Below are 288,358 nucleotides of genomic sequence, written 5' to 3' on the forward strand. Positions count from 1 at the left end.
ACCCATGAATCACATTTTGCATGGTTCTTAGCTGGAATACTACTTAATGTGTAATCGGGTAGCAAGTATCTTTTAAAGAGTTTGAAAAAGAAACTATTAAGGTAACTAATTTGTTTCTATTTTAATTTTCATTTCTAAGATACTAGTCATGTACTATTTATAGTATTTTTGTATGTGTTGATTTGAAAAACAACAAATACAATGTACTATTCTCATTAATTAAATATTGATGTGTTCATTGGTATTCATGAAGGAAGATTTTTTTTAAAGGTTATTTTTCACAAGTTAATTGAATGTCTACCATGTGAAGTTATAGGATTAAGAGCATTAAAATCTCAGAATTGTAAGGAAAAAACACAGATTTATTTTAAAAAGTTTCCATAATTTAAAAAAAAAAGTCAGTAAATATGAAATGGATATTCTTCAAATAATTATATAAATATTCATTTTTATTCTTGTCTAAATAATAAACTGATGATATATTATGGTAAAATAAAATAAAAGGACTTTTATAATAAGATAAAGTTAATTTATGACCTATATTCACAATGTATTATTAAATTATTTATTTTGATATATGTGGATACAAGTTAATCATAAATACCAACATGCTGCTTAGAAATTCTAGAGGAAGAGAAAGTAAGGGTCATTTTTAAATAGTGTAAAATTTGGAATAATTGGTTCATGTACAGTAATTGAACAATATAATCTTATTATATAAATGGTATTTAAGGAGGTAGACCTAGGGTAAGGGACACAACTCTTACACATTGTTGGAATGTTTGTATTCACCATTTTACATCAATAACATGTAAGCATCAAAGTAACTTGTACTGATTTCATTCTGCTTCAAAGGTAAGCTTGAAAGGCTTTGGTGAAATTGAATATGATACAAACATATCACTGATTTCAAGAGTTACGTTCCTTAACCTAGGTCTTAAATAAAAAAAAAAAAATTGAAGGTAGTTTTCTATATAATGTAAATCATACTTAAAATTGAAATAGTTGGAAAGCTTAATATTCTGTTTCAAAATAAAGAAAAGAAAACTGCAAATAAAGATTTTTTTTTGTTATTGAAATGATTGAGCTAATAGAATGATGAGAAAAAAAAAACATATTGCATTATTATACAATTGTGCTATTTATTACTTAGTGTATCATTAAAAGTTATATTGTACACATTTATAAAATATTATACATAATCTGTATAAATGATTTGTAGTATATATCAAAGGACTAATTTTGATATTTCATGATTCTTGATATGAATTTTAATTTTCTGTCTTCAACCTGGTAGTGCAAATGTTTTTAGGTGTGAGCAACCTTTCACAAAAATTTCATTCATTGTTCATGTATTGTAATTCACGAAGAAATGTTGATTATTCTTTTGCTATGGATATTTTGTTTTTGTTTTTATTAAGTTGTAAATATGGGGATATATAAATAGCAAAATGTAGAGTTAACTTTTGAATCTTACAGAACTTTCCCTTGTGAGAAACTGTAAGTAGCAGTATGTAGGGGTCAATTTTGAATCCTTTAGAGCTTAATACTGTCAGAACCTGAGATTATTAGTGGGGCAAATAGTAGTTCTTGTAGACCTACTCCTGTTGAAAACTAAAAAATAGCAATACATGTATTTATTTGAGGCCACTTGTGATTCTTGTTTTACTTACTCCCATTAGAAAGTGAAAGTAGCAATATTGAAGGGGCCAATTGTGAATCTATATAGCTTACTCTTTTACGAAACTTAAACTAGAATGTAGAGGACTAGTTTCGAATCATATAAGAGGTACCCCCAGCAACTCCGGGAAGGAAACTAAGCTAAACGGATGGAAATGTCGATTTAAGCTAGGAATCATTTTAGAATGTAAAGGGAATTTATCTTTTAGAACTTATTATTTAAAAGAGAGAACAAAATACACATTAAATAAAGTTGTTAAGGGGCCAGTGATGAACAGGAAAGGATTAGGTAAGTTACCTAGTGTAGGTGAAATGCATTTAGTGTGTCAGTAGTTCAGAAATGTTTTGATTAGATTATCAAAATTAAAATAGGGGCCAATAATGAACCTAAAAGGAATTGGTAAGATACCTAGTGTAGGTGAAATGCATTAAGTGTGTCAATAGTTAGAAATATTTTGATTAGATTATCAAAATTAAAATAGGGACCAATAATAACCTGAAAGGACTTGATAAATTAGCTAGCTTAGGGAAGATGCATTTTGTGCTTCAGTAGCTCAGAAAAGTTTTGATAAAATCATATCATCCAGAATTAAATTAAGAAATCCTGTAGGAAACTAATCTGATTTAGTTATAGACAGGACCCTCAAATGAAACATACAAAAACATTATTCCATAATGAGTAGTGCTTGACTTTTGAATTTGTACATGTACTTATGTTTTTTTGTCGTCATTTTTTTTGAAAAGCATGGTTGAATCAGAATAACATTTTATGTCACTTCTTTAAGTCATGAAGACTATTAAAATAATTTAGGGTTTGTTATTTCAGCATGTTTTTGTTTTCGTTTTTTTCTGCTGTGGAGGTCCTGAATTTCTTTTTATACTCCCACTACGAAGCAGAGGGGGTGTTTTGTTTTTATTTTAGTTTTTAGACCGAGGTAAAAAAAAAAATGCTCTTTTATGACCAATTCTGAAATAATTAATTTTGCACTCAAAATTACATTTATCTGAATAATGAAGCAATAGTATTTAGAAGCCAATTTTGATGAAGTGAACTATTATGTATGAAGGCTTATTTGTGTTAATAATCAAAGGGGTGGATCCAGGATTTGAGTTGGGGGGGGGGGGGGGGCGGGAGGAGTAATTGAATTAAATGCCATGCAAAGCAAGGCAAAAAATATTATGGGGTGAAACTTGTGGTGAAAAAAATTTTTTCTTACCAATTTAGGGGAGGGGGGGTGTACGCCGGGCACTCCAATACTTGGATCCGTGCCTGGATCACATATTTGTTTTGTTTAACATAGTCAAATGTAACATAGTCAAATGGCAAGAATTAGCAACATTTTACATGGGAATTTCGTAAATACTGTGAAAGTATTATTGTTCATTGGGTACCAATTTTCATAGTTTTTCATGGATTTTGTAAACCACGAAATTTGGTTCCAAAGGAAAAGAAAATTTCAAATACAATTGTAAGATGAAGTTGTTAAATCCACAAATTCAAGAATTTTTTCCCTAAACAAAACAAATTGGTACTCTCGAATAAAAGTATGTTCACAGTATTTCTACTAGTTATTGTTTTGTTGGGAACAATATTTACTTTGAGTTACTACATGTATTATGGAGTACATGTACTTATTATTATTCTTTATTATTGTTAAGATTTTCATCATAAATAATCCAGTTACATGTATCTGTGTTCGACATAATGCTTGAAATATTGTACATTAAGAAGTCAGGACATGCATTTATAGGGTAATATTCATTGTGACAATGAAGAAATCCTGACGGCATACATGTTGATTTTGTTTTTTTACAAAATGAGGAATAATTCACATATGTTTTCATACTGGCAAAAAATTGAAGCTGACAGTTTTGGTAACATATATGCAGCATTTGCATTTACACTTAATGTTAAAATACTTATATGGAGTATAAGTCCTTAATTCTTTCATTTTAATTGATATCTGCTGAATTTCAAAGAAAAATCAAATTTCAACATTCTATGCAATAATGTATTCAGATACTCCTGCAGAATAACAAAGAGTTGCGATATATACGATATTTATATGACCATTTTTATTACTTGCACATTTATATTATATATGTATATATATATAATATGTTTATTAACATTAAACATGTATTGTTATGTTTTCTGTGTCTTTTTTAAAGCACTAAATGTGAACTAAAATAGTATATTCCAGTCAATGAGTGGATGGTATATTGATATCACATTGTCCATCCATTTTTCATTCCATCGGCCAGTATTAGATTGACCACTGGTTGATTCAAAATCAAAATAGTGTGTCCAGTGGTGGCATCCCTGCCTGTGGGCTGTTGCTTCTGTGAATTAACACAATTAAGACCTGGTTAAGCAGAGTCTGCCTAGTACAAACAGGGTCTATTCCATTGGTCAAATGCTCTCCTCCTGAAATGCATGAAATATCAGCCATAGGATATAGAACCATAATCAATCAATCAATCCAATGAATCATTAAGCAGTTCACTAATTATGTCTAAATGTTTACCAGAACAAAATATCGGCAAAAAATACTGAGTCTGAGTCATTGTGACAATTTAAATACATTATAATCAAAGTTCATTGCCTGAAAATGAAGATATGGAACAAAGACATTATACATTCAAATTGTGAACCAAAAAAAATCGATTACCTGGAAAAGGATCTCTGTTTATTCAAGGATGTTAAACCCCCCACCCCCCAGTCAGTCACAGAAGGATCTGATGAATCACCCTATCATATTTCATTACTTTTTCTACAGTGTGTGATATGATTTGAGATTTGACCAGTGAGTGACGAGTGGAATTACGATTGCTAGGATCTGAGGTTTGAGCGGTGAGTGACGAATGAAATCATGGCTTGATATGATTTCAGGTTTGAGCGATGAGTGATGTGTGGAATCGTGGCTATTATCATTTGAGGTATGAGTAGCGAGTGGGATCATGACTAATATGATTTGAGTTATAACAGAATCATGTCTGATATAATTTAAGGTTTGAGTGGTGGGTGTTTAGTGGAATCATAACTGAATTGATTTTAGTTATTTAATTTTTTCTTTACTCTGTGTATTATTTAATTCAATTCATGTTATACATGTTTTTTTGTCTGTTTTGTTGGTCTAGTTTTGTCCTCCATATCCTTTTCTCCCTATCCATGAAAATGTCAAATATTGATTGAAATCAAAACCCTGATAATATGCACATCTTTAATCCATATATAATCATTCTGTAAAGTATCAACTTTCTAACCTAAATATTGTAAGAGGAAGTTACCTGGAATAGACAAGTACTCTATTCCCTCAAAATGGTGACAAAGACAAACCCAACTATCCACAAAAATGACAAATATTGACAGAAATGAAAAGTCGGACAATATGCACATCTTCTATCCATATATAATTATTCTGCAAAGTATCAACTTCATACCCTAAATACAGTGAAAGGAGGACGGATGGATAGGAGTAAAAAAATATGCCCCCAACTGAATGTTGCTGGGGCATAAAAAAGACTGATAAAACTCATAAAAAGAAACACAAAAAAAATGTTTCTTCAAAACAAGAAAAATAGGACCCCAGACTCAATGTTAAGTCCAGGACAGACAAAAGAAGGAAGAAAAACTATGACACAGTGAATTAATTGGTTCTCACGGTGCAGATGGATACACTGTTAGAATCCACAAGTTCAAGCCATGAAACTTCTGTAGTGATGACTGCAATCTTCTAGCAACATAACTTAGCTCCAGAAGCCTTATCATAAGAAGTCTAGCACAGTACAAAAAGTCTGCGTAGTTAACTGCAAGCTCTGGCATAATGTATGGGTTGTGATATGAATGTGCACTATACATCATTGCTCATATTAGGCAACAAGTCTTGTAGTTCAGAGAACTTGTCGCCACAGAAAAAAAGTTCAAACCAGCCAGTAATAAGAAATATAGCTTTATTTATACTTTCATAGCAGTTACACACAATGAACACACACACAACAAACTGAAGTATCATGTTTTAACAGACTGACACAAAAACTAAAGTAGATCATCTTCATGGTGGAATAATTTGTGACATAATTATGTATGAACATATTGACCATCACACATTACAAATGAATCAAGCATCTGAATACGACAAGGTTGAACATAATTACAAAGGAATATTTGCTTAATGGAATATGTAAGAACTTCAACAGGTTGACATCACTTGAATTTAAATGGACAAAAGAACCCTTGACCAGGTCCCATGGCCACATAGTTAAAATTACTTAAGTCTGAGAATATTTTTAACTTCCATGGTAATTCTGATCAAAGTACTTGAAAATGATGACACCACAAACAATTAAGAATGATCTCAGATCTAAGTAATTTTTCATGTTCCATCGAGCCTGTTCAATATCCGTCAAACTCAGCATTGGTATGGAATAGCATTTGTGTATTACAATGAATAATGCCTTGAATTTTCAATGGAACATTCCTAACTGTTACTCTTAGTAATCCAAAGTACGGTTGTGATTTGTGTCAGAAAGACGAAACTTGGGTCTTTAAGAAAAATCGTTCTTATCCCTGTGTAAACTCAAACATTTCACATTTTTGGGCTACTATGGTATAGGATTTCTATAAAGAAAAAAATCATTTCACCATTTTCATGAAATATTATTGAGACATTCATACTATTTTGTGTACTGTAAACCTGGACTTTTTTGCAACAGAAATATTTCCCTGTTTTTTGCAGTAAGACCAATAACATAAAAATATTTTGCAAATATTTTCTTCAATTTAATTTGATGTAAGAGTAATTTAAGACTGGACTAAAAATTTTGATTCTAAAAATAAACAACAACAATAAAATAGATCAAAAAATTCATGGGTAACAGTTATATGAAAGCCTTAAAAATATTTGATATCATGTATGGAATATGTTTTCAATGGAGATAGATTCAAAGTAATAAAGGATACTAACTATTCTTGGCTATAAGTTATGATCTGCTCTTTTAACAAGAGTAATTATAAATACTAGCAAATAAAGTTTAAACTTGCCAATAATGTTTTATAATACATGATACGTGTATATTTTACAACAAACAAACAAATTACAGAAAAAAGCAACACATCACAAACAAAATCTACAGAAAATATTGCACATAATCAAATTTGTAACATAACTGTTGACCATACATGTATACAAAAGTATTACTAAATGTAATCCTATATTTTAATAACAAGAGAAAGCCATAATAATGAAATTTAAGGATCTCATGCATACCTATTGACCTTTGGAACAGTTCAACCATGTTGACTTGTGTCAACCTTTTAAAACTTTCCAGGTTTAGAAATCGTGTGAATGAGCAGGTACTATTTTACTCCACAACCTACTTGTACCAACATCTCTAGCTACAGGCCTGAATGCATTACAGCCCCTTTAGAGTGCAAGTTTAAAAAAAGCAGAAAACACAATAAAAAAGCAGCATTCAAACCAACAACATGTTCACTCATTGCCAAATAGACAAGATTTCTGAGGTAAACTGGATTTCTTTATTACATGTGGAATAAACAAATAACAAATATTCTTAAGTATCAGGCAGTTTGTAAAAAATGGTAGAAAACAAAAACACCAATCATAAATCAACCATTATAACAAAATGAAAAATAGATATATGACATATTCTTTCTGGTAAAATGGGAAATAATCCATTGAAATGCATTGCAAAATAACATTTCATGGTAAGGTAACTGATTAAAATCACATTCTTTTAGAGCATATTACATGTCTGTAAAAAATTTTAAGTTATCAAAAGTTGATCATTTTGAACAAAAATGTAAACTAAGAGGTGGGTTTTTTATTTTCATAGGTCTAACTTTACAAACTGCCTGATTCTTACGAAAAGATGTAGTTTAATAAATACTTATGAGACAGTTATGGGCAAACTTCTTAAGACTTGATGAATTAATGTTTTACAATATATAAATATTATGCTTTGTTAAAGGCATTGGTCTGGACTAGGTTTCATAAAAAATTCCATATTGAGAATATTGTCAAATCCTTCATATTTTTTCTCCTCAAATCTTCAATTTATAGTGATCTGTTGAGGAAAAGATCAATTTTATTTTATTTATTTATTTTTTTTAATGAAATTGGGCCCTGATTTCCTGAACTGATCATTAGTGTCTAAACATCTATTGATAATCCAAAATCAAGAAACCTGTCACACTTATTCCTCAGACAATTTTGAAATTTAAAAAAATTAAAGGAAGATTGTACAACTTATTATTTCCGATAGGAAAAAAACATAAAATGATCTGTAGTTGTTTCTTAACCACAACACTCTAAGTTTACTTCATTTTAAATATAAAAAGAATTATCCTTTGGTTTTTAGATAACAAAATAAATAATAACTGATCAATGCCCAAGAAATTACCTTTAAATAAATGATTCAGATGATCAGTTCATCGATGCTTGTATGTGTTTACAGGAAGAGATGAAATATTCATATAAAGGCCAAAAATAATAAAAGTCTTGTTTCTTTCTATACCAGTTAGGCAAAAATAGAGTAGGTAGGTAGGGAAATCATTTTATTTTTCAAAAACATTTTCCCTTGAAAGTTAATATGGCAACAATCTAAATTTTCACAGCGCTTGAGCCAAAATGGCCATTAATGTTTAGGGTAAGGGCTAAAAAAAAAAAACAAAGGGAAGGTAGGGTACCAGGAAACAGACATATTATTTTTTTGGCCTTGTGGCACCAAGCATCAATTTGAACATTAAAATTGATCATAAAGAAGGTTTGTATTGCACTATTACATCTAAAGAACTCAGTTTCTCAGAAGAATGTCCCACTTAAGTGTTAGTGTTTGTAAGAATCAGGCAAAATGGGAAAAATCAGAAACATTCATGTCAAAATCCCACCGATCTGACAATGTAATATCAGTCAAGGATACTTTCTCTATTATTAAAGGCCATTATTTAATCTCTGCATCACTTGCTTTGCTCAGAATTTTTTCAATAGAATGTAAGAAAAATGAGGTTTCTGACAGTTATCTGCCCTTGAAATGTTCACTTTCAGTGCATTTCAATGAAATTATAACTCAATGCCCCATATGACATGGAAAATATTGTCTTTTTCCCTTGATTCTGATCAAATTACATTATCAAAATGATGGGTTTTTCCATACCATACTTCACCAACTGCCTGATTCTTACAGAGACTGATACTTAATTGTCCTGCTCTCTTAATTGTTCGTTCGTGCCCTGGTTTGTAATAAATGATTCCTACTCTGCTTTTTCATGGTCTTGAGCAGCTTCAGGTGTTTCTGTTGATGTCAGCTCATCATATGCTAAAAAAAGGATGATCAATTTAAAGTTTTATGCTTTTATTATAATATACTACTTTTTACATAATATATATCAAGTTATTTTGGTGGTTGTAAAATCTGGCAACTTAGAAGCAAAAAGGTAAAAACAAATTTTGCCAGATGATAAGTGGTGCAATAAGTACTTAAGCCTGTATTGGGTGGGATTTATTTGGGCATTTTTTGACAGACCCCTAAATACTCCAAAATAGCACTCGGCAAAAATTACCTGCTATACTGAAGGATACTATTTCAATGCTGTTAAAATTTACTGCATTTGTAGTTTTTTCCCCTTAGTTTTCCTTCTCTCTGTTTCAGTAATAAAAGGAAAATTGCACAAAATAATAATCCTACATTCAGACCAACAAAATCATTACCAGGTGGTTTTTCCTCAATTTTTTCAGGTGGAAATTCATCCTCATCTTCATCATCAAATTCATCTGCCATTTCATCATCTATTGGTTCCATACAACACAGACTGTAGCATACAATACTGATGACTATCGTTGGGAGGCAGAACATTAACAAGAACAGCCATCTAGAAGACTGCCACACACTCTGTAACAATAGATAGCACATTAAAAGGAACAGCCATCTGAAAAACTATGTAAAGCACTGACTTTGACATAAAATTGGTATTCAGATGAAACTTAGAACTAGGGAAAAATGTCAGGGATTTTTACCACTTCCAGGCAAATTTGAAAGTCATTATTTGAGTCAAGTAAGTAATTGCAACTGTATTGATATTAAAAAGAACTAGCTTAAAATCTAGACACAGATTAAATGATGAAAAGTTGAAATCTCCTTGTCCATTGCCCAGTTAACTGCCTAAAGAAGTTCACCAGGTTATGGTCTATTAAACCAGGGAAGACAAATTCTATTACGTGAACATCACTATATCATTCGCTGTAAAATCAAGCCAAATGGACTCATACTCTATTGTTTTCAAAATTACTATAAAGCTGTAATACGATATCTTGATATATTATACAAAATTGCAAAATTGTAATAAAAAGTAAAACTAAGTGTTGTCTGCTACTTATAATGACTGGAAGTAAATTATATAGTATTATTTTAACAGCATTAACTTACAATTTACACAACACATCCACAAAAGCATAATACCATTAGAATTGTTGTTTTCAATTTCATGTAACTGTTATTTAAAAATAACATTATACAACCTCTAACAAAATGCCCTTCCTTTTATTTAGTTGTTTTTCTGATTTTTCCCCCCTTTTTTTAGGTGTATGGCCAACAAAGAATGGGGAGCTTTGATCGATTGATGTTTTTTTACTATCTTGACTACCCTTGCTGATCCGGCATGACCACCCCATGCAGGGATTTTGTTAGTAGATGCCTGTTAGTAGTTAGAGGTAGTGGAGCCCAGCTTTCGGGATAACTGACCGAAGAACTCATGTGAGCTTACCCCATTAAAGGTTATAAATATTCTCTCCTCACACAGATTATCTACTCCATGGTAGTTGTACATTTGATTTCTCATGGAAGATTGATTGATTGATTGATTGATTGATAACGGTTTAACATTCCATGGCAAATATTTCATGCATTTCAGGATGAGAACGACTGACCAATCAAACAAACCAGTCACACATGTTAAGCCTGATTTTTATTGAGTTAGCTCACAAAAGCATCAGCTCACAGGTAGTCATAACACTCCACTCGGGCACACTTTTCTGACTTGGAGCCAACAAATCACCACCACTCTATCCCTTCAAATATCCTGTGCTTGATGGAGAAGCAACGACTACCAATTTTGAAGTCTTTGGTATGACTCCACCGAGGATTTAACCCACAAAACTCACACTCAAGGCGATTACACTACCCTGACCTTGAGTCAGTTCATGGTAAAAAAAAAAACAAGCTTTTAAAGGTCAACTTACCACTACCATGACAACCAGGTCATACAGTAACCTCTTGACCCTCATGAAGAATCCTGTACCACCATATGCCTACAATAAATAGCATACAAGTCATAGCCTATAATTACTAACTCATTAATTAGATAAATTCTTTCACTTTAATCATCAGCACCATTTAGTATATGTCAATTTTTTTTCCTAAATCTCATCAGTATATATATCTTCAAATAAAAATTCTAAATTTTACTTATTTTTTAATTAACTTTGAACAGTTACAAGGTAGTGAAAATGTCATAATTTTCTGTAGCATAGTCATATAAAACTAAGATAGGTTGGTATCTAAATTTCATTTAACCTTTATTTCAGTATATCCTTATTACCACGGGTGAAAGCTTGAATAAAATTTGCATTATACTTGCTATTATTTACACATTTTGATAAAAATTCTGCATGCAAGTAACAAGAATTTTTCAACAAAAAGGGGGTTCCAATCCCAGGAATCCCCCCAATCTGGACTTGCCACAAATGGAAAAAAACCATGTTGCATATTATGTTGTGCTAAGAATATCCTCACTCTTTTATTTTGTTCAAATCTGAAAAGTGGAGACATGGTACAAGTATGGTGCAAAAGCAACATACCAAATATCTTAGCATTCCCTCCAAATTTTTAGACGCTGAAAAAGCTGTTATAGAAAAGTGCAATGCACAGACAGACTGACTTATGATCATACAAAGTGATTGAGCCTTCACTCTATGGAGTAGAGTTATAAAGAATATAAATAGTACTGTAATTGTCATATTTTGATCCTTTTTTTATTACCTCAATTCTTTATTAATAAACCAAAGACCACATTCTTATGCTGAGTAGTCAATACAAGGATACAAAGTGTCTTTGTTAACTCTTGGGTCAAATGAACAGTCTTACAGGTCCAGTTAAAAACATACAATACTTACATCAATTTTTCCATCCTTTATGTTTTCCAAATATTCAGCGAGAGTTTCGGATGTCATGTCATCTAGTTGAAAAGGCGGAATATAAAAGTAATGTGAATCTGGGTCAAGGACAATCATTATTGGTGCTGCAGCAAAGGACAAGGTGATACTATTTATAGTTTCCGTCTCGGTCATCCATAGGAACTGGAACTTGCTAAAAACAACATTGAATAAATTTAGAAATTATAAGTATATTTCTTATTTGTAAGTTGTTATGCTGCAATGAAAGAAAAATATTGAGTTTAATAGAAACATACCTAATTAATGTATTGAAATTTGCAGCAACACCAAATTCTCAAGACTGATTACAGAGGTGGACCTGGGGTAAGGGGCATAACTCTTGAAATCAGTGCAACATAATCAATTTCATCAAAGCCTATCAAGTTATCATTTGAAATAGAATAAAATCAATCCATGTTCCTTTGATGCTTACATGAAATTGACGTAAAATGCTTTACAAAAACGTTCCAATGAATTGTAAGAATTACATCCCTTACTCTAGGTCTACCTCCTTAAACACTGAGGCTTCATATTGCAAAAGGTACATCTTCTTGATGCTGGATTTGATGTCATTTTTTTTTAATTCATTGGATATTTGTATACTGTATGGTGGGTGTATTTTGAGTGGGGTATTTTAGCTGTCTGTTTAAAAACACCAAAATAAATCTCACAAAATATTTATACCAGTCTTAAGTACCTAGTGCACCACTTATCATCCTTGAAAATTAGAAACACCAAATTTTTTTGTATACCTTTCTGCCTAAAAATCACCATATTTTACATCCATCAAAATAAGCCCAATATTGAATCAATTGTATTTGGATTCCAATCTTCTTATGTTTTTGTATCTAATACTTTTGAAGAGAAGTTACTCCATGAAACATGTGCCCAGCATACCAAATTTTATAAATATAGTTATTTGATTGGTATTTTTGTATTTTGAAGAACTTATTTTAGTTTTTCGTTTTTACTTGTTGTTTATACTTCCATTTTCAACACTATATCTTTATTGATTGACTTGTAAGTAAATATCTAGCTCTGGTTTTCCTTTAACTAATTTGTAATAGCTGTCTTATACAATCAAACCATACAAATCCAGTGGGGCAAAAGTCAATACATGTACGTGTGAAGCCATCCATTGTTACCATGTCAACTTAGAACTGATATTACACTTAAGATTGGTGTAGCCAGACTTTGTAACAGGTCACTTGAAAAGGCTATAGGTTTCACACATAACCATCCCCTATATAATTCATAAATTTAAAGTTGTGACTGAAAGGCTATTATCACTGTATGAAATTGAAGGACATGACAAAAATAAAATATTTCAAGAAAAAATATATGTAATATAATGCTGAATTATATACCTGTGAAATTTGTCTTTCTGATGCTTGGCAAGAAAACTAATGACATCTTTGATCCTAGAATAAAAATCAAAAATATAGGTACTAGAATCTAAAAATATAAAAAATGAATTACCTCCCTTTTGCTGTATGATCCAATGGCACAATTCTTATTTTGAACATATTAGTGCAACTAGAATAGATGCAGAGTTAAATAACAAACATAATAGCTATTGAACTTTATTGACATATGAAACAATGCCAGATAAGTGTTCTTTAAACAATTTTTTAACAAAATTTGTTAACCAGTTTTTTTTTTTTATGGAGAATTGAGGCTTTAGTATACACATCAAAGGAAATCTTGTTTTCATTGGGGACCAGATTTCGTGGTTTGGCCTAATCACGAAAATCACGAAAATTGGTACCCCTGAGATCACGGTACTGTTTAAAAAACCAGCACAATTCGATAATGATTTATTTTCACTAATTTTACAAGCAAGAAAATTTATATGTGTTAAACAAAGTGTTAGGTGCAAAAATAAATAGTAGCAAAATTGAATTGATATCATGAATAGAAAAATATCATAAAATGCAAAAAAATAAGCTGTTTTACAGTAAATCTTCAGTGATAATGAACCTGCCAAGGCTTACATGTTAAATGTGATATTTCAACCAACATAGGTGTACAAGTAATATCAGGTATAATACAGCCATACTCCCAGACAACTTGAAAAGTAATTTATTCTTAAATTGAAAATCTTAAAATGTTGACTTAAATAAAATCAGATATATATTTATCTTAAGATTAGAATTTGTGATTTGATTTTAATGTACATGTATACATTTCTTTAATCTGATCATTTATGAATTTATTTACATGTTATCCCTTTATCATTTTGGAATCAGAAAATCTACTGATATTCATTAAATGGTCCTTCCATTTATGTACCAGTCTTTATAAAAATCAGACAGGAAGTGATTATGTATGTATGTATGTATATCACAATCCACAACAGTTAAAAAAAATCACTTATATTTCATAGAAACATAGAAATAGTTACAGACCATGTAACTAGTCTAAGTTTTTCATTTTGTTTTTGCATTTTTGAGATAAAAATTATACAGATTTTTAATGAAAATGGGACTTTGCAAGAGTTATTGTTCTTGATTTGGTTGATTTTAGTGGTAATCAATGTATTGTTTTCTCAAAAATTAAGTACCATTCTGTGTAAGAATCAGGCAATGTGTTGCACATCAAATTTCCCAATTTAGTAATTTTTGCTTTTAACATATTCAGTACAATAAAAACAACCAAAAGCTATTTTTTACCATGAAACATCCGTGACGTAGATATTTTTGACTGCTTATAGAGGGAAAAAGTGGAGGGAAACTTTCCCAAATTTTTTCATAGTGCATTTCAACTAAACTTGATGAATTAATATCCTAAGAAGACAAATTTAACAAACGTTTTATTTTATTTCTGGGGGTTATGAGGTAAAAATACAATAAAATCTCTGTCTTTCTTTTCTTTTTGTCCCACTCCTTATACACACTTTGCCTGATTTTTTAGACAGAGAAGCACTTATGATCTAGATGCAGAAAGGACAATTAAGTTATGAAAAATTATGGAGATTGAAAAAAAAAAACCAAAAAAAAAAAACATAAACAAAAATCTTATTTTCGGGGGTAGGGTTCTAAACCAAAAAAAAAAAAACACTTCTACCATTGGTATTGTCTGAATTTTATAAGGATTTGTACTAAAATAATCCTTCTTTTTATGCCTGGGTGGATGTCTACATCAGATACCATTATACATCTGGAAATTTTTTTGTGGATCCTACAAAAATTAGTTCAATGTTAAGCAATACTGCAATAAACCAGTTTAATTTAACAAGTTAGACTCACACCAAAGGTATACAATACAAAAAAAAACAATATTATTTTAAGCACAAAAAGCAATACACATCAATCAAACTAGAGATTTATTCTACAGCATTGTTGACCAATTCACAAGAGAATAGAGTGGTCTGTCTCACCATGACATATCAGTAGGTCATCTGAAGAATTTACAGAATATTTTAATATATAATGATAGCCATAACAAAAAGTAATGTGAGTGGTCAATCTCACCAGGACATATGGGCAAAGGTCATCTGAAGTGTTTTGTGAATAGTTAATGATGTCCATAGGTAGATAATATATAAGTCATCAATGTAAAATATGAGATAGTATGATAGAGGTTCCTGTTCAGGTATTTAAAGTACCAGTCAAGAAAAGTAAAAGGCAAAAAAAAAAAATTGGATAAGTACTTGCAGGCATTATCCTCTAAGTTTGTAGTGCCATGACAAAAGCACACATATACAGTATCATTAAATAAACTGGTAACAATATCCACTAGAAATACTGTTATCAAGCTTCCAAGAAAATACCCCCACTTCAAATGGAGCTGAATGTTAAACCGGTTAGTTGGATTATCTTCCTTTGAAAAGTCAAAATTTCCAACAGCTGAAGGGGCAAATTTGACCAAAATTCTTCTACAGGAGTGAATTAATCAACAAAACTTACATATCTCACATTTCGAGGTAGACTCCCACAAAGAGCATGTCTCCTGCTTTGCGAGGCTAAATACTCCCACTATGAAAGATTCTCACACATAAAAAAGATGCCATTGAAAATAAAAAATCCCTGATCAAAAGATCATTTGAAGATGAACAAGTACAGATACATTCCTTGAAATGTGCATCCTTCCAGTAGATGACTTCCACATTCACTTCCATTCCGGAAAAGTTCTTCAATTATATCGAGGTCAACTGAGGTCAGCAGGCGTAAGACATTGCAATGGAAGCCAAGAAAACAGAAACTTGATTCGATTACGGTCAGGAATCTTAAAATGACAGATTAAATAGATTAAAGAAGTATTTCCGATATATCAATGTTCTGAGATGTATTTCCACATAAATATTACTGTTCGTGTAGCCTTCGAATCTGATACCCATTCTTTGTCTAGTATAAAACCTTAAACCAGTTTCCACTAGATTGGGCATAACTAGTGAATGTGAAGTCATCTATTGAAAAATCTTTTGAAAAAAACTATTGTTGCCTTTTCCACTTCATTTTGCTACAAAAAGTTTGTCACAAAAAAACCTCCTCCATAAAATAGTTGATATGTTGGAGATCTCCCATATACCCACTCTCTGAGGTTAACAGAAATGTTACACAAACATTAACAAACAGGGAACCAGACTTCTACATATCTGTTTCAATGTATTCAGACCTTCAGTAAACCTTACACCTGCTTTAATTAAAGTACTAGTCCATATAAATAATTTCCCTACCTGCTAAACATTCACCATACTGTAACCAGATTTTCACTATTTGAAATTCGGCCAAAAGCCCATCAAACAAATGATGCTTTTTAAAAATTTTTTTATCTACATATGCTATATATTCAAGTTACGATAGTCCTTTCAGTTTTCAAATTCAAATTATTTTTTAGAAACCTTACATTTATATTCCATAAAACCAAATCAAGAACAATAACTCTTGCAAAGAGCTAATTTCATACACAATCTATAAAATTTTATCTCAAAAATGCAACAACCAAATGAAAACCAAATGAAAAAAAACTATGACTATTTATGTGGTCTGTAGCTGTTTCTAAATAAGGAAAAAAATATATTCTGTAGGTTTTTGACATACATAAATTATCTCCTCTCTGATTTCAAAGACTGCTACTTAAAAACAAGCGCTATTTTTTAAAAAGACAGTCAACGCATATTCTTGGTTTGTTAATACCCAAATCTGATTAAGATTTTATTTGGTGAACTGTGTGGTCACTGTACTATGTTTCGTATTTAAATTATTTTATTGGTTCAACAAGTAAACTATTTCCAATTATTCTGCACATAAAAAAATACTCAATGTATAAAAGTGATTGAAAATATTCTGGACACCAATGCCCCCAATGGAGCCTTAAATTTCAAGGTTGCTATCACATTTGTCCAATGGAATGTGAGGTTGTAAGCTACATCCGTTAGTTTGTCATGGTTAAGCATCATGGATGTCACATGATGTATTAGCGAACTCAATACCGACTGTGTTGGAAAACAAACCCTTCAGTCTAAAAAAGTTCAGCTCAGGCAGGTATCACTGTAAAATACAATAAACCCTTTTGTGATAAGTTGGTGAGCATGCTCAATGTACACTTTCACGAGGTAGGGCTTAGGTAGAACAAAAGAATTTTCCTCTCGGAAGTGTATATTGAGCATGCTCCACGCATGCTCATCGACTATCCTACAGTTAGCACAAAAGGAGCTATTTTGACAGTAGAAAGTACATTTTTTGTAGGTAAATACAGTCAAAACACTTTACTCCAAATCATTTTGGCTTCAAATCACTTTTATTTTCAGAGTGTCAGCTTGAATTTCTATTTGTAGGATTAACAATATCATAACACAGATTGAAATATTTTTTTTTAATATTTAGGGTAAGTAGCCACTTGGGTCTGTTAGTGATTTAGGTATTAAAGTTTACAATTTTGTAACTTAACTGCCGTGATAGACAATATTGTATCATTTTCATTCAGATTAGTCAATAAATTTTCTTTTCTTATCATAATTATACATAGCAATAGTAAGTTTCACAACTACATTAAGAAGCATGTACTAAATGATGGTAACGAGAAATTGGAATGGTATCATGGAATAGGCAGAGGCCATAAAAATGGTAGTGCCACCTTAATACATAAACAATTATGGTGATTCGAATTTTACACTTGACTTAAAAAGGCATTTATTTTTTTCTGTTGCTTCACTAGAAATGCCTTAAAAATATTTTCTTTAAAAACTTCATATTGTTGCTAGCAAGTACTTATTTATTATCCATCAGCAGCCAAACTGCATCGGTGGTCACACAGTAGCATGCTGGCCTTGTTTCCATTCTACCCCTTTTCACATAACAGCAAAAAAACTGCTCTAATATATTGGTATCATGCTGTTGTCTACATGGGCGACTGCAATGCTGTTTCCAGCAACCATAGATATTTTATGAGTATATTTGTATGATATCGTGTTTAAGGGGTTGTGACAGGAACAATCAATGAATAAAGAGAGGCCACTTTCATTTTAGTCAAATTCTTCTTCGATGTCAATCAAAATTCAGAACTGTAGGCCAAGCTTGAACCAAGCGTTTGTACACGCTCCCATTGTTCAGAGTTCGATCTCAGCAGTCATATTAAGCTGATGGGCATTTTGTTTATTTTATATTTCTATTTGATTCTTCGACCTTTTTATGCATGAAATTTGTGACTGAACATAAAAAAAAAAAACAATAATCAATCAGCAAATAAATTAGTAAAAATGCACTGCCAACAACTGTTAAGATCACTTTGGCAATCAGCGAACCATTCTGTTATATCCATCCCTCATTTTTTGCACTGAATCAAAATACAATTTGTATCACAAGCCATTATAATTTTCTACACCCACTTACAAACTTGCTTATATAAACTGAAGATAAAATTGTATTTAGTCTCAAGTAAGTGCGAACTGAAACATTCCAAACTTTGATAAAAATATCAAAACCAGTTTTTCAAAAATGTCCATGTTCAGGTTCACTACATGATTTTTTCAAGATCTAAAAACAAGATAAAATAAATGGTTTATAAAGTTCATATGTAGAGATTTTCATGCATTATTTATGAATGAAATTTGTTGACAAAATCTTTTCCTTGTGCTGGGTTAGATCTGTAGATTTGAGATTTACCATATTATCCTATGTTTGAAAATAACTATTACTGCCATTCACTTGCAGATTTTGTTTTTTGTAATACAACAAAAATTTTGGGTGGGAAGGAAGAATGGATTAATAATCTTACATAACTTTGTTAAAATCCTGCAAACAGCAGTATTCTAGAAATGATATTAGCTAGCTACCAATTTAAACAAAAAATACAAACTGAGCTGTTCTCTCCCCATAAATTAATTTTGATACTATCCCAGGAAATCAGGGGAAAATACAGCCACATCAAAATCCACCAGTTATCCAAATCAACATGCCAAACAACCTGATAAATCATCCATATAGATTTGTATTAATCAATTTAATCAATCAGTCAATTAGTGAAGGAAAATGTTGAAATGTGCCAGTTGCTCTGTTAAGGAGGTAGACCTAGGGTAAGGGACATATAACTCATGAAATCAGTGCTATGTTTGTATCATATTCAATTTCACCAAGTCTCTCAAGCTTCCGTTTGAAGCAGAATAAAATTAATCCAACTTAATTAGATACTTACATAAGATTGATGTAAAATGCCAAATACAAACGTTCCATTGATTTTTAAGAGTAGTGTCCCTTACCCTAGGTCTACCTCCTTAAGCACTTCCATTTACAGTTAGTAATGTTTGTTTGTTTGTTGGGGTTTAACATCCGAGCAGCAATGTTTCAGCTATATGCAGACAATGAACATGAAATGATAAAAAAAAAAGGATGGGTCACAAGGACAACAGGGTTGACAAATTTTGATTGCCACTAGAAAAAGGGCGGATGGGTAAGGTCGGGCAATTTAGCCTCCTGTGGCGGAGCGCAAAGGTTCCTACTCCTATCGAATACCACAGCAGGGTTCTTTAACGTGCGAGGAACGTGGCATCTTTCCCAACACGGTGCACCACTATGGTTTGCGGTCAGGTTTTCCGTATTATAGCCTGACAACCCCAGCAAGTAACATGCCAGGGGTACCCCATTCCACCACCTGGGGCACACATCCCAGTTGCTCTGTGGGCAGAGCGCCTAGCCCCCGGCTAGGTTTCTGAGCACTATTTAGTCGCCTTTTACGACAAGCTTAGCGCTGCTGCAGGCCTATTTTTTTGACACCCGGACCTGCACAGGGCTACAGTGAGTAATTCAGTTAACTTCATGAAATTGAGTTGGTCTTACCTTAATAAAATTGCAATTACTTGGAGATTTCCCTTAGGTAGTTAACTGGACAATTGACAAAGTGCTTTAAACTTTCTATCATTTCATAGGAATTTTGATTTATGCTTGATAGAAAGTTTATATTCCCTTGTCAATTATTCATCTACAGTGAAAGCAATTATGACGTTCAGTCGTTCCTTGTTTGCAAGTCCTGATGAGCTTCCTTAAGTAGTTAAATAAGAATTATAAAAGGAGACTTCAACTTTCTATCATATTCTGTAGATATTTATATCTCTGTCTGAGTTAAATTTTCTGGATACGGCGCTTGTTCTTAGTAAGCCATTACAGTGCGTAACTTCAAACATTTTAGAAAACATATTTTGTTTTTAATTTTATAGCAAATCTCAAATAATCAGAAAAATTATGGAATATATCAATCAATCACATATTCCATATTTCTTAAAATAGTGGCACAACTTCCTTTTATATATGGCAAATAACTTAAGCTCGGATGATTCTATCTTCCATTCTGTCTCCAAACTTATTCTATAAGTATATAAAATTGTACATAATGCTCCATCTGGTAATGTTTGGAGAGGACATGCATAGGCAGAGCCTGTAATCCAGTCCCTTTGTTTATTCAAAAAAATACTTGAAATTAAAAAGAGATTATTATTGCAATTATGTGTTTCCTTTCAAAAGTTTAAATTCTATTGTAAAAAAATCATACAAAAATTAAACATATGATAACTTGTAATCATTCTGTAGCAGTGTCTATTTACTATTCATTGCTGTTTATAACACCACTCTGATGAATGGTGCTATAACACCAATTTTTATGAGTAAATTAGAGACATAAGCTTCAAAATTACCTATCAATTAACGTCTTAAGAATGTGCTTGGGAGGTAGTTTGAAATAACACTGATTAATAATTGTGTATGACTAAGTACAAATAAGCCTGAAAAAAATGTGAAGAATTTGAAATAACACTAGAAAAAAACTCTAGTCTCTGAGCAATAATAAAAACAGTATACATAGGTGGGTTCTGAAATGAAGAATTTTAAATGATTGAAAATAGCTCATGAATTCAACCACCAATATAATGAAATAGGAAATAGACAACTATTATTATTTTAATAATTTAATAATTAATTTTATGATATCAATAACAAAACTAACAAACAAGTACTATCTTTAAAAAAAAAGATAGCAGACACGGTAAAATTTTGTTCCTTTTACTTCAAACTTTCTTCATTTCTGTCAAGAAAATAACTCATATGGCACGTCATTTCAAATTTTGTATACAGTTTTTTCAAACGCCACTAAGGTATCAGTATTCGGCAAATCGTGAAACAGAATTGCGATCAGGTGATTTACATTTCCATAGAAGAGCTTCCTAAAGGTCTAAGGGTTTAAAAAGCGAAACTGTACTGACTACGTCGGAAAACCCCAAACATTGTTCTATCAGTAATGGTCAAAATGGTTTAAGAAGAAATTCTATTGAATGGAGATACATATGTACTAAAAAATTCTGTCCATTTGAAAAATAAAAATCTTCATTGAGCACAGCTTCATACTACAGCTTCTTTTTGTTGTATGGCACCTAATGTCACAATTTCAAAAAGATCTATACTTTTACATTCATTTAATTGGACATTAAATGAGACAAAACAAGTACTATCTTTAAAAAAAAGATAACGGACGCAGTAAAATTTTGTTCTTTTTTACTAATAATTTTCTACATTTCATTCATGAAAAAACACATGGCACACAATTTAAAATTTGGTTCCAGTATATTTGAATGCCACTACTTTATCAGTACTTGGCCAATCGGAAAACAGAATTACTATCAGGTGACTTGCATTTCCATGGACGAGTGTCTTTAAGGTCAAAAGGTAAATAACGAAACTATACTGACTGTGTTGGAAAAACAGCGCCAATGACAAAGACGATCAAAATAACAGCTTGATACCATTATAAGGCTGCAAATTTTTTGCTGATGTTCAAAAACAGGAAACATGAAAATTTTTGTCCTTCAAATAAAATACCAAATTAACTTATGCAACCTGAAAGTATTGTTCTGCCTGCACGGAAGTAAGCATGTAATTCATGGTTTTCCTGAATGACACACAGACATCCAGCATGCTTATAGCACCTTATGCCAATCAACACAGGAAACATCACTTTAACTTTTGAGGTTTTATGATAAAACTGTGAAGTAAATCTTTACTTTAATTAGACTTCAGAATTTCAACAATTTACTTATTCACTACAGCACCTATATACCTATCCTTGAAGAGATATGATGTAAAACATGGAGTGGAGTGTTGTATGAACAATCAAGTACCAGCATTTTAATATTGATGGAAAAATTACAATTTTTTACCCCATCCCCCCCCCCAAAAAAAAACAAAAAAAAACTCAAAACATAACATCCCCTAAAAATATAATTATTTTTATTAGGATTATGTTTTGAAATGCTAAATAATAACTCCATATTTAATTCCTGCCTCTGACTCCATACTAAGTTTTATGCTATGCTCCAAGGAATCCTATTCTGTTAAAGGACCAAATTCTATGAAGTTTAATACAATATACTGTCTAGAAAGGCTACCCTACCCATCCAGAACTGTCAGTAGTTTGTTCTTTGATAGACTTATCAATAGTGACACTTGTTTCAGACATTCCCCAAAATACAGCAGCTCTTCCGCTGATTAAAATGCTTGATTATACAGCGTATACAACAGCCAAAGATTATCATCAGTGTGACAAGAACTTTTCCTGATAACTCTGAGGCAATAAAGTACAAATGTTTTCAAGAAAAAGAGTGAATGAATTTAAAATTTATGATTCAGCCACGTTGATTTAGCTAAGTACAAAAAGCTTTGATACATACAATATGCCAGTAAACAGTTTTTGAAAATTATGTCAACGACAATGGAGTCTCCATTAAAAAAACCAAAACTTTGAGAAATAAACCAGACAGCTCTGTTGGCAAATTACATTGCACTACCTCACAAGATGTCTTTTAAAAAAAAAAAAAAAGAGGAAGCCTTTTTATTCTGAAAAACCAGTTAACGTACTGTCCTTTGTTAATATTAAAGTTGAGGTATTATCTGGGAAAAGTATTGCTGAAATATTACAGTGCAAGGAGTGATGATGTTCATGGAATAGAAATAGTAGGGGAAAAGTTCTGCTGAGGTATTACAGTGCAAACAATGATGATGTTCATGGAACAGAATTAGAACAATCACCTGATTATCTTCCCTTGGTAATAAACTGGACAACTGTTGATTTTAGTCAACTATTTCTTATTTCACATTCAATGGAAATAATTTAAGCTTTATAATATGCACATTACACTGTTCATATATGATGATATTTAATTGAATAATATAGGGTTATTGCATGAATACTCGGGAATATTATCCCAAGTACAATTTTATATTGCACAAGTTAATGAATGCAATGAACATTCTACATGGGATAATATTCCCCAGTATTCATGCAATGACTCTTTTATTATATGGCAATATAATTAAGTATTGTTTAAAATGACCTATTATCAGGGATAATGTCACAAATTTTAACTGTATTTGCACTAGTACAATACGGAAATTTATCGTACGTTGACGTTGCATTGCTTTCTATGAGGAAATTATATTACTATAAATAAATCTATTTATAAATAATGAGGAGATTTATACTTCTATCAATTCAATAGATATTGATAGAAAGTTTAAGTCTCAATCTCAATTATCCAGTCAACTGTTCAAATTGTAGTTTCTTGACTAATAAGCTTCATAGAGAGAAACAGAAGACACATTAATGGTGCACATGCTTGTCTATCTTCTAGTCTTCTTTTTAAATTGCTGGTGTTCCTGGCATTGGAGGCTGCCATTATTGTTTAATACGATAAATTCTGGTACCAGTGATGGAAAAGGCGGGAATTTCCGGAATGATAAAATGAGGGTCAGTCCAGTGACCGTAACACACATGTTTTTTTGGCCTTGTATGAGCTATAAAGCTCACTGTGAAATTCCAGTATGTAACTATCAATACATATTAGAGGAACAATAATCATTCTGCTGTAATTACAGTGCATACAATGATTATGGTAGGTTTTCCTAGATAAAATTACCAGATGAACTTAGTTTTGTAGTTGACTGGACAATTGCAAAGGAGGTTTTACCTTTTTTTTCAATATGTATTGAATTATTTGATAGAAAATTATATCTCAATCTCATTTATCTAGTCAACTACATATGGAAGCTTATTTAATCAATATCCTGTGAACATCATGATTGAATGTGCTGTAACAAATCTAGGTACAAGTCACTTAACCAGAGATGATTTCACGAGGTCAACAAAGCTGAAATTGGCAAGATTGGTAGTAAATATACAGTAACAGTAAAATCCAAATTTGATATAGCAGAAATCCGCTAAAAAACAGAAGAAAGTTATCCCTGCTTAACTTATCCTACCTGAAGACTGGTAGTTACACCATTAAATTGATGACAGTGACTGTCATACAAACAACAATTGTGCAGTTAGTACAATGTACTGTACCAATCTAACCACAGACAATATCAGTACACTCAGAATGTAGTTGGTACAACATACTGTAAAGGACTGTATACTGTACCAATCTAATGACAGTCCATATCAGTACAAACTGGACGAAGTTGGTACAACATACTGTAAATGACTGTACACTGTACCAATCTAATGACAGTCCACATCAGTACAAACAGGAGACAGTTGGTACAACATACTGTAAAGGACTGTACACTGTACCAATCTAATGACAGTCCATATCAGTACAAACAGGAGACAGTTGGTACAACATACTGTAAAGGACTGTACACTGTACCAATCTAATGACAGTCCATATCAGTACAAAGAGAAGGCAGCTGGTACAAGAAAAATACATAGAACATCAAATAACACCTACAGATTCAGAAGTATTGTAATCAAAGGGGATGGCTGTGTTTTAACTGCTTGAGAGCTCTGCACTTAGCCAAGGCCACACTAAATCATTCAGACAAGTAATTAGTACATCACAAATTTACAAAATACTCTCGTGAGTACACTATGGAGTATGCTTTTGTTATCATGCTCATTGAACCACCTACAGCAAGTTGGATCTTTCATGACAGTACCCAGTAGAGAGATAAGGAAAGCGGTTAATTGGTCTTACAAACGCCTTTTTGTGGTTGCAACAATGATTGCATGGAGGCATTGAGTTTGAGCACCAAATTCGTCTAAAGCATCTTTGAAGAAATAATTCTTATACCCACAAACATGCATAGATGCTTTCTGTGAGTACTTTATCTTGTCACTCAACAAAATAATATCAATTTATAAACAGGATAATAAAAGCTACAAACAACTCCTTTCACCACACATACTGAATCATAAGTAATTGAGCTGATAAAAAGTAAAAAGAAGCAAAATGTCAGTTAATCAAAAAATTGAGCAACACGATCTCATTATGATCTCATTATGCTACCTACAATAAAAATTGTTTAATGCCAAACTATGCTAGTTAACTTCTTATCATTACACAATACTTGACCACAAATTAGTCTATTATTCGGAATACCCTGTAAATTGCTGTATGTTAACTCACTCCTAAATTTCTGTGTTCATTCAGTGTTTTTACTTCCAAAGAAAATGTTCTATATCAACATTTCGTAATATTTGACCACAAATACATAATTATTCTAAAACCAAGTAGGTGCTAATTGCTGTATGATAACTTTAACTAAATCCAGGATTTTACTCATCACTAAGTTATTTTTTTCTCCAAAAAAAAAAAAAAAATATCAGCTATGATACTTTGAATTTTCATTTTGGAATTCAGTCAAGGAAATTAGAACCGCAAATTTTGTTGGAATGCGGTCAATGAAATTAGAGCCAAAAATTATAACCTATCTGCCACGTTTCAATCTACATATTTTAATTATGTTTTTTTCCCAACTTTAACTGTTAGTGACTTTACTAAACACTAAACCTATAAAACCCTGAATCTTGATTATCTCCCTTTGGTAAAAATTGTCCTTCCTTTACATCTGTTTGATTGGTCAATCATTCTCATTCTGAGATGCACAAAATATTTGCCATGAGACATTAAACAATAACCAATCAATAAATCAATACTTGACATCTAGATATAGAGGCAAGTTTCAGGAAATCCAATGAAAAGACAGACAGAAAGACAGAAAATGAACTGAATAGTTTCCTTTTTTGCAGGAGGGAAATGGTTGAGGATTATAATTACAACATTAAAGAACTAATTTGAAGTCATTTACAGGGGTAAAATAGTTAACTTCAGGAAATAGAGTTGGTCTTACCTGGATTAAATGACAATCCATAGGTAGTAGTTACCTGGATAACTGTCAAGGAGATTTAAACTATCTATCAAACTTTTAATTGAAGTACCTAGGAAATGGTTTGAATCAAGTAATCAATCAAGGGAAGACAAACTATAATCCCTGAAGATAACTACAATATGATGCAGGTGTAATTTTGAGGATGAAGTTTATTATATAATTATTTTAAAAAAATAGTAATGCTTTTTACAATTTTTCATTAACTTGGATTTATCTTTCTTCATAATTTAACAAAACTTTGAGACATGACCTACAGATAAGATACAAAATCAGTAATTATCTTTACTGGGTATAAAAATCTTACTTCCTGTCAAACTGAAATCGAGCTCTCAGTGCTTCTAAGGTCAAAGGCTAAATATCTTATTGACTACCATTATGAGGACTTTATCCTCTATTACTTGCTGTAAAATGAATCGATAGAATGAATTAGGAGCTACATACATGCCTGTTGAATGGCATAACCGTGACTATGTGGAAAATGTCAATCAAAATATGAACCACTTGAGGAAATAACCACATCTTGAATACATTTTTTTACAACAAATTGCACCAAAGTATGCTGTTAATATCTCTGAGGAGTGGGCAATATTTGACAATGAAATTCTTAATTACACATATACTACTAGTTCGTGTCAATTGTGTGATATTTTAAAACTCAGAACAAGTGATGTACTTCACCAACCCACACCCCAAAAAAAAAAAACAAAAAAAAACAAAAAACACTAGTATGAAAGAAAATTTATCATTTTCGTTTTGGTTGTTAGCATATTTTCTTAATGAAATTTTTGCCCGTTGAGCTTATCATGAATAACTACAATAAACACCATTTATTGCCTAATCGTGTCTTTGCTAATAATACAAAAACATTTAGTCACTTACTCCACAGTCATTCATGATCATGTAAAAGCAATAACTGTAAATTTCAGGCATTGCACTAAGCTTTTTTAAGAAATGGAACATCTGACCCACAATATTGGAATTAAACCTGTCAGATACTCAAATTATGAGCCTCATAGGCTAGGTTTGTCCCCTTGTATACATATTTTAATGCTAAATTGTGGGAATGAATTGTTGTTCATTTTCAGAAAACTGAACGAAGACATATGTCTTTGACTACAAAATCCTTAAATGTGTGCAAACAATTAGTCATTGTAAATAGCTTATTATCTTTATTTTTCGTAGGCAGTGCTCAATCAGCATTCCTCAAATGAACATCAGCGATCTTCACAAAAAAAAGTCAAATTGAAGGATTTGGGAACAACAAAAAATAACTACATGTATTTTATATCTTCTGCTAGAACTCACAGAATTACAAAGCTTATGCATAAACCATTTTCTTCTCGGGGGAGATGGGTGCCTGTGGTTTCATGTTGAGTAAATGTGTGAAAATAACTGAAATAGAATTTTTAAAATTTCAGCAGTGGCTGGAGTTAAAAACTTTTTATTTGAAAATCTATAATGTAAAGTAATGGGGGAAACAGTAAATCATCCTTTTATTCTGTCTATGGCAGAGTGAAAAATTAGTTAGCTTAAATTTGAAAAAATCCCTAAGTATAAAAATGAGATTGCTTGGTACATTTTCATTGCAGTCCATATAAAATAAAGAAAAATGCAACCTTAATGGAATAACCCATTGCCTGATGAAATGTCTTACATAGTTAAGGGGGTACCTAACACCTCTAAAATTTATTTGGCTGGTTCAAATTTCTTGAAATTTTATTCAGTGTTTTACTTTGATGAAAGAAACAAAATATATAGATTTCAAGAAATTTTAATCACATGTTTCATGGGAATAATTTCAATGAACATTATAATTGTAGCATCGTCAACAAAACATCTGATAACTAAGTTGCTTTAAGTTTGATATCCAATGTCACAAAATAAAAAAAAAAACTGCTGATTTCTACATATGTATTTCCATTAGGTTTTGTGGACCCCCTTATCTGGGCAATCTTAAACTTTCTACTGGACACAGATTTAGTTACCTGTGTCAGATTGAAAGTTTAAATCTCTTTGTTAATTGATTGTCCTGTTAACTATCTACTGGACACAGATTTAGTTACTTGTGTCAGATTGAAAGTTTAAATCTCTTTGTTAATTGATTGTCCTGTTAACTATCTACTGGACACAGATTTAGTTACCTGTGTCAGATTGAAAGTTTAAATCTCTATGTTAATTGATTGTCCTGTTAACTATCTACTGGACACAGATTTAGTTACCTGTGTCAGATTGAAAGTTTAAATTTCTTTGTTAATTGATTGTCCTGTTAACTATCTACTGGACACAGATTTAGTTACCTGTGTCAGATTGAAAGTTTAAATCTCTATGTTAATTGATTGTCCTGTTAACTATCTACTGGACACAGATTTAGTTACCTGTGTCAGATTAAAAGTTTAAATCTCTTTGTTAATTGATTGTCCTGTTAACTATCTACTGGACACAGATTTAATTACTTGTGTCAGATTGAAAGTTTAAATCTCTTTGTTAATTGATTGTCCTGTTAACTATCTACTGGACACAGATTTAGGTACCTGTGTCAGATTGAAAGTTTAAATCTCTATGTTAATTGATTGTCCTGTTAACTATCTACTGGACACAGATTTAGTTACCTGTGTCCGATTGAAAGTTTAAATCTCTTTGTTAATTGATTGTCCTGTTAACTATCTACTGGACACAGATTTAGTTACCTGTGTCAGATTGAAAGTTTAAATCTCTATGTTAATTGATTGTCCTGTTAACTATCTACTGGACACAGATTTAGTTACCTGTGTCAGATTAAAAGTTTAAATCTCTTTGTTAATTGATTGTCCTGTTAACTATCTACTGGACACAGATTTAGTTACCTGTGTCAGATTGAAAGTTTAAATCTCTTTGTTAATTGATTGTCCTGTTAACTACCTGAGGAAGTTCATCAGAAAATGATCATTCAATAGAGGGAAGACCAACTCAATTTCCTGAAGTCAACTGTTTAACTCGCTTTCAGAAACCCATGTTAAAATGGGTAAATTTTGAGAACATCTGTGTAGGTGTCCAAAGCAATTAGTGCAAGCTACATTTTGTAGTCTCATTGTCAAATATTCCTAATTGAAGTAACATATGGAAGTTTGGAACAAATGAAATTGCAGTTAGGTTTATCAGATTGTTTAACCAGTATTCATTGAACTTAATTCAAGGTTTCCAGACAGGGGATAAGAGGAAAAGGCCCATGAGGCATTGACACTAGCAGCAATGTTAAAAAAAGACAAAAAGAAAGCACCTAGCCAGACAAATTAGCATTTGTCATTCTGCAAAATATATTCATTGCCAACACATATCTCAATGAAACCTCCTACACAATATAAGGCACAGCTAAATTAATCCAATGGGAACTTTCATAAGTCAACCTTAATGATTATAAGGGCACATCTAAATTAATCCAATGGGAACTTTCAAAAGTCAACCTTAACAATGTACAAATACAACCTGGTATTCGAAAACAAGAGGCCCTAAATGGCAAGCATTGCTCACTTGGCAAGACTAAAAACATGGAACTTTTTACACATTAAGTTTCAAAGGGATTTTTGTTGCACAACCATACCCATCAGAATCCTAGAGGACAAGGTTGTTATATATACAAATAAAAATGCAGTAAATTTGCAGGAAAAAAAAACAGTGTTAAAACTGTCTTAAAAAGAACTTCTCTCGAACACAAAAAATGGCTTGGTTTAGACAGGTTTTGGTTTTACTAAGGTATATAAGTTATGAAAAAGTGTCTGTTTTAAATTTTCAAGTTTTGGTTTTTTATAGGATTTTGAATTTTCAGGGTTTGTTTTAGACAGATTTTTGAATATTTCATTGTTTACATTAAACAGGTTTTACAGTTTTGTGGTTTTGATTCAGACAGTTTTACTGTGGTGAGCAACAGTCAATTACAATCAAAGAAAAGGCACTGAATCTAAAGAGACAGACAGACAGACGGATTCCTAAGTACACCCTGTGAGGGGAGTAATAAATGGTTCTCACAACACCAGGTGAGCCAAATTATACTACAATATTCAAGACCACCTACACAGCACTAGTCCACATTTAATGAAATTGCAAAAAAAAAATTGCAAGAATCAGACACTATATCTCCAGTGTTTGGCATAAAAGATTATTTTCCGTATATTCTTGTGACATTTACTTGCAGTCAATTGGCATTCTCATTTATTAATTTGTCTTCTCATCACAAGTTATATTTATAAAGTAAAACCTGCCTAAACAAAACCCAGATTAAACCAAAACTTGTCAAAACCACAAATTTTTAAGTCTCTTAATGAAGTCCCATTATCTTGATTTAAACATATTTTGAATCTTGGTAAACCAAACACCTGTTTAAACTGAACAAACTCCAACCTCCGATAACCAAACACCCGTTTAATTGAACAAACTCCATTCTCGGTCAACCAGACACCTGTCTAATCTGAACAAATCTGAGCCTTGGTAAACCAAACACCTTTCCAAACTGAACAAACTCCAACCTCGGTCAACCAAACACCTGCCTAAACTGAACAAACTCCAACCTTTGTCAACCAAACACCTGCCTAAACTGAACAAACTCCAACCTTTGTCAACCAAACACCAGCCTAAATCGAAAAAACTCCAACCTCAGTCAACCAAACACCTGTCTAAACCAAACAAACTCTTACCTTGGTCAACCAAACACCTGTCTTAACTGAACAAACTCCAACCTTTGTCAACCAAACACCTGCCTAAACTGAACAAACTCCAACCTAAGTCAACCAAACACCTGTCAAAACTGAAAAACTCTTACCTCGGTCAACCAAACACCTCTCTAAACTGAAAAAAACTACAACCTCAGTCAACCAAACACCTGTCTAAACTGAACTAACTCCAAACAACCTCGGTCAACCAAACACCTGTCTAAACTGAACAAACACCAACCTCGGTCAGCCAAACACCTGTCTAAACTGAACAAACTCCAACTTCGGTAAACCAAAAATCTGTCTAAACTGAACAAACTCCAACCTTGGTAAACCAAACACCTGTCTAAAGGGATCCAATTTTCAAGTCCAAAATGGTTTGGTTTTGACAGATTTCACTGTAACTTGACATAAGTGTACCACATATAGTAGGTATAGTAACTCCCATATTAATAGATTGGCTATAGGAATATTAAAAAAATATCCTTTGCTTAACAGTGAGTAATATAGTTAAGTAGCAGTCTTCCTAAAAATCTGACAGAAGGTGATTCATGCCTGTCAAAAACCCACTGTATTCAATTTTATTTCTTGTTCAGAAACAGTTACTGATCACATACCCAGTCTTAGTTTTTCATTTGGTTGTTGCGCTTTTGAGAGAAAAAAATTATTTAGATTGTAAAAGAAATTGGCATTTTGCATGAGTTGTCGTTCTTGATTTGGTTTCATTTGGTTGATTTTAGTGGGAGATGAATGTATGATTTACTAGAAAGTGCTGATCTGAATGCAAAAATGATTATCGTTATGGGAAAGTATAACATATGTAGACTGAAAAGCATCGTTTGTTTGGTGGGTTTTTCTACACCATGAATCACTTTACCACTGGCAGTGTCTGAATTTTATGTGGACTGGTACTTAACTATTCAGAGAATAGAATTAGTCTTCTTTTCATCAGATGAACTTGCTCAGGTAGTTGATTATGACTAGAAAATTGACGAAGAGATTCAAATTCTCTATCGAACTTTACTACATTTAATTACCAGAGGAAGTTCATCAGGTACTTGGTAATGGTGATTTAATCAAAGGAAGACCAACTTTACTCAATGAAGTTTACAATATTACTCGCTGTAAATAATGTACTAGACTAACTTTCCTTCTAAGGGAAATTCTCTCTTTGAATAGAGCACAGGAGTTCAAATTAGTGATGGCTGGAGGTCTGAGAACCTGAATTTGAGACCTAAGACGCCATAAATTTCATTTAACTGGGCCTTGGACCTTCAAATCTGTATCCTGAGTGAATGGGTCAATACAATTGTGAACTGCCAATGAATTTAAAATGGTGGTAGCTCAAAAAAGCACAAAACAAATGTTGAAACAACAATTTCTGGCATGTGACAGAAGCATAGCAACGGAAAAGATTTGTCTTGGCTAAAATTTTTAACATAGTACATGCTCTAGCTGTTGAATAAACTCATTTATCAGTCAAAAGCAATCAATTAATGTAAACTTTCAAGAATAAATCTGGTTTTTTGAATACCTATACAACATTTCGAAAACTGAGAAAAAAAAATCTCTTAATCTAAAAACAATATATCATCTTTTAATTCAAGAACCAGATAATAAAAGCAGGAAAATGCAACACACAAATCTGTCAAAAGCTGCATATTTTCATGTTTTAACCTGAGGATAAAATCAGAATGTGTTTAGAGTTTGTTCCCCATATTAATAACCAGTCAAAATTATTTACATGCATAATTAAGAAGATAAGAAGCAACACCCATGAGGGCAATAAAAAGCTCCTAAACTGGTTAGAAATTCTCTCCACAGTTCTCTTATCTCATTTCCTTTGTTTACATCATTTGTCATCTCTTTAACATTTTTCATCCTGATGCATTTTTCTTGAATATCGGTCAGAATGAAATGTGACTACTAGCATGTAAAAGAGGAGTAGATATTCTCGCCACAATTCTCTCATCTAGGTTTCTTTGTTGGGATCATTTCAAATTTTTTATACTGATGCATTTTTCTAGAATATCTGTCAGAGTAAAATATGACTTTTAACATGTAAAAGAAGGGTGGATACTTTTATCTAATTTTTTGTTGGGATCATATCATATTTTGCATACTGATGCATTTTTCATGAATATCAGTCAGAGTGCAATGTAACTATTAGTGTGTAAATGAGGGTAGATATGTTCTCCACAGTTCTCTCCACAATTCTTTCATCCAGGTTTCTTTTTTGGGATCATTTCAACCTTTTTAAACAGATGCATTTTTCTTTAATATTAGTCAGAGTAAAATGTGACTATTAGCATGTAAAATAGGGGTAGATATTCTCTCCAAAGTTCTCCAATCTAAATTTCTTTGTTACAATCATTTGTCATTTCTTTAACATTTTTCATACTGACCCATATTTTTCTTGAATATTGATCAGAGTAAAATGTGACTATTCCAATGTAAGAGAGGGGTTAGTTAAGGAAAGATCTAGAACCCAATAATCATTTTTGCTTTTGTCTTTTTTTTTTTTTTTTTTTTATATATATTTCTGACTTTGACTTCATTTAAAAAAAAATAAACAAAGGGATGTAACTTTCCAACCAACAGACTGGTTTACTGTTCAATTGGAAAAATAGATAGCAATAGACTTCAAATTCAAATATTTTATTTACTGGAGCTGCAATTAGTACATGTACTTCACTTAAATGACTTATTTCAAATTATTAAGGTACTAACTGAAGTAAAAAAAATTAAATTTCAAAGAAGAATGTTCAGCTTGATTCTGAATTCATTTGATTGTGCATGCTAGTACCAACAGAATAGGGTTTATCATGTAAAATGATTGCGGCTTCAATGAAGGTGAAATCTTCATAATAAATATGGCATTAGCATGCAGAGTAACAGGGACCTTTAACTGACTTTTCAGACAGACATGCCCCAGGCAACACATAGGAGACAATTTACTATTATCCAAAATCTAGGTAGCTATAATAAGACATGTAGCCTAGAATTACACAACTATTTATCATCTTTGATAATAGATATATTAATTGAAGGAACTGTAACAGATTACAACTATTATTGTATTGTCACTGCCAGAAACCAGAACCTACCTGTAACTTCAGGCAACAGATGACAGAACTCCCTAAATTTTTGGCAAGGACCAATTTGTTTTTAGTGCCAAACATTTCATTATGCTTCTTTATATAAATGATACATTCAATTATTTCCCACCATATTTCTTTAAACTGAATTATTTTCCATTAGACATAATGCCTGCTATATACAAGAAAAAAATAAATAATTGTAGCAAAAATGGCAAGAAGGTGAATTGACTTCAATTCTTCTTGAGAGATACGTATGGAATTTCAAGGAAATCCTTACCTAAAAATGTGAGAATGAATGAATGTTGTACAATGTTCTGGATACTATGTATTACAGCAGGCAAACATAATTAACTTCAGAGAAAAGATGAGATTTTCTACTGATTGAATGACCATTATCTGATCATTGGACAGATATAAAGGAGATTTAAACTTTTTATCTTTTCATAGGTTTGCTATAAAGTTTAAGTCTTTTAGTCAATTGTCCAGTTAACCACAAAAGGCAGTTAATCAGGTGATTGTCACTTAATCAAGAAAAGACCTACTAGATTTCCTGAATTTAACTATATCACTCGCTGTAAATTCACAAAAATTAGGGTTATTGCATGCGTACAAGAAATAACAGGGTTATTGTAAAGGACATGCGTAAGTACAGAATTCTTCCATAAAATTCTTCATTTTATAGTCAAATCTACCTATAATCAGAAAAAATACCACCATTATTTTCGACACCTGTTAGAGTAAAGATGTAACATTATCAATTTCTTTCTTTACAATGAGTGAAGACAAAGAGGATGACTTCAGTTTAAAATGGTTGTTTTTAATCCAAAATGTTTATTTGCAAATGAAAGATATTTCAGCATTCCAAATTATAAAATTAGGAAAAGGCCATAATTCCTGAAGAATAAATGCCACACATACCCATACTATAAATGTTCATTCTATTCTTCAAATGTGTTGAAACTTTAATTACGTGGTTCTTCAAATAACATCCTGGCACCATAAGTGTGACAGAGAGACAGACAGACAGACATGAAAATCACTACAGACCCTGAGCAAGTGTATTCAATGAAAACTGTTCAAACCAAGTCCATTTCAGACAAAAATTTTGATCAGTCAACGTAGGTTTTTGGTCTAGAACTATATAATTCCAAAGCATTTTGAAACAGATGTAAATGAACTTTGTAAGATGTGTGGTTTACACAGGTTTCCACTGGTTTCTAATAGACAGGTATTACTGTAGTAAAAAACCTCAGACAGACGAACAGACAGGAAGTCATACATTGTTATTGAGGTAAAGTTAAAGGAGTGCTTTTAATCAGACCAAAGACAGCAATGCAAAATTGCTTTAATGTGCAAAAATAAAGAGTGCAATTTTCAGCCAGCAACGTGATTGAATGCTCCACCTGCTGTAATTATTATTACAAAAACTTGAAACTGCAGTTGTGATTTTTGTGCATTTATTAGTAAATGTATGGTATGTTATGTAGACATCAAAAGATGGTTTATGTAGACAAAACAATTATTTATTCCTATGAAATATAGTAGTCTCTTCATTTTGTAAAAAAATCTATTACAACTTCATAACCATGTGCTTTTTTAAAGAGAGTATCTTTGATATCATGAAATAATTATTAAAAAAAAAATCGTCACTTGTTACGTAATCTTATAATTTCTTATTAATGAATGTCTGTATATTAGCTTCTAAATTAAGCACTTATTATTAAATAATTTAAAACAATTTTCTCATGAAACGAATGAAAAAAGCTTAAATCTTATGATTAGTACTTCAGTTATGTAATTTAAAAATTTTGAAGCATGTAAATTGCATAACTGACTTGGTTTTTCAGGTGTAATGCCTGTAATATTAAACCTATTCCCTCGAGTTGGATAAATCAAAAATACAGAAAGTGAATTTAAACAAGATCCCATTCAGACTTTGAGAACACCTGATTGCCTGTGAGCAAAGGACAACGACATAAAACACACTGAAATTCATACTTTTGAGAAAGGAAACACCCTTCAACTTGTAAACATGAAACTTGGTGACTAACATCAAACACATTTCAGTATAATTCCTCAATAAAATCCTTTCCACTGTAAGCTATGAGCCATATGCTTAAAAAAATCTGAAAGCTAAGAACCATAAGCTTTAACTAACCTTAAGATATGAGCCATCAGCATTAACTCACCTATAAGTTATGAGCCTCAAATGCATATGTAAACTGTAAGCCAATTAGCTTAAACTCACATGTAAGCTAGGAGCCATTAGCTTAAGCTCACATGTAATCTATGAGCCCTTAGCTTAAACTCACATGCAAGACATGGGTCATTAGCCCATAAAATTTTTATGATATAGATTCAGAAATAGAGATACCTAAACTTCTATACCATTGAACTATGAGTCAATAGCTTAAACTCACCTGTAAGCCATGAGTCAATAGTTTAAACTCACCTGTAAGCCGTGAGTCAATAGCTTAAACTCAATTGTAAGTTTTGAGCCACAAGTAAAATCACACAATAATATTAACTTAGGAATAGGAAACACCTGTTCATCAGAAAACATTAAACATTGTCCTTAGATACACCCTAAACTTAAATAAGGAAAAGAGAAAACCCTTCAAACAGCTTCTACATTTTTGAAAACACCTCAACTGCAGTACTGTACCAATATTTATGATTGGTACAACACGCCAAAAATAGGATATTTTACAAATCCCCAGAGTGCAATTCTCGCTGTAGCAATACACATTTGGATGCTATGTCTCTGAACTGTAATAAGAACTTACCATCAGCCTTGTTACAGTGTGTAATATATTTAACTTCAGGAAATAAAAAGACAACCACCCGATTGAACTTCTTTCGGTAGTTATCTTGATGATGGAGAAAGAGATTACTGGCCTTGAGGTAAAATTTTTCACCCAGGTGGGGATGTTGTCTCTTTGACATATTTATCATATCCATTCGCATAATATTAAACTTAAGATTTACTTGTTAATTTAACTACCTGAGACATTTCACCAGGTAATGATCACTGACCAACTGTTATTTCATGAAGTTTACTTTATTATTTGCTGTAAAACTTGACAATCATAATGAGATGATTTGAATAGGAATGCATGTTCCTAGTGCACATCATTAAACTCTTCTTTAATTTGCGCTTTCAAACAAATATAGATTTCATTCAATTTCAACTCATTATATTTTTCCAAAGGTTATGGATGATACACACTATTTTTAAAATGCCTTGTTTTATGCAAATAATTTATTAGAGCAGGGTTATACTGCATCAAGTAAAAATCGTCACTTTAACATTTCCAGTATGAATTTATTCATCAATATGGTGAATTGGTGAGTCAACTTCCTTCATAAAAACAGAATTTTCCTTGGTATTTTTCTCCTACTTTTTTCAACTCTTTGTAAAAATCAAACAGAAGGTAGTGATTCAGACATGTCAAAAATCCACCAAATTCACTTTACAGACTTCAGTTACAGACCACATAACCAGTCTTAGTTTTTCATTTGGGTGTTGCACTTTTGAGATTAAATGTATATAGATTGCATTTTGCAAGAGTTAAAGAATTATTGTTTTTGATTTGCATTCCTTTAGTTGAGATGAATGAAGATTTTCTCAATAGTACAGATTTGAATACAAGATATAGAAACATGAAAATACAGCCAGCATCTGAAGACCTGGTCAACCTGTTAAAGTTGTATTGGCTGTTGCTTGGCTGTCTCATTGGCAATCATACCACATATTCTATTTTTTGTATTCCTGAGTTAGTTAACTGGACAATTGACAAGGGGGTATCAGTTTTCTAGTATTCCATAGGTAGCCAGCATCTGAAGACCAAAAAAACATTATTTATTTGATGGGTTTTTGTAGACCATGAATCACCTGTACCATAGGCAGTGTCTGATTTTACATGGACTAGTACTGAAAAATGTTAGCTGAAGCATGGTTAATAATACTATAAATATGTTTTTGTAAAACAAAACTTTTTATGTCACAGTTTATTTTAAATTTATAGCACATACGATGGTTATGTTATGGGGACAGAGTTGGTTTAAATGACAATCATTTGATAATGAGATGTTAACTTTCTATCAGACTAAGAATCCAATACCTATGGAATACTAGAAAGCTGATATCCCCTTGTCAATTGTCCAGTTAACTAAATAAGGAATACAAAATATAGTATGATTGCAAATGAGACTGCCAAGCAACAGCCAATTCAACTTTGACAGGTTGACCAGGTCTTCAATGATGGGCAAAACCCATGCCATAAAGCAAGTTGTAAAAGGCCCCAAAATAAATGAAGTGAAACCATTCCTAATAGACAAAAATCAACCTACCCTATAAAAAAAACATAATACGAGGTTCGTCAGGCTAATGAACATTCAATCAAGAGTAAGACCCAATTCTTTCCTCTGAAGAACTTTATTGTATGTGATATAAGACAATATTTGATTTATTCCACATTTAATTTAAAAAAAAACAAAAAAACTTGTATATGAAATGTTCCCCATGTCATCCTCTTCTTACATACTAATTATTGAACTTATTTACAAGTTTATTTGACACTTTTGTCACTACCCAAGTTGATACCCTTTTTTTCATTTCTCTCTCTGTAGGATATTGTCAAGTAAATCATTCTACAAGTAAAGTATTGGATAACAAAATAGGTGACTATTATATATGTATCTCACTACTTCAATAACAGAGGCTTTCAAAATAAAGTTTATACTGATAGGGTGTAAACACTCCTTTACTCAATATCCCAAGGAAAACATCAAGTAACAAAAGAACTGTTCTATGCAATTAGGGGAAAATCTGAAGAACTGCACTATGAAAGTCATAATTCACAGTGCCTTTTGAAATTTAAGATAACTTTGTGCAATTGACATAACACAGTTTTCAACTAATAGAGGAACATAAACAACAGATTGGAGCTAGGATAAAACAAATTCTTAAAACCAAAATGAAGAGTGAGGGAAAAAGGCATTTTGATATTGTGAAACATTTTAAAGAGAGGTATGCTGTACAGCTTGTGATTAAATAGAATTGATAATGAAGTAGAATTATACCATATGTACTTCTAGCAGAGTTTTCTGTATGTTTTAATTCAAAGTTTGTTTACCATCTCTTTCTCTCACACAAAAAGTACCAAAGATAAATTGGTCTTCCCTTGATTAAAAGACCTTATGACCTTTGCCTGATGAAATTTCTTAGATAGTTCACTGAACAACTGATAAATAGATATAAACTTTTGATAATAAAACTCCTTGTTAATTTCCATTTATTATCTATTTTATCAGCTAATGGTCATTCAATCAACTTTTTCATGAAGTTAACTATGTTACTTGCTGTAAATATATATCCTTTTCTTCTGAATTCATTTCCCAACTTTTTGCATTGCATAATAATTGACCTTAACTGATTCAGTGCCTTAGTACTTTGATTTTTGTTTTTGTTTTGTTTTGTTTGTTTTGTTTTTTTAACTTGAATTCAAAATATTCACATTAATATAAGAAATAGCTTAGTTGAGTTAGATATATCATTTAAAGACCAAAAACCAACAAAAAAAAATTGATAAATTTCTAAGGCAAATAAAAAATAATTACATGAATAACTAAAATTGAAATCAGAAGCTTTTATGATTAAAAAAAAAGTCAAAACTTGAAACAAAATTCAATAGAAAATTTCAAAAATACTTCAATTTAAATATATATATATCCTGCAGTTAGGACAAACTGTAGAAATACATCAAAAACAAACTATACGGTTTTTATATCAAGAAGTAGCTATCCTAAATTTAAATTGCATGTCAGTAAGAGAATAGGATTTCAATGTATACACAATGTTTAACTGTATAAAATGTCAGGTAGCAATATCGCAGGGGTTGAAAATATACCCACCGCAAACAGATTACCTGTATCACTTTGTAACATCACAGATGTCTAAAGAGTTATGTCATATACCGTAGTTGTAGGGTTGTGTAAACCTGCCCCCTTAATTATGTAACTAGATATGAGAACACAAAAATCGTAACTACCCTTAGGTACAATCGAATATTGTTGTGTTAGAGAGAACTTGTATAATTATCTCTATCAGTGGGCAGAACCCTATTACACAACATGGCTGACCTAAGGAATATTCCCATAAATTAGTCTGATTGTCTGTCTTAACTGAGGGGCTAAAAGGGACCTTAAAGAGACTATGGATTGACATTTATTCTATTATGATTATAAATTATAAAATTAAAGCTAATTATGATTTCACAGAATTTTCTGCATGCAAGGAAAAATGTCTTAAAGTATAGTATCTGATCCTTAGAAAGTTTCAAGCTGAATCCATCATTAAAGAACGATATATGTAGACCCCTTTAAACTAGTTCAAATTAAATGAAAAACTGCACCTTTCTCAGATTTCCTTAAAATCTTAACAATGTCATCAAAGGTGGACAGATTTTACAGTATTGCTTCCGCAGATAATCATAGTCTATCGATTGACTCATGTCATAGCAAACATGTAATACATGTAAATATAACTATTTCCTGTCAATGTTTGAAGTAGCCAACAATGAACTATTCTATTTACTGCTTCTTGAAGAACAAAAACATATATTCTTGTCAAAGAAAAAACCTAGGATTGTATCATATCACTGGTAAATATAGATTAAACAAAATTGTGTTGTCTACCACTAAATGATTTAATTGAGGTAGAAAAATTGCATTTTTTCATAAGTATTTGTATTTGCTTTAAACTTGACCTTGACATTTGACCTTTGAACTAATTTTGGGCTTGCTACATTATATCTCCTTCTTTCTGTTGTAAAAGCAATTTCAGGAATATCTGATCATTTCAAAAAATATATGAAACCTTTGATTACTCTTTCAACTATTACAGGACCTCCCTGTGCCCTTGAACATCATGCTGATACTGTACTTGAACCTTGAACTATATCTATAATCTTGTTAAGTCCATCAGGAGTTTCTCACAGTTAGCTGAGCTTTTTCCATGGGCTTTTAACAACTTCACTGATAGGTTTTACAAAGATATATTAAAAAGGTAATCCATGATTGTCAAAAATTTTCATAACATAACAATGGGACACTTTTTCAACCTTCAATCCTTATAAAGTATACATGACCTACCTTCTGGAGGAGGAGGACTGGGGGTAACTGCTCCCAAGAAAAGAATAACAGCTAAAATCATGACAGGATGCAAGATTTTGCAGGACAAAAATTGTCTTCTACACAGGCAAAATTATTTTATATGATCTTCACACGAATTTCACATGATTTTCACCTGAATTGAGCAAACAAACTAAGTGACAGAGTTCACGTGAAATTCGGGTGAATAGAGCCTTCACATGAAATTCACCTGAAATGTTCACATGAAATTCGTGTTAGTGAATTTAACATGAAAATCATGTCAATTTCATGTGAATTTCACATGAATTTCATGTGAAAAATATTTGCCTGTGTAAGGGAAAACTTCAACACTCTCTGCTTTCAACTTGATGGATGGATGCATGGATGAGATGGGACGGGCGGACAGACAGATGGACGGACGGACGGACCGATGGGATGGGATGGGATTTATTACAAACTGACAGACAAGACATTACCAAAATAAATATTATTTTTGATATAATTGTATACATATCACATTTAGTTTGGGGCCTTGAAGTGCTGTTCAATAATGTTGTACACTTAAACCTGTTTTAACCAATCATGGACAGAAGCCCTTTCAAACAATTTTTTTCATTATTTTGGGTTTTTCCATGTTTAACATGGTTAAAATTAGATTGATTAATACCTCACTTGTAATTTAGGGAGTAGGGTAATTATAAGTGAGTAGGCAATAAACCTTCCTGCTAAAATCATAAAATAAAATTTACGAATTTGTTGCCAGATTGATAGTCTCTTTTAAAATTCTTGCTATTCAAAGAAATTCCTCTTCACAAATATAGCAGTAGGCAGCCAAAAATAGTCAAATGAACAAAAAACAAAAAAAACAAACTAAGACAATCATAACACTGGTCCATAGTCAAAATAATACAAAGAGTAATTCTTTGTTTGTTGTATTTATAATTCCAATAAGAATTTCATATGGGATGGGATGGGATGGGATGGGATGGGAAAAATAGTAGACATGTGGACTGAAAACTCTATGCTGCAATTCTAGTGGGGAATCATAGAAACTATATTTAATCTGACAAATCAGTATTAAAGAAAGTTAAATACATGTGTACTAAGATTAAACGAAAAATGTAAATTTGATTAAAACTTGAAAAATCTAAGTCAATTTAAAAAGCCAAGGTTACTCTAAGCTTAAAATTAAAGAAAGAGCATACACTGAAAATATTAGCCAAATTAGCATATTAGCTTATCTTAACTTCATCCACTCCGAATATAATCAACTGCCAATTATTCAATCACCATATAATGAACTCTTAACCAGGCTAAACTTATCACAAACACTTGAAAAGTATTAAACTTTCAAAAGAGACCTAAAATAACTCTTTTTGGCAAACAGTATGTATTAATTTTTAATTGAATAAAAAAATTGAAACTTTATAATGCAATCAAAGTTATAAAAATGTTTGTAAAAGGGTTTTCTTGTTTAAATACATACCACAGATACTGTGTATACTATGTACCTAATATACTTTTGACTCTAGGGATGTTTGTGGTTTATAAACAGTAACAGGCAGACTGGCTTAACTCAAGGATGGTCACCCATTTGACCATTTTAATATAAGGTTCAAAGGTCAATCTGAAAGGTCACAAGGCTGACCACATATAAAACCTAAGGAAACAGCAAAATTTGGGTCAGTTCAGTCTGTGTTTGAAAAACCAATATGCAGGTAAGATCTTTAGATTTAAAGTACAATACAGAATACTCGGACATTCATTCCATTTAATTGAAAAAAAAATGGGGATGCAAAGGGGCCTCATCAAACAGAAATAATCAATAAACAACTAATACAAATCCTTATCCCCAATATACTAGTATGGAATCATATCTAAATACTGAAAAGTTAAAGTGTTTTCCACTTATCAATTGAAAATGATAAAAAAGAAACATTTCTGAATGTATCAAGGGCAATAACTCCTAACAAAAATTCTGGAAATAACTCATTTGATTTTGACCTTCATGTCAAGGGGAGAAATTGAAATTTCATGCCAAGCATTTTACAAATTTTAATCAGAAATTAATTTATTACAAACTGACAGACAAGACATTACCAAAATAAATATTATTTTTCCTACAATTGTATATATATCTCATTTAGTTTGGGGCCTTGAAGTGCTGTTCAATAATGCTGTACACTTAAACCTGTTTTAACCAATCATGAACAGAAGCCCTTTCAAACAATTTTTTTCATTATTTTGGGTTTTTCTATGTTTAACATGGTTAAAATTAGATTGGTTAATACCTCACTTGTAATTTAGGGAGTAGGGTAATTATAAGTGAGTAGGCAATAAACCTTCCTGCTAAAATCATAAAATAAAATTTACGAATTTGTTGCCAGATTGGTACTCTCTTTAAAATTCTTGCTATTCAAAGAAATTCCTCTTCACAAAAATAGCAGTAGTCAGCCAAAAATAGTCAAATGAACAAAAAACAAAAAAAACAAACTAAGACAATCATAACACTGGTTCATAGTCAAGATAATACAAAGAGTAATTCTTTGTTTGTTGTATTAATAATTCCGATAAGAATTTCGTAAGGGTTGTACATGAACAATTCCTTCTCCTTGATAGAACAGATACAGAGATCAAAACATTGATTTTTAACATCACAAATGTTTTGAATATTTAATCAAATGTTTTATCTGCACAGACAAATTTCAATTATTTCTTTTAAGTTGATCCTCCCACTATATAGTAGTCGCCTACATATACCTTTAAATTACCATTAGTGGAAGACTATTTAATATTGTGGGGGGGGGGGGTGGAAGGGGGGGGGGGGCTGGAAGATTTCTTCAGACCAAAACAATTATTTTTACAATGTTAAGGAGGGGTGGTGGTGGAAGAGGTCTTCCAATCATTTTATCTATAATTCTCAAACATCAAATCAAATGACTTATTTTCATACATGATTGATTAGACAGTATCATCTTCAAGATCAAAGTATCCATTTCAATGAAAAATAATTTAGCAATTGAAGTTTAAGGGGAATTAATTGAGTGAATTTTCGTTTAGGTAGAATAAGTGAAAAAATCAAGATTTTATGCACAAAATTTATTTTTCCAAATTTTAATAGTTTTTTTTTTTGGGTGGGGGGGGAGGGGGGTGGGGGGCACACAACAGCTCTTCCATAGCTCTTGTGAGGAGCTAATTTTATTAATGTAAATTTCATCAATTTTTCAAGAAAATATTTTATTTAGAAATAAAATGTTTATTTGAAATGTATGATTCATAAATTGCATTAAAAGTTTGGAAGACATGAAATTTAAAGAGTAATCAAGTGAACCAAGATTCTAGTGGAAATCTAAAGAATGTAATCCAGGGACAAAGACCAGATATGGAAAACAGAAAAACAGAACAAAGAACATAAAGTAACTAAGATAATACATACAAAGTAACAAAAGTAAATGAGCAACTCGGACTCCACTGAAAACTGGGAGCATGGATAGTTACAGATTTTAATACAACATAAACTGTTGAAAATGAACACTGAATAATTCAAAAACCTGTCTAAACCAGACACTTTTTTTTAAAGTCTTTATATACCAATTTTAATGAAGTTTTAATCTTAGTAAACTGAACAACTCTTCAAGTAGTACTCCAGCTAAGAATCATGCAAAATGTGACTCATGGTTGCAAAGCCTACATATTTTTATTTTTGATATTTTATTTAAAATGTTATTTTTAACAAAATTTTTTTTTTTTTATATAACACCAGTTCATAAGAGATATAAATTATATATAATGTACTGTACTGTAGAATTCAAAATAAAGAGCGAGAACTCTGTAAATGACACTAAAATACAGCAGAAATCATTGGATTTTCAAAGTGGATTATCTCCTAAGAGCAGACAGAATGAATGATTATACATTTCATCATATAAAAACATAAAGCAACAATAACAAAAAATAAAAATGTGTAGCATTTTTTTGGGGTGTATTACATATTACAGAATTTGCATGATTCTTGGTTGCAATAGTACTTAAAAGGAATACATTAGAAAGTGCAAAAAGGGTATCGTTAAGACAAGTTTCAAAGTAATCCCTAAGTAGCATAAATTCACTATAACTGCCTTATTCATAGATGACAAAAAAATATTTCAAGACTTCAAAGTCAAAATTTACACAGGCAGAAAAGTTTAAATAATTTAATGATGATCAGCGAAAAATTATTGTCTATTGTGAAGAACTTTTCTACCATTCCTAACATAAAATATGACTGAATTAAATACAGACTAAGGTTCAATGTAACGAGAAAATTATTAACAATGAATTATCTCAGGCTGATTTAACTAACCACTTAAAATTACAAGCGCTAGCTACTTTATTACATGATATCATAATAAGGCCAGCCCCTTTAAGTTATGAAAATTGAAAGTTTATTTTCATGCCTTGACACAAGTAAGAAAAGTTAATCATTTTACTCTGATTATCAAAATAACATCAGAACTATATCACTGTTAGTGTTATTTTAACATCTACTACACAATAAAACAGGTGAAAGAGTTTTAGTAGTAAATACACCTTGAAGGACATTGATATGCCTATTCAGCAGCCTACATATACTGACTGTCATTTTAAAATGGGTTGTAACTTTACAGAATAATGGGGGGCGAGACAGATTTGATGGATGCATATAAAGGTATGCTAATCTCCCCAGCATACGATACAGTGAAGGATAAGTAGTGCAAGGCAATTGGCATTGTTTGTGATAGTATAAAGCTGAAGACAGTGGAATGATGTGGTGACAGACGGGAATTCAAAGGCTATCGTCTGCTCAGAGAAGGATTTCTGTTAGAGGATTTGGGAATGAAGAAAAGTGGAAGATATAAATATTGAAGGATAAAAAATTACATAATTCAATGAAATTTAATTTTGAATTTCAAAATTGGATTTTTCAGGATTTGTTACACTTTATAAAGGTAGAGTAATGCTCCATTTCAACACCAACAATATAACCATTCAAAATATAAAAAAAAATTGAGTAAAGAAAGGATGACTGGAAACTAATTGATACATACGCAAGTGAAAACTGCTCCAGTAGCGTTTCATTAGATGCTTGACTTAATGACTTGTACTTGTAGGAGATAAAAGAGCAGAAATGATATTCTGACAGCCATTACTGCAAACTCCTAAAAAAATATCCTACTTATTCATTTTTAGATGAATAAGAAATTACAGACTTACTGTGTAGTTATTGCCCATTCAGCATATTTGAAACCATTAACTTTTTCTTAAAAGATGAATTTCGCTATATTTATTTTGTTGACCCATTTTTATACTGTACTAAGTATTAGAGATGGAAAATCTGGTCTTGTGAGGTCTAAAACACGACAAACATTGAAAACAAAGCGCTGCAGGTATGTCTTTGTTGTCAAAGAAATGGACACGTCGAGTTGTCCAGGACAAATAACAAGTGAGCCTCCAATTCATTCTGATGATTACGAAAAATCTAATGAAATTCGTAAAGTTGACATGTACCTTAGAAATCCGGGACATAAAAAATCAAAGTCCAAAACAAATGATACAAATAACCAGGAAGATATCGAAGAGCTGAACAATCGTATTCACATCATGGAAAAACAACTGGATGATGAAAAAAAAAAGAACAATAATCTCAACGTGACAATATCTAAACAAGAATCATCATTACAAAATATGGTCAGATTTATCAATATTATCAAAGCAGAGCAGCACAAACAGAAACTGAAATATTCTGAGCTTGAGAAAAAATTTATAGGTATGGAATTAGACGTAGCGGAAGTAAATAACATTCTCACTAAAAAAGGATCCATATCAGAGGTGACGTTAGGTGAATCACAAAAGGAAGTGCCAGTCCAAAGTGCAACAAAAACTCACAGCTGTGCAATGACCGAACCTGATGCAACTTTCCGTGGTAAGTATGATATATTCTCTAACCGCATTTGTTTACTGTCTACAGTAATCTTGAATTCTCAAGAACAAAAAATTGCAGTGTTTTTATCATCAGTGATGATTTTGAATAGTCATCCATTATTCATCTAGATAAGTCAAATCTGAAAAATTGGGGGTAATGTAAAAAAAAAAAAGAACTTTTAAAGACTGAAAATTCAAAAATTCTACCAAAACATGAAATATGTTATAAGTGTATGTAATAGAATCAAGAGGCTATAATTCATACCGATTTTAAAAGCATACTCTAGTAATTTATCTCAAGTAGAAGATTAAATACACTAAAGTAAACTTTCTGCTGTACTGAACAGTCAGAGAAATGATTTTGGCTAACAGTGAGAGCTACATGTAAAATATGATTCAATAAAAGAATGTAAAACAAGAGAACATAGTGTATATGTCTTAATTTTCGTGGTTGCTAATTTTTAGGGATTCTGTCCAGTGAATATATCTGGGGGTATCAATTTTCATGGTTTTTAAAAAAAAATTATTCACATAATAAAGTTTGAATCAGAAGTCATTCACTCTAAGTTTTGAAGGCCACCTGTGTATTTAATGAGGATAATTTGTCAATGGAGTGAAATTGGTAAGATATAAAGCCAGCCTTTAACAACTTACACAAGGGAGTTAAATCTTTGGTTAGAGCAATGACTATAGAATGAAGGGTCCAAGTTTCAAGCACCACAATTACCACCAGATGACTTTTTCCAATAGTGAACTGTCCCTTCATCCATTTAACCCATATTAAGGAGTTCGACCTAGGGTAAGGGACATAACTCCTAAAATCAGTAAATATGTTTGTTTCACATTCAATTTCACCAAAGTCTATCAAGCTTTCATTTGAAACAGAATGAAATTGATGTAAAATGCTGAATACAAACGTTCCAATGATTTGTAAGAGTTGTGTCCCTTAGGCCCTAGGTCCACCTTCTTAATTAACCAATATGTCCCTTTAGCATTACTGAACAATGAAAATAGTCTTCAGTTAAGTATAGCTCTTCCACTAACAGGAAATAATGTGAATCGGAAACACTGTTGGTGTTCATGCATAATTGAAATAACAATGCACATGTAAACCTACTTATTACATAACCAAATGTCTTGTCAGAAAGAACAAGGCATTTAATTAATTCTAAGCAGTTATGGAGAGTGAAACAGGCTTGAAAGTTCAACATGTATACAACATATAATATCTCAAACCAAAATGCATGCAGTAAATATGTCCAATTTTAGATTATTGCATGTAAGGCTGACAAGTCATTTAGGAGATTAAGTCACAGTATTCTAGAAAAGTAGGTAGTTACATAAAGGAAAAAGGGGGGGGAGGTTGAGGAATAAGTCACAGTATTCTAGAAAAGTAGGTAGTTACATAAAGGATAAAGGGAGGGGGAGGTTGAGGAATAAGTCACAGTATTCTAGAAAAATAGGTAGTGACTTTAGGGAATTAGGGAAAAAGAAGGGGGAGGTTGAGTCCATTAAAATAACCCAATCCTGTCAATAATATTATGATGTCTTATTTCGCTGATAATGTACCCGTACTATTTGAGACAGACAATTTTTGTAAAGGTGTTGAAATATAATAATAAGGGGATATGTTAAGAAAATTTTGCAAGGATCAAAATATCATATGACACTGGTTTTTCAAAAATTAATCTGCTAATCAAGATTACTGTGCCAAAATGTTATGTACTGTTAACCTGTTAATTTTCACAGATTCTGTCAAGTGAACATATTTCCAGGTAGTAATTTTGGCGGTTTCAGAAAATGGCAAGCGTTACATCGTGTTAAAACTCAATTCTGAGGGTGCCATTTTTCGTGCTTTTCTGTACACCAAGAAAATAGCACAAAGTAATACAGGAATTTTAGAGCATGATGGATTTTTGACAGCTTTTCTGGATATTCTTGCTTTGATTTAAAGTATACATGTTTCCAGTATAAAAAGGATTCAGTTTATAAAGGTTTCCAGTATATTAAGGGTTTGATTTAGACAGATTTCCAGTATATTCAGGGTTTGGTTTAGACAGGTTTCCAGTATATTAAGGGTTCAAGTTAGACAAGTTTCCAGTCTAGTCAGGATTCAGACTACAAATATTTCAAGTATATTCAAGATTTTGTTTAGACAGAATTTCAACATTCTCTGGATAAAACAAGACAGATTCTATCATACTAAAAATTTCTACAGATTTCACTATACTGAAAATTCATGGCTCATTATCTTTCATAATAGAACTTCAAAGAAAAATCCAAATGATTCTTTCACACATAAAGTTACACCTCTTGCTAAGATTATTATGGTATAATCAGATATGGCCTTCAACTTAGTTGATTTATAATTCCCACTCGATCACCTGCTAAGGGCAGTTGGACTTACAGAGTCAAGGGTAGATAATCTACAAGAATACATATGTAGGTCTCAGTCTTGTACTCTTTGCCCCATAGGCTTCTATAGTATACCTTAAATTTTCATGATTTTTAAAAAAAAAATATACAAGGTGTTTCAATCTAACTTTTGACCATGTATTTTCATTAAGGAAATGTCCAAAACAACTTTTAGGTCCATTTTAGGAAAAAAAGGCACAAACTTTGGTACACCAGGACAGGTTGAACTAAAAATATTCTTTTTCTACTTTTACTTTTATTTTGAGTTCATGAAATAGACCCCTTTTCTGAAGCATTATTTTTCATGAAAATACTGTTTTTCCTCAAAAACAAGATTTTTGTGTCATAGCTTGATATTTATCCTATACTTCTGATGAAAAATGATAGTCATTTGCCAAAAAACAGAAACAGGAAACGGCAAAGTTAGCGCACTATATTTTTTAGCTACTATGTTTTGACATACACCCGATCAGGAATATGTAATACAAGACTGATACCTGTAAAGCTGTATTACTATATGGTTTTTATCACATTTGCTACAGCAGGTAACAGGTACAAGTAAGTTTTGTAAAAATCAAAGGTTTTATCCAATCAAAGATCTTAACGTTGACAAAAATGCTTACATCATGTCACTTTACACTAGATGAAAGCCAAGCAAATGTACTTCAGGGCCTGATCTGTGTAAAAAGCAAAACCAGCATAAAATAATCTTCTTTAGGCTATATATGAGGACACAGGTACCTAAGTTTAACCAAACAGATTATGTACAGGTGTTTAAGTTGAAACTCATTGATCATGAAAACATTGAAGCTTGGCCGATTACATCAAAATCTTAAAGCACATACAAAAATGGTATTCCGGGACAGTATTAGTCTTCTGATTAAATGATAATCTCCAGGTGAACTTCCTAAGATAGTTAACTGGACAAAGAGAATTAAACTTTCCCCCCAAATTGTCCACTTATGTATTTGGTGATTGAAATTTACTGTGGAAGTACTATTGTTCATGGTGCACCAATTTTCATGGTTTTCGTGGGTAGGTCAAACCACGAAATTTGGTACCCAACCAATAGTAGATTCCCGTTGATGTGTAGACTGAAAACTACAAAACCACAAATTAAAGAATCCACGAACCTGTGTTTCTTCCCTGGTGAACGAAAATTGGTATCCATGAATTAAAGAACTTACACAGTAATAAAAATACAAATAATTCTATCTGGTGAACATAACCATTGTATGTGCTATAAGAATATGGTTAGAACAGGAAATTTTCCTGTAGTAACTCATTATTGTCTGGCAAATTTCTGTCTCCTTGGTTCTGTGTTAACAATTTCATTTGCATGGCTTTGGAGAGTTTATACAAAGGGTATCATCAGGCAAAACTTACAATGTCTATCAATGCCACATATACTAATTTTTTAATATTGAAAATGTATTTTATGCATGCAAGTTTAATTACATTAATGCAAGCTTTCTTCTTTCATATTATGAGAGCATGATTTCAAACTCCTTTTATACTACAAAAAAGCTAAGTAAAAAATAGAAAAACATAGCCTTAAAATATGGCTGAAAAACGATGGTATTTCACTTTAACTTTGATCCTTAATTTCTTTTTAATATCCTCAGATACATATCTATGAGTACAATATTGCCCACATTAAATGATGAAATTGATTCTGAAAAAAATAGTGCATATGCATGAATTTGTTGAAGTAAGCAATTCTCAAGAACACAAAAAGAAAATCTGTGAATAAATCTAAACATATTTAACCCCTCTTTAATCAAATATTTTAGTTTTTCCAAATGTTGTAGTTTTTTAAGAAAAAAAAAATATTCCAAAAAAAACATTGCTTATACATGAAAGAGTTCAAGTAAGCATTTCTCAATAGCATAAATATAAACAATTCAACATTTCTTAATCAAATAATCCGGTTTTTCCATTTTTTAAGAAAAAAAATGATTCCAAAAAAAACCAATGCTTATACATGAAATTGTTCCACTATGCTCTCTCTGCAACAACAAAAGAAACCTGTGAATACATCTAAACAATTCAACCTCTGTTTAATCAAATGCTCCGGTTTTTCCATTTTTGTAATTTAAAAAAATTAAATTAATTCTAAATTAACTTTGCTTATACATGATATATTTCGAGTCAGCACTACTTAACTACAATACAAAAAGAAATCTGTGAGTATATCTAAACAATTCCACATTTCTTTAATCAAATGTTCTGGCTTTTCCAACTTTTACAGTTTTAAAAAGAATTACACTTCGAAGTTTACAAGATGTTACAGCAGTAAAGCTTTATTTACATGTTAAAAAAAAAATATGAAAAATTTGCCAAATTTGAATTCTGCTGCATTTGCAAAATACATGCAACTCTTTGGCAGACTAAAATTTAAGTTAACAGGATGGTTATGATAGACAAGTACAAACCATCATTCCAAAGTGTGGATTCATGAGGGGCTGGGGGTGGAAGGAGTGTGGCAAACTTGGCATACATACTTTAAAGTTGTGGGGGAAATTAAGGAGGTAGACCTAGAGTATGGGACACTTGAAATCAGTGATATGTTTGTATCATATTCAATGTCACCAAAGCCTATCAAGCTTTCATTTGAGACAGAATGAAATCAATCCAAGTTACTTTGATGCTAGATGAAATTGATGTAAAATGCTGAAAACAAATGTTCCAGTGATTTCTGAGGGTTGTGTCCCTTACCTTAGGTCTACTTCTTTAAACGGAAACTATTTCACTTTCAAAGCTTCTTAACAGGTACAACAAGATGCCAGATTGTCATACTAAATTGAATTATAACAAAAGTACATTGGAACACAATTTACATGGAAAAACATAATTTAATGTTTGTTAAGTAAAGAACTAAAAACAGTTATTAAGTCAAAACTTGCCAATAAACAAATCTTCTAATCAACTTCAAGTTGTCTTCTTAGTTCCATCTTGTTCATAATATCATTTAAAATTTATATTATCGATGTTCCCACTTTTCTGAGCTTTGTAAAATGATTTCATCGTGCAATATGATTTTAAGAGTACAGCTCTAAATTCCATATTGAGGGGAGACTTATGTTGCTAATTACTTTTTAATTAATTGCTTCATCATCATTAAGTCTAGATAGTTAATTAAGATACAACAGATTTCTATCAACAAGCTTATGAGTATTTTTTGCACAAATAAATTATCTGTCAACACTGCTCTAGCATTACACCCCAACAATCAATCAATCAATCAATCAATCTTTCAACACTTGTTGTTTATGTTACTAAGTCAACATACAAGTTGCTAAGATGATTTTGGGGGTGGATATCTAGATACCTAGTGAGACTATGGATCCATTGCGTAACATGATTAATAACATTTCAAACATAACTTATCAATTACAGGCAGTCAGACAAAAGAAAAGTCTTCAAACTTTTGCCATAAGTTTATCCAAGCATATCTTAGACATATCTGTCTGATATGTGGTAGTCCTAGCCTATCAAAAATGTGGCAGACTCCTTTGACATCTTGAAATAACTGGGTTCCAGGCCTTAAAACATGTCTCAGCCTCTAGTCCACAAAACATGTGTCAGTTTCTAGCCTGCAAAAAATGTGTCAGCCTCTAGCCCTTAAAACATGTGTATGTCTCCAGTCCTCAAAACATATGTCAGCATCTAGCCCTCAAATTTGATTCAGCCTCTAGCTCTCCAAACATTTGTCAGACTCTAGCCCTCAAAATATTTGTCAGACTCAAGCTCTCTAAAGATGCATCAGCCTCTAATCTTCAAGTATGATTCAGCCTCTACCCCTCAAAAGATTTGTCAGCCTCTAGCTCTCAAAACATGTGTCAGGCTTTGGCCCTCTAAGCAAGTGTATGCCTCTAGCCCTCAAATATGATTCAGCCTCTAGCCCTAAAAACAATGTATCAGCCTCTAGCCCTAAAAAATTGTGTCAGCCTCTAAACCTCAAAACATTTGTCAGCCTCTGAATCTCAAAAAAGACCTTAAAACATGTGCCAGCCTAGAAAATGAGAAGCAAGTAGTATCCCTGAGTATCCCCTTAAAGACAGCTTCTTTCAAATAAACTTCATTTCTCAGAAAATCACTGTAATATCAAAAAGGATTTCCACAGACTGCCAAATAAAGAGAGGTTTATTTTTTGCCATTAGTAATTTTATTACTTCCAGGTAAAGTACCGTGATGAAAACTGTTGAAACCTGTCTATTCCAAACACTTTTAAAGTCCCTTTATGTCAGTTTCAATACATTTTAAACCTGGTAAAACTGAACATCTGTCTAAACCAAACCAATTTTAAAGTTTGAATGGGGTATGATTCAGATAGATTTCACAGTACAATGTACTTTAAAGAATGACTTACACAGCTACAACTGCTTACAGAGTTAAAAATAGAAGCCTGCCCACCTGCCCACCTGCCCACCAGCCCAAGACAGGCTATTTTTTGGCAGGGCTGGCAAAAATCTATAGCCATACAGTAATTATATTAAAAATTGTATTCAGGACTGGCTAGAATTTGAATGAGTTTCCTACCCTGCTGCTCACAGCATTCATGAAACTTAAACTGCAGAATTAATGCAACAATTCTGTCTCTATTTTGATAAGAGAATGGAATGGTATTAGTAACCACACCGAGATTTCAGTAGCGTTAATCATCTTAAATATGAAGATAACATTTGTGTCTCGATATCTCGTCAAAAGAAAGGTATTCTTAGGTTATACCTTTTCATAATTGTACACCTTTATAAAACTTTATAAATTGGCAGTGGAACACCTCTTAATGATTAAATGCATGATGCAGTATATGTAAAAGATATAAAGTTTTATTATCAGCACTTTGGCTACTTGCAAGCTCAGCAACAAGAGAGAAAGATTACATGTTTATTACTGCATGGTTAAATTTGTTTACGATATTGCATCACCAAAAATCTGCTAATGCCATTATGAGTCTAGACTAAGCTGTGATGGTTTGTACATTTGTGTTTTTATGCTACTTGTCAAAAATTTTATTGTCAAGTAAAATTCAAAGCAATTATCAGTTGTTTAGAGACTATTAATTGCTATAAACTTTTGATTTGCTAAATTGCTGGCAAATTGAATTTTTTCTTGCCCCTGATATTTCAATCAACGGGGTTAGATTATAACAGTACATATAGCTATCCATTTTTTATTTCCAAATTTATTCAGTAATCCGGCTTAACAAAGAAAGCCCCTGCTTCAACTTGAAATCTGAATTTGACAACCAATAAGTTACCTCCCTTTGTTAGCATATGACAATAATGATTCTAAATGTAAATAGCCAACTATCCTTTAAAGTTTCATAAAAATCAACTGAACAGTTTGGTAATAATTGTGTCAAAGTTAAGATAGATAGATAGAAATTAGTTTTTTGCCCTAAAAAATAAAGAAAACATAGCATGTGCAAATATTCCTTGGTTGACAATTTCTTTAAAAAGAACCCTCTAGTATCGATGAGATCATTTTTCATCAATACACAAGCATATTTTTCTCACTTAAAACCGGTCATAAAGCTTAATAATGCTATGATAGCAAACATCAGAAGTGTTAAGTAGCACTCCAGCTAAGAATCATGCAAAATGTGATTCATGGGTAAAAAGCCTACATATTTTTATTTTGGATATTTTATTTGATTTGCCATAGTACACAGAAATTCAGTTTTTCATATAACCTGTGTTCTAAGGAGATAAAAAGTATATAGAATGCACTGTAGATTTAAAAATAAAGGGAGATAACACAGTAAATGACGTTCAAATACAATAGAATCTATTGGATTTTCAATGTTGATTATCTCCTAAGAGCAGGCAGATTTGAATGAATAATTACAAATTTCATAATATACTCCCATAAAACAACTAAATTACAAAAATAAAAATATGTAGACTCTTTTGGAGTGTATCACATTTTTCAGATTTGCATAATTCTTACAAAGACAGCTACTTAAATATTTCACATACTTCGAACATATAGTGCATACACTTATACTACTTAAAGTCCAATAAACAGATTGAGTGGCTGTGGTTTGGTTGAATTTAATCCTTTAATGGCAATTTTCATTCATGGCAATATTAAAATCATAGATTAATGGATCATGGCAGAGTATCAACAACTTAACATACTTTAAATGTCTTGAGTTGCAAAATTAAAAGACTAGAAAAGATCAAGTAAACCAAATTTCATTGAAATATGATGAGTATTTTATCATGCATGTTTTGAGTTTTTAAATATCAAATGGGACAGGACATATGTATACAGATCTAGTTTCCATTTCAAATCTTCAGTTTTGATTGTTATTTAATTAATGGACCACCAACTCATTTCCATGGAAATAACCTTTGTACATACTATAAAAGGACAATTTAATCACAGTATTCTGAAGCTAAAACAAATCAACATAAAGTATTAAAGGCTATCCCAAACTTATCTATATTTCAAATTGTTATCTGAGCTATACAATGAATTGAGATGTTCTTCTTCAAATGTGCATATGTTTCCAACATGATTTATCAAAGAATGCTCGCATTGTCATTTGACGATGTTATTGGTTTGTGGTCTAACCGAAAGGTTCTACAAGGTAAACATAAGTTCTTTAAACTTGTCTTATTTTCCCTCATACCATCAAGCAATCTGTCACAGTGTTCTCATTTCAATTATCAATTTGTTAAAGATCTAACTGGGCCTGACACAAAGTTTTCTAAATGATTTGAACACCATAGCTAAATGAGATACCTTGATAGTCTAACCGCATGTACACCATGGTTTCTTTCAACCAAACCAATTATCATTTAGCCTTGGTGCATGTATGTTTTACAGCGAGTTAAATACCTAACTTCATGGAAATAAGAGTTGGTCCTCCCTTGACAGTAACTGGTGAACTTCTGGACAGTTACAAAGGAGATTTAAACTTCCCATTAGACATAGATTCCAATACTAATGGAATGATAGAAAAATTAAATCTCCTCATCCATTTTCCAGTTAACTGCCTAATGTCTTTCATCAGGTGAATGTTATTCAATCAAGGGGAAGACCCAACTCTATTCCCTAAAGTAAACTATATCAATCGCTGTAGATCTTTAAGGTTTTCATATTGACGTGAGACTTAACACAAAGTAACACCAGACTCTCCTTTCATCTGAACCAAACATCACTTGGTATATGTAATATTTCATTTTTTTAGGTAAGTAATGTTTCTAACCATTTGTCGTTTCGACATAAGGTTGATTCCTAAGTTATACAAAAATTCCCTTTCATCTGACCCAAAATCAACAGTATAATAGTGTTAGGATGTACAAGGTACCATGCTTACAGTTCACTCATGCATCCTGAAAATGCCTCTAATCCAAACACACGCCCTCAGTGTGCATGAATATTATGCAAGAAGCAGGTAAAATGAGATGATTAATCAGAATTTAGATAGCATGAAAGGTATAGCAAAACCTCAAGGCGAGTGGGAGGAGGTTGAGGCAAGTAGTTAACCTCTGATATTAAAAACTATTTAATACTGTTCAAAATCAAATGATTCACTACTAAAAAATGATTTAATTATTTGTAGTTTTATTTACTTACATCTTAACTCTTTGTATCATCAGTGCAACCTCTAAAAGCTTCTCAAGTATAATCATTTTTTTTTTATGAATTGCATTTTTCTTTCTTCATAATTGATTGATGAGAAAGCTAATTCAATCTATACTTATAAATATGAAGAGATTTCCAGTCATGACTGAAGGTCTTTTATCAATGGTGGTGTAGATGAAAAACAAGCATGAAGAAAAGTAACTGAAATTACCTATAGGATAAAACCTAACACATTTTTTTAAACCACCATGCACAATTTTAAAAATTCAGTTTTGGCATAAAGTTGAAGGGGTTAGAGAGCTAAAAAAGGTCATACTCAAAATTTCAGGGATGTGGGTGGGGGAATATTCAATGGTATACTTTTTTTTCAACTTCAAAGGGGTGCCCTTCTGGAATCTGAGTCTATCCCTCCAATAACCAGCCTTCTTTGATGTATTTTCTAGTCTTGGCAATGCAAACCCTTCATCACTAAATTATTTTTGAAGCTGGATATTAGACAGCTTAATTCAGATACTGCTTTAGAGTTTTTCTAAGTTATGGTGTATCCATCTGCACCATGAAAACTGATTTATTCAATGAATCATAGTTTTCCTTTCTTCATTTGTCTACCCCTGACTTGACTTTTTATGAGCAACTTGGTGAGTGTTTCTAGTAAAGCAGAGGACACTTACCCTACCGGTGCACTTGGTCCATGCTCCCAGTTTTTAGTGGAGTCGCAGTTGCTCATTTGCTTTTGTTACTCTGTATGTATGATTTTAGTTACTTTATGTTCTTTGTTGTGTATGTCTGTTTTCCATGTCTGGTCTTTGTCCCTGGATTACGTTCTATAACCTTGGTTCCCTTGATTACTCTTTCTACCCTTCTCTGCCTGTGGTCCACCATAATATGTCCACATTGTGAAGCAGATGTTGGGTCTTGATAAGAGCACAAGTAGCTAATTTGAAATGGACGGATAACATTAGCATTTAACCAGAATGATACATTTTTAAGGATGATTTCTTTGGAATTTTAAATATTTGATAAAATAAGAAAATCAAAACAGTACATGAATTGATGCAGAAATTTTTCATTTCTAAAAACATGTCTGGCAGGGTAATGTGATAGAACTTGTTACCCTTTCAAAAACTATTGCACTTATAACTCAATTCATGTTTCAAATGAATCAAAAATTGCGTTTCCTTTATAAAAGAAATTTCCCCAAATGCTATTACATGTACCATGATATTGTAAGAAATTTTGGCTGTTTTTTGCTACATCAGTGGTAATGCACAGGAAATGGTTAAAGGGGTGGATCCAGGATATCAGGTTAGGGGCATTTCAAAAATTAAATGCCAAGGAAAGCAAGGCAATTAAATTTTTAGAGTTAAAATTTGTGCAAAATCAAAATTACATGCAATTTTTTTTTTTGTAAATATTGTGAGTATTTACCTGGCACACCAATGCTTGGGTTCCCACCTAACCCCCCTTTTCAGTGTTTAAACTCTCATAAACATAAATTGAACATGGAAAATGAATCTATGGTTCCAATCAAAATAAAAATATTGAAGTACCTATATAAACTGTCCTTGGACATTGAATAATGTAATTCCATTCATACATGTACTTTTATTTCTGCTTTTTTGACACTGGGTAAGCATATCATCTGTGTAGATGATCTCATGGCAGTGCAGTTAAGGCAGATGTCATTGTATTTTTTTACTCTTACCCTATCGGTGCACCTGGTCCATGCTCCCCATTTTTAGTGGAGTGCAAGTTGCTCGTTTGCTTTTGTTACTTTATATGTATGATTTTAGTTACTTTATGTTCTTTGTTGTGTATGTCTGTTTTCCAAGTCTGGTCTTTGTCCCTGGATTACATTCTTTTGATTACCGCTATAACCTTGGTTCCCTTGATTACTCTTTGACATTTTCTTCAGTAATCACCTTGTCAATTTCTGAGCCTGAAACTTGATTACTTCTCAATTTCTGAGCCTGAAACTTTATTACTTGCTAATTTCTTTGAATTGGACACTTTCTCTGATTATTAAGCAGATAAATAACAGTACCTTCTGGTGCAGATGTAGTTATTCAAATTTTTGACAGCTGATAATATTTTTGATGAAATCATAAGATTCATTTACATAGGTGAAAAGTTCAATATAGTTACTGACAAAAAGATATTTTTGATAATTGAGAATACGAATTCACAGCTTGTTGTAAATTAAAATAAACTTAAAACTAGATTAGAACAAATTATGCTTGCCCTTACCTAACTAATTTATAAAAACATGACTCCAAATCCCATTCTTGACATTTTCGTCTTTTTGTGGTTGTCTGTAATAGCTTACTATTACTCTGATTATTAATGAAAACCTTCTCAAAAGCTTTCAACAAGGATGCTTTCTTATCATGACTTACTACTTACGAAAAAAAAAACAACCTAACTGACAATACTTCAAATCTGCTTCTTAGGTGGTCCCCATTGTAATAAACAATACATGTACATTCTAACTTTTCATCAGGTTTTTTAGACAAATGAAACAGGAAACAAATCTGCATTTTGATTCAGCATATCATAAATGTTTCCAATAAAAGAGAGATGCACCGTACATGAAAATGTGTTGTCGTCAAGAAAATGTGACAAAGCCTCTCGAATTTCTTGTCTTATGCACTTTATTGCTGGCTAAAACTTAGTTGAAGACACAGGAGTCTTGGGTTTGAAACTTCCTTTTCTTGTTAGAAAGTTTTGATAATTTAAATGCCATTTTAGGCAAAAGAAAATATAATGGCAAGGATCCCTCCAGGGGCTGATCCAGTACTTGAAACTAGACAGGTGCAAGCGCTCTCAGTGTCAAGATAAATGTTAAGAGACTATTTGCTCTTGGATCTCAAAGAAAGGACAAGTCTTGTATGACGTGCTTAATAGTTATTTCAATGGATATATGCATTATAAATTTTAGACAAGGTGAGCATCTTTCAAAACCATGCTAAAATCCCCCTGGTATTCCCATCATAATAAAAAAATAAAGAAACATAAACTGAATAAATTTATAAGGTTATGTTAAACAGAGGAACATTTGAAGTCTGAAATTCATATAGTTCTGTTCCTTAAGGTATAATGCAGTGTAAGCTAGCATTAATTTTCTTGAAAAAATTGCTATTTCTTTAAATTTAGATGAATTGAAATATTTTATACCATGATACAGCTAAATACCAACACAAATAAACATAAAATATTAAAGTTTTCATTCAGATCTAGCAATTGTCACAAATAATTGCTAGCTTGCACTGCATTATTCAATCAGGAACAGAACTACATGAATTTCAGACATCAAATCTTGTTTTTGACAGCTGTAAGATTTATTCTAAAATATGTTGTTTACATTTTTGTTGTTAATGTTACATAGAAGTTATAAAACATTTGTTCCTAAGTTTGACTTGTGCTTGTGTGTTATATACATATAAAGATGCATTTAGCACAATGTTTCACTGTTTAATTTAATGCATTATTAAAACTATGAATAAAAACATTTCACTAAGGAATGTCCTAGATATTGACCTTAGCTGAACCTTAACAATAATCCAGTCAACTACCTATTGAAATCATTAGGGGCTTGTTCAAGGCCCAACTCCATCACTTGAACATCATCATTGTATGCACTGTAACAGGGAAAGCTTTAAAAGGTACTTAATTTAAGCTTATCAAAACTAATTCAATGTCAAAGCTCAACACTATTGAAATGTGACTTTCATGACTATACTCTTCTGCAAGATGAATATATTTAATCATATAATAAAGTGTGAAATAGTAATCCAAATATACCTTTTAGTGAATGTTAACTTTTATTTGACAAATTATGAATCACTACGAAGATGTATTACTAAGTTCTGAAATATTCTAGATAGCATATCAAATATCATGAATGAAACTATCATCTTATTGTTCAAAGATATTAAATTTATTATTTCACATGCACCGAAAGGTAAGAATTCCTAATGAGCTTTTAAACTCAATTGAAATTAACGATCGCAGATGCTGTAAATTTGAAATGTCACTTTTAAAAACTTTTCAATTTATTTCCAAACAATCCAAAACACATCAAGGATTTTAACATTACTCAAAATCAGGCTCTTATATCATTGTGGTGAAATTGGAGAGACATAAATCAATATGATATCTACAAATTCAATTAATCATACCCCTGATTAAGTTCCTATTTAAAATTAAAACATCTAAAAACAGAATAGAAGAGAAACAGACAGCTGTCAGCAACTACTCAAGGAAAGTTACCCCACAGGGTTAGATGCATGATTTAATGCAATGAAACGCTTGTCACTGAGCAGACAAATGAGACAATTTTTAGCAGCAATTGCCCAACTAAATGAAATATTGGTGTTTTGCTAACTAATTAAGAATTATTAACATTTGCCGTTTTTTTCCGATTTAATTCTCTTTTTGACATTTTTAGAGAGTGCAGTGGTGGTTCCAAGGAGCCAGATTCAGATCACCCTTTCTGTTAATTTTTTTTTATTTCATGCAAATCAACCCTGGGGTGCATGCCTACCATAGAATATGTCCCTGCCCCAGCTCATTATTTGGAATGTAGTGATGAAGTGGTAAACAAATGTGTCAAATTATGCAGCATGTTTAAAATCTACATACTTCATATTATCTATAGAATGTCTTTGACAAGAACAGCACCACGACATATTTCAAGGTACATGTAGTGCAAAATTTAATTCATCAAAAAAATCAACAGTACATGTATCCTATAATTTAATTTGATGGAAATTAAATTATCGGTACATATATGTAAATTTTGACTAAAAAATTTAAAAGTACACTTTTTTTTTTAACTTAAATTTGACAAAAGATACATGTATTCTGGATTTACCTATGCATTGTGAAAGTTACTGTGACATTTCGGGACCTGGAGCATGGCAAAACAAACAGTTTTTAAGTAACTGTGTAGATTAATATCAAAATTTATACCAAATTTACAGCCTCTTAACATAACAAATACCAGATTTAAACAGTCATTTTTACAACCTAAATTCTCAAGGATATATAAGTAGTGGAACAGCTCAGACAACATTATATACAAGCACAACTTGTCATAAATATGCATTCAAACTTAATCCCCCCTTTCAATGAATTATTTGTCAAAAATTTATCATTTTAAAGATTCACAGAGTCAGCAAGGATATACTCTATCACTGTAAATTCAATGCACTCATTTTACATATATTTTTGTACCTATAAAATTTGTTCAGAAGATTAATAGTAAACAGTGTTGATAAATTGAACACAAAAACAACTTGAATGTATATCTATTCATAATTCCAGATGGAAAAACAATTTTTAATTACATATTCCATCATAGACACCTCCCTTACAAGTTATTCTCAAGATGAGAAATCAATTTGATGGATATGATAGTAAGGTCATTTGCACCAGTCTCAAGGTCATTAAAATGGGTAAACATTCTCATTAAGAAATATACATATATTTATATATATGTTTTAAATTCAACTGAACTAGATATTTGATTAGTTCAACTTCTGATGATAAGTTGACAAAGATCAAGTGCAAAATGCATTTGTAGAAGTTGATATATAATAGCAGTCAGAAATAACTTAGTAAATTGAATACCTGCATCAATTATCTGTTTATGAGTCAAGTGCATCCTTTGACAATCTACCACAAACATCTTGAATTGAGATTTTCCCCAAACCTAAAATTTCAAAGGATTTGATTGGCCAAAATTTAAGGAAGAAATTGAGGAAAATCTAAATTTAAAATTCTTTATGAAACCAGGCTCGGGCCTGTAGAACAATTTTTGTTAGAGGGGGGTCTTTCTACCTTATATTCACGGCTTAAAAAAGCATTGATATAGTATGACAAAGTATTAATGATAAATTGTAAACAGCATAAAATAATATCCAAGAAATATTTTTCCTTCAGTTTGATTTTACTATAAGATAACAATCGAGTAAAAATTACAAGATGTTTTCTTTATAAGGTTAAAATAACATACAGACATCCATGTTGGAAACTAAAGGAATTTACTTCTAAATCATCCTCTTTATAATTGATTTTATTTAATTAAATGATAACATCAAAATTGACATGGTTTTATTGAAGGAAAACAAGAGTAAAGAGTACAAATATTAAAAAGATACCACCCATCAAAGTAGTATGGAATAAATGGTGGGGCACATTGAAAGTGGGGCATCATGGGTTTGACTTATTGACCCAGACTGTAGTACATGTATCATCAAAGACATGTGAATTTATTGGATTTTTTTGTTGTTGTTGGGGAAATTAGAAATAAAATTATTACTCTGGATATTTTTTTATGTGTTAGTCCTGATTTTTTGCTGGTTCAAGCATTTCCCATAGGTGTTAACTTTTGAGTCGGAGAACTTATGTACCATTCTGTGTAAGAATCAGGCAATGGGTGGCACATTATATTTCTCAATTTGGTCTTTTTTCCTCAAATACATCTAGAAAACAACTTAAAAGTTATTTAAATTTATCCTGAAGCATCTGTGACGCAGATATTTTTTTACTGCTTATATAAGGAAAAGGTACAGGAAAATTTTCCCACCATTTTTCCATAATGCATTTCAACTAAATCTAACATATCAATATCTTAAAAAGGCAAACTTTACAAACACTTTGATGGTTATTTCTGGAGTGAAAGTGAGAAAGAGACAAATCATACCCAGGCTTGTGATTCCTGACTTGGTACAGGTGTAAAAAATATGGTTCTTTGATGTAAAAACATGTTCTAAAGGACAATTTCTAAGATAAGGGGGTGGGGAATGAACTGTATAAGAGTAGAAATACTCACAGAGGTTAGCAAATATGAAAAGATGTAATTTTATTGAACAAAAATGCGCCAGAAAAACCCATACTGAGCATCCTTGGCACAAAAGAAGCAAGGTGCATGCAAAACAATGCAAAAGTTAAGCGTCTTCAACTAGCAATTAAGAAACAAAGCATATTTGACATTAAATTATCCAGATTTTTTCCATTTCTTAGCAAGAGCCGGCTGTATGTTATTTTATAGATCAGAGAAAAATGCTTAAGAAATGGCTCATCCATTTTATCCAAAGATTACATAATCCAAGGCAAACGAGATAAACAGACATTCTTGAACCGGTAAGCAAATTCCCTTATATCATAAAAGAGTTTCACCTTTATTGCAATATAACAGCTAATGCCTCAGGGTAGTATGGATGTCATCAATGTTAATAGTAAAAAAAAGAGGTTGCGAGCAATTTCATGCTAAAGATACCAGAACTCATGTTTTTTTTTGCCTCAGTAAACAGGATGCGGAAGTTAAACAGACCTTAAAATATAGTAAGCTAAATCTTTAACGTCAAATCATTTTGTTTAGAAAAGGAACTGTTTACAAAATGTGGTGTTGATCAATGGTTTACTTTAACGAATATTTCTACATCCTGAAATCCTAAATGTATAAAAAATACCATACCTGAGTCAGGAAAAAAATGGAAACAATAAAAGACATAAGGAAAGCATTCTTCTACCAAGAAACGCATACACACAAACAGACAGACGGACAAGGGTGTATCATATTGTGCTCGTCAAAATAAGGAATGCACAGTTAGACTATATCAGGCCTTGGACTTGACGATTTAATCTTATGCTAGTTGAATATTCAAAAAATATAATTGCCTTCAAGATAAATGAGCTTATTATAATATAAGATTAAGCAATTACTTTGTTTCTGAATAGCTGTCTCTCATAATTGTCAAAAGGAGTAAAAGTCAACAGTTTCTTTTCAATGATGTAATAAAAAGACCAAGGAATTAACACAATTTAATTCTGTTTTTATTACAAATGAGAAATTTAGAATATCAAAATAATGCATAGATAATCACATTTCAGTTTGGACTGAAATAGGGAGACAATTGCAGTGAACATAAAAAAAACAAATTATTCTTTTAAAATTACCCATTAAATCACAAATTAAATGCTTGCAGTACAAAAAATATGTAGAATGAATTTTAGTGCTTTTCTCTGTAAGAATCAGGCAATGGGTGAGTCCTGGTGAAAAAAAAAAACTATGCAAGTCTTTCCATTACATCTTATTCAAAATGTTATCTAAAACACAAAAATGGCATTCATTTCATTTTTTAAGTATCAGTAATTTGAGGTATAAACTATATAAAATGCACTGTAATTTCATCATCATGGTAATATAACTCAATTTCTCCCTATCTTTATATTGTAATTTTGAACTCACTTTTCTGAATCCACATTCAACTTTCATACGCCATAAACTATGGGTCCATTTGGTCAAATCCTTGTTTTCTTTCTGAGCAAGATTAACTACTTTCCAATTTTGCCTGATTCTTACGAATTCAAGCACTTTAAAAACCTACATTTTATTGAGACAATAAAGACATGAAAAATTACTTTGACATTTTTATTTCATCAGTTTTGGTAATAATGGTAAATTGAAATGTCATGTAACCCTAGCTTAAAACTGCCTCATAAAGTAAATAAGGGGACCTTTTGAGATATAGTAAATACCTACTGCAATAACCTAACAGTACTAAATTTGTACATATAACATAATGTATTTACATATTGTGAAAGTACTATTGTTCTTAGGGTACCAATTTTCGTGTCTTCATGGGTAGGTCAAATCATGAAATTTGGTTCCCTACTAGTATTTAGAGTTTGTGCTATTTTTCAAGATTTTCAGGCTATATTCTTAAGGATTTCAGACTTCTTAGATTTGCCGTCATTTTTATGTGCTATATCTATAGTGTTATCCTGTAATTTTTCTGAAGTTTAACTAATTTTTCGTAGAATTTCCTGCAACTTGTGTAAAGTATCATGACTGAAACTATTTTCAAAACATGAATACACTGTCTTTTCCTCTTGTTTTACTGCTATTTTCAAAGGCTTTCCTGTCATTTTTTAACGTGTTTGCTGACACAAACGACTAGAATTCACTGTGATCTTTTACAGTTACTTCATAGGTTTCCCGACATTTTTTGTAGTGTTTGCTGACAGAAATGACTCTCAAGACATAAAATCACAGTGGTCTTTTCCTGTTGTTTTACTGAAGTTTTCCTGCTATTTTAAGAGGGATTCCTACCATTTTTGTGGGGGGGGAAGGTTCCCTTGTAAAAACTACCCCCAAGATGCAAATAAGCTGTGGTCTTACTGAAATTTTTCTGCTACAAATGTATTTTCATAGGAATTCCTATTAGAAAAACCTACATTTTTTTAATTTCAAACAATATCACTCTTAACTTTTGCAATGCCTGTAATTGAAAATGAGATTCTATTGATCAACTTAATTGACAACAAAATTATTGGGTCCTTATATATAATAACTTGGTTCAGAAAAGCAATAATATTCCACATTAACTTAGGTGGGATTTTTTTCAAATTTGTATCCTGTTAAAACAGGATGTTGGATTATTCAGGTTTCAGTTTAGGCAGTTTTCACTGTATTAAGCTCTAAAATTACAAGATTCCAATAATAAATACAGTTAAAGAACTATTGGTTGTGGGGTACCAATTTTCATGGTTTTCTTGGGTAAGGAAAGGAGATTTCCATTTATGTGTATACTGAAAACTCTTAACCACGAATTCAAGAATCCACAAACTTGTGTTTCTTCCCTTATCCAAGAAAATTGGTATCCACGACTTACAGTACGTTCACAGTACATACAACAATATCAGCTGTATTATTCAAAAAGTCAGAAACTGGTATGAAATGAAGACATTAATGTACCAGCTTCAAATATAATAAATGAATAGAAAATAACAATTATTTATGTAATAATATTACAGTCAGAGCATGTGAGTTCTCTCCCTTTGCCATTACCACAGTACATAGACTACATTCATCAAGTTAAAGTTACCAGAGTTTTTGCATTCTGAGCATTAATCTCCAGTAATTGGACTGGTTTACAACACTGATAGAGAAAGCTGTGCAACAAAATATGAGATTTTAATTTGAGTGCCATAAAAATTTGTCCAAATCCAATGATTTACATTTTCAGGGTGAGCACTTACTCCTTAAGTTAAAAATACATGTGTATTTAAATCAACTGCTGAAACAGATTTATTATCAAGTTCTATTGCTTTCACCCATAACATAGTTAAAGGAATGTATAAATAGGAAACTGAATGGGATCCAAGATCTCCTGTTTTACAGATATTTTCATTCGATGGTTGAAGATACAATCAGTGATACGTGTGAATGTGGACTGAAGTGTGTAATATCCTACTTGAGTTGGTGAAATTTAGTCTCATATTTTAAGGAATCATCTGTTAAAAAAGTACAGTAAAAACTGTCTTAACCAAACCCCGAATAAACTAAACACCTGCCTAAACCAAACCTTGAATATATCAAAAACCTGTCTAAACCAAACCTTGAATGAACCAAAAACCTGCCTAAACAATTTAAGTTTTGAAGTTCCAACGTGTCAGTTCAAATGTATTTTGAACCTAGATAAATTGTACACCTGTCCAAACCGACCAACTTCAACAGTCTAAGGGGTTTGGGTTTAAAGAGGTTTTACTGTATATATGTCAAAATGTTTGGCTTATAACATGAGTTACTTGCTTATAATTGACTTCCATGTCTCCTGAATGAACTTTTAATCTCCAAAGGAGATAACTCTCACAATATAACACAGTTTTTTTTTTATCTTGTCCTAAAGATTCATGGCATTTACCCTTTTTAACATAAGTTATCCTACCAGTGCACCTGGTTTTTTTTTACTGTAGGTTGCTAATTTACTTTTGTTTCTTTATGTATGTTTTTTTGGTTTTTTTTTTCATGTTCTTGTGGGTGTCTACTTCCCCTGTCTGGTCTTTATCCTTGGAATATATTTTTTTATTATAAAAAAAAATATTGCTTGAATCTTGGATCTCTTCATTACTCTATTATCCAAAAATTGTTGAGAAATGTAGGCATTCAAAAATTCAAAAGTTGTAACATACAGAGGGACCTATTCCATGCATTTAATTCCTTTATCAAGTTTCATCTGAGGGCAAGCAGCTTTGTTTGCAGAGGGTACAAAAAGTTGAATAATACATAGGGGTTGTAATAGACAGGTTTTAATGTATCTCAATTGCTTCAGTTTTCCATTTTTAAATATACTTACTAAACAACACAAATGAATACATCAATGTGAATACCTTTCTTTTACTGTCAAGGTACTTTAATTTGTGGATACCAATTATCGTGGATTAGGGAAGAATCACTAGCTTGTGGATTCTTGAATTCGTTGTATTGAGGTTTTCAGTATACACATTGACAGGATTCTCCTCTTTGGTAGGAACCAAGTTTCGTGGTTTGGCCTTCCCACGAAAACCATAAAATATGGTACCCCATGAATAATGGTACTTTCACAGTACATTTCCTTTTTTTAAACGAAATTAAAATGCAGATTTTAATGTAATGTAATTTTAAAATGGCACTTCAATGAAAATTCAGAAATTTGCACGAACCGATCATCCATTATTTTACATAACAAAACCATGATTAGATCAGTCACAGGTCATCTGTCATCAATCTGTCAGCAATCTTTCAATCATCGGTCAACAATCTGTCAGCAATCTTTCAATTGTTGGTCAATGATCTGTCAAATAGTTATGCTGATCAGTTTAGAGAGTGTAGTGTAAAAACACTCATTTTAAGTTCATTCAATTGATGCTATACCACTGTGACTAAAACCTTTGAATTATCAATTTGGTCATGACATAAAAATAAGATGTTCCCTCACTTCAATGAAGGTCATGAATAAAATATTCAAGGTTATCTGGGTAAATTTATTTCTCTTTGAAGAAGATGAAGCCCTTAAATAATTCAATAACTGGGTTACTTGGTAAATTTACACATTAAAGTTGTTTTTGTTTGAAAATGTAGTCTCAGTTTGATTTCAAAGTGAGTTTTATGACACAAAGGATCATCTTTCACCAACTTATCATAATTTGGCATCAGTTATTCCAATGTTATACTATCATCATGTCATAAATTTAATATTTCACAAACAGGATCACTGGACTGAAAAAAAAAGTAAACAAAATAACTCATAACAATTAATGTTTACTTCAAATATTGATAAAAGTACAGTCATCTTCACTTTTGACATTTTTCAGGAACAAAAAAAATAAGAAAACTTTTGAGCACAACTAAGGGTGCTGGAAGTTTTACGGCAAACATTTAACAGACCAGATTTCATAGGAATAAAAAAAAATACAAACAAACATGAAACAATGTCATTGTCCTTATTTTTTTTTTATATCTCAATTCCCTTGTACAATTTTTCTAGAATATCTTAATGACTTTTATTCAGTGTGGCCTAAAATGTATAAATCTATTGAAGTAGAACTCAACCATATGATAACATAAAATAAAATCATGATCAAGGTCAAGCTAATGAAGCCAGGCCATTTTTTAGAGTATGCCAGTAATGCTCGACCACATAATAATAAAGACCAAGCAATGTTTTAAAGTATGCCAGTAAATTACATACTATATAAAACTGTTAACCTTTCTGATATATACCTTGTAAAACATACCTCAAACATTCGTTGTCATTTTTCATTTTTACAAATGAAGTCTATTTACACATATAGTCAAACCTGACTTAGGGACCATCTATTATTTGCTATAACCCTTCTTAAAAGAAAATGACTGAAATATCATTATGTATGGATTCCATGTAAAATGACAGACAGACAGACAAATGGACGGACAGACAGACCGACAGGTTCAAAATGTAGTGAAAATGACATGAAAGGACTTCAGTAGGAATACAACTTAGACAGATTTCTAGATTGTTCGAAGGTCAGTTTAGACAGGTTTTTGGTTAATTCAGAGGTCAGTTTAGACCGGTTTTATGGTTATTCAGTGTTAAGTTTAGACAGGATTTTGGTTAATTCAGAGTTCAGTCTAGACAGGTTTTGTGTTAATTCAGAGCTCAGTTTAGACAGGTTTTTTGTTCATTCAGAGTTCAGTTTAGATAGATTTTTTGTTAATTCAGGGTTCTGTTTAGACATGTTTTCTGATTATTCAGGGTGTAGTTTAGACAGGTTTCTGGTATATTCAGGGTTCTGTTTACACAGATTTTCTGATTATTCAGAGTTCAGTTTAGACAAGTTTTGCTGGTTTATTCAAAGGTCAGTTTAGATAGGTTTCTAGTTTATTCAGAGATCAGTTTATACAGGTTTTAGTGTAGAATCTAAGAATGAAGACAATAAATAATCCCTAGGAAAGGCACCAATATATCTTAAAATCTCTATAAAAAATGAAATGAAATATAATTCACAAGTAAAAAAAATCATAACAATAAAAACCTACACAGCAATCAAACACCTGAAACAAACCTGATGCATCCAAAGAAATAAAATGATATATATTTCATAGTGAATACCAAATTATGGTGTTTTTTGTGGGCAATACTGAACAATAAAAAATCAATCAACTAACACCTGCATCAAATGCATATATTTTTCCAGGTGATTGATTTTACAGCAAGTGATATAGTTAACTTCAGGGAACAGAATTAGTCTTCCTTCGGCTAAATTGCCATTTCCTGATGAACTTCCTAAGGTAGTTTACCTGGACAGTTAACAAAGAAATTTAAACTCCCTATCAAACTAAGATGAAATGGTATAAAGTTTATATCTATTGACAAATGACTTACCAAACCCATTTTATCAGGTAAATTCAATCAAAGAAATACTAACTCTATACCCTGAAGCTAACTATAATCCTTGCTGTAATTTTTTTTTACTGACCAATAAAGGGTTGTATTTATTTTTCCCTGTTCAGGCTTGTTATTTACTGAAAATTTTCGCTTTCCCACTTGAAGACTTATTGACATATTAAGTGTTAAAATATGCCCAAACTGGACATGACCTTTGACCTATTACAACACTGACATGTTAAAATGATGCTCCAAAAATATTATTTCTATGTAACTTTCATTAGATTTTTACAAAATTGGGAACTTTTTTTGTGAGTGTTTTTTTTTTCATCTGTACATGCAGGCATCATGCTTCCACAAACTTAATATTTTGCCAAAAGCTGTCTTGATATAATAGGCTATTATGGATTAAATCTTAGAGCTACCAAACCACTTAGCCAAGAGTTTCAAAGAAAAATATAATGAAATCAAGTTTTTTTTGCAAATTTGGCAGAAGTGACGCATTAGGGCTCCTTTTTGCATCAAGGTTCCATGTAATATGGAATGAACTGCATAAAAGTTTTTGGTCACAAAGCAAGCGCATGACTAAATATTATGCAATAACTAAAATGATTTGACTAAATTTATTTTCAGCGTGGAATTTGATATAATCCGAATATACCTATTTCCTTATTTTAATGATAAACAAATTTCACCGAATTATTTCTACCCGATTAGCTCTAAAAATAGTAGATATTAGAGTACATAGACTCAATAAATCATCACCTCAGACAACAAAAATTCTATGATTATTTCTTCAAACTTATACAATTGTAAAATTGATCAAATCTCTGAAAGAACTTTTATAATTTCACCTTTTAGATAATGAAGGCAAAATGAAGCTGTCTCAAAAATCCCTGTAAGAAAAATAGTTGAAGCGTGTTGTAACATTCATGCAATATTAAATTCAATTGTGTGAGATATGAGATTATGAAAGAATAATGAGTAGTTACATAGCCATAATGTACTATAAAAGTATAACCAGACGGATTGCCAAGTATTTAAGAATGTCAACCTTGTCAGTTATAAAGTTTCAAAACTCTTTGAAATATATCACTATAAAAGGTCAACTCCTGACCTCTTCACCCATGCATAATACCTGTATTACATATAGTAGCAGCTGAGTAAGATATTATTGTTCGTGTATTTCAGTACATTGTAATCCATTTCATTCATAAATGTACCCAGCATAGAAAAATGACGATCGTTGTTAATACTCCTACTCAGAAAATGTTTGATGATAATAAAGCTTAATGGTTAAATCTCTGAAATAAATTGAATGCAGTCATATTTAAATTTGCGGTTATATTTTTTGTCTACTTAAACTAAATGGCATTAACTATGGTTTTTAAAGGAGTAATCAAGGGAACCAAGGTTATAGCGGTTATCAAAAGAAAGTAATCCAGGGACAAAGACCCGACAAGGAAAACAGACATACACAACAAAGAACATACAGTAACTAAAATCATACATACAAAGTAACAAAAGCAAATGATCAAGTTGGACTCCACTAAAAACTGGGAGCATGGACCAGGTGCACCGGTAAGGTAAGCGTCCTAAGGGTTAAAAGAATGGCCCCTGTATCATGCAAAATTAATATATACCTTAAATATGGTTTAATATCATAATTAAAGATCATTCATATGCAGTGAATAGCAATTAAAATATCGATTAATAACAGCTGAAGTTGATTTGCCTAAAATACGTAGGGAGTAGGATCAGAACCTATTATTAGTTGACTGACCCAATATATTTTTATCATAAGTCAATCTGTGTGGACGGTACATGCATATCCAAATGTATATAGTCCAAGAATGGGTAACCTTAAGATTGAGAACAGATGCACAGACCTTGTCAGCACAAACACCCATACTTTAAGCTGCAAAATTCCAGATTCTATAGTTTTACTTATCTCGTTTTAAGCCCATATCCTTGCCAATATGGACATCTCCCCATCATACTATAATGATGTACAAAGTTTCATGAGGATCAAGAGAGTAATATACAAGGAGTTTCAACAGGACACACAGACAGATGGACCGACTGACTGACTGAGTGACAGAAAGTTACATACCAAAAACTTTGTTTTCAGGAGTATAACAAGCACACAGACAGACACCAAATACTAATTTGACTACAGTGTACTGACAACCATAGTTTCATGACTTAACTGTTTGAAAAAAAAACAAAACTTTAAGTTTTTGAAATGTAATTGATGCAGATTAACCCCTTTCTAGTTTCTAAATGGAACAGTTTACTACAAAATGCCAGTTTTACAACTAACATGCATCAATTATTTTCTGACAAGTTAAAGTTTATTTTATCTCCATTATCTATGAGATTACCTATCAGAAAGACAAATGTTTATTTTGTCTGAAATTGATGCAAAAAAAATACTTTTACTAAATAACCAGCATATCTGAGATGAACGAATTTAAATTTAAGAAGTAAGACAAAATTAAGCATTTATCTTTTCTTTAGGAAACAGAACAAGTTTTTTAAAGGAAGTTTTAACCCAATTCATTTTGGTTTTTTAAGTGTCAGTCCCTGTAAGAATCAGGCAGTGTGTGTAACATGGTATGAAAAAACCCATCATTTTGATAGTGTAATTTGACTATTTGCACCAAGAATCAAGGAAAAAAGACAATATTTTCCATATCATGCTGGACCACTGAGTTACAATTTCATTGAAATGCACTTAAAATGAACATTTGAAGGACAGATAACTGTCAAAAACATTTTTCCCATTTTGCCTGATTCTTACAAATACTTACATTTAAAGATGATAGTACTTCTGCATTCATTTTTTTTAAGAGAGATGTGATATGCATCAAACACTCATTTTTTTCAAAGAAAAAGAACCTAATTTATCGAACTTAATTGCAAACGTTTTTTTTTGTTTTTTTTTTTTGTAATTGTAAAAAAATATCCAAAAATTAGTATAAAACTGTTTCATAATTTTTACTGGTAAAGCTTTGTAATTGAAATTCCAAGGATAATTTACTAGTATGTGATTAGCACTGATCAAGGTCACGTAATCTGTAGAACAGTGTTTTCTCAATGACATAAATTCCACAAATTATACAGTGTGCTCTCAAATTATCAATAACATTGGTCTCAGGAATAAATAAATAAATGCTGGTAGTGTAATTTAGAGGAGTGGCTTTAAAAGTCCTGTTCAGAGTCTACAGTTATATATAAATGATAATAATTTTATTACATATAATTATGTTATGCCGAATACAATTATCAAAATGAGATTCACGATCCATTACATTATAGTAATAAGCATTCCTACCACCAGAATGTTGAAATTTTGCTGATAATTTGAACTGATTGTCTACAACAGATAATATCAAATTGAAGGAAGAAGATATCTATTGGAAACTTGATTATGATAGTAATTGTGGCTATGTCAAACTGACCTCTTCAAAATTCAGGGTCATGGCCATGATATATGGTACTGTGAAAGTACTTTAATTTGGGATACCAATTTTCATGGAATAGTGTAGAAACACAAGTTTGTGAATTCTTGAATTCATGGTTTTTGAGGTTTTCAGTATACAAATCAATGGAAATCTCCCATTTGATGGGAAATAAGTTTCATGGTTTGGCCTTCCCATAAAAACCATGAAAACTGGTACCCACCCCCCCCCCCCCACCCCCCGAACTATAGAACTTTCTAAACTATTTCACTGATGTTCATTTCCAAAACTGAGTGCCCATCCAGTTGAGGTCAGCCAGAGTTTTTATGTATGCCAATAAATAAAAAGTTCAGTAACATTATTTTTGTACCACCTGTTTCTGATAGTGCCATCTGTAATTAGTCAAAAAAAAGCAATCAACAATGACCATGAGTTATAAAACTTTGTGTTTTATCTGTTAAGGAGTTATACCTTGACATTTTATTGTTATTTTATTGGTTGATGATGGTTTTACTCACCTGACTGGCTCTCAAAAAGATCATGGGCTAAAAGTTCAGTGAACTTTTCTTGTGTAATATTGATGTTGAAATTTCAAATGATGGTCATAAAGCTGTTTTTACATTTTTCAGAACATTTTTAGGATTGTTTAGCAGTACTAAACATCCAGTTTTGAAAAAATTGAGATAACATTTTTATTACAATCAACCTGGCTGTATAGAAATGAAGCACTAAAATTTATAAATTGGTTAAATGGTAATTATAAGGTGAATGGGTGACTGCACAGCTATATCCATTTTCAATAAGTTGTTCATTTATGTTGAGGTCAGCTGGGGTCAAGTGGCACAAGAATAGAGAAGTTGCAGCTGTATCATAGCCTAAACCCATAGTTAAATCTTGTTGTAATGATTTCAATCATTCTAGTTTGCATGGAGAGTGTTTTTTGTAATTTGACCCCCCTGTCTGTAGGCCTGATTAGTAGTATTTGCCTAAAAAAATGTGTATAGAAGCATCATACTGCTACGAACTGAAAGTTTTGGATCCATGCCTGAAATCTTTTACTTCTCAGTCATTTCCTGACAGCTATCATTGCTAAACCTGTACAAAAACATTGTTATAACCTTGTAACTCCGATTGATCTCAGTTGAGGTAAGGTAGTCTGTCAGAAATTAACATTTTGATCAACAGATACGGTTTTACTTCAATAGGAAAGAAACAATCTACACCTTTTGTTACCTGTTATCCTAATAATTGGCATGCTATAAAATATTGCCTGAGCTCTTTGGCCTAGGATTGATATTTGGAGATCCAGAAGTTCAGAAAAGGGGGACCCAGTCCCATTACTGAAAAGATGGGATGGGGGTGCTTCAGGGATTTCCATTGTTTTCTATATACCCCAATAATCGACCAAACTTTTCAAGCATTTTCCCTCATTTGGATCCACCAATTACTGATTTGCATGGTTTAATATGGTTTAACCTGAATTAACCTGGCTTCTTTTTTGACAAGACTTGGAAAAATGTTAGATTCTGTAAATAAGCAAGTAATATAGTTCAAGGAATAGAGTTTGGGTGACATTGAGATAAACTTTCTGTAAAACTTAGATTTAATTTGCTTTGTTAAGTGTCCAGTTAACTACCGAAGACATTTCATCAGTTAGTGATCATTTAATCAAGGGAAGGCAAATTCTATTCTCTGAAGTTAACTATAATACTTGCTGTAGATAGTGATTCAGTTTAAGTGTTTGTAAGAACCAGGCAAAATGGGAAAAATCTGAAACATGCATGTCAAAACCCCACAGACCTGACACATAATTTCACTCATGGATGTTTTCTCTCTTCGAAAAGAACCTTATTTGATCTCTGCATCACTGGACTTGCTCAGAAATTTTTCAATAGAATCTTAGAAAAATGAGGTTTTTGACAGAGTTATCTGTCCTTGAAAAGTTCATTTTGAGTGCATCTCAATGAAACTGTAACTCAATGGTCCAGCATGATATGGAAAATCTTTTTTGCCTGTTTTGCTTGATATTATAGTGCAAATAGTCAAATTACACTATCAAAATCATGTTTTTTCATACCATGTTTAACCTACTGCCTGATTCTTACAGGGACTGACACTTAACATCTCTATATTATGATTTAGGTTATTATTTTGGAATTGGCAGCATTCTATATTTCAATTTAGTATTTTATCAGTCATAGTTTACAGGCATTTCCCCTCCCATCCTTTTGTACTATGAATTATAGCAAATAATAAATTCTCTTAGGTGCAGGCTTGTCTACTTGCATATCTTTCAAATACATACTAAATTTTGATGATTAATACAAGTCTTTTGGAGGAATATCTCTACGTATCAGACGCTTCATTCATTCAATACAAAATCATGAAATGAGAGCCTAACTGAACTGAAATTTAAAAACTAGGTTATTATCTCTGGTAAATATTCTGGCTTTTGACATTCCGCACCCTGGATTTAATGCTTGTTGAATTTTCTTGTAAACATCAATGAAAATTTTATTGCATCAATGAAATTTAAACTGGATAAAAAATCAAGCACCTGGCCAGCTGACAGGGAGCAGATTCATATAAGCAGATACACTTCATATCGTCTACTTTACATTCTGCAGTAATGATTTATTTACAGTAATTAGGTAAAAAATAATGGCATAATCTCTTAAGCATCATTTTGATTAATTAAACAAATTAATATCAGGCAACTGTGATCTGGGTGGTATCAGTTTCTCTTAAATAAACAGAGGATGTTTCTGAAGGGTTACAGAGTAATCCATTTATAGAGAAATAAAAACCTTCTGAGAGAAGGCCCAGCCTTAGCCTAGTCCATCTTCCCTAATTAAAATAAGAATGGTCTGATCAAGAAAAAAAAACAGGTAATCACTGGAGCGGACCACTTTAGGCCAGTTGGCCCCCTCCTTTTTGAAATTTCTGGATTTGCCACTTTTACCAAAATAGTTATAAATACTTGCCTCATGTATATACAAAAATTCCTTTATAAAGAATTTAATATTAAATTAAATTTTACATGGGAGGGGAAAAATTGCATACAGGAACAAGTTTCTAATAGAATGGGATACAATAAAAACCTGTTTAAACAGTACACTTCACACTGAAAACTGTCTAATCCAAACAACTGAACTGTCCATAGAAAGTTCAGTTTAGATAGAACGGTACTATTTCTCATTATTTTAGGTTGGCCTTTCGCGTCCTACTCAGGTAAATACTTCCGGACACTGTCACTGGACAAATTGTGCTGATACCCAAAATGTTTTATTAATTCCAGACTCGAATATAATATAATATTTTAAAAAATTGCTTAATATTTTTTGAAAACCATTTTATATAAATATTATGATTTTAAAAAAAAATTATGTGCCATTCGCTGAAAGAGGGGGCAACTTTGACCCCCCCCCCCAAATATCATTTGCTTAAAATACCAAAGAAACGAGACAGTTATGCTATGACCTTGTTCACATTTTTAGCTAGGGAAATGAAGATAAAAAAAAACTCAATTTATAACTCTGTCACTGTTTTAAAGGGGTGAATTTTTCGAAAGTTTTACTATTGTCGCCTAGGGGAAATAAATAGCCCCGTTCTACCTATAGATAGATTTCACTGTAAAATTAAGTTGCTTATAATCAGCAATAAACCATGGATTAATTACATTCAAATACACAATCAACATTAGGTACCTTCAAAGACACCATTAACAAACCTTTTTAACTTAACTGCCTCTAAATAATTTTCCTCTGACATCAAATGTTTATTATTGTATGAGAAATCCCCCATTAAGACCATTTAACTTTGAGAAACAGACATTCTTTGGTGCATATTTTAGACTGTCTCAAGTACTAGGAATTACTCAGCAACAAATATTTATGTAATAGAGCATGTCGTAAGCATGTTTCTGCCCCCTGCTTCCGAAGTTGAAGTGTTCATGTTTCTATTCCTTTGTTTGGACAAAAGAAATTGATTTTTGAAATTGATTATCTTTGATATGTATAGTAGAAGCTCTTAAACAAAGTTTTCAGACAGCCTTAAGTGCTTTTCCTCGGAAATGAAAGAAATATTTGACAGGTTAATCAAATATGTAATTGCCATGCATCTGTGACCCTACTTCAAGATTCTGATTAGATCTTTCTCCTTATACTTACTAAGTATGGGTCTGTTTAAAAACCAGGCAGGAGGTTATTCATCATATCTCAAAATAATCAAAAAAAACTGTTCAAAAACTTTTTTTATGTCCTTAAAACAAGTCAAACTGGATTCATTTCCCTGGATCTGATATATATTGTGAAATATTTTTGACTGGTTATGGTGTAAAAATTCTACAGGGAAATTTTCAATTCTTTTCAGTAGTAGAATGCAACCAAATTTTAAGTGTAAATATCTCCAGTGACCAACTTTCAATTGCACTCTTATTGTCGAATAGTTTCTATGAGGTCTAATGAAGGATGTCCAATTTTTGTGATTCCGGAATGCATGAATCACTAATCAATAGGCTCTGCCTTGTTTTAAGGCAGAGTTGTACTTAATTTGCAAGTGGACAGGGGACAGATTCAAGGAGAGTGGGTATAGGCATTAGCTTTCCCAGAAAATGATAAAGTATACATTGAAACAATTGGAAAATGGGATAAGTAATGCACAATGAATAGTAAGGCATGAAGTTTGCAAACATGAACAAATACCAATTCTAACATTTAAAAAGGGCAAATCATCGAGAATTGTGCTGCTCTGGAAAAATATGTTAATGCACGGCTCAGTGTTCTGTTTACAGCCCTCTAAATCACCTCCATTTAAGTGCAAATAAGCTAGAAATAGAAAGTTTGAAGCACTTATAAATAGTCCTCAAAACATTTTTATATTTATTATGTAATCAAATCAGTTCTTTTGACTGAATGATTTATCAAGACATAAAATTGATATTTATGATGGTTTTCTAGTTCTTCCATTCAAAGAGGTAAACACTTTTTGTAACAGACAAGCATGTAGTGAAATCTTAATGTCTTGTCTAGATCAACATCATCGAATTAACATTTTACAACTGTATTTTTTTCATCTTTTTGCTGTCATATAAAATTATAAAATACAACTGCATATTGATAAAACCGTATAGTACTTCAATGAAGCTTTGCTGCTATTGCATAGTACAGTGAAACCAAACTCTTCTGGATGGTAGATTTGTTTGATGTAGACAGGTGATGAGTTTACCTACGTTCAAAATATATCTAGAATGAGTAACGAGATTTCAAAAAGTGTCTGGTTTAGACAGATTTTTTGCCTATAAAGGAATTTGGTTTAGACAGGTTTTTGGTGAATTCAGTGTTTTGTTTAGCCAGGTTTTTGGATTATTCAGGGTTAGGTTTAGACAGTTTTTTTTACTTATTCAGGGATTTGGTTTAGATAGGTTTTTGGATTATTCAGAGGTTTAGTTTAGACAGGTATTTTGGATTATTCAGTTTTGTTAAGACAGGTTTTTGGATTATTCAGGGTTTGGTTTAGACAGGTTTTTGACTTATTCAGGGGATTGGTTAAGATAGATTTTTGGACTATTCAGCAGTGTAGTTTAGACAGGTTTCTGGATTATTCAGGGGTTTGTTTAGACAAGTTTTTGGATTATTCAGGCTTTCGTTTAGACAGGTTTTTGGATTATGCAGGGTTTGATTTAGACAGGTTTTTGACTTATTCAGGGGTTTGGTTTAAATAGGTTTTTGGATTATTCAGGGGTTTAGTTTAGACAAGTTTTTGGATTATTCAGGGGTTTGTTTAGACACGTTTTTGGATTATTCAGGGGTTTGTTTAGACAGGTTTTTGGATTATTCAGGGTTTTGTTTAGACAGGTTTTTGGCTTATTCAAGGTTTTGTTTAGACAAGTTTTTGACTTATTCAGGGTTTGGTTTAGACAGGTTTTTGACTTATTCAGAGTTTTGTTTAGGCGGGTTTCATTGTATTTGTGTATCCATGTAAGGGTAAGTGTAAGTTGCAAGGGATTTAAAGCAGGCCCTTAGCCAGGAACTTTTTGAAAAGAGTAATCAAGGGAACCAAGATTCTAGTGGAAATCATAAGAATGTAATCCAGGGACAAAGACCAGACATGGAAAACAGACATATATAACAAAGAACATAAAGTAACTGGAATAATATATACAAAGTAACAAAAGCAAATGAGCAACCCAGAATCCACTAAAAACTGGGAGCATGGACAAGATGCACTGGTAGAGTAAGAAAGTTTCAGGAAGGGTTATTAGGAAACATTTTCTGATTTTACTGTGCTTAAGCTGGTTTTTACACTTTCAAGCAGTGTCCTTTTAACTCCCTAAACCAAACTCCCCTGGCATTGTACCTACAAAGTGAATGGAGGAGAGCTCATCCATTAGTTTATAAAATGACCTTTTTTTTTTCATTACAGATTGTCAAGAAATTTACGAGAAGGGGTACAAATCCAGTGGGATCTACCACATCACACCTATATATGCCTCATGTTCTATTCCCGTCTATTGTGATATGGACACACCACCTGGTGGATGGTTAGTTATTCAAAAGCGTAATACTGGAAAACTAAATTTCAACTTTTTCTGGAAAGAATATAGAGAGGGATTTGGAAATATTGCTGCCGAGTACTGGCTTGGACTTGATAACATGTTCCTATTGACAAACCAAGATCATTATGAACTAAGAGTAGATATTTGGGATTTTGATGATAATAAAGTGTATGAACTGTATAAGACTTTCAAAATCGATGGCGAAAGAGACAAATACAAGCTTAATGTTCAAGGCGCTGAAGGCAGTGCTAGAGACAGCCTAATAAATCATAACAGAATGAAGTTTAGCACGATAGATAGTGACAATGATAATTACCCAGGGTACCACTGCGCCAAAGAATGGCAGTGTGGATGGTGGTTTAATGGGTGCTTCAACAGTTTGTTAAACGGCGAATATACAAATAAATCCCTCAAGGATTTTTCGCTTCCGAGCATTTCCTGGAATACCTGGAAAAAGAAACAACTGGCAAAGACAGAGATGAAAATTCGCCCAAGTAGACAATACTACAAATCTGGCAGTAATGGATAAAATATAGTTGCTCAATAGATTTTTTTAACTTATTTTCAATTATTGCCTACTACATTCTATTGGTTATCTTACATTACTTTATACATATATATTAATATTATGAGCTTGAAATCAAACAAAATGCATTGCTGCTGCTAAGTCAAAAACTGCTAGCCTAGCTGTTATATTGTTCATATTGAATCATTAGGCCACATAGAGCTATCTTTTTTAAATTGATATCCCTAGTCCAGAGTTAACATCAAATTTGCATAAAAAAATGATGTTTCTTCATTTCTTTTAATCAACAGACAACAGGTTGTGCTTGAGGAAGATTTTTGCAAATATAGGTTTTTTCACTTCTTCAGAATAAATTTAAATATCAATCCCCCTTTCAGGCAAAAGCATAGATGCTAATCTAGTAAATTAGATGCTAAAATTTAAACAAGTGATCTAATGTAACTTTTATAGCACATTCAATGGTGATGTTCAGTCTTCCCTTGATTGATTGACAATTACATTGTACCTGATGAACTTTCTCTGAGGCAGAAATATAAATACACACAGAATATGACAGAAAGTTGAAATCTCCTTTTCTATGTTCATTCCCCTACCAAAAGAAGTTCATCAGGTAATGGTCATGCTACTACAGGAAAACTGATTCTACTCCCTGAACATCATCACTGTATGCACTGTAATATCTGATTCAAATTTACCATAAATTTCCAAGAGGATACTTCAGAAAATAAATTATTTCAAAGCATTTTTTAATAATGACTGAGAAGATTTTATAATGATTGCATTTTCCCCTCATACTGTACAGAATGTCATGAATTAATTTGAACTGTACAGTGTATTCAATGTAAAAACAAAGGCTAATTGAAAAGTAGCAATAAGAGCATTACACAGTTTAAATACAAGATGTCAAAATTGCTCTATGAAAGTTTTCAGTCATGATTCTAATATTAATTTTTTTTTTAAATTCATACATATGAAAGAAGTATTTTAAGGTACTGGTACACAAAATTACCACTATGATATTGTGGCCTATCTTGAAAAAATGTGGTTTGCTGTTTTTCCACTTTCAATATCCTAAAACATTCGACTTTCTGGAACTTCGGGCTCTTTAAGACAAACAGTTTTTAACCTACAGCATACTCCATGTGTAATGCTGTAAGTAGAAAAACACCAAACCATCATTTTTTTTATGGTGACCAAAAATAAACTTTCATGGTTCATAAATATATTCGCATTTTCATCTTATTCCACATATTCATTTCAAAAGGGAAATAACCATTTAACAAGGCCCGTATCAGTATCATTAAATAGGTTAAGAGTTCACCATCATTATGAGTAATAAAAAAGTATTATGGATTCCACACTTAATACATTTTTATATGACCACAAAACAATTAATGTTGTATGATGGTAGAATATGTTGTTGTTCGTACCAGTTGGTTTTCATGTAAGAATTTGAAATTGATTGATCTTCATAAAATTTTATAACAGGGTTCCAAATTTCAAGATGAAGATTGGTATTAATTTTGGGCTTTAATGCCCCACCTTGTTTCCGAATGAGGATCCAAAAACAGTCCAAAAACAAGCATTACCTGGTGAATATAATTTGACTAAGATTACTGCATTTATTAAGAAATTAGGAGCCAAATATAAACAATTTCTGGTCTCCTGGCAATAATTTGAGTAAAAGCACATGGATCACTATGAGATCTGTATCAAGTTTGAATCTCATATCCATTCTTGTCACAAATGCTCAGAGATGGACATAATTAGTTGTATCAAGCTGCACCCTGCTAAGCATTATTTGTTATTCATATAAAAAATTCTGAACCACGACAACCTTGAATAAAAGACACACTCAGCAGCATTTTTTTCAATACTTTTATAGCAGAGGTAATAGCAATAGTACAGAAAACATTTTTCAGAGAAATACAGGGGAGGTAAATCTTCAAAAAGATAGTAAAATCAAATTTGAAAGATTAATAACAAATTTTGCAAAGAAAAATTTTTTTTTTTTTTTCATTGATATGGTAAATGCGTAAGATTTTACTCTGTCAAGACATTATACTGAAAACAACAAAACACCCATGATCAAATTAGACTCTAAATCATTTTAAATACATGAAAATACCAAACTTTTAGATGAATTAAGAAATCTTTCATGTTCTTCATCAAATATTCCATGAGAAAGCATTTACAACATTTCACTTTTTTCCCTGAATTTCGTAAGTCATCAATTTTGCATTTTATAAATTCATCAAAATGAGAAATAGACATTAATGCATTCATTTCTTTATCTGTCATTCATCTATGATTGCTATCAATGTAGAGCCTCATGCAAAATATTTTTTTTTTTTTCAATGTGCTTTGAAAAATGTATTTATAATGAATATTTCTCTATTTCTGATTATTTTGAAGTGATAATCTACTCACCATCAGACACTTCAGAAAAAGATATAACGGCTTCAAAAATAACTATAGTAAAGAATGGAGCTCAGATTTATCACTGATACCCAATGATTAGCTTAAATAAGCTTTTAATGTAAAATGCTGCTAATGTTATAGACTTCTAATGTTACATATTTTAATTTTTTCGTTTAAGTATTTTTTTTTTTTAAGAAAAAATTTATATAGAAATTATATCTGACAAATTATGGTGTTTTTTTTAGCTTGATATCAAAGTTACTTTATACTTTCGAATATTTTTTGGAATTTCAAAAAATATTTGGGCAAATTAGTTTTGAGCCAAGAAATCGTGGGAATAGGTTACTCATGGGTAAAAAGAAATTTAGCATGTTGAAGAAAGAATAGTTAAATTGATGTATTAATATGCATCAATTAATCAATCGTTTTTCAAAATTCAAAGATAAAAAATGGCATCATAAATTTTGAGAAGTTTCCTGCAATAAAGAAAACTCTCAACTGCTTGTGACATTGAGAAACCCACTTAAAAATATTTTAAGAATTAAATAATTTTAATGTTTTGGGGATGCAATGGCCTGGATGCAAAAAAAAATATCTAGTTGAGCAAGATTCTTTGTTCAAATGTTTGTTCTCAACCAATCAAATGTCAGTGTTTTCACATTTTAGAATAATCTAAAAATCAATGCATAAGTAAAGTTAATGGCATAAAGACCTCCTACCTTAAAAATACTGACTCTTTGAATCCTATTTCTAGTGAAAAATGTTAAGATAAATTTAAATGTTTTTTCAACATATATTTACGGAGAGTGAAATAGTTAACTTCATGAAAAAGAGTAGGTCTTACACTTCTGTTGATTGAATGACCATTACCTGATGTACTTCCTTATGTAGTTAAATGAGATTTAAACTTCCTTTCATTCCAAAGGTATTCAAATGTGTCTGAAAGAAAGTTGAAATACATGTATTTCAACGAATTGCTCAGTTAACTACATAAAAAAGTTCCTAAGGTAATTGTCTTTCAATCAAGAGAATCCCAACAATATCCCCTGTGTCAGTGTTTGTAAGAATCAGGCAAAATGGGAAAAACCAGAAACATGTGCATGGAAAAAAAACCCACTGATCTGACAATAAAACATCACTCAAAGATATCTTCTCTATTTAAAAACATGATTATTTGATATCAGCATCATTGGATTTGCTCAGAAAATTAGAAAAATGAGGTTTTTAACACAGTTATCTGCCCTTAAAATGTTCATTTTCAGTGTATTTCAATGAAACTGTAACTCAATGGTCCAGCATGACTTCAAAAATCTAGTCTGTTTTCCTGATGGTGCAAATAGTCAAATTACACTATCAAAATAATGCGTTTTTACACCATATTTCACCTACTGCCTGATTCTTACAGAAACTGATACTTAAGATTCAAGATCAACATACTCATTTTATTCTTGATGATAGTATAAACTCTCATTCACAGAAAAAAAATGTGTAAACACACAAGGTATGACAGAGAAACAGTACCATCAACAATAGCACTGATTATCTGATTCCTCCCATAGAAACTTTTTCTTATTCAGCGTGTTCGATCAAAACTTTTAAACATTGCTTAATCATCAATTAAAGTTTCTTACTATCAATTTCAAACACTTTCATATCTAAAAATTGCATTGAAAGTTATTGAAAGCAACAATTTTATTGTGATATTGCATAAAATGATAATAGATCAATGAATAGTGTTATTTCTGTGTGGAATCTGATTACTTCTAAGACAAATTTAGTTTTATTACCTAATATTTAAGCAATGTTGTTAAATAAATATAAGAAAGAAGTTTTTTTTTCTCTCTCGGTATACTCTAAAACATGACCTGGGCTCAAAGTCTGGACTAAATTGGCCTGGCGTAGATTTTGAGTTGGCTTGGCTTGATCTGTCCTGGCTTCAATTTTGGCTTAGCCATGCCAAAACATAACATTGGCCTATCCTGGATGCTTTGATACTTATCACCTCTCTTTTAATGCCTATGAATTGCCCAATTGAAGAGTGGAACAAATAAAAAAAAAAGAAAGGTCGAAAAATGCTAAGGCCCAACCAGGCAATCAATATCCAGACCAAGCTATTAAATTTTTGGCCAGGACAAGGCAAAATCAAGGAAAATCCAAGCTAGTCCGTGTTAAAGAGTATGCCTTTTTTTTCTATAAATAAAAAAGTTTTTACAATTTACCTACATGTAACAGCTTTTCATCTCCTAATCTATTATCTTTATTGTGACTACAAGAACATGTATATGATATTGAAACACTGCAGAATATACAAATTCAAGTTGCAAGAAATAAATGTTACAGACATTAATAGACTTTGTTTATCTTCAAGCAGCTGAAACTGCACTTTTAATTATCTTGTTTTTTTTCTTCAACATCTCCATTTCTCCATGCATATGGTAGATCCATGCTGGAGTAAAATTGAATGTTCAGCTGTTATTCTATATTACAAGGACCTTGATTATTTTAATTCTCAAGCATCACAGCTACTTTAGAAGACAATAACATTTACAGATTTATTTGAAATTGCATTCAATTTTGGATTTTACAACATTGATGGATAACTTTTTTCTAATATTGGTTTCTCTTGTCATATTAGTAACTACCAGCAAATGGTATCATGACCTTGAGGTCAAAGGTCAAGGACACACATGAGTTAGATGTATAAAAAAAAAGAGAAAATGGGTCAAAGACAGAAATGGTCTAATTTTGTTTAACAGTAAGTAGATGTCTGACAGGCCTGAAATCGGATCCCACGACATGGGACCATACCTGACGCTGGATACCAAATATCAACAGGCTGTGATTATTAGTTGTTAAGAAAAATGAGACAAAAAATAATTTCTCTGCCAATCAGCCACCTGCCTGCCTATCTGACATTCACCACAATAGAATCTGATTTTTGCATGTGAAATTCTACCAAAAATTTGAAAAATGATAGAGACAGAAAACAAGATACTGCAATGAAAAACAAACAAAGAAAAAAAAAAATAAAACTTTCAGTCAACTAAAAGTTAGAAGCATTTTATTTTAGGCATGTGACTTGTAGTGTTCAGTAATGAGAGGCCGTATATGGGCCAGAAACAGGCATTTCCATTATGCCCTGACAATATTATTACACACTAGTAAAATTGTACACAGACTTTGACCAAAACTAAACGACAAACACGTCAATAACTGACACGACATAGGAAACATGATACCGAAAAATGCTTGAATCATCTTTATAGCAGAATATAAAAGTTAAGAATGCAGCCGAATGTTATTGTTTTACCACTCTGCTAATACTAAATATTCTAAATCTGAACCAAATATTGTACAAGTCTATCAGACTACAGTAATAAGACAAACTTCAACTTACAGCAAGTTAACTAGTGAATTTCAGGAAATGAAATTGGTCTTCCAATGTTAAATAACTGGAAAATTGACAAGAAGATTTAAACTTTCTTTAAATGTCCTTACTAATTGTCAGGTTAACTACCTAAGACAGTTAATCAAGATGATAGTCACTTAATCAATGGCAGAACAACTTTATTTCATGAAGTTAACTATATTATTTGCTGTAAATGCAAAGTGAAATGCACCAAAACCAAGACAAACACTACATTAATACCTGTCATAATATAGACTGTTCAGCTCGTAACAATACATGTGTGTTCAATGAAATTTAATGCATTTCATCATGTTTCTGTATTTAATGCATGCTGATAATAGGGACATGTAACTAACCCAGTTTCTACAATAATGCAGTCAACCCTGATGGTATGCAGGTTGTTGAAGCGTACACTGAACTACATCATTTTTTTTTAATTATGAACTCAATGGCCAATGTTTAATTCAGCATACTCTTTGACCAAAATGGAAATGGCCAATGTTTAATTCAGCATACTCTTTGACCAAAGTGGAAATGGCCAATGTTTAATTCAGCATACTCTTTGACCAAGTGGAAATGGCCAATGTTTAGTTCAGCATACCCTTTGAACAAAGTGGAAATGGCCCATGTTTAATTCAGCATTACTCTTTGACCAAAGTAGACACTTACATGAGAATAGTGCTACCTTAAATGTCAGAAAGGACTTTTTTGTGCTATAGTTGTAATAAATTCAAATAATTTGCAAAATTAGCCCTGTGCCCTGGGAAGTTAACAAGAATTCCAGAGAAGTCAAGTCTGAACATTAGGTAAAGTTAAAGCTTTTTTTAAAGCTTTTAAGCAGCACAAAGTTGACATCTTTACAATATTAAGGCAACTAAGCCAACTCACAAATCTTACTTACAAATTAAACAATCAAACATTTATTTCATTATACTAACTTGTAATTCAATTAAACCCATTTATAGCAAATACAACAATAAACTTCAGGAAATAGATTTGAGTCTTCCGTTGATTAAATGACCACTTCCTGATTAAAAGAACCTGAGTGTAAACCCATGTGATTGCCCTTTTTCTATCAAACATGTTCTTGTAGATTTTGTGGATTTTGCCAACACCAGGTAAAATTATTTTGACTGCGACAATATGTTTGATTTGTTTAGGACTGTTTCATCAAAAAATATTATCAAAATCTTGCAGGACATCCGTTTATCTAATAAAATCTAATTTTTTATTTAATTTTTTTTTTTTATTTTTCAATATCTTAATGTTTTATCAAAGTATTGTTCCATACCTTTTAAAATGTAAATAGTATTTTGTTTTAATTTTATTATTTTATTCAGACTTCGATCTTGTTTTTAGTGTTTTCAGATTGTTAAATGCTCTTGCCGTGATATAGCTCTGGTTGCCAAAACAGAATTAAAAAACAACGATAAATCAACCTTGATTAAAAGTCTAAAAAAATAACAAGATTTTCATAAAAACTTCTCAAATAACATTTTAAGGTGTATTTAATGAAAAGTTGGGAAAAAAGGGCAAACATTTTGATGATATGAAATGGATAAAACCAGAAGGGTCCTAAAATCTGACAAAATGACTGAACATGAGCAGGAACATCCTTGAACCATTGAAGACAGTTCATCAAATAATTGTCATTTGAGTAGACCTAGGGTAAAGAACAACTCTTACAAATCATTAAAATGTTTGTATTCAGCATTTTACATCAATCTCATGTAGGCATCAAAGTAACTTGGACTGATTTCATTCTGCTTCAAATGAAAATTTGATAGGCTTTGGTGAAATTGAATATGACACAAACATATCACTGATTTCATGAGTTATGTCCCTTACCCTGGTTCTACCTCCTTAATCAAAGGAAGACGAACTCTATCTCCGGAACATTATCAATGTATGCACTATAAAAAACAAATGAACATTAATCATTCCTTCACAAATTCTGAAGTGCAAAATGTCCATTTATTAAACATTAAACTTCCATTTTTTTTTTTTATTAAAATCATGCAGACACCAGATGTGTGACAAAAGAACAAAACTTCAGAAATTTCTAAATAAATATACATCGGATTAGCTTCCCACCCCAACCATGTGTTGTATGTAAAATAAAACTAAATGACACTTCCATATCATAATTTTTACAGTCCTTGGTAAAGTATATCAAACGTAATTGGACAAGGACATCTGATCAAATAAACAAACCAGACTTTGTACTTGACCGTAATAGAAATACTGAACCATATTTTGAATGTGTAATAAAGATGAAACAAGAAGCATTTTACCAAACTCTGATACACTATAAAGAGTGGAGGGGGTCACCTCCTTGACTACCCATTGGGTCTCCCATGACAGAAATTATTATTATATAGACTCTACTGAAGTCCAGTTCTTGTTGAGAATTATAAGTTACAAAATACTGTGAAAGAACTATTGTTTGTGGGGTATCAATTTTCGTGGTTTTCCGTGGGTAGGTTAAATCATGAAATTTGGTTCCCAATGAATAGTAGATTCCCACTGATGTGTATACTGAAAACTTCAAAACCACGAATTCAAGAATCCATGTACATGCGTTTCATCACAAAAATACAAAAAATGTCATTTTTCCCCTTTCGAGGGCAACAACTCTTACAAGGACTCCTCTGACAACTTTTATCCCTGAAGACTTGTAGTTCTAATAATAAGGATCATTTCAGCTATTGAAAATATTTGGCTAAACCAAACAGTTTTGGAGATACATGTAAAAAACTACTATCTGACCCCTATGTTCTATCTTTAGTAATGACAGCCATGTTTTTCGACGGATCAAAAATCCCCACATTGTTCTATGCAGGATACCCCTAGAAACATTCGTACAAAGTTTGGTACCAGTTGGTTTGGTAGTGTCTGAGGAGAAGATCTTTGAAAGAAATATCATTAATAATAGCAAAAATGTTTAAAAAGGCAATAACTCAAACAGATTAAAACGAAAATTGGACCACAGACAGATCTAATCATGCTAAATACTTTTATTTTGTCAGAATTTGGCTAACCCTAAAAATATGGGAAACACTACTGTCTGACCCCTATGTTCTATTTTTAGTAATGGTGGCCATTTTTTTTGACAGATCAAAAATCACCACAACTGTTTTATGCAGGATACCCCAAGGAACATTTATACGAAGTTTAGTTCCAATTGGTCAAGTAGTGTCAGAGGAGAAGAGTTTTGAAAAAATGTAAACAACACTGAGGACAGGACCAAGTGATGGCAATAGCTCACATGACCTTTCGCAGGTGAGCTAAAAAAAGGGCAACAACAAAAACCAAGAGGCTCACAGGAGCCTGAATCGCTCACCTGGTTGAATTTTGCCTTTCAAAGGCAATAAATTTAACAAGAAGTTGTCCAACAATTTCGACTCAAGAAGACTTTGGTAGGACTTGTCATAAGAATCATTTCAGAAATTAAAAGTTTCATTTTATCTATCATAGTTTTCAAAATAGTGGCTGAAAACTTTTTAAAAAAGGCGTCATTTTTCCCCTTTCAAGGGCAATAACTCTTATAAGGAGTCATCAGACAAATTTAGTCCCTGAAGACTTTTATAGTTCTAATGATAAGGATCATTTCAGCCATTGAAAGATTTTAAGCTTAAACTTACGGTTTTGGAGATATATGCAAAAAACTACTGTCTGAGTTCTATTCTTAGTAACAGCAGCCATGTCTTTCAGTGGATCAAAAATACCCAAATCGGTTCAATGCAGGATACCCCTAGGATCATTCATACCAAGTTTGGTTCCAATTGGTCAAATTGTGTCAGAGGACAAGATTTTTGAAAGAAATTACATTAAAAATAGTAACAACAAAATGTCAAAAAGGGTAATAACTCCAATATGGCTTCATGGATTAAAACAAAAACTTGACCACGAGTAGATCTCATCATGCTTAACACTTTTACCCTTGTCAGAATTTGGCTTAACATAACTGTTTGGCGATATATGCAAAAAACTACTGTCTGACCCCTATTTTTATTTTTACTAAATGCAGCCATGTTTTTCAACAGATCAAAAATCACCACTACAGTTCTATGCAGGATACCCAAAGGAACATTCATACCAAGTTTGGTTACAATTGGTCAAGCAGTGTCAGAGGAAAAGATTTTTGAAAGAAATAACATTAAAAACAGCAAAAAATGTGGAAAAAAGGCAATTACTCCAATATGGCTTAACAGATTAAAATGAAAATTTGACAACAGATAGATCTCATCATGCTGAATACTTTTACCGAATTTCAGAATTTGGTTAAACTTAACAGGCATCAGATGAGCTAAAAAAGAGAGCAGAGCTTCCTTCAGCAAGATAAATAAAAATTCTACCAAACATTTATGATTTATTGGCTAGTCTAACCTTGATTGTGTTTTTCTTCTCTTTTTTTTTCCTCTTTGCAAAACAATAAAACAACAGAAAGGCTTTTTCTAAGTAAACTGTATAGACGGATCAGCTCACAGAGGTAAAAAAAAAAACAAAAACAACAAAAAAATAGGCATATAATAACAGTAAAAACCTGAGGATATCCTTATCGTAGACAAACCCGATGACACAAACCTATATATCTAACCAATAAAAACCTCTATATAAATTACCGGTTTCGCTATTTCTTTTTATAACAAGCTGTCAAATATGAAGTAAAAGTAAATGATTCCCATTCTTGCAATACTGTAAAGGAGTAGGCAAGGACATTTAAAAAAAAACATAAATAGTTAAATTTACAGCAAATGCTATAGTTAACTTCAGGGAATATAGTTGGTCTATGTCATAAAGTAGTAAACCAAACAATGGACAAAAAGATGCTGTAAACTTTCTACCAAATTTGAATTCATTCAAGTATTTTATGAGTCTACAGCCCAAATCTCTTCTTTCCCTGAAGTGAACTAAATTTCTCAATGTAATGAGAATTTTGAAATTCATTCGAGTATTTTATGAGTCTACAGCACAAAACTCATCTTTGCCTGAAGTTCACTACATTTCTTGCTGTAATGAGAATATTGAAATTCATTCAAGTATTTTATGAGTCTACAGCTCAAAACCCATCTTACATTGTAGTTCACTACATTTCTTGCTGTAATGAGAATATTGAAATTCATTCAAGTATTTTATGGATCTACAGCCAACAAAATAAGAAATGTTATTGTTAATTAAGCAACATAATTCAAAACAAACTATAAAAAAAATAAATATGATGATGTTGAAAAAAAGTTAATGTTTCTGCAAAAACCAAGTTGGTTTATACTTTAGTAATAGCATTTAATAGGCTTTAAAATATGATAAATGATGAATGTTGCTTAGAGCAGAACATTGATAGCTTAGTTGGCCAAAAAATTTTACTCAATATTTGTTTTCTTTCATTATGACAGCTCTATATTACAATAAAAGCCGATGATGGGACACACACAAAGAAGATGGTATCACATTAGAATTACATCATATTCTGGTACTCAGCAGGGCAGCGGGGGTATTGCGTAATTTTTGGCACTTCATTAAATATCTCAGGACTATAAAATAAAAATACAGGCCAACATCTTTCAATCTAAATCCATAATGAAAATGTCAAAATTCAAATCCCGTCTTATAAAACTCCTCCTTTCAACATAAATTATAATCTTATTTTGACGTCCATACTAAAATGTTGTCACATCTCACACCCTGTAAATCTGCCATCTTTTTCAAATCAAAAAGTTTATTTTCTTCACAAGATGTTATGCAGAGTGGACATTAACTGAATTATATACCATTAAAAATTTAGAAAAAAATGATACCTATACATGGAAAAATGTTGGCGGAGTGCTATCCTGTGCCAAGTTGACATAAATTACAAATTTAAAATTATGAATATCAAGGACAAGAAATGACTATTTCCAGACAGGGTCTCCTTTCTATGTGGAGAAATTGTTCATATTGAAAATTAAATTTTTCCTCATATTTCATAACAAGCAGTATGAATGGTCAACAATGGAGTTGAGGATGGTCTAACAGAAAACTCAATATATGAAATGTTATAACTTATATGAAAGAAAGAAGACACTGGATCTTAGTTGATAAATGTTGAATAAACAGGAGCCTACATATCTGTGGCACTAAAAATGATAAAAAAAAATTATTTCTGCTTAGACCAATGATAAAATATTTTACTCACTGTGAAAGTACTATTGTTCGTGGGGTACCAATTTTCATGGTTTTCGTGAATAGGCCAAAGCACGAAAATTTGGTCCCCAATGAAAAGGAGATTTCCATTGATGTGTACACTGAAAACCTCAAAACCATGAATTAAAGAATCCAAGGACATGTGTGTTCTACATAATCCCCTAAAACTGGTATCCATGAATAAAAGTACTTTTACAGTGTTAACTTCTTTAAACCCTAAAATTTGTTATCAAGCCCAGTTAATTGGTCAATAATGGAGTCTAATGGTTTAACAAAAACGCAATCAAAGAAATGTTATATGAAAGACAACTCTGGAACTTAGTTGATAAAAAGATCAATATACAAAAGCTAAGGTATATTGTAGCACTTAAATGGGATATAACATTTGATCACACATTTGGCAGTTTTCTAAAAAAAAAAAAAAGGAAGAAAGAAAAAGAAAGCCAATAACAACTAACCCTAATATTTTTTTTCCTGCAATTTGATTGGTCAATAATTGAGTTGAGGATAGTTTCACAAGAACTCAATACATGAAATGGTACATAAAAGTATTCTCTGGATCAAAGTTCATGAAAAGATGAATAGATTGATTGAAGTCAATCAAAATCATTTGTTTAAATCAATGATAATATATCAACATTTTCTCTCAAATATGAAAACAAAAACTTGGCAGATCTGAAAAAACAAAATAAATGTATGGCCCAAATACCACTGATGCAATGCAAAATATATAACAAAATATGAAAATGTCCCAAATACCACTACTTTGAGATTACCAACCTAAGTGTATTACTAAGAATTTCTGCACACTAGATTTACGACCTGTCTCAGCCAATCAATATCCATTACAACATACAGAATACTTTACTGCCATGACATCATTCTGAATGGAAACCTGTTGAGATGTTTCTACTACTAGTTCAAGTGAGCTTTCAAAAGTTAAAGTTAAAGGACCAGTTGAAAAATGTAGTAAATGAATAAAGGTCATTCATATAGAATATGCAATATGAGGTAGGCAACAACCTTTACTTTAAACGAATAAAGCAATGAAATAAAATTTCTTTCAACAGAAAAAAATGCCTTAAATCCTAAAATTAGTCAAATCCAGTTTTGAGTAATTCTACGCCATAAATTCATTGCATAGGTTCAAAAAATAGCTTGATCTTGAACTTTATAATGTTTTTTTTTTTTTTTTTTTTTTAATATCAATTCAATGAATTTTAAATATTTACTTCCTGTTGTGTATTACGAAGTTGAAGAATGAATCACTGTTTCTTCCATACATTGTACCTAAATAATCCTAACCTCAATGACTTCTTCAAAGAAAAGACAGGTTCAAGACAAAAGACATCTAGAGCAGTTAAATAAGTATAAGATTAAGGCAAACCTCATTTTTCAGAGGCAACCATAGGTAATTTCCTGCTTAACTATCTAGACAAAAATTTGACATAACAACAGACTGCATACCAAACATGTGAAACATTCAGTCATAGCAGTCTAAAAAAAGTCAAAGTTCATTGACAAAGTTACAGCATAAAAATAATTAGACAATTGCTAAAGGGATTTTAACGTTCTATCAATCTAAGATTAAAATACCTATGAAATAACAGGAAGTTTAATCCTCTTACAACTGTCTGCTTAACAAATGAAGACATTTCTTCAGGTAATGGTCATTTATTTAAGAAAAGACCACCTCTATTCCCTAAAGTAAAGGTATCATTCTTGCATTAATATTCCCATAGACTTCTATGGTGAGGTGTATATGTTTAGGAATATGTAAATTGATTTAATAAAAGCATTTTTAAGGACACATGAAATATTAATTTCCTGCAAAAAAAAGTGGGGTGAGTCCACGAAGATCGGACAGAAAAGTAACCTTGAACAATAAATAGCAATTTTCTCTACTTACACTTTCATTTTGCACTCAGAGAAACATTTTTATCATAAAATGTTAAATTCTTTAACAAAAAGTTTGTCATCTTATAGTGTTATATTTGCTCTATTTTATAAGTCATTGTTCATATCTTTTCATAAAGCATTAATTTGTAAAGAGACAAAAAGAAAACACACTATATTTCCATGTTTCGATGTACACCCACTTAAGGATATGCAAAGCAAGACTTGTACCTTAACTAAATCACTCGCTATACATTTTTTCATACCGGGAATATTTAACATTTGTTCTTATGATAAAGACACAACTCCGAATCTTTAAATTGAAATGCAAGTCACTTTTGATACAATGGTTTCCCTAGCAGTATAAAAACATGAAGTTGCATGCATCGTCTTGCTAGCTATAACCCCACTTGTAAAAGTCCCATCGTCTTGCTAGCTATAACCCCACTTGTAAAAGTCCCATCGTCCTGCTAGCTATAACCCCACTTGTAAAAGACCCACAAAACAAGAGGTTGGTATCAAACAGCGATCAACATTACTTCAACATGCCTCATCTATATAAAGCAACATACAAAATTTGCAACTGATCTATCAGGTTGGGGTTTAGGCTAATAGATAAATAGATAATTGCAATGAAATTTTGAAATTTGGAAGGACAAAATCAGAGGGTATAAAATCAATGATTGAAAATCATTCAGAATTTATTTTAGTAGAATTTCTGCATCTTTTCTTGGTTAGTCTAGTACAAATATTGGTAATATATAACTCTCCCACCCAGGTAGCTATACAAAAATGTAGTGAACATCATTAAGCAATTCCAGAATTTTTTATGTGAATTACTAATATTTTTCTACAGAAAATACATTTGTTTCATGTGCCAATATTTTTTACGGTTTGTCTATTTCAATAAGGGAAAATAACTATTGGAAATGCCCACACAGTGAAACCTGGCTTATCTGAAACCTGAGTATTCCAGAATCTTGTTTAACCTGGCATATCTAGTTGGTCTTTAAACTGATACTTTTTTATTATTTTTTTCCTGTGTATTCCAACAATCTGTGTAATCTGACATAATTTCTCTGTTGTTGAGGCTGACCCCATTAGAGAGGCTTCACTGTACATATTTTTAGGGTTCAACCTTATTCTCCTCCCAGACAAAGGTGATGACCTCATCGTCAAATACTTAAAAGTGTGTTATGTGGCGTGTGTCTTGCCAAAAAAATGACAACAAATATGTTTTAATAGACCTAAGAATAGGTATACCACGACACTGAACAATCCTACCTTCAATTGAGTTCTACATTCCAGATTCTCTGTATCACTACATGTGATAGAATGTTTGGCAATGATTACAATTCTAGATTTTGTGACAGTGAGCTCACATATGTAAAGTTCCCTAGGTGTATTGACATACCTTAATCCAGAAATGAAAATAGAGATCATTACTTAAGGACAATGATACTTACAGCGAGTAAAATAGTTAACTTCATGGAGTAAAGCTGATCTTCCCTTGATTAATTGATTGAATGACTATTACCTGGTGAGCCTCCTCACTTAGTTGACTGGACAATGAACAAGCAGATTTAAATTTCATACCATTCTATAGGTATTTTAAAATAAGTTGGACAGAAAGTTCAAATCTCTTTGTTAATTATCCAATTAACTACCCAATGAAGCTCATTAGGTAATTGTCTTTCAAAAAAAGGAATACCAACTCTTTTTCCTAAAGAGTAATCAAGGGAACAAAGATTTTAGTGGAAATCAAAAGAATGTAATCCAGGGACAAAGACTAAATATGGAAAACAGAAAAACACAACAAAGAACATAAAATAACCAAAATAATACATAAAAAGTAAAAAAAGTAAATTAGCAACTCAGACTCAGCTAAAAACCGGGAGCATGGATTATCTAGGCCAAATTGATATTTCTAAAAATAATTTAAAAAAGCTGGTATTTAAAGAATTTACTCATAAAAAGGAACACTTCTATGATATGGTATTATTTCTTTCTTTGCCAATTGTTATTCTGTATAGTCCTTCACTAATTGGCCCAAAGGAATTTCAAGGTAAAACCTATGGCAAGTCCATCTATGCTAAAGATCTCAGTAAGGCAAATCAACACAACTACTTAAAGTCATAGAAAATGTGATGAAACAAACAATTCTTCTTGAATTGAAGCTCCAGAAAATTGTGATAACTTCAAATCTTCTTTTAATCTTCAAGACAGCAAATTAATAAGCTTCAATTATTGGCAAAGTACATTTGCTTTCTCTTTGTTTTGACTCCAGAACATACATGTAAAGTTTCTAATGAAAACATCGCCTTTTGACAAATGAATTGTCAAAATACTGCAAAAACACAATGGTATACTTCACAACTAATGAAAACCATTGAATTCCCATATGTAAACAATGTTGAATCTGTACATTGAATGCTACAAGAATGTTGTAACATGGTCTCGTGTTCTTTGTGTCAATCCTTACAGAAAATTAAAGAAGACAAATGGAGAAGGGGTTGATTTCATAACGCATTTAAAATTGGTGTACTTCAGTAAGGTTTTGTCATAGCTGTCATTGCTTATGTAATTTAATTATAAAACACTTTTATTTTCTGTCTAGCTGCCAGACAAGTGGATATGGTTTCAATAGAAAACGCATAACTTGTCATGTATGATAGCCATTCTTAATAAACAGAGAGATGTTCAAAAACGCTGGAATATCTTCTTACTATCACCACAGGCTAATAAATTTAAAATAATTAACATAAATATTATAGTTCACATGCTTATTGCATTTTGATATGCTGCAGTTATAATTATAATATTGTATTTCAATATTATCGTATTATCATATTTTACATTATCCTTGACCATGTGGTATATAGAAAGGCATGCTTTATATATTGATGCTTAAAACAGACAGTGTTAAATATGTAGATTGTTTAGCATAATGCAGATAAGATCAGATGAAATATAAGTGTATACATCTCCTCAACAAAACTGAGGTCAATTTTATCAAAAGGGAGATAACTCCAATACATTTCTGATAGTTGAAAATAAAAGGTGATTTGCATATCTTATTATAGCATGACTACAATCTTTACAAAAATATTGTATATCAATAGTTTTGGCAGCTAATTTATCTTGTGATTAAATTGAGAAGAAGTATTGCAAAAACTGAGTGTGTATGTAGAACAACTGAAATAATTTAAAATATTTTTTTTTAATTTAAAAAAGTATTTACCACAAAATCCAATCAACATGATGTTAAATAATTGTGTTTAAAAATAATTATATATTACCTTTGAGACAGAAAATCTTACCAGACTTTGATCTTCTTGTATTTGTATCAGTAAAATTTATCATGAAGTGGTTTTAATGAAGGTACAGTAAGTATACAAAGGGAGATAACTCAAAACCAGTTTTGGTTTCAGAAAGTGAGACCAATTGGAATTGGTAATAAAAGAAATTTTATTAGAAACGTAGAAAACTGTAATCATGTGATAAAAGACAGGTTACTCTTGTTGTTATTGTGCCCTACACAGTTATTTCCCTTATTGGTATATACCATGACAGTTTGTCTACCAGAGAATATGGTTTGCCCAAGGGTAACCTATCTTTTACAGGGAAAACTTTTGGGTTACAATTTCAAAAATAGGGGTAATCATTATAATATATCCAATACTTTTGTGGCTGAGTTCAAGTAATTTGATAAACATTTTAAATGTTATTAAAATTCACTGTTGCTCAGTATAGAATATATAAATTTAGAATGAACATGAGAGGTTCTCACAGGAATTTTGTAACCTGATGATGAGATTCTATAATTGAAGATCTATATCTGTGTATTCCACATATGAAAGGGCAGAAATATCTAACATTTCTCATAAAAGAAAATCAAAGACATGTCTATTAAGCTATTATTCCAGGAACTCTATAAAAAGGTGAAACTATATTTTTTTTCTGCAAATCTCTCATGCATTAACAAATTCGAAAAGAAGTTGTTAGTAGGAGCTATGAAAGAAATAGTTCATCTGGGTATGGTGTTAGTTCAGGAACACATGGGCTGGGTCTTTATATTCAATTATTTTAGACCAAGCATATGCAAGGTATAGATTATGTCCCTATAAAGGCTAACCCATGCGTAAATGCTTGAGTACTACACCATACCAAACAGGACTTATTTCTATTCTAATTTGCCTGAATATAGCTGAAATATTACTGCTCAGGCTTTAAACTCCAACTACCAATCAATCGATCAATCTATTCTAATATGCTTCTGAATCGGCCAGGGGTAGATAAATAGATTAATATATATCTAGACATTTGTATCACGTCATATTGGAAATACCAATTTTTCATTCAACCACTGAAAACACGCTTATACAACAGATATGCTAGGGATTTCCAAATTATAAGCAAAGCAGTTTGACAAACCTTGAGTTGACCATGTCTTGCTCCTTATTGCCTTCATCTATGGCAACCATTACCATTATCTTGCCCATTTCTGCCACATCATTAATGTTTCCACCGGCAACTTTAGGAAATGCTTGGTATCTCTCACCATTTATCCATGAATCTAATGACTGTTTTGTTGGAACTCCATCCGATGCTGTTTGGGAAAGAATTAAAATATCATTAACAATACAAATAGATTATGTTTTAAAGGTGGGTTTTTGGTTAAAAAGTTATGCAGATTTTCATTTTTAGTTATGATTTTTTTTTTTTCAATTATTAGGCTTTATTTATATACTTTTGTTTTTGTTTGGTGTAATATTTATTAAGTACTTCTCCGTCTAAGAATCGGGCAAAATGTATATAAGGTGTGGCACATGAAGGAAAAAACGCAGAGATTTTACTGCATTAACCAATTAATTATACCCGATAAGCACCAGAAATAACCATCAAAGTGTTTGTAAAATTTGCTTATTTAAGATATTGATAGGTCAAATTTAGTTGAAGTGTACTATGGAAAAATGGCGGGAAAATTTTCCCGCCCTCTTTCCCTATATATATAAGCAGTCAAAAAATATCTACATCACAGATGCTTCAGGATAAACTTAAATAGTTTTTTGGTTAGAAAAATTATGTGCCATCCACTGCCTGATTCTTACACCAATGGTACAATAAAAATTGGTTGTTGTAGTATTTATATTTAAAAAAAAGACATTAAGAAGTTACTGTAATATTTCTTTTCTCATGAAGAAATTACTAAAATTAAAAAAAAATAAATGTCTGTATCAGGTTTCATTGGATGACACAATAGGGTGATAGGTAAAAGCATTTTATTTTTTTAAAGATAATTTTATATAGACACTAATGGGTGGATTTCTAGACTTTAAAAGTGCTCAACATAAAAATGATAGCAGCATTTCATCAACAAAATACCAATAATATGTGCCAGGTTAGGCAGAAACAAATACAGTAGGTAGGGTAATGATAAACAGACAAGTTTTTTTCTTTGGCCTAAAGACATTTCCTTTCCATTGTTACATATGACGTTTAATGCTCATTGATATTTGATACTGTAGACAGGGAAATTTTCGCAGCGTCTTTTATTCACTGTTTTGCAAATAATCTGCTTTTACACTGTCTTAAATTTGTGATCATTCTACAAATCATATTAAAATGTTTTTTCAAAAATATTCCAAATACTTAAATTTTGAAGTCACATGACTGACAGTAAAAATAGCTAAAATAAAACTGTTGAAAAAACTTCAAAGTAAATGATAGTTCATGTTCTGTAATATTTTCCTAAATCATTTCATATTAAGTTGAGGTAAGGTAACCCTACTGGGATGCTGCAAGATATATGTATGAGTCAACAGGATGGATGGAGCCTCATGAACAGGTGGCCTTGAGCTGTTATTTTTCATCCCAGTGAGGTTGTTGTCTCTTTGACATATTTACCATATCCGTTCTTTTATGTTTAATTTTAATTACAAAATGTTAAACATAAATTTATGCAAGAGTCATCAAGGAAACTAAGATTCTAGCTGAAATTAAAAGAATGGAATCCAGGAACAAAAACCAGACATAGAAAATAGACAAACACAACCAAGAACATAAAATAATCATAATAATATGTACAAAATAACAAAAGTAAATGAGCAACTCAGACTCCACTAAAAACTGGGAACATGGACCCATGTAGCCTTTGTAGGGTAAGTTTCCTCTGCTTTTCTAGAAACACCCACAGAATTGCTCATAAACAGTCAAGTCCAGGGTAGATGAAAGAGGAAAGGAAAACTATGACACGTTGAACAAATCAGTTTTCATTGTGTAGATGGATACACTGTAACAATCCACAAGTTCATGATGATGACCATAAAACTTCAGTAGTGATGATTTAAATCTTGTAGAAACATAACCCTGTTCAAGATGCGTAATCGTTAGAAGTCTAGCGTGATAGTCTAGTGCAAAATCATAAGACTTACAACTACAGATATCTATACTACCTTCAAACTCATAATACTCTGAATCTTTAAAGACTAGAACTGTTGGATGCTGTTTTATTTGTACATCCTTGAACAGAGATGAACATAAATTATTATAGCAAATACAATGATGATGTTCAGGGGCTAGATATGATCTTCTACTATTACCATATGAGCTGCCTTTAGTATTTAAGTGTCAGTCTCTGAAAGAATTGGGCAGTGGGTGAAATATGGTATAAAAAGAAACACCATTTAGAATATTTAATTCGAATTTTTTGCACCATCAGAATCAAGGAAAAAAGACCAGATTTTCCATATCATTATTGGTGAATAGAGTTATAATTTCATTTAAATGCACTGAACTGAGCATTTTAAGGGCAGATACTGTGAAAGTACTTTAATTCGTTGATACCAAATTTTGTGGATTAGGCAGGGTTCGACGTTAACTTTTATATTCACTTGTCCAGTCGGGCAAGTGACATATGTGATTCACTTGCCCGAAATATTGAAATACCTGCCCGGAACTTTGTGTCACTATATAGTGTTTAAACCAGAAACCCTTGTTTAATAAGACGTGGATGGCAAGAAACTGTTCAACTATAATGCAGATGACAGTGGTTTAACATAAATTGACCATTCTAAGATTCGATTACAGTGATACATAGAGTTAGACACCATGATCAATCAACATTGTTGAGTATATTATTTTCAGAGGATTCTGTAAGGCAAATATAAAATGTACCAGTCAGACAAAGGATACACAAAGTGATGGCAAAGGTCAGCTCATGTTGTCCTGTCAGAATTGCACCAAATACAACATGACATATTCATGAACCTATGTAATACTGATTACCATTGAATTAAATAAAATTGAATAAAAATAACTGTAAACACATTTTACTAAATTAAAATGAACCTGGATATAACATATTTCAAGACAACTCAGTTTGTGAAAGTCCTTTAAAAGACCTTTAAAAGACACAAAATACCTTGTCCAACAAATTAAGTTTGCAAAAAAATGTTCAGTAAACTAGTATATGAATTCAGAAACCATGTTAATTACTACATGTACGAATGTGAGGAGTTTTTATTTCACATCTTTAGTTTAACAAATGGACAACAATAACTATCTTCAATAGAATTTTATTTCTCTTTTTCTCTCATATTTTCGAAGTTTTCGATACAGATTTCTTACAGTTTTCCAAAGTAAGAAATTCCATAAATAAATTGCGATGTTCAATTGGATAACGAAAATAGATGTACAATTGGACGCATCCGATTGGTCCACATTAATATCATATGATCTATTTTTGGCAAAGGGAAAATCAGAAAACTATCCAATGATAATCTAGGTCAGCAAGGTCGGGAAGAACGGCAAACTATACAGAAGTAATTTTTGATGTTTTAGAGCTGCGATGATCAGAAATAATGTAATTTGGGCACATATTTTTTTCACTTGCCCAGTAGGGCAACTTTGATGTCGTTTTTACTTGCCCAGGGCAATCGGGCAACCGTTAATGTCGAACCCTGATTAGGGAAGAAACACAAATTCATGGATTCTTGAATTCGTGGTTTTGAGGTTTTCAGTACAAAGATCTAAGGGAATCTCATTTTCGTTGGGAACCAATTTTCTTGGTTTGGCCTGCCCAAGAAAACCACGAAAATTGGTATCCTACAAACAATAGTACTTTCACAGTAACTATAAAAAACCTCATTTTTCTAACATTCAGTTGAAAAGTTTCAGAGCATATCCAGTGTCGCAAAGATAAAAAATGGTCTTTTTAATTATGGAAAGCATCCATGAGTAAAATCGTATCGTCTGATTGGTTGGTTTTTGATAGGCATGTGTCTGGTTTTTCCCATTCTGCCTGATTCTTACAAAAACTTATGCTTAAGTAGTTAACTGAACAAATGACAAATAGATTAAAACTTTCAATGAAATATACCAGATAGATTCAAATACCTATGGAATGATAAAAAGTTTAATTCTCAATGTAAATTGTCCAGACATATGATCAGGTAATGGTCATTAATCAGTGGAAAACTAGCTCTATCCCCTAAAGTATGCTATTTTATATGCTGTAAGTTTTTATTCATCATGACAGAACTTTTATTTGTTGGTCTACTAGTTTGTTCACATTGAAACCTAAGTATTCACAGTTATAATACCTTAGAAGAAAAAAAAAACAGTTATCATAAAGCACACAACAAACTTTGTGTTAAAAGTGTTAAAACTCCCATGACTCTGAAACATAAATTTGGAAAACAAAATTAAACTTTCTTTCAAAATTTCATAGGCTTGAGGAATTTTGAATTTGTGGGTTTCATTTGATCATACAACTTTTATACAAAGTTACCATTTTGAAATCTGACTGTGATTTAACCTAATCACAAACACAAATTGAAAACTAATAACCCAAAAATTACATGATACAGTCAAACCTGTCTTAAGGAGGTAGACCTTGGGTAAGGGACGTAACTTTTGAAATCAGTGATATGTTTGTATCATATTCAATTTTACCAAAGCATATCAAGCTTTCATTTGAAACAGAATGAAATCAGTCCAAGTTACTTTGATGCTTAAATGAGATTGGTGTAAAATGGTGAATATAAATGTTCAATTGATTTATAAAGAGTTATAGATCAATTTTACACTTCTTACATAGAGATAATTGTATTTATTGTCCTTTATGATTAAGGTTATTGCTGAATACAGGTCATCACTGAGTCAGGTTTAATTATATATAATTTCACAAGTATCACGCCATAAAATATAAGTAACAGTACTAACCTTTGGTAATACACTTTTCTTCCCTGAGTAAAAATACATTTGTGTAATAAATCTCTCTGCTACTGCACTGTATTTTACCTGAAAGGGAGTATGGTATGTTAGAGATCCATTGGGACTACTAAAAGCTCTCCAGTTTTATCAAAAATGGTTCCAAAAGAAGAAAAAAAAAATCACCAAAAGAAGAAAAAACAATCACCAAAATAATTTTCAATTCTTAATGGGGATTTGACATACACTGAACTGATCTATATAATTAAACTCATGTATAAATATCATGAGCCATGACCATGGTCTGGTCATTTTTATTGAAAGCCAAAATACTTGAAAATGAGGTGCTCAACCACAATATAATCAAAATTGTAACTCTGTTGTATTTAGCATGAAAGTCTGGCTTTCAGAGGGGAAAGTGACTGAAATTCCTAACTTGAAACTGTACATAAATAGCAATAAAAATGATACCTTTACACAGTATAACACCCATAAGGGATGGAGGTTAGAATAATTTTCATTGCTACCAATTTTGCACTTTCTAAGTCTCAAACAAATTATTGGTAATTGAAAACTTCAGTTTTAATACCCATAAGTTAAAAAATTAGTGGTATTTGTGGTGATTGATTTATTAGTCTTGAAAAAAATGGCTTAAAATGATTAATTTTAGCAGATTTTACTTTTCAGTAAAATAGTAAGTTACCTTATTTCTGTGTGAATAAAAAAAACTACTTCGTAAATAAATCATGATGCTGATGCAATATATGGACCCAGATTGAATGCCTAAAACGTTAATCTAGAACGAAACATAGCAGGTCCATTTAAATTATTTTGTCAACTCAAATGTAGTTTAGTCATTAAATTAATCATTACATCATTTTTTAATTTGAAAGAGAGGCAATGCATATAATTATCTAAAAGTCTGTATAACATTATATGGACCAGCAGATATATCTAAGTAAGTAATCACATAAACCGTAACTTGAAAAATCTGAAATTCTGTCTAAACTGAACCCTGAAAAATCTGAAAACCTGTCTAAACTGAACCCTGAATAATCTGAAAACATGTCTAAACCAAATCCTGAAAAAATCTGAAAACCTGTCTATACTGAACCCTGAATAATCAGAAAACCTGTCTAAACTGAACCCTGAATATTCTGAAAACCTGTCTAAACTGAACCCTGAATTATCAGAAAACCTGTCTAAACTGAACCCTGAAAAATCTGAAAATCAGTTTAAACCAGACACTTTTCAAAGAACCAATGTATCAATTCAAATGCAATTTATACCTTGGTGAACTGAACACCTGTCTAAACTGAACTTATTTTAAAGTCCAAAAAGGGTTCAGTTTAGAGAGGTTTCACCGTATACTATATGTAGAATAATGACTGGCAAAGAAAACAATTGATACTAGATAAAGTGATGCCCCCGCATTTAACCTTCATACAGCTATATCATAACTCATAATTGTAAAAAGCACTTTGTCAGATGTGTTATTGTGTCTGTGAGACATAAATGATGCCCTGGCATGTGGTTTTGAGTAAAACTCAGCATAGCTAAACGAAACTTAAACTCAATCTGTAACTAATCATGAAAGACTCACATACCAAAAACCAGTCAAATATCTTCAAGCATTTACAAAAAAAAGAGAAAAACTATTATTTCAATACAATTTTTAAAGTGCAGGGCCCATTTTTTTGGTAAAACTCAGCATAGAAGAATGAAACTTATACTCGATTTGTAACAAATCATTACAGACTCACATACCAAAAAGCAGTTCAATATCTTCAAGGGTTTACAAAAAAAGTGCAGAAAACTGTTATTTCCATGAAATTTTTTAAGTCCAGGGCCTATATTTTTGGTAAAACTCAGCGTAGTGAATGCAACTTTAACTCATTCTGTAACTAATCTTGACAGACTTACATACAAAAAATCAGTTCAATATCTTCAAGGGTTTACAAAAAAAGTGTGGAAAACTGTTATTTCCATGGAATTTTTTAAGTCCATGGCCCAAAATTTTGGTAAAACTAAGCGTAGCGAAATGAAACTTTAACTTGATCTGTAACTAATCATGAAAGACTCACATACAAAAAATCAATTCAATATCTTCAAAGATTTTCAAAAACAGTGCACAAAACTTATGGGACGGACAGAATTACGGACGGACAGGGGTAAAACAATATGCCCCCCAACTTATCGTTGCGGAGGCATAAAAATTATGGCAAAAATGAGTCATTTGTTTCTTACAAATAAATCTCCATGTGGATCCTCATCTCCAACAAACAAGAAATACACAGAGCCTTGGTGCTGGCGTTGCACATCATAGTATTTTCCTATACTGGCTATTTTTCTTACTGCTGGCCTGAAAAATAGGTAAAAATTATTCTAGCTGAATCACCATCTTTAAGATCACAGGAAGAATACCATAATATTTGAAAATACAAGTAATAATCTATTTTTGTACTTGACATTACATGCATTTAAAATTTCAGGACATGTTTTTTTTTTTTAAATTGTGTCTGGAAGATGTGGGTAATCAAAATGACCTGGCAAGAAAGTTGAAATGCAGCACGACCTATCATGCTGAAGCTGCATGAAAAGAAACAAAATATTAGCTGATGAAACATTTAAATCACATAAGGAGGTAGACCTAGGGCAAGGGACACAACTCTTACAAATCATTGGAACTTTCATATTCAGCATTTCACATCAATCTCATGTAAGCATCAACATAACTTGGGTTGATTTCATTCTGTTTCAAATGAAAGCTTGATATGTTTTGGTGAAATTGAAAATGATATGAACATATCACTGATTTCAAGAGTTATGTCCCTTACCCTTGGTGTACCTCCTTAAAAGCAAGAAGTAGATGTGTAACTTACAATGTAGGCCAAAGTCACCCAGGCAAAGTATATCAATATAACCCATCTTGCTAAATCTCAATACTAAGTTTCATATCAATCCCAAGAATGGGTACAAGAGTCTAGATGACAAAACACTATAGGCCATAAATACATATATGCATGCACCACCAGAAAAAGCAAATGCCTCTGATGCCTCAAAAAATGGTGGGACTGTCTTATAATTTTTTTTGTATTTCAAAGGTTCTTAAGTTTTTACTCCAGAATTTTTTTGACAGAAATTTAATTCAAAATTTTTATCATGTGTAAATAGTAATAATTAATAAATGTAAATAAAATGAGGAAGTGATAATGAAATAATAAAAGCTTCACATGATCTAAGAAGTCAAACCCTGGACAGTAAGGGTGAGTATGGACACACTATGCAAACTTGATACAGCATAAGGATATGATTTTGAACAGAATAAAAGTGGTCACTTTTTTGACACCCGATTCTTAACAGTACAAAAGACAGCCCCAAAATCAAACCTATTTTTGCAGTAAAAAAAAACTTAATTTACCCTTGTGCCTTGTTTACAAATTCTAGTATATCTTCTTTAGATCTTTCTCCTCTGAATGTATAAGACTTCTCTCCTTCCACACTGAATAATTATATTATATAGAAGAGTTAGATGAAATTGCTAAATGTATGTACTATTATTTCAAAATTAATTGCATGTATTAAAATGTGGTTTTCTCAATTTAGACTCAAATGTGATTTTTAAATTTTGTGGCACCTGTGCAGTTCTGCTAAGGACTATATTAAATTTTAAAATGTGAATTTTACTTTGCAAAGTCTTAAATTGATTTCATAAGAAAGGTACAGTATCAAACTGATTTCATAGAAAAAATTCTACAGGTCAATGGTGTTGTAAAAGTCTGAAACATAGACTTGAGTAAAAGAGCAGTAATTAATTGTGCCTTAAACAGTATGCAGGAATGTTCTTCCATAATTTACTTACACAACCGTCAACACTAATTTTAATTTCTCCACTCTCCACAGTGAAGACTTTGTGAGTGGAGTCACCGTGTCTTCACCCAATACAGTAGAGTCACCATTTCAAAATATACATGCAGTTTAACTGATCTGCTTTTATAATAAGATATATTTAATGATTTTTAAAGTTTAATAGCATTTCAGTTATATACAAAAGAAAAAGAATGAACCAATTTTATCTCAGTTTTTAATTAGGTGGAGACACAGTGGAGGAAAATAGTGATTCCAATATACAGAGTGAATTTGACAACATACTATTTAATGGTTGGATATCCTCTAACATCAAACTCTGAGGCAAGATGAGTGTAGCGTGTAGCATCAATTTTACCAACTCTGACATCAGTAGAACGTAGTTGTGCACCAACTTGATGATAAATAGGTTCTAACTTCTTACAATGACCACACCATGGTGCATAGAACTAAAAATACAAATTATAATCACAAAATCACATAAGGAACATTCAATAAACATAAAAACAAATGTTCAAATTAGTGGTTGTCCAAAGTCCTAGATCCTCAACCTTTGAAATTTTGTTTATGTTAGGTCCTAGACTATCAACCTATGGATACAACTGGTCCATGCTCCCAGTTTTTAGTGGAGTCTGAGTTGCTCATTTGCTTTTGTTACTTTGTATGTATGATTTTAGTTACTTTATGTTCTAAGAATCTTTGTTGTGTATGTCTGTTTTCCATGTCTGCTCTTTGTCCCTGGATTTGCTTTTATAGAAACACCCACTAGGTAATATAGTAAATGTCAGAGAACAGAGTTATTCTTCCCTGGATTGAACTTCAGTTCCTCAGGTACATGTGGTTAACTCGACAATTAACAGTTTTAAACTTTCTATAAAACTTATGTAAACATACCTACATGTATGAAATGACAGATGGTTTACATCTCCTTGTTAATTGTCCATTTATTACTAACAAAGGCGATTTGTCAGGCAATTTTTATCAGGGAAAGACCAACTCTATTTTTCAAGTTAACTGTATTACTTGCTATAATGCATGGATTGATAAGAAGTAAACTATTTTTAATTTTTTTTACATTTTACTCCCAGGGTTTGATTTTTTTTTAAAAAAACAAGAGGCTCCTAGGAGCCTGAATCGCTCACCTTGTTGAATTTTGCCTTTCAAAGGCAATAAATTAAACAAGAAGTTGTCCAACAATTTTGACTCAAGAAGTCTTTGGTAGGACTTATCACAAGATCTTTTCAACAATTGAAAGTTTCTTTTAATCTATCATAGTTTTCAAGATATTGACTGAAAACTATTAAAAAAAGTCATTTTTCTCCTTCAAAGGGCAATAACTCTTACAAGGAGTCTGAAGACTTTAGTAGTCCTAATAATATGGATCATTTAACTATTGAAAGAATTTGGATAAACCTAACGGTTTTGGAGATACATGTATATGTGAATAACTACTGTCTGACCTGTATGTTCAATTTTTAGTAATGGTGGCCATGTTTTTTGACAAATCAAAAATCCCCACATCAGTTCTATGCAGGATACCCCAAGGAACATTCATACCAAATTTGGTTCTAATTAGTCAAGTAGTTTCAGAGGAGAAGAGTTTTGTATAATTGTTAACGACGACAACAACAACGGACGCCAAGTGATGGCAATAGCTCACCTGATAAGCTAAAAATGATAAAATTTTAATTTTGAACAATATATATAATGTTTTCTTGAGCAAATTAGGTCAACTGGCACTAAACTTTAAACCCTGTGAATCGATACTCACAAAACATACTTCTTTTACTGTACATTAAAAATAAAATTCTATGGTCGATTTCATAGTTATAAAATTGACCACCATAACTTATGTCACAATGCTATATTTTGTTATGAATTTCATAACCTACGGTAAGATCAATTTTTGAACTTTGGACATTTCATCACTGATCCTTTGTACAACTTCTAAATTGCACATGTATGCCCATATTATTTATTCCCAAAACAATATTCACATTCTCAATATTAAATAAGATAAAATTTATTTCAGAAAATCACAATTCTTGTGTAATAATCACAATTAAATACAAGTTTTTGGTATTCTATCAATACATACATCTTTGAAGGGGCAGTACCCCCTGCTAGAATATTTTAACCCCCCCCACCCCCTGCTGCAATATCTTAACCTCTCCTTTGATAAATTTACACTGTGTTGCAATATTTAAACCTCTTCAGCAATATATTAAACTCCCTGCTGCGATAAGTTAAACCCAAGTTCAGATATTTTAACCTACCTCATGTGCTAAATTATCCCCTCCCCCCTGTTGTAATACTTTAACCCCCTGCTGAGCTATTTTAACCCCCTGCAGTGATACATTAACTCCCCAGATGTGATATTTTAACCCCCTGTCAGTGATAAATTACCCCCTCAATATTTCATATGATATATTGACCACAGATTTAAGATACCATATGCAATTTTTACCTAAGGGTCAATATTTCTTGGGGATCAAAATATCATATGCCACATGTCACTCATAAATATAAATATTTACCTCAAGTAACCATTTACCACTTTTTCTGTGTTCTAAAATTCTGAAATAAAATTAAACCTTTATGCTATATCATTTTAAACTTTAACTTATTATTCCAATACTGTGAAAGAACTTTCGTAGATGGGGTACCAATTCTCCATAGATTTCGTATTGGGGCAAAACCAAGAATGCAAAATTTAAAGAAAATCTTAGAATTCAATCAAAAACTTGTGTAATGAGTCGATTCAAATATGTAAAAATCCAAAAACATCGCCTAAACGTGAACACATGAAACAAAGATCACCTACAAACACAATAAAAACTGAAGATAATGAAAACAAGATGTCACACAAAAAACTGAAGTATGAGCAATATGAACTCCCATAAAAATCCAGGAGTGACATCAGGTGCTCTGGATGGGTAAGCATGTCCTGCTCATATTGCAAGTGACTTAAGTCCATTAATAAGCAAGCTTGCTCCTAAATGTATAAAAATTTATCTAAAAATTCATCAAACTGACAACTGAGAAACTTTTATCTGAGGAAATCTTACATCTCGATCTATGGAATCTTTAAAAACAGTAAAAATGCTACAAAGATAAATTGTTATAAAGACACCTGTGTTATTTGTTTGGAACTCCGGTTGAAGAGATTGTAATAAAACTTACTTTCAATGCCAAACCTAGAACTGTATGACCGAGATAACTTAACAAAATTAATATTATAATGTTCTTTGCTGGCTCCCACTAGTTCAAATATCCTTTTCAAACTCGACAATAGTGAAAACTGAAAAATGAAATAAAGCTTTCTCTCCTTGAAGAGAACCTAGTACTTAATTTTTTGCTCCAACACAAAAATGCAGCTTCGGGACATGTGTCAAAGAGTATTCACACTGGACCAAAATCATTCATTTCAACTAAGAATCATTATGTAAACGTAACTGAACCGAGGACCTCTTGTTCTATAATCAGGCTCAGACTGAGCTAAAGAGTAAGTAATGTTTTAGCTTTAACTTCCTATCACACCTCATTAAGGCTGGCTATATACCTAACAAATTTCACAATCCCCTTATCTTTTCAGATTCAGTGTCTAGAACTACCTTCTGTCTTGACTAAAGCTTGAAGGAAATGGACTGGTACCACTGATGAATCTAATCAACACTCAGGTTCTCTACTATAACTGTTGAATGCTGCAAAACTGAAGAGTTCACTACACAACTACACTCAAAACTCTTCTGGCCAAACTCTTACTTGTGGGCAGTGACTACGGAAGATTATTTCTCACACACCTGAACTTTTTCCACCATGCACAACTTAGTCTTCAAGACCTCTATTGAACAGAATACAAATACCCAACTACAGTAGAATTGCTCATCGAGTGGTAGTTGTAGGAATTAAACCTGGGTTTTTTCACTCTATAGTCAGTGCTCTAACTTGCCAAGTAAAGAGTTAGGCACAGACCATTTTCTTCTTTAGAGGAGGGGCCTGGGATTTTATGATTTTTTTTTCAACAGCAGGCAGCCTGAAAATTATTTGAAAATCTACATTGTTCAGTAATGCCAATGGGTGAAATATCCAACCATATTTTTTCTGTCCATGCCTATTTTTGTTTGGCTCAAAATTGGATTTTTTTCAAAATAATCCAAGCCCCCACCACCCCCTATAAAAATGGTCATTGTCATAATACCCTAGTGCAGCTAGATTAAGGCTGGCTACAATTGCATATCCCTACCAATATCACAATTTAAAGTGATTCAACATAATTTTTGATTAACCAATGACCTAAAACACACGAAGCGCGCATAAAATGCATCGAAAACATACGAGACGAAGTTTCCGGACAAAGATAATAAGACCGCCAATGACATTTTCTTACCTTTCATCTAACTCCAAGACTTGACAGAGAACATTGCCGATGTTTCCTGAAACAAAAGCATAAATTCATTATGAAAAATATCTTAAGCTTAAAAATATTCAAAGAACAATATTAAAAACCTTATTTTTTAGGTCATACCAAAAATCGCCAAAAATATCGGTAGTTTCATTTCGAACATTATTTACATTTCAGAACTTCCGGTAATAATAAATATTAGTGAACCGAACCGAATTAGAACACTAAGCTAAATTTCCGGATGTTTATTTTGTTTTAAGAGAAGGGCCATTGTGTGTTCTTATCGGTCTCAAAACATCCGAAAGTCAACCAACAAGCGTTGAAGATGTTAGTTGTGATTTTATTGACTTGAATCCATAACAAATGGGAAAATATCAGGATTGAAAATTTTAAGTCTTGAATACAAGTGCTTGAAATTTACCAAAATACACGATTTCTTTTATAATTCGATATGCTTGCTTTTGTTTAATTCTTTCAGTCTCCTCAATGTTTTTTTTTTTTTTTTTTTTTTTTTTTTTTATATATATATATATATATATATATATATATATATATATATATATATATATATATATATATATATATATATATATTGTATGGGTTTTTCATTGTTTGTTTTAGTTTGTTCGTCTGTTTTGTTTGTTTGTTTCTTTTTTGTTTGTTTGGTTGGTTGTTTTTTTTTTCAACCTGTAGCCACCGCCATATTTCCTAAAACTGAATCATTATTTCATATTTGATGTGCAAGTATTTTCTTAGAGAGTATACGGCTATATTATGTCAACGGAAAGTTAAGTCAATGTAGTTTTTGAATTGCATTCTTCTCTTACTGAAAAAGTGGTAAAGTTCAGAGTATATAGTATACAGAGTTAAAGTATTTAAATATATTTTGTAATATTCTACGGTGTCATATTATCTGTTAATCATTGAAAATGCGCTGAAATGTAACCATTTTTAGAGGCAATTTTGTATAGTGATTAGTAAACTTTTGTCGGAAAAAACTTTTTTTACATTTTTAAAAAATTCTATACATGTGATCTTTCCACGTTACCTGTTTCATAATACCTACAATACACGATTTCACTTAAATTGCCTATCAAAATGTAATAGGGTCGATTGATCTTTGACTCCTTCCCTTAATAATGCAAAACAGCAGAAAACTTCGCCTTTTTTTCACTTTGATACATACGATATTCAAAAACTACACTGATTTATCTTTCCATTGACGTATGATAAAGCCGTATACCCTTTAGGCCAATTTAACTCGAAAACTAAAGCACTTTTTAATACCTGTCCGTAGCACTAACCTAAGTGCTCCAGAAGATCACTTTTTACGGGGATTCAATGTGAAAGAGTAATCAAGAGAACCAAGATTCGAGCGGAAAACAAAAGAATATATTTCGAGGATTAAGCCCAGACAGGAAAAACAGACACACAAAACAGAGAACTTGAAGTAAGCAAAATAAATCACTAATACGTACAAAGAAACGGAAGTAAATGAGCAGCCAGGTCTCCAATAAAACTGGGAGCATGGACCAGGTGCACCGGTGGGGTAAATAACATAAACCAACTTTTTCTTAATTGTAAACTTTTATATTTGTTCTTAGCTTGATTTGTTATTTTTCCAACATTGAAGTAAAGGGATTTATCGTGTGTAAATTTGTTGGTTTTTTTTTGTTAGCTAGAGTTAAGATGCATGCACATATTCAAACTCGTTCAACCTATCTGCATCTTATGTATCTGTCCCAAGTTATATAAGTCTATATATTTATTCATTATTCTTGTGTGATTTTAATATTTTCTATATGTTCAGGATGTAATGCAATGCCCATATCATTAAACCGGTATACGTAATTGTTGTGTCAGGGGACAGTCAAGACAAACTCCGGGTGTGGATTTTTTTCACCGTTCATTGAAGACTTGTGGAATGTCTGCTGCGCTGTTTTCTTCCAACAGTTTGGTGGGCCTGTTGTCTCTTTCTTTGACAATTTTCCGTTTCTATTTCATTCTCGTGTTTTTACGGGAAAGCATCATGTAGATACGAACTTTATCTTTTTTGTTTAACTTGACTGCCAAATGTTGAAAACAATTATCATGACAAGACAAGAAATGCCAGACTTTTTCCTGCCGAGTCAAAATTTCTCTTAGCGCTATACCGCGTGGTTCTTGGTCTCGGAGTTTGAGAGAATATAAAATATTTTGAATGAATTGTAACATAAATAAATTCGATTCCCGGGTTTAATTTATCTATAATTTTGTAAGTCTCTAAACTCACGGTACAACAAATTAATTTCAGATAAATACTGTAATCTGATTGGTTAAAATAATTTTGTTATATCTGAATGAATAAAAAGATATTGACACGCCCCTATTCAGTCAAATTCAGAGCTACTTTTCTCATGTTTAAAGTTAAATATGTTAAATATGTTCATAAGAATTGGCAATAATAAAAATTTTGTATTTTGACAAAATGTTTATTGTTGCCAATTCTAAAATAATTAATCATAGGGCAGAAGTTTGTATAGCTGAAATATTTGACTATTCAGTTTTGTTGCTGTTTTTTTCCCATATACTTTACAAAATTGGTGTCTAAAGAACAGTAGTTAAGGGTGGACAGATACGACTCTTTCTGAGCATGCTCAATCGGAACTTCCGAGAGATAATGCTATAAATCTTCCAATTAAGCTCTAACAGTATTCAACCAAATTTTTATGGGAAAGTGTTGCACCTACGCCTCGTGATTTTTTTCAAAAGAAAAAAAAAATGCTGTTCAGTACCACGAATCTCTTGGACAAGTATAATTATGAAGGCTAATATTGTGATAGTTATCTCAACTGAAGATTAATATATTCTTTCAAAAATTGAGACGCTCTCAATTCTGCATTTGTCAACACATGTAATCGATTTTGATACTACTTTACGTGGCGTTAACCTTCAAGTTCAAAGTCAACGATGACCAGCCGATATTGTAAGAGTTACATTTACCGGCACCTCTTGGTTTAAATGGATCGTTTACAATTTTTTTAAAACAAAATCAGGCTAACATTTCTCATTGAAGTATAACGTTTTTATCAATTATTATAGACTTGCTACAAGTTTCTCTGTAATATATATTTGATTTGATTGAATATATGTACAGCAGTTGGATAGTGAATGAATATTAGATAGTAATGGTATTTAATCAAATCAAATATTTATTACAGAGAGACTTGTAGCAAGTCTACAATTATTAACGTGCTGTCTTGATTTCTTGGACTAGTCTAAAATCATTAGATATTAATACACTTTTTACCATATGTCAATAAAAAGCTTCGCGGGGCTCAGTATTTCAAGTCCCTGAACAGATGAGACAAGTGTGGACACAATATTAGTTTTTGACAGACTTAGGCATAGAACATTATAGTTCATTATGGACACAACAACTGGTTTGGACACAATACAGCACAAAATATGAAAATTAAAAATTTTCAAAACCAGACAAACAAATAAAAAGTCGATTTTCCAGAGGTGTGGCACTTTGACCCTTGTAACTACATGTATAAAACGTTAAGAGATATCTGAATTCTGACTAAAACGCAGACAGGGATTTTGATACGGAATCCAATAAAAAATCAAAATCAGACCAAAACTTTTTGGGCGTAGCCAAATTCTGTGCCCCTTTAACGCCAAAACGGTTCAAGATAAGCCTACACTGTAAACAAATGTCAAACAGAATTCACAAGGAAGAGATTGGCAACTGAATCATAAAAATCGGATTTTGCAATAAGCTTTTTCTATCAATTGTAATATTAATGTTAACACCTATTTCCCCCTTTTTAGTCCCTTATTTCCAAAAGGGGTTAGGCAGAAACCTTAAACAAACTATAGGGCCCACCGCAATGTTCCTAGAAACAATGAGTTAATATAAAAAAAAAAGATTGGATGAGTTTTACTCAAGTTTTTGTAAGTAAACTAAAGTTACCGGACGCCAAAGGCGACGACGCCGCCGGCAGGAAGATGCCATTATACAACCAAAAAATGCGTTCGTATAAAAACTGTGGTGGGTGACCTTGTGACATGGAACACTGTTCTTTTATGTTTTGAAGTATTCACGGATCTAACTGAAGATAATTTTTCTCGATTTCATGAAATATAACGCATATGGTCCTTTTAAACAAAATATGACTTAATCTCAGTTAATATTACCGCCTTGATAATATCCAATTTCAACCTTATTCATAATAAAAAATCTCACAACATAAGAAACGTAGACCAAATTGACCACATATACGTCATATCCATATTATATATATGCATAAAAAACGTAACTTTTTACTTAATGACAAGTTATCTCAAAATTAATTGTACTTGTATGGTATAGTGCCGTTTCAAAGGTGTTGATAATATTAATTCTGTACTTTGTCCGGTTGGGTTAAAGTGATTGAGGCATAGCTAAGGGTCAGTGTGCCTGCAGAATCAAAGCTTGCTTCCTAATGGCTTCAATGTATGTATGTTGCTGTGTGTATAAAGGGTTAATGATAAAAGTTTCAGTAAGTGTTTACATTTAACCACAGCATGCAAGTTCTAGATCTTTCTTTTTTCACATTGACTTCTATATTATATTTTATTCTGTTGACCACATTAATTGTGAAATGCAAATGGTCTCTGTTTTCAGTTTTAAAATTTTGGCCATGTACTTTGACTTCGTTGTCTCTGAACTCTCCTTCAATTTTGATGCCAACATTCCGGTATTTATTTTGTTCATATATAGAATACAAGTGTTTGGCTTTTATCTCATATAGCCCCTTCCACCTCTTCTCTTTCTCAAAGGCTATATTTGTAGATTGTATAAAAAATAAATTTTATAGATATGTTATATAAATATATGCTCATTTTACCTAGTATAATCCTGCTTGAAAATATGTTCATATCTTCATAACTCCATAATCTTTGAAGATGCATGTATTGTTGTACAAATTACTTTAAAAGTGGAAATCAGGGAATCTAAAAATAACAAATGAATAATGTATGTTCAAGGCATGCACAAGACGAACAGAAAATAACAAATGTTTAATAAGGCTATTTTTATTTTATCTGATGGTCACCCATGTGCAAGGAAAAAAAATAACAACCTCTGTCATAATACATAACTAAAACAAGTACACAGTAACAATACACAATTGTGACAGAAGAATAGAAGATGAAGAACATTTTATATTGGATTGTACATTTCAATTTTGCAACTGGCATCTACAGTATAGAAGAGAACAGTTTAACTTCATAGACAATGGTTGCTACAGTATGGAAGGGAACAGTTTAACTTCTTAGACAATGGTTGCTACAGTATGGAAGGGAACAGATTGACTTCTTAGACCATGGTTGCTACAGTATGGAAGGAAACAGAATAACTTTAGACAATGTTTGCTACAGTATGGAAGGAAACAGACTAATATATTAGACAATGGTTGCTACAGTATGGAAGGAAACAGATTAATATTTTAGACAATGGTTGCTGAAGTCTTAAATCCTGCTAATCAGATCTTTAATTTGACAACTTCATAGAAGTGAAGGTAATTATCTGTGGGTGATGAAAAAAAATCATCATCTAATGGCGCAGTAACAAAACAAGACCTATGTCAATTTGGTATCAAAAGGCATTTTACTCTGCTGAATATCTGAGGTAGATACATGCTTGAGCATGATGTTTAATGATGTTATATAATGATTACATACCTGTGCTAAGACAATGAAAACTTATAATAAATTTATCATATAGCGGGTAATTTTTGTGAGGTGCTAATTTTGATGTATTTTTAAAAGTGTTTAAAAACACTACGATGAATTCCGCAAAATATTAACTCTGCTCTTAAGGACTTACTGCATCACTCAGCATCCATCAAAATTAAAAACTGCAAAGTTTTACAAACATTTTGGACTCAAAAATTGCAAAATTTTACAGTCACCAAAATAAACCACAATCCAGTATTGTTATACTTAAGTAGCATTCCAGCTAAGAATCATGCAAAATGTGATACATGCTTGGAAAGCCTACATATTTTTACTTTTGATATTTTGTTTAAAATGCTTTAGTAAACAGAAATTAACACTTGATTTTTTGTATAGTCCGTGCTCAGAGGATATAAAAATTGTATAGAATGCACTGTAGAATTCAAAATTAAGGGAGATAACTCTGTAAATGACACTCAAATACAATAGAATCTATTGGATTTTTAATGTTGATTATCTCTTAAGAGCAGAAAGATTTGAATGAATAATTACAAATTTCATAATATAGACCCATAAAGCAACTTAATTACAAAAATAAAAATATGTAGCCTTTTTTGGGGTGTATCTCATTTTTCAAATTTTGCATGATTCTTACAAAGACAGCTACTTAACTGCTTCCAGAGTTTGTTATAATTACAAGATTACAACTTTTATGATAAAAGACAATAGTTTCTGGAATTGATTTCTCAAGCATATTAATTTTTTCAGAGTAATTTTGTAGCATAATGAAAGTGTTATATTACATGAAACAGAAGAAATAAAGAGAAGATACTGCAAACAAACATACAGATTTATCTCCCTTTAATGAAATAAATACAATAAACCAAGGCTTACTAGCAAATCTTGCTATATACATACATACATACATACATACATACATATATATATATATATATATATATATATATATATATATATATAATAGAGTCTGTGGGTCATAGGATAGAAATTCTTGTGACTTTCGTCATTTGCAAAAAAGCAGATACAAAGTCTCCAATAACAGTAAAATTTTGCTTGAAAACAAAAACAAATAGAAGAAGTTGGAATACTATCCACGAAATTTCAAACTCCACATTCTAATGAAATTAAGCAAAACAGAAATGTATAAGTACCAATCTATATAAAATTCAGACATAGCCCTATGGTAGAGGTAATTCATGGTGTGGAAAAACCGCCAAACAAACCATGATTTTTCCATCTATATATGCTAAATTTCCACGTTACAATAGTAATTGCTGTACTGAAATTTTTATTTCTGAGAAACTATACATTCATCTTTCACTGAAATCAACCAAATCCAACCAAATCAAGAACAATAACTCTTGCAAAAAGTAAATTTCATAAACTATATAATTTTAATCTTGATAGTGCATCAACTGAGTGAAAAACTAAGACAGGTTATTTTTGTCTTTTACTGTTTCTGAATAATAAATAGAAACAGACTTGGTGGGTTTTTTGACATGCATGGATCACCTCCGGTCTGATTTTTATATAGACTACCGCTTAAAAAAATTGCAAGTACATTTCATTCTCACTGTATATCTACAAATACAAATATTCATACATAACAATCATTCAGCAAGTACACAATAACAATTTTAATATGATCTTGGAAATTTTCATACAAAGCATAAAAAGTCCAAGAATTAAAAATAAATAAAACAATTTATCACAAGCCCCTGAGGTGTATAGGCAACAAGCAGAAGTAAAAGGCAGTTTTAAAGGTAGACAACTTCTGGTTAAAGTGTTAGTTTTTGAAAGAATCTGGCAAAATGGGAAAAATCAGAAACATGCATGTCAAGTCAAAACCCAACTGATCTGACAATATAATTTCCCCCAAGAATGCGTTCTCTATTTGAAAAGACCATTATTTGATCTCTGCATCCCAAGATTCCCTCAGATACTTTTCAATAGATTTTAGAAAAATTAGGTTTTTGAGAGTTATCTGCCCTTGAAATTTCATTTTCAGTGCATTACAATGAACTTAATTTACCAAAATGATACATAAAATGTTGCCTACTTTCCTTGTTTCTGATGATGCGTATAATAAGTCAAACTTTCAAAATGGTGGGTGCTTTCATACCATGTTTAACCCATTGCCTGATTCTTACAGAGACTGATAATTAAGTTTTTCATAAAGGTACATAACTTCATGTTTAAGTCTTAAAGACAGACAACTACTGATTAACGGCAGTTATAAAGGTATAGACAGCTTCAACTTGAAATTATGGAAAAATAAAAGAAATGGCAGTCAATTGTACATGCCAATTGGGCAGTGGGGAAAAAAAATGTTTACGCCTCCTCAGCAAATTGTTATCACTGTTTAGCAGTAATGCAGCTCCTTACAAATATTTTTCAAGAATTCAAAACAGTGTAACTACTTTTTTTAAAAAAAAATCACTGAACATATGAGAAAATACACATTCTTTGCTTATGCAAATCAGAATCAGAGAAAATACATATTCATTGCTTATGCAAATCAGGGAAGTATAATATCACATGACTAAAATAGGCTCAAATGAGATTCAAATGAAAAATGGACTGTACAAATATCAAAATGGATTTCTGTATGCCCTATTCAGCATAATTACAAAAGGATGCAGAAATGAATTTTAGAACAGAATGAAATGATGAATTACCCACTTTAGAACAACAAGTTTATAATTACACACAGTGACACTTCATAATGTACCTTCATTTAAAGCTAAATAATTCAGCTGGATATTTTCTTGTACATCTATGTACATATGAGCCATGATGAGCATTTAAGTAAAAAATTCTGTGTTTTTTTTTTCACACAAATGCAGTTAAGCAATGCCATAAATTACCAGGATTTTAACTCCATATGAATAACTTCAATCTTAACCGCAAGAAGCCCTTTAATCCTACACTGCAATATAAATGTCTTACAGAAAATTTAAATGTTAATGTGTTTGAGCAAAAACTTCACCATCCCATTTTCCCATCATGCCTCATGATAATGGTGATAATGGTGATGGTGATGGTGCTCATGAATATGGTGATGTTCATGTCTTTGAACAATGACTTTCTCTCCATCTTTGTCAAGTGTATGCTCCTTTTCAATCCACTCAGCAACCTGTTGCATGGCAAGATCATGATCCTTTTCACGTTGCCTGTGTCTCCTGTGGTAGTGAGAGGTTGAAATTGGTTCAATGTTCATTGGTAAACTGACTGGCCTAAATTTGTGAGGTTTTGATGGTGACAAAGATGATGAAACAGTTCTATGGTGTCCCTTGGGTGACCGCACCATGACTTCCTGTGGATCAAAAGATTTAGATCGCATATGATCAGTCTTTGGGTTGTCAGAGTGCTTTTGTAAATATTCAATGTCTTTTTTCATATTGTCACATTTATGTGGAAGGTCATTTGACCTTGATCTTTGGTGATGCAAGTCAATAAATGTTGCATTGTTTTGCCCTTTCATGGCAGTGTTTTCAATGCCAGCTAGGTCAAGATAATAATTCCTACGATCTTGGCATTCCTTTGCCCTCTCAGCATTGTTGCTTATTGAATTGCTAGCACCATTATTTTTACTTGAATGTCCTCGATGTCGTCGCTTATGGTGAGAATGTTCATGAGTATTTCCTCTGCAGTCAGAATGGTGTCGTCTGAAAAGATAAACATTCAAAAATGAAAATGAGTTGTCTCCCTTAGGCCATAACCTAATATTTACTCAAAGTAGAAAATGCTGTGTAACTATAATTTAATTAATTACAAAACGCATAAAACATTGTGAGAAAAAAAATATGACAAAGAACTCTATTAATATCTATTATTAAATTTCAAAACCTACTAATTTTCCCTTGGAAGTAATTATCCCCTCGTTATTTTATTTCAATTTACTAAGTCCATGTAGACAAAATGGTTGAATTCTCACTTTCAGTCTACAGATGAAACACAGCACATTTCCAATTATCAAAAGTTAATATCAATAAAGTATCCAAATAATTTATGACAAAAAACTGAAGTTAATGACAAGACACTTTACCAATACCTCCAGGACTCTATTGGGAAAAGGAATTTTATACATGCATCAAAGTGGAAGTTTTTATGCTATTATTGTTTAACAGTTTCAATATCTGAGGCAGAATAATAAATCATTCTAACTGACATACAATATCCTGAAATATGAATAATTCATCCTTGCAATTAAATTCATCTACAAAATGAAAGAAATGGTGTCAACTTGCTACTGTGCACTTGAAGTAAGATGCAGTTTAAACTTTACATGTTAACATATGCCCTGAAGGAGAAAAAGAATTTGCTACTTTGCACTTCAGTTGTAATATATATATTAACCACAGTGTAATAAATAGCTCTCAAGGCCTTAGAGAAGATAATGTAGAAAAACAAATTTTATGCTTGGTATGATTCCCCATCTACAGAATTCTGTGTAAAGGTACATGTATCTGTAATAGCCAACAAATTTACATTTCTCTACATTTTTTTTTTATCAAACCCTGCTAGAAGCAATCCTTTTCAAAATCTCTTAATCCATCCCCAGATACCTACTTGATTTTTGAAGAACCTCAAAAGCACCCCCTCCCCCCTATTTATTGGAAAATTTGTCATTTTCACGAGTAAAATTGACAAAAAATGGCAAATTATGTCATAACAACCCCCTTTAATCTGAGGAACCTCGACTGGCATCCTCCTTTTCAAATTGACTGGAAACGGCCATGCATTTGGTCTATGAAAATTATTTTTGCACTGTTCCATTGGAACAAGGATTAATCCTTTAAAAAAATCCTGCTTTTTCATTGTAGGTTGAAGCTGGTCTAAAACTAAATGAATTTCTATGTTAACAATTCACAAGAAAAAAAAATACTGCTTGAAACATTACCACTAACAGTAACTGTGCCACTTGTCTGAAAATAGTTCCCCATTGCCCTTGACTGTAAGCTAGACTCATTCAATACCTATCATTCACTTAGGTACAAAGGGGAAAAATAAAAAAAAAGCCATGTCTTTGATCCACGCCAATTGGTAGAGAATTAGTATTGTTTTGATCTGGTGTAAAAATGCCTATAAGGGGAGTTGATTACCACTATGGGAAATCTCCAGTAAACATATTTATCAACTTCAAAAGTTGTTCCACTTTTCTAATCATGCATTATTTTCTATGTTCACTGGTTTTTGTTAAATCAAAGAGAATTATGTATTGGTCGATTGGCTAGAGTCATTTAGATGTGATTGCTGTTGGTCAAGAATGGTATCACATGTACTATACATATTAACTGTTTCTATTTATGTGGGTGCTTGGTCTAGGCAAGATCAGATCGTTAAATGTTAATAAACCAGGATTTATCTCTCCAGGCATTATAGTGTACCAATGTATGACAGGGGAAAGACAAAGGTTCAAGAAAGAAAAAAAAATTGTAAAATCTTTGAAAAACTAGTCACTTAAGGAGGTAGATCTAAGGTAAAGGACACAACTCTTACAAATCATTGAAGTGTTTGTATTCAGCATTTTACATAAACGTCATGTAAGCATCAAAGTAACTTAGACTGATTTCATTTTGTTTCAAATGAAAGCTAGATAAAAAACCTTAAACTACTGTCACTTGCCTAAATCCACAGTGCTATCAGACCTTATTTTTTTAGGTTTGATGCTATAATATTATCCAGAACCCCGAAAGCCCAGTACCTATGCTCACCAGACAAAGTAAAATAGAGTATACATGTATGTGTAGCCACATCTTAGACAAATTTGTCTTTTCTTTGTAATCTAATTATTAAGTTCAGAAAAGTTTAACAATTTCTTATATTTTTATATCAATAAATACTAAATATAAACAGCTACACCAAATTGGGAATTCCTGAATAAAAGTGCACGTACCCAGTTTATTAACCCATAAAAGCCACCCAAGTTTCCCATCTTTATGTATATCATTTAAATTTTGACATCCTATTTACTCATTCTTTATTGATAAAAAACAGTTGAAAATATTAAAAGTGTTATTTCATAGAGATATAAAATATTAAGGACTTTTAACAGATGAAACAAATGCTTTAAATGTACCACAAACTCCCCTAAAATTCATCTCCAAACAACACTTTGAATAATAACAAGGTAGAGTGAAACCTGTTTTAACCAAACCCTGAATAATGTGAAAACCTGACTAAACCAGACCCTGAATAATGGGAAAACCTGACTGAACCTGACCCTGAAATACTGTGAAAACCTGACTGAACCAGACCCTGAATAATTTGAAAACCTGACTAACCCAGACCCTGAATAATTTGAAATCCTGACTAAACCAGACCCTGAATAATGTGAAAATCTGACTAAACCCAGACCCTGAATAATTCACAAATCTGACTATACCCAGACCCTGAATAATTTGAAAGCCTGACTAAACCAGACCCTGAATAATGTGAAAACCTGTCTAATCCAAACCCTGAATATGTGAAAATCTGACTAAACCCAGATGCTAAATAATTTGAAAACCTGACCAAACCAGATTCTGAATAATGCAAAAACCTGTCTAACCCAAACCCCGAATAATGTGAAAACCTGGCTAAACCAGACCATGAATAATGTGAAAACCTGACATAACCAGATCCTGAATAATTTGAAAACCTACAAGAACCAGATCCTGAATAATTTGAAACCTGACTAAAGCAGATCCTGAATAATGTGAAAAACTGACTAAACCAGATCCTGAATAATTTGAAACCGGACTAAACCAGACCCTCAATAATGTGAAAACCTGTCTAAAGCAGGCACTTTTTAAGTCCCTTTGTATCAATTCAAAAGTATTTTGCACCTTGGTAAACAAAACACCTGTCTAAACCAAACTAATTTTAAGTTCAAAATGTGTTCAGTTATGACAGATTACATTGTAAAAGCAACCCCCAGTTGATATTAAAGGTAAAACTTTTATAAAAATCAAACTGAAATACACACATTATAACAACAGTTTGGAAACGTTTCAGTGATCAAAGGAGAAATCCCTATATAAATAAGCCAACTGATAGCCACTGTCGATAATTATTAGTAATAATATTATCTTGTACCATATTCAATATCGGTCTCTTTAATCTCTGTATTTGCAATCATTTCTCCCAACAAATTATGCAATCTTTTATTAAAAATAATTTAGTATTTTTATTTGCTAACTTCAAAGACTATCAAGTAACATTTGTAAACATTTGCAACACATGTGTGATCATGACAATTCAGCATACCTGATTGTCAAATATGTACATATTCATGTATAAAGAACATTCATTATACAGTTCCCTAATTAGGGGTTAATGTTCATAATTAAGGTCCATCCATGACAAAAGTTCTTAGACTATGACAATGCATCATTTCCAAATTTTTTTTATTAGTTGAACAAATTTATGGTCTGATCAATTTTATAGATGATAATGTAAAGAAAACATTCATTAATCACCTTACTGATTAATTGATAGAAATTTGACTCTGGTGCGTGTATGAATAAAGAGATATTTATGAGGGCAAAAAACAAAAAAATCAAGCAAAGCACTGAAGTTTTTTTTAACACTAACAAGAGGCTTCTTACTCATGAGCAAGACGTAAGCACATCGGGGGAAGTTAAGGGAATCACTAGGTTCAACCATAACTATACAAAACATGAAACTGTACAATTTACCTACTGTGAAAGTATTATTATTCAAAGGGTACCAATTTTCATGGTTTTCATGAAATTCAGTTCCCAACAAAATGATGATTTTTCTTGATGCGTATCCTGCAAACTTTAAAACCACAGATTCAAGAATCCACAAACTTGTGCTATTTCCGTAATCCATGAAAATTGGTAACAATGAATTAAAGTACTTTGACAGTATTTACAATTTTCTCTATCTGGTATCATTTTTGAGATACAAGAGAAAAAGTGATGAACTCAATTTTGACATGATAACAACTATCACTTCATACAAAGATTATAAATCAATGCAAAATTATATACAAAACTTTTGTTGTTAAATATATAAACATGATAATTTTGGGTATCTTTTATTAACCAGAATTAAAGAGGATACCCTCCAATGAGGGGTTCAAATTACCTAGTGGTGGTCTGAGGTCCAGGACTCTCAATAGCCGTCTAAAACCTTTGAAATACCATTTATCTGGGTTCTGGACCTTCAATCAATTTTGATACATTATTGTGGATTTTCCTGAAGTGGACCATTGATTTAAAGCATGGAAAAGTCCAGGACCTTCCAAGATTGAAAGATAATCCGAACCCCTGCCTATACTCATTCATTAATCGGATAGACTTTTAGAATGGTTACACTGTGCCTTTCTATACCATCTATTTTCTAACTACCGAGCATAAGTTAACAATATCATACCGGAGTCACAAAATATATATGCTTTTAATCAATCTTTAAAAAGAATTGAGAACTTGAATTAACCCTTTATCCAAGCAATAAACCACTTACAACATATACCACTATGTGACTCCATCCTGACATTAGTTTAGCTTGATTAGTTAAAGAATTCACACCTGATTGACTAAAGGCAGGTAAACATCAAAGAGATTCTGATACACATCGCTCCTTTGATCTTTACAATTTTGTCACAAGAGATATCTTTAGTGGTTATTGTAGGTAGATATTTATCAGCTGATCTGTGAGGCACCCTCAGGGAAAATTGACAAAAACCTGGCCCTACATGGGGCAATCTGGTACAATTGTATTCAAAACCAAATAAAAACATGTTTCTGACAGTTTTTGCAATGGTTGTACAAGTATTGCTACTTTGGATATCATCATGATCTTGGAATTTTAAAATGCTGCTTGATAATTCTTAACCCAATACTTACTTCATAATGACACTTTTATGACATAAGTAAACAACATTTATGACTTTAAAAGTTTTTTTTCTCATATCAAGATTGAAAAGCCTTCAGGATGAACCAGTGTCGTTGACGATTTGTAAATAACTTACATACTTGTTGATGATAACAAAGTTCAGCAATCAAATTATCGCTCAATGGTAGTTCATGTACAGTGAAAGCTGACTTGACTGAATCCGGAATTAACAGTTAACCTGTGTAAACCAGACACCTTCTAAAGTCCTCTTGTATCAGTTAAAAAGAAAAAAAATCAGAAAGTTCATGCTGTCACTCCCCCTTAAACAGAAAGTTGAGGAACTAAGATGACAGTTATAGTAACACAACAACCTAGAATGAAGATTCAACATAAGACATTTCAAACCATTATTAAGTATCATGTATGAGACAGACAGATTCTTACAGCATGTCAGAAGGCTGGCACATAGAAACATAATCCTCCATATCCAAACCCCTAACTTTTAAACAAAGTTGAGGAAGACCATGAGGAAGCTCATACAAAGGCTGTTCCAAGAGGGGCTCAAAATCCCCCTCACCCGACAACCCCCTCCCCCCCTAAGCCAAACAGTGCCCCCATCCTTTACAGGATATCCTGATTTATCACTAGAACTACTTAAACCTACTGATATGAACTACAGTCCCAAAAATGCTGAACTTTTCAATTTATAAACAGAATAATAACACTCCGTGACACACCACAACAGACTCAATTTCAACATTTTAGAAAGTCGTTTAAATCTAATAAGTAAATTTGACTTTTAAGCACCTCTTCAACTCAGTTTGAGATGGCTGAATGGATTTCTTTGATTGTAATAGATGTTAGAAAAACACTTTAAAAAGAAAATTGATTTGGTCCTTTAAATCAATTTGTATCCTTGTAAAGTATCCGAGTAATGAATTTTAACACGTAAAAAGACATCATCAAAAGCCTAGCTCAATCAAAGATTGTTACAAAAATTTAATTTTTTTCCAATGGTTTTTTGTTAGATAAAAGATGAGAACTTAGAACAGACAAGTTCAAAAGAAAATATTTAAAAAAAAAAGTGATTTTACCTTGTCAATTTATAACATTTTTTTCCCTATTTTGTTTAAATATCTTCGACATAACATATGAAATTGAAATTAAATGGTTCTATTTAATCATATGATTAAAAATCAAATGTGAGAAAAACGTGACTTGCTATTAGGCAGACTGAAATGTTCAGAGATATAAATCGTAACTTTGTATAAACTTCTAATTCAGTATACTTTACACGTATTCTTTGATAGAACCTTCCTTGTAAAGGTTTTTTTCAAAAATAGGGGAACTATAATTTTGTGATTTTCATAAATTAATGACCACTATAACAAATTTTCAATCTTCCTTTCTGAAATAGATGTGAATGAAGTTTGACATTTGTTACCATTCTCACATTTAATGAAATGCTAAGATTTCATAAAATAAATCAGCAACAATCTATCACCAGTCACAGAGCCTGGAGGTTCAAGTGAGTTGAACCTATCTCAGTTGGAAAATTTTGTAAGTTTTTTTTTTTTTTTTTGAAAATGTAGACAAAAATGAGCAAATTAAAGCCTTCAACTCCCCATTTTTCAAAGTTTCTGGATCAAGACTTGTACCACAGATCCTTGTATGCACTTCTATTTTGAAAGCATATAATAATTCATTTCAATCCAGTCTCACCTGAGCTGCTTGATGTGATTTCGTTCCATATTTTCCTGTACTAATTCTGCCAACTGCTGATGTTCTTGTGAGGTGAATGGAACCCTTTTGGGACTTTGACCTTGACTTAAATTGTTGCCATAGCAATGACCTTGAGTGTCACTATTGCACTGTTTCAAGGGCATTTGTAAGTATGCCTGTGTCAAATTGTTCACTTTTTGTAACTTAGTAGCGTCCTTGACCTTAGAAGAATCCTTGCACTTTTCCTTGATTTCTTTTGACTTAGGTGACCCTCTGTGGCTGGGTGACAATGACCCATCAGGACCAACTGTCAGACGAAGTTTTAAAGTCTTTGTACCATTAGATGGAATCTTTATGGATGAACCAACTGCGTCATACAATGCTTTCAGTAAACTGGATAAATCCTGAAAAAATAGACATTTACATGTATAAATAGAGAGAGGTCTAGGGTGCTGAGCTTAGTATAGGTGATGTTGCCATAGATGTCACAGCCGTATGAGACGGAGGGAACAACCAAATATTTGCTTTAAAATGGTCACAGTTCTAACATGGCTGGGAAGTTTTCATATCCTTAAATGCATGGTATCATCTTACCTGATTTAAGAAAATAATGGCCCAATGTAAGAGATAAGTCCGTCTTTCACAAGAATTGGAAAGGGACCAGCTTAGTCAGTATAAGGACCATGTGACCTAACATTTCCGCATGATAGTTTTTCTTAGTTGCCTCAGGAATTTGGGGATATCTATAAGCTTACTAGGCTTTGCCTTTTTCTTCAACCAATAGCACGCTTATATTTTTTCTGACCATTATGCACTGAAACCTGCTTAAACCAAACTCCATTGATTTCAGATAAGATAAGTGTTTCTATATCTATAAGCTTACCAGGCTTTGCCTTTTTCTTCAACCAATAGCACACTTATATTTTTTCTGACCATTATGCACTGAAACCTGCTTAAACCAAACTCCATTGATTTCAGATAAGATAAGTGTTTCGGTTTACCAAGGTTCAAAATACATGTAAACTGTAAAAAGTACCTACTTTACAGAGTTTTAAGGCTTCAGTGTAGACAGGTTTTGGGATTATTCAGGGTTCAGTTTAGTAAGGTTTTGGGATTATTCAGGGTTCAGTTTAGACAGGTTTTCTGATTATTCAAGGTTTGGTTTAGACAGGTTTACAGATTACTCAGGGCTCAGTTTAGACAGGTTCTCTTATTATTCAGGGTTTGGTTTAGACAGGTTATCAGATTATACAGGGTTCTGTTAAGACATGTTTTCTAATTATTCAGGGTTCAGTTTAGGCAGGTTATCAGATTATTCAGGGTTCAGTTTAGACAGGTTATTAGATTATTCAGGGTTCAGTTTAGACAGGTTTACAGCTTACTCAGGGTTTGGTTTAGATTGGTTATCTGATTATTCAGGGTTCAGTTTAAACAGTTTTAACTGTAGTTATAATTTAATTCAATTTTGTAAATTAAATAGATTTTATTCTAGAAATAAAAAAATGCACCACTGCACTGTAAATGGTAGGTCAAGTTGAAACTTCCTAAAATCATTATCTCATATTAACCTGCTTGTTCCTTAATGACTGAAACTGTACTGCAACAGTTCACTTTACTCTGAAAATTAAACTGAATAGCCTTAAAATGTTGATGGTTACTGTCATTTTCTAATGTAATCAAAAACTGAAGCAAGTAATTGTTGTCCTGTTCAGTTTGTCTTGATAGCTAAGATCAAACGTATCTAAAGCATGTACACAATGTTCAGCTTATCCTTTGAAAATCATTATTCAACAGAAATCAAAGACTAAAATCATAGATAATTAACTCTAAGGCATAAACTATTCTTTTTGGAGACTCAGCATGCTATAGACATCACTAGAAGTTATTCAGTATCAGAGCAAATCTTTTTGGAGTTTTTTTTTCTGAGATCAATTAATGATCAAAGTCTCATTCTGTCATTAAGCACATCCTTTAATCCTACAGAACTAGTATGAAACAGCAATTAAAAGGCTTTTACATTCTGTCTGAAAAATCCCTCCACGAGGATGGTCTGGTAACGTCAGAAAGCCAAACACATGAAAAAAATGTCTAAATACCAGGGATTACATTGATGGGAAGGAAAGGCAAGAAGCCAAGGATGATTTAATCTTGCACTTGGGCTGCCTCTGTTATTGAAAATTTAGAAACAGGCAGAGAAACTGTTAATTTGATAGGTTAATGATTTATCATGGCTTTTTGGCAACCCTGATACTGACTTGAGCACCTAGTTTATCTAAAAACAAATACCATGGAATTCCTTTGATTAGAAGTCTCTCATTAATTGTTTACATCTTCAAAGGTTGAGTTTTTTTTACTGTTCAAAACATGAACTGTGAATAAAACTTAGAAATTAATTCTTGGAGCTTAGTATCTGACAGTTTAGTGACAGATTAAAAGTTCTATCCTCCCTTTAATCAATAAGATAATGAGATATAAATTTGTTATGATAGATATTTACGTCATAACTATTTATAGAATTCATTAGAAGAAAAAACAATTTTACAATCATATGTACTTTACAAATAAAAAGTCACAATGAGGAAAGAGGAAAACAGACCTAATGAAAATAAAGCAGGTAATTTTCAAGGGGTGCTAACTTTGGTGTATTTCAGCAGTCTGTCAAAAAATTCCAAAATAAATTCTTTGAAATATATATACTCTGGGGTCAAGTACTTTGTGCACCACTGAACATTTGCTAAAATAAGAAATGCTGAAACTTTTCGCATACTGCAAATGTATCAATTTTTCACTGTGAAATAATTTTTGCTATCTTACAAGGTGGACAGACAACTGCGAAATATACATGTAGTACATGTACCTGCGAAGTTGATTTTAACGCTATATAATGCTAATCACTTTTTGAAAACACAAAAAAATTAATACCTGTGAACATATTCATTTGACAAAATCTTGCAAAAATTAGTAACCGCTTAAATGAATATGTTTACAGTACCTTTTTTCCTAAAAATCCCCCTATTTCTACACTTGCCAAAATAACCCACCATACAGTAAATCGCAGTTCAAATTTTTTTTCTCCTATTTCATAATACATATTTTTAAACTACACACATCAAAAAATGCCAAAAAAAAACACTTTAAAGAAACTTGATTGTTTCCAAATCAAAGTTTAACCCTCAAATTTATCTACTTCATATGAGAATTCTTCATTTCAGGAGGTAGACCTAGGTTAAGAGACATAACTCTTGAATCAGTGATATGTTTGTATCATAATCAGTTGCAACAAAGCCGATCAAGCTTTCATTTGAAACAGAATGAAATCCAAGTTACTAGGATGCTTAAATGAGATTGATGTCAAATGTCAAATGATGTCAAAGGTCTACCTCCTTCAACTAATTGTTTTTATCAATTCATCAATTTAAACTGGAATATATTTGCTCAATTTTAAAATGAATTTTGGAAATGTTGCCAATCTGTGCCAGACAAAGCCTACCAGTTAGCAATGATATGTAAATTCCACAATAATCTTTGGTTTTGTGCACTTAAAATAATTAGCATATTCAGGTTTATGAATTCCTATAATACTGAAACATACAATTCTTCAGGAATATCAAAAGATATTTCATACCCCTTATGACTGTCAACAAACTCACAGAAATAACAACTTCAAAAGCAAAATAAAGATTATCAAGTTTTTATCCTATCTTGTGATCAGCACAGGATCTCTTTGAATATAGACCATCAAATAAGACTTCCAGAGTGTCAGAAAGAAAACGTCTTCTTTCTACTCAGATCATCTCTCAGATTAAGAATATTTCGCAGCCAAAATAACTTTTCACACTCAGAAACTGTATAAAGATTCAACATTATTACATTTCATAGAAGAGAATTGGCTACTTGGCTTTCAATAAGGAGGTCTGAGTATTTCTTTTAGTATGGAAGAAGATAAACACAAATATTTGGCTGATTTACAGCAATGGGAAGGGTGGTTACTAATGGCGGAAGAATACTATGAAGGCTGATTTAAGAATGAAATTTCATTGAATATGAAAAGGGTACTTGTAGCTGGCAAAATAGGGGGGGGGCAACATCTGGAACTCCTATAAGATAGTCTGAAAGGTCTCTAATCTCTGTCTTATGTCCACACTTTTATGTAATACAGCATACAAATATTTGGAGAGAAAAAAAGTTTCAGTTAGAAACAATTTCTTTAAAAAAAAACAAAATGGGCCATGCAGTTTACAAGTAGCATGCATGTTGATCAGGGTGAAAACAACTTCATGATATATAAACTCTTCAAAAATTATTTTTATTTTTCACATAATTTCAAAATGAAAAAAACCCAGAGCAACAAACAATTAACTAAATCAATATAAACATTTTGTCCCAACAGCAAAATTAGTATACAATACATCAAAAGAAAATTTCCAGCAATATAATGTTCAAACTTTTCATGATTTCTACCATAAAATCTTATAAAAATGTATATATAAATATTCATGAACATATCTGTAACTCTGAACATATGTCTGAACCCTGCAGAAATTTATAAGTCCATTAGGAGTTTGGATAAGACAGATTTCACTGCAACAGTTCTTGTGACTGACATCTGGAGTGCAAACAATCGTTTTAATATATAAATAACTTTTTATTGTTTTGTATACAAAGGTGCAGGTATGATGTATCGATATCTATTATAAATATTTAAAATTTTGCAATCAAAGAGGGTGTTGGAAAAATACTTTAAATCCATACATTAATTCTACAACTAAAGGAATATTAGATTTCTGTGACAAGTAGCCCAATGAAAAAAAAAATTAACAATCAGAACAATATTAATATGTTAGTTGTACAAAACCCCATGATGAATTACCATGTTTGAAGTTGTATAATGTTTTGTTTCCATAGATAAAGATGAAAAGTAAGCATTTTTCAACAATTATAATATATATTGTAAAATTTGAAATGATTGTATGCATGGAGGTTTTATAACTTCCATGCTTAATGAGACTGTGAAGCTCAAAAAGTACGAAAATCTTCCTAATCCATTGCAGTGGAAATTTAAAAAGGCAAGATTACACCATTTTTATAGTATGCACATGGTGCTTCACACCTTTTTGCCTGTACTACATGCAAAAAACAATAAAAACAATGTGTTTATGCACACTGTGAAATGTTTGTGTTTATAGTAATACTGGTACTAATATTAAACGAAGTAGTTATCCACTTAACATGAGTGATAAACAGATGGAGAGATGTCTGATGACCAACATATTTATTTTCACATGAAACATGAAGTGTACAAAATGTGTCCTACCCTATGCAGAAGAAAAAAAAAAGGCCATTCCTCATGAAACAATTTTAATTTATTTTAACCAAAGTGGTACAAAAGAAAACTACGAGTCAAAAATTATTTCCTTAACTTCATTCATACCTACAAACTCACCTGAATGTTTAAGGAGTTGATGTAGAAGTTATTCTAGGTAGGTAATACATATTTGTTTTGTTGCAGACATGATGGGAATTAAGGACATTCATCCTCAATATTTACCATAGGTTAAATCAAGACAGCAAAGTAAAGTCATTTTCATCTTTTTGTTTGAGTGAGTGTAGAATGGACTATTTTCATACCTCTTTGGTAATTTTGCCATGCCCATCGAAATCATACAGAGTAAATGACCACTCTTGTTTGTTCTTCTCTGTGCTCTCAAATTGTACTCCACATTCAAACTCCTGCAAAATAATCAATAATGTTCAACAAGTCTAAACATGAAAGCACTAAACTCAAACAGGAAGTTAATATCAGACAACACCCAAAATTGCTTACAACAGATAAACAAGGTGATTCCACTAAATACCACTTGTTGAATGGGGGTATAATACATTTTATAAAGCCAAGGAATTTCCATTGTTGAATACATTGCTTTGTTTAATATATGTTTAATATATTGCCTTGTTGAAAACATTGTCTTGTTGAAAACATTGCCTTGCTGAATACATTGCCTTGTTGTACATTGCCTTGTTGAAAACATTGCCTTGCTGAAAACATTGCCATGCTGAAAACATTGCCTTCTTGAAAACATTGCTTTGCTGAAAACATTGCCTTGTTGTACATTGCCTTGTTGAAAAAATTGCCGCCCTGAATACATTAAATCACAATGTCTTAGTATGAAGAAAGGCAATTACGGGCAATATTTTAGCTTGATTTATATATTAATTTGTACCATGCTTTAGAGTTAGATATATAGATTGTAATAAAATTCAATTTTGTTTAAGGTGCAGCTTCTTTAATATTGCACTTCAACAATTCATAACTATATGAATACATAATAATTCATAATAGCTCAATACTAAATAAATAAAATAACTGGAAGAAAGAAAATTCACTAAAGAAAATAATCACATAAGCATAACTTCATAATTAATTATTGATGTAAGTAATGAGAATATAGCACTGGTATCCTTTACAACAACTTTTTCTTTTTGAAGTAATTCCAGGGGGGTTAATTTGTACTTTGTCCTTGTCCAAAGCCTGCTATCTAATTCATTTCATTATTAAACCATTGTAATTTCTAAATAAGTTTCGATTTTCACACCCAATATCAAAGACCTAGATCAAGAGAAAAGACTGGAGGTTCCACCAATAAATCTTTGATGGAAATTGCCCTTCAAACATATCCCATACCCAGATCAATTCGATATCAATCACTCAGGTGAGCAAGATCAAAGGGCCCCACCTGTCATTTAATGATTGGGCAATATAAATATTGTCTTTGTAGCTGCAAAACTTCCAATTAGTGTAAAATTTGCCCAAGAGGTGTAAATGTATATTCATTACGGATGTAACAAGCTATGATAGTCTTTCTCTGACTAATGTCCATGGAATATTATGATTGTCTTGTCACACATGGGGAATACACCATGTTTAAACATCAAAGAAAAAAAACGTATGCAGCAAAAGCTTAGTCAGAATATCAGCAACTTAATGATCCTGATTAATTCACACATCATTTCTCATCATAGCATTCTTATATTCAAGAAATACAATAATTCAGTTCACAGTACATATTGCCCTGACTATTCTATTTTTGATCTTCGGGAAAATTAATCATGAAACTTAGTGGTAGAATTACATCAATCCATTGAAGCAAAAAATAAATCTAATAAACTCAATCAATCAACTGCCTTTTATATTTTTTCAGAATGGGAATAGTTACATGGCCCTTCTTTTTATCTTTTACCTTAAAAAAAAAACCTTTCATTCTTGGCAAAAAAGGGACAGGAGCAGTAAAATTAGCAAAAACCACATTGAACAAATATTTCTTGCTATGTATATTATTTAGCACTGGTCAAAATAGGTAGTTTCCTACCAACATAAATATACCTACAAAACAGTGTCTAAAAATATGAAAACAAATAATTATTTATCGGTTAAATATGTAAAAAGGACCAGATGAATGAGGGAAAAAAATATCAATTTATGAGCAAGCAATCAGATAGAAATAATAGGTTTATAGACAACTATAAAAGTCCTGGCATATCATAACCATATTGGTCATATATATAAACTTGTCGAGTCTTTGTTCAGAAGCATCAAAGACTCAATAACAATCAAACTTATGTTCCTATCAAGGAATAAACCAATCTATACCATTCTTTTGAAGCCAACTCTGTGCCTTTGATCCTGAACATGATAAAACAATAGCTGGCCAATGATGAATTTCATATACAATGAAAGAAATATTATAGACTTGTACTATTTTTGATGTTGTGAGGATCAAACATACTTCCTTGACCATCAACATGTCAAAATGACCAATAATAAGGACACTACAAGGGGATGAAGTTGCCCACTGAAGGAGGATCAAGAGGGGATACCATAATCAATACCAGATCAAATTTTATCAGGATCTGTACCATATGACTTTAATACCAAGTGCACACAAGAATGCTAATGAGGCAAAAACATTTTTAAAAGTCTTGAAAAAAGTCAATAAATGGCATGAACAGTGAAACCAATTCAGATTAAACTTTCTATGTAAAATGAACACCATGAAGACAGCCTGTCTTATGTGATCATGAAATTTCCTCCCCTCCACTAAGAAAATCACTTTAGGAGGTAGACCTAGGGTTAGGGAAATAACTATTGAAATCAGTGATTTGTTTGTATCATATTCAATTTCACCAAAGCCTATCAAGCTCTGATTTGAAACAGAATGAATTCAGTCCAAGTTACTTTGAAGCTTACATAAGATTGATGTAAAATGCTGAATACAAATGTTCCAAAGCGTTGTGTCCCTTACCCTAGGTCTACCTCCTTAAGACAACTTTGATTGTACTCGCATTAAATCTCGACAACACTGGTAATTTTGATTTAATGGATGACCTATGCTGGTACATGTATGAGTCAAGTTTAGTGAAAATTTGAACTACAGTCTTCATGGGCGAACGACTTCTACGAAAATCTTTACAAGAAGTTTGGAGGACTGAAGAGCTGACATAATGGCTTTATCTATTATGGTGGGCTGCAAAAAAGATACTGTTGAGTCAATAATGATTTCTTCAACTTCAAAACAAAAATTCATATAAGAGTTGGCTATGATAAAAATTTTGCCTATTGAAAAATAACATACATTTTCCATGTGCATATTGTTTATTGTGTGAGGTGAATAAGTGAATAACGGCCTGTCAATATTTTTTATCCATTAAGATATAACAAAATTATTTTAACCAATCAGATTACAGTATTTATCTCCAATTAATTTATTAATAAATGAATGGTAATGGACAATAAAACAGAGGTAAACAGAATTTACTACATGTACATGTATGCAAGATGAAAACCAAAAACTCTTGCATATAAAGAATACTTTCACATCAACCTGTAGAAAGCCTCGATTTACATTGTATTTCGCGACTCCTTAAATTTATGTATTTAAAACTACCATATAAATGACCAACCATAAAAGGTCTAGTTCTGAGGTCAACAGACCCAGTGACGATATTGTTTTGGGGGCAGCAAGTGTAAACATTAACTTGATGGACAATTTATGTTCCATTTACTGTTTATAAATATCTACCAAGGATATAAAATGTTTCTCTGATGTTTTACTTATACCGACCCCTGTCTAAAAGGTGTAGGACTGTCACCATAACTTAAGAACAGGGATACAGTTTTTGTTTTGCTATGATAGGGCCTTATTATTTATGAGTAGCATGTAAATATGCCAATGTAGTATTTAAGTGCAACATTTAAGATTTATTTGCATATTAAAATTTACTATTTTACCCTGGGGCCAAATAATATGTACATCCTATTTACGCTAACTTCAGATATAAATTGTACAATAGGCGTAAAATGTTTGAATGTGTCGCTTGTTAAATACCTTTTGTTAGAAATGTTGCTAGAATTAGGAACATGAGAAATTTACAACATATTGCTACAGGGAATGAAAATTTGTATAGAACACATATATGCAAAGAACACATGCACACCAAGTACACTGGGAAAAGGTGAGGGTGGCATAATCTTGAAAAATTTAAGCTGATTAGTGATATGTAGAAAATTACTAAGGCTACTATTACCCTTTGTCCAGGACATGATTTTGAGACAGACAAGGCAGGCAGGTTTTTTTTTTTTTTTTTTTTTTTTTTTTTTGTGCTTTGGCATTTAATCAACCTCCATATTTATTGCTGGAAGACAGGAATTAATTGGAAGCGTTTTAGTGACTTCCAATTAATTCCTGTATCGGGACTTGCACTCGTACCTATAAGTCTATGAATCTGCTGACAAATGAAAAAATATGGAAAATACTACTCCTGATTAAATTCCACATGTATTTAATGGTTCAAAGCATTGAGTTGAAATTAGATAAGCATTGCTTTTTAACCCTGAAACCAAATGGGTGGCAGACAGCTTAGGTGAGGATCACTAAATATCTAAACTGGTCAAAACACCAAAATAACAGTAAACAAAAAAAAACCCAAAAAATAGAAAATATCAGCAATACAAAAACAGCATCCCTAAATTCATAATTCTCATCCCAATAAATTTTAAGTAAACAAACAAAAATAATACCAAATAAAATATTTTTATGTTGTAGGTAGAAATAAATGTTGCTTACAAGTGAAAAATATCATCACGAAAAAAAAAAGATTAATTTCTGAAGCTATGTCTCACCCTTATTTTATTGGTAGTAAAATTTTCTTCAAATTCTATAAAACATTTGAACAGATGTGGTTTACTGCCTAACAAAAGAGCAAAAATATTTCACCACAAAGGATGTTCTGGTATCTCCTTCACCCTATCTTCTTATTAAAATTTTACACCTGCCAGATATAAGCACAGAACCTGCTCTTACCTGGATAGAACAAAACAAGTAAAATAAAATCATTTGTATACAAAAATCTATGATTCTATTTTTGACATGTGAAACTTCTTTTGAAGTTTTTTGCTTGAACATTAGGGGAAAAAATACAATAAGTTAAAAGGGATTGATTTTTCTCTTTGTCCAAAGGGCATGAAATAAAGTCTATCAGAGCAAGATATTACTGAAAAACTTCAAAGTACAAAAAGGTTTACCAATAATAATGTTTACCTATCGTAGACTTCATACACAGAAAGGAAAATACAATTTATACTAATATATTAGTCTTTATGGCCAAACAACCCTTAAAATGATATACATACATCAACAAAGTTAAAATTTAAAACACATAATTTGCTTCTACATTTTTCATCTTTTGATCTTTCTTTACAGTCAAATATTCGTGGAAGGGTTTGGTTAAACATGAGTAATAAGCTCTTACACGATGAAGTGTTAACTTTTGATGATAGCATTTCAAAAAAAAAAAAAAAAAAGCTTTTTCCTCAGTTCAAAGTTGTAATTATAAAATTTGAAATCCAGAAAATTGTCGTCACCTCGTCTTTCATTGAGATATTAAAACCAAATCACAGAAACTTGAAAGCTACATTTTCACAGTAGATTAGAGAAATTTCAGGACTTTACACAACTTAATTTTGATAAGGCTAACCTACCATTCAAATGATCCCCTAAATCTTTATCTTCTACCTCAAGCTCTAGAAATACAGTAAAGAACTGTTCTTCTACATCAGTATCTAGCATTTATGGCCTTCCATATTTTTTTTGGCTTATCTTTATTTCTCCCTACTCGATACATAAACAAAAGGCCTGTTTTGAGTACTAGCCAGTAACAGGAAATAGTTGAATCATTACCAGTTCTCAACTTGGCATTATTGATACAACTCCTTAGCCCCACAATTCTCTGGAACTTATCTCTATTCTTTCATAATGAATAACAGAAGCTAGGCCAGTGGAATTATGGTCTAAATCAACTGATTTTCACCTCAACTCTACACATCCAAAACTTAGAATAATAAATCCAATATGCCAAATACATCACTGTACAATATTGTTCCTGGCTATTATTGGCTCATTTTTGTAAAAAAAAAAAAAAAAAAAAGCCAAAATTGACAGTTTTCCAAAAAAAAAAAATTGGTGAGGTAGTGTTCCAATCATAAGACACTCTACTACAAAGAACACAAAGTAACTAAAATCATACATACAAACGAAAGCAAATGAGCAACTCGGACTCCACTTAAAACTGGGAGCATGGACTAGGTGCACCGGTAGGGTAAGTATCCTCTGCTTTTCTTGTAACACCCGCCAAGTTGCTCATAAAAAGTCAAGTCCGGGGTAGACAAACGAGGAAAGAAAATCATTGTCTCACATATCAGTTTAAAGACCTACCTCAATACTGAGTCTGCTATCATTTTCTGCTTCTATCTTTTTCTCAGGGTGATCTGGCTTTTCCAAATTATTATCTAGTGTCAAGACTTTGTTATTGTGCGAGTCCATCTTAGGAGGGGGGAGTTCCACTGAAATATGATATAAAATACATATAGAACATAGTCGATCATAGGAAAGGGAAGTTCCACTGAAATATGGTAAAAATACAGAAAAAATAGTCCATCTTAGGAGGGCAAAGTTCCAATGAAATATGGTAAAAATTACATAAAGAACATAGCCCATCTTTAGAGGGAGAGGTTTCACTGAAACATGGTAAAATATACACATAGAACATGTCCATCTTAGTGGGAGACACAAAGCCCTCTCTTTCACGTATTTCTCCCATAAATCTCCCTCATTGTTAGCAGAAATGTTACACAAATCATGTTCTAAATGGCTTATCAAATTGATATAAACACAATATTTATTTCACAACATAATAATCATTGAGAAACAATCACCAAATAATTAATCCTTTTGTTGTACATGTATTTAATTACTAAAATTTTGATTAGAAATCCTTCGTAGATTAACAAGATTGTCATAGATTTTATATCTTTGACTTATCTTTGCACTTGGATTTCTATCAAAATTATCCATTTTTTTTCTGTGAAAAATGGTCATCATGCTACAGATCCCTCTTAGAAAAAGAGCGAAACTCCCTCTTTGCGCATTCAAGAACTTAACAGGTATGGAATATGAACACAAATGATGCAAATGTAAAAAAAATAAATAAAAAGATAAGAAGCAATAGAGTTTTTAAGTATTTCCTACTTTATAGCATTTGAAAATCCTTCCTCACAAAATCATTTGCAAGGTAAGTACAGTTCAGAACTCAGACTTTGGGAAATTTGAAACTTTTTTCATACAGCAACAGTTAGACACATGACTAAAAACTGTGCAGAAATAATTTCCTAATAGTAAGTCTAATATCAACTAAAGAACACATATCTGAAACTCCTTAAGGAGGTAGGACTAGGGTAAGGGCCATAACTTTTGAAATCAGTGATATGTTTGTATCACATCCAATTTTACCAAAGCCTATCAAGCTTCCATTTGAAACAGAATGAAATCAGTCCAAGTTACTTTGATGCTTGCATGAGATTGATGTAAAATAATGAATACAAACATCCCAATAATTTGTAATTGTGTCCCTTACCCTAGGTCTACCTCCTTAAACAATGAATATATTTCACCAAAGCAAGAAAATGCACCAAGAGGAGGCCATGTTGGATTAAAGTAATTTGTTTGCTAAACAAATGGTACAAGTAGATGCACAACTGAACTAGCCAGAAGAAAGAACTATCAAGGAATCTATACAAAATAAAGATATCCTACCCCTCAGTGGCACACCGTCTCCTCCTTTATCCTCCAGACTGACGGATAGCTCCTGAAAAATAAAAATAAACTTTGTTTAATCCAGAAATCTCCAAAACTGTATGCCAATTCCATTAAGTATTTTTTTCCACATGTAACTAACAATTAAGTAGGTCAAAAGAATTTAACTATTACTCCTAAAACTCAGATAAGCATAAATTTTGTATCACACAAAATCCCAAATATTTCTAAAATCCACATCCAACGAAACATACACAACCATTAGCTGTAAGAGCTCTTAAGTTCACTTAAACCTAGCTTGAAACAAATTCAAAATTGTTCAGTCAAGTTGGCAATGATTAACAAATCTTGACTTTAAAAACAATGCCACAAGATCCTTTCATATCAATGCCAGAGAAAACCATTCATCTTCTTCCCTTACCAAGTTTTTATACAGCTTTAAAAATATTCAATTAGTCAAATCGTTTTTCTTTGAGTCAGTCTATTCACCTGAATCATCCTATATCAGATGAGTAACAAATCACTACAACTTATTACATATCTCAGTATCAATTATTGATTGCCAATTAACTTCACCCTCCCCCCTTATTATTTACAGTCATGAGAATTCCATAATTCAATTGCACTTTGGTAATTACCCAGCAATTAGCATGTATAGGATCATTGATTATCCATATCCATTGTGTCAGGGTATAATCTAATTACCATCCCACAGTCAGATGGTATTATTCAGTTGTGCAACAGGTGGCTTCAGAGTAGTTCTTCAAAGTATCAATGTATCTATAGAACATATGATATACCACCTCTAATATTGCAAGTATATTGTTCATTTTAAAATTAATATTACTGCTCATGTATCTCTGCACATTAAACTCTATAGGCCATATGACAAAACACCTATCTCTTATGAGTATTGTTCATTTTAATATTAATGTTTATGTATGTGCACATGATTGACCCTACAGAGCATACGATAAAACACTTATCTCCTAAAATTATTGTTTACTTTACACAAATTTACATATCATAAAGCACCCCTAACCAGAATCTCCCAAAACACCTCTAATATCCACTATCTCACAAAACACATCTAATATATATTCAATATCTCCGATGAGTACTGGTATTGTTCACTATATATAATGTATTCCAACATGCACATGTTGGTATTTCTTTTTAGAAGTTCACTGTCATACACGATAAACAAAACAAGTTCAGCAACCTCTGGGGTTGTTTTTTTCCTTGAGTTGCCATTACAATTTTCATTTGCCTAAGGTGAAGGGGTGCAAAATCTCACCGATAGAATAAAATTTCTATAAAAAGAAAGAAAGCATATTACTTATGAAAAATTCTTCAAAATTCATAAACCACAATTTTGGCAGACCTCCTTATATCTGCCCAGTAAATTAAACTAATTTTACCTTAAATTCAGAGTAACTTATCAAAAGTTTTTTAACTGACTGTCACAAATTCATACTCAACTGAATTGGTCATTAGCCATGAGCACTATAATGCACTCAGCAATTAAAGTCCATATGCATTTTTGTGATTTCAATGAAACTTTAAGAGTATCAGTTTCTGATAAAGACACAGTACTATAAAGTGGAGAGAATACTATAAATGCCAACATCCTAGTTATCAGATGTAGGTTTCAGCGTGTTGATTTGTTGGTTTGAGTTCGGTAGCTTTTTCAAGTTAGCAATTAACCTTGGTAAACCTGAGAATTTAGGTGGTCTAACGATTCAACACAGTAAAATAAATCAGCAACTGCTGATCATGACATTTTGTAATCTATCCTAAAGAAAAAAAAAAAACCACAAATCTTTTCATTTTTTTGAAGTTATTTAGACTGATCTGAGAGGATCATTGATATTTCTTATCTTATTTCTGACAATAATAAAGCCTTGGTTGAAATCGTATGCTGATTCTATCTTATTTCATTTTTAACTGAAACTCCATAAAAAAAAATTCATCTTGGTTTTTTACATTTAGACAAAGACAACTCTTCATTAACCAGTATTTTCCAGTACAATTTAACTTAAAATAAAATGATTTGAGGCTTCCCCTTTTAGGAACAGTATTTGTAATCAAATAGCAACATTTTGTAGGCTGCACCATGTCGTTATGGTAAATGTCTCGACAAACTGGAGAATAAAAGGACCCTAGAACACCGCTCTGCCCCTACAAATACTCATCATTTCATACAGAATGATTTTGAGCTATTATTGTTTCATTCAGACTCCCCTAGACATGACATCGCAGACCCTCCATCCTTATATCCTGGAAAAAGACAGGGTTGCAGAATTTTAGCTGGGCAAACATTCAGAAGAGAAAAAACATTTCAATAGATTTATTCTCCTGTTTGTGATCACAATGAGCCAAGCTACGGATTATTTGCAATAAATTAAGTTGCTCCTAAATCTGTGTGTTCCAAAAAAAAAAACAAGAAACTAATATTCAACTGAAATCGGAATAACTGGTTCCCTGTTGACATATCATTTGTTCTACTAATGACTTAGTCATATTTTTAATTACCATTAATTAGCAATAAATACTCACCTGAACTGCAATTACATTAAACAAAAAAGACATCTGTTTTATAGATTGGGAATCTAAATTGGGAATTTAAATCTTGTCAAAAAAGTGTGTAAACATGCCAAAAGGAGAAAAAAGTGTTATTGGGTACTGTTGCCAATGCTTTTGCATTTACAGATAGATCCAAGGATACACCATTCCCAAGTACTGGTGTCTGCACCAATAAATTCAACTTCAAATGGATCAGGGCCAGATTTTTCACTTCATAAATTCAAATGAGTTATAATTCTTAGTTAAACAATAAGAAATGTCAATGCAAATCAGAAACTTACCAGTTTCATATTGTTAATAAACGTTATATATTGAAGTATCTACTGTGTAATTCTTAACAAATAACCTTCCAACAACTGCTTTATACATTTGGGAATCTTGTTTTTAAATTATTATTTAAACTAAGTATCATGGATGCATAGATAACATTATTGGAATAATACAAAACATCCTATAACCATGGCAAGTGATTAACCGATTGTCAACGTTACAGCATCTCCATGTGCGACTTGACTGTAAAGCACCTTGCGTAACACTATCTGATCCTCAATATCACAATTATAACATCAATTAGCATGCATTACTTTTCTTGTTGAACAAGATACACATCAAGATGCATTAAATATTCATTAAACTCCAGACAAATAAACAACCTACATCATAATTTGCATACACATGGCAAGCAAACCTGCATTACTTCCAAGATTATTTAAGATTAAATAAATGATAACTTAACTAATGCAGTCAAACAAAAACAAATGAAGTTAATTTCATAGTTTGTTTATCAACCAAGAATTTGATTTGGCATGTAATACAAAATCCTGAACTTGTTAGTTTATTGAATCATAGTTATGATGAGAAAGCAAATTAATGTCAAAAGTAGTGTAAATAAAATAGTAATCTTTCTATGTCTTCTTCATTAACCAATAAAAAATCTTTTTGAAAATATTATACATAGATATCACTTTCCATGAAAAGGGAATACTTAAAAAAAAACTTTTTAACATTTTTTTTGTAAAAAACTCAGTTAAACTCAAAACAATGTAAGCCAAACTTCAATAAAAAAAATATGCTATTTACCTTAAGAGAAAATCCAAGCATAGCTCAAAACATGCAAAAATATCCTACTTAAGTAAACAATGATCCTCCTGGTACAATGCAAACTGTCCTAATGAAATGTACAACTCTCCTGCCAATCACACTTAACATGTCATTTACATTAATCAATAAATTTGTCACATCTCTCATTACATTACAACTGGAATAGTATTTTCATTGATCATATTTCTTGGGGACCATCTCAAAATGTATGGTTATGACCAATTTTTGGGAGTTTGCAGGACAGCTGCACTATGTACACAATAAAACACCTGAATAACACTGACCTACAAAATTTATGATTCAATTTATTAGCAATAAAAGCACACTTCAAATGATCATGAAGATTTGAAGAATGAATATCAAACAGTTTATTCAAAAACCCTGTCCAATTGTGTTGGAATAGTGGATAAAATAAGGCAATATGTTCGAAAAAAAAATGCATTATTTAATCATCATATTTCTGTTGTTCAGAAGAACATTATCAATATATTTTTTTAGAAACGCAAAATTTTCAACGGGTACTTCAAACAGTATCATAACATATAAACAGACAATTCTCAGTTTTAAAGTGAAAAAGAAGTTCAGTCCATGGCCCAATTGCCCTATCTCTTGATATTAAACTCAGCCCATGGCTCCATTTTGCAAACCTCTTGATTGTCAACTCAGCCCCAAATCAGCCGAATTGGCTCCATTGCCTAAACTCTAAGTTGTCAACAATTACATAAAGCAGATATCCTAAGACGGACGGCGACAATAATGCAGTTTAGTCTACCAAACTCAATTTGCAGTTGATTAGAAAACTAGCTAAGGTAAGTTTACTAATTACTAGATCAAAGAATTGTGTAATAACTGCAGTACTTGAGAAATATTGGAAAGTAATTAGCTAAAATAACCATATTCTCTCACCCCAAAACAGCTGATGGCAATCCAACGAAATAAAATGCAATTGTACAATCAATAGTGTTGATTAACTCAATTTATTGCATGACGGATGCACTTTTCTGAAGCATTTCCTGAGAAAATTGATCACAAATGATGCAAAATAATTAGTCTTTACCACTATTTGAATTTCCCTATTCACATTTCATTGAATGCTCGACATAAAGCAAATAAAATCAAATGCACAAACATTTTAAAAACATGAATGTATATCACATCAATTAAGTTGTACAGTACTGTAATTAAATTATTAATCCAACCATACTACTCACTCCTTTGACACTTTCGTCATTTGAAAAAATACAGAAGGATATTAAAAATGCAAAATTAATTTAAATGTGATAATTAATATTACCTTAACAATGAATATAATGTTCACTCAGGAACAAATAATGTTGCATTGTTGCCATACTGGTTTTTTTTCTGGCAGGTGATTAAAAGTGCTTCAGGGGAGAAAACTCTGATCATCTAAACATAAAACATGACACTGATGTCATGTACTGGTACATAAAAACAAAATATTTAAGTGTTGAAATGACTGAAGTCAGCTTGTTAATGACTGGTCATATAAATGCCACCCTTAGTGAATAATGAGGGTATATATGTTGGTCTACAGGATATAAGTTTGAACTTTGAACTCATAAAATCAATTGTGGGAAACTGTTCTGCTTTAAAATTATGTTAACTTTTCAAATCTTAACCAAGGCTTCATAAAATTAGTAGGTCTTAGATAGGTTGGCTAGTTTGCATTCCAAACTCAAGGTACTGTATGTTTACCAAAAGTGAAAAAAGTAATCAATGGAACCAAGGTTCTAGCGGAAATAAATTAATCCAGGGACAAAAACTAAACATGGAAAACAGACATACACAACAAAGAACATTAAGTAACTAAAATAATACATACAAAGTAATAAAAGCAAATGAGCAACTCGGACTCAACTAAAAACTGGGAGCATGGACCAGGTGTAGTGGTAGGGTAAGCATCCTCTGCTTTTCTAGAAACACCCGCCAAGTTGCTCATAAAAAGTCAAGTCTGGGGTAGACAAAAGAGGAAAGGAAAATTATGACACGATGAACAAATCAGTTTCATGAATCAAAAAAGTTATACAATGTTCAATAGATCTATATGACCTTAGTTTTAGGATAAATAGATTGACTGTCAGATTATCCAGACTAGAAAAACTGAGATTAATGCAGAGAAAACTTGATACACTGACTGCCCAATATGATAACATGCATCATTTAACTTCAAAATCTAAAATAGGAGGTGCACAATAGGAATATATACAAATGTAATAAAGTTTCATTAACAGCATTTCAGTGGTGTAAGAGGAGTAACGGATAAGAGATACCCCCCCCCCTAGTATATAGGGGAAAAAAAATGGACAGACACCCCTTTCATATATATCCCCCAAATAATAATGCAGAATTCAACTGAAAAATTATCCATAACAGTTTTTTTTTAAAGTTCAGTTAAGAGCTAAATAAAAGGGGAAATTAAATTTCCTGAATGTTAAATTCATGTCAAGTAGCTTGTCCCAAAATTACAAAGCATTAAACATGCATTTATAGGATACTACATCCTAAAATTTCCTTTGATTATTGTAAGTACTAAACATGACTTTGAGTGGTTTATAACTTTGGTGTTTTCAAATAATTAGTCTAGAAGAGTCATGGGGTTACAAAAAGGGTTCTGTATATAAGAAATTTTGTAATTCAGATATGTGGATAAAATTCTAATATAAATGAATAAAAAATAGAATAAGTCTCCATCAGTTTTTTCTTGTGCATGGATTTACTGTTCACAAGAAATTTTCAGGCCATCTTTTTCAATGTTTTTTTTGTGAATAACCTGCTTTCATGCAGTTTTAAATTCAAAATCATTCCTCTAATTATATTATAATGTTCTTCAAAGAAAATATATTTGACACTTTAAGGAGGTAGACCTAGGGTAAGCAACACAACTCTTGCAAATCATCAGAATGTTTGTATTCAGCATTTGACATCAATCTCGTGTAAGCATCAAAGTAACTTACATTAATTTCATTCTATGTCAAATGAAAGCTCGATAGCCTTTGGTGAAATTGAATATGATACAAACATATCAATGACTTCGTGAGTTATGTCCCTTACCCATGGTCTACCTCCTTAATTTCATTTTACAGGTCAGACAGCTAAAATAGCAGCAACAAAAAACAGCCATGAAAATATCCATCGCTACACAGACTTGTTAGTACATTTGTACTAGTCCAATACCTTAAAATAGAAAAATAAGGTTTAAATTACTTTTTTTCCTTTCTTTCCGGAAATTTAATTCAGAAGACAAATTTAACTAATTCAATGCGATCCAAAATCAATTTACCTTGTTATAATGTAAGTGACTTTCTAATGACTAGACTTTGAGTTATTTCCCTTTAACCAATTACAGACCATTACAGAAGCTACTTTGTTACTTAGTCTCTGAAAGCAATCAAACCTGTTTGATAAATAGGGATGTTCTAATTGATAGATGAGGCTATGCAAACTTCACCTTTTCCCACTTCCTCATATTTTACAACTATTTCCAATTAATTATTAAAATATCAATTAACCCCCATTTAACATAATATGCAAATGTTAATCCAATCACTATGCACAAAATAAAGCAGTAGTAAAATTCCAATAAAGAGAAGTCATTGCAGTACTTCTCAAGTTAATAATGAGGCAGTTACTGGCACAATTTTTTGTATAATAGCATTTATACAACTGGACAATTGTCTACATATAAATTTTCTTGATTAGAACCATCACCTTATTAAAATTGGATATGGTTTGTTTTGAGCAGTAGAATTAAATAAAAATAGACCTTTTAGAATTATCTAAAACCTAATAAAACCCCATTTTAATAATAAAAATGTATGGTTTTATTTCCTGTCAAAACAAAACCATCTTGCAAAAAAAATAAAACATGCAACAATTTTTAAGGTTTTGCCTGATGATCATTAGGAGCAGTATCTAAATTTGCTATGTAACCTAACACTTTTAGATGGTACATCTCACTACAAAATTATCTTGTTGCATTTGAAATTTACAAATTAGAATGGCACCTGATCAGAACATAAAATTTGTCACGACTGTCACACGACACCAGCACTTCAGAATCAATTTCATGTCTCCTTATAAGTATTCTTCTCAGATTTCAAACAGTTAGTATGCGTTTGTTCAAACAGTATTATTTTGTTCTTGTAGAGCACTCATGCAATAATTATTAATAGCATTTAATTAAAAACAGAAAAAAATTCTAAAAATATTAAGAACCTAAACAGTTGATAAGTGGACATAGTTGAGTTAGATGATATTCCCTTTGAAAGTAAGACCAGGATTGTATTACAAACCAACAAGATTCATACACATCAAATATTGGAACAAATAGATTACATTACAAATCATCAAGAAAGGTTCATACATACACTGCAACAAACGGATTATATTGTAAACCATCAGGTTTGGTACACAATAAAGTTGTAACAAATAAATTATTGCAAACCATAAAAAATTGTAAACTCGTTGAAACAAATGAAAACCCAACTCTTCTAAAACTAAAGCTCAACATAAATAGCATTTGTCAGGGGCAGATCCAGGATTTTAGGTTAGAGGGTGCACAGTTAAAATTTCGCCGAGTGCAGCGAGGCAAAAACTTTTTTTAGGTTAATTTTATGAAATATTCTTCTAGAGTGGGTACAACGTAGATATCTTTTGTGGTAAAATTAGCGAGAAATTAAAGTTTCAACCTAAAACCGCCTAAATCTACCCCTGATAACCCATGCTTTGCAAATTTTAGGGGGGGGGGTGCACACTCGCCATGCCCCCACCTGAATCTGCCCCTGTTTGTAGTACCTGGCTGATTCTAATATTCCAAACTTTAATGGAGTTATTGGACTTCCAAAGACACTTCATTTCAAATTGCATCAACTATGCTCAGCAATCTTGTTAAATATATATACCTTATTACTGCAAGTGACACTGCATAATACTAAAACACACAAGTATCTTTCAGAAATAGGTCAAGAAAAAAACATTCCAGATTAGCATGCAGAGTGCTTTTAAAAACATACCTATTTAACTTATATTAAAATCCATTCATGAAGTCGAAAGTACATTGAAAAAGTTACATGTATACGTGAACAACTGCATGTTCAATTTGTGAAACTTCACGATAAATGACATGAATCTTATGCATCAAAAATCCACATTTACTGGAAAAAAAACATATGCTTAAGCTCTCTTTAATGTCTTAATCTTATATCTCTAACAAGAAGCAGTTTCGTATCTGGAGAGCAACACAAAACTGGTATGTTTACTCTGAGCCATAGATAATCCACCCCCTGTCAAATATTTCATATTACTTTGCCCTTCATCTCAACAATAGATTACCCCTATCCCTTGTATTAAAGGTGTTAATTAATGATGTCTGGTCTCACAGTATGTAAGCAGAGAGCCTAATGATCTATGTAAGCTTCTTATCCTTAGTTCCCAGTGAGCTAATTGGTGATCAACTTAGGTCTGTACAAAAATGTGGGACAGACATAATTAATGCAAAATAACTATAAGTCAAAACAAAACAAAAATTGTCAGAATTTTTCAAAATAGAAATACCACTTTTATTGGAATAACAATTGTTCATAAATAAAATTGGAAGTAATTTATAATTTACGTGTGAATTCTGTTCGGTCTTATTAAACAAACTTGAAATAGGCTAATAGTTAGAGAAAACCATTCCAATTATTTATTAAGTGGAAATCAACTGTTTACAAATACACTGACAACATCATTTCATTATAAAATTTTTATTGACGAGGTAAAAAAAAATCCATACCATTTCAATCAAAAAGCCTTAAATATTATATTTGTACAAAATATTCCAATTCCATGCTCCCCGATCCAAAAAAGACAGATAATATTTTACAACTGACCTTGATCATATCATGTTGAACTTGACATAACTGAGATAACTTACAAACCATAGATACAGGGAACATCAAAGAAAATACAGCCAGATTTAACAACTTCTGATACACTATCAAAGAATTTCTGAAGATCTCAAAGTAAACATGAAAAAATCAGCTGGCATCAAGGCAATCCCCAAAACAGACAAGAGTTACCATTTGCTGATGGCAACGATTAGACAATATTTTAACTGAAATAAATCAGACAAAACAAATAAATCTTGTTCAAGGATCTGCAACAAAAGCATGGTGAAGCAAAACACATTTCCCTCTCATTTTTCAGAGAGTAATGTCTTCTGAGTCCCATAGGATTATAAATGTGTTCACTATGAGAACGGTTGGAAAAGACAACCTTGGGAACATGCAAATTGTACATTTATTGATGTTAGCATGACATATTTCCTGAAATCAATTCTCTAAATCAAGACTTACAGTAAATCTATTTACCTTGCTATAAATGACAAAAAATAAGATGGCAAAAATGATAGTAAGTGACAGAAAAACCTATATATTTATCTCATATAGGTCTGCATACTGCCATTTGATAAGACAAGGGTATTCTTCCATGCTCAATAGTTATATAAGAACTTCCTTAAATGACCTGAGATAGAGCCAAAGGTCAACAGGATTGATGGAGTAGCATCCACACTAAAGTCCACTGGACAATTAACCACATCACAACTGTAAAATTGCATTCATAATATCCAGATTGTCATGTTTACTTAGTTTTGTGACATTTTAAACAATCTTCAAACAAAAAACCTTCAAAACAACTTTAACCTGTAAAGGAGTAACAGATGGACAGGCAAAAAGCTTTTTTTTAAAAGCAATGTCTCCTTGATTAGAAGTTGCTTGGAAAGGAATTGGACAAGTGAAAGTTCTATTTTATGCTCACTTTGAGGGAAAATCAGAAAAGGGAGTGTAATGAAAAAGTTTTGCATGTAAAACAAAAGCTACTGAACCTACTTATTTTGTATTAATACCACAGCAAGAAAATAATTCAGTTACCGGTATATTTTGACTGTAAAACCACTCCATTTCCCTAGAAGCAGGCGCATTCAATTTAAACCAAAACCCTTCAGTCCTTGTTTGAGAGAAGGAGACTCCCTCCAGTAAACAATGGTTTTACTGCTACTAGAAGCCAAAGTGAACATGTCAACTCTAGGAATCCAGAACAAATTAATCAAACTGACTCTGTAACTAGATATGGAAGAAGTCATGATGAATGAATCCATTTGCATCATGAAGTATCTCTCCTATCACATATCAATCTTTTACGTATGATGTCACTGTTGCTGAAGCTGATTTCATTCACAATGTAAATACCAGCATTGAATCAATCTATGTCAGATTTTACCGATTTGTTTGTGATTCATGAATCTTTTGCCTGATCTGTACAACCTATAAGAGAAATTTCCATCCATTTTTCTAATAAGCCATTATTCCAATTCTGAACATTATGATCCTGTTTTTCCAAATACAGCAATGATTAAGATAAATGTTCATGTTTAAAGTATGGAATTATTTCTTTCGAGAGCCATTCATCAAAATTTACTTCTGTTCAAGGTGAGTCAGGGTAACATATTATGATATAATACTTTAAAAAAAAAAAACACACAAACACCAATTGTGAAGAAATGTCCATCATTTTATGACCATAACCAGTGCACATAGGGCAATCACATTTCAAATTTGAAATATGCCCATTTAAACTTTCATATTTGAAATGAGGTTGCTAAGGTAACTGGAAACATCCACTTATTTCATTTAAGCCTTAAGAAGTCAAAGACTTAAAAAAAGATCATTTTGAAAGTAAGTAATGAATAAGGGTAACAGCAAAATTACAGTACACTAATCCGATTCATAATCAAGTCAAGTCCAAAATAAATCTGGCAAAATAGATATTACCCCACTAGAGCAGCTGGTACTGGAATGGTCCTGATTTGGTACAGGAACTTCAAACAAAATAGTGGGTTAAAATAGTGCATTAAATCAAGATTTAATGAGAAAGTTCAACTTCCAACAAAAGCTCAGATTTCAATGGACAGCTACATGTACCTGTATGAATATAAAGCCAACTAACCAACTTAGTTTCAACTCCTAAAAATAGAAAGCCAAAAATAAAAGTATTTCATATTTATAAACATGACACTTCCAAAAATAATAATGCCATTACTCAAACTGAGTACAAGTATGACTACAACATTTCACGTTTCTAAAATCATGCAGCCAATTGCATATAATACAGATCTTCAAGTGCCACAGTGGAATTTTTCCACCTAATTTGCATTCCATTATCAAAGGAACACTTTATTTTTGTCAGTAAAATGAGATGCTAATGACCTAGGGGTCAATTCTAATAGCTTTATTAAGTCCTATTTACAGTAAATTATTACCTTATTTTCAAAGCAATTAAGTAATTTTGACACTTGAACATATACACAGGGTCTGGGATATTTGATAAAACCTGTTATGATTGCATGTACTTTGGGAAATATAGATAAGAGATAAATATCTTCCATACAGTGAACAATATAAATGACTAAGCTGTAAATATATTGATTCATCCAGAGTGTTAGGTTTTTATTATGTTTGAATTTAACCAGCTGCAAGCAAAGTACTTCTTTTCATTCACTCTCCTACCAATCTAAAACAAACACATTAATTCAGTGCATATTATGATCAACAAACTATCTACTATAAGGAAAATGATTATGGTGAGTATGTATAAGAGACATCAACCCCATTGGGATGAAAAGACGTAGTTCAAGGCCACCCATTATGGTCTTCAATGAACAACAAGAAAACCCTCACTTATCCAAACAGAAATTTCTGGCAATAAACACATCCTCTTATATGAATTCATGAGAATCCAACAAGTATAATAAAAGAGATTGGACAACGTTAGATCAGACAGAGGGACAGAGGTCACACTGAAACCTACATTCTCCAATACTTCCTTTGTGGGAAAATAATGAATGCAAAAATTCAAATAGATGCCTAATATTGCTAGATTAAAATCTACACAAAATGTAAGTCCTTGACAGTTCAAGAGTCCATTACCTGATTCCTTTAGGAACCAGATACCCACCATACTCTGGGGAACCAGTTTCTCCTGACTTTAAGAAGTAGTCTTCATAAGAATCATGCAAATTCTGTAAAATGTGACACACCTCAAAAAAGGCTACATATTTTTATTTTTGATATTGTGTTGATTTATGGGTCTATAATATCAAATGTGTAATTATTCATTCAAGTCTGTCTGCTCTTAGGAGATAATCAACATTGAAAATCTAATAGATTCTATTGTATTTAAGTGTCATTTACAGAGTTGTCTCCCTTAATTTTGAAATATACAGTGCATTCTATATAATTTTTATCTCCCAAGAACACAGGTTATCTAAAAAACGGAATGTTAATTTCTGTTTACCGAGGCATTTCAAACAATATCAAAAATAAAAATAAGTAGGCTTTTCACCCATGAATCACAGTTTGCATGATTCTAAGCTGGAATGCTACTTAAATATTCAACAAACCACATTCATTTGAAATAAATACGATCACAATAAACTTACTTTCAGTTTAATCCAAAAAGTTTTTCTATAAGTAGTCTTGCGAAAAACTTCCTAAGTATTAATCCTCCAAATCTATTGGGGTTCACCCCTATTATCCAATATTACACAATAAACACCAGATAATAATCCTAAAAACCACAAAATAGTCTGTACACACAGGTGAAGAACAAGAACTTCCTTCTCCCGAGGTGAAGGGGAAAATGATATACTTTGACATATGTTGTTTATCTATAAAGCCATGAAGTATGTTGTTAATCACAAGTGTTGTTTGTTCATAATAAGGGTGGAAAAAAAATGTGTAAACAAAAAATATAGGCATTCGTCTATACCAAGACAGGATAATGATCACAAAATTGAAAAGAAGCAATGAATGATATTTCAAAAAAACATGAAATAGAGAGATAAATTTCTAATTATTTATCTTCCAATCAACCGAATTTCTATCAGTGCTCTGAAGAGTGATGAAGATTTATTACCCTGCATAAAAAACAACATTAGTTCAAGTGATATTTGCACCTCTAAGTGCATTCCACTGCCATGGTTTCTTTGATATATGATATTTTTGTTCTATCTAAACATAAATAAACATTAACTTATGACTGCCCCCCTTTCTGTCGCCATTCTGTGCTATACTATCACTTTCATAGTGGTTTGTACATAAAATCAAAATATCTTAGAATTGTTTCCATTTTCTAGGTTTACAGACACCTTGTAATGGCAGGCTTGGAAACAGTAGCTGTCGTAAGCGCAAAATTCAGCACAACTTCTGACAATGCGATATTACAAAACATTGTAACTTCATTATTTATGATTTCTTTTCAAAAAAATTTTCATGTCATTGATTTAGGGATAGCAGCCCTTAGGAATAGGACTGGAAATTCCAAAATTTTTACTTGAATATTTTTTTGTATTGAATAAATTCCACATCACTTGGTTTCAACATCTTCCTTTTCTAGATAGTAATGATGCTTAAATCAAAGATTTATCATTATAAAATAAAATCTGAACTTGAAATTCATAAAAAAAATTCAACCTTTGTAAATGGTATGTACAATAAAATCAAATTAAAAAAGACTCACAGCATATTCATCTATTCATCATGCAAAGTTTTCATTGTGTAATATAGAGGTAAACAAACTTGAATCACATATATTTACCTAATATCTAGGTTCAATTATTTAAAATATTCAGGTCAAACAAACCCAGCTTAAGATAGGGATAAGTTTAATAAATGAGGACTAAATTCATTCATTCATAAATATTGGCCCTTCCTTTCAGTGTCAATTTTTCTTACATACCAACAATAGAAGGAAAATGTATACAAATTGTCAAACTGTCATTTAAAATTCATAAATAAGTAAAATTTTCATTTCAATTGATATATAGATTAAGATTTTTGCTGATAAAGAATTTTAATTGGAATTTTCTGATAAACAGTGACGATAGGGCTGACCAATTTGCTTTGTTTGTTTAATTCAAAGTGTGGCATTCATTCTGGACAATGTACTAAAAAGAAATTTGTACATACCTGTAGTCTTATTAAGTATCAGTCAGTATAAAATTCAGCCACTGCCTATGGTAGAGGTGATTCTTGGGGTAGAAAATCCCAACATGTCGTTGAAATGATGCTTTTTTGTCTACATATGCTTTGTTTATGAAATGAGAGTCCTTCCTGTGTCTAGATCTGTATTTTTTATAAAACTACACAAAAATCAACTATATCAATCAAAATCAAGAACAGTAACTCTTGCAAAGTGGCCATTTTATACACAACTATATAAATTTAATCGCAAAAGTACAAACTAAGACTGGATATGTATTAGAAATATGAAGGAATTTAGAGAATTTCCAACATGAATGCATCACTCCTGCACTGACTTTTTAAAGAGAATATTTTAATGAGGTTTTCAAGGTGTTGAGACCCTGTGCTTGCTTTCAAGTAGCAGCATATTCCATAAACTATTACTTCAAACAACATATTTGCAGTAAATTGTACATTATTTTTTTTTATTTTTGTATAATCTGTGGGTTCTTATCAATATCAGCCAGTGAAGTCTAGTAGGTACAACTATAACCCACAGCTCTGGAATTTTTCATGATATATTGTCCAGCTATACCAGTATTAATGCATTCAAGGTGCAAATACCATCACCATCATGTTAATTACTGTCAAGGGACTCACTGTAACCATAGGCTCTTATGTCTTTGGACAGGCCTCCTGATCAGACAGCTCACTAACAGAGAGCTTTCTGGACAAATCTCCTTCAATGAGCTCTCTAGATAAATATCATGAACTGAGAGCTCTCTGGAAAAATCTGAACCGTGAGCTTTCTTGATAAATCTTCTGAACAGTGAGCTTTCTGGATAAATCTCCTGAACAGTGACCTTTCTGGATAAATCTCCTGAACAGTGACCTTTCTGGATATATCTTGAACAGCGAGCTTTCTGGATAAATCTCCTGAACAGTGATCTTTCTGGATAAATCTCCTGAACAGTGAAGCTTTCTGGATAAATCTCCTAAACAGTGATCTTTCTGGATAAATCTCCTGAACAGTGATCTTTCTGGATAAATCTCCTGAACAGCAAGCTTTCTGGATAAATCTCCTGAACAGTGATCTTTCTGGATAAATCTGCTGAACAGTGAGCTTTCTGATAAATCTTCTGAACAGTGAAGCTTTCTGGATATATCAATAGAACTTGGCACAATGTATTACATTAATGCAGAAGCGAATAGACAAAATTTATGTCCTACACAGATTAACCTCCCCTGGCTGTTTTCTTTAAGAAACAATTTCTTTTAATTTAAACAACTTTTTTTCAATGTTAAACCAAAAGTCATTCACTGATTTGTAATTTAGTTTTTAGTGTGACTTGTGCAGCAGAGATTATGTTAATTGGTTGACTGATTGTAATTTTGCATCCTATTGTAGGTATTGACCCATTTTAGGATGAGAATAGACCCTGCTTTGTCCTAGATGCAGACTTGAATAAAAAAAATGCTAATTTCACAGAAGCAACAGCCTGCAAGTAGGCATGCCACCTCACTAGGACTCAGTTGTTACTCTATCTCCTATATACCACATGTTTTTAAAAGCATGACGTGGGATAGAACATATACATGTCACTTTCAGCACTCAAGGCAAAACATGCCACCACAAGACCATGGAAGTGGCTAGCATAGAGAAATATGTTGCATTCAAGAAACCAATATATGGCATGCTTCATATGATCTGTTGAAGATATTAGTTGACCTCTAACTTCCCCCAACATCTTTATTGCAACTGCTGCAACCATTTTTGATTAGTAATTTATCCATGCAATTTATCATAAAAGCACCATTTCCTTTTAGTGCTGATGATGTTCATCGTAATTTGAATTTCAAATGAAGACATTTTCCCTAACAATATACAATGTTATATGAATAAGGTGCTACAATATTTAACCTGCAATACAATGTACATGCAAAAAATATAATCTCCGAACAATATCGGTAAGGAGCATATCTAAAGTTCCACTTCCATTATTACTAAACTGTCAACAACATCCCTCTTTCTGAAGTAATAAAATTTGAGAATTAAACTGTAATTTTCAAGTGCATTAAGCAAAGATCCCATTTTTTCCCATGAAAACATTGTTACGTTCTGGGCACATCAAAACACCTGGAGCTAAAGGTAAAGAACAGGTACTGCCAGGTAACAACCCTTTGAAGTCAGCTGTACCATGTAAACTGCTCAAACTACCATGCAATGTTTGTGAATTTCATTTGCATATCTGAATTGTATCTACTCCTAGATCATGTTGATAAAAACAAGGTCACATATTCCCATCAATTTTTTTTATTTTCGAAAAAAAAAAAAAATTGCAAAACTGCGATAAGGATAACTGAACCAATGTAAAAATGCGGAGTTAAATAATGAACAATTCTATACCTGAAAATATCCATTATAGTACCATTCACAATCTATCATTCTTTTTTTAAATAGATTTCACTGAATTAGGCTTTTTTCACAATTTAATACATTTGCCTTTATTTTCATAAACATCTCAACAAAAGAGCACTTTGATATGTAAATTATTTACTATTCCCGAGGCCATAATGATTAGTTGATAATTATTGTGGATTGTGAGAAAAAAAGTTTCAACAACACAGGTAAAAAACTTTTCCCATCAGTTTGCTTCAAAAACAATAATCAAGCTGCACCTAATTTTCCAAACAGATTTTCCCATTGTCAATGGTGTAAGCATTCTATATTGTGCTTAATTGACAGCTATGTCAATAAAAAGTATTTCTTCCATCTAAAATTAGTGCTGTAATTTAATTAATCATATCTATGAATTGAAAATAATCACAGCAGGGAGTCATCATGCATTAGTAGCATAAACTATGAACAGTACAAGTGTTTAAGTTAGGGATGTAAGAGGGTCTGTATCAATACCAGCCTTTTTGTTATATTAGGTAAATTTTCAGGTTTTTTTCAGGTGTACTTTTATTGACTCGTTTTTTCAGGTGTACTTTTGTTGATGGAGTCTTTCAAGTGTACTTTCTACTCATTTACACATGGGTTGGCCTTTATCTTTGTATTTTATCTAAAGCTCAGAATAAAACACTTGCACATATAGGCCCAGTCCATATGTAAACGAGTACAACAACATCCAACCCATATTTGTTTTTAGCAATTTGACTACAATATAAACATTAAATTATTTCATGTCATTTTTGTCCTTGTAAATCTCCTCTATAATACCAAATAAACATAAACAGATACCTGTTAACCTTTGAAACAGCAAATGTGGGAGATTCTCATTCATTGATACCATTGCATGTGGGATATTTTCAGGTGAAAGCATTTTTTATGTAAAAATTGTATTATCTAGTTGCAAAAAATGTATAAACTTCACATAAAATCTCCCACAAATTCCAAATTTTACATTGGTTTTGTGAAAGTCCCCTTCCCATGGGAGGGTTCATGGGTAAAGCATTCCAAGGTTTTCTAATCCCTTTACAAAACCTCCAGGAAAACCTCTACTTGACTTACAGGTTGTTATTCAAAGAACAGGTCAGTTTTCTCTAGACTTAATATCATTATAAATCCACAACATTCAGTGATACAGCTGATGATAGCAATTAATCATTCTGGACAGTTCCTTAGAAATATCTCCACATATTGAGGTCAAGGGTCAAAACAGAAAAATGGATTTCATTGTTCAATATACTTCAACACCAAAAACAAAGTCACTGGGTTATTCTAGTACATGCTGAAGATCTTTCAAAAAGCATTAAAATTCTATATGAAAAATTACAAATTCCAAAAATTTTGAGTTCAGACTATTTGTCTAACTTGTATATGGCATACTGTGAGTTAAGTGAGTCATCCAGATTAGAAATGTCTTTCTTCACTGAATACATTCATTTGTGGTTGGCTTCATTTCCATAATTTGACTTGATTCTGTAGTTTCTTCTGTAGTCTATGGAAAAAAGTAATGCCAAAAGCTGTTTTCCAATGCATATGAAGTAGTTACAACGAATTCTTTTAAACACTATTGGCATATATAAACACCTTCCAGTCAATTAAAATCATATTTTTAGAAGACATAGGCAGAGCATATTTAAACAGGTATAAATAGCCATGCAACATGTACTTTTGACATAAAATCAAGGCTGATGGTCTGAACAGAATTAAAGGCTAAGTGAAAGGAGGCAAGAACATTTTGGAGGGTAGAATTGTGAAAAATTTCATGTATTTTTTTGTTTACAAATTCTAGGGTTTCCTCCAGCACACCTTTTTTTGAATCTGCACCTGATAATGTTCTGATTTTGGCCAAACAATAACCTTGGACTTTGACATTTTATATCATTGATACATGTTGATACACTAGTCATTACATTACAAATTGGAATTGAAACAATTTCATGGATGGTGAGTTGACTTTCATTTAGAAGTATAGAATCAGCAACCTTACAATTTCCTTCCTGCAAATTTTGGAAATTTTGCCAAGTTGGGGACATGTCCTTCAGATTGAAAGCAGTGTTAAGCAATGACCTTGACATTATGACATATAAATAAACAACATTCTACCTAGATACAATATACATCTTCCCATTTATGTAAATATGTGACTAAAATTCCTACTGCACTACTCTGCTCATATTGTCTATTTGGGTGGCATTCCTTAACATGAATGGCAATTGTACAACATCAAATCCACATTACTCTGGTATGTTTCACAACATATCAAAAAGGTGACATGAAGTTTTGAAATGAAACAACCTTTTGCTATTCTAATCACTTGTAAACGATCCCTTTGATGTTTTCAGCTATAGGTAAGAAACCAACAGGTGTGCTCAATTACAAACAAAACATAGAAAAGCATGTATTAAACTCCACATAACCTCATAATTTTCCTTTTCAGAAATTCAATCTGAGCCTAAATATTTGTCTGTCCTGCCAATAAACTGGATTGTCATATAGGTACAAAATATATATATTTCCGAGTTCAAATTATGGTCACACTTTAATTTTGAGAAAAGTTGAAAATGTAAATGTTGTTTATCTTTTGATCTATTCAAACATTCTGTTGATGAGAAAAATAATAAGCTTTTATATGTGTTGTAATTTTCAGTTATTAAAATATTTTAGTGTATATGTACATGTACTCACATCACAATATGATGAAACTAATCCCAAAATGAGCTATGTGGGACTTCATTATCAATACTTGTGCATTAGAATGTATATATTGTCATCACAAAATGAGATACTAGAGCAATCTCCACCACAGATGTTTAACTGCTTCCTGATTTACTGCACTAGTACCATTCTGCTAGCTATTAGGCTCTGATATAAGGATTTGAACATATTCACAGGTCATGAGCACTGCTCATTTCAAATCCACAAAGCTGTTTCCAGTGTACTGTACTCATTTTCAATAAAAGGATGGGTGTGGCAGCGGTATTTTGATATAGCTAATATACCTTCTGCACAGGAGATTGATAAAAGAGATACTACGAACAATGGACAAGCGAAAATTGGCAAAATCAGAAGTTACACACAGCAAAAGTAAAAAATCGAAATGGTAAAAATCCTTGAATCCAAAGATAAAATCACATGTACTTATGACCCACTTATAAATGCATGTGTATGTACTTCTGAAAATGTACATGTATTAAGTATGACCTACAATGTACTTACCACCGTAAACGAAGAAGTCAGAATCTAAATAACCATACAATAATTTCACTAGCATAGACAGAAAGGAATTACCTCTCAATCATCAAAAATACAAAAATTAATGCAGCAATTTCAGGATAAAAGATTAGATTAGAAACCATGAACATATGTAAACATGTACTTGTACCACTATCAGAAACAAAGGCTCAACCTAGTGCATGGCATTTTCTTGATGATTTAGCAATCTTACAACATCCCATAGTTATCTTGTGAGACTGATAGTACAAGGAGAAAGACATGATAAATACAAACAAAACCAGTATACAACTTGTCAAATATACCAGATGATATCTTCCAGTATAGCATGGTATAGTGTCCTCAGCTAACCTTTCAGTGTATTGAATGTAAATTTGTGCGTTGGCCAAAAGAATAATATGTCTGTTTCATGCTACCCTGTTGTGCCTACCCGAAACATTTTATGGTTATTTCGGCTAAAACACCCTTAAAGTCTAGATCGTTCCTCCATTAACTCATTGTAAAGTTTTTTTTTAAAAACAAAATGGTTTCCCTACTTATCTACTCTATTTTTCTTGCTGGTAGCAGGAAACAAGACTATTATTTTTTTTGGCCTTAGCACATATAGATTTGTTGCATTGTTGTATTTGAATTGCTAGGATTCAAATATTTTACAGTCAAACCATATCCTAGGAATTGTGACTTATAGTGATCTTGAATGGACTGTATAGAGAGTTAGACTACTAATACTGAGCATGTACCCAGTTTCAATAACTCAAAACTAGAATTCGCCTGAAAGTTTGGTTTTCTAGCAATATATCTGTCATAATTCCAAAAGAACTGACAATTTGAGTAGAATTATGAAACTTGTCTTTTATATTTTGCTTTCAACATTGAAGTTCCCCAAACTTTAACATGTTTTGAAGGTCGCATACAGGTGATACTTCACATCCTTCCTGAATACCATACATGTCTTTTAATTTCTGATTTAAGAACATTCATTTATAGAGTATACTCAGCTGAGGTCATAACATGTACATATAGAAACATATCATAAAGAGTCTTCTAGCATGTCAATTTAAGCAGAGAACCAAGATATCATTCTCAACAAACAAATCTAAAAGGAAAATCCATGAAAATACATGTTTTCCACTTCATTCAAAATACATGCACGTCAAAATTGTGAATCACAGTAAAATGTTCACATTTCATTGGCAATTCTGAACACATACTTTAGCTATTAATAAAGCTGACATGAAGACTAGCATTCATATTAGTCGTAAGAACACAATTCTTTTATCTCAAACCTTTGATGAAGCTAATTACAGGTATAAACACCTTTACATCATTTGAAGTAGTTAATTACAGGTCACATAACACCTTTTTAAGCATACCTTGCTATGTTTCAAATAATTGTCATGATTAGAGCACAACCCAGTAAACATGCAAGGTAAGTTTGCTTTCACTGTTTACGAGTGTCCAATAATACCATAATGGGGGAAAATATCTCTGTAATAAAACCATCATGGGGGGAAATATCTTTGTAATAAAACCATCATGGGAGAAAATATCTCTTTAATAAAACCATCATGGGGAAAAATATCTTTAATAAAACCATCATGGGGAAAAATACCTCTTTAATAAAACCATCATGGGGGAAAACATCTCTTTAATAAAACCATAATGGGGGAAAATATCTCTTTAATAAAACCATAATGGGGGAAAACATCTCTATCCAAATACAATTTCCAGAAATATGAACCAGAATGGGACAAACAGCCTATGTCCTGTTAAAATGTCTGTGGTTCTTTAGATTTTACAGAATTCAGTTTACATGTAATACAAAGAACAAAAATAAAAATCCCGGTAAAAACTAAACCCTTACTTTGATTTCAAGGCTCAGGTTTAAATTAAAACTGGGAAATTTAATGGAATAAACCCAAAAATCTGAGCATATCAGCTGTTGATTATAACATACCATAAATTCATCTTAAAATTTCAAAATTAGATTTTGCAGACTAGTGTTCTAACATATGCTGTGACCATGTGCTGATATTCTCTGTAAATAAAGGCCTATAAATATTTTTGCAAGGGGGGGTGGAGGTACATTTCTTTAACAGCTAAACATTTTCTGGTTGATATTTGTAGTTACCAACAATGTCCTTGGAAACTGAGAAATAAGTCTTAAAAGAGAACATGTGTCCACTCAGTGCACCCACCAATTATCAGTATATGGTAGACAAGGAACTGGAAATGGGGAATGTGTCAAAGAGACAAAACCCTAACAGGGGGTGAAATTAAACAGCCAAAACAGTCAATATTATGGACCTTCAATGGATTGTGCATGCACAGTCCATATTATAGGCCTTCAACAGATTGTGCATGCACAGTCAATATTATGGAGCTTCAATGGATTGTGCATACAGTCAATATTATGGACCTTCAATGGATTGTGGATGCACAGTCAATATTATGGACCTTCAACGGATTGTGCATGTACAGTCAATATTATGGAGCTTCAATGGATTGTGCATGCAGTCAATATTATGGACCTTCAACGGATTGTGCATGTATCAAGTACTGGTACCTTAAGCTTTCATAATAATACATTCATTGGAATATTTTTCTTTGACAATGAAAATGATACCCTCCAACTTCAGAGCAACTCTAGAATGCCAACAGTACATTGGATAAACCTTATCTGACTCAGTTACTAAACACAAGTATCATAACACTGGGGCAATCTCTATAAATTTGATTAGCTAGGCAATAACTGACAATACCATAACTTGGATGAGATTAAACAATTGAAGCTTCCAAATGTAAACTGACAAACTCAATAAATTGGACAAGATGAACCAGAAAAGCATAAAGTCTCGACAGTCAACAGGGATAGATAGCGGTCTCCAAGCAATACCTAAATATCACCACTTCAGGAAACATTATGAATCACATGCATTTCGGAATAGACATAATATCATTTCCAAATCTAGAGAGACTTCGAGTGGGAATTAGTTCACAGAATAGCTTTCTAAATAAAGGGTACATGTATCATTCTTTCGAAATTAAAAAAAAGCTTTGAGTTAGAAAGGGAGTTTAAAAAAAAGGGATTTTTGTTGAAACAGCATTACCAACTCTAGTAATGGACTATTCTTTTTCCCTACAATACCATAAAGAGAGCTGGCTACGTTTTTAATTTAGCAATCAATTGGAGAAGGGTTACTTCTTGTAACAAAATCCAATTTTAAAGATATCAATTTAAACTACCCAATATTGTATACAAAACATTACAAAATTTACTGGGTGTAAACCTTTGTACTCAGAGATCTCTAGAAAGAACCACAATAGGACAACAGATCTCTTTAATTACAGCTATCCTCTTTCTACTTTAAAATTCATTAAATCATATAGTATCTTCACACGAAACCAATTTAAATCCATCTGCAACTTGTCAAGTTTACAAATGAAGGCATCTGGTAAAAAGTTAAGATATGCTACCAGTCAAGTACTTGGTATACTCTCTTGTCTAATTTTTAAAAAAATTATACACGTTTATTGATATTGAACACAATGTCAAGTGAGACTGTCATAATTTTAAAATTCAGAATTGACAAATATGAACTAAGGAAGCCATGAACATACATTGTACACTGACCATGATTGCAAATACATATACATATACCATGGAAGTAGTATTGTTCTTGGGGTACCTTATTAATAAGGTGGCTTGAGGAAATAGACCTAGGGTAAGGGACACAACTCTTAAAAATCACTGGAATGTTTGTATTGTATTTGTACAATGGATTCATTTTATTCTGCTTCAAATGAAAGCTTGAGAGGCTTTGGTGAAATTGAATATGATACAAACATATCACTGATTTCATGAGTTATGCCCCTTACTCTAGGTCTACCTCCTTAAAAAGAAACAATTGTCAGGCAGAGGCATAGAGGTTGGCAAGAAGTTCTCATCTCAAAACCAGTGGGGGACATGTAAAGGATGGACACAACTTTTCAGAAGGTATTCCATATTAATATTTTCACCTTTTTACCTGAATAAATGCATACATTGTCAATCCTAAAAACTGTACATGAAAGTAAAAACTTCAAAGGAAAATAAAAACTGGAATTTAACAGAATTACATGCACACTTGATCCTTACTTAATATAATGAAAATGTCGAAAAAATGTACTCAGCGAGATTTAGTTCCTTTGAAGTCATGGAACATGGATATAGTTTTGTAATCAACCAAGAAAAAACTTCTTGTTATGTGGCCTTTAAACAGTATAGCCCTGATCCTATTAGTTCACAGACCTATTCAATCTGTAATTACCCCATCAAACATACAGAAAAAAAATGTGAATTATGAATCTTACGTCTGTCCCTCTGTCCCGATTATTTACCAATGACTTCCCATCATGTATTATTATTCTATGGTCATTGGGGCAAGTGGTTAAAGGTATCTAATCAACTGTATCCTTCAATTAAGAATTCAGCCCTGCACATGTGCTCCACAAAATCTATAAAATTTGTAGATTGAATGCCTGCAATTTGTTTTTGTGACTCATAATAAGAAAATTGATTATTAGGACAAAATTTCGGAATTAATAATGAATGGGCAATGTCATTTCAAAATACAAACAACTATGACTATGAGTGCAGGTATGAAAAGTAATCTACATCTCACAAAAAAAAATAATTTTGCACTCCCCCTTTTATCACTATATCATTTTGGTAATAACATATTTTGGTAAACCTGTACACACATTTGGTAAACCTGAACACACATTTGGTAAACCTGTACACACATTTGGTAAATCTGTACACATTTTGGTAAACCTGTACACATATTTTGGTAAACATGTACACACATTTGGTAAACCTGTACACATATTTTGGTAAACTTGTAAACACATTTGGTAAACCTGTACACATATTTTGGTAAACCTGTACACACATTTGGTAAACCTGTACACATATTTTGGTAAACCTGTACACACATTTGGTAAACTTGTACACACATTTGGTAAACCTGTACACATATTTTGGTACACCTGTACACACATTTGGTAAACCTGTACATATATTTTGGTACATCTGTACACACATTTGGTAAACCTGTACCTAAACCACAAAGTAACAAAGTTTTGATGTTTAATATCATAAATTGCACTTGTTGTTTTGAAAATGTTCAGCTTTGTTACATCAGGCGACGAAGTAAAACAAAGAATAAGATTCACACCATTAATCATAAAAGGCATAATTAATTTTACCTGATAGAGCACTAAACAATTTCTATCGATGGAGAACAATGCAGTGATAAAAAAAAACACAAACAAAACTCATCAATACATTACAAATATCTGATCTCCAATATGATTTAAACGGTCTTAAAAATTGTAACTCTGTACCTAATGATCACTGATTGTCTTTGAGAATTTGAAACCTTGCATTAAATTATTAATAATGGCAAAATGTGTAGAAACCTAAAACTCCCTTGGTTCATAGGATGAGCAGATATTTTACACAACTTAAATATGAGGTTCTAAACATCAAAGGTATTGGAAAAGATAATTTAACTGTTTGGGGGTCGAAAAGGGGGGGGGAGAAACAGCCTCCTAAATCATAGATGTTACAATGTGCTTTCAACCCTTTAGACAACTAACTATTTTTTCATAGAATTAAAGGTTCAACTAATTTTTTAATGAAATCATGAACATTACATGGCAAAAATACTAAAATATTACAATTATGTTTTTATGAAAGGAATGACCTATTCCATCAAAATATCCTTGTTCAAGATTGTTGATGCTTTATGTAAAACTGTTCTTTAATTATGCATGTACATGCACAACCATGTATTGCACCAAGCTGCACCAAATACATGCAAAAGAATGAAATACATGCTTATTTCAGGCTTGATGTGTCTAGGTGAAATATACACCACTTTACAATGATATAATTGATAATTACAGGTATTACAACATCAAAGAGATTGATCACCTGTAAAATTTTACAGGGAAAATTACATAGAGAAAATCCCTTATTGGAATGTAAACTCATTGCTGAAGATCCTTGAAGTTTTCAACGAATGGACATCTTTTGACTTTCCTAAATACTAGTACATGCCAGTAACTTATCATAGCTACACCACTACGGGAGAAAGGGAAGTTATTTTATTTGAGTTTCACAAGTTGAAATAACATTATTGTTTTCAGTTTAAACTCCAATAAACAGAATTGAACAAGATTCTATAAAATAGAAAACAAGATGGGATGGTTCAAATACCAATATGAATTGTTCAAGGGTAAAAAAAACCAAAAGCTCAGATTATATTTTGAAATATCCTTGGGTTAGATCTAGATATTTTGAAAAGAAGGGAATTCAAAACAGGTCCAGAAAAAAAAGAGGGGGCAGTTCCAGGCTAACATTGGCTCATTTAAGCCTACATTTTGCACAAAATTAAGAAAATTTTACAACAATTAAGGCGAATCCAAGCCTGGAAGCCCCCCCACTGGATCTGCCATTACATCCATAACAATTAAGGCGAATGCAAGGCTGGAAGCCCCCCCTGGATCTGCTATTACATCCATAACAGAGAATATAGCAGCTGACAGCATCAACAGAATCCAGTCATTATCGAAAATTAAAAATTAATGTGTCCCAAGTGCCAAAGATAACATTTAGTGATAGAATTACTAAGTGAATCATTTTGTAATCTCCCACATTGATACAAATGAAGCAAAGTTGACATTAAAATTTTATCAAAGCATGTGACAATTTGATCATAAAAATAGATTCTGTACTATCAGAGTTTGCATATCTTAAATGACACAATGTGGCTTTCAAAAGTTGTAGAAGCAATGGCTAAATAGTTTAATTAACTTAAACTTATCAATTTATTGGGGGCTCAGTGAATCAAGTCTGAGGTCCAGTATACTCAATTTATGATGGAGTACCATTAAAATTACACATCTCTTAATGAGGACCTTTCACATTCTTCTGGTGAACTTTTAATTTAGGATGCAAGAAGTCCAGGACCTCACTCTTGAAGGTAAATTTGAACTCCTGTTGACACCCCTCAGGTTCAATCTATGCCAGTGTCCATGTTTCCATGGACCTACATGTACCGGTATTTGTATTAGGTAAGGCCACTTATATAAAATTTAGGGCTTGAGTACTTCCACACACAACCATGCAACCAAGTGAGGCTGAAATCAACTAGCAGTGTCTTATAAAAATTCTCTTGTATAATATTTTTAATTATCAATTAACAAGACCCAGAAGTGTAAGTGTTTATAAGAATCAGGCAAAATGGGAAAAATCAGAAACATGCATGCCAAAACCCAACAGATCTGACAATGTAATATCACTCAAGGATACTTTCGCTATTTGAAAAGACTATTGTTTGATCTCTGCATTATAGGATTTGCTCAGAAATTTTTAGAATCTTAGAAAAATGAGGTTTGTGACGGTTATCTGCACTTGAAACGTTCATTTTTCAGTGCATTTTGTAACTCATTGGTCCATAATGATATGGAAAATCTTGTTCACCTACTGCCTGATTCTTACAGAGACTGACACTTAATAACTTTACTTCACAGCATATTGCTTTCCGAAACTACCACTATTTTTTGAAGCATCACTAATTCTGTATCTTTAAAAAACAAAACAAACACAAAAAAAACAAAAAACAAAAAAAATTGAACCAGTTCATTAGCATGCAGCCTATACAATAACATTTATTATTGACTAATGTTCAAATATTAGCCTAAATATGATAAAAACTGCCCACACGATACAAAATACAGAAGTGTGCCAATACAGGATTTAGCCATCCAATACGAGATTTAGCCTTGTTAAGATCCAAGTTGGCCTAGGCCAATATGACATATTGGACTAGTCAGTCAATGAAGGAAAACCTTATGCAATAATACTATATAACAGGTGTCACAAACATAAGACCATCATAAGACACATTACATATATAAGATTACTTATTTTTTCCACCTTAGATGTGAAATGAAGAGACTTTTTTCTATCATTTTATTCATTTCACATACATTCTTTACAGATGATCCTAGGAGACCATTACAATAGTATTATATCTCTAGGTTAAGAAGCTTATAGCGTGTAAAATTCATCCCTTTGAAATTGACCCCTATATTTTAAAGTACAATACTCAACTTCAAATTACAAATATTATGTCATGAATTTGACTTAGGGTTCTACTCAACCCTTTAATTCAAACATAAAAAGTAAATGCTGAAATTAAACCTAAACCTCAAATATTTCAAAAAATAAAAAAATTCATTGCAAAAATTGTGACCGACAAAACTATTCCCGGCTATTTATTCTACTAAGTAAATAGAAGAATAAAAGAAAGAGTAAACACGGGTGGATAAAAGAAAGAGTACACAATCAGAATGAAACAGATTTACCAATAGTAGGATAGTTCAAAGAGAAATACCGAAATAGGTATATTCCTATGGTTTAAAATAATTTTATCAATATGAGCAACTGAAGTGGGTGCAATCTTCTCCAAAACAGCTTAAGGGTACTTTTAACCACTAGAGCATGAGATCCAATCAAATTGTGATAGAGAGCAAAGAGATATATATATCAACTCAAGGCTTAAATAGAGACAAAATTTCTTAACTAGTCAGGCAAAAACTAAGCTTCCTGTAACACTGTTGAAATAATATCATTGGAAGTAAACAGATGTTAGCTACAGACCAATGAAATTATTTCCTCAAATTTATATTATTAATCAATAAAGTTTAGAGAGAGCTGTGAGATCACTGAGAGCTCACTGAGAGCTCTTTGAGAGCTCATTGAGATTACTCACTCCTAGTTCAAATGGTACATGTACATGTATAAACATTCTCTAAATAAAGAAGATTAGCAACACTCATGATTGTGTATGCCAGTATAGATATATATAAATGTACATGTAAATTATTGCAGGAGCTCTGTTAAAATTCTTCAACAGTGGCTAAAATATCATATACAGGTATTTGTTTTGGACAAATGTTGTACCAACATACATGTACATGTAAGTTTTAAATATAACAAAAAAGTCATTAAAACTTATAAACATATAGAAGTAAACCAGCACCAAATGCATGTGTACACAAGCACACTCAAAAAATCAAAACAAGTCATCTGAAACTTTCCGACTTTCCTGATAAAAATTTACTGTAACTTTTTTTTTTAAAAAAGATATTTGATTTATCTACATGTATAATAAAACTTGCTTACTCATACACTATAACTTGAACTGAAATAAAATAATCAGAATTTTTCTTTGAAATAAGGAAAAATATTTTTGAACTGTAAAATAGGAGGAAGTTTCCCATGCAACAGAAACTTGATCTCGGTCACTGAAATGACTATAGAGAAATGCACTAATGAGTGTACAATAGCTCAAAAGGATTCCTTTCCTATGCTTTGATTTGATACAATTTTTCCTAAGGACATCTATCCACAAAATCTTTTTTAAATCTACTTCAAGTGGAATCCTATTAATGTATAAAGGACATAGTGAAGTATGTTTTGTTAGTAATTTAAAGATCTTTCTCATTAAGTCGTGGGAACTCACTGTGTTGTGTACATGTATATCTCACGTTGGTAATTTGCCTGAAGTCTGTTAAGAAAGTATCTATGACAGAACCTTTAATGAATTTGGATGGACAACCTTGGTAGGGCCAGTAGGGGATTCATACATCTTCCAAGGCAGGGTGATTTTACCTGACATCACACCTCCTGAGCTTGAACAGCTCTTCATACCTAACACAATGTCTTATGCTAATGAGTTCCATCTACCTGGATTTTCAGTCTGGACTTTGACTTGAGTACATGGATACCCATTTTTGTGGATCAGGGAAGAAAGACAATTTGTCGATTCTTGAATTCGTGGTTTTAATGTTTTTAGCATACATATCAATGGGAATCTCTTCTCATACTGGTAATCAATACAAATTTAACCTTTGACCTTGAAAGCACCAAGAACCCCATTTCAGTCTGACAGGAAGTTAACATGATATACCGAGTAAGGAACTTTACTAGACCTGTATCTAACCAAATAAAAATGTTTAACTGTTTATAGCTCACATCTTAAAGTTATGTTAAATCATGAAGAAAAAGAAATCCCAGTTGATGCAATACTGTAAAAGGCATAGATACATGTACATGTATTTATAAAAATATCAATTTATCCAATTTCAACATCATACAGGTTACACCTGCCTCATTTTATGGAACTACAATGAATTGCTGAAGCTAAATGGAAACAGCCCTTCTCTCAAAAGTACTATAAGCCAATGTTTTTAATATTGGTTGTTTCATCTAGACACATTAGAAGATGGAGTGTAAGCTCATGTATCTCTTTCAAGTTGAATGGCATGAAATTGCCAGAGATTCTGAGATAAATAAATACATATAAGAAATTGTATGCAAAATAAACTTGACAGATGGCATGTTTTTGAAGAATCAAGTTTGATTAGAGCAAACAAAGGCGAAGACTTGCTCTTTGCAATGGCAGGCTAAATACCGTATATTTTTTCCAATTTAAAGAGTCAAAATGTGTAGCAACCAAAATGGAAGAATTTCAAATTATGTTTGGTTTTGACAAGATTCCAGTTTATTCAGTGAACATACCAAGGTAATTTTGATCAGGGTTCTAAAAGAGAATGAAATGAATAACTCCGCAGGTTACAATCAGATCTGACGATTTCATGCAAATGATACTGAAAAATTAAATTTAAAATTCTGTTATAGATACAGTTAAAAAGCCTCCAGCAGAGGAATTCACTCTGACAGGCGTCAACTCAACATCTAAATGTTCTGTCACTGTATGCCTCCCTCCATTTTTTATCCAAAAATGATCAAACCTACAAAAAGGGTATTGTTTCTGCTTCAAAAAATCACAAAACTACTATTTAAGTGCAGCCAGTGGGGCATTTAATCAATTTCCACTAATAAATGTATAAACGTTGTGGTTATTCATGAAATTTTAGTAAATACTTGTTAAACATGAACAATTTGTATTAAAAGTCTGTTTGTTTTGACCCGTTTCACTTAAGAATAATCTTTCCAAACCATTTTGTAGCACTGGCTTAAAAATAATATGCAACTTAACAATTCCCTCTTAAATGCAAGTGCTTGACACCGAAGTATGAATGAAAACAGCATAGAATTTGCAAGTTTGCCCTTGTTAACGCTCTAACATGTTTTAACTGTATATTTTTCTAATCAAAACCTTAACAAGACATCCTGCTTACATCAAGCAGCACAAATTCTACGGTGGTCCCAATAGATTATGTAATTCTTACTACTGAACCTGACTTTAAAAACAATCATTCTAATCAGAGAATGAGGAAATCTTGATCTCTTTCGCTCAGCAATATCCTTGTGCAATTATATGGATCAAAATTGGAATGCTAATTACCCTTAATAAGACAAAGACAATAACAGTATATTTTTCATGCATTTTGTTTATTTTGTCTATTGTGGGAATCTGCATATCGACAATCAATGTTGTTTGATCCATTCTTTCCAAAGTTCCACTACTAATTACATTTCTATCTCGTTGAAAAATCAGAACCCATGCTTAACTTGCCCAACTACAATTTCTTTGATCGCTGTTGCAAACCGAAGTCTATCACTGACCCAATCGGTTCAAAATTGTCCCCTTTTGTGTTTGGGTATTACCTATTCTTTTATTCTTTGTTGTGGGAATGGATCTAAGGTGTAATTTTACCCTTTACTCATCTAAAATTTAAAAAAAGTCATGAATGAAGGTTGTCTGTACAAATTTTGTGATCATTGAAATCAGTACAAACAAGCCATGTAGACAAAAGAAATCGACTTTTTTTTCAAATTGACATTTCATCCTAGTTTGTATTGGGTGTTAAGTTTTTCAACTCTCTGAGTACAAAAAACTGAAGGGTAAATTTACATGTTAACAGAAACTTGCAATGAAGAATACATGTAAATGTCCCAAGAGCAAACTACACTTTCTATTTAAGATACACTAAATTACCATTTTTTACATATGTACATTTAAGTCGTGTTAATTCAAAGGACTTTCAACTTTGGCTAGAAATGTACATGTACACTGTAATGCATGTACATATGTACAAACAAATGTACCTTCATAAAAAATTATGTTGTAAGGATTGAAATTTAAATGCAAGACAAAATTTTGAAAGACAGAAACCTTGCCAAGTATGGCAATGGACCATTTTATACATATTAAGATACATGTACATGTACTTCAGTAGAACAAAACATAGATGAATATACATATACATATGTAAATGTACATATGTACATATGAACAAACTATGAATTTCACATTCCCAAGTGCATATGAACAAACTGTGTATATAGTAAGATACTCGATTTGCTACAAGTCCCTCTTTATTATATATATGACACAGAAAATCTATGTAATTAACCTCTCTGATAACACCACTACTAATTTCTCTCCCGAATTAATTTGTAGATTTGCTATCAGAGGGATACATGCAATCGATAAACTTTTTCATATATTTTTTAATATAAAGAGAGGCACTCGTAGCAAGTCTAGTAAGATACATGCACTTCATTATATCAAAACATAGATGGATATACATGCACAATTGAAGGCAAAAAAGTGAGCAGCCAAAATTAATTACGTAGAAATACAATGTAAACCAGCCAAAATTAATGACGAAATGACTCAGAATGAGCCTTCCAGACAAAGAAACAATTTACTTTTAACTCTAGTATCATATAAATCTTCAAAACTAACATTCTTCAGAATGATATTCTTTGTAAACAATATCTATGTCTTCCCCATGTGGATTTAATTACTACAGGTATCTAGGAAACCAGAGATCATATAAAACTAAGCCCTTTCTAAACACTATCAGTTCTCTGGAATAAAAACATCACAGGATTCTTCTGCTTAACCAACAGCTCAAAAACATATGTTCTCTTACATCCTTTGTGGAGGGATAGAGTTTTCAAAGGCAAAGAAAACCCTGCACCAGAATCTGAGTCACTTCCTAAAAAGCCTTTTTCTCAGCTTACAATCTTCCATCTGCATGTACATCTTGTAAATGTTTTAAAAAATCCACATCTGTACAAGCATATGCAATGTGAATAAAATACTGCATTATATGTACCCAAGTTGCAAACACTATGTACAACTACACATAAAGGAGTAGGCTAAATACTTTAAAAAAAAATTATATATTTTGTCTGTACATAATAAAATTCTGAAAAATTACAGTTCATCCAATGTTTATTTCCATCAAAATATTCATTGCGACTTTTTGCTTTGGTAATTCTTCCTCTTCATCTTTCCAAACCTGACATATCAGAGAATAACCTGGACCCCCAAGGCTCTTCAAATTTTGAAAATCATTTGTTCCAATGCTTAAAAGCCCTTAACCCAAAATATGTTATACCATCTTTCATTAGGGCAATGCTTTAAGGATAATTTATTTCAGGAGGAATTTTATCAAAGAAAGAAGCCTTACTGTTTTCCGAAAGGTTTGTCACCATTCTAAAAGCGCATTCAGAATAAACCTTTTTAATGATTCTGCCAGAAAAGTCTTTACAGATTCTATATATAAATACACAACTGCATTCAAATATCCCTTTTTACAAAGTACTACAGTTCTTTAAAATTTTGGTATAAAGATGGTTTAAATGAATGAACCAGTTAAACAAATGTGATGAAACTTCTCGTAAAACAAACTTCCTAACTACAATTTTCTTTACCATAATTTCCTATTAGAAATACTTCGGTTGCTAAATATACATTATGTACAAGTAGCACTCAGTGATACCTGCTGATTGCCTGTTTATTCTGGTAACTCCATCAAAAATACAGCTTCCATTCATAAATAATTTACAGGAATTCTCCCAAGTATTGTAACATGTGCTAGAGAAATTTGAGAAAGATAGAAACAAAAATGTATGTATTTTATTTCTCCCCTAAGATGTTTTTGATGCAGAGCATCATTGATATCTAAAACACTTCTTATGTACTCTTAGAATCTGTCTGGTAATTCACTTAAAACTCTCCTAACAGGATAGTATTCAGAATGGGTGGGACGAATACAATCACATCCCTCTACATGAAGTTTTTACTTACAAAAGTACATCAATTTCTGCGGAAATTTTGTGCAACATGTAGCTACGCCCTGAAGAAGCAAATCATATGTTTTCAACTAAAATTGTACCCTTTCAGACACTGACAATGTCCCTCTACAAGAAATTTTTACTTACATCAATTTCTATGGACATTTTTGTGTAACAAGTACATGTAGCTACACCCTAGAGAAGCAAATCACATGTTTGCAACTGAAATTTCACCCCTTTCAGAAAAAAAAAATCTGACAATGTCATCACTATGCTGCTACAAGTGAGTCAATCTGTATCAGTGTGTATAATTGAGATAGACTGAAAACAAATGTAACATTCTTAAAGGAGTCATTTTCAAACATTAAATTTACAACCTTCATGCATATACATTTATGTACAAGTACTTCATGGGGCCATTTTCAGTCACCAAACTGGGTCCTTGCACCCCCATTCCTATTCAAGATTAATTTCTGGGGTCTCTTTAGCTTTTCCTAATTTGTGTTTTACATATATATTTGTGGTAGTCTGTGTTCATTGGTCATTTCCAGTCAAAAAATACTTTGGTCTAGAAATGGTCCTTAAAGATCTGGACTAAATGACCGGAATTGTTTTCAAAATTTATAGTCCTTCAATAAAGACTTCAGTGGGACCAGTAAGAAAGAAATTTCACTGGACCAAACATCCAGTAAAAATGGTCTTTCACAAACATGTAGCCTGTTGAAATATTTAATGAAGTTCTTTAGATCCCTCGTGGTCAAAATAATTTCCAAACACCATAATCTCAAGGGGTTCAGCATAGTGGTCGAATGAGGTCCAGGAACCTCAATATCTGACCTAGAATCCGATCATTCATGACAACATTTGAAGACTTGGTGCATTTGTACTTACCGTAACTGAATTATTCAAATTGTAGTTAGCCAGATTAAATCCCGTTTTAGATTGTTTAAGAATCTGTTCCTCCATCAAAGCCTTGTTAAACTGTCCATTCACAAGAAAGCATTCTGTAAAAGACAATTACAATAATAAAAAAAGTTAAAAAATTGGATAGTACTATTGAAATTTTTTTTTAAATATTTCACAGGAGGGGATCCAGACACTTTAAAATAAAAGGGTGCCAGCCGGGGTTCCTCAGAAAAGGGGGTATGCTACAACATCATTTAACATTTTTGTCAATATTACACATGAAAATGACAAATTTTCCGATAAAAAAGGGGTGCGAACCCCCTTAACCCCCCTTCAGAATCTGCCATTGTTTTGCCAGATTTTTTTAACTACATGTACCATAAAAAATATTAAAAACATTACATGTCCATTGGACCTGTTATCATTCTTACAAGTACAATATTATTTACCATAGTACAGACTGTTCTTAGGTGGGTATTAACTAAAATGTTATATCCTAAGACTAAAATTCCAATGGACCATCCTCTGCATGACTCTTAAGTATACTCATACCCAACGTAAAATCAACAAACCCAAGTACAATAAGCCTGCTTTATTTCCATTCATTTTCCAGTGAATGTGTATTCTAAAAGGATTTGGCTACCATGAAATCCTACTATACTTGTTTACAGCCATTTTGTAGCCTAATAAAACCTATTGTTATGTTTCTTCAATGTCCAGGTGCAGCTTCACAAGTTATTTTTCAATCACACTTAACAACAACTTGTGAACAAAGCTTTGGGATGTAAATGACTCCAAACATGATAGTACTGATCCTTTTTTCTCTCTGTTCCTCTCCCTTTCAAGAACAGATCTTAATATTCATCCTGTAATTACGATGAAAATTCTGGCTATTTATCCCATATCAAGTCAATGACTTTTCCTTTGAAGGCAGAGTTATGACAGAGGAGATCAAAAAGCAATATGTTACTTTTATGGCCCAGTTTATTCTTTTATAAAAATTGCTCACTTTTTGATGTGTGTTATAACATCAAATTACATGTGACATTCACACAGTTTGTTAATATGATACAACCAAGGCTTCATCCCATAAGACCATGAAACATAAAGATGGATTCATTTAGTAACAAAAATAAAAGGCCCACATCTTTTTGGTAAATGGTTCACAGGGTTTTCAATAAGTTTTGAAGTAGGTGGAAGAAAATTACAAGTAGATGGCACCATTGATAACCAAACATTTTTTTTTTCAATTTTTTTTTTTTTTTTAAGCAACAAAGTAGCCGGCGCCAATGTCAAAGTAGATGACAAAATCACCAGTCGCCGGCACGTATTGAGACCCCTGGGTTCGAAACCGTGAAACCTGTCTAAAATGAACCCTTTTTTGAACAGTGGAATTTCAATAGTTCAGACAGGTGTTAGGTAAACCCATCTGATATAAAGGGACTTAAAAAATTGTCCCATCTCAACTGCTTTTCAGTTTAATTGTGATTCACAGCAGGTAGGTTTCACTGTACAAAATTTTGGATAGAATATCTGAAGAGTTTCTGATGTCCTAGAGACCCACAGATTTAATAAAATTCCAATCCACAAACATGAATTTAAATTATCTGAACAACTCCCACACACATTATTGTATGCAAAAAGTTACAAGTAATCCCATAAAACAACGATTTTCAAACTTCATGCAGCTAATCAAGTAAAGAATAACAAATGAAATGTAAAAATAACTTTTAGGAAGTTTAGATATACTGATTATTTTGGGAGATTTAGAGGTCTTACTTTTTCTTCTGTTCCTTGCAAATTGGATAATTGGGTAGAAAGAGTTTAGGGTTTGTTTTATACAAAAAAGTTCAATATTTTTTTTTGCCTTCTTTATCTTGACCCAAGGGATATGCATGTATCATTGGCTTAATCTGTTTACTATGCATACATGTATATACAATGTACAGTACCTGAACCGATCTGCGCAACGGTTTGACGGATCGATGACCGTTGACTGATTGGTCGCTGACAGATCGATAACCAATAACCGGTGACCGATCTGATCGCAGCTTTGTTATGTAAAATGACGAATGATCTGTTAAAAATAAAACAAATGTAAAATAAAAGTAAAAATTGATGTTTAAATTTATTGCATTGTGTAAAATTGACAAAGAAAACACAGGAAACTGTAAAATAAATTGACCGCTCTGTGGTCATGTGATGCGATCACCGGTTTAATGGATCGGTTTGACGAATCAATGACTGATCGGTGATTGATGACCGATCACAATTTTTGTTGCACGGATCGGTACAGGTACTGTACATAAACAATATTTATAAAATGTACATGTACATGTATATATACCAATAGTAGACTTACATGTAAAATGAACAATTTTTCATCATTACTGTCTTCCTAGCAAGTTTTCACTACATGTATTCTCATACAGTAAATTCATACTCGCTAAGGAATGATAAAAAATTAGAAAGTACTGTACATGTATATTCAAGCATTTTCTGAATAATCTCTGTGTCACTAAATTCAATGTGATGAAGAAGTATTTCGCTTTGATACAATGTAACACAAATACAAAAATTTAGCAGAAAATGGTATAATGCAATTCAGTGTATAATTTCTATTGACAACTGTTACAGCAGTAATTTTTGTCTCTTCTCTTTGAAGAATATTACTGTTGACAAGAAGTAAACGGCCTTTTAAACTCAGCAATTTAAATGTAGAGTCACTTCTCTAAATATACTATCTTCTACATATACATGTACATGAAAGGAAAAGAAAATTGAGATTGTTACTAAATTAAGATATGCCGTGTTATGTAATGAAAAGGTCACATAACAATAAAATGGATCTTAAACTATTTATTTCAAAGATGTAAAGTGTCATGGAAAAAAATAATTTAATTTCCCCATGTACCTGAGCATTTGATTTCCTATATTGTAGAAGTGTATTAGTACCCCTCATGAATGAAATTTGACATAAGCTATTTAGGATATTTATAACAAGTTTATTACATGAAGATGAATTTATTTAACTTTGATGTTTTGTATGGGAAAAAAAGATCACCTCTCACAAATCAAAATATGAAGGGCGATATATTGTAAAATAATGATTGAAGAAATTGAAATTTTGAATCATTCACCATGGCCTCAATATTGAGAGTCTTTGATAATTCAAGCAATATGTAATTTTTTGTGCAATTTTATTCAATTACATTCGTCTGTTAGCTTGCCCTAATGGCGTTCCGACATGGAAAAACAGAAGTCCAATAAAAGCACCATCACTGAAACCAAAGGCAATATGTGAACGGGGAGATCAAATACAGATTCCTTACAAGGTTTTAAATCCTAATCCTAACGCTAATCCAGATATACCCAACATAATGTACACATACACTTTGTACAAGCTGAAAAATTGTACATAAATTATTTAAAATCACATTCAACATCTTAAAACCCCTAAAATTGAATGTTTTAGGTAGAACAATGTATTGTTTGGATGATGAACCAACCCATTTACTTGGTTTTTCAGGATTGGTCAAACATGAATTTTCAACAAGATTTTTCCAATAATTTTTCCAAGAAACCATAAATGTCAAAGGAGATCAAAATTTCATGAACTTATATACATGTACATTGTATATATGCACATGTTCATAATATATCATTTAACCTGAGCAGATAAATTGATCAAGCAACAAATTTGAAAAATATGCTGAGCATGCTAAATGAATTTAGATGAAAAATAATACACATCTTCAAACACATATGGTTCTGTCTGAAAACATGAAAATACACAATAAAAAACAATTAATAATGACTTTTGGAAAAATTGCCATAACCAGGGTTTATTGCAAAAATTCATCATCAATCTCTTCTCCAGGACAGAATATAAATTTTTTTTGAATTTGAGCATTAGAAGAATCAAATCCACAAAGGCTTATATCCTCAGTAACATTTATGGCGACTGCCTTCTAAGAAGGAATTTTCTTCAAAGAGTGGGAATCTTTGATGGTGCCATTAACATGCCTAATTACCTAAATATGACAACTGTTTTGTTAATTATGCGCTTTATAATTAACCCTTTGTAATAGAGGATCTACAGTAGAGTGTAAATTATTCTTTCAATTCTTTGCCAAAGCTGGCACTTGGTACATGTACATGATAATATGCACATTGAGAGCAATTAACTGCTATTGAAGTATTGAAAGAGAGAGCTTCAAGAGTTCAACCACTGGTTGTAAATAACCAAACCATGTATATGTATATACATGTATACATTTTGTACATGTGCATGTTCATGGAGATACATGTAGATAAATAAATGCAATTACTTAACATAAAAGGACTACATTTTTGTTCATTAACTGGTCAGGTCATCTACATGTATTCCCCTGCTTTTCTCAATCTAATCTGCTAATACATAAAAATGCACTTAGTACTCCATCTGGTAACTTTCACATTCTAGACTTAGAATCAACAAATGTATATGTACATGTAAGAGAGGGGGGGGTCTTCCAAATTACACACCTGATGGCAACTGTGAAAATCAATGTGCTTTCAGCAATAGCAGTATGTCATACATGCACCTACATGTAGCAATTGGAATATCAAAATTGATACAAATGTAAAAGGATATTTTCATGAATTTTCAAGTCTTTAAAATCTCACATGTAATTTATGTGATGTATGTATATTTTACTTTACCATAAGTAATTAACACATGCATTTAAAATTCAGTAAAACAAGGAATATACATGTACACTCCAAGAATTCAAGTACAAATATCAGCAAGAGCTAACAATTCTACATCTGAAAGTGTACCCAGTTACTTATTCAACTTTGCACCACCTATTTCCTGGCTTCAGAATTTGATATTAAAGTTCAAGGTGGATTGAAAGAAAGTTCTTGAAAGCATCTACATGTACAAGCATTACTATTTAAACATGGGCTTGAAAAAACATTTCCACAATTAAATTTACAAGAAAAAATTGCAAATAAGTCATGTACACTACAACCTTAAATTAACAGTGTACACTAAAAACAGTTCAATATGGAAAATACATACAACTATTGTCATTTGGTTTTAATTTATTTTCCTGATACACACATTGTCTCTTACATATCGAAGGGGTTACAATTGATCCCTTTTTACAAAATTTGATGACAGGTTTTAGTCCATTCCTGTGTTGCACAAAACGTAAATTTTAACCGTAAGTGGCTATTTTTTGTTTTTTGTTGCAATTAAAGTCAGTAAATTAAAATATTTTTAACAATGAAATAGGAGTATCGATATTTCTACATTTTCACACATTGTAATTGAATATATTACACGGGACACGACACGCGCACCTGCCTACGGGTTGCTTTCAGGATGGAATACACACTATTTGTTTACAAACAAAACAAGTTCATCGATTACTTTTCAATTTTACAAGCAATTTAATCGTGTAATTTTCACTTCACGATGTCGTTATGCCACAATTAACAAAACATACTTTATAAATATACCTCCGAAGTAGAAGTTTATATGACATTGGGTTCACACAAAGATGACCGAATACACAGTGTTGTCCATTGACATGGCCGAAAAGTGGACAAACAGCCCGGGATACACTAACACAATAAACGCTGAAGCTTACCATGTTTGCTAGCCTGCTTTCCCATGGCCTGGGTCAAATTCCATCAAAAACTACTTCATAAACTTTTATCGAAACAAAAATAATCCAACTAGTTACACTAATCGAAGATGTAAATTTACTTTTACAACAAAAAATCCCCTCTGATAGATTTGTTCCACTGTGTGCGTCTCAACGATCGATCTCTAACTGTAAATGGGAGGCGGGGCTTGTAAAATTTTGAGCATTTGATTGACGTATAAATTCTTATTTGGGGCATGTGTCAAAAATCAATTCGCCGCTAATTGCATAATGTTAATAATAGCAATATAAGTTAATGCGGGTAGAAAAGCAGCAATTTTTTTTTATCTACATGTAGTCTTGTAAATGTTCATCAATATTATGTAGCATTTTTGTCACCATCTAACACTGTGACTGACAAATCATAAGAGAGATACCCATTTGATTTGTAAAGAGACTTCAATACGGACTCAGCTATGCTATATGTGGGATACAGTGGTTAGTCCAGATTTTTAATGAAAGTAAATTGGCTCGTGCATCTACTTCTTCAGTAAGAAATAATGCAAATTGTTCATACAATGTAATAGGAGCCACCTTGAAATTTTTCATCAGATCTGTAATATTGTAACGGAAGATCCGATTACTCGGCTTTCTGATGGTTTCTACTACGACAATACTAACATAATCCCCGAAGCGGTGTTCGTGCGTGCCGATACCCTTAATCGCACACTTTCAGTACCTTTTCCGCAGGTCGCCTCCACGTTTCTTATGTTCTCTCTTCCATATCCCTGTTGCAAGGTGTCTATTGGTATTACTATTGGTTCTAGTTTTTTTCTATTGTTCTACCTAGTTCCAACGTCTGTTCCTGATCTCCACTGGTATTACTGTTGTTTGTGTGTTGTTTTTTTTGTATAACCCTTCCGTTGCACCTGGTCCATGGTCCCAAATTTTAAAGAAACACTGGTTACTCGTTTTAGTTTTGTTTCTATACCGTGATATTTTGGTTGTTTTATATATATTCTTTGTTGAGTGTGTCCATTCCCCCCCCAAAGTTTTTGGTCATTCTTTCAAGACTTTGGACTTTCTTATATTAGAAAAAAAGAACAAATATGGTAAAACTCAACAGATGCACAAGCGTATATCTTAAATGAAAACAGTAAATACCTTCAGATGTCACCAAAAAAAAAAAAATCTTCAACTAGTGTCATCACACATTTGAGCAAGCTCTGGAAGGCCTCGACAACTAAAGTAAAATATCCACGTTAACGGAACGAAATTAAACCTAAAAGTAATATAACGACACAAAGACACAACAAATGACCCACATGCAATTCAAGACCACTCGCAGTTACTGAAAGCTAGCTTAGACATAATAAAGAGTGACGAAACCGCCAATCTAATTCCAGCGAACTGGGTCTGGAATAGCAATATCAAGCGATAAATAGGCAAAATTTAATGTAGTGTAATATCACCAAAAATGACTTAAATTTTATGTAGGTTTGCGATCAGGGGTCGAATATATCTATTTGCAAAACAAGGTCTTAAGAATAGACAAAGAATTAAAAATCGTGTCCTTTACGAATAAATCTTCATCGGCTTTTGTTTGAAAGAGTGCTTTATAAACATGGGTGATCAATACAAATATTAATTAAGAACCTGTAAGTACTATTATATTTTGTACTGGCGAAAAAAATAGGAAGTGTTTCAGAAGTTTGTAATATCGATACCCCTGATGCAAGAGCTTTTCTGTAAGGAATCTGCTACATTCATTCAAATCTGACACTTTATTACAAATACGAGCAAAACGGAACAGTTGTGAAATATTAATACCATATGTGTGAGGGGGTGCTTCAAGAATATCACCATCTAAGAACGGAAAATTAACAATAGGAAAAAAATCATCTCTTTTTACGGTTTGGTTTTCTTATGTTGTCTTCAGTTTTGGTATTCTCGGTCGGTAATGTTTTGACAAAGGATCCCCCTTGTTTGTTCTTAAACGGTTTTGCTAAGTAGTTCGTCTTCCTTCCTTATATACGATTACATGATATAATTTTGCAGTAGCGGGTCCAAGGGAAGGGTTCCAGGGGCCGGTACCACCTTTTTGTTTTAAATTTTGCGAATTTCTCGCAGAATTTGGGCAAAAATTAACAGACGATAGCCTTGAACAACTTTTCAAAATTTCTGGATCAGCCCTTGTATTTGATATACCGTGTAAATCTCCACCACGGATCAAAATATGGTTTCTCTTTGCATATATTTCTACCGGTACACCTGTTCCATGCTCCCAATTTTTATTTTAGCCCGAGTTGCTCATTTACTTTTGTTACTTTGTATGTATTATTCTGGTTATTTTGTTCTTTGTTGCGTATGTCTGTTTTACATGTCTGGTTTTTGTTCCTGGATTACATTCTTTTGATTTCCGCTAGAATCTAGGTTTCCCTGATTACGCTTTCTACTTCTGTTGTATACTATACTAGCACCTGCCAGTGGCCGAATATTTTTAGAGATGCTAAGAATGACTCTCCGATCGGTAAACGTTGTCCGTGATAAGTCAGACTTTTCAAATTTTGTTTTATGCATATGTTATATACTTTCACATACCCTGGTTTTGTAATATCATATTTGTTTTTGTTTGTTTGTTTGTTGGGGTTTAACGCCAGAGCAACAATATTTCAGCTATATTCAGGTGATGAACATAAAATGGATGATAAAATGAACATAACATGATCATGAAATGAAAAATGAGATGGGACAGAAGATAATGGAGTCGACAAATTTTGATGGCCACGGGAAATAGGGAGAGGTGGGTAGGGTCGGGCAATTTAGCCTCCTGTGGCGGAGCCCTATGGTTCCTACTCCGGGAGAATACCACAGCAGAGTTTTTATAACGTGCGAGGAACGTGGCATCTTTCCCAACACGGTGCACCACTATGGTTTGCGGTCAGGATTTCCGTATTATAACCTGACAACCCCAGTATGTAACACACCAGGGGTATCCCATTCCACCACCTGGGGCACACAACCCAGTTGCTCCGTGGGCAGAGCGCCCTAGCCCCCGGCTAAGGTTCTGAGCTTTATTTAGTCGCCTTTTACGACAAGCTTAGCACTGCTGCAGGCCTTTTCTTTTGACACCCGGACCTGCATGGGTCTGTAGTCGCAGTTTTCTTGCCTTTCTCGTTTTTGTTGTTGTTGTTGTTGTTTTTTTTTTTTTTTTTTTTTTTGGGGGGGGGGTAAACCAACAATTATTAAATGTAAAATTTGCGACTTCCTTGCACCACAACAGCAATCAAACAAACAAAAAGAAAGAAAAAAGAAAGAACGAAAAACAAAACAGAACAGAACAGAACAGAACAAAAAAAAAACATGTAGATGTATAAAGTTATATCTATTTGACAAGTAATTCAGGTCTTTAAGCAAAAGGAAAAAAAAAGATTTTTTTTTTGGATTTGTAAGTATTATAGAAATGAAAAGCATCGGTGCACCACCCATTGCATGCAAACGGTAGCTTAATGTGTTAACGAACATGACCAAGTCTCTCCTGTACTTTTGAGATTTGCCGCTATGTCGGATTAATTAAGATACAAAATGTTCGCGTTTGCAATCGAAAAAAAAGAAAATGCGATTTTTATGAGCCTTTTTCTGGTAATTAACCAAATCCGCAGGTGCCACGGAAAACCATAAAGAGACAGTCATCCTTCTTTCCTTGACATAACGAGACACTTTCTCCTGATTAATTGGATTTTAGCGGCTAAAGAACAATATTTTTCTCCAAGATGCTATTATTAAGGAATTGAATGTAACAAAGAATTGACTTTCTTTGACAAATTTACGGAAATTTGATACAAAAACAAAGCGTTAAGTCATCAGCATCTTTTGACTTTTACAATGGTTTTTTTCAGATTGCAGACTTTTCAGGATCACGAATCGATTCGTGTAATTTTTCCTTTCTAAAAAGGAAACAGTATGTTCTAATAAAGCACGCACCCTTTTTGTTATTTCTTGCTAAAGTACTTAATTGCACACGTTGCTACTTCAAGCTGAAATGTACTCACTTTCTTAAGAGCCCTTTTAATGCTTTGTAGCTTAAGTACAAACTTTCACTTGCTTTGTTGCTTTATAAACCTGCACTGTGCGTATGTGTTTTTGCTAAGGTAAACACTCTTTGTCGGATTCCTAGATGGAGTAGACATTTTGTTGAACTTCCTCTTTAACACTTTTGTCGGATAAATTGATTAATCCGTATTATGATCAAGATTGATACAATATAGGGGTTAAAAATTTCATGCAAACTTCGAAACTTTACTTAAAACTTAAATCTTGACGTGAAAAAAAATGCTCCGAAAATACGTATCTGTGCACATCGGGCTTGCTCCCACTATAAAATATGGAGCCTGTTTTCATTTCACGGTGGCAAATTTTTAAAAGAGGAGGGTCGTGCTTTAACCCCACCGCATTTTTGCGCCTGTCCTAAGTCAATAATTTCTTGCCTCTGTATGTCTTGTTTCAATTTCTTCGTTTTAATTTACCTTTATGTTGCTGGAGTATACAGATGCAACTATTTCGCTGTACCTGTGTATAATGTTTTTTTTTTTTGCGGACCAGCTGCAGCCTGCTCAGTGGTGTGAGTGTTTCTTCGTTGTTCATTGAAGATCCATGTGTGGCCTTGAACTGAGATTTTTCACCCCTTTGGGGTTGTTGTCCCTTTCACATAATCACCCTATCTATTCTCCTGATACTTTTGATAGTGGGAGCAAGTTTCTTTGCTCCGTGAAGCACCAGTCAGCTGTCTAGTACATGATTTATTAGACCTGAAATGTGTAGATGAAAAACTAAAACAGGAGATGTACATCTTAAAAATTAAAACAAAATTTAAATAAATTAAAATTCAGTAATATAGGAGAAGATATGAATGAGAGATGGGCACACCTCTGTGTAAGGGAGCGAATAATGGAAAGTAGGAAGGAAGGAGAGCGGAGACCCCCAGTGGAGGATCCAGAGTTTTAGGTAAGATGGGTGGGGGGGGGCAAAAAAAATTTTGACAGGATCACCGGTGAGAATCACGAAGTGAGTGTTTTTCATGATTTAACAAACACAATTTTTCAACAATTTTCTTTTCTGAGGGAGGGGAGGGCCGGGCCGCCCGCCCACCCCCCTGGATCCGCCACTGACCCCTATCACTTCATAATTGCATTCAAAACTTGTAAATCAAAATCTATAATAGGGGATGCACATCTTCAGTATATTTTATGGAGATTTATTTAATTCAATTTTGTGATGCGTGTAATTTTTTCTTTCGAAATAGGAAACAGATAAGATATGGCACCCTATAACGATCCATGAGTTCATGATGGCGACTAAAAACTTCTGTAGTGACGACTTGTAGCAACATAATTTGAATAACAAGAAACACAAAGTAATTTGCAAATCTTCATGCTCGTCACCGTCAACTTTAGAGCAGATGCACCCCATTGTTTGGCTTTAGGACCGCTTTTACTTTAAATATCTATCTTAGGTCACTTACACAAATGATTACAGATGTCATGTCCATGACTTGTTCTAGAAAAAATCTGTAATATGTACAAAATGTTCTCAATTATTATAAGAATTTTAAATAAACGGTCACTACAGTGGTTTATGGAATTTAATCCAGTTAAAACAGAAATAATGGTCTTCATTAACACATGTTAACTGAAGTCATAATTATACTTATCAAACAAAGCCAGAGAAAACCTGAGATTTCTTGCACTCATGAGAGAAATTCATCGTTTTTTTTTTTTGTTTGTTTTTTTTTTTTTCGCTCTGTTGTGTTTCTTTCGTGTAAGAAATCCTAGATCTTAAATAGGAACGCACGTCTTCAAATAGGGACGTATGTCGGAAATCCTACAGATCTTCAACAGAGACTCGTTTAAGAACCTATCAATCTTTTGATATATATTGGTTGTTTATCATCAAAAGGGAGTCTGAAACATTAAATTTCTACTCTATTTTTTTCAGTTGAAAAAACATCTGAATTTATTTATTCTTTAGTCATGCTTTTTTATAACATGGAATAATTATGCCCATTAATCGACTGCAAATTTACATGCATGTGACAATACTTGTATTTTGTGAACAAATCCAATACCATAAATAAAGATAAAAGTGTTTCTGTATCAATTTTTATGAAGCTTTTAAAGTTACTAAAATATTAAAAAGTACTCCAGCTAAGAATTATGCAAAATGTGGTACATGTTTGGAAAGCCTACATATTTTTATCATTTATATTTAGCTTAAAATGTCATAGTAAACAGAAGGAACATGTGGTTTTAAATGTAACACGTGTTTACAGAAGACAAAAATTACATAGAAGGCACTGTGGATTTCAAAATTAACGGCGATAACTCTGTAAATGACACTAAAATACATTCGAAATTGTTGGATTTTTAATGCGGATTATCTCCTATTAGCAGACAGAATGGGATGAATGATTATACATGACATCATATAGACCTATAAAGCAACTTAATAACAAAAATAAAAATGTGTAACCTTTTTTGGAGTGTATCATACATTACAGAATTTGCATGGTTCTTACAAAGACTGCTACTTAAATATATAAGAGAGTACATTAAAAGAAACTAATTGTGCCAAAAATATTTAACCAATTTTCTATTTTCATTTATAAAATTGAAAAAAAAAATAAACTGATGATGTTGATTTTTATTTGTTCCCACACTTTAGTAAATTTTAAAGTTTTATTAGAACTTAAAAATAAATAAATTGCATAATGTGACACAAAAACACGAAGGATGTCCCAGGAACAACTAATACCTTTGATTCCTAGTTACTTTACGTTTCTTTATTTCCCAAAGGCCACCAAGATCTTTCATTTTTGAAAATACAACTGGTATTCATATAATTAATGAGAAAATGTCACTCAGAGTGACTACATTAATTGAATCATTAAATCATCCTTAACAATAAAACACCTGCATCTTGGAGAACTTTTTAAAGTTCTGCATCTTTTTTTGTAACTTTTAAAAAGTTTTATTTTATTAATTGTATTATTAATGTCAGTGCATTTGAAAAAAAATATATATCTCCACCACATCCGTTTTTTATCAATTTAGATCACAAACTCCGGAGCATTGGTCTCTTCCATGCCTGCACTACTTTTACCATTAGTGGAGGAACGTCAACGGTACGGAACTGGAGCTGCTTTGGAGTTTGTTTAGATCAAAGATCAGAATTGATATAGCAGTAACCACAGCCTTTGGATTTGTAAAGCCTGTTAGCATCTGAAATTATTTTACACTACTGCAGAAAAATAGTCCCACTGTAATACCTCATTAAGGTTCAAATGAAGAGAGTTAGGTCCATTTTATATGTATTTCTATTACATCATATTTAATTCTATGCCATTTACGCTAATAAACAAACCCAATAAACAACGTACAGTGCGAACTAAAATATGATGATTGATTTGATATAACAACGATCCAATTGAAAACAGATGACTCTAACCTCACCAGTATCTGTTTATTTTTAGGCATTTACTCGAATAAACCAATCGTTCATTATATTATATTCAATATGTCGATATATTTAAGTTGCCTACAAATGCGATATTCTTAGTCGCATAATAAACCATTTGATGTTTAGCTAGAAATGATAACACTTCGAGATTATAAATAGCCATCGTTCATATAAATGAAAGGTGTTTTCCCATTTTTCCAACTTTTGAAAATTGCCTATTCCCATTCATCCAACTTTAGTTATGGGTTAATTTTGGTGTTCTCCGTTTAGCACTAAATAGGCGACTTCAGAAATATTGACAAGAAATAAGTTCCGATATGTTATTATTGGAATAAAACATAGAGGAAAATATATATGCTAAAATTGATTAAAATTTGAAAATTTTTTTGAGAATAAAAACTAAATATTTTCTAAAAATTAAAGTATAGAACATTTATATAATATTTTATGAAAAAAAAATTTTGATAAATTTTCAAACTTTTTAAGATTTTTTAAAAGAAAAAAAAATGGAATGAAAACTAAGTGTTTTATGAAATTAAAGTGTAAAACATTTATATTGTATTTAATAAGAATGAGTAAGTCGTTATTGTCAATCAGATAACTGATTTATTATAAAATGAGGAATTGGGTCAAATTAAACATTTAATTATCTTGAATGAAATGAAAGGCCTCAATTTTGGCGCCAAAGGAAAACGCCCAAAAATATCCTTTAAAATATCCAGGCTTTATTTAAGAGTAGCCATACTTCAATAGTCACCTAACCCAAGCTCCAATTAAGAATCCTTTGTTCTTAATTGCCTTTGATCAAATTTATCCAACTTTTCTTTTTTACTTGTATTACCTGAAATTTCGAAAAGTTGGATAAATGGGAATGAACCAGATGAAAAAAGAGCAATTCTGTATGCCAATTGAAGGAGCTGTCTTCAGATATTTCATGCAGGACCTGGCGAATCCATATATTTACAGAAAGGGGGCAGTGGTTCCGATCAAGAAACTTATATAAAGAAAGAGGTTTCAGACAAGGACTACACCCCCTGTTCCAGGCTAGTTGCCGCTAATTTTTTTGCTGAACTTTAACAAAAGGATAGCATAATCCCTGAAATTATCCTGATCTGTAACCCATTGTATCGTGTATTTTTAATACAGTTACCGCCTCGTGACACCGGAAGTCCGGAGATGACAAATAAAAATGAAACTTTGCTTACAGACGATGGCATAGGAATTTCCGATAATGCATTTCTCAGGAATGGTGTCCGTCTGAGGTCTGGTGATATTGCTTTTTGTAATAATAATATTTTTTTTGGCTATTTGGCCACGTATTATAATGATAGAGCTGTAGATGCTTCGGTATCTTAAAAGTGCATGGCGAGTGTTTCATGCACCAGACATAATTGTTGAAATTTTGTTCAAAGACTTTGGCGTTTATGCCAATGTTCATGTCTCCTGAATTAGGTGCACAGAAACCTATCGTTTTTACATGACACACAAGTGTCTATGCAATAACTTGTAGGAAGTGAGCTATATAGCTTATCAAATTAAAATGTAGCTAGTTGAGAGGGACATGTATTTAAATGCATGCTTTATTTCATTGATTGTGGCTAAAGTTTGAATGATTTGACAGACAGTATCGACCTGGAGATCATTAAATTGAATTTCGACTTTGGAAATTGGGAAAGGCCAAATAGTAGTTTGTAGTTCAATTATGCATTATGTTTGATGTTTTGTGTTAATTCATCTAGGTGTTCCATGTAAACTAGCATCGACCCTGAATATTTCGCGGACTAACGCACTACATGCTACGATGCGTCACGAATTTTGTTGTGTGTTTATTAAATGTTCTTGATGATCAGAATTGTGAATTTAAAAATAAATCAAAGAGTTCATTCCATTCGTCTGTCTAAATATATGGTAACATCTACAATCCTGCAATACAGATAAAATTCGAATTTCAGTCTGATAGGATTATTTATACAAAAGATGTTGTTTTTTACACTCCCCAAATTTTGTTGGTGAATTGGAGTTATCTTTTGATATCAACCATTTACAACGATAAGCTTGTGTTAAGATTCACCGTACTTTCCTTTTATCCTTGCTTTTATACCATATTTTTGCAATTTGACGATTATTTGAGGCGTAAAAATTCAAATGAAATTCAGATGAAATTATCTAAAATAACTTATTTATTGTGCATTTTTATCGGAAGGTAATCTAAGTAATTTGAAAGAAATATTTAAACGTTTCTTTTTTTTTAAAGTTGAAAATTAGAACGTATAAAACAAATAAAATAACGTCATATCCACTCAGCCAATCAAAAGACAGAAGATGTCACTGGTGACCCGGGGTTATATTACAGAGAAACTTGCGGAACGAAATAATATCCGGGCTGCCAGGTTAAAACTAGTATTAGTTCTGTCATTCGGTTGTTGCACTTGCGAGATGAAAATTATCCGTAGATTAAGTATGAATTTGGATCGCAACAAATGCACCATCGTATACCCTTTATAAAAATAGAAAATACAGAGATCACCAAACGATCTCGAACAAGTGTAAACATACCGTTAAGCAAGCCCTGAAAGGCCCCGACCCGTATACCCTTTATAGAAATAGAAAATACTTACAGAGATCTTCGACAAGTGTAAACAAACCTTTAAAGCTGCATTAGCTGCCAAATTTGTTCAGTTTTGATTCTACTGAATTTTGCTGATTCGATGAAATAAGTTAGTAGTAATGCAATTGAAGCAATAAATGCCGATAATACCTACAGAATATTGTGAAAACAACTTTTTTTGTTCAATCAGGGAAGATTAATAGCTCTGATCTAATTATTTTTCACCATTACTTCCGAAGATTGTCGACAGGACATTCACCTGGGTTAAAGAATACTTTAACATAGGTAAAAAAAAAATAACAATAACGAATACATGTAAGCAAGTTCTTCTTTTCATTTCATTACATCTATTTCTTGACTCGTTTTCAAATAAATAATGACCATATTTGAGCTACATTATATCCCAATACGTAAATTTCAAAATGATCCTTGCGTTATATTCGAACTTTTTTCTTATACGGCTTGAGTCCGTCGGACGGCTCTTCCTTGCCGTTCAATAACCACTTCCGCTTTGCAATCAGATTTTTAAAAAAAAGAATCGACCCTTACAGCACATGCGCGGATTAAGGTCACCATAAGTCACATGCATACGAATTTATGTAGGTAATTTTTTTTGTCTCGCAAGACAGTAAATACATAGACACCCATTTCATGTAGTTAATGCATTTTATTTATGGATATCAAATGAAATTATACAAGAAAAGTACAATTTAGTAGAAGTAATTCAAAGTTAAGGTATATTTCAACAGAAACAAAATTCGACGAAAATGACAGCTAATGCAGCTTTAAGTAAGCCCTGAAAGGTCCCAACCCGTGTACCCTTTATAGAAATAGAAAATACTTACAGAGATGACCGAAAGGTTTCCTGTAAGTGCAAACACATCTTTAAGTAAGCTCGGGAAGACCCCGACGATAAAAGTGACAGAACGGTGACACTTCTTAAAAATAAACTAAAACCAAATAACGACAAGAAAACACTATAATGACCAAAATATCCTGACTGTGGACAGGGCATATCTGCGATGAGGTAAAACTAGTTTTATAAGCCCTTAAACAACAAATACATATATCTTAAAATTCAGACAGTAATATATCAAATTGTGTGACCGATATGATTTGTATATTTCCAATATAAAAAAATACCTCCACCGGTCATAGATACTCCTCCTCCTTCTTGGCCACAGCCGACCTTTAGCGAGAACTACCATTCTAAATCCCCTGAGTCTGTTTTGTACAGGCGTTGTTGCGTTCGATATCCTGAATATATATTTCAGCAAGTTCCGCAGCTGGAGACGTTCGTTCCGTCTATTACTAATCGCTGCAGACGGGCCTAATCTGGTTCCCTGGTCAATATCACTTTTTCCCTACTATGCAAGATTCTTGCATTTTCTGAGAGGACCAGCTGCAGCGTTGAGAGTGAATTTTGAACATCAGACGCTGTTTTGGAGCTTGACGTTTTAATTCTTTTGCTCTACGATTTTTTAGTCGGGTTGTTCCAGATGTTCTGGGCGTTCTTTTGTCTTCCTTTTTACGTTTAATATTGCCTCTTCTTCTCGATATTATTTTGTTGTTGGTGATTGTTTGCGATTATATCAGGCAAATATGAAATTACGCTTTAAAATTAAGAGAGATCTTTGTTACACTGTTTTAGACAGCATCATAACGATAGTCAAATTAATTGAATATAATTTGATATTTCCCTACAAGATTGAAGTTATCACTACAGAAGTTTTATGGTTGTCATCATGAACTCATGGATCGTTACGGTGTATTCATCTGCACCATGGAAACTGATTTGTTCAACGTGTCATAGTCCTTTTTTGTCTACTCAGACTTGACTTTTTATGAGCAACTCGGCGGGTGTTTCTAGAAAAGCAGAGGACGCTTACCCTACCGGTGCACTTGGTCCATGCTCCCACTTTATAGTGGAGTCCGAGTTGCTCATTTGCTTTTGTTGCTTTGTGTGTATGATTTTGGTTGCTTTGTGTTCTTTGTTGTATGTGTCTGTTTTCCATGTCTGTTTTTTTATCTCTGGATTGCATTCTTTTGATTACCGCTATAACCTTGGTTCCCTTGATTACTCTTTGATTACCGCTATAACCTTGGTTCCCTTGGTTACTCTTTGATTACCGCGATAACCTTGGTTCCCTTGGTTACCCTTTGATTACCGCTATAACCTTGGTTCCCTTGGTTACTCTTTCAACAGTGTGCCATTGCTAGTCATACAGAAGAAAAATAATTCTAAAATATGTTAAATATTGTCATTTTTAAGAAATATATTATAAAGAGTTCCCAGATTGCATTTTTAAGCTTTAAAAATGGAATTACCTTCTCTAATTGTAGTTTATTAACCAGCCTAGTAGCCACACTTGTCTGACCCGAATGATATCATAGATAATTCACCGTAATTTGCAGAATTACGAAATTCGATGCATTTATTCCATGTATTTCAGATGGTAGAACTTCTTGGTACAGGATTTGGCATCCTATTTCGATATATTTAAGACTTGGCTATGATAAAAATTTTGTCTATTAAAAAATAACATATATTTTCCATGTGCATATTGTTTATTGCACGAAGTGCAATGAACAAACTATGCACATGGAAAATTAAACAATATGCACATGGAAAACTTATGATGTCATTTTTCAATAGACAAAACTTTTATCATAGCCAATTCTTATAAATTAATTTTAAAACATATTTTCATCTTTAAATATGAAAAAAGTAGCTCTGAATTTAACTGAATAGGGGCGTGTCAAAATTTGTTTATTCATTGATATATAACAAAATTGTTTTAACCAATCAGATTACAATATTATCTCAAATGAATTTGTTTGCTACTGATACCTTTTTAGTATAATATTTATAATTTAGATCTCATGTATTTGTTCAAATACTGCTGATGAGAGGTTACGCCTTGAAACTCGCGCATATGCAGCATACAAACATTTGCAATATTTAAATGATTGTTACTTTTGTAGTTAGCATTAATTTAACTATCAAGGGCCAAACAGCATCTTGCGTTCGAAATTCACTCTAGGCGCTGCAGCTAACCCTCTCAGAAAATACAAGAATTTTGCAAAGTCGGGGAAAACGACGTTTTCTAAAAGCTTGTCTTCAGCGGTAAGTAAGATAGGAAACAAACTTCTGCCGCTTCGTGGAGCTTGCTCATCTATATAGTTTTATTTCCTTCCCGTAGATTCCACAGACCAAACGAGCAGAAGAGGACCAACTACGTGCATCTTGGTAATGGATTTTTGTTGGAGAAATACATTAAATTTTCTGTTGGTTTTCTGTGCCTTTTCTCTTTTATTCTTTTATACCCGTCTTTTTATGGCATAACAGTAATAGTTTCATGTCGTCATTCAAACCCTGGTTACCTTGATATCATTTTATAAATCTAATCTAACGAACGTATACATTTTTGTATTTTAATTGGTACTCCGCCCGTCTTTTATAAATTTTACAACTGTAAATTCATGCAGCTACAATCATGAACAAACACGACCGCTTTAGTAACTGCCGCTTCAACAACAGAAAGTACTGAGAAAGTATTGTTTGCCAATTTTGAGAAATGCCTATCATATATATATCATATATTTAACTATCAAGACCATAATTTTGGTTATTTAATATACACACAACAAAAAAAAAAAAAACATTAAATAACCAAAATTACATATGCAAAGAAACAAAAGCATATAAGCAACATCACATGGACTTCACACAAAACTGTGTACATGGACCAAGTGCATCGGTAGGGTAAAAGTCGTGCGCTTTTCTAGAAACACCCGCCGAGTTGCTAATAAAATGTCAGGTTCAAGGTAGACAAAAGAGGAAAGGAAAACTATCACATGATGAACAAATTTGTTCTTATGAGATGCAGATGACCACACCGTAACGATCTTCGAGTTCATGATGAAATAAAAGGAATGAAGTCTCTAACTAGTAACTCATATGACTATAAATTGAAACTCATGGGATGGCTTGATACCGAAATCACGAAAAGTGAACCAAGAGTTCGACCTATAAACGCTATTGTTGACACAATAATTGTACGTAGTGCAGATTTAAATGATTTACTTTAATTTAAATGAAAAGCTGGTGCTTCAGGCATCATTTCCGGTTGAACTCTCTGTTGAACATTGAGACTTCTGAAGAAATGTTATCTATTTATAAACTTTACCCAATGATGCATCAAGCAATGCGTGCACTTAATCCTACATGATTGATTATTTCACACTACGAAATGAAAAAAAAATCCGCATTGTAAAATATATTATATTGACAAACACATGACAACTCAGACCTCCTACTGTACGACAGTGATACAAAAAAGTTACCCACCTCGACGAAAGCAAGATAAATTGACAATAACGTGTTGGAGGTCCCCTTTGTTTTCCAATTTCTAAAAATAATTGAAAGCATAGGCATTACTATGATAAACACAGAGAAATTATCTAAAACAACTTCATCCAATTTTTTATTTTTTTTTATTTTTGAAGCCTTGATTCGTTTCAAATTTGTGACCTTAATACAACTCAAATTTATTTTATCTCGGTTGTTAATATTTACAGTTAAGTAAAAATATATGTGGATTATAGGAAGCAGAAAGGATATCTAATTTGTTGAGCCTACAAATATAATTACTTCGTTTTTACTTTAATTACTGCGTGTTTGAATTATTTTTTCAGACAAATACAAAAAGAAGAAGAAGAAAAAAAAAGAAGCCCTATTCATATTGCTATTGTAAGCAAAAATCACGAAAAAATAACCTGTTGATAATTATGAAAATAAATTAGAAAATTGATAATCACACACAATTAAATGTAAATTTGAATGAAGAAAAGAAAACGGCAGGCAAACGATACGACTCATTATCTAATGATAACTGAAATTCACCTTCCTGAAATGGAGTTAAGCTGAAACACCAAAGTGGCAAATTCAGTATTTAAACATTATAAAAAAAACATGCTATTATCATTCGTTGTAGGTTTTAAACATTAGGATATGATCATCTGTTGACCTTTTACATATTATTAATGCCATTATAATTCCTTTCTTGTAAATTCGAGAAACTCAAATAAAAAACAAATCATAACACTGAGAAAACTGAAGGACGATATCGGATATTTCTGATAAACTTGATTTATATACTAGTAATAGAATACATGAAGATCTAGGTATACCTAATACATGAATACCACCCTGAATAAGGTTTTTGGGTTATGTATCAAACATTCAAACGAAATAAAATGCAAAAAGGTTAAATCACATAAAATATTGCCTTGTCAATAAACCATCTAATAAGAATTTAACACAGACAGTTTTACCTGCCAATAAATATCTTATTAGCACAATTTACTAAAATGGAATAGAATTTCTGAATTATTTTGAAATTCTGATACATTTTGAAGAATGCAATTCTTGTCTATATTGGTAGAAAAATACTGGGGAAAAAGTCGCGTTAAAACGTATCTAAAGAAATCACTAATATCAGCCAGTCGGAAAGCCAGACGTCTTAAATAATGTAGCATTTTAAAATGATAATAAATGTAAAAAAAGTCAAAGAATATTCCCACTCAAAAACATAATCAGCATTAAGTTTTAATTAAGACAAAAAGTTTTGTTTGAAATGATCAGACATGATTATTCTATATCTTTGAAGTTTTTGTCATACTCAAATAACATAAAAGGATGTTTATAGTTTTTCATTAAACTTAATGTTATAAAAACCATTTTTATCTGTATATTACTGTTTCAAAGAAAACATAGTATAACAGTCAAAAATAACGTAGACTCAAGAATCATTATTTGAACCTTAATTCGGTCTCGCAAATGGTAAATTTCTTTGATGTTTTATATTGACAATTACATTCCAGACATATCGGCATTTGTTAAAGATATTTTTTCTTGTACCTTTTTAAAAAAAAAACATTATAATGCCCTTTTGACGGCACAGAATAAGTTCTATTGTGGAGAGCAGATTTAATTTCAGTCTGTAAATCTACTTGTCATTGAAAAACTGCGTATATGTCCGGTTTCTTCAGTAATATCAAATTGTAATATCTCTTAAATTTTTGAGTTTCCCCTAATTTGTGATATCTAACGATCCCATGGAAGTAAAAAAAAAATCTATGCAATGCATTGATCGAAACGGAAAATGTTAACATATTTTAGAATACTACTAGAGAAAAAGTTAAACGGTTGTAAATTGTTGATGCGAAGACATGCGGATTCTGTAAATAGTACACATTCAAGATCATAACATTGTTTTAAATTAAGAACACATTCATGCTCACTATCCTTACACGAGAACAAACCTAAAAAAACATTAGATACAATTTATATTTGTACACGGGGATAAAGCAGCAAATAACATGGACACTTATGTTTTGACATAATTATTACATAGGCATATATATAATATAGAAACAGACGGTAAATTCATCTAACCAATAAAAACAATTCCATTTGTTTTAATAATACAGCCACTTTAAAATGTAACTTTCAAGATATTGTTAGTAAACAAAAACACAAACAAACAAAAACCCAAAACAACACCACAATCCTCCCCAATCCCCCCCCCCAAAAAAAAAACAACAAAAATTAAAACCCTGATCGGATTGGTAAGGTGCCTCTTGGCATTAGATTTGATCGTTTGACAACTCAATACGATAACTTATGTAGCAGTCTATGTAAGAATCATGCAAATATTATGTGATACACCTACAAAAAAGGCTACTCATTTTTATTTTTGTTGTTAAGTTGCTTTATAGATCTATATTATGAAATGTATGATTATTCATTCCAATCTGTCTGCTCTTAGGAGATAATTCACATTGAAAATCCAATAGTTTCTATCGTATTTTTGTGTCATTTACAGAGTAATCTCCCTTAGTTCTGAATTTTACTGTACATTCTATATAATTTTTATCTGCAAAGAACAAAGGTCATATGAAAAGTCACATGTTACATTCTGTTTACTATAACATTTAAAACAAAATATCAACAACGAGAATCACATTTTCCATGATTCTTACCAGGAGCTCTTCTTAATACGGTAAAATGTACTATGTTCCCTGTTTAATTTTGAATTCTTTGTTTACCTTTAGTTGATATGTGTAAAAAATAAAATGTTTCCCTATAAGATGAATGAAAATCAGCTTGCAGTGATCTACGAATTAGATCAATTATCAAATTGTTTTAGTTGTCTACCAGAAGCGGAATCGAGCCAGTGGTTAAAAACACAACGATAACAGCAGTCTTGTATGCAGACTTATGACCAGATTTATATCACTACATATGTCATTGATCATAATTGTAGATTATAACCAAATATTTTCAAAACTAGTAAACCACCGAAGCTTTATTTCTTGAATCGTATATGGTAGAACCACTCGGTGCTGGATTTGGCTTCCTTTTTTGATATTTTTTGTTATGAGTACTTCGTATATACAAGTTAAGTTTTTTGTTAAGATTTCTGTATTTTGGTTCTTATGTTGCTGGTGAGTAGTTACTCTTTGAAACACATGCACAGCATGCTCTAATTGGTAATATTGATATTTCATATAATTTTCGTTTGTGGCACTTTCATTGCTTTCTACTGAGTGCTCGGCTTCCATAAATTTGAAACTTTTGTACTTATGGAACATATTTGCCAAAGAAATTAAGAAAAAAACTTTCATTTATTCCTAATTCCGGACTCCTCCAGTATGTTATAATTTTGTTTCTTGCTTGATCGGGTAAATTTATATAATTATCAACCAAAGGACGATCTTTGCCAAATCTATCCATATGGCTCTCTTACTATTTTAAAGGAGAAAATATTGAAGACCAACTTAAAATTTTCCAACAACGACAGATTGCAACGGACATCAAACGATGACAAAGGTTTGCATGGTTAAAAATCAAGGTAAATCAATATAAACATCAAAGAGTTATAAACGGACATAAAAACAAGCATACAAAACAAACAAAGGGAAAATAAAAAAAAATAATTTTCGTTTGTAGTACAAAGGTGAATGAAAATTAGGCATCAAATTCCTTAACAATTTTTGTATTTGTGAAATACACCTCCACCTCAATAAAAAAAACTACAGTGAAACCTGTCTTAACCATCCCATTAAAAAGAACGTTATAAAACAACAGTAAAACCTGTCTTGACCATCTCAATACAAAGGAACGCTATAAATCTACAGTGAAACCTGTCTTGACCTTCTCAATTAAAACGAACGTTATATAACAACAGTAAAACCTGTCTTGAACATCTCAATACAAAGGAACGTCATAATATTACAATGAAACCTGTCTTAACCACCTCAATAAAAAAAAGGAACGTTATAGAACTGCAATGAAACCTGACTTGACCATCTAATACAAAGGAACGTCAGGGAGGCCTGTCTTAACCATCTCAATCAAAAGGAACATTATAGAGCTACAGTAAATCCTGTCTTGACCATCTCCATAAAAAGAAACGTTATAGAACTGCAGTAAAACATGTCTTGATCATCTCCATAAAAAGAAACATTAAAGTCTAAACTAGACCCTCAAAAATCCAAAACTTTGTCTTAATTAGTCTCTGCTAAAATTTTGGAATGTCACTTCAAAATGTATTTTAAGTAGCAGTCTCCATAAAAATCAAATGATTGCCCCAAAAAGTGATTCATGGTATATCTTCAAATTACTATACTTGGTGTTTAAACAATTGTTCTATACCTAGAAATGATTTGTGTAAATTTACACTATTTTCTGTGTCCGTTGGAAAATTTCTCAGGACTTTATTACTGTGCCGATACCGTATGATTTTCCTATATATTTCATGTTGAACTGGCGAACTTTGATTGGCATTTATTGAAACGTTCATGTGGACATATATACCTTTTTCTACGTCTTTATTCACATTAGTCATCATCTTGGTAAACCGGAAATACCTGTCTAAACCGTACCAATTTTAAGCCCAAATGGGGTTTGACTATATGTTGATTTTGAGGATAAGTACATCTGAAACATTTCTGAAATGGACGAGAACAATTGATTTTGAGTCCTAACATGCAGTTATATTAGTTATCTGTATTGGAAGCTGAACGTTAGAAACTAATTGTTCTGTCCTTTAATCTTCTTGACGCCAGTTTCATTTTTCAAATGACATTTTATCTTTTTTTTTGTAAAAAGATCAGAGTGCTAGGCATTTTCACTCCATCGCAATGTTTGAGACGGCGTTCCATTAGCGGATACAAAGATCAAACAGAAGTACTGGATGTTATGGTACTGTTTAGCTTTGTATTTTTTGACAAACATGAAATCTTAGAAAAGATAATACAGCTAATGGTCTTGTTTATCCATAAATAGAGAGTTTATAATTATAATTCGATGATTAAACATGTATTGTTTTTGATGCTCTTTCCTATTCATTTTATAATCGTTTTCAAAGGAACAAGAATCAAAGAGGCAAACTTGTAACAACGAGATTAAACAACCACTTCAAACGAAGAAGGCTTGTGTTTCTACTAATACCTTCTTTTGAAATTATATTTCCCTCGCTGGTCAAAAACAACTTTTCCTGGAAAATGTTTGGAATTCGCTAATACGCGATCTTCAAAGACCGTAACAAGTAAAAGGGATACTTTCCTTGATGTTCTTTTTGCGTGCTATTTGCTGGTTGGCTATTAGAGATCAAAACTAATATTATGGTTAGTCCTTATGTCTATATGACTTTTCATTCCGTGATTCCAATTGACAGTCAGGTATCTATGATCACTATCACGATTCTACAAGAGTACAAAATGTTTATGAATGTTTTATGTAAAATCAAAGGAGATCGCGATTAAAACGAAATGTACTGTTAATCGAACTCATATATCAAGGGACAAAACATCAAGGAGAAAATACAAAGTTAAAAAAAAATTATAACAAATAAAGACAAAGGGAAAGTGAATTCATAATTATTTCGATAAACTAGAGCCTGATCCTATGTTGTGTAGATTTTGTAAAAAGAAAACGCAACAGAGAACTTGTCATTCGACTTATTAATCAATGATACAAAAAAAATCGCCTACACCGGCCTTTAAGTAGCATTCTTTATAAATATCAGAGATGAAGTGATACATGTATGTCAAAAACCCACCAACTTTACTTTTATTTCCAATTCAAAATCAGTTACAGATCACATAACAAGTCTTAGTTTTTTTAATTTGGGTGTTGCGCTTTTGAGATAAAATTGATATAGATTGTACATAAAATAAGCACTTTGCTCTTAATTTGGTTATATTTGGTTGATTATAGTGGGATATAAAGGTATGGTTTTCTTCAAAAGTGCAATTCTGCACGCAGAAAGGATTGCTGTTTTGTAAAAAATATCATATTTAGACCCCAATATAATATTTGTTTTTGCGGGTTTCTCTATACCATGAATCACCTTATCACTGGTAGTGTCTAAATTTTATATGGACTAGTACTTAAAAGGTTTTCCTGTCAAGACATTATCGTTAATTATTCCCCAATTGCAGAACAGATAATGATAGATGTGTTTTTCACCACATTAGTAGAACATCAACAAAGATGTTCTACCAATTTTGGCTTTAGCGTGCACAACATAAACCTACACCGGACCTCTGCGCCGCAAAACTTGATAAAAAATTACTTAAATCTGAGAAAATTCTTGACTGTTTGTGAAAATAGTGGCTAGTTTAATTTTCCAGTTTGTTCTTGACTTTTCCAGTTCATTTATTACTTAATATTTCCTTCCTATTTACGATTGTGAGTTTGGTAATTGTGTTATTATCTTGTAATCAATCATACGATCTTTTAAGGAAGCACTAGTATCATGTAAATTAAAAATAATAAAATAAAGGGTAAAGATTAGATCGGGATTGAACAATTAGTCATAATAATTATTAGTGAATAAAAACAAAGATAAAAAAAAGTAAAAGCAACAATTATGATAGTTATATCAAAGTTTCCTAACCATAACCAAATGTCTTCTCCTTTAATGGCAAGAAAACTATTTATATGAAATAAAGATCGATACAATTTTCCATTATCTATATGCTGTTAAATAGTCCATACTTTAAAAGAGTAAATCAAGGAAGTGAAGATTCGAGCGGTAATAAAAAAATATCCTAGTATTCCAAGTATAAAAACTAGGCAGGGAAAATAGACACACACAACAAAGTGCATAAAATAACCAAAAAAAACACATACAATAAAACAATAGTAAATAAGCAAACCGGAGGTAACATATACCAGGTGTACTGGTAGGGTAAGCGCCCTCTGCTTTTTCTAGAAAAGCCCCTCTAATTATCTATAAACATTATAAGCAGAAAAATATGTGTATAAAAAAATCATGGCAGAAATAAACATTAAATTGTAATAATTTAAGTGTCAGTCCCTATAAGAATCCGGCAGTAGGTGAAACATGGTACGAAAAAACCCATCATTTTGAAAAATTTCCAAGCAAAGCCAGTGATGCAGAAATCAATAAATGGTCTTTTCAAATAGAGAAAGCATCCTTGAGTGATATTTTATTGTAAGATCGGTGGGGTTTTGACATGCATAATTCTGACTTTTCCCATTTTGCCTGATTCTTACAAACACTTACACTTAAAACAAATATTACATACTTCGACTGCTTTTTACTAGTTGTTAAGGTTGTTGTCCATTTGGAATTATTCCATTTCCCGTTTCCAGTTTAATTTCTTTATTGAATTTTATGTTCTATAAATTGGTTAAATAGTTGATTATTCTGTATTATACGGTACGATTTTGCTTGAACCTTTGAAAATGGAATCTGTAAGAAAAAAAAAATCAGAGTATTTTTTAAATCCAATGTTTTGTTTTCCATTTCTTGATAAACACATTTACCAATTAATAGTTATGTCGTATTACCCCGTTTTGACACTGATAAATTATTTTTTGGTAATTATATTTCGGATTGACTTGATGTTGAAAATTTACCATATTACTCTACACCATTTTTAAGCGTAAATAAAGAATAATAATGAACAAAACAACAACATCGAGGAACAAAAACAAACAAAAACAAAAACAAAAAACAAAAAAACAAAAACAACCCCTCCCCAAAACAAGAAAAAATAAAAACAAAAACAAAACAAAAACAAAACAAAACAAGAAAAATAAAAATAAAAATAAAAAAAAACCAACAAAAAAACCAAGAAAAAAACAACAAAAATGCCAAAAAAAAAAAATAAAGGTTTTGGCTGGACGACATTTCAGTAAAAGAGTAATCAAGGGAACCAAGATTCTAGCGGATATCAAAAGAATGTAATACAGGGACAAAGATCAGACTTGGAAAACAGACATATACAACAAAGAACATACAGTAACTAAAATCATACATACAAAGTAACAAAAGTACATAAGGTAATTGAAATAACATGGAACAAAATTAAATGAACAACTCGGACTCCACTAAAAACTGGGATCATAGACCAGATGCATCGGTAGGTTAAGCGTCCTCTGCTAGTCTAGAAACACAAGCCGAGTTGCTCAAAAGTCAACCCCGGGGTAGACGAAAAAGGAAAGGAAAACTACGACACGTTGAGCACATCAGTTTTAATGGTGCAGATGAATGCACCGTAACGATCCACGAGTTTATGAAGACGATCATAAAACTTTTGTAGTGATGAATTCAATCGTGTAGCAACATAACAAAATATTTCTAGACTTGAGATAGTAATAATCAAGATTTGTAAAAATGTGAGATTCAGCGAGCATGTTAAACACCCTGAATTTAACTATCAAAAATGAAGAATAATTTCGTTATTTTTTCACAATTTACCCTAATCGACCTTCCGTATTGTTTTTCCACGTAAATTTCAACAATTGTTCATTTTGACTGATGAAATATTTGACTCGGAGCAGGTGCTAATTCACGTCGAATAATTCACAAAACTTCCGTACTATATAATACACGTACTAAGGATGCTAACTGTACAATGAAAACAGTCGATTGCGACGTCATGGACGGGCTTGTTCATAAGTGTGACAGAAATTTTACTCAGCGCGAATCTAACTACACAGTTTTGAATCAGCGAACAAAATGAATAAATGATCTTGACCTTTTGGAAGAAATCAATATAGAGCCCAGTCGTCACGACAAACTTTACGTAAGTATTCAGAAAAATATGAGTGATTTGAATTTCTTATATGACGTGCATCAAATCTCTTTAGACCACAGACATAATAAAAAAGTGATTAACAAATGACCACCATTTCGTGCAACTCACAGGCTGCGTCTATTAAAAAATATGAAGAAGCTTATCTAAGACATTTATGTTGTTACATAACCCCGGGCTAAAACAATACGACATAAATGGCCAGTCCGTGGTAAAACAATGATAATGTAAAATAAAGTTTTCGTGATTTATTTACCAATCAAAATTTATACAGTCGTATTCAAAGGTCTCCTCTTCAAGCGGAGCACCATGTGATGGCCCAAACTCATTTAGGTTTTGTATTGAACTCGCAATGCAAATTATATGACAGAACTTCAAATTCTTGTCGTTAAGGTAAAAACTGTTATTATGCTTTCAAAGGAATTTCATCCGATGGTACTTGCCCAAGTGTAATGTTAAAACTTTATTATTCTGTTATCTTACCGTCGTTACTATATGTCTGCGAAATGTAGACTAATTTGAAAACTAAAGATTTGTCAATGTTGAATGTGTTCCGACAATTTATTGCCAAAGCCATTCTACGTTTTAAACGTGATACTCGTTCTGATATTTGTGAAAACATTCTTGGACTTCATCCTATTATTAGTCAGGTAGATAAAGGAAAATTATTCTTTTTTCAGAAACCATGTTGCTTTAATAATAACATTTTATCAATTCGCATTTTGCTTGCAAGATCGTTCCTCTTTTAAACGAACCGTCAAGAAAACAACTAGGATTTATATCCGATATCACAGGTATACTTCCCCGTTACAAACTGGAAGGTAATCTCGCTACCTTTACACGCGATGGACATTTCCAACCAAGTTTGGAGGAAAAAGTAAATTAAAGTAAATCTTCAATTCAATTTGACGACAATCTGACAATTGGAAGTATCGTATAAACAATAACTGTAACTTTTCTAGATTCCAAAATATCCAGATAATTGTGACATTTGCGAAATTCTGGTCTGAAGCAGAAAGTTTCAGCGAAATTCGCACCTCGTATTTAATTATGAAATTGCTGTGATATTGCTGAACTACCAGTATTGCTCCGTTTGTGGTCGAAGATACAGAGATTTGTTTTTACATGTTTCCTGAATCCATGAACAAACGTTTTGCGTGATATTTGGTCAGACATAATAATTGAGAACTTTCCTCTGTCACTTATCCTGGAACACTCCTGTTATGATGATGAGGATTTGTACCAAATTTTATTAGGAAAGCGGTCGTAAACTAATCTACAAGACTGGAAAATCACGTCGTTAATGAAGCTTTGATATTCCCACATTGTTCAGTTCTCCGCCAGATATAGTCAGCTTACTGCCAATGCATGATATAGACAAATATTTTTTTTAAAAAAATATTTAGAGAGAGTGTGACGACTCTATTCGCTTCAGTGCTCAATCGGATCAATTGATACAGGGAAGATAACGTACGGATAATAGGATCTGATCAAATTCCCAACGATGTTTGAATTGTCAAATTGCTTAGCAATTTTTTTGCCGTTCCCTCAGCGGGACTCGAACTCATGCCGCTGTGACATCTATTGGAACATCGCCTGCATAAAGTCCCTAGACCACTCGGCAAGCTAAAATATATAAATATATGGTTTTCCCAGGCCGTGTCATTCCTCCTCGTAGGATTAATGTAGAGCTGTAACTTAGTACAAGATGTATGGTAGTACGGGACAGTTCATCTAGGTGTTGTTATGTAGGATAGAGAATCAAATTATATATTGCGTTTTTGTGATCATATCTACAGTTTGTATTATATCTGACATTTTCGTTTTTGTTTTGCTATGCTGATTTTGTAATATCTATGTTCATTGTGATCTCATTAATGAGGAATTTAGTAGTAATCTTTGTAAGAATCATGCAAATTCTGTAATATGTGATACACCCCAAAAGAGGCTACACATATTTTATTTTTGTTATTAAGTTGCTTTGTAGGTCTATAGGATGACATGTATAATTATTCATTCCAACCTGTCTTCTCTTAGAATATATTCCACATTGAAATTCCAACAGTTTCTATTGTATGTCTGTGTCATTTAAAGAGTTATTGCCCTTAGTTTTAAATACTACAGTACATTCTATGTAAATTTTATTGAAATTTATGTTTTACGGAGCTCTTTACCTGTTGAAGGTTCATCATTTTCGTTATATTAATTTTATTGTGTTTGTTACCTTGTATATATAGATAGATATATAAATCGTTTATTGCAAAAACATGTCACTGATAAAGCAGTAACATACTATTATCATCAATAAACAGCATGACAATAATCAAAAACATAGGAGAGGCCAAACACTATCACATCAAATAATAACTAGCTTGCATTACATTGTATATGACACATAACATGTTCAAGTCTCAGACAGTCTTAAGTCTCTGTTTCTTAATTTCTGTTAAAAAATTACTGATTTCTTCTTGCATTTGAAAAAAATAGGCATATTTATTCATATATGGTCATGAATAGATATTTTTATAGAGAGGACAGGAATTTTCAAACAAATTGTCAACAAATCAACGAGTTATTCCCCCCTTTAAAAAAAAAAAAGTTTTAAGTGCTTTTGATTTTGATAATTGCAGAAAAACAAAACAACATTCATTTGTCATGAGTCTGTGACCTCTAATGGTAGATTGAAAAACTTCCTGGGTCTGTCGTTTTATCAATTCAGTAATTCTTTTGAATTGAAAATTATCATTATGGAACATTCATTCAACACATATTGCAACCAAGAAAGTGTACAACAAATTTAACAGTGTAGATATATATGTATTTGTAAAACATCAAAACAGAAATGGTGAATTACATGTATTTGAAAACACGACTGACAATTCTTAACTCTTTAATGTGTGTATGTTAAAAATATGAAGGTCGATCTAATGCTCAAATGTAACAAAATCACATATCAAATACATAAAGTTTAAAATGTGGTTGTCATTATAAGGCTGCAAACAATGTGTTTTTTTCTTCACGACGAGTTTATTGATGCTCGACAGAAGTAGTCATTAGGTATTGAAATATTACAAAGAAAGTCATAATCCCCAGATACAAAAAGCGACAGAGGGACACAGTTATTGTTTGCGTCCGTCTGTCTGTCCGTCCTTTGTGGGCTTATATCCTTTAAAACACAGCCTGTTCGATTAAGTTAGAGGCTACTTTTTTGACATCACACATTTTGTTAGAGTTATGGGACTTCTGTATTTTGTAGAACGAAGATGTACATATTTTTTCGAAAAAGGGAGAAAAGGTAATTAAGGAAATAAAGATTCCAGCGGAGATTAAAAGAGCAGACAAGAAAAACTGACACACACAATAAATTAAGTATCATAGTGCAAAATCTGAAAAATGTGATACAGCTAAAATAGGCTACATATTTTTATTTTTGTAATTAAGTTATTTTCTGGGGCTATATGGTGAAATGTGTAATAATTCATTCAAATCTGCTTGCTCTTAGGAGATAATCAACATTGAAAACCCAGCAGATTCTATTGTATTTGAGTGTCATTTACAGCGTATCTCTCTTAATTTTGAAATCTACAGTGCATTCTATATGATTTTCATCTCTTAAGAACACGGGTTGTATGAAAAACCGAATGTTAATTTCTTTTTAGTATGGCAATTCAAACAAAATATAAGAAATAGAAATATGTAGGCTTTTCACGCATGAATTACATTTCGCGAGATACTTAGCTGGAATACTACTTAAGGAAATGAAATGACCAAAATAAATCGTACAAGGCAGCCAAAGCGAATGAGCAACTTGGATTCCACTTAAAACTTGGAGCATGGACCAGGTGCACCGGTAGGGTAAGTGTCCTCTGCTTTTCTAGAAACAACCGCCGAGTTGCTAATAAAAATTCAAGTACAGAGTAGACTAAAGAGAAAGGGAAAACTATGACACGTTGGACTAATCATGGTTCTCATGGTGCAAATAAATACACCGTAACAATCCGCGAGTTCATGATGACAACCACAAAAATTCTGTAGCGATGACTCAGTCTTGTAGGAACAAAAACCTGTTCCACAGAGAAGCCTAATTGTAAGAAGTCTATATATATATATATATATATATATATATATATATATATATATATATATATATATATATATATATATATATATATATATATATATATATATATATATATATATATATATATATATATATATATATATATATACCAATTGAATGAAAAATATTGCATCTAAATACAAAATACAAAATTATACCTAATGAATAAAAGATATTGCAATATTGCAATAGAAAATGTTTCCTTCAAATGAAAATTATTCGATTTTTGCAACCAATACCATGTCATACCTGACAACAAAACTGAACGGAATGACGAAGTTCTATAAAATCAAACTATCAAAAATTATAACGGCACAAATGCACGTTAATGAACAACATCTCCTGTCTGTGTAAATTAGTTTTATAATGCCTTTAACCCCCATAAGGAGGTAGACCTAATGTACGGGACATAACTCATGAAGTCAGTAATATGTTTGTATCGTATTCAATTTCACGAAAGCGTATCAAGCTTTCATTTGACACAGAAGGAAATCAATCCAAGTTACTTTGATGCTTACATGACATTGATGTAAAATGCTGAATATAAACGTTCCAATGATTTGTAAGGGTTGTGTCCCTTACCCTAGGTCTACCTCCTTAAATATAAGGTAAAAATGAACGAAACAACAAATGAAGCACCATAATATTTATTCAACAATGTCCAATTCTCTCCATGATATACTTCAACATACACTATAAAGACAAAATGAGATATCCACTTAAAGAACGCTTACAAGCTAGCTCAAAACATAAAATAATGACAACACCTTCAAAACAGCCCGCATTAGACACAATCGTGAGTCACTTGAATCCACGCTTGAGTTCAACTACATTATGAAAAAGAAGGTAAATACACAACTATACATTAGAGAAATAAATAAATAAAAACACACACCACCAAAAGATAAACAGAATTAATAAAAAAAACCGACCCATTTTACTAATACAGAAGTGTGTTAATGATTGTTTATTGAAACCTAAGAAACTTTGAGTTTGTTTCAATTTCTCAATTCCTGTTACATGTAGTAAATTAACACCAGGCATTCCCAGGAAACTTGTTAATCCTGGAAAGTTCAGATTTGACTTTTTTTTCAGGAATAGTACGACAAAGAATGACAAATATCTTGGTGACTCCATCTTGGCATATTGTGTCAGGGAGCAACATTATTGTAACTAGACTTGCCAGATTTTACACATTTGCAATTTAATGACGGGTGCCACGAGAGAAACAGAACAATGTATACCCATCCAATGCTCTTGAAGTCACTCCAGTTTTTGTTGGAGTTCAAGTTGCAAGTGCTTTAATTTTTTGTTAGCTGTCTAAATTCCTATCTTCAGTTTTTACAAGTGATTCTATTTCATTGTGTATGTAGATTGTCTCCGTTACAATATATATATATATATAACGTCTAAGAATGTGACGACTCAATTCGCTATACTACTCCATCGGATCAAATTGATACAGGAAGATAACGTAAACTTAAAGCAGGGTCTGAAAAATTCCCAACGATATTAGAACTGTCAAATTTGCGAAGCAAATTTTTGGTTGTTCCCTCTGCGGGACTCGAACTCGTACTGCTGTGACATCTATGGCAACACCGCCTGCACTGAGTCCAGCGCCCTGGACCACTCGGCCAACTAGGCTATATAAAATATAGCTTTCGCTGACCGGGTCATTCCTCCTCGTAGGATTGAAATCTGCACCATGAAAACTGATTTGTTCAATCTGTCATTGTTTTCCTTTCCTTTTTTCGTCTACCCCGAACTTGACTTTTTCACGGCGGGTGTTTCTAGAAAAGATGAGGATGCTTACCCTACCGGTGCACCTGGTCCATTTTCCCAGTTTTAGTGGAGTCCAAGTTGCTCATTTACTTTTGTGACTTTGTATGTGTCATTTTAGTTACTTTATTTTCTTTGTTGTGTTTGTCTGTTTTCCATGTCTGGTCTTTGTCCCTGTATAACATTCTTTTGATTTCCGCTAGAATTTTGGTTCCCTTGATTCCTCAAGTAGTAAGATAAATAAGGACACATGATGAAATTTCAGCGTTAAAGTTACCAAAGCCTAAATATGCAACAAAAATATAAAGAAAATTAGAAAGAAAATAGACACAGAATGTCTGTTTTCCCACATGGACTCGCTCCCTCTGTCAAACATGTTGCTCCACTAATACATAAATTGGGAAATTTTCATGCCATCTATATTTCGCTTTTGTTTATCAATCTACTTTCACGCAGTTTTAAATTTGAAGAAAATGTCCACTAAAGCAATTTTCGCGTTATAGGTCTTTTTTGCGATATTTAAACATTTACTAAAATTTCATGGTTTACCGTTAACATATTGTGCATGTAAATTTGACAGTAACATCCTGTGAACACCTAAATCTAAAAGCTGGTTCGTATTGTTTCTTTTCTATTCTTTGGTTTATCAGCTTTGCTTTGGAATTTATTTTAACTTAAGTTTATTTTGGTACATTTTTAAAAGTACACTTTACAATATATTTTTGTCTTACTTTCATAAATATTAAATTAACGTAAACAGAAAAAAATCAAAAAGAATAATAATAGTTTTTGTACAAAAAAAAATCATTAATTTTTCCTCTGATTTTAAGGGTATTTTCAACTTGAGCCGATCCTATAAATCATACCTAACAATGAAGCAACTTAAATATGATTAGCAATACTCATATCAAAGACAAAAGCCTTTTTAAGGATTCTTTTACTTTTATTTATATTTTTTTTCCATAAATGATGTTTTGTATTACGCGGACTCGTGTCATCTGCTTCAAAGAGAATAGGAAATCAAAGTCGAATTAACTCTTTGGTCGTTCGGCATTAGCTGAGATGAAAGATGCACATCAAAAGAATACAGTGTGGCAGGTAATTAAGAGCTCGTTTACTTTCCTCTTTTAATGTTTTATTCTTTTTTATCTGTTATCACCAAATGAATTGATGACAACGATCAGAAGATGTTGCATCTATCAACTAGCAATCTCCAATAATGATATTTTATTTTCAAGCCGACGGCCGACTATTAATTAAAGTCAAAAGAAAAAAGTCTTTTTTCATCAGTTAGCAATGCGATTTTTTTTTCATTAAACACGGTTCTATAATTGTAAATACAAATTTAATATAGTTATTGGGAAATAATTAAAGCGTATAATCTGTCCGTAAAATGTACCATTTTTCTTGCAGTTACTGTACATAAAATATTTATTTATACATTTAAGTTTCAAAATATTATAGTAGTTTTTGTCGAGATATTCAAAATGCAAGGAAATCAATGCAACGATGGTTTCATCGTTAAATCACTGAATTGGTGTACAGGGAAACAAAACTGACTTATTCCCCTTTCAACAGTATATAGTAAGAAATTAGGGCTTCGACTTTGAAACAATATCAATATGGCCAGATACTATAAACAAAATTAAAGAAAAATATGAAATAAACAGCATCGAATCCATTTTGAAAAATAAGGTGTAACTGTTGATTCACAAAATACATTTTCCATAGATAAAATAAACGTCGAAAGTTCCGAGTAGAAGATTAGAGTTTACTTTTGTTTCTTTTTACGCGTTATTTTTCTAATTTCATGTTCTATGTTATGATTATCTATTTTCTCTGTCTAGACCTTATTTTTATTATTTATTCTTTTGCTTTCTGCTCGAATCTTGGTTCCCTTGATTACTCCTTAATTCCAGTTCAGTCAATTGTTAAAATTATTGTCCATGTCAATAGTAGTATCAACATTAGCAAGGCAACTTCATTCAAACTTCCTTTCCTTTCCGTTGATCGAATCGAATTATTCCACCGCCAAGAATTCGTTTCATTTGAATAATTTATTGGAGGCTAGGATAAAATGATCGTTTCTGCCTTTATATTTTGAGAAAGTATATCTCCATAAACAAAGAAAATACGACAATAAGAAATCCTGCCCTTTTAAGTTTTTCCCTCAGGCCTGTCATGTATTTTCATTTCAGGAAAATTTGAATCCCGCCTTTTTTCAAACGTCATCTTAGTCCCCACATTTAAAAATAAAATGGTAGTTCTCTAAAGTTTCAAATTTATTCTTTTATAAACATCAATTAGAACAATACGTGAGTACTTTGTATTAAGAATTTACAGTCCATATCTAAAATATTGAACAGATTAAGTACAGCAAACAAGACTTCTACCAAGATTACTAAATGTAAACTGAACTCAACTCAATTTAGTACCTGATTTCTGTCGATATGCAATTGGTATTTATAAGTTCAACACTCACTCTTTATTTACATACAAAGTATCAAAGGTCTAGATATATATATACTTTATTTAAAAAGTGTAATAGAATCTTTTTGGTAATGTCATAGCTAATTTTAGCTCTCCGTTTTATATACAGTTCGATATCGCTTTAGAAATTCATGCATACTTAAATGATCAAATTGTATTGAACTTTAACCATTAATCAATCTGTCATACGGTTTTATAACTTTAAATGAAAGTTCCTCCGTTGCTTTTGTTTAATAAAAATGTATTTCAAAAAGGCAAATAGGTAGTTTAATGTATTATAAAACAGTATTTGAAAGTCAACCAATGTCGCACTTGCAGTAGTTTTAAAAGAACGTGAAGGGGTAAGTGAATGGATTTTGCACTGACTTAATAAAATATGGGTTCGAAGCTTAAACGACGTGACATTGCTAAGTTGGTAACTTGTCAAATATGCGAAAGATCGATGACAAAACCGAAATGTTTAAACTGTACGCATTCATTCTGTGAGCAATGTTTATCTGCATATATCATAAGATTGGCTGAAGGTGAAGGAAAATCTTTACAAAGTTTCAAATGTCCGGCTTGCCAAGCTGATAACGGAGTTCCTGATAGGTTACAGCCAATAAAGGATTGGGTAAGGTTCGTTTCTGATAGTGCTTTGATAGAATTTCTTCTGGAGAAAATGTCACTCGAAGGTTCTCAAACATGCGCTCCATGTAAACGCAGTGAAAAAGAAGAAGAAGCTACATCTTGGTGCAAGGACTGCGGCGAGGCTCTGTGCGATTCATGTGCTAACTATCATACCAAGGTCAAAATGTTAATGGACCATAAGGTTGTTACTCTGGAGGAAATGCGAAAACAGCCGACACGTATTCCGGAAACGGAAGAACTATGCCAAAAGCATGCCGGGAAGCTTATCGAAGCATACTGTAATGATCATGATGCTATTTGTTGCGTGGAATGCATAACAGATGACCATAGACAGTGCAAAATGGTAAGAACAATCGATCAAGCTGCACTTGGAATAAAGTCCAAATTAGAATCATTGTTTTACAGGCTAGATGAACTTAAAAGCCAAGCCGTTTCCGTTGTTGAAAATAGGAAAACCAACATGGAAGATCTTTTGCTGCAAAAGGAAGACATTTTAAACGAAGTTGATAAAACAAAAGAAGACATTCAGCGCTATTTTGAAACTCTTGAGATTAAATTGAAAGATGACATTACACAAACTCATGAAAAACTATCTGAGGAACTTCAACAACAAGCCAGAAACTTTGAGCATATCTACAACAATTGTGACAACGGGAAGAAAGTCCTTACGGCGTCGATGTCATACGCGACTGATCGAGATACATTTCTAACTGCATATAAGGTCAGAAAACAGTGTGAAAACCATGAAATGTATGTTCGATCTCAAAGTGAAAATATCCTCCGTCATGACTATAGTTTGCACATGAATGAAATAATCAAAACTTTTACCGATACAGTGAACGAAATGGGAAATATGTCTCATGACCAAACTCCGACAAACATTCTTCCGGCATTTTACCGGGATATGGTTGTATCAAAGGTAGCCGACATGGCAGCGAAATCTTGGTCTGACACTGGACATTCGTGGTTCACAGGTGGTGAGTTCTTAGACAATGGTCTTATCGTTCTTGCCGACTATAAAAACCGGAAGCTCAAATGTTTCAACACAACTTACACAATGACCAACGAACTCGTTCTGGAAGATAATCCATGGGATTTATGTTTCGTAGAAAGTGGACTTGAAGGGGATCTTCTTCTTCTGTCGTTTCCGAATGGGCAATTACTCAGGACAGTTAAAGTTGATTACGGGGGAAAAATGGTTCTCACTGACTCCGAATACGAAATAGGAGCTGGTGGGCATGGGCTGCACATAAGCGGCAAAAACGTCTATATTGCCTGCTCAAATGAAATAAGATTACTTGATTTGGAAAAAGATGAAATTTCGAGTATGCCTATTGGAAATCGAGGTGCACGATATGTCATTTCAACAAAGAGCGGTGGCATATGTTATACAACGAAAGCATCCGTTACTTGCCATGACAGGAAAGGGAAAGAAGTTTTTCGATACAAGTCCGATGACCTTCGTTCCCCGCGGGGTTTATCCGAGGACGCCGAGGGTAACATTTACGTCGCTGCCATTGACTCAAATAATATTCACCAACTACTTCCGAGTGGAAAACTCGAGAAAATTGTAATATCTAACAAGGACGATATCAACAACCCATACTTTATACGATTTGGAAATAATAGTCGACGGTTTGTTGTCACTCAGATGGACTCCGATGTAGTTAAGTTGTACGAGCTAGTAACAATGTGGCAATGAATATTTTTATCAACTTGAAGGTGTAGTTACATGTTTTGTGCTGTAAGACGCCAAACATACCAATAAAAAAAACTTCTGTAAAAATTCTCGTGGGAAATTTTTCAAAACTTTTCTGTAGTAGAACGTAACAAAATTTTAAGTCTTAATATATCCAGTGAGCAAAATTCGTTTATCTTTTTTTTATTTTTGAATACTGTTTATATCAGGCATACTGAAGGATTTCCAATCTCCAATCAAAAACATTATTTGGGATCAAGAAATGCACGAATCGCTTATCATATTAAGCTTCTGCCTGGTTTTAAGGTAGAACTGCACTTAATAATACAAATCATAAAATCTTACTGTATCAAGACAGGGCAGGTTGGAAGTTGGTAAAAACAAATTAATATACCCCTTTTTGCACGAAATATTCCGTCATTTTTCGAAGTAGAATTTAACTAAAATGTATCTGTAAATATCTACTAAACCTGACTTTCATTATCACCAACAGTGTCAAAAAACGTTGAATTTTATGTTTTAAATGTAATTTCCCGTTGAAATACTAATTTGTAAAAATATATGCATAAATCACTCATTGTATGCGTTTGCCTGACTCTTCGGTGTAGTTTTACTTCGGAGAGGAAGCGTTGAAAAACCAAGATAACCTGATTATACGATGGTAGAATTAAAGAAAATAATTCAGCCAAAGTACATAGAGAATTCAAGGAAAGCAAGGGTTCGAAAGGTATTCAAAATAGTATAATCAAAAGACAAAGAAGAAAAAAATAAAAAAAAATACTACAAAGATCGTGAAAAAACCAGAATAACAAGTTCAAAGTAACAAAAACAAAAGTAACTGAGAAACAATGAATGAACTAAAAGCTGGAAACATGGAGCAGATGCACTGGTAGGGTAGACAGTTGGATACACCATAACACTTCAGTAGTTCAATGATATGATTATGACCATAAAAGTGTTTCAGTAATGACTTGCAATCGTGCGGCAACATAAGTTAAACCTATTTCAGAAGCCTTATTGTAAGAAAGCAGGGTAGTTACGCGTGGTTACGTCAATCTCTGTCGTTAAGAGAAATAAATAAAATAAATATGCTGGTGCTGAAGTCAGTTGTTGCCACATATAAAATTAAAGTTGGCGATACGGAACGAGGAGTTATAACATTTACAAATTATCACTACAACAAGCGAAAAGAAATAACATACTAAAAAACAAAACTGATGAAAACATGGTTGGACGAAAAGTACAACTGGTTAAAAAGATGGAAAACTTATATTTTTTTTATTGTCTTGCACTTGGTGCATCTATTATATTATGGCATTCTATAGAAGGATTGTGGAGAACTTTTAGTTTGTAAGTGTTCCAAGATTCGTGGTACTATTCTCGGATCTTTGTAGCGATGTTTCATCGGAAATTCGAGTATTAGTATGTTGCTGGTTTTGTTTTCGTTTTGTAATCGTTGCATAAAATGAATTCCACATAAGCGGTACCAATGATTCATTTCGTGGATTCGGCATGCCAACTATTAGTGGACATTTAACCCCATCTTTCAGAAAACATTCGAACGCTTTTGAAAATTGGTAAGTAACATTGATCTCAAAATGAGTCACACTGGAAATTTTAGAAGGGAGAATACCAAATAAATACACATCATCTATCCAGAAAAACGGTGACATTGATGCCAATTTAAACAATACGGGAACCAAATCAATGGAGATAAAAACAGCTGGTCCAAGGCACGAAACATACGGATAGCGCAACATTCGTTTAAATTTGTCCTCATGAACATACCATTGGTCAGATTTCTTTCTCATGATTGGGTATAAATCAGGCTCTACACGATCACAGGCTAAATAATATTTCTCTCTTCTTTTTAGGAAAGGCAACTGTTCAAATGCTCTCGGTAAATTAACAAATACATCATCATCCATTTTCAGAGCAAATTCTGCATTTCGGCAATTTTCTGTAATCCATTTTAAGCCCATGACACCTTTATTTGTCAGATTGCGATACGAATCCATAAAATATCCCTGAACTATATCTCCATGGATAAAATTTTCGTCTTCTATCTGAGTCTGCAAAGTAGAATTAGTGACAAGTCCGAGAAGGTAGACAACTCTGATCGTTTCCGGTTCATAAACACGGGAGGTCGCATTGAGAAATGTTCGTCGTAGTATATTTCTCCTTACAAAATGATGTGGTGACGAATATACAACAACTATACAAGTCAACTTTTTTGTTTTTTCACAAATATTTTTGTTGTTTATCTTGTATGACTGTGTTAAAACAATAGGATAAAGCGTTTCTATTATTATTTTCCTTGTATATGAATGCATATGTTTCCTTCGATGAGAAGCAGACACATTTGCGATATCCATAGTTTCGAGATTTCCATTTCTTATTCTGAGGTTTAAAGTTTTGGAATTCAGCAATACAATCAAAAATAAAGTTGCGCATGCAAAATTTAAAACTAATACGATTTTTTGTAAGCTTTTCGAATTCGTACCAAGCATTGTTATGTTATTGTTAATAATAAACAAGTGTTTGTATAATATTTAAAGTTTTATTCCAATGCCATTACGAGCAATAATGATTTCATTTTTATCTGCAAGAAAAATACAAACTTGATTAGTATTTACACATATACTCGTTTCAAATAAAAAACACGTGTTTTGGCCTAAACTATGAACTTATTAGTAATTAATGTCATTTCGTTGTATGTTGAACATGTATTAACCACAGTACTTTGAACGTAATTTATTTGACACGGCAAAGTTTATGCTTTTTGTATGTTGAACCGTAAATTATGAGTTTTGATGGTTGATGTGTTATTTAATGACTCCGAGGTATAGCCTTTCGATCTGTTCAATTAATTGTCAGTCTCTGTAAGAATCAGGCAGCAGTTGAAACATGGTCTGAAAAAAACCATGCTTTTGATAGTGTTATTTGACTATTTGCACCATCAGAATCAAGGAAAAAAGACCAGATTTTCTATATCATGTTTTTGCATTGAGTTATTATAAATTTCATCGAAATGCACTGAAAATAAACATCTCAAGTGCAGACAACTCTGTCAAAAACATAATTTTTCTAATATTCTATTGAAAAAAATTTTGATCAAACCGAATGCGCAGAGATAAAATAATAGTCTTTGCAAGTTAGCGATAGTATCCTCGAGTGATTACACATTGTCAGATCAATGGGGTATTGACATGCATGTTTCTGATTTTCCCATTTTGCCTGATTCTTACAAACACTTTCACTTAAGATCTCCAGATAGTTTGCCAGGAACTGCTAGTTGCCCTGTTTTGATTGTTAATCTAATTTTAAATAGGGAACACACTAAACATCGGAGCAAGCTTAATGTTTTAATGTCGTTTGTTTCATTTGGATGCGGTGGTACGTGGTAATTAATTAATTTAATTAATTTGTTTATTTTCAAAACAAATAAACAAATAAACCTTTAAAAGTTAATTATATCAATACATGAGTACTTACCGAATATCATGAAATATATACAAAAATTCCTATAAGGTTAAGGATTTTGAATCTAATCCCCCAAAAGATGAAAACAACATTGGAAAGGTTCAATAAATATATTACAGCTTGAAAATTGGTCACCGACTTCATATTAAGATATGCTATATCTTGTTGCAATTGTTTTAATTACAATGTAATCTATTTTTCACGAGGCAGTGACACAAACCGATAACTTAGCATAATAGCCAACCTTTGAAACTTCTGTTGACTTTAGTGATAGTTATTTGAAAGGCGATGTAAACGCTTTAACCCGAGACGGATATCAACTTTATACATTTAAATTTGATTCTAAAATCTGCCTAAAAATCGGAGCTCAAATTATACTACTTGTATTTCAGTACTTCTCTGCCTAAGAATTATAAAAAAAATGTGTACAACTTAAGGTGTGGCGCATAATATAAAGAAAAGCAGATTAAAGTGTTAGTATAGTTTCCTTTTTATTGGTTTTGTTCCAGGGTTTTACATTAGTTCCTGAATAGAACTTGAATGAAGATCTGTCTACAAAGTTACTTGCTGAGATTCGGGAAATGCATTGCAGGAACTGCGTAGTCTTTTTTATATGATTCAGCATTGAAAATTATTCTATCAAAATAAGTCGATCAAAAATGGTCTCAGTGTACAGTTCGGCTTGTTTAAATTTATGTTAGAAATATATAAGCGAGAGTCTAAAAATTAATTTAAAAATAAAATGCCCCAAAGTCATTCGTTCACCCCTTTCCCAATTAGAATTCAGAATGTCCGAATACATCGGTAAAAAAAAGACAATTGATCATTTCGACCATTTTTTTGGTTTAATAATAATTATTTTTTCTTAAAACTAATAAAAGAGTAATCAAGGGAACCAAGGTTATAGCGGTAATCAAAAGAATGTAATCCAGGGACAAAGACCAGACATGGTAAACAACAACAACAATTAAAAAAAAAACAATTTTTTAACGCGGATCGATAGTGATGAGTAAATAATGAAACTTAGTCAAATATTAGAAAGTTAATAATTGATATCAATAAATTTAAGAATTCATTTAAAAAAAAATGGCATGCCTTTTGAGTATTTATTGAAAATACCTTAAGTGTTATTGTTTGTTATGACAGTTAAGTGTACGTGCTTGTAAGAATCAGGCAAAATGGGAAAAATCAGAAACGTGTATGTCAAAACCCAGCCGATGTGACAATGTAATATCACTCAAGGATACTTTCGCTATTTGGAAAGACCATTATTTAATATCTGTATCATCGAATTTGCTCAGGAATTCTTCAATAGAATCTTAGAAAAATGAAGTTTTTGGCAAAGTTAATATCTGCCCTTGAAATGTTCATTTTCAGTGCCGTTCAATGAAATTGAAACTCAATGGTCCAGCGTGATATGGAAAATATTATCTTTTTTCCTTGATTTTGATGGTGCAAAATTAATAGTCAAATTACACTATCATACCATGTTTCTAGGCGCGTAGCTGCCGTTAGGCAAAAAAGCTTTTGCCTGCACTTAATTTTGTCAATTTTTGTCAATGTTTTTTGGAGATAAAATACATCCAGGAGAGGCATAAATGATGCTCTAAAACGCTATCTCCGCGGAGCTTAGTGGGGGGGGTAGCCCCCCTAGATCCCCTATCAGGGCTCCGCCCTGGACCTGCTGGGGGCCTTAAGCAGCCCCAAGACCCCCTGCCGTAATTTTGCCTACACTTCAATTTGGCCTCAGCTACGCGCCTGGTTTCACCTACTGTCTGATTCTTAAAAGGACTGACACTTAATTCATCAATGATATCAATAAGTGGGTTTTGATAGCATGTTAATCACATGTTGATATATTAATTATTGATATCAATAAATTGAACTATAAACGAAACGTTTTCTTAAATCCTGTTCCGGTTGTTATGCATGTTGGGTAATAGACCTCCCATTTCCACAATAAAAAAATATTTATTAACATATAATTAAAACCCCTAATTATTGACATCAATAATTGAAATACGCTCATGTTTATAAATATTTATGAATATTTTGATAAATCTTTAACGATATCAATAAATGGGCAATAAATTCTACAACCGCTTTCCATACATTTGTAACATTCGGATACCACGAACGTAGTACCGTTATGATAAGGCGTGTCAGAAACTATTCTTAAAGTCCTTTTTCATATTCCCGACTTTGGCTTCGTTTTTTATTATTATTTAAAGCAAAGGGGAGTAATTGTCTAGAAGTTTGACATCCGACAGATTGGTTTACCGTCAAATTGGAGCAATGGACGACAGTAGACATCAAATTCAAATATTCAATATATTAAAGCCCCGTTAAGTATTTAGATACTTTTAAATAATTTATTTTAAGCCATTCGGGTACTTACTGAAGTGAAAATAGTTTTAAGTTTCCAAGAAAAATGTTTACTGATTTCCCTTTCCCAAATGAAACCTCCAACCAGGCTGTCAGGTGTTAGTGGGTATGTCCCTTTGAAAAAAAAAAACTGGCTAAAATGGCCTGCATTCCGTAAATATGAAAAACGGCTATTTAAGTAATTTTCCATGTTGGGTTTATGATCATATTATTTTCATTTCGATTTGTATTATCACGCGAGACTTCATGTAAAATAAAATAATACAGTGGCGGATCTAGGGGAGGTTCCGTGAGTTGGAACCCCTTTTTCGGAATTTTTATTTCATAAATTTGGTAGAAAACATAGGCAAAAAAATATATATAAATAAACATACTGGAAACCTAATTTTTTAATACCGTCATAAAAATATCTGGACCTGTCCCTGAAGTAAAACCAAAATTACAGTTATACTTACATGTGCCCAATAAGGTATCTTGTGTTTACTCTGTTTACTTGTATTCGTACCATGTCTATTTCTGTGCCTTTCGCCTTTAGTAGTCGATTCTTTGAATGAAATTACGTAAGAAAGACGTTATTTCCTAATTTAATGTTTGACTTTTATAGATTGAGCACTAAAACGGGTCTAAAAACAAATGCAGTTCACATTCAGATATAAATTTACTAAATCTATGGAAAAAAAGTTATATCTGATAACACGTTTTTATGTAATGTATCGAATAAATATCCGTTCTATTATTCCCCGACTTGACTTGACGCTATAAATAATTCAAAATACAAAATCAGTATTTTAACGTCTTGACATTAATACACTAAAGAACATTTTAATTGTGTTTATAAAAATACCTTCTCTTAAACATAAAAAACAAATACACATAAAAAAGTCAAAACTAAACAAACGCAACAAAAGCAACCAAAAAAAACAAAAAAACAAAAAAAAACACGGGAAATTCAAACACAAAACACACACAAAAAAGCACACACACACACACACACACACACACACACACACAAAACAAACATACAGAAAAAAAACATAAACAACTAAACGCTATAAGGAGCCTGAATTGCTTCTAGATAATTTGAAATCATGTGGTTGTACTATGGGGTTTTTATACGGTCCTTTCGAGTCTCTAAAGACCGCCCCCTACGTGGATTATGTTAAGTATCGTTGTTAGTCGATGTCTAGCGGCCGTAAGTGGAAGAGTCCAGCTTCCCGGATACCACAACAAGACAGTTTGTTCTACTAGCGACTGGGTTGCTATGGTGACGCTCTCACCTTTTTCTGGAAACGTGGATCCGACAGCGTTTCTCCGCTCTGTTTGGGAGTAAGTCAGCTGAAGAGTGATATAGTTGTATAGTACCACCATGTCGATGAGTATTACTTACATCACTCCTGTTACCCACTGAGCCACCTGCACCAATAATAAGGAACTTTTCAAGAAGGGATTAAGGTCAGTAATCTATATCAACTTTCAAAATATTTGCACCTGCGGTGTCAGACGAGTAGATCTTTGAAAATTGATCTATTATAGAGGCCATTTTGTTTAATATTTTATCACGTGTTGAAGTCTTTTTTTTCAAGTTAATGCTAGTGTATGAAAGCAAAAGTGTGTTTTTGAACAGTGGAAACTTGGACAGGTCACAGGCAGCCGCTGAACCACTTGAGCCATAAAAAAGGAGATAATTAGTAAACGGCATTGAGGTCATCAACCCCATCAAATTTCAAACATTGACACCCATGGTTTCAAAAGGGGGGACGATTTTAAGACACCAAAATGGAAAAAAAAGCAATCAATCGAAGATGGGTCAACAGATTATCACGAAAAACATTCCCATTACATCATGCTGACATGTACACCAGTCAGAATTATTAGTCTAACCAAACCATTTTTTTAGAAAGTGTCTGACCACCTAAGTCTATTTTAAGTAACAGCAGCCGTGTTTGTCGGCGGACTAAAATTCTTCGCATCAATTATGATGCACAATACCATACGGATCATAATAAAAACATTCTGAATAATCCATTTTGTAGTTTCAGAAAAGAATATTTTTGAAGTAGTAACACGACAACAGTAAAAAAGAAATTAAAATAAATAACAAAAACAAAAACAAAAAAACTCCCAATTTAAGCCATTGCCATACAAAAAATTTCATCTTGTCAAACACTTTTGTTTTGTCAGAATTAGTTAACATCTTACGATTCTAGAAATAGTTATGAAAAATGCTGTTTACCCCATCAGTCTGCTTTAGTAACAGTGGCCATGTTTGTCGACGGATAAAAAATCCTTAAATCAGTTCTATAGACAGGATATCCTAAGGAATATTATTAATATTTGTGCATCTGGTCAATGCTCCCGTTTTCCTGTCCGGTCTTTGTCCCTGGATTGCGTTTTTTTTTATTTCCGCTAGAATCTTGGTTTTCTTGATAACTCTTTCTAACCAAGTTTCCAATTAATACACTATTTTTAGGACTTGAACAGGAGAAGTGACACTCTGTGTATCGTTCTTTCTTTGTCGCTGCTGGGTTATATTAATAAACATCCTCAGTACTTGCAGGGACTTTATATTACACTCCCTGGTACTGGTACACTTGTCTGGAGTAACTTTCCGTAAAAAAGGGTGATATCAATATTTTTCAATGAAGGTCGAGGTAAGAACAGTTAAAAATCTTTGAAAATGAATTCAATTTATTCTATGTACATTGTAAGACGTTCAATCTAACATGAAAGAACATAATGAAATAATTTTATGTATTATTCGAACAGAAGTGGTGTCGTCTCACTGAGGATAGTCTAGTCTCCTTTAATATTTCTGACATTTTCTACCTTTTCCTTCTCGAAGTCGTTTAAATTGATACATACGCAAGTATATATTCGCTGCCAAACCAAAACTTTCAATATTCTCATTCTTAGTAGTAGAAACCATGCAATAACTGCAGAAGCCCCACGCATTTCAACCGCTCGATTCTATTAAAGAAGAACCAATGACGTCACACAGTCATGTGACCACATGGCTAATTTAAATTCGTATGGCATGCATTGGGTCATGGTCGATTTTAAATTAATTTACCAACAGTTAAACGACGTAAGTGACTACAGTAGTCACGTCAAGCGCTAAGGGTAATTATTTACATTACATAGTGCGCTTTACAAATGTTTGATAATAATAATGATGAAAATAATAATGCAGCCGTCAATCAGTTTCCCTTAACATCAAGGTAAATGGCCAATGCCATACGACAAAAGTGGAAAAAACATTACTGACACTAGTATTGAAAACTACATGTATAGTCTCATATTTGCATTTGTCATTATTGTATGATTTGTGATTAATTTTGTGGTTGGCTTTTGATTGTTACAAACAATATTATGTTTACACGACAATAAAATATTTGAATTTGTATATAGGTCTTTGTAAGTTTTGTCTGGTTTTGTCGTCAAGATATTACAGGAATAAATAGCATTTTGGTCTCAGTATCGTATAGATTTCTCCATTGGCTCCAATGCTAACGGTGCATGTTTCAAAAAAATTTTTAAAGTTGATTCAAATAAACTTTCATACATATATCATGTTTCAGAAAATGTTCAAATTTGATTTTAACTTAAAAAACCTAGACCAGTCCACGAAGATTGGAAAATCATCAAACCTTGAAGTCAAAAGCACATGTTTTCTACTTTCACTTTGGTATTGTTGTTGTGCTGCAGTACTCCCTACCAACTGGATATCCTTCCTCTTTCCTGTCTTTGAATCTGTAAATAAAAATCACACATTTTTTCTACTTGGATACATCTTTAAATATGGCCAAAATTCAAGTTCAAAATTAAATGCAGCTCTTTAAAAAAAAATAAGAAAAAAAAGGAACTCTATTTTATTAGCCTCCATGTTTTGACGTACACCCGCTCAAGAATATCAATACGATACTGGTACCTTTTGTTTTTGATGGAGACCTTAGAACGGTCCATATCAGGTGAGCCTGCTAGGGGGAGCCCTGATATTAATCGTGATGAAGTACATAAATATATAGTATAAATTTGTTGACGTTTGTATTTAAAATGTGCGTTTTCAAAGTACAAATACGTCATCACTTGCAGTAGGACTACACAAACAATTTCAGGATCGACAAACCATATCATAATTGTCTATAGGAGTACTATTATCATGAGTAGGGTTTTCCAAAGAGACGTTGCTGAAGCGAACACGATCTTACAAATTAAAACATTATAGCTGTGTTTCTATTATTTCGTAAAATTCGTCTGACTTAAATAAATTAAGCCTCGTAATAAAGAATTTTACCATTATTTATATAAATTTAACAAATTTCGTATACAATTATTAATCCACAAAGTAATATCTGCATTCAACAAATCACGTAAATGGCACAATCATGGAACCCAAAATATTTAAACGCGTGTCAGATCAGTAATGAGTTATCATTCCTTCGTAGATTTCTAAATGGAAGCATAAAATGAAACAGATCTTACAGTATATGGATTGCTTTTGGATGGACATTACTATTTATGTAACTCCAAATTAAATATATATAATGAGATAACATAATGTTACAGCGAAAACGAAAAATAGCACAAGACAAAATGCCCCTTTTCCCTCTTTAAAAAAGATTTGTTATCCAGTCAACCATTTTTCTTCGTAGCTTGATTCCAGATACTTTCAAGTGAAGATTTTCTTACGTTTTATCGTTAAAAATCCTAGTTTCTCTTTCGCCTACCCGGACTTGACTTTTTATGAGCAACTCGGCGGGTATTTCTGGAAAAGCAGAGGACTCTTACCCTACCGGTGCACCTGGTCCATACTCCCAGGTTTTAGTGGAGTCCGAGTTCCTCATTTTCTTTGTGTGTATTAAACGGTTATTTTGTATTTTTTGTTGTGTCTGTTTTCCGTGTCTGGTCTTCGTCCCTGGAATGCGTTCTTTTTCAGTAACTATAGATCATGCAATGGCTCCCTGTCGGATATCTTATTTTGTTCGCTCAGCACTTCGCTAAAAGAGAACCGAATGGTAATATGTGAAAACGGTATCTGTTCTTATGGTTAATTCGGCACCAACACCAACTTAAATCAGGACCTAGACAAATCGGCACCTCGACTTTTCATTCTTTCACAAATATTGATTTGCTCTAATATGAGCCAGTTGAAACATGAAATGTTCCCGAAGAGACATAAAGTCCTACCTATACAACCATAGCATTAAAACAAACGAAACACAAACAAACCATTACATACAAATCAAAGAAACGAAGCCTAAGTCCTGTAAAAATTTGCGTAAGTACCAGTTACTATAGAAATTGAAAGAGCATCACTCGACCAACAATCAAGACTCATTACATGCAACAATATTACATTTCAATACTTGACCTTCATCATGGATGTAGCGATAAAATATTATGGGAATCTGAATCTCATTTTTCAAAATGTGTTAATGGTTTACACAAGAGTGAAGTCATTTGCAATCAAGACATAATTGTGTGCTCCAAATTCTAATGCAACCGTTAACCACTTCCTAAATGACTAATGTCGTACAACAAAAGTGTATGAACATGACTGACTCTAATAATGACTCATACAGCCTGTAAAATATCAGAATTGTAGTTACTTATTCGAGAAAAACGCCTGTCACGAATGCCAAGAAGTTCTTAAAATTTCTTTTGTCCGTCTTATATTATTTTGCTGTCGATGTTTTCTGTCTGTAGCTGATCAGCATGAGTAACTACTCCAAAGACTTTTATATCCAAAGAGAACAGATAGACATCCCTGATACAAGAATGCCTCAAACAAGATATATACAGTATTTTTGAACCGTGTCATAGCTTTCTTTTCCGCTTTAGAAATTCACTCTAGACGCTGCAGCCATCCTAACTTGGAAGCTCGGGTAATATTTCAGTTCCACAAGTTTCTCATCATTGGTGGCGACCTGAGTCTTTATTTTTGCGATACTAGGGTCGCTTATGATATTTACCAGGGAACCAGATTACAGCCAGCCCTTAAAATGCAAGAATCTTGCAAAGTCGACAAAAAAAATGATTTTACGCGACGTTGTCAGATTTTCGAACGACGTATGATTTGGATAACGCACGATAATTTCGAAAGGCCTGTCTGAAGCGGTTAGTAAGAGGGAAATGAACGTCTATCACTGCGTGGAGCTTGCAATGTTATTAGTTGAAATAGCAGTTCAGATGTCTGTCATATGCATTGTTTCAAAAGAATCAGGCTACATGTATATAAACTGTGGCACATGTAGAATAAAACGCAGAGATTTTATTGCATTGTCCAATAATTTATACTTCGTTACCTCAAGAAATAACAATCAAAGTATTTGTTAATACGTGTATGATAATAGGAGATGAGGTATATGGTTCAGAGGCGGGCACAGGATCGCATGTTAGTAGGGGGCGTAAATAGAAATAAAGAAATTTTTTGGGGTAAAATTTGTGAAAAATCAAGATTTTGTGCAAAAAAAAGAGATTTTTTTCTTTGAGGGCGGGGTGGGGGGTGGGAGGGGGCGTACGTCTGGCACTCCCGTCCTTGGATCTGCGCCTGTGTTTGCCAATGGGGCAGTCATTTACCAAAGCCAAGCTTAGTTTAAATGCTCTATGAAAAATTGGCAGGAAACTTTCCCGCACTTTTTCCTTTGTAAGAGGTCGAAAGATACTTCAGGATAAGTTGAAATCGTTTTTCGGTTGTTTCCTAGTTGCATTGAATATATTGAAGGAAAAAGTCCGAATGCAGAGAAAATATTCTTACACAGAATAGTATTTAAAAGGGTAAAGTTTGGGTGGAATAATATTCAGCATATTTCACAATACTTAAATTAGCAATTTGAATTTAATTTATTCAAAACCTCTTTTCCTTTAAACAGGAACATTCATATTTTGTAATTTTCGATATTCTTATGTATGTTTGGCCACTAAAGTCTCTCTCCAAGTGCCTAGACCCTCTCAACTCCTTAATAAACCATGTTGTTATATAATTGTTTCAACCCTAATTTTCTTTATTTCCCCAAAACGACCATACATTTGTTCCTTTATCTTGCGTATGATAATGCATGTTCATAGTCCTTCATTTCCGATTGATAACTTTTTTCCAATCTTCGGAATGATCTTTTTATTTCGACTTTATCTCCGGTAGTCCTTAATGAAGAATTTGATGGTGTTGATTGCAGGTTTCTTATCCATCACAAATTTGGTTCCGTCAATTTCATCTGGTATAATTATACTTCCTTGTCCGGCATTCCAAAACTGGTTTTGCTTTTCATTGCATTTATCTGATTAATTTCAATTACTTTACCAAATGTACCAATAGATTGAATTAATGGTTACAGCATTTTAGTCAAATTAATGATTACAGAGTACAATGAATGTGGTCTATGGAAGCGGATATCCGCCATAAATATGTTCACGCGTTTCTTTCAACTTTGTTACTTGCTCATTTGTTCCCTGTCTTTTCTTTCTTTCTTAATCGAAGACTGTTTAAATATTTATTCGTGAAATGCATTTTTAGCACTGTAACTTGCAGTTTGTACGTATCCTTCTTTGCTTGATGTCGTTTCTTTTTCTGCAACAACTTTCAGTTACGTACGTTTCTTCTACCCCCGAAAAAGTCGTAGTTTTCCAATATCTTTCTTTGTTGAAAGTCTCAAGTCAGTGATTTGGGTTATATATAAATTAAAACATGTTTCTTTTAAAATCGACACGATCGACACGTTTACAAAGTACGCAAATGAAAAATAATCATGTTACTCATGAGTTATTTTTCACCGGAAGATCGAGGGATTGGTCTAAAAACAGGACGGGCATTTCCCGGTACTTTTGTATTATTTAATGGCATTCAAAAATTTAAAGGAATTCTACAGAAGAATTAAAGTGCTTTTAAAACATTTAAAGTTTTTTTTTTAGGAAAATGTCGAATAATAAAGCGAAAATCTTGACAGGACGAACTTTTGCTGACAAGAAAATTGCGATGAAAAGGGGGACATGTTGATGAATAAAGTTCATTATTCAAAACATGTGTCATGTTTGACAAATAATGTTTACTTATTCTTAAAGTTTATACTAATAGGTATATCTAAGAGTTCGAGAAATGCGCTCTATTAAAATTTTTATGTTCTTTAACTTCTGAGAAGCGTGTTGTGTTTACGCAAATCGGAACATTCCGTTCGGACCGCGTTTTCGTTGTTTATTTTGCCATGGAAACCGAAAAAAAATTTTATTTTGAGTCAGTTAAAGTAGGAAAATCTTGATAGGACGGACTTGTTCTGTGATACGTGATTTGTGTAGTTTTTTTGCGGGGTACGGTAAGAAAACATCCAATATCTGGATTTTAATTCATGTCTGTCATAAATCCTTAACATATTCTTAAAGCTTAAAATTTTTGGTGTATTTTGATGTACGGTGTATATGTTTTTGAAACATGTTCAGAAATCAGTTCATAATTTCACAGGACGTACTTTTTCTAACAGGAAATTTTCAATTTGGTATCGGATGTGGGAACAAACAATGTTATTTTTTTCTAAGTGATAAATGTCTGTCAAAAAAGTTTTACATTCGTTAGACCTATATTAAGCGGTATATTTTGATAAAAACATATTTAATTTTGAGAAAGTTAAAGGGGAAATATCTTGACAGGACGGACTCTTTCTCTTATGTGATTTGTACAATTTTTTACGGGGATATGGTAACAAAACATAAAATATTTGAAATTTACTTAAGTCTGTCAAAAATATTTATCGGATTCTTAAAGCTATAAATTTGTGCTTCATTTTGATATATAGGTATTTGAAATTAATTTAGAGATAAATCCAGATTCTTTTCGGGGTGAAAAATCTTCATTTATCGACATTATTAAACCTATCACATTAATATACATATATGCATTCCCTTCTATTACTGAGTTAATTTGTGTTACCAAGTGACATCATGGTATAAAAGATTAATCGAATACAAACAGCGTATGTTAATTGTCTCTGGTGTAATTGTTTGATGTATATTTAAGTAGGGCTGTCTGTAGTGGTATACCGTGTTTTTTTTCAGGTTTAGCATCAATTATATGAAGTCTAGAGTATTCAATTTATAGGAAAGTATATTCCGATCTCTTTCCTTGTAACATATTTATTAGACAAGGAGAAAACTTGCCACCTATACTCTTTTCAATACATGTCAATGATTTAGAAGACTTTTTCAAGAATCGAAACATTCATGAACTGAACAGAAGAAATTGAAACTGAACTCTCTCATTTTTAAAATCTTTTCACTATAGTATATACTGACGACACGGTGTTTATATCAGAATCAGAATCCGATCTACAAACACAACTTGATGCACTTTATGACTATTGCACAACTTAAAGCAAAAGTAAAGTTGTTTTTTTCAAAAGGCAAGATGTCTAAAGAACTCATTTTTAAGTACAATGTACGATGATGCGTCTCTTGATACGGTTGATAGTTTCAATTACTTAGGAATATTGTTGTCAAGAACAGGTAGCTTTTCAAAAACGAGAAAGACAAACGTTGAAAAGGCAAATCGAGTCATGTACGATGTTCTACGTACATGTAAATGCAGATTACACAACTTATTCCTGGAATTTATTAACGTTTGGCTTAAATTAGTTACTGTAAAATCTGAAAAGCTACCTGCAGTTTTATTTAACTTTGATTTAAGACTTAAGATTTTGGAATTGAAAATCATTCAGAATTTGAGATGACAAAAAATATTATTACTCTTTTTAGATTTAGATTCTTGAATAATAACCTTTCCATTGAAAATGGGCGTTGGCAAAATATAAGCAGAGAAAATAGAAAATGTCATTTATGTATTTCGGGAAATTTCGGGGGATGAGTTCCATTATTCGTTTAAGAGCACATCGTTTGATAGTGACAGAAAAAAATCCTTCTCGCAGAAAAAATTTGTTAAAAGACCAAATATCATTAAATCTAAAGCTTTGATGAATAGCTCATCACCTTCTGTTCTCAACAATTTATGTAAACTTATGCGACAAATTACGAAGATGTTGATTCCAGGGTAGTTCTCTAAATTTATGTATATAGAAATTCATCATGAATGTGATTCAATATTATTCCTTCCAATACATGTACATTTATCAACTTCTTATATATATTATGTATCTATGTAAATTGTATTGAATTTGTTCTCTGTACTATAGCATTATGGTGTTTGAGTAATAAACTATACTAGCATCTGCACAAGATTTGTGTTTCCAAACACTACAGATTTTAACCCATTTTTTATAGTCACAACCTATCATGATCTAAATACCATCGGCTTCACCACAATCGCAATTCATTTCTACAGTTGCAGTTTTTGATTTCACCTTACCTACTTGACCCATTAGTGATTTAGGATACATCCTAAACTCTCCCTTTTCCAAACATGAAATCAAATGGTCTCTCATATATTTTTCTTCGTAGTGAATATGAAGACCCAAGTAAAATCACATATACAGAATTCAACCGTGTTTGTAATCGCATATAAACCACAATCAGCTGAGTTATATTGTTTATGAATTTCTGGGATTTTGACGAGAAGCCGCATATTTTGTTACATGTATGAGTAAATCTGTGATAACTGGATTTCCTAAGAAACTGTCAATTTATCAAATAAACTATCTAAAACATAAGCCTGTTTTTCTTTTTATCTGTTTAGACTGTTGTTACCCAATGGTGCTTGTCTGTATGGTGCATTTGTGCTAATTTACTCGACACTTTTTCAAATTTTCTATGCGATGACCACTTTTATTTTTCATTGTCACGCACTAATGCCAGGCAAGTGTCTTAGAAACCCGACTTGTGTGGAAACTGTTTTGTTAAAATTGAATGCATGTCTTAACGTTTCTACCGAAGGTGAATTCGTGTTAAGATATATGCCTGGATATGTTTTTCGTTGTAATCGAGTTTCCTCTTTTTCATATGTAGGTTAAGTTAAGCATGTGGTAATTCTGGACGGACATCTATACATGTACGTGTTTCATTCAGTGTCATCTTCCTGGATTTTCTGTAAATTAAAATGTAACTTTTTTCTTGATACTGGAGTAGATCTGCTTGTTCTCTTTCTACTGTTTTTTCTAGTAGGTGAAGATTGACAACGGTTCCTTGCGGAGTTTTTCTGTTAGGATATGGAAACATGTTGTTGTAGGTGGACATTGACATGATTCTTTGGGAACTGTTGTGACACAATACTTACCACTTCTACCTTGAACAATAAAGGCACCCTGAAGACAATTTTTCCCTGTACGTGCGACGTGCCTGATAAATTTCCCTCAGCCTTACATGCCATTTTTCAACCCCCAACTCATGCTCCGCTTGATTTAAAGACCATTCATAGATTTGAGGCTCTTTTTTATGTACATGTATTCTATTATGTCAGAAGGTGTAATAAGTCTTTTAGGAATAACCAATTCGTCACTCGAATTAACTGCTCTAGAAAACCCGTTTTCAGGTGCCAGACAAGCCTATAATAATCTCATAGCTTTCATAGTTTTGTAAAAAGTGGAAACCGAGAACAAGCATGTTAACAGGCAGTTCCTGTCATTCATTCTCTTGTTTCAAAACAGCATTATAGCTCTCTGATAATGTTTTGTTATACCATAGTACGGATCATAGAGTCCATCAAATTGGTCCAAAACCCATTTACCTGCATGATTAATTATGAGTTAGATTAACAAGGTGTGAAAGTTTTACGAGCCAGTTAATAGTGATTAGAGATTGTTAATCCAATTCAGGCAGATTACAAAGAACATTTAATGTAGTTCGACCTGACAATATTTCTGTTCATAAAACTACTGTTGTGAGACTGATTAAGATTCTATATAGAATAATATCTCCAAACTTTATTTTATCTATATTAAATTTGCATAAAATATATATATGTATATTAAAGTTCTAAGCCTAATTATGTCGATAAATGAAGATGTTTCACCACGAAAAAAGTTCGTACTGTCAAGATTGTTGATTTATCTCTCAATAATTTATAATACCAAAAAGCACTTTTATTCTTATTTAGAAATCATTAAAACAATTTTAATGCCATTAAATAAAACAAAAGTCATAGCCAAAAATGTACCGGAAAATGCCCGTCCTGTTTTTATAGTCCGAATTTCCTCTGACCTTTTATTTGGATATTGATATGTCGGGTTGGGGTCAGAACGATGTGCCATACAAAAAGTTGAAGATTCAGCGGTACCGCGGAGTATCGCCCTTCACGCGCTTCTTACGACTTTCATGTTGAAATCGTGTAGGTGGTGCATACCTAGTTCGAATCGGGATTCATTTTTCTTTGTGTTGATATAAGTTTTATCGGCTTTTCAATCACATACAGTTTTTGCGGATTTTAAATTGCTCCATATTTTTAAATATGTTTTGCTCTTATATTTAATCTGCAATCGTTAGATTCTTAATATATTGAAGTTTAACATAATGTTATTTCAATGTTAGATTTTAACTGGCAGTGTAACTTGTGATGAACTGGATGTCTGTATACCCGTTTCTTGTTTAGATTTTATGGTGAAGAGAGGGCTTAGGGAACCCAATTATATCAAGCTTGTGAAATATTTTTTTCCTTTCACTGTTAAACATCTCTGCATGCATTTATATATAGCATATTTAAACTTTTTTGTTTCATTATGTTCATGTCTGACTTTCTACACAAAAATGTAGTACTTGCAACTAGCTAACGAACATTCAAATTTCCTCTGATCCTGCAACTCTATTTTTTTTTAATTAGTTATGAATATGTTGAGTTGGGATATCCAAATAAAAAGAGGGTCGCAGTTTCATTGGAAATTCGATCTAAGTTAAAGATTAATATTATTTTCAGAAAAAAATCCAGCAAAATCTCTTTGCATTTTATAAAAACTATCAATAATACATATATGTACTACCTCAAATGACTGTATGGTTGATTCTTACAACTGAATGCCAGTGTGGTTCTGTTGACTACATGTAAGTCCTAATAAGTTACCATAGAGATGAGGACATAAATTCCAAATTATACTCTTTGGTCACAATAAAAGATATCTACATGTATTCACAGGTCCGAGTCCAAATTATCTCAAATATTTATACAACCCCAAAAATTTTTCACTGGTATATTGGTTTGGATTTGTTGTGGTCATCTGGAGACACTTGGTTTTTGTGAAAATTTGAGTATTAGTTGGTTGTTCTTTATAAATTTTAAAACAAGGTTGCAAACTACAACAGAAAGGTTTTTCTAGATTTTGGAGGTTAGAATTAGGGGCATAAATGGGTCCTAAAACAAGAAGTTCATTGAATTTAACAATACAACTCTAATAAAAGTATAGCAATGCCTATGATATTGTTTCACAATATTCTATACCACAATAAACAGACTTGCATTGATTGTTTGGGTTGTGACTTAAGCCAGGTAAGAATAAGGGGTCCTAAACAAGTATTTTTTAAGAAATAAAGGGGAAAAATACTTGTTTATTTTTGGTTTGGTTTTGAAAACAATTTGTAGATGTCACATCAAAATCCTTGCCTGCATTTTTCAATTAGATTTCAAACATCTTTTACAGTTTACAACTTATAAAGGAAGCCATGCCCTAACAAATCTTTTTTTTTATATTTGGTGCATTTTCAAGTTTTTTTTTATAACATTCCTTATAAATTCCATGCCTACATGTTTCAATCAGATTTCAGATATTTCATACGTTTTACGAGTTAATAGGTGCAATTTTGAACCTTTTTTCCAATGGATGCCATTTGAAAACCTAGCTTAAATACAAGAGCTTTAAGAAGTATGCCTACCAAATTAACCCTATTTTTTGAGATAATGAAGTCCAAAGTGATCCATGAATGCACTCTAAAGTAGACCTTTATACTTATATTGAATTTCAAAATGTGCAATATTGTGTCCACATGATTTGTTGTGTCCATAATGAACTGTAAGTCTCTATATTAAGTGTGTCAATAACTAATATCGTGTCCACACTTGCAGAGTTTAATTGTAGGTGGTTGTATCATGCTGCATTTGGCAAAGCTTTTTATTTTAACTTGGACACATTCTTGTATTGTAGGGTTTCACATTTTCTTTCAATTTGTTTAATTGCTGAGGAGTTTTCTCCACCTAAGTATGTTATGGCGAAAGTTATAACATTCACATTAGTTAATTAAAATTTTAATGGAGGAGTAAAATATTCCTTTCAGGAATTTGGAACATTTTTAAAAGATCACTCTCCCCTTGCTAATAAAATGGTTGATGCTTCAGAGATTGAACAAAGACAGAATAATAAAACATAAGACATGGTCCATTTTACAAATCATTTTTGAGCATCAATGCCAAAAACATCATTCTGTACAAAACATTGTGATTTTAGGATTTGAGAGCCAACACAAATATTAGCTGTTTCAATTTGCAGATATACAAATGTACATGTATATAAATTTTAATTGTTTGATAGAACTGACACATCAGATGCCTCACTTAGCTCCAATAAAACAGGTATGTCTTTGGTTGAAGTTGCAGTTAGAGTGAGGATTGTGGAAGCTATTATACTTTCAATAATATCCAACTTTTCTATGGTCCTCTTTAAAATCTAATCACCTGTAAAATTAAATATGGTTTTATTGTTTAATGTAAAAAAAACTTAATATACAATGTGTGCGAACTCAAACAGTAACCCTTACAAAAAAATGCCCTTTTTCATGTAAAACATAAGTTAATACACAATGAGAGGCAGATACCAGTACACTGTGGGTTTGCTGTTATTAAAATATATAATAATTTGCTAGTAATGTTACATGTTGTAATTGCCATGTAGATTTCTAACTGTACTGCATACATTTCTTTTTGTCACTATATACAACATACCATTCTGATATGCAATGTGCCTCATCATATGCAACTAAACATATTTTTTTTTCAGAATTTTTCTGACAGGATGCCTCTCTAATACTTTTTAATCACATATTCTAGTGATGCCAGGAGAATGGTAGCACAACCTTCTTTGATACCTGAAGCAAAAATCAGTTAATTGAAAAGTTGTCATTTCTAGTGATCATGTTAAATGTACACAATTAAACAAAACTGTTTATGGACTTGAATCATTCATTGATTTTACATAACATTTCCAATACATGAATATATTGCATTTTTGACAAGACACCCTCACTTTTTCCCATTCCTAATTCATTTGTTAATAGTTACACTGGAAAAAAAATCAAGATTATTTTTAACTCTATGACAAATACATACGCCATCCAATTCATTTTGTGTTACGCCTTCATAAATTTCATATGAAGAAATCTTATGGCTCTTAGGTTGTACACCTGTTCCTTGACAGGGGCAGATCCAGGATTGAGTTTAGGGGGGGGCGTTAATTGAATTAAATGCAGTGCAAAGCAAGGCAAAAATATTATGGGGCGAAACTTGTGATAAAATTTGTTTTCCTACCGATATAGGGGGAGCGTACGCCCAGTACACCAGTCCTTGGATCCGCGCCTGCTTGATAAGATATATATGTCCAGTGGGGAAATAAATAAGCTGGTGTAGTGCGCTAATGGAATGAACAATGTAATGACCTGAGCCAAAATTTTGCATGTCGCATAATTTCAAATTTTCAATTTTCTTATATATATCTTATCCTGATGAAAAAATGTTAAGTTAGATATAACTTGTTTGTAATTTGTGTCAGGAGTTAAGCACACAGACTATAAGACCCTTGTTGAATACTAAATTAATATGCACCTTAATTTATAAAAGTTCATTTACATTTCCATTTAATATTTTTTGTGTATTTTCAGAGCCTGAATTTGAAATGAACTATAATTTGCTGAACTATATTTTAACTTGATTTTTAAACTGGAGTTATGCCTCTTTGACAATATTTCCAAGTTGACATTTCTGAATTCACTACTGTGGACCTATATTTAGACATTAGAGTTTCTTTTTATTTATACTGTCCAATGGTTACCTGTGCTGGAGAAGTTGTAGGTGAAAGTCATATAAATTGAATTAAACAGAGAAAGAGGATTTCCGAGTAGATTGATTTTTTTTTCCTGAAGTACCTACCTGAAGTATCTATAATTTGGTTCAATTTTTCAATATTTTGGTAATAAAATTGCGGGAACTGAATTACAAAGAGCAGGGGACAAGGGATAAAAATAATTAAAAATTAAGTGAAACTTACTAAAACTTCTGTTAAAAGTCACATTGAAATTTGCGTCCATCAAATTTACGACGATCTCTTTCATTTACCACCTCAATTCCAAATCTATCAGTGTCCCAATTCAGACTTATCGACTCCATGTTGTTCCAGTACACAAGCTTGTTTAGACACACAAAGAAGGCGGTGTTTGTTGATCTCACGTGACATCTGTGTATGACAGTATCGTATTTGCATACGACCAAATCTTGCGTCACGCAAAGTTGGAAATCGAAAGTAAATGGCTGCTGACCCTGGTTTAAGGCTTTCAAACTTCTTTTTACTGAGATTTGATGACAAAAAGCCGATAAAACTTATATCAGCATAAAGAAAAATGAATCCCGAATCGAACTAGGTATGCACCACCTACACGATTTTAACATGGAAGTCGTAAGAAGCGCGTGAAGGGCGATACTCCGCGGTACCGCTGAATCTCCAACTTTTTGTATGGCACATCGTTCTGACCCCAACCCGACATATTAATATCCAAATAAAAAAGAGGAGGGTTGCAGGGTAAGAGGAAATTCGGACTATTTTTATACAAACTCCTCGATCTTCCGGTGAAAAATCACTCATGAGTAACATGTTTATTCTTCATTTGTCAAATGTTAGTGCGTTCTTTGTATTTGTAACATGAATCTTCTTTTTTCCTTTGATCTTTTTATAGAATAACATAGAGACGACAAGCATGTACCAAAATGTATGCTCTAAATTGAAGCAACCAAATAATATTGCATGAAAGGTCACATGGGCCTATATAATGCAATGAGGAAACAGCCATGAAATAACCAAAACACTAAAACCAATATTGCATGGGTAAGCTCCGCCTCTTTGGGAAAAGATTACGCCTACAAAAAAGCACGCATACAAATGTCAATTTTATTAGGTTTCATATAATAAAATACAAATCTTTAAATCTCTGCAGGTTTTCCAGACAGAGAACAAAAAATATAATGTCTACTCATTAATTTAAAGATAGAACCGAAAAAAATACACATTTCTTGACTTTTGAAACATATTAGCAAAAAAAAAAAAAAAAAAAAACAACCCCCAAGTTGAACATAATGTATCGAAATGAAATTTTGCTCAAATACAGAGCTAAAAATTGAGTTTTGAGACTTGTTATATGCCTACATATTGTAGAAAATTGTAAATATGGAAAAATAAATAGATTTTTTTTTACATTTGGGCCAAAAAAGGGGGTCCATGCCCCGAATAGTTGTGTTTAAAAGCCTTCAAAAAGACAATTAGCGTAAATCAGTTTAATTCAATTAAAAAATACACACCTGAGAGAGAACCAAATCATCGCTTTCTACATTTTCAATGTCAAGCCAATCTGGTAGAGAGAATGCGTCTGCCATACTGCCTACTGTGCGGGTTATTAGATTTTCCCGCCAAACGTTATTTTTTTCTGTGCGGACTGTCATGGGCGTGTCATTCATGTTACAAATCATTTATAGCAACGCCTTCCTCGTTAGCCAAATAAACTTCTCACGCTGCGCGTTCGAAAGTTTATTTGTCTAACTCGGAACACTATGCTATAAATATAACATAATTGTGTTGATCGATTTTAAAAGAATTGTGTTTTACTTGATATAATTATAACCTGTATAAATTGCTGATTTCCAGTCACAAAGTTAAAAGATAGGCGTTAACATATTTATGGGGGATATCCCTTTCCATATATATCAATATAACCGACATTTAGAATTCGATTTTCGGAAAACCGATACTAATTTTTCGGCAGCCGATGGAAACAGGAGTTCGGGATTCTCGGACTTTTACATGACTTTTGAACTAAAATCAGACTTCCGAACGATATTTTGTGAAAAACCATGCCGTCAGTTTAGGGGGGGGGGGTCGTCTGAATTTGAGTTTCGTGTACTCACATATGGACATATATTCCACCAAAAGTAATTGACACATTAAGGTGAACCTGAAAATCGTAGTTTGAGATACTTCCAAACCTTCTACAAAAAACACCCAAACTATTTAAATTTTTTTCCATTGTGTTTTTTTATTAGCAGCTTGCTTATGAACTTCGGCATATTTGTCGCTAAATTAATGTTTTATTTGAGTATATTTTTTCATTTCGAACATAACAGTTTATTTTTATTTCAATTGTTTGCTACATTTTTTTGTTTTTATATTTTTATATATAAAAAAAATTGATTAGCAAAACGAACGAACATTAATGATATGCATTCATTATTGTTTACAGTGCCGCCATGATGAAAATACAAATATTTTATTTAGCTCAAACACAGTTACAATAATGAAGAATTATGATAAATAACTTAAGTGTTTATCATATACCATGTATTTGTTAATTATAATTTGTGTAAATCATGTGCTGTAGTCTAAGTAAATGAATGCAATTCAAATTACACGAGATAGGGTACACAAAAAACTTTCTTAAGCCTTATACGTGTACTGTATACATGTTCCATAGTCCATACAAACATTTTTATAAAGACATGAAGAGTTGTCATGGAGTCAATGACTGTTGATTTTCATTTAAATGAAACAGTCTATGATACAAACTTGTTGAACACGATGAGTTGTACAGTTACATGTACTTGATTATAGGGTAACACAAACAAAACCTTACAAGAATCTGTTATTTGTGTATATAGTACCCCTTATTTCATTTTTGAGAACAAAAATAAATTCATGTACAAGGTCAAGGAAACTCCAGTGAAACAAGTATTGCTGAATACTTGACCAAGAACAATCAAAAACAATATTTAATGTTCCTTGGTATTGTACATGTAAGTCATATGAGAACATTTCATACATAACTTGAGGTAAACTACATGAATTATATGATTTTGAAATTAATCTAAACATTATTGTAACATGAATCTTTTTTTTCCTTTGATCTTTTTATGGAATAACATAGAGACGACAAGCATGTACCAAAATGTATGCTCTAAATTGAAGCAACCAAATAATATTGCATGAAAGGTCACATGGGCCTATATAATGCAATGAGGAAACAGCCATGAAATAACCAAAACACAAAAACCAATATTGCATGGGTAAGCTCCGCCTCTTTGGGAAAAGATTACGCCTACAAAAAAAGAACTCGGAATACTATGCTATAAATATAACACATACACATTTGTATGACCTTATATAAGACACAATTTTCAATATAAGAAGTTTATCGTGCTATATTTTTTTACTTTTTTAATAGATCCATAAATACAAGCTGTTGACTTACATTGTATATCTGTAACTAAGGATAAGGAACCAGTTTTATCACTCATCAGATTTCTTTTGCACAGTATGTTGTCATGAACATGTTATATTTATAGCATAGTATTCCGAGTTAGACAAATAAACTTTCGAACGCGCAGCCATCCTGGGGTATAGAGGAACGGAATTCCAACAGGAGTAACAGGCACGGATCCAGAATTTTGGATAGGGGCGCACAGTAAAAATTCTGCCGAGCGGAGCGAGGTGACACAAATTTTGAGGCTAATTTTTTGAAATATTATAGAGTGGGTGCAATGTAGATATCTTTTGTGGTAAAATTAGCGAAAAATTTAAAGTTTCAGCTTGAAACCGCCTAAATCTACCCCTGACAACCCATGATTTGCAAATTGTAGGGGGCGCACGCCCGCCACCCCCCACCTAAATACGCCTCCGAGTAAACATGTTGATTTTTATGAGTGGGGGTCGGGGCTAGGATCACATTTGAACTTGAAAGGTAGGACAATGATATATGATTTTATATAAATACAAAGATGCAATAGACGAAAAAAAGTTCTGGTTTAAATATTACATAAAAAGATCCAGGACACAAAATGTGACTATATGGCCCCTTTTTCCCCCTTACGATTCAAATGTATATAGAAATTTATCATTGTTTACCTGGGAGGGGGGACTGGTCATTTTGGAATCATATAAAATTTTCTTGACCCCCCATGATATTTTCTTATCCCCTTAAAAACATTTTTTTTGAATGTAATACCCCCTCTATTAAACATGCGTATGGAGTTTTCATATCACAACTCAAACATTATGCCAGAGCTTGCCGAAACTACGCAGAGTTTTTGTATCGCTCTAGAATTCTAACGAATAAACTTCTGGAACAGGGTTCATCCCTATAGAAGTTTTATGTTATGGTCGTCATCATGAAATCGTGGATCGCTACGGTGTATCCATCTGCGCCATGAAAACTGATTTGTTCAACGTGTCATGGTTTTCCTTTCCTCTTTCGTCTAACCCGGACTTAACTTTTTATGAGCAACTCGGCGGGTGTTTCTAGAAAAGCAGAGGACGCTTACCCTACTGGCGCACCTGGTCCATGCTCCAAGTTTTTTATGTTCTTTGTACGTCTGTTTTCCACGTCTGGTCTTTGTCCCTGGATAACATTCTTCTTATTACCGTTATAACCGTAGTTCCCTTCATTACTCTTTGAAGCAAAGCAGTTGAGATGTTAAAGAATTCTTACAATAAAAAATTCTTCAATTCCAAAACTTGATACTTTGGAAAATTCTGATCAAAATCAAGCAGCATCAGACACAGCTATTGAGATTCAAGATATTGGTAAGGAAATTGAATCGTCAGCAGATAAATGGGACCAATATGATTTAATAAATGTAAATGTTTTAGGTCCTGACGGTAATGTTGATGTGTGAACTTGATTTTACCAGAGATCATGCATGTGACAATGAAATAAAATGTTTAATGGTGGTAAAATATGTTTTAATTTGACTGGTGTAATGCTCTGCTTAACTAACCCCCTTTTCTACTTGCAGAAAAAAAATGACCCCCTTCGATAGATGTACTTGCTTTGTTTAAATTTTCAAATAAATGTCTACGGTTTGAATATTATTTTGTAAATTATTATATAAAGGATGTCGAATCTTGAAGTTTAACCTAAAAAAAAACAAAGCTGTTATGCACGTGGCTAATTACAATATTCGTTATGTTTCGGCTAAGTTTACAGCCAATGAAATGAACATCTCGTTAGCGAGAACACAGCGTTACTTTATATATTTATCGGGCATTTTTAAAGAACCCAAAGCTTTTCCGAGAGGAAATAATCGCCATTTTCTTGCGGCATATTTCTCTGTTTCCTTCCCCTTTCCCTATGATATCCCCTGGTTTTCAGATAACTTTCAGTCTGATAAGGTTCCACGTAGTAAACAGGTAAAGTTGTATTATTTTACTTATAGCCTAATTCATTTTATAGTTCGCGTGTAAGTATTGAAACACAGAATATAGTGTGATTGTTGCAATATTAATCTGCATATTTTGCAGCTTTCTGTGTATTTTTAAATGATGTATACCTTGTGTGTCTTAAATGATATTTACTGTTAATTGGTCTATTACGGGTAGGCTCATAATGCTTGAAATCGGCTGCTTACAGGCAGAATAATTAGAACAAGCATGCTATCAGGATGTATAATACATAAACAAAAGAATATCTAATTACAGACACAACATCATATAAATACATTATTAGGATGCTGTCCATGTAGGGAGGTCGGTAGTGCGTTTATCGATATTCTTGCGAGGGCAAAAGTAACGATATTTTGAGAAAAATGGCCGCCGGAAAAACTATGTGTCAAGGATCATAGCTATTTCAAAATTCATTCCGCAAGCTATTACTGGACCGATTTTCTTCATTTATGGCTTAAATTTTTGGAAATATCTTCAATTTTGATAATCCGGTTGTCCGGCTAATTTTTTGGTTCAAAAACATATTTTATACGTAATTTTAAGGAAAAACATGTTGAAAAAAAAAGTTTTTGCGTACCCGGAATGCACTGACAGTCGGATTCCGAAAATTGAATCCTTTCAGCGTCCATCCGTAACCCTGGTTTCAGAAGAAAAACAATAACAGCTTGCGGAATCGATTGGATATTAGGGTGGTTAGGGCGTGGTTTTCACAAAAATTAAAGCGGGACCGGTTATCGTTCTTGCTAACCGGATGTTACTGATCCGCCATAACTTCTGCTAAGATTTTCGAACACTCGTGCCTTTTACCGACTCTTTTCTGGACGGACGTTTGACTGGTGGTGCAGACAACGATGGACCTAGGCCATGGAGGCCAATCATTTACGGTATGTACCTAAATTATGTCTAATATAAGCCTAATCGTCCTGTTTCCGTAAGGTCAAATTCTAGAATGACCTTTTATCATCTGCAAGCTTAAAAACTACTTTCACCTTCTTGGAAGGTGTGATTTTTGTTTGATTCTGTATGAGCTAATTAAAAAAAGGTTACTTTCATTTAGCATTAGTTGGAATATGTTTCCGTAACATTTTTATTAAACGATGAATATGTAATGAGGTAAATTCTCCCTACGTTTGATTGCGATCCGTTCGGAATCTTTCGGACTTTATTGATTTTCCTATATCATCGGAAGTCTCTATTTTACCTTGCTTTTTTCTTATTGGTTGGGAGAATTTGCACACATTGCATTTAATTTCCTTGATAATTCAATTTTAATTTATATGTAGTGCCGAATTTATATGAAATTCACATGTTTAAGCATAAACCTTCTTTGTATTTATTTTAACTGTTTTATTTATTCAAAATTATCATATGTAGAAAAAAAATCGACCTTAAATTGCTTCTTCAAATGATACACAACTTTTTTTTCTGGTTTTCATTTTATCTTAATATCAGATTTAATATATATTAATTATGACTTTTATTAGAAAAATTATCATGTAGCCCTGCTTGTACTTTACTTGATAAATAGAACTTATTTGATGAGATTTATATATGTGGTAATTGCGTATTTTACATATGACGTGCATCTTCTTAAGTTTACTTTATATACTCATATTGTACAGTTTTTAACAGCTAACTTACATATTCATTTTTTAGAGGATTGTAGATGCTCTACTTATTTAATATTCATATACATGTACAATTGCTTGGAAAAGGTTTAAAATCCTAGTAATATACATTATTTATCATTAAATTTTAATTAATTATGGTTTAATATTTTTTTTTACCTTTTTAGGATCACATTGATTGACTCATAATACCAATCTTTTGTTGAAACATACTTGTACTATGCTTTTTTCTTCTAATTATTGATTTATTTCAGATGAAAGTATTAGTAAACAGGCTGCCTAAATATTTATTTTATTCTGTCATATAAAAAGTAAACACTGATGTAAATTTTATTATGATTTAATTTTATTTTCTGTTTGTTTTTCATCATTTTAGTTTCATTTTGTTGAGTTCTGGAGATATTTCGAATTCATGGTAAGTTAGTTCTTATACTTTGATTTAGTTTAGTAGCTTTATTTATTTTAATAGTAAAACTTTTGAGTCTTTTAATGATGGTAAGAAATAAGCATTTACATTTGAATCATATATTACTTACAAGAACTGTCGTTTAGTTTTGTGTTTAGACTCTGCTTTAAAACTGCTTCACAGTACATATTCATTGAATTCCACTACTTGTTTATTTCAGATGGCCTGAGGAGCATAGTGGGCTATGCTATGAGACGAATATGGGCAGAATCTGAGGTAGGACCATGTGAGGATGGAATAGTTGGAAGCTCTCAGCCCAGGGTAAGTATGGTAGGTATGGTCGATGTTTGTCAGATCCAGACTAGGGTGAGTAAGTTGGTAAGTATAATAGATGGGGAAGCCTGCTTTCCCATCTATCAATTTCTGAGTTCTCAGCTGGATAGAGTAGGTCCTGCTTCAAGTGCACAGGTATGTATGCCGCTCTATCCAGACACCAGGTCCCAAGGAGAATTGGAGTACTTGCCGGAATGCAGAAAGATAGGACTGACAGAAGCTGACCTTTTGGACACTGGTGCCACAAGAAGACTTTCCTCAGGACAGATGTCACTAGGACTGATGATGGAGATCCACAGGTATGTTGATAAGTATTGTGTTGGTTCTAAAGTAGATAATTTTTATGAAATAATTAATTCTTTATTCCAGGTAACGAAGATGACGGACACAGAAAAGAATACCTTGCATGTGAGAGTGAAGAGAGAAGTGGACAGGATGAAGAAGATGAAGAAAGTCAAACAGATGAGTCAAATAGAAATGAAGAAGAGAGAAGTGTTGGACATGCCTGGAAGTGGAGATGCCTTGGTTGACAGGTTGAATTCACATGGTGGTACAGTAAGTAGGGTAGTTCCAGACACACCTGAACCCGATGACCTGATTGGTAAGAGAGTTCAACACTCGATAGAAGAACCAGACGGATCCAGCAAATGGTATTATGATATTGTTACAGGACTTAAGGTAAGACATGGTAAGTACATGTACAGTTTGGTGTATAATGGTGTGACAGATACTTACAGATTCCCCTTGCTAGATGACCTAGAGAGTGGAGAGTTGAGGATTGTGCCCCTGGGTCCTTCTTTTATTGTAGGTAGATGAGTTGACCACCATTTTCGTCAAGAGGCTGATGGTGAGGAGTTTTGGTACACAGGAACTGTCACAGGACATGATGCTGATACAGTTTTTTCGACTGTAGCATACGATTACAAGGATGGTGATGATGATGATGACGATGAGGAAGATGATAGTAGACATAGTAGATCCTGGTGAAGAAACCCTTCTGGCATGAAATGAAAACTTTGAAAAGTTCATTAAACTTAATCAAATGATGATATTTTGTTTATTATCATTTAATGTACATAATAGTACACATGAGGAAACAGCTAGGGCTTCAAAGTTCCATAGAGAAAGGATGCGTATTGGGTCGTCAATGTATTCATAAAAAATTTCTCAATTTCTTGGGAAAACAGCATTTGTTTTTGAAATTTTAAGCAATTTTAACATAATAATGAGATTATTATTATGGTAAAAGACCCTTTTTAAACAAGAAAACATTACAAGACTACATTAGGAATCTTAGAATTGACCAGACCTTGATTTAATATTATTTTGCCACATTTTGCGGCAAAAATGTATGTTTATTTTGATTATCGTCTGGCTTCATTTAAGGTATAGGGCTAACACATTTTCATCCACATTAAACATTTTATAGCAAAATAAGATGAAGTATCTTCATGTGATAGTTTAGATTCTAAGCTTTAAAATGGTACCACATAAGTATATGGTATGTTGATATTTTGATCAATATTAGCATAAATATGCGGGTTTTTTTTAAATCTGAAATTTTCAAAAATGTTCAATTTACCCCTATTTTTCAACATTTGGTTGTTGATTTTTAAATATAATTTAATTATTTCTTGATAAAAATGTGTTTTACATATTTAATCAGAATAACAATAACTGTCATGTGCTAAAAACTGCTTTTAAATTCAAAATGTCTTTTTTGTCTGACCTTTCGCTATTTTTTCCACTGAAAATAGCTTTAAAATTTACCCTAAAATGTTTATTTTCTACTTTGAAAGAACAGCAAAGTATCAGATTTCTACTACCTTCCAATTTCCAAATACGAATATCCAAAAATGGCACTTTAATTCACGATGCTGTTGACACAGCTAAAAAAAACTAAGTCCAAAGTGTTTTTTTGCCAATTTTAAAAAAGTGTAATTTTCTTTGTATCTAAGATACAAGTTTCCTGAATGACTTAAATCAAAGTATGAAATGGCTTTATTTAAATGAATAAGACACAATGTATGAATTTCTTTACCTATTTGACTTATTTGGGCTCCAAATGTGCCCAAAATGTGACTTTTTTGCCTTCGCAAGAAAAATGACCAAAATTTTGAACTTTAAATTGTAATAACTTTTGAACCCCTTGACCGATTTTAAAATTTTTTGCACCACTAAGTTACATTTCTTGGGCTATTTCAAACTTGTACACTTTCTTTATACTTCATATTTTGACTGACCTCCCTAGTCCATGTGTGAGTCACTGTAAATTACATATTCGGACTTGTGAAACGTGTTAACTTGATCAACATCCCTTTTTCTTTAAAAGAACAAAATGGGATTTTTTTTCATTAAACTTAAAATAAACGATCAGATTTATTTTTAGCCACAAAGTAAATATGTAAAATTTACTGTCTATTGCATCATTAATAAATCAATTATCCGAAGATTCAAAGTCTGTGATAGCAGTCCATTTTCACTACACTAAATTTACTACTCTAATAAATGACTAGAAAATATTAAATGAAAAATATCAAAATTAACGCACAAAGTCCTTCAGGTAAGCTGGTTCTTTGGTAATGCGTTTCGGACTGGAAATCAGTTCAGCTTGTTTATGATCACTTGCGGATGGTTTACATTTGCTCGGAGCTGATATTGGCGCATTGTCAATGCTCACAGAATGCGTCAAGTCGGTGTCTTTCGGTGATTCATTGGATGTGATCATATTCGGTTCTTCAGCTTTATAGTTGTTTATCAGTTTTCCCAGAGGTGTTGTTTCGCGAATATGCACAACAATCTTTGTCGGCCTCATATGACTACGGTTTCGTCTACAAGGAACTCCTTCCTGAGTTTGAACAATGTACGCGCGTTCACTTATACCTTCTTTCATTTTTCCTAACTTCCAGTTATGTTCTTGTTTGTGCTCAAAGTACACAGTCACCAATAGCTAACGGTGGTAAGTCTTTTGCTCATCTGTCATTCCATTTCTTGACAGTTTGTTTTCGTGCGGATCACAAACTAGTATTCGGTTCATGGTTTGTATTGCTAGTTGACGGTATCATTGATCGGGTTTTCCTTCCGAACATCAGTTGTGCTGGACTAAGATCGCTGTCTTGTCGCGGAGTATTTCGCAATCATAGTAGATACTGATCTCGACCATCTTTCATAGTCTTCTTAATCATGTTCTTGACTATTTTAACGGCAGATTCGGCTTTTCCATTGCCCTGCTAATGATTCGGAGATGATACTATATGGTTAATCCCCCATTTTCGAGTGAATTGTTTGAATTCATTGGCAGTGAACTGTGGTCCACCATCAGAAATTATAGTCGACGGAATTCCCATTCTTGCGAATTGTTTCTTGTGTATTGATATTACTTGACTAGCGTTTGTGGTATATAAATAGTCAACTTCAATAAAGTCTGAGAAATAATCGACCACAACAAGATAGTCTTCCTCTGATTTCAAATAAGTCCATACCAGTTTGTTCCATGGCGTTTCCCCATCGCCATGTTGTAACAACGGTTCACATTGATTTTTTGGCTTTGCTTCCTGAGATCAGCCACTTACTTAATTTCACTTGCAATTCCAGGCCAAAATATTGTTCCTCTAGCACGCCTCGTCATCGAATCATAACCTAAATGAGCTATTAATATCAGCTCTGAGTGATTTAGGTATCAGGATTGTTTCCCCTTTCACGGTTATTCCTTGTTCAATACTCAGTTTCATCACGACATTCAAAATACGGCAGTGCGGAGTATGGAGCATTAACTCTGTCCTCTGGCCTCACTTCCTGAATTCGTGCATCGGGTATATCTTCAAATGAGTTCATTTGCATGATTCTGGGCCGCTCGCTTTCTGTAGTAGTGTCATTTTCCAAAAAAGCCCTTCTTAAAGTGTCAGCAAGTACTAGATTTACTCCTTTCACAAATCTGAATTCAATGTCGTATCGGAATAACTTCAGCATTATATCATGTAAACGTTTTGGTGCTCTACGTAACGGTTTACTAAGTATCGCAGCTAATGGTTTGTGGTCATTCTGGACTATGACTTTCCGTCCATACGTATATTGATCGAAACGCCCCAGGCCATAAAGCGTTGATAAAGCCTCTTTCTCGATTTGAGCCCAGTTGCGCTCAGAAGGTTTCAGTGCTCTAGATGCGAATTCGACAGGTTTTCCATCTTGAAGTACAACGGCTCCTAGATCACTTTTACTACTATCAACTTGTAGAACAACTTCCTTGTTGACAACAAAATATGCCAATACAGGTGCTTCAGTAAGTCTTTTCTTCACTCGCTGAAAAGCTGAATCACATTTACTGCACCAGTGCCACGGTACATCTTTTCGAGTTAGTTCACGGATCGGTTCGTAGAAATTTGGCCATATATTGAACCATACCACATAATCTTTTGACACCTGAAATATCGGACGGAATAGCCATTTTCTGTATTGCCTTAACCTTTGCGTTATCTACTTTAACTCCGTCACGAGTTATCCGGTGACCATGAAAAGTTATTTCCGTCAGTCCAATTTCTTTCTTGTCATCATTCAGTAAAATATTTTGTTCATTGCAACGCTTGTACAAATTTTGCAGTTTTCGCTCATTGTCAAACTTTGCTTCTTGTTCAGTATGTCCACATCCTGCGACTATTATATCGTCGGCGATGGTGAATGTTCCTCCTAAGTCACCTAGTGCTTTAGAGAGTTTCCGCTGAAATATCTCACTCGATACCTTCAGTCCAAACGGTAATCTGTCTCATCTGTAGCGTCCAAATGGTGTGATCATTGTTGTCAGTTCACTTGACGATTTGTCTAATTTTACATGCCAATATGCTTCACGAATATCAAATTTACTAAAGATCTTGGCATTAGCTAATTTCGGGAGTACATCATCAAGAGTTTATAATGTTCTCTCATAAGTGCAGTATTTAACGGTTGCGTATCTATGCATATGCGCAGTTTTCCATTCGGTTTCCTCACTATTGCCATCTGACTAACCCATTTTGTCGGTTCAGTTACTGGGATTAGAACTTGTCTCTCCACTAACTTGTCGATTTCCTTTTTAACTCCGTCTTGTTGCGAGAGTGGTAGTTTCCTACACGGTAGTATTTTTTTAGGTATTTTCTCATCAACAGTTAGAGTAGCCTCCCCTAGTGTACCAAGCTCTTTTTATCTATCATAGTAATAAAGCGTTCACTATATATAGTAACAAATCCCATCTTTTGAATTGTTTTTAAACCTAGTAGACTAATGTGACCATTAGGTACGATTGTAAATTTAGTTACTGATTCTTCTCCAGTGGTAGGATTTATGATTTTCAGATCAGTTTCTCCAAGTGGTTTCATGTGAGACTTATTCCACATTCTTCATGTGACTGTTGTTGGACGTGCTTGCTCTTTGCGGACATATTTTTGACAAATAGTATTAATGTCGGCACCACTGTCTAATTGAAAGCGATCACAGTTGTTGACTTTCATTAAGGCTGAAATTTTACCTCCTCTATTACCTTCTACTGAGTTGTTTCATCATTTTCTGCAGAGAGTGAATGTATCTTTTTACATTTTGCTTTGAAGTGGGTTTCTGCCTTTGCATGAGTCGCATGTTTTACCCCATGCTGGACATTTCTCTTTTTTCAATTCGTGTTTTTTGCCACAGAATTTACATTCTTGATATGAAATGTTATTTCTGTCATAGTTTTGTGTTTGTTTGGCATGGTTGTAAAAACTTTTGGTTTTAGGTTTTTGTATTTGTTTTCCACTGACCTTGTTAACAGTGTGGGTTGGAGTTTCCACTGCTGACCTTGTTAACAGTGCGGGTTGGAGTTTCCACTGCTGACCTTGTTAACAGTGCGGGTTGGAGTTTCCACTGCTGACCTTGTTAACAGTGTGGGTTGGAGTTTCCACTGCTGACCTTGTTAACAGTGCGGGTTGGAGTTTCCACTGCTGACCTTGTTAACAGTGTGGGTTGGAGTTTCTCTCAATTCTTTGACATGTTTGTGGGATTGTTCATAAGCTCTACAAATTTTGATTGCTTTTTCTAAGTCTATTTTGTCCTCTCGCAAAAGAAGTTCTTGTAGCTTGCCCTTAGCAGTGAAAATTATTTTATCACGTAGCATTCTGTCCTTCTCTTTGAAATTGCAAGACGCTGCTCTAGTACGAAGTTCAGTTAAGAAATTGTCAAAAGGTTCCTGATAGGGTACATTCCAGAATCTATGAGATTCTATACTCGGCGTCACATAAATAACATACTGTTAAAATTTGAATAAAAATATTTTCTACGACTTTATTGACACCTACCGTCGTTTAAATTGTCTTAAATGACTTGCTCATTCGTTTAGCCAAATGGCTTCTCCCTGAACAAGTCGCTTTTAGCTTAAATCATGCGTAACAAATCCTTACGGGAAAATCCCATACTAATATCCGCCATGTTGGTTTCTACGGGACGATTTGTTTACAAACGAAGTGCGTAAGTTCCCGTCGAACTCCGGTTTTTTGTCATCAAGTGTTCCTGATGACGATTAGTCCAGAAAACCGCTTTGTGAGCAACCAACATCAAATAAAGTTTTACATTTTTTCAGATTGTTAGCAAACCAGATTATGATTTAATAGAAAGTAAACTAACTCTAAGTAAATTGATAAGGTAAATGATGTTTAATAGGTGTAATGTCCTTATGTACATAATCTCTTTGGTAGATTTGGCAGACATAGTAGATCCTGGTGAAGAAACCCTTCTGGCATGAAATGAAAACTTTGAAAAGTTCATTAAACTTAATCAAATGATGATATTTTGTTTATTATCATTTAATGTACATAATAGTACACATGAGGAAACAGCTAGGGCTTCAAAGTTCCATAGTGAAAGGATGCGTATTGGGTCGTCAATGTATTCATAAAAAATTTCTCAATTTCTTGGGAAAACAGCATTTGTTTTTGAAATTTTAAGCAATTTTAACATAATAATGAGATTATTATTATGGTAAAAGACCCTTTTTAAACAAGAAAACATTACAAGACTACATTAGGAATCTTAGAATTGACCAGACCTTGATTTAATATTATTTTGCCACATTTTGCGGCAAAAATGTATGTTTATTTTGATTATCGTCTGGCTTCATTTAAGGTATAGGGCTAACACATTTTCATCCACATTAAACATTTTATAGCAAAATAAGATGAAGTATCTTCATGTGATAGTTTAGATTCTAAGCTTTAAAATGGTACCACATAAGTATATGGTATGTTGATATTTTGATCAATATTAGCATAATTATGCGGGTTTTTTTTAAATCTGAAATTTTCAAAAATGTTCAATTTACCCCTATTTTTCAACATTTGGTTGTTGATTTTTAAATATAATTTAATTATTTCTTGATAAAAATGTGTTTTACATATTTAATCAGAATAACAATAACTGTCATGTGCTAAAAACTGCTTTTAAATTCAAAATGTCTTTTTTGTCTGACCTTTCGCTATTTTTTCCACTGAAGATAGCTTTAAAATTTACCCTAAAATGTTTATTTTCTACTTTGAAAGAACAGCAAAGTATCAGATTTCTACTACCTTCCAATTTCCAAATACGAATATCCAAAAATGGCACTTTAATTCACGATGCTGTTGACACAGCTAAAAAAAACTAAGTCCAAAGTGTTTTTTTGCCAATTTTAAAAAAGTGTAATTTTCTTTGTATCTAAGATACAAGTTTCCTGAATGACTTAAATCAAAGTATGAAATGGCTTTATTTAAATGAATAAGACACAATGTATGAATTTCTTTACCTATTTGACTTATTTGGGCTCCAAATGTGCCCAAAATGTGACTTTTTTGCCTTCGCAAGAAAAATGACCAAAATTTTGAACTTTAAATTGTAATAACTTTTGAACCCCTTGACCGATTTTAAAATTTTTTGCACCATTAAGTTACATTTCTTGGGCTATTTCAAACTTGTACACTTTCTTTATACTTCATATTTTGACTGACCTCCCTAGTCCATGTGTGAGTCACTGTAAATTACATATTCGGACTTGTGAAACGTGTTAACTTGATCAACATCCCTTTTTCTTTAAAAGAACAAAATGGGATTTTTTTTTCATTAAACTTAAAATAAACGATCAGATTTATTTTTAGCCACAAAGTAAATATGTAAAATTTACTGTCTATTGCATCATTAATAAATCAATTATCCGAAGATTCAAAGTCTGTGATAGCAGTCCATTTTCACTACACTAAATTTACTACTCTAATAAATGACTAGAAACTATTAAATGAAAAATATCAAAATTAACGCACAAAGTCCTTCAGGTAAGCTGGTTCTTTGGTAATGCGTTTCGACTGGAAATCAGTTCAGCTTGTTTATGATCACTTGCGGATGGTTTACATTTGCTCGGAGCTGATATTGGCGCATTGTCAATGCTCACAGAATGCGTCAAGTCGGTGTCTTTCGGTGATTCATTGGATGTGATCATATTCGGTTCTTCAGCTTTATAGTTGTTTATCAGTTTTCCCAGAGGTGTTGTTTCGCGAATATGCACAACAATCTTTGTCGGCCTCATATGACTACGGTTTCGTCTACAAAGAACTCCTTCCTGAGTTTGAACAATGTACGCGCGTTCACTTATACCTTCTTTCATTTCATTAACTTCCAGTTATGTTCTTGTTTGTGCTCAAAGTACACAGTCACCAATAGCTAACGGTGGTAAGTCTTTTGCTCATCTGTCATTCCATTTCTTGACAGTTTGTTTTCGTGCGGATCACAAACTAGTATTCGGTTCATGGTTTGTATTGCTAGTTGACGGTATCATTGATCGGGTTTTCCTTCCGAACATCAGTTGTGCTGGACTAAGATCGCTGTCTTGTCGCGGAGTATTTCGCAATCATAGTAGATACTGATCTCGACCATCTTTCATAGTCTTCTTAATCATGTTCTTGACTATTTTAACGGCAGATTCGGCTTTTCCATTGCCCTGCTAATGATTCGGAGATGATACTATATGGTTAATCCCCCATTTTCGAGTGAATTGTTTGAATTCATTGGCAGTGAACTGTGGTCCACCATCAGAAATTATAGTCGACGGAATTCCCATTCTTGCGAATTGTTTCTTGTGTATTGATATTACTTGACTAGCGTTTGTGGTATATAAATAGTCAACTTCAATAAAGTCTGAGAAATAATCGACCACAACAAGATAGTCTTCCTCTGATTTCAAATAAGTCCATACCAGTTTGTTCCATGGCGTTTCCCCATCGCCATGTTGTAACAACGGTTCACATTGATTTTTTGGCTTTGCTTCCTGAGATCAGCCACTTACTTAATTTCACTTGCAATTCCAGGCCAAAATATTGTTCCTCTAGCACGCCTCGTCATCGAATCATAACCTAAATGAGCTTTTAATATCAGCTCTGAGTGATTTAGGTATCAGGATTGTTTCCCCTTTCACGGTTATTCCTTGTTCAATACTCAGTTTCATCACGACATTCAAAATACGGCAGTGCGGAGTATGGAGCATTAACTCTGTCCTCTGGCCAGCCTTCGTTTATGATTTGCATGAGAGTTTGTTAACCAGAGTCCTCAGCTGTAGCACTTCTCACTTCCTGAATTCGTGCATCGGGTATGTCTTCAAATGAGTTCATTTGCATGATTCTGGGCCGCTCGCTTTCTGTAGTAGTGTCATTTTCCAAAAAAGCCCTTCTTAAAGTGTCAGCAAGTACTAGATTTACTCCTTTCACAAATCTGAATTCAATGTCGTATCGGAATAACTTCAGCATTATATCATGTAAACGTTTTGGTGCTCTACGTAACGGTTTACTAAGTATCGCAGCTAATGGTTTGTGGTCATTCTGGACTATGACTTTCCGTCCATACGTATATTGATCGAAACGCCCCAGGCCATAAAGCGTTGATAAAGCCTCTTTCTCGATTTGAGCCCAGTTGCGCTCAGAAGGTTTCAGTGCTCTAGATGCGAATTCGACAGGTTTTCCATCTTGAAGTACAACGGCTCCTAGATCACTTTTACTACTATCAACTTGTAGAACAACTTCCTTGTTGACAACAAAATATGCCAATACAGGTGCTTCAGTTAGTCTTTTCTTCACTCGCTGAAAAGCTGAATCACATTTACTGCACCAGTGCCACGGTACATCTTTTCGAGTTAGTTCACGGATCGGTTCGTAGAAATTTGGCCATATATTGAACCATACCACATAATCTTTTGACACCTGAAATATCGGACGGAATAGCCATTTTCTGTATTGCCTTAACCTTTGCGTTATCTACTTTAACTCCGTCACGAGTTATCCGGTGACCATGAAAAGTTATTTCCGTCAGTCCAATTTCTTTCTTGTCATCATTCAGTAAAATATTTTGTTCATTGCAACGCTTGTACAAATTTTGCAGTTTTCGCTCATTGTCAAACTTTGCTTCTTGTTCAGTATGTCCACATCCTGCGACTATTATATCGTCGGCGATGGTGAATGTTCCTCCTAAGTCACCTAGTGCTTTAGAGAGTTTCCGCTGAAATATCTCACTCGATACCTTCAGTCCAAACGGTAATCTGTCTCATCTGTAGCGTCCAAATGGTGTGATCATTGTTGTCAGTTCACTTGACGATTTGTCTAATTTTACATGCCAATATGCTTCACGAATATCAAATTTACTAAAGATCTTGGCATTAGCTAATTTCGGGAGTACATCATCAAGAGTTGGAAGTTTATAATGTTCTCTCATAAGTGCAGTATTTAACGGTTGCGTATCTATGCATATGCGCAGTTTTCCATTCGGTTTCCTCACTATTGCCATCTGACTAACCCATTTTGTCGGTTCAGTTACTGGGATTAGAACTTGTCTCTCCACTAACTTGTCGATTTCCTTTTTAACACCGTCTTGTTGCGAGAGTGGTAGTTTCCTACATGGTAGTATTTTTTTTAGGTATTTTCTTATCAACAGTTAGAGTAGCCTCCCCTAGTGTACCAAGCTCTTTTTATCTATCATAGTAATAAAGCGTTCACTATATATAGTAACAAATCCCATCTTTTGAATTGTTTTTAAACCTAGTAGACTAATGTGACCATTAGGTACGATTGTAAATTTAGTTACTGATTCTTCTCCAGTGGTAGGATTTATGATTTTCAGATCAGTTTCTCCAAGTGGTTTCATGTGAGACTTATTCCACATTCTTAATGTGACTGTTGTTGGACGTGCTTGCTCTTTGCGGACATATTTTTGACAAATAGTATTAATGTCGGCACCACTGTCTAATTGAAAGCGATCACAGTTGTTGACTTTCATTAAGGCTGAAATTTTACCTCCTCTATTACCTTCTACTGAGTTGTTTCATCATTTTCTGCAGAGAGTGAATGTATCTTTTCATCTTTACATTTTGCTTTGAAGTGGGTTTCTGCCTTTGCATGAGTCGCATGTTTTACCCCATGCTGGACATTTCTCTTTTTTCAATTCGTGTTTTTTGCCACAGAATTTACATTCTTGATATGAAATGTTATTTCTGTCATAGTTTTGTGTTTGTTTGGCATGGTTGTAAAAACTTTTGGTTTTAGGTTTTTGTATTTGTTTTCCACTGACCTTGTTAACAGTGTGGGTTGGAGTTTCCACTGCTGACCTTGTTAACAGTGCGGGTTGGAGTTTCCACTGCTGACCTTGTTAACAGTGTGGGTTGGAGTTTCTCTCAATTCTTTGACATGTTTGTGGGATTGTTCATAAGCTCTACAAATTTTGATTGCTTTTTCTAAGTCTATTTTGTCCTCTCGCAAAAGAAGTTCTTGTAGCTTGCCCTTAGCAGTGAAAATTATTTTATCACGTAGCATTCTGTCCTTCTCTTTGAAATTGCAAGACGCTGCTCTAGTACGAAGTTCAGTTAAGAAATTGTCAAAAGGTTCCTGATAGGGTACATTCCAGAATCTATGAGATTCTATACTCGGCGTCACATAAATAACATACTGTTAAAATTTGAATAAAAATATTTTCTACGACTTTATTGACACCTACCGTCGTTTAAATTGTCTTAAATGACTTGCTCATTCGTTTAGCCAAATGGCTTCTCCCTGAACAAGTCGCTTTTAGCTTAAATCATGCGTAACAAATCCTTACGGGAAAATCCCATACTAATATCCGCCATGTTGGTTTCTACGGGACGATTTGTTTACAAACGAAGTGCGTAAGTTCCCGTCGAACTCCGTTTTTTTGTCATCAAGCGTTCCTGATGACGGTTAATCCAGAAAACCGCTTTGTGAGCAACCAACATCAAATAAAGTTTTCCATTTTTTCAGATTGTTAGCAAACCAGATTATGATTTAACTCTAAGTAAATTGATAAGGTAAATGATGTTTAATAGGTGTAATGTCCTTATGTACACAATCTCTTTTGTAGATTTGGCAGACATAGTAGATCCTGGTGAAGAAACCCTTCAGGCCTGAAATGAAAACTTCGAAAAGTTCATTAAACTTAATCAAATGATGATATTTTGTTTATTATCATTTAATTTACATAATAGTACACATGAAAAAACAGCTAGGGCTTCAAAGTTCCATAGTGAAAGGATGTGCATTGGTTCAAGTCAATGTAATCATAAAAATTTTCTCAATTTTTTGGGAAAACAGCATTTGTTTTTGAAATTTTAAGCAATTTTAACATAATAGTGAGATTATTATTATGGTAAAAGACCCTTTTTAAACAAGAAAACATTAGAAGACTACATTAGGAATCTTAGAATTGACCAGACCTTGATATAATATTATTTTGCCACTTTTTGCGGCAAAAATGTATGTTTATTTTGATTATCGTCTGGCTTCATTTAAGGTATAGGGCTAACACATTTTCATCCACATTAAACATTTTATAGCAAAATAAGATGAAGTATCTTCATGTGATAGTTTAGATTCTAAGCTTTAAAATGGTACCACATAAGTATATGGTATGTTGATATTTTGATCAATATTAGCATAAATATGCGGGTTTTTTTTAAATCTGAAATTTTCAAAAATGTTCAATTTACCCCTATTTTTCAACATTTGGTTGTTGATTTTTAAATATAATTTAATTATTTCTCGATAAAAATGTGTTTTACATATTTAATCAGAATAACAATAACTGTCATGTGCTAAAAACTGCTTTTAAATTCAAAATGTCTTTTTTGTCTGACCTTTCGCTATTTTTTCCACTGAAAATAGCTTTAAAATTTACCCTAAAATGTTTATTTTCTACTTTGAAAGAACAGCAAAGTATCAGATTTCTACTACCTTCCAATTTCCAAATACGAATATCCAAAAATGGCACTTTAATTCACGATGCTGTTGACACAGCTAAAAAAAACTAAGTCCAAAGTGTTTTTTTGCCAATTTTAAAAAAGTGTAATTTTCTTTGTATCTAAGATACAAGTTTCCTGAATGACTTAAATCAAAGTATGAAATGGCTTTATTTAAATGAATAAGACACAATGTATGAATTTCTTTACCTATTTGACTTATTTGGGCTCCAAATGTGCCCAAAATGTGACTTTTTTGCCTTCGCAAGAAAAATGACCAAAATTTTGAACTTTAAATTGTAATAACTTTTGAACCCCTTGACCGATTTTAAATTTTTTTGCACCATTAAGTTACATTTCTTGGGCTATTTCAAACTTGTACACTTTCTTTATACTTCATATTTTGACTGACCTCCCTAGTCCATGTGTGAGTCACTGTAAATTACATATTCGGACTTGTGAAACGTGTTAACTTGATCAACATCCCTTTTTCTTTAAAAGAACAAAATGGGATTTTTTTTCATTAAACTTAAAATAAACGATCAGATTTATTTTTAGCCACAAAGTAAATATGTAAAATTTACTGTCTATTGCATCATTAATAAATCAATTATCCGAAGATTCAAAGTCTGTGATAGCAGTCCATTTTCACTACACTAAATTTACTACTCTAATAAATGACTAGAAACTATTAAATGAAAAATATCAAAATTAACGCACAAAGTCCTTCAGGTAAGCTGGTTCTTTGGTAATGCGTTTCGGACTGGAAATCAGTTCAGCTTGTTTATGATCACTTGCGGATGGTTTACATTTGCTCGGAGCTGATATTGGCGCATTGTCAATGCTCACAGAATGCGTCAAGTCGGTGTCTTTCGGTGATTCATTGGATGTGATCATATTCGGTTCTTCAGCTTTATGGTTGTTTATCAGTTTTCCCAGAGGTGTTGTTTCGCGAATATGCACAACAATCTTTGTCGGCCTCATATGACTACGGTTTCGTCTACAAGGAACTCCTTCCTGAGTTTGAACAATGTACGCGCGTTCACTTATACCTTCTTTCATTTTTCCTAACTTCCAGTTATGTTCTTGTTTGTGCTCAAAGTACACAGTCACCAATAGCTAACGGTGGTAAGTCTTTTGCTCATCTGTCATTCCATTTCTTGACAGTTTGTTTTCGTGCGGATCACAAACTAGTATTCGGTTCATGGTTTGTATTGCTAGTTGACGGTATCATTGATCGGGTTTTCCTTCCGAACATCAGTTGTGCTGGACTAAGATCGCTGTCTTGTCGCGGAGTATTTCGCAATCATAGTAGATACTGATCTCGACCATCTTTCATAGTCTTCTTAATCATGTTCTTGACTATTTTAACGGCAGATTCGGCTTTTCCATTGCCCTGCTAATGATTCGGAGATGATACTATATGGTTAATCCCCCATTTTCGAGTGAATTGTTTGAATTCATTGGCAGTGAACTGTGGTCCACCATCAGAAATTATAGTCGACGGAATTCCCATTCTTGCGAATTGTTTCTTGTGTATTGATATTACTTGACTAGCGTTTGTGGTATATAAATAGTCAACTTCAATAAAGTCTGAGAAATAATCGACCACAACAAGATAGTCTTCCTCTGATTTCAAATAAGTCCATACCAGTTTGTTCCATGGCGTTTCCCCATCGCCATGTTGTAACAACGGTTCACATTGATTTTTTGGCTTTGCTTCCTGAGATCAGCCACTTACTTAATTTCACTTGCAATTCCAGGCCAAAATATTGTTCCTCTAGCACGCCTCGTCATCGAATCATAACCTAAATGAGCTTTTAATATCAGCTCTGAGTGATTTAGGTATCAGGATTGTTTCCCCTTTCACGGTTATTCCTTGTTCAATACTCAGTTTCATCACGACATTCAAAATACGGCAGTGCGGAGTATGGAGCATTAACTCTGTCCTCTGGCCAGCCTTCGTTTATGATTTGCATGAGAGTTTGTTAACCAGAGTCCTCAGCTGTAGCACTTCTCACTTCCTGAATTCGTGCATCGGGTATGTCTTCAAATGAGTTCATTTGCATGATTCTGGGCCGCTCGCTTTCTGTAGTAGTGTCATTTTCCAAAAAAGCCCTTCTTAAAGTGTCAGCAAGTACTAGATTTACTCCTTTCACAAATCTGAATTCAATGTCGTATCGGAATAACTTCAGCATTATATCATGTAAACGTTTTGGTGCTCTACGTAACGGTTTACTAAGTATCGCAGCTAATGGTTTGTGGTCATTCTGGACTATGACTTTCCGTCCATACGTATATTGATCGAAACGCCCCAGGCCATAAAGCGTTGATAAAGCCTCTTTCTCGATTTGAGCCCAGTTGCGCTCAGAAGGTTTCAGTGCTCTAGATGCGAATTCGACAGGTTTTCCATCTTGAAGTACAACGGCTCCTAGATCACTTTTACTACTATCAACTTGTAGAACAACTTCCTTGTTGACAACAAAATATGCCAATACAGGTGCTTCAGTAAGTCTTTTCTTCACTCGCTGAAAAGCTGAATCACATTTACTGCACCAGTGCCACGGTACATCTTTTCGAGTTAGTTCACGGATCGGTTCGTAGAAATTTGGCCATATATTGAACCATACCACATAATCTTTTGACACCTGAAATATCGGACGGAATAGCCATTTTCTGTATTGCCTTAACCTTTGCGTTATCTACTTTAACTCCGTCACGAGTTATCTGGTGACCATGAAAAGTTATTTCCGTCAGTCCAATTTCTTTCTTGTCATCATTCAGTAAAATATTTTGTTCATTGCAACGCTTGTACAAATTTTGCAGTTTTCGCTCATTGTCAAACTTTGCTTCTTGTTCAGTATGTCCACATCCTGCGACTATTATATCGTCGGCGATGGTGAATGTTCCTCCTAAGTCACCTAGTGCTTTAGAGAGTTTCCGCTGAAATATCTCACTCGATACCTTCAGTCCAAACGGTAATCTGTCTCATCTGTAGCGTCCAAATGGTGTGATCATTGTTGTCAGTTCACTTGACGATTTGTCTAATTTTACATGCCAATATGCTTCACGAATATCAAATTTACTAAAGATCTTGGCATTAGCTAATTTCGGGAGTACATCATCAAGAGTTGGAAGTTTATAATGTTCTCTCATAAGTGCAGTATTTAACGGTTGCGTATCTATGCATATGCGCAGTTTTCCATTCGGTTTCCTCACTATTGCCATCTGACTAACCCATTTTGTCGGTTCAGTTACTGGGATTAGAACTTGTCTCTCCACTAACTTGTCGATTTCCTTTTTAACACCGTCTTGTTGCGAGAGTGGTAGTTTCCTACACGGTAGTATTTTTTTAGGTATTTTCTCATCAACAGTTAGAGTAGCCTCCCCTAGTGTACCAAGCTCTTTTTATCTATCATAGTAATAAAGCGTTCACTATATATAGTAACAAATCCCATCTTTTGAATTGTTTTTAAACCTAGTAGACTAATGTGACCATTAGGTACGATTGTAAATTTAGTTACTGATTCTTCTCCAGTGGTAGGATTTATGATTTTCAGATCAGTTTCTCCAAGTGGTTTCATGTGAGACTTATTCCACATTCTTAATGTGACTGTTGTTGGACGTGCTTGCTCTTTGCGGACATATTTTTGACAAATAGTATTAATGTCGGCACCACTGTCTAATTGAAAGCGATCACAGTTGTTGACTTTCATTAAGGCTGAAATTTTACCTCCTCTATTACCTTCTACTGAGTTGTTTCATCATTTTCTGCAGAGAGTGAATGTATCTTTTTACATTTTGCTTTGAAGTGGGTTTCTGCCTTTGCATGAGTCGCATGTTTTACCCCATGCTGGACATTTCTCTTTTTTCAATTCGTGTTTTTTGCCACAGAATTTACATTCTTGATATGAAATGTTATTTCTGTCATAGTTTTGTGTTTGTTTGGCATGGTTGTAAAAACTTTTGGTTTTAGGTTTTTGTATTTGTTTTCCACTGACCTTGTTAACAGTGTGGGTTGGAGTTTCCACTGCTGACCTTGTTAACAGTGCGGGTTGGAGTTTCCACTGCTGACCTTGTTAACAGTGCGGGTTGGAGTTTCCACTGCTGACCTTGTTAACAGTGTGGGTTGGAGTTTCTCTCAATTCTTTGACATGTTTGTGGGATTGTTCATAAGCTCTACAAATTTTGATTGCTTTTTCTAAGTCTATTTTGTCCTCTCGCAAAAGAAGTTCTTGTAGCTTGCCCTTAGCAGTGAAAATTATTTTATCACGTAGCATTCTGTCCTTCTCTTTGAAATTGCAAGACGCTGCTCTAGTACGAAGTTCAGTTAAGAAATTGTCAAAAGGTTCCTGATAGGGTACATTCCAGAATCTAAGAGATTCTATACTCGGCGTCACATAAATAACATACTGTTAAAATTTGAATAAAAATATTTTCTACGACTTTATTGAGACCTACCGTCGTTTAAATTGTCTTAAATGACTTGCTCATTCGTTTAGCCAAATGGCTTCTCCCTGAACAAGTCGCTTTTAGCTTAAATCATGCGTAACAAATCCTTACGGGAAAATCCCATACTAATATCCGCCATGTTGGTTTCTACGGGACGATTTGTTTACAAACGAAGTGCGTAAGTTCCCGTCGAACTCCGGTGACAATCGTCTGCTTGATTAACTTCTCGGTATTGTACGTTGTTCGCGTAAAATAAATCCGAGATATCCGAAATAACGCCGAAATGCATTCTGGGTTCTTCGGTTTTTGGACAAACCATTTAAACGTAAACAACATCTCCTAGCAACCCGATCACTGTAAACATGGCCGACTTTTTACAATGTAAATATTGGCACCTAGAATTAAAATCTGACCGGAATTTAACGATTCAATGTTCAGGGAGAAGCCGTTTGGCTAAACGAATGAGCAAGTCATTTAAGACAATTTAAACGACGGTAGGTCTCAATAAAGTCGTAGAAAATATTTTTATTCAAATTTTAACAGTATGTTATTTATGTGACGCCGAGTATAGTACCTCATTCTTTCTTGGGATTCAGTAGGCTTCATGTTTTTCAAACACTTTGTCAGGTTTATTTTCATCGTCTGCTTCTGCCCATTGAAATTATCATAAATGTCTACAACTTGGGGACCTGCACAGTTTAAAATAATTGCAGTTGGCACAGCGTTATCTTTTTCTAAAGCTCCGCTAGCTGTTAAATAGATCAGGACTTGTCTCTTCCATTCATTGTAGTTTTCAGAAACGTTCCATTCAGTGACATCTAATGGTGGGGGTAATCTAAATGTGTCGGCCATTTTAAGGTTATCAACCACGTGTGAATTAAATTGGGTGCTTTCTGGACCATTTACAGAGAATGTTTATCATGTAAGTCATTAATTTTCAACGTTTCAGACGTTGTTCACCGCTGCCACCATGTTAATTGGTCTATTACGGGTAGGCTCATAATGCTTGAAATCGGCTGCTTACAGGCAGAACAATTAGAACAAGCTTGCTATCAAGATGTGTAATACATAAACAAAAGGATATCTAATTACAGACACAACATCCGGTCTATAAATACATTATTAGGATGCTGTCCATGTGTGAGTCACTGTAAATTACATATTCGGACTTGTGAAACGTATTAACTTTATCAACATTTACGTCGGTTTTAAAAGCTCATAAGAGCTTGTGTTGTAATTTTTTTTATACGTACCGACTTTAAATAAAGCTATTGAACTTTGAATTTTGAACCGTACCATATTTTTAAAGTTTTTTTTTAAATATTGCTTGTTACGTCAACAATCGATAGGGAGTGGATAGGTGTCTAGCAGGGTTCGAGTCTTGAATTACTATGGAATATACTGAAATGACTTCCGAAATCTGTATGAATCTTTATATGGATTTACTATTATAAGAGTCTTCCCACCAGAAAGCTCCTCTTGATGTTGAACTCCCATATTGGAGATTTATACAGCAGTTATTGATACGACAGGCACGCCCTCTGATAGTGATGACTAAATTTCAGCTAGTAGTGGTTTCCTTCCTTTCCGTTTCTTCCAGTATGATTCATAGTAAATACATTTCTCCAGTTTCGATTTGGAAATTTCGATATTAGCATAAACATGATTGTATGCATGTTGGAACCTTAAATATTGCTTTCTCCAGTGGTAAAATGATTGAAGACATTCATATCTGACAAATATTCCACTATCTATCTATCTATCTATCTATCTATCTATCTATCTCTTCGACTTTAAGAGCAAAAACAGATAGTTTCTTTGCATGTCAAAATATGATCAATAATTCATAATATTACAATTTAAAAATTCTTAAAAGTATTGATTAATTTTCTTTATTTCCTCCAAAGGTGGAAATTTGCAAAAAAGCAAAAAATTCACTAATACAATACATAGTCAATTGACAAAAAAGATAACTACACACACATATATACTGTGAAAGTACTTTAATTCGAGGATAACAATTTTCGTGGATTAGGAAAGAAACTCAAGTTCGTGGATTGTTGAATTCGTGGTTTTGAGGTTTTCAGTATTCACATAAATGAAAACCTCCTTTTTGTGGGGAAACGAATTTCGTGGTTTAGCATACCCACGAGAACCACGAAAATTGGTACCCCACGAGTAATAGTACGTTCGAAGTATACACAAATTGATGTAATACTATTTACACCATGTAAATATGACTGTACTAAAAAACAAGTACTATCTTTAAGAAAAGATAGTCAACGCAGTAAAATTTTGTTCATTTAAGTTACAATTTCTACATTTCATTCAGGAAATAACACATGGCACACAATTTTAATTTTTGATACAGTTTTATTTTTTCGAACGCCACTAAGTTATCAGTATTTGGACAGTCGGGAAACAGAATTATGATCAGGTGACTTGCGTTTTCTTGGAAGAGCTCCTTTAAGGTTAAAGGGTAAAAAGCGAAACTATACCGACTGCGTCGGTAAAGGTCTCGTGTTACAAACTCTGACATGTAGATACAGGTAATACAAAATTGTAAGTATGTAGCATTTTATAATCTGGTCTATCAAACCCTCTATCGAACATAATCCTAAGTTACTTATAAAAGAAGCACTTGGTGAACGTTTGTCAAAACACAATATAAACCGAGTAAAGTATCTATGAGTCGGTTCAACATAAATGTTTCAATTTTGTTCAAACGACCCAAAGTTCACATCCGTAAAAAGCTGTAGGTAGAATTACAGGCTTCCATACAAGGCATTTGAACAACTGGTGACATGCCATTCGAGTTAACGCCAGTCCTAAGGTGTAGTGAGTGCAAGTTACCTTTCAGTTTTTACATGCATTTTCAGTTCTATCGAACGTTCGGGCACGACAGTGTACGATAGTTCCAGCGTTTGTGACTTCGTCTATCATGTCAATAGTTACATCACCAAATTGAAAATCTGAGCTAAATTTATACGTATTTCTCTTAGAAGTAAACACTAGCACATTACTTTTCAAAGCATTGTATTTTAAACGCCACTTTTTCGCATACTTGTGGACGATGTTAAGCCAGTCTTGTATAACCTTTTAGGGAAAGCTTACAAGGAAATGAATTAAACCATCGATAAATAACGAAAAGAGCCAGGCAGGCAAAACACGTTCTTGTCCTACTTCCTACTTTAAATTATTTACTGATGGATATTGACTTGTATCGAACATGACCACTTACAGATTTGTGCATTTACCATACATATATTAATATCTACATATTTCCAAGTATACCTAAGTTCCAAAGTTTGTGCAACATGCCATCTTACCAAATTCAGTCGAACGCTTTTTCGTTGTCTAATAGTACAGAATATACAACAGAGTTTCATTCAGTGTAAAAAGTTACAGATTCTTTTTACGTATGAAAAGAATCATGATATAAACAATGAACTTCTCAGTGCAATTCGAGAATTGTCAGCCAACGTCAACGCATTAAAGAAGGACATGAACTCTGTTACGAATGACATTCAAACGTTAAATGGCACCAGACACGTGTCAACGGCGACAGGAAGCCCAGACCTGGCGGTGACCACAGAGCTAAGCCTAAGCCAAACATGACTATACAGCTCTGGGGTTCCCGAATAACTCCAAGAAGACACAACACTTAGCAGAGCATATTTAAATCTTAACTGTACAGACAATTCAAATCTTACTAACACACATTACTCTGTAGAAAGACAATGAACGTCACGACCCCAGGCTAAATAAACAATTGTCAATAGCAGAATTTGTTAACGCTTTCGGGATATACAAGAGCATTAATGAGTGAGGTTTTCCCATATAGACGCGCTGAACTTGATCTTTCTGAAAGAGACATTATAGAAATGGCAAGCCGGTATGTTGGTAATGGCTTTTATGAGTACCATAAGCTTTTTAGTGCTAGTGCTGCAGCCCACCTCAAATATCAAGGATTGCCAGTAGATTGGTCTGTCAGGAATAACACATTATTTTGTATATATTTGCATATGAAGCCAATCATTTGTTTAAATCGTCAGAGCGTAAACCATTCAATGGCCTTTTGCCCTAACAATGTTAGGAATTCTAATGTTTCTATGATTGCACAGCCAATTTATAGAGATTACAACAAAGTTCTGAATGACTATAGCAGTGTTCTAGGATATTTCGTTAATTTAGGTTTCCTCGGAAAAAGATCCATATAAGTCAACTTTCCCACAGTCAATCACTGCTTTCCTAACAAAACAAATCCTTACAGCATATTAAGTTTTCAACTCGCCACGGGAAAGTGTAACAAAATACCTAACTTTGCCTGACCCAAATTTCACTACAAAATATATTCAGTCTGAATTAGACAAGGTTTCATTTATTAATGGTCCATTTATTAATATACCTTACGACTTATACTGCATTACTCCAATAGGCATCGTCCAAGGGAAATATTCAAAAAGAATAAAAATAAAATGACAGGGCATTTATCGGCACCCCATGATGATTTAGCTAACCCTAGTTTCAATGACCTAATTGATAAAAAAAAGATTTCCTCTGCAGTAGGTTACTATTGACCAAGCCATCCATATTATTAAAAAATGTAGGAAAGGTAGTTGGCTATGCAAAACGGATATTTCTGATGCATTCAAATTAGTGCCAATAACAGAACATTTTTGGCCATTTCACGATATTCATTGGGAGGATAAATATTACTTTTATTCTAGATTAGTCATTGGTAGTCGGTTAAATCCGAAAATATTTGACCAAATACATGTACATGTATCTCTTGCAATATGCTGGATAGCTGAGAATGTATTCAATATGAATAACATTTTACATTGGTTAGATGACTTCCTTACAACTGACCCACCAAATTACGAAACTGATAGAACTATGGCAACATTAACTTTGTTATTCAGGTAGTTGAACATTCCAATTGCACCCCATAAGACTGTTAGAACGACTCATTGTTTGGAATATTAAGGTGTAATATAAGATACGGAATATATAGAAACTCGGTTACCCAAGGAAAATCGAAAGGATTTGTGAAATCATAGATAAATTTCTGACATTAAAATCATGTACAAAGAGGCAATTACTCAGTTTTTTGGGTCATCTCAATTTTGCATGCAGAGTAATTTATCTTGGACGTTCATTTATTTTATATCTAATTAAGCTTTTCACAACTGTCAAAAACTGCATCACCACGTTTATCTTGCCAAAGAATGTAGATCGGATATACTAATTTGGTTGAAATTTCTGTCTGGATTGAATGGCGTTTCTTTCTAAATCATAATCTTACCCCAGCATCTGATTTGCATTTATTCACTGATGCTACAGACGGCACTTTTGGGGGTATTTATGGTACCATGTGGTTTCAAGGGATGTTTCCTTCACAGATTTTGCACAACAAAGAAGCTTCTATGGCCTTATTTGAGTTATATCCCATAGCTATGGCTGTAGCCTTGTGGGGTAGTACAATGTACTTGGGCTAGGCATAGAACTGTGTTTCATTGCGTCAACATGTCTACAGTAGCGATTATAAACAAAGACTGCAAAGTTTCGACAGCTAGCACTATGGGCAGATCAATTTCAAACGCCTTGTATTCAGCGGAAAGATTTGATGATACATGTATGAAGGAACAGTTATGGAACGCTTCTATTAGTGCAAATACGGCAACAGCTTAAGACTGGTTTTCAACTTTTCTGCCAATTTGTCACCTTGTATGTTATGGCAAATACAGGAGACCTGCCTACTATAGATGAAGAATTATTAATTAACTTCGTTACATACTGTTATCAAGCCTTAGATCTCAAATTAGCAACTTTTAAGATTTATCTATCTGGAGTTAGGCTTTTTTACTTAAGGAAAGGTAGAAAAGATCCTCTCATGTATATGATAGGTTAGAATGTATATTGAGAGGTATCAAAAGAATTCAAGGTTCTGATTTACATGTAGCTTTAAAGATAAGACTTCCAGTAACTCTATTTATTTTGACAGTGATTTGTAAATTATTTAAAAAAAACCTTTTGCCCCCTTTTCTAGACTTTATGATGCTTGCACTTTGTCAATTAGCCTTTTTTCGGCTTTTACATTGTGGGGACTTAACTGTTACCAGTAAATGGATCATAACTATATTTTTTAAACTGTTATACTAGGTATATTAGGACTTCAGTAGATACAATTATACATGCACGAATCCAATGAATATTTCCATCCGATGTTTATTGTTGACTGTAGTGGGTTACAGCACATACATTTAAATGTACAATTCATATTAACAGTGGAGCAATCTTCTTGGGGGCACTTGTTATACTCATTTTGGCGTTTTCAATTCCATTTTTCTGGAATTAAAATCCCAAATTCAGATTACACAAATGCTTTTATGTTATGAACCTGCTGGGCTCCCCCAGGTTATCTTTGACTTCCTTAAAGTTTTTTCAATGGTAAGAAATCAGTTGTGGCATCTGCCGGGTTCCCGCCAGATATCTAGTCCACAGCTTCCAAACGTCAGTAGGCGTGTCTGCCGGGCTCCCCCCCCCCAGACACTAAGGTTTAGGATGTAGGCGTGCCTGTTGGGCTTCCCCCAGGTAATAAGATAAGGTTGTAGGCATGTCTGCTAGGCTCCCCCAGACACTAAGATTCAGGATGTAGGCATGCCTACCGGGCTCCTTCCAGGTACTGATATTAGACCAAATGTATACAGTATCTGCCGGGCTCCCCAAAGATACTATGTACTTTTGTTTTCTTTCAATTTTTAGCTCGCATGTATTTTCACTTTTCACATCTTTCATGTATCTGCTGGGCTCCTCCCAGATACTGATTTCTAGAATAAGTTTGTTTCCTACGAGTAGCCCCCAGATTGCCAAATTATGTTTTATGTTTATAATTATTGAATTTTGTGTTGATGTAAATATTTTGTACTGATGTGTTACTTAGTTTAAATGTAGTTATTTTAACAGATTTATTAAGTCCATGTGTTCGCGTTTACAAAGATGTTATAGGTTTTGACTATATATACTCACCAACTATTAACTTGTAAGATACGAATGTACATTAAGACAAGATGTACATATACATGTATTTTCTACATGTAGTTTTTTAAATTCCATGAAACTTACATAGAGGTGTTGTCAGCTAAAATGATGGAAAAGATGTGACAGAAGTTTGATATGCGTTGAACTTGCATAAATGGGCACCTTAGGAAGTGTTCCTCTGCTAAGTATGAATGTGGTTTCTCGGTATGATATAATACATAATAATTGAATGCTTTTTCATGGTTAAGAGTACATTTGGGAAGATGTGTATCATGTTCTTGAGAGTATATAAACTGAGGGCCAAAGTAAGCGTAACACGTCGGTACGTGGGAGGTAATTTAAAGTTCTGTCTATTATTTACCTTGTATAGTGTTATTATAGTACCGTAAAGAAACGACGCCGGTATACATTCAGAAGTCTTAATCATGTTATAGAGATTGCACAAGTGTTCTAAATCTTGTTTTCCGACACAAATAATATTCCAGACCAGGGGTTTTCTGCACTTCAAAGTTTATAACTGCAACGTAATTTCATCAACAGTAATTGACTTTTCTATCTCATACATATGCTTTCAGTCTTCATGGTAAAATACGACTGTACATTATTAGTTACTTCATTAAATGAGAGCTTGTCAAAACCATTGTCATTCTTCTTTTGCTCTGAGTATAAATCCCGAAAATAGTCACAACGTAAGTCACTTGTAGACATTTTGTCACAGGCGACTTTTCCATCAAAGGACAATTTATTGTTTGACAACTTCGATTTTTTTTTAAATTGACGAACACGTTTGTAGAATTGTTCGATATCTACTTCGGCAGCATTTTGTATTTCCTCATTTTTTCCTCCCGCCAGTTTTTTTCAGCTGAACCTTTACGATTCCGGAATTCCATCTTACCTAAAAATTGGAATTGATCAGTATGTGATCGAGGTCTACCTTCAGCTAGCCATTTCCGCCGTGCCTGCATGTGTCTAAAATGATAATAGATTCATTGACATTTTTTTCCATTGTGGTTTTAAAAACTTCGGTATTGACACGTCGGAAGATACATACTTGTAGTTTTATGTAAGGAATTAGTAAGCACTGTTGTATATAGTCATTGGAATAAATGTCAGCAGTTTCACTGGAGAAATTAAGAGGCTGTCCATGAGGAAACAATACAATACCGTCCAAAATTGATGTTGACAATTAGATATAAACTTTAGTAAGTTGAACTATGACTACTGTTGCACGTTCTAAGTAACCTTATAAATGTTACGTGAGTTCCTCTGTGTTATGTGTATCCTCGCGCTGCTCTTTAATCTGACGCAAAAGACCTGTCTGCTCGTATACTATTCGACAGAATTCGCTTCGTTTGCCTCCTAACAACGCAACAAAAAGCTTCTGTATTATCAATTAATTTTTGTCCGATTCTTTGTTCACACTGTGTGTATTCTTTGTTCACACTGTGTGTATTCATTGTTCACACTGTGTGTATTCAGAAACATTGTCATAATAGTTTGTCCGATGGTCACTTGTGTCTTTGATATAATCGACAGGTTCATCTGCATGCCAATGGTCTTCCATTTGTGTATCAACGCGGGATGATATTTCCACGGGAATAGATTGTGGTATTTGCTCCAATAGTTAGCTATAAGTATAAGTAGGTTTAGCTTCTTTGGCACTTGCTGTTTAAGCCTATTGTCAATTGGTAGGTCTTTTTGATAACCTTCTCTGCACTTTGTCATAGTTTTGTTTTTCGTCGCGATCTTTCAGCTCTTGCGCTTCTAGTTTTAGTTTTTTAGTTTTACATTGATTTGGATTTGAACAATCCGATCACGATAGGTTGAAAGTAGATCTTGCAGATTTAGATTTTTGCGTCTTTTTGTTGTAATAATTTCTTTTTAAGATTTCGATTTCTTCAAAGTTCTTCACAGTTAAATCAAACTTTTCAGATAGCGGTTTCAGACCATCGTTTATCATTTGTTTCAATTCCATTAGTATCAGAATTACAATAGTGTTATCGTGAGGTGCCACTACACTTCTGCCTTTATTATATAGTTTATTATATATCTGCGAGAATCGAATCATTTTCATCGGACACGATAGTAGGTCTCCTACATGTACTTCTGAAGATGCGTTGTCGTAGTGTAGAACCGTTGTTTTCGTTGAATTGATTTGTCTTTGATTCAATATTTTAAGCCACACTAACCACTTTTCATAATACCAATTAGATTACTATTCATCGGAACTCAGATGCATAAAAACCGAAATAGGTAATACATATAGTTTTCAAATGTTCTGTAACAAATCTGCAAAACAAATTCAAGATCAAAATTTATACCATGCTATGCCCTTCCACTCTCTCTGGCTTTTAATTACCGTTGAATTTCATGTTATTTTTCGGACGATGATGAATCGTGCTGACCGACTTAGTGGTATTGTTACGTTAAGTACTTCTCATCCCAAACAATTTTTTTACCGACGAATCTTCATTGAAAAAATACACAAAAAGCTGCAGTTTTGTTTACCATTACGGCAGTTCTTGCCCGCCATTATGGCTACCTTAAAGTTCTCGCACGATCAACAAATATTTTTGAAACTGTTTTTCATAATCATAGCATGTCGCACAAATACCCATTTTGGTTTGTTTTTTTTACAGCAGTGTAACGTAGCATATTTCCGGAAACTTCCTGGCAGGATGCAGGTCAGCATGAAATCAGAAGAATTCGTTCACCATAGAAAAAAGATATTACTTGCAGAATGCAAACAAGTGGACTTCTTCACTAACAGACGGCCACTAAACGTTTTGGTTATTGGTCCACCAGGATGTGGAAAATCCTCGTTCTTGAATACAGTGTTTGCCAGTTTTAACGATGATAAATGGAGAGAAATAGCCAGAACAGGACGATTTAGTAATAATAGACAGGTCACAAGATTGTTCAAAAGGTACACATGTAAACGGTTCTAGATCAATTGTTATCTTTTTATTTTTTCCGAGATACTTATGGTCTAATTTTGACGCCTCAACGTATAGCTTACTAGACTTATACTTCACCTTAATAATATACTATATGCAACAAACTCATACTTATCAATGTTTTCACCAAGGGCCAAAAATTAGCGCGTCGTTTTGGATTTCCATTTAAATGATTGAACCACCGAATATATTTTAATGATATTTTCAGCTATGAAAAGGAGCTGTACTATAAGGGAGATGATAATGCTTTGATGCCAATATTCCTTGACTTAACTGGATTAGAAAATGATGATTCGATGAGAAATCTTCTATTACTAAAAATAATTTTATCTGGAAAAGTAAAAGAAAACGAATGTATCGCTGACATCATCAGGGACATTGCTATAGGGGATCCAATCCGACGGTTTATTGCTGAATTAAAGTACCAACGTAGATCAGTACATAGAAGGATTGATCGAATTATTGTGGTCTCGTCATACAATCTGGAATCAAACTTACCGAGCACATTGCTGGACTCGGTCTCGATTTGTGCCGCAGAGAAAGGTACTCATTAAGTTGTTCAATAATGCCAAACTTTTAACAGCAATCTTCAAGGATAAATCATTAGTTAAATGACAGTTACCTAACGAAGTTAACTGCATTAAACCAGACGTTTGACAAGGCGATTTAAATATTGTATCGCACTTAGGTTGTTAACATACATCTCAAGTGATAGAAAATTTTAGTTAATCTCCTTGTTAATTGCTAGATTCACTTCAATCAAGAGAAGAGAAACTATATTCCCCTAAATTAACTATTTTACTAGCTTCAATTTTTCTGTTAGTGATATCTTCACTTGAAATCACCCTTGCAACATATCACACTTGAAACACATTATGAAATCAAAATGATTGACTGAATAGCGAACCTTGTTCAACTTGATATATGCACTCCATATTATGTTAGCCTTAAATCTCTTTCATGTGAAGTTTACTGCAGAAATAATCAAGGGAATAAAAACATACATTTTTGACTTGGAATTATTTCGGGTCTTTGTTATGGTATATAAACGATTTGTGGAAGGCAGAAATCTCTACGTTCGTTAATCGTTGCAATTTCAAAACTGTAGCTGTAAATGCATATTCGATTGCAATTTTTGATTTTAAAGAATATTCGTAATTCTATACTGCAAGTATTAATAGTCTTCCCATGTTGAAACCAAGGAGTCCATATGATATGGATGACAGATGGTATATATATATAAAGGTCTGAAAAATTCCCAACGATGTTTGACAGTTAACATCGTTGGGAATTTTTCAGACCTTTCTATACGTTTACATATCTGCCCTGTTTCCCTGTATCAATTTGATCCGATGATGGAGCAGTGTAGCGATATATATATATGTGTCAAATAGTGAAAAAGAGTTGTTGTAAAATCAATGATAGATGACTCGGAATATGATTTTAAAGTTTCCTAAGAAACTCGCCAATTTTTTGCACAAAATAAAAGAATTATCTCCCATTTTCAATGAATTTCAATGTTTTATATGTCAGTTATTTCTCCTGAACCTTGCAGGCAGTCAAAAATCTACATTCAGCTTAAAACAGGATGCATTTGCGATACGATACGGATGAAAAAAACTAATAAGAAAATTTGCCATGTGCCACCAACTGCTTCGTTAATGTATGGACGCCCTCTCAATTATTACGAATTTAAGCCAGCTGCCTTCGCGTTTGAAATAAAAAAAGAAATAATTTTTACGATTAAGGTCAGCACTTTATTTGCAACCACCATATTTAATTACAAGAGATTTTTGGACTAATTTCGTAAAAGTCTATTGAACCGTTTAGTTACATTGAGCATGTATATCGAAAGACGGACGGACATGACAGACCAGAAACACTCCATTTAGCTTTTTTGAGCCTTCTAGTAGCAGTATTGTTTACTTTTTTCTTAAGATATAAAAGTTTTTGGAGTACTTACGCATGCTGATCAACTGGTGACGGAAAATATCAACTGCACAATAATACAAGAAAGAGAAAGGAAATTTAAAGAGCTTCTTGGCATTCCTGATACCCGTTTTGCTCGGATAACTAACTACAATTCTGGTATGGACAGAGACCGAAGCTTCGAGGAGCACGTCGATCCAACAATTGATGTACCCGTTCTAACTTTAATGAGACAGGTATGTAAAGAATAAAGTTCGTGTGCAGTAATAGGCGGATCTAAAGAAAGAAAGAGGGTGCCCCCTTTACTCGAAAATTTGATTAAGTATAAACTAAAAAAATGGGTAATTAGTGGAGTGCCTCCACTTTAAGGCCAGTGAGTCACCCCTTTTCGACATTGTAGGATCCCTATGGGAACTAATTAGACAGCTTCACGGCTGTATATGTAGAACGGTACTATTTCGCATTGTTTTAGGTTTACCCTTCTTAAGTAAATACTTCCGGACAATGTAATTAGGCGAAATGTGCTGATATTTAAAATATTTTATTTATTCTAAATAAAAAAAATGATTAATAAAACTTTAAAATTATTTTACATTTTATTTTTGAAAATCATTTTATGATTTTATTTTTTGTGTGCCATTAGCAGAAAAGGGATGATTTTGATCCCAAGCATAAACGGTTGTGCCATGACTATGGTCACATTTTAAGTTAGGGAAATGAAGATATAGCTGGAGAAAGTCAGTATATGGCTATGTTATTGTTTTAAAGGAGTAAATTTTATACGACCGCAAAAATGTGCGGTCGTATATAGTCCGAATTTCCTCTGACCCAGCAACCCTCCTCTTCTTTATTTAGATATTGATCAATATCCAAATAAAGAAGAGGAGGGTTGCTGGGTCAGAGGAAATTCGGATTAGGTCGTATAATGCTATGGCGCAGTCGTCGTCGTCTGGGTACACTTCGTTTTCATGCGATGATTTAAGTTGTGGTCGACCAATTATTCTGACATTTTTAAGACCTTACTTACCACTAAAGGAAGGTTCCTATTTTAGTTGGACTTTGTGGCCCTACCGTTTTAGAAAAAAGGGCTAAAGAGGGTAAAAAATTGGTGTTTTGCTAAAACCCATGTAGAATGTTCGTTTTTTAATGGTTTTCCTTATCTAATTCTGGCAAACCAATGTATTAGCAGATTTTATGTGTCTGGACCATTTTCTAGTTAAAGGGGGACAAAGTTGGGCAAAGCCCCAAAAAATTCAATTTTAAAAAGTCAATCTGATTTCGAAAATTCTTTTTTATTGGATTCCTCATAAAAATCCACGCCTGCGTTTTTAATCAGATTACAGATATCTTTTACAGTTTCCTAGTTATAAGGGGACAAAGATTATGATTGTTTGGGTTTAACGGCCGAGCAGCAATATTTCAGCTATATTCAGGCGATGAACATGAAATGGACAATAAAATGAACATGAAATGATGGTGATAAAATGAAAAAATGGATGGGACACAAGGATAATAGAGTGGACAAATTTTGATTGCTACTAGAAAAAGGGAGAGATGGGTAAGGTCGGGTAATTTAGCCTCCTGTTGCGGAGCGCAAAGGTTCCTTCTATCGAATACCACAGCAGGGTTTTGTAACGTGCGAGGAACGTGACATCTTTCCCAACACGGTGCACCACTATGGTTTGCGGTCAGGTTTTCAGTATTGTAGCCTGACAACCCCAGCATGTAACACGCCTGGGGTACCCCATTCCACCACCCGGGGCACACAACCCAGTTCCTCTGTGGGCAGAACGCTTAGCCCCCGGGTTGGTTTCTGAGTACTCTTTAGTCGCCTTTTACGACAAGCTTAGCGCTGCTGCAGGCCTATTCTTTTGACACCCGGACCTGCACGGGGCATAAGGGGTCAAAGGGGCCAAACCTTAAATAATATATGTATATATCGACTTTTTTATTTTTGGTCTGTTTTTGAAAATATTTAATTTATTTCAAAATTTTGTGCAATATAATGTCCAAACCATTTGATGCGTTCATAATAAATTGTAAGTCCTTATGCTTAAGCGTGTCAAAAACTAATATTGTGTCCACACTTGCCCCTACTGTTCAGGGTTCGACCACTGCGGTGGCGAAGCTTTTTATTGGCCTCTTAAAACGCTTTAACTAAACAATTCTGTGTTGCAGTATAAATTTAATTACAGCACACCAACTTTACAAAACAGTTATATTTACAAATCGGAATTTAATCATGAAAATATTAACGGCTGACGATGATGATCTGTGAATTACATTGCGGTTGTAAGTTTTTTTTTGAGCGGTTTTTGGTTTTATGTTGTCAAGTCAGACTCTTGCCATCGTACATACAAATGTATTTTATAAAGTTTGCAATTCTTTTTTTAAGGTTCTTTTACGAGAGAGCCATGATGACAAGGAAAGGCTTCAAGATCCTAATATGTTCAGCTATATCTCTTTGGAAAAACTACTTGCGATAGTATTCATTGGAATGGTTATAAGTGGATTGATCGGCTCTCAAGTTCTTCTTTCATATCTGCTGATAGTAATATTTGCAGCCTACCTTTACTATGAGTATTGTAGACGAACACATAATTATTTTCTAATAATTTCAGCAAGCTATGGTTAGTATTTGTACTTTCAAAATGTATCATCTATCCCATTTCAAGGAGAAATATAACATTTATATGCTGCTTGTGTTCATGTGTGTGTGTTAATAAGTCTTTTCGTCAATTTATTATAATGAAAGTTATTAAAAAAAAAATCCATACACTCTTTTGCATGTATGCAACATCAAAGTTGTTCAGTGTTATATGTGGAAGTACTGGTTCTGTAACATTTATCATGAAAAAGATTTTTTGGGTTTTTGATCCTTCAGGAACCTCCGTACTATTTCTGAACATTTATAAAAAAATATAGTCCAACTGTAATTCCTTTTATATCATCCAATACCCCTTTTATAATCAGAAAATATGTTTCTGACAATTAATCAGCTCAATCGTATTCTATTATTTCCGCAAATTAAATTAAGATCTAGTCTTCATATCAACTCAAGATTTGAGGGGCTCTTTCGGCCTTGAAAGATATTTAGTAATAAATTTGCACTTAGGGAATTTATTTCTTACAGTAATGTGTGTAGAAGCATAAAATATTTAAGCATTTTCATTTTAACACACTTTAAGTCAAATTCTTTATCGTATCATAAATATTTTACCATTTATAAACAGGAAGTGAAGAGCAGTGTCTGTGATTTTAACCATGTAAAATTGGCGGGAAAATTCAAATTGATAAAAGTGTCTAATTTTTGAAAGTATTTTTTTAAGGAAATTATTTTCGTCAGCTGAAATTGGTTTTATTTAAGTATAATTATAATGTAGAATGATTACTCTGTTAATATAGTTTTTGAATGTAAATGCACATTAACTTTTGGATAGGTTTAAAATTGGGAGAAAAGGTGCAATGGAGCAAAATTTGTAAATGTGTGTGAAGTTGGATCAGTAGTATAGATTGACTTTCAGTTTAGACATATTAGAAAAAAGTCAGTACTTAATAATATTTAAAATGCAAATGTATGGTCACATCATGAAACCTGCAATTTTGTTCATGCTACAATTTTCACAAGAATAAAAAAAACTCCAGTGCTATCAGCACTTTGATTTGTAAATGCTACAACAGTAATGTTACAATTTTTGATAATATTTTGCTGACAAAATTTTCTTCTACTTTTCAATATTGGTATCCGTTATTATTGTCACTCTACCTAGAGTTATCGGTCATTTACTCCCTCAGCTAAGGAGAGAAAAGACCAATAACTCTAGATAGATATTGAATTGTTGTATGTATAATACCAATTTGATTAGCATATGTTTCCGATTGGTTTTTCACCTTTTACAACTACGTAAATTCAACGTATGTACATTTTTGTATCATGACATGCACGGCTACAGTCACGTGAAAATGGCGTGAAACAGTGTTTTCGGCTTTATTCCGTTAAACAACTTCGAAAAAAATGGTTATCAGTATGCTCTATTTACTATGGTGTATTTCCATGAAGGAATATGGTTTATGTCGGAGCACTCAAAAAGGAGATAATCGAACTTTTAAATGTTTGAAGCCTCACAGGCGCAAATTCTCATAAACTGCTCAAGGCGTTTGAGGGAATTATAAAGGAAGGTTGAGAGTCAGATGTACATGTGCAAGAATGAATATAATGACTGTTGGATCACTCAAAATGGATATAATTCAACTTTAGTGTTCTACATGTTAAAACCTCACTACCGCTACTTCTAATAAACCGCTCCAAGGAGATACGAATTGCAACAAAACACCTTGAACGGTTTATTAGAAGTTGCACTTTTGAGGTATCACATGTTAAACCGCCTTAAAAGTACTTCCACCGCGAAAGAGATCTGGCGGATGAATATTCCAATGAATCAGATTGATTATTTCGTATAAATACATTGTCCGTTATTACAACATACGATTGAAAAAATTATATTTTACATTCATTGTCTAAGAAAAATACAAATACATATATAGAAGTGTGAACTATTATATTTTATTAATGCCTTTAATATCCATATATGGATTCCACGTGATTGGACTCGTTTAAAACTTAAACTTGGTTGTCAAGATTACATATTGAGAAACACAATAAAACCGAAATGAAACGAAACAAAAAAAAAAAAGAAAAAAAAAGAAAAAACCGACATTTCAATTGAAATTTTGAATTGTGGATATGTAGTTCTACTAGTGGTGGAAACGCTGATCCCGTTGTAAATAATTAATCTGTTTGGAAATACAGAAAATAGCGGATTTTAAAGTTTTTTAAATACCTATAAATATCTCATGACTTCCGATGTTCAACGCCATCGGCGCTTTGATTTTTTATCAAATGTGCATTCTTTATGTTATCAATAAATTGACAGTATAAATCATTGATAATCGAAGGAAATAAGCTAAGTATCATATACTTGAAAGTTAACTAGTTTATGCTTATAATTTGTAGCAATTCCTTCTCTCAATAATCCATTGCCCATTTCAATCATAACATATAGGTGTGTTAGTGTCACAGCCATATCTTCTTACCATCCCCATCTGGCAACTGCAGTGAGAATAATTGCATTCATTTTAGAGATGCAGCATCATGCACCTTGAAACTTGACTGATTATCATAATCATATTATCTATGTAACTTCACCATTGTGCTATATGTTGTCATAATTTTGTTGTTTTTGTCTTTTACCGACGCAGTCGGTATAGTTTCTCTTTTTACCCTTTAACCTTAAAGACGCTCTTCCATGGAAACACAAGTCACCTGATCGCAATTCTGTTTCCCGATTGGCCAAATACTGATATTTAGTGGCTTTCGAAAAACTGTATCAAAAATGGATTTGCGTGCCATGTGTTATTTCCTTAATGAAATACAGAAAAAAATAAGTAAAAAGAACAAATTTTACTGCGTCGGCTGTCTTTTTAAAAGATAGTACTTGTTTCTTCTGAAATCATGCTTACATTACAAATTTGCTCACCTTCATTGTATCCTAATGAAGGGTAATAACAAAAGTACCAAACTGATAAAATCTAGCCATTGGTCAAAAAGAAGAATAAACGTCCTTATAACTAATGGCAATATCAGAGTAAAAATCGGAACTTGGAAACCGACTTGGTACAGGCATTTCAAAATAAAAGCAGGGTTAAACCAGATTTTATAGAGCGCTAAACCTTCTGCAACCATTAGGGTTTATTATTCTCGGTATATTCAAACACAAATTGGCAGCATAAAATTTCCATCAGTCAAATCGGTATAATCAGTATTCAGCATAGACGATTTGGGCCAAAAACTAGTGAAAATAAATAGAACTAAATGCATTAAAAATATTTATAACATGTATATAGATAGCAGTGCAGAGTATGATCGAAATATTCCCAGTGTAATAAAATTCGATATTTCACATAGTGAAATAAATTCGGTAATTTCACTCCCGGGCTTTCTCCCGCCCAAACATCACAACTTTGATATCAATCCGCCAATCACAGAATTCATATTGAAAGTATCGATAAATTATAAAAGAGAATCTGTATAATAAATCGTATGATCAGTTGCTTATCTTGAAAACCCAAAATATGATCACTCGTGCCAAGAACGCTTGAGGATTTAACTCGTGTGCGGAACTTGTTATAAATCTAGACTTTCTTCGGCACTCGTGATAATGTTTTGGTTAATCGCTCTTCCCTATTAATTATCAATGTATTAGTAAACATATTAATGGACATTTCCTTTTTACTCTTTATTATGGTATCTTTATATATAAACATTTGAAAATGCAACTTATTATTTAAGTGTTTACGGTTGTTGATAAGTCATACAATTTTGAATTCTGTTCTGCCTTGTTATTACTTATAATATCAGAAAAATAACAACAGTTGATTAACATCAGAAAAAAGAGAAAAGATCATTCATCAATACAGAAATTAAGGCTGATAATCCAATTATTTTCCGTTTGATAATTTCACAAAAAATCTAATGAAACAAAACCTAAAAAACAAAAGCAAAAATGTTACTTTAAATTCCAATGTCGCCTACGTTCACATCAAATCTTTCTGAGGCGAAATAGTTTCATGTGCTAAATTTGACAGCTATGACCCTTAACTTCGATTATTGATATTGACAACCATTTCATGTTGTCGGTTCGAATGCCAACGTTTGTCGATTACAAATCTGCAACATCATCCACCCACCCCTCCCCCCACAAAAAAAAATCCAAGGATAGAGACTAGACACGGAAAACAGACATACACAACAAAGAATAAGAAATAACCGAAATAGCACCTACAAAGTAGGAAGTAAATGAGAAACATGAAGTCCAATAAAAACTGGTATCAAGATATCCCAAAAATCTCACAAAAGTATTTCTGGTGTTTTACTTAAAATTAGACTAAGATGCATTTCATTTCCTGCAAAAATTTTAATATTAGATGGGTAAATTTTTACATGATTTATTCATATATGTTCATTAACTTTAAAAGCAATCGTAAAAAAAATTGGTAAAAGGTGATCATCACTCCTCTAGATTTATTTCTCCCTTTTTTCCACAATTTGCATTTATTTACCTAACCTCTTTTTAAACAAATGAATTCGCCCAGGTGCATATCGCGCATTGAGGTATTCTTTAAAGTGATATTGGTGGAATCTCTAAACAGTGTGTGTCGGGAAGCTACTTAATTGTAACTAACTAGACTTTTTTTCGGATTTGACTCACTTTTATTGTAATGGGTGCCTCTGGTTGAAAAGGACATGCTTTTCCTTCCGGAGAGCCTGATGTTACTTCCGTTGTTTAAATGATTTTTGCTATAGTGCTCATGTGTATAAATGATTCTTGTTTTCTCCATTAGTTGTATGTTTTAATTCTGCTCGATATATTGTGCATATAGATCGTCTTAGTTTCCTATTTAAATGTTTCGATCATGTACATAGATTTGATGTTCATGTATCTGAATCTTCCTAATATTGACGCGTGAAGCATACCAGTGTGCACTCATATGCATGTAGTATCAATATAATTAGAATTTTACGTGCACCTTGAAATATACAGTAAAGTTGCACTATCATGTATTTTTAGAATATCATGTATTTTTTTACATTCAATAAAATCAACAATAAGCTATTATGATACTATCCATAACGAGGTTTTCATAAATGTATATAGACTAACAAGGCATGCTAATTCAACTTGTATTATTTCATTTTGATATGAAAATCTTAATTCATGAATACATAAGAAATATTGTTTGGTAAATAATAAAATGTAATTAGTAACATATTTGATACGAAGATCACACAAATTAATTAGAAATATCTATAATGTTTAAAACTCAGCGCAGGAATTTTCAATGACATCCAACTCACTTCATAGTTTGGTGTAATTCCTGAAAAATGAAAGTAACATGTAATCTTACATTATAGTACTCAAACAATGTAAAAGGTTCGAATACAAAATAAAAAACAAAAAAGGAATAAAAATGATAAAAAGTAAAGGCTTGTACACGTAAGGAGGAAGACGTAAGGTAAGGGACACAACTCTTAGAAATCATTGGAACGTTGATATTCAGGCTCTTTATATGTACCTCATGTAAGCATCAAAGTAACTTGGATTGATTGCTTCCTTCTATTACAAACGAAAGCTTTAAAGGCTTTGGTGAAATTGAATATGATATAAACATATCACTGATTTCAAGACATTTGTCCCCTTATCCTAAGTCTACCTCCTGAAGTCTCGTTCTCCATTTCATTTTAAGCCAGAATTGATACTTTTGAAAGCACAAAAAATGATTTGTATTTAGTTTACTGCATCCGAATACGCTATTGGATGTATAGAAAAAAGAATTATTTATTTTGTGTAATAGCCAAACTCATTATGGTATAGAAATAGTAAATCATAAAAAATATCCAATTTACGCATAAACGATAATCAAAACAATCGATTTTGATTTTTGTTCTATAAAAAACCTATGTCTATGCTTTTGAATGGGAGATAAGCACTAATTCTCGAAAATTAATATCCCAAATAGATGATTGTGATATCGAAATGTAAGGTATACCATTAATATCTGAAAATATCGATGCTTATCGATAATAAATGCTTCCAGAATTTGATGAATAATATTTACCGTACCTTGTTAAAATTAAAAATAAGTGGGAAAACAATGTACACACAGAACCATATCTTTTTCATGAACTCTGGAAGGCAGAAACTTGCTTTATGTATATCTGTGTTGTAATACTTTAATTCCATGGCATCAACATCGTTTTGAGACACAGTTTTAATGGGCTTTCTAAAGTAAGTGTCCTGTTATAAAAATATATGCATGTGTACTAATTGATAACTCACTGAACTTGAAGCTTACCATATATGCTCACTTGCAATATGAAGGGTACCGCTGACCAAATTTGCATAGATGATAATAGGAATAACAGGCTAAAGTGCAAAAAAAATCATAAAAATGCAATGAACAGATTTTAATCCGAATTTTAACCCAAGACAGAATTTTACATACTTGAATTTTTTTTACAACCTGCTATTGTTTTATTTAGAACAGGCAAAAACTGGGAAAATGGTCAAAATGACACTTTATGGGGCTATAACCCCAAGAAGGATCAACAGATTTTTCTGAAATTTGCACCTGTCTGCTTGCATTTTCTAAATAATAGACAAAAATGGTTAAAAACGTCAAAGATGACATTTTCAAGAGTCGAAAATCAAAGAGGTGTCAGCAGAGTTTGTTAAAATTTACACCGAAAGTAGATGTTGCAATGCTGAACATTAAAAAATTGTGAAATTTGAGTTACAACCAAAATGCCCAAATGCCCGATTTTTCCGACTATAAACCATTTCATATATCCTGTGTCAATTTAATCATACTTCGAAATTAAAATTATCCAATTTATGTAGCTACTGTTCTTTTCCTTATGTTTTGCAGTGAAAATCAGTTTCTTTCCTTCACATTTTTGTAGGAAATACCGCATCAAGGTAAATAAATTGACCGATTAAGTGCAAAATATCGATCTTTTGTCTTACACAATTCTACTGAAATCTGTGTCTAAAAAAATTGTTTTCACATCTTTTGACCTTCACAATTGCACTGTGCACTAAACATAAATATGTATTTTACACACCGAAATACAGTAGATATAAAATTAAAGGGTTTTAAAACAGGTCATTGTTGAATACAGGTTGTCATTAAGACAGATTTGAAAATACTTTTTCAAGATTTTTGTGACATAACGTTATGTTATTATTATGATACAAACAATGGAACCTGCCTAACACTTTTTAATGTTCTTTTATATCAGTTTAAATCCATTTTGAACTTGATAACTTGACTTTTCCTTGAGGTCTGTCTAGTTTCTATGTGTTGTTTCTGTGGCTGTTTTTGTTCTCTTTATGTTTGCCTCTGGGGTTCCTTATTTCATTAAATCCATAGAAAATTATGATTCACTCTGAGATTTCGTAGCAAACGCATTGGTAACAACTTAAGAGATAAGCTTATAGCAGCTTAAGTATTGAGACTTGATTTAATATAAATCTATTTAAGTAGCTGTCTTTGTAAGAATCATGCAAAATTTGAAAAATGTGATACACCCCAAAGAAGGCTACATATCTTTATTTTTGTAATTATTTTTTTTATGGGTCTATATTATGAAATGTGTAATTATTCATTCAAATCTGCCTGCTCTTAGGAGATAATCAACACTGAAAATCCAATAGATTCCATTGTATTTGAGTGTCATTTACAGAGTTATCTCCCTTACTTTTGAATTCTACAGTGCATTCTATACAATTTTTATCTCCTATGAGCACGTGTTATATGAAAAACCAAATGTTAATTTCTGTTTGCCAAAGCATTTTAAACAAGATATCAAAAATAAAAATATGTAGGCTTCCCAAGCATGTATCACATTTTGCATGATTCTTAGCTGGAGTGCTACTTAAAAACTTACAAGAACATCATGCTATACCATTTGCTCTTAATGCTCTTTTGTAATATTTTTGTAATATTCATTCCCATACAAAGCTTCTCCTGGACCTTTGAAAGAACAACGTTCCATGTCAATCATTTTTAATTAATGAAATTTATTCATAATAGTGCACTTTGTCCAAATGAAACCATTTAAAAACTCGACCAATGCATCATAAACATTGAGTTACTGTCATCGCGTCGATTTCCCGGGTTGCTCTAGACTGTCCATAGAGGAATGTTGTAGCTTCGAAAATTCTACGATCGTCACCATGATTTAATAACAGCTTTTGAATGGTATTTACACAATAAACCACCCCATTACCCACAGAGAATTATCCATTTCCTATACAATAATCTTCCTTCTCCATAAAATCCCCATTGCATTTTCTCTATTTTATTTTTATGCTATCAACTTGAATTTTATGAATTTCAGTTCTTCAACATTTAAAGTACTGTAAAAATACTTTAATTCGTGGATACCAATTTTCGTGGACTAGGGTAGAAACACAAGTTAATGGATTTTTGAATTCATTGTTTTGAGATTTTTAGTGTATACATGTACATCAATGGAAATCTTCTTTTCATTGGGGACCAAATTTCGTGGTTTGGAATAACTACGAAAACCACGAAAATTGGTACCCCATAAACAATAGTACTTTCACAGTATTGTTTTTAAATTTAATGTTTATACAAAAATATATATTTTTAGACTTATTTCCCTATTCTTCCATTCAAATTCCTGACCCGACCCGAATGTTACCTTCCTTACTTAACTGACGTGACATAGTAAGACCAACACAGCGGATATCTACATTAACAGAAAGCAGTTAGTTCTTCCAATACATGAGTCCACCTTTACATTTGATTGATTTATCTCGTGTTTAATAGGTCTAGTTTTTTTCATATTTTGAAAAGACGTAGCCTATCTGTTAAACCAAATGTTGAGCATGTGTTTATCCTTTTTGTCTACCATGGTTGTGGTCTAAAGAGCTTTGAAGCATGTCATATTAGAATTGTAGAATAAC

The 288,358-nt window shown here is 32.6% G+C and overlaps 6 protein-coding genes and 1 long non-coding RNA gene across 13 annotated transcripts; 3 read left to right on the forward strand and 4 right to left on the reverse strand.

The window, feature by feature from the left end:
• Positions 1–5,617: 5,617 nt before the first annotated feature.
• Positions 5,618–113,267, reverse strand: LOC148617177 (protein disulfide-isomerase TMX3-like). The gene is made up of 14 exons (XM_088584632.1): positions 113,213–113,267; positions 113,075–113,120; positions 111,222–111,261; positions 108,970–109,133; positions 108,239–108,319; positions 107,065–107,179; positions 104,830–104,907; positions 102,060–102,126; positions 100,039–100,213; positions 13,277–13,330; positions 11,871–12,063; positions 10,938–11,006; positions 9,411–9,591; positions 5,618–9,018 (listed from the first exon to the last, which is right to left on the reverse strand). Exons 1-14 carry the CDS (start codon positions 113,250–113,252, stop codon positions 8,954–8,956), a joined length of 1,368 nt encoding a protein of 455 aa, XP_088440758.1. The 5' UTR covers positions 113,253–113,267; the 3' UTR covers positions 5,618–8,953.
• Positions 46,207–81,717, forward strand: LOC148617178 (angiopoietin-2-like). Its single transcript, XM_088584633.1, has 2 exons — positions 46,207–47,439; positions 81,037–81,717. Exons 1-2 carry the CDS (start codon positions 46,785–46,787, stop codon positions 81,696–81,698), a joined length of 1,317 nt encoding a protein of 438 aa, XP_088440759.1. The 5' UTR covers positions 46,207–46,784; the 3' UTR covers positions 81,699–81,717.
• A 4,867-nt stretch (positions 113,268–118,134) lies between the features above and the next one.
• LOC148617179 (uncharacterized) lies at positions 118,135–183,763 on the reverse strand. 7 transcript variants are annotated; one of them, XM_088584634.1, is made up of 7 exons: positions 183,577–183,763; positions 177,923–178,035; positions 142,528–142,579; positions 141,151–141,278; positions 135,011–135,112; positions 129,383–129,786; positions 118,135–122,481 (listed from the first exon to the last, which is right to left on the reverse strand). In XM_088584634.1, the coding sequence occupies exons 1-7, from the start codon at positions 183,599–183,601 to the stop codon at positions 121,818–121,820; spliced, it is 1,488 nt and encodes a 495-aa protein (XP_088440760.1). In that variant the 5' UTR covers positions 183,602–183,763; the 3' UTR covers positions 118,135–121,817. The 7 variants fall into 7 exon arrangements, with proteins under 7 accessions (XP_088440760.1, XP_088440765.1, XP_088440764.1 ...); XM_088584639.1 differs by lacking the exons at positions 177,923–178,035; positions 183,577–183,763 and adding an exon at positions 156,793–156,833; XM_088584638.1 differs by lacking the exons at positions 177,923–178,035; positions 183,577–183,763 and adding an exon at positions 155,714–155,915.
• A 31,731-nt stretch (positions 183,764–215,494) lies between these two features.
• LOC148617180 (uncharacterized) lies at positions 215,495–218,927 on the forward strand. The gene has a single exon (XM_088584642.1). The coding sequence runs from the start codon at positions 215,602–215,604 to the stop codon at positions 217,555–217,557; it is 1,956 nt and encodes a 651-aa protein (XP_088440768.1). The 5' UTR covers positions 215,495–215,601; the 3' UTR covers positions 217,558–218,927.
• Positions 218,898–220,147, reverse strand: LOC148617181 (beta-1,3-galactosyltransferase 1-like). Its single transcript, XM_088585111.1, has one exon. It carries the CDS (start codon positions 220,062–220,064, stop codon positions 218,898–218,900), a length of 1,167 nt encoding a protein of 388 aa, XP_088441237.1. The 5' UTR covers positions 220,065–220,147.
• Positions 220,148–237,567: 17,420 nt separating this feature from the next.
• LOC148617182 (uncharacterized) lies at positions 237,568–239,772 on the reverse strand. The gene is made up of 3 exons (XR_015922449.1): positions 239,595–239,772; positions 238,277–238,419; positions 237,568–238,009 (listed from the first exon to the last, which is right to left on the reverse strand). It is a non-coding gene; the product is annotated as an uncharacterized LOC148617182 (long non-coding RNA).
• A 5,240-nt stretch (positions 239,773–245,012) lies between these two features.
• LOC148617183 (uncharacterized) lies at positions 245,013–282,071 on the forward strand. The gene is made up of 7 exons (XM_088585112.1): positions 245,013–245,025; positions 245,588–245,689; positions 247,060–247,850; positions 274,560–274,846; positions 275,086–275,420; positions 276,816–277,042; positions 279,202–282,071. The coding sequence occupies exons 1-7, from the start codon at positions 245,013–245,015 to the stop codon at positions 279,439–279,441; spliced, it is 1,995 nt and encodes a 664-aa protein (XP_088441238.1). The 3' UTR covers positions 279,442–282,071.
• Positions 282,072–288,358: the final 6,287 nt, after the last annotated feature.

The sequence above is a fragment of the Perna viridis genome, chromosome 5 (genome assembly GCF_037379345.1).
Source record: "Perna viridis isolate PV_CMFRI_1.1 ecotype Kerala chromosome 5, ASM3737934v1, whole genome shotgun sequence".
In the NCBI taxonomy this organism is placed as follows: Eukaryota; Metazoa; Mollusca; class Bivalvia; order Mytilida; family Mytilidae; genus Perna; species Perna viridis.

Coding starts and splice junctions, on each gene's coding strand:
- LOC148617178 (XM_088584633.1), top strand. CDS start 46,785: ATGAATTTCGCTATATTTATTTTGTTGACCCATTTTTATACTGTACTA. Junction 47,440..81,036: donor ACCTGATGCAACTTTCCGTG/GTAAGTATGATA, acceptor TTTTCATTACAG/ATTGTCAAGAAATTTACGAG.
- LOC148617177 (XM_088584632.1), bottom strand. CDS start 113,252: ATGTTCGAAATGAAACTACCGATATTTTTGGCGATTTTTG. Junction 109,134..111,221: donor GTGGTAAATGGTTACTTGAG/GTAAATATTTAT, acceptor TTGTATTTTTAG/TTCTATGCACCATGGTGTGG. Junction 100,214..102,059: donor AGAGTATTATGAGTTTGAAG/GTAGTATAGATA, acceptor TTTCCCAAACAG/CATCGGATGGAGTTCCAACA.
- LOC148617179 (XM_088584634.1), bottom strand. CDS start 183,601: ATGGGAAAGCAGGCTAGCAAACATG. Junction 135,113..141,150: donor ATAGCAGACTCAGTATTGAG/GTAGGTCTTTAA, acceptor ATTATTTTGCAG/GAGTTTGAATGTGGAGTACA. Junction 122,482..129,382: donor AATCACATCAAGCAGCTCAG/GTGAGACTGGAT, acceptor TTATCTTTTCAG/ACGACACCATTCTGACTGCA.
- LOC148617180 (XM_088584642.1), top strand. CDS start 215,602: ATGGGTTCGAAGCTTAAACGACGTGACATTGCTAAGTTGGTAACTTGT.
- LOC148617181 (XM_088585111.1), bottom strand. CDS start 220,064: ATGCTTGGTACGAATTCGAAAAGCTTACAAAAAATCGTATTAGTTTTA.
- LOC148617183 (XM_088585112.1), top strand. Junction 247,851..274,559: donor ATATTGTTACAGGACTTAAG/GTAAGACATGGT, acceptor TTTTTTTTACAG/CAGTGTAACGTAGCATATTT. Junction 277,043..279,201: donor TTCTAACTTTAATGAGACAG/GTATGTAAAGAA, acceptor TCTTTTTTTAAG/GTTCTTTTACGAGAGAGCCA.